The sequence below is a fragment of the Hemitrygon akajei genome, chromosome 3 (genome assembly GCF_048418815.1).
Source record: "Hemitrygon akajei chromosome 3, sHemAka1.3, whole genome shotgun sequence".
Taxonomy (NCBI): domain Eukaryota; kingdom Metazoa; phylum Chordata; class Chondrichthyes; order Myliobatiformes; family Dasyatidae; genus Hemitrygon; species Hemitrygon akajei.
In genome coordinates, this window is record NC_133126.1 from 194,808,810 (window position 1) to 195,073,683 (window position 264,874).

The window sequence follows — 264,874 nt, forward strand, 5'->3', positions numbered from 1 at the left end:
AAGAGATCTATAACAATCCTCTCCATAGATACTGCCTGACTTGCTAAGTTTCACCAGCATTTTGTGTGCATTGGTTTGGATTTTCTCTTGTTTGTGATCTGCAGATTATCTGTGTTTACCGAGTAAAAATTCCTTCCTTGACAAGTATAGGGGAGGGGCCTACACACCTCAGCCAATCAGAACACAGAACCTCAGTCAAATGAACGGACGCACCCTTCCTGACTCCCGATTGGATGGGCGGATGCGGATTAATCGCTGGCGAATCGTGGGAGCGGTACTCGTGCACCGCGGCCAATCGGCATCGTCGTTGTTGTTACGGGTGGGCAGGTAGGCTGGGTCTGGAGAAGTCGGGCCGCTTTCGGGGGCCTCGGCCTCGTGTGAAGTGCTGCAGCGGGGTTGGAGGTGAGGGCGAGGGCGAGGGCGAGGGCGAGGACGAGGGCGCCGAGCCCCACGAGGGCCTTCACTTGGCTCCAGTCCCAGGGTATGACGCCTGGTTAATGTTCTGTTGTAAGTTAAAGCGTCTCAGTGGGTGTAACTCAATCTCCAGAACAGGTCTTGCATTAAGCCCTTTGCTCACCTCTTGCAGGACCTCCCCTTCGTCTTTTGCTCCACCCTGCCCCGCTTCTTCTGCACTCTTTTATACCTTAACTCCTTTAGACTCTGCCTTGAGTTATGTTTCTCCCTTGCATCCTGGCCAAGCCAGGCAGGTCAGGTTGGGTTGTAAAGTGAGGGAGATGAGATGCAGGTTGCTTTAGGGCCCCTCCTTCCTACGCAGTCCAGAATGCTCCATAATTGAACATCGATTTCTCTAGCTCCTGGTAATTTCTATCCTCTCCCCTTTCTCTTTTTACATTCCCCATTCTAGTTCCTCTCTTACTCCTGATCTCCTCCTGGTGACCCTCCTCCTTTCTTCCATAGCCCACTGTCCACTTCAGCCCTTTACGTCGCTCACATATTCCCCCTCCCCTCACCTGGTTTCACCTGTCAGCTACCATTTGTACTCTTTTCCTTTCCCCTACGCTGTGGCTTCTTCCCTCTGCCTTTCCAGCCTTAATGAAGGGACTTGGCCTGAAACGTTGACTGTTTATTTCCCACCATAGATGCTGCTTGGCCTGCTGAGTTCCTTCAGTAGTTCATGTTGCCTTCTATTTTCTTTTCATCATATAGCACATCTAAGAGTCTTTTAAGTGTCCTAAATTTACCTGCTTCTACCACGACCCACCACGGCAGTGTGTTCCTAGCACTAAGCACTCTGTGTCAAAAAAAACTACCTCTGACATTTCTCTTGAACTTTCCTCCTCTCATCTTAAAAGAATGTCCTTTGCCATTGGGCATCGCTGCCCTAGGTAAACCAGAAATGGGACTCTGGAAATACTCAGCAGGTTTTTTTCTGGAGGCTGAGGGGTTAAGCTGACAAAATCGGGTTGACAGAATCTTTTTCCCAGAGTTGAAATGTAAAGTACAAGAGGACATGCATAAGGTGAGAGAGGGAAAGTTTAAAGGGGATGCATGAGTTTTTTTTAACAGAGTTGTGTGTCATAGAATACTACAGCACAGAAACAGGCCCAGTTAGTCCATGCTGAGCTATTATACTGTGTAATCCCATTGGCCTGCAATTGGATTATAGCCCTTCATACCTTAGTGCTTGGTATGGGCTGCCTGGGAATGGTGGTGGAAGAAGGTTTGACAGTGGTGTTGAAGCAGTTGTGGCATGGGTACCTGAACATGCAGGGAAGGGAGGAATGTTGATCATGTGCTGACAGAAGGGATTTGGTTTAATTTGGCATGGATAACTGGAGCGCCTGTTTCTGCACTGTGCTGTTCTACGTCAGGCAGCATCTGTGTTGGTGGAGGGAGGGTGGGATGTGTCTGATAAGGTGGCAATAGCAGTAAGCTGTGTAAAGGTTATCTGCTTCAGCTCAAAACAAGCTGCTGGAATCAGCATCCCTGCTGTCAGGGTCTCAACCCAAAATACTGACAGTTTCTTCACCCCACCCCACACAGCTGCTGCTCAGCCTGTTGAATTCTGCCCGTCTGCCTTTTGCTCCAGATTACAATATCTGCGGATCTTCCATCTCTGTCTGTTTCATCTTTTTGTTGTGAGGTGGAGTGGGGTGATATGAAGCACAGTTGGATCATGCACTTGCCTGCCAGATCTGTGTGATATCAGGGATTGTGAAAGATTAGCTGTTTTCTCTATTCTAAAGTATCGAGCTATAGAGAAGAACAGCACAGAAATGGGTCCTTCAGCCCATCTAGTCCATGGCAAAGCCATTTAAATAGTCTTCTCCCAGTGACCTGCACCTGGACCGTAGCCTCCATACCCTGACTATCCGTGTACCTATCCAAACTTCTCTTAAACATTGAAATCGAACTTGTTTGGATGACTTCCACTGGCAGCTCATTCCACACTGTCACATGAGTGAAGAAGTTTCCCCTCATGTTCCCCTTAAACTTTTCACCCTTCACCCATGACGTTATGTAGCAGTCCCACCCTACCTGGTGGAAAAAGCCTGCTTGCATTTACCCTATCTATACCCCACATAGTTTTGTCTAGCTCTATCAAATCTCCTCTCAATTTTCTACATTCTAAAGAATACAGTCCTAAGCTATTCAATCTTTCCTTATAACTCAGGTACTCCAGACCCAGCAACATCCTTGTAAATTTTCTCTGCACTCTTTCAACCTTGTTTACATCTTTTATGTGGGTTGGTGACGAAAACTGCCCGTAATATTCCAATTTATTCCAGTTCCAATTTAGGCCACCAATGTCAAAATAATATCTTATCTCTGTGCTCAGTACATTGATTTATCAGAATCAGACTTTAATCGCCAAGTACCTATGCACATACAAGGAATTTACTTCCAGCAGATGTTGTCTCTCTGCTCATAACAATAATAATGATAAATATAAATGAAAATCTAGATTATACATACAGGTAGTGCAATCCAAGTAATAGTTAGCTGACAGTTAACCAGCAGTTAACTGTTCAGCAAAGTGACCGCAGTAGGGAAAAAACTTCTCCAGTGCCTATTAGTCTTAGTCTGGAGGGATCTGAAGAGCCTACCAGATGGAAGCAGATCAGTCCGTGCGCAGGATGGGAGGAGTCCGTTATGATGTTCCCCGCCCTCTTCTTCAACCTGGAAGAGTACAGGTCCACAATAGAGGGCAGGGAGGCTCCAATGATGCGCTCGGCAGTCCTCACTGTGCGCTGTAGTCTGGTTCTATCTTGCTTGGTGGCAGCTCCAAACCACAATGATGGAGATGCACAGGACAGACTCAATGACTGCAGTGTAGAACCAGTTATGAAGTTATGAAGACCAATGTGCCAAAAACTTTCTTAATGACCCTATCCACCTGTAAAGCCACTTTCAATGAATTATATACCTGTTTTCCCAGATCCCTTTGTTCTACCGTACTCCTCACTGCCCTACTGTTCATTGTAAAACCTACTGTAGATGATCATACCAAAGTCCAAAACTTTGCACTTGTCTGCATTAATTCCATCTGCCATTTTTCCAGCTGATGCAGATCCCTCTGCAAGCCATGACAGCCCTCACTGTCCACTACACACCTAATTTTGGTGTCACCACAAATTTGCTGATCCAGTTAACCATATTATCATCCAGATCATTGATATAAATGACAAACAACAACGGGCCCAGCAGTGATCCATGCGGCACACCGCTAGTCATAAGCCTCCAGTCTAAAAGGAAACCCTGTACCACTCTCCCACAAAGCCACTATCTAATTCAATTTATGACCTCATCTTGAATGTCAAGTGACTGAACCTTCTTGACCAGCCTCCCATGTGGGACCTTGTCAAATGGCTTGCTAAAGTCCATGCAGACAACATCTACTGCCTTGCCTTCATCCACTTTCCTGCTAACTTCCTCTGTAAGATTGGTTAGATATGACTTGCCATGCACAAAGGCATTCTGACTATCCTTAATCAGTCCATGTATATCTGAATACTTATATGTCCTGTCCCTTAGAATACCTTCCAACAGCCTTTCCACAACTGATGTCAGACCCTCTGGCCTATAATTTCCTGGTTTCTGTTTACAATCTTTTCTAAACTGAGAAACAACTTTGGCTATCCTCTAATCCTTTGGTGTCTTGCCTATCGCTAAGGACGTTTTAAATATCTCTGTAGAGCTCCAGCAATTTCTGAACTTGCCTCCCATAGGGTCTGAGGGAACACCTTGTCAGGCCCTTGGGATTTATCCACCCTGATTTGCTGCTGCTTCGGTTGTCCATCGAAATCCGATGATGACGTCCACTCCTTTAACGGTGAAATCTTTGACTATACAGTTCTATCTTGGACCCACAAGCTCTATTGCAGGTGGGACATGTATATGTGGTGGTAGTAATGGCAACCATGGCTGCATTTCTCCTGGCTCTCTTCTGCTGTCTTCTGGTTGTTCTTTCCATCTCCAGAATATCAACCCCGTCCCTACACAGCTGTCACCAAGTGTTACGGTCAGCAGCAACATCCTCCAGGTCCTCAGGTCTGATCTTGCACTTCCTTAAAAGCATTCTTCATCTGATCCTTGTAGCGCTTCTTCGGCCCTCCAGCTGAGGGTCGACCATAATGTAGCTGGCCGTATAACACTCTGCGGGGTAGCTGACATGCGGGCATCCTTATCCCGTGCCAACACCTCCTCCTTTGTAACCTGTACAGGGTCCAGGAAGTTGATGCAGCTTTGCTTCACTTCTATCTTAAACCTCTTTCTCTTTTCTCATCCAGTCTTACCTCTCTCAACATGTACCATGATTTCTTGAAAACAAGTTAATCTGTATATGCTGGAAGTCTGAAATTGAAAGAAAAATCAGATTCTGAATTCAAAGTAAATGGAATTTGAAGGAACAGAAGGATCTTGGGCTTCATGTTCACAGATCCCTCAGTTGTGGCAAAGGTTGATAGGGTGGTTAAGACAGCATATCACCTTCATTAGTTAGAGGATCGATTTCAGGAGCGGAGAGGTAATTTTGCAGCTTGGTAAATCTCTGGTTAGACCACGCTAGGAGTATTGTGTTCAGTTCTATTTGCCTCATTATAGGAAGGATGTGGAAGCTTTAGAGAGGGTACAGGGGAGATTTACCAGGATGCTGCCTGGATTAGAGATCATATTTTATGAGGATGGGTTGGAGTGGAGGAAGATGAGAGGTGACTTGATGGAGGTGTACAAGATAATAAGAGACGCAGAGTGGACAGCCAGACTTTGTCCCAAGTTAGGAAGGACTAATAGATGGCCACACTTTAAGGAAAGTATGGGGAGGGATGTTAGAGGCAGGGTTTTGGAGAGAGTGGTGGGTGTATGCAACATGCTGCCAGGGGAGGTGGTAGATGCATTAGGAGTGCTTAGATAGGCACATGGGCAATAGGAAAAATGAAGGTCGATGTAGGAGGGAAGGATTAGATTGGAGACTGGAGGTTAACAGGTTGGCACATCATCGTGGGCTGTAGGGACTATGCTCTGAGTTAAAACAAAATGCTGGAAACATTTCCAAATTAATCGGGTAGCATCTGTGGGAGACAGAAGTGGGAAAATGTTTCTGGTAGATGTAATTTCTTATGAAGGGCCTATGGTTTTATGTTAACTCTTTCAATTTTCCACAAGTGTGTACCCTGATGTGGAATTGGGCTGAAAGGTTGCCAAGGATGTGATGGCTTGAAGGGCCTGTTTATTTGCAGTACACTTCCAGTTGTTGCTTGACCTGCCGAGTGTTTCCAGCAATTTCTGCTCTTGTATATTATTTTTGCTTTAGGCCAGGCTTTCCCAACCTTTTTTTATGCCATGGATTAATACCGTTAAGTGAGGTATCCACAGATGCCTGGTTTGGAATCTCTGTTTTAGACAATCGTTCAGGTTTTATCTGCATTCATTCTATTTGTCCGCAATCTTCAAAGCCATTGAGATGAAGGGTCTCAACCCAAAACGGTAATGGCCGTTTCCTTCCCCAGATCCTTAAGAAACAGTATGTAAGAGAAGTTTTTCCACTATATCTTAATGCATGTGACAATAATAAACCAATAATAATTAATAAGGTGCTGCCTAACTAGCTGTCCATTCAACAATGTGCTTTTGCCCCATATTCCAGTATCTGAAGATTCTGCTTTCTCCTTCTCTGCCTTGCTAGTTAAATGCTTATCTCTATGTCTTAAAAATGTAGCTATGTATTTGACTCCAACACCTCTGACAGCATATTCCAGATATCAACCTCTGAATATGTTTAAAACAAACAGTTCCCTTGGCTCCCCTGTTGAACTTCTTTTCATCTTAATCTTGTGCCCTTTCGCAAAGATATACTTGTGCATTGGACAATAAACTTGGGTTTGATAGGAAGACCGTAAAATATAGGAGCAGAATCAGCCATTTGGCCCATCAAGTGTGCTCCACCATTCCATCATGTCTGATTTTATTATTGCTTTCAACCCCACTCTCCTGCCTTCTTCCCATAACCTTTGATGCCCTGATTAATCAGGAACCTATCAACCGCTATTTTAAATATACCCGACGACTTGGCCTCCACAGCCAAGATTCACCTCCCTCTGGCTAAAGAAATTGCTCCTAAAGTGATGTTCTTCTGTTCTGAGGCTGTGCCTTCTGGATTTAGACCCCCCCCCCCACCCCATAGGAAATTAGGAAATACTTTGATTTTGATACCCCTACCACCTACCATGGGAAAATATACCACTATATGTCAATTTTGGTTTTGTGTTTGTCTATGAAATTTCATGCCACATATATCCATGCCATTGCATATTATCTTTCCCATAACATGTCTGATAGCATGTACACAAAAAATTTGCAGATGCTAGAAATCTTTAGCAACACAAAATGGTGGAAGTTTCAGGTAAGTGGTGGAAAATTTAGGGCAGATGGCCAAGGAAGATTGTTTATACAAAGTGGGAAACACCTTGAACGCACTGCCAGGGGTGGTGGTAGAGGCTGATTCAATAGGGGCATTTAAGAGACTCTGAGATAGGCACATGGATGAAAAATAATTGGAAGTTTGTGGGCTATGGAGGAGGGAAAGGTTAGACTGATCATGGAGGAGATTAAATAGTTGTGTACTGTTCTGTACTATTCTGTGTTGTATGAACTCAGCAAGTCTGAGTCTGGCTCTGTGGCTGAGAAGGGTAAGAAACTGAAGAGGATGGCAGCAGCAATGGGTGACAGATAGGTGATTTTGTGGACGTGAAAAAGAAACATGGAAGGTAGTTTGTCTCCCAGATGCCAGGGTCTGTGATGTTTCTGAATGTGTTCACAATATCCTAAAAAGGGAGTGTGAGTACCCAGAAGACGTGGTACCTATTGGTACTGACGATTTACAGAAAAAGAGAGGAGGTCCTGAACAAAGAATAGAAGCAGTTAGGAAGGAAGCTGAGAAGCAGGACCTGAAGGGTAGTAATCTCAGGATTGCCGCACAACAGTGAGGATAGGAATAGAATGAGATGGCAGATAAATGTGTGGCTGAAGAATTGGCACAAGGGGGAGGGATTCAGATTTCTGGATAATTGGGACCTCTTCTGGGGCAGGTATGACCTGTACATAAGGGGACCGGTTGCACTTGAATCTGAGGAGGACCAATATTCTTGTGGGTAGGTTTATGAGAGTTCTTGGGAGTGGTTTAAATAAGATGGCAGGGGAGCGGGAGCCAGTAAGCTAGAACTAAGGATGAGCCAACAGGTTTACAAGTAGATGATGAATAACATGGGTGTAAGGAAGGACAAGCCAATGATCGGGTAGAAATGCAGACAGCAAAGAGTTAAATTGTACCACAGATGCAAAATTCAACAGGGTGAAGAATGCAGGACTGAAGGTGCTGTATTTAAATGTGCATAGCATTTGGAATAAAGTGGATGAACTCATGGCACAATTAGAGATTGGTCAGTATGATATTGTGGGCATCACTGAGTCGTGACTGGTAAAAAGGGCACAATTGGGAGCTCGACATCAAAGGATATACTTTTTATTGAAAGGACAAGCAGGAAGGCTATGACTAAGTTGGTACGAGATGGAGAGACGGAATTACATCTTTAGACAGAGGTGACATGGGATTAGAGAATGTTGAACCTTTGTGGGTGGCGTTAAGAAACTGCAAGGGTTTTTTAAAAAAAAAACCATTATGGGAATCTCATAGGCCTCTACATAGTAACCAAGCTGTGGGGTTGAGATTGTAAAGGGAGCTGGAAAAGTCATGTAATAAGGATAATGGCACAATTGTAATGGGGGAACTTCAATATTCAAGGGATTGGGAAAATCAGGTTGGTGTCAGATTGCAAGAGAGGGGATTTGGTTGAATGCCTACGAGATGGCTCTTTAGCGCAGCTTGTGCTTGAGCCTACTTTGGGGAAGGCTATCTTCGGGTGTTGTACAATAACCCAGATCTTATTAGGGAGCTTAATGCAAAGGAACCCTTAGGAGCCTGATCATAACATGATTGAATTCATACTGCAGTTTGCGAGGGGGAAGCACGAGTCACATGTATCAGTATCACAATGGAATAAAAGGAATTACAGAGGCATAAGAGAGGAGCTTGCCCAGGTGGATTGGAGGAGGATACTGTCGGGGATGATAGCAGAGCAGAGAGTTTCTGGAAATAGTTCACAAGGTGCAGGATCGATAATGTTCCACAGAAGAGGTTGTTCTTAAATGGCAGGGGTAGGCAATCATGGCTGACATTGGAAGTTGAGGACTGCATAAAAGTCGAGGAAAGTACATAAAGGTAGCAAAAGTGACAGGGAAGTTGGATGATTGGGAACTTTTAAAATGCAACAAAAGGCAACTAAAAAGCCATAAGAAGGGAAAAGATGAAATATGAGGATACACTAACAATAATATAAAGCAGGATACTAATTTTTGTCATGTAAGAAGTAAAAGTGAAGTGAGAGTTGACATTGGACCGCTAGAAAATGATGCTGGTGAGGTAATAATGGGGACAAAGAAATGGTAGATAAACTTAATGAATGTTCTACATCAATCCAGTTTGGATGACACTAGCAGTGTGCCATAGGTCTGTGAGTGTCAGGGAGCAGGATTGAGTGCCATTGATATTACAGTGGAGAAAGTGTAAACTAGGCAAACTGAAAGGTCTTAAGACGGATAAGTCACCTGGACTAAATGGACTACATCCCAGTGTCTTGAGAGGGTTGCTGAAGAGATAATGGATGCATTGGTCATGATCTTTCACAGGAAAGATACTGGCATGGATAGAGGAATAGCTCTCGGGCAGGAGGTAATGAGTGGGATTAAAGGGGGCCTTTTGTGGTTGGCTGCCAGTGAATAGTGGTGTTCCTCAGGGGTCAGTATTGGGACAGCTACTTTTCACATTCTTTGTCAATGATTTGGATAATGGAATTGATGGCTTTGTGGCAGAGATTGCAGATGATACGAAGATAGTTGGAGGGGTAGGTAGTGCTGAGGAAGCAATGCATTTGTAGCAGGACTTGGACAAATTGGAAGAATGGGCAAAAAAGTGACAGATGGGATACAGTGGTAATGTATGATAATGCGTTTTGGTAAAAGCAACAATAGTGCAGACTGTTATCTAAATGGGGAGAAGGTTCAAACATCAGAGGTGCAGAGGGACTTCTGAGTCTCATGCAAGACTCCCAGAACGTTTCTTTACAGCTTGAGTCTGTGGTAAATGTTGGCATTTATTTCAAGGGGAATAGAATATAAAAGCAAGGAGATGAAGTTGAGCCTTTATAAGACAGTAGTTAGGCTGCAATTGGAGGATTGTTAACAGTTTTGGGCCCCGCATCTCAGAAAGGATACGTTGTCATTGTAGAGTCCAGAGGTGGTTCATGAGGATGATTCCAGGAAAGAATGGGTTAAAATATGAGACGCATTTGGCGGCTTTGGGCTTGCACTCACCGGAATTTTGAAGAATTCGATGGAGGTTGGGGGGAGGATATCATTGAAACCTACTGAATGTTGAAAGATCTAGATATGGTGGAGGTATCCTGAACTAGAGGGCACAGCCTCAAAATTAAGGTTCTATCTCTTAGAACAGAGGTAAGGAATTTTTTTAGCCAGATAGTAGTGAATCTGTGGAATGCCACAGACTGTGGTGGAGGCCAAGTACGTGAGTATATTTAAGGTGGAAGTTGATAGTTTCCTGATTGGTTAGGGCAGCAAAGGATATGGTGAGAAGGCAGGTTTATGGAGTTGAGTGGGATCTGGGATCAGCCGTGATGGAATGATGGAGCAGACTCGGGCTGAATGACCTAATTCTGCTTCTGTCTTATGGATATTTCAGCTTTGTGATGAAGTGTCTTTGCCTGCAACATTATCTGTTCATTTCATTCCAAAGATGCTGTCTCACTTGTTTTATGTATGAATTCTGACAGCAGTATTTGTGCCTTGACTGTTCCATGCACACTTGCCTTGCTCCTTATACCTGTTCAGTGAAAAACTATGCTGTTTATGTCTTAACTTGCATCAAGTCTATTTCTTCATATGATCATAAGACATAGGAGCAGATTTGGATCTTTTGACTCATCTGCCATTCGATCATGGCTAATTTACTATCTTTCTCAACCCATTCTTGTGCTTTCTCCTCATAACCTTTCAGCCTGATTAATCTAGAAACTAACCATCTGAACTCAAAATATTCCCAATGACTTGGCCTCTGTAGCCATCTGTGGGAATGCATTCTCTCTGGAAAAAGAAATTGTTGCTCATCTCTGTTCTAAAGGGACGTCCTTCTATTCTGAGGCAGTGCTCTCTGGCCCTGGATTCCCCCACTATTAGAAACATACTCTCTGTGTCCATTCTATTTAGACTTTTCAAAATTGAATAGGTTTCATTCTTTTAAACTCCAGTAAGTACAGGTCCAGAGTCATTAAACACTTCTCATATGTTAACCCTTTTATTCCTGGATTCATTCTTGTGAACCTCCTTTGACTCCCTCCAATGCCAGCACATCCTTTCTTAGACAAGGGCTCAAAACTGCTCAAGATTCTTCAAATGTGTTCAGACCTTTGCCTTACAAAGTCTCAGTATTACATCCTCTCTTTTATAGTCTAGTCCTCTTGTAATGAATGCTAACATTGCATTTGCCTTACCACTGACTGAAGCTGCAAGTTAACCTTTAAGGAATTCTGCATGTCGTTTCTCAAGTCCCTTTTGAAAAATTTTACCTGTTTACAAAATATTCTACATCTTTATTCCTTCTACCAAAGTGCATGACCATACACTTACTTGCAATGTATTCCATCTGCCACTTCTTTGCCCATTCTCCCAATCTAAGTCTTTCTGCAGACTCTCTGCTTGCTCAACACTACATTTTCATGCACTTTTGTATTTGTTGACCTATGTTAGAACATCTTGTTCTTAAAATTCTCACGTGTTTCTGGATTCTTCTCATTTTGCCCCTCTTATTGAATACTAGCATCTTATAGAATATCAGGAGTCCTGCATTCAAATCGAGGGCAACTTTAATGATTGGAGTGAAACTCATAATCCAGAACCTGTAAATATTTTGCAAGTAGAGGCTTTCTATAAATTCAGTAACATGTGCATAATCCCAGTGACAAATTAGTTGGGTACATCTGATCTTTAACGCAGACATCTAATCAGTCAATCATGTGGCAGCAACTCAATGCATAAAAGCTTGCGGACATGGTCAAGAGGTTCATTTGTTCAGAACCAAATATCAGAATGGGAACGATGTGATTTAAGTGACTTTGACTGTGGAATGATTGTTGGTGCCAGATGGGGTGGTTTGAGTATCTCAGAAACTGTCGATTTCCTGAGACTTTCACACACAGCAGTCTCCAGAGTTTATGGAGAACGGGGTGAAAAACAAAAAATATCCAGTGAGTGGTTGTTCTGTGAGTAAAAATGCCTCGTTAATGAGAGAAGTTAGAGAAGAATGGGCACACTGGTTAAACCTGACAGGAAGGTGACAGTAACTCAAATAAACATGCGTTACAATAGTGGTGTACAGAAGAGCATCTCTGAATGCACAACAGCTTTGGCCTTGAAGTGGATGGGCTGCAGTAGCAAAAGAACACACTGGATTCCACTCCTGTGGCCACTTTATTTGGTACACTCCTGAATGTGTTCAGTGTTTTCAGTCATGAAGATATTGATGGAAAATTTCAAACATTTTTGTTTCTCAGTTGTGGATGGATTCATTGTGCAAATCTGCTGCCCTGAATGGGGAAGAGACCACCTCAGCTCCCAGTGGGTCTGGAGCTGGGCCTGAAGGCAAGCCCTGTCCTGGTGAGGAGAAGTGGGATCGTACAAGGTGTTGCCGATCATCCAAGAAGCGTGAAGAGGTCTCACCGCCACTATCTGAGAAGCTAGACTCCAACTCCTCGGCAAGAAAACGAGATCAATTATCACCTAAGAGACAGGAGCAGGTAGAAAAGTCCCCACGGAAAAGTAAAACCCATCGGAAGGTTGGACACAGGTACAGTGTTCCTACCTATGGGGGGGGGGGGGGGGGTTGGTGAGGATTGTATTGCTTGTGTGATACTCTGGTTTATGGCCTTGTTCTAATTTATTAATACAGTTATGCTGTTGGGTATTTTTTTGTGGATTTTCTCACAATGCAGTAAGTGTCACTTTAATTGTATTCTACAATCAAGTATTTCATTTTTTACTGTTTAAAATACAAAAACAATAGTTGGTTAAGTTAATCTTGTTAAATTAGCCAATAGGATTTGTCTTGTTAATTTTTTTTGGAGAGTATGTGGGGGAAAACAATGGGGAAGCCATTTTCCAGACAGCTCGTGATCGAAGAAAGAAAAAGGAAGTGGACAATGAACATTTCAGAAGAACATGATTTTGGAACCCATTTGGAAAGATGGATACTGCTGTCAGAAAACCCTAATGCAGACTTTGGTTTCACAGAGAATGTGCAGATAACGTTTAGTTAGCTAGTTATCCACATGACCTTGGAAAGAGTTCAATTATAGTTTGAAATGTCAATACAGTTTTAATCTAAGTTTATACTGGTATGATCTAAATTATTGTTTCCTGTCAAACAGTGAATTTGCATATCATATTTACCTTAGATGTGTTTATTTATTGGAAATGGCCTTCTGATCATTATTTCCCATGCATTGTAGAGTTATGTTTCTGTTAGTTTGAATTCACAGTAAAAGCTAATTCGTTACGAGCCTATGGTGAGAGGGTTACACTTGTGCCTTGGAAAGACGTTTTATTTCTGTGGTGAAGATAGAGTAGCTATCAATGTTCTACTAATATAGCAATTGAGATGGACAAAGTAAATGTAGTCAAATTACAAGATTTAGTAAAGGGAGAACATCATCGTGGGGAGCTGAGGCCCTCTGTTACCATGGATGTTGCTTCTTGATTCTCTACGTTTGATATGCAAGCTAGGGCAGTATGGTCTGCAGAGCAAGCTGTTGCCCATGCAGCAAGCTCCCCCTTTTCCATGTAGCTGATGAAGTTCAAAGTAAATTTATTATCTCAGTACCTATATGACACCATGTATAACCCTGAGATTCATTTTCTTGTGGGAAATCACTGAAAATACAAATGCAATAGAATCAATGAAAGACTGCACCCAACAGAATGGACAACAGTGTGCAAATAAAAAAACGAACTGCAAATACAAAGAGGAAAATTAAAGAAATAATAAGTACCGTAGATTCCGGATTTTAAGCCGCTACTTTTTTCCCACATTTTGAACAGCTTTGAACTTTGCGGCCTTTAAAACGGAGCGGCTAATACATGATTTTTTTCATGCCGCCTCGTAAACATTTTGCCTCGTAACAGTAGACCAATAAAATTGATGAGTAGTTCACAGAGGTCCAATGAAATTGTACGATAAATCAAGCGCACTATCACAATTAAATTATTGTAAATCAGTCATTTGTACTCACCCTCATCAACATGGAAAACACTCGAAGAAAAGCATTGTGCTGCCTTTATTATGGCAGTTATTTAGTTTATAATATTTTTGCTTAGTAATTCATTTTCTAGTTAAAGTTAGAAGAGTTTTAACTATATTTGTTTTCTGTGCTACATCGCGGGATGCTATGACGTCACACCCGGTTTCGCCGCGTCTTGTGGGAAAAATGCCAGTTTGCGATAAAACGGGACGGAGGGAGGGAGCGCATTACGCGAGCGGCTTTGGATCTGAGCGAAACGCTGCTTTTAAGTTAAAGGCGATCAATAACTTTTCCTGGTAGGCTGCAGTATATATATTTTTTACCAGTCGTTAGGAGATATTGGAATGTTGTTCAGTAAAGAAGTATACGCAACGTATATTTAAAAGTAGCCGCGTTACGGGCACGGTTCGAAAAAAAGCATTTGCAATATGTATTTGTTTTTGTTACCATATGGATTTAATTAAAAGTTTAAAAAATCCTCACGTGTAATATCTTTCTGTGTAAATATCTCATATTACAACGTGGGACACCTGCGGCCGAAAATCCGGTGCGGCCTGTACAATTAAAAAATTGATTTTATTTCTAAAATTAGAGCCAGCGGCTTTTAATCAGGTGCGCTCTGTAGTCCGGAATCTACGGTAATCAATAAATATGGGGAACATGAGATAGAGTCCTTGAAAGTGAGTCCATAGTTTATGGGCACAGTTCAGTGATGGGATGAGTGAAGTTGAATGAAATTGTCCCCTGTGGTTCATGATGGTTGAGGGGTAATAACTGTTTCTGAACCTGGTGGTATGTGTCCTGAGGCTCCTGTATCACCTTCCTGGTGGTAGCAGTGAAAAGAAAGTATTACCTGAACGTTGGGGGTCCTTGATAATGGATGCTGCTTTCCCACGACAGCACTCTGTAGATGTGCTCAGTGGTGGGGAGGACTTTACCTGTGCTGGGCTGGGCTGTATCTACTACTTTGGGCATAGGTGTTTCCATACTAGGTCATGATGCAACCAGTCAATATACCTCTCCACCACACATCTATACAAGTTTGTCAAAGTTTTCAAAGGCATGCCAAATCTTTGCAAACTTCTAAGGAAGTACAGGCGCTGCTGTGCTTCTCTTCATTATTGTACTCTTGTGTGGCTGCTTCATCGCCACTTTTGATTTGGCAAACAACAGTGGTGTCATCAGCAAAATTAAATATGGCATTGGAACCTCGCTTGGCCTCACAGTTATAAGTATAGAGTAGAGCAGAAGCATACTGTCTTGTGGTGTTCCTGTTCTGAGGGAGGTTGTGGAGATGTTGTTGCCACTCCAAATTAATTGGGGTCTGGAAGTGTGGAAATCGAGGGTCCAATTGCACAAGGAGGTATTGAGCCCTAGGATTGAAGATTATTGATTAGTTTTGAAGGGATGATAATATTGATTGCAAGTTGCAGTCAATGATAAGCTTTCTGATGTTTGCATCTTCACTGTCCAGACATTCCATGATTGAGTAAAGAGCCAATGAAATGGCATCTGCTGTGGACCTGTTGTAGGCAAATTGGAATAGATCCAAGTTGCTTTTCAGGCAGGAGTTGATGTTACCTCACCAACCTCTCAAAGCACTTCATTACCGTGGATGTAAGTGCTACTGGACGATCGTCATTGATGCAGGTTACCACATTCTTGGGTACTGGTGTAATTGAGCCTACTTGAAGTTGGATACCTCAAACTGCTGAACTGACAGATTAAAGGTATCTGTGAATACTCCAACCAGTTGATCAGCGTAGGTCTTTAGTACTCAGCCGGGTACCCTGTCAAGGCTGGATGCTTTCTGTGTGTTCACCCTCCTGAAGGATACTCTCAGATCGGCCTCAGAGACTGAAATCACAGGGTCATTGGGGGCTGTGGGAGTTTGTGAAGGTCCTCCTTGTTTTGATGGTCAAAGCAAGTATAAAGGCATTGAGCTAACTGAGGGCAAAGTCTTGTCATCTGTGTCGCTTGGTTTCACTTTGTAGGAGATGATAGCATTCAAACTCATCACAGCTGTCGACCATCCTTTAGTGGTTCAAGTTTGGTTCAGAATTGCCAATTCTCATGCTTTCTGGAGATTGAACCTGGATTTATTGTATTAAACTTGGTTGTCAGACCTTAATGCCACTGATTGATCTGGTTCTCAGTAGATTGTGGTTCATCCAAGGTATCTGATTGGGGAAGACTTTTGTGAGGATCCACTTGTCTACGGCTGCTTTTATAAACTTCATGACAAACTGTCGTTCGGATCCTCAGTCTTTGAACATGCCCCAGACCACTGACTCGAAGCAATCCTGTAGCCACTCGGCCTCCCGCAACCACCTTTTTTTTTTTGTCATTATCTCTGGAGCTTTGCTCTTTAGCTTCTGCCTGTTGGCAGGAAAGAGGAGGACAGCTAAGAGATCAGATTTCCAGAAAGGCGGTCTAGGCATAGACCTGTTACAGATCTACGGCAGTGTAACAGTGGTCAGGTGTGTTAGGACCCCTGGTGCTGCAGGTGATATGTTGATGATGATAGGGCAGAGATTTCTTTAAACAATCATGACAGAAGTCCCTGACAAGGAGATGAAAGGCTTTGAAATAGGTTGTTTCTTGTTTGCTAATCACGGCACTCAGTACATCAAGTGCTTGCTTATCATCTTCCTTTGGCAGTATGTAAACTGTGGTCAGGATCACAGAGGAGAACTCTCTTGGTAAGTAGAATGGTCAGCTCTTAATCATCAGCTATTCAAGTTCTGGGGGGCAAGAATACAACAAGACTGCTGCATCTGAGCACCACAGTGTTTATCACCCTCACCTTTTGCCTTCTCTGAATCAGCAGTCCAATCTATCTGGTGTATCGGAAAGCCCACAGATCACACTGTCTTATTCAGCGTGTCTGGAGTGAGCTATGTCTTTATGAAACACAATGCATCAGTTCCTGATTTCCCTCTGATACAGCAATCTTGCCCTTGGGTCGCAAGTCTTGTTCTCAATCTTGAATCCAAAGGAATACAGTTTGCCATCAAGGGTATTGCAGTAATTACCAGTCACCATTGAGCTCCGTGTTAGACTGCCTTCGGGACTCTGCTCTGGATTTTTCCTTTTGGGGTTTATTCCCAAAGCTTTCCTTATAAGTGGGTGTAGCTGCAAGGCAGCAGAGGCCTGAGGTCAGAGTTCTTTTTCCTTGATGAGCTGCCATTCATGGCTGATGAGCCTCATCTGCCTGAAGCGACTAGTTCTAAGGTGCCAGTAACCCACCTTTGCCCCTTCAGTCAGTAGATGGTTCGACTGGGCTTAGTAGCTAAGCCACACATTAAGGCCAGGAGCTGGACTTGGTTATCAAAGGCTTTTTGAGATGCATGCCATTGGGTGTATTTGTAGACAGCAGGAGAAATTATTTAGTGATACAGCACAGTTGGCCTCCCTTCGGCCCCTCAAGGCACGCTGCCACAGCAACCCCACAACTCCGGTTAACCCTAACCTAATCATGGTACAATTTACAGCGACCGGTTAACCCACCCGCTTTGTCTTTGGACTGTGGGAGGAAACTGGGGCACCTGGAGTAAACCCAGGCATCCCATGGAGAGGGCAATGGCACCAGAATTGAACATAGATCTCTGAATGCCTTGAGCTGTAACAGTGTCGTGCTAATTTCTGTGCTACTTTGAAGCATGTGTAGAATGGGGTTGAGAGGGATGATAAGTCACCAATGCAAACGCCTATGTCAGGATGCTGTTTATCGACTATAGGTCAGCATTTAATACCATTATTCCTACAGTCCTCAATGAAAAGCAACAGAACCTGTGCCTCCCTCTGCAAATGATTCCTCAACTTCCTAACTGGAAGATCACAATCTGTGCTGTTAGGCAATTACATCTCCTCCTCTCTGATGATCAACACTGGCATTTCACAGGGATGTGTGCGTGGCCCACTGCTCGACTCTCTCTACGCCCATGACTGTGACTAGGCATAGCTCAAACAGCATCTATGAATTTGCTGATGGTACAACCATTGTTGGCAGAATTTCAGAAAGTGATGAAAGAGTATAGGAGCAAGATATCCCTGTTGAGTGATGTCACAGCAACAACCTTGCACTCAACATCAGTTGATTGTGGACTTCAGGAAGTGTAAGACAAGGGAACACAAACCCGTCTTCAGAGGAATCAGAAGTGGAGAGTGTGAGCTATTTCAAATTCCTGGGTGTTAATATCTTTGAGGACCTAACCTGAACACAACATATTGATGTAGTTATAAAGAAGGCAAGATAGCAGCTATACTTCATTTGGCATTTGAGGAATGGTTTGTCAACTAAAACACTCAAGAACTTCTGCAGTAGTACTGTGAAGAGCATTCTGGCTGTATCATCTGGTGTGGGGGGGGGGGGGGTGCTACTGCACAAGATTGAAGTAAGTTGCAGAAACTTGTAAAATTAGTCAGCTCCATCATTGGTACTAGTCTCCGTAGTATCCAAGACATCTTCAAGGATTGGTGCCTTAGGAAAGCTACATCTGTCATTGAGGATCCTCACCACCCAGGTCTTCACACTGTTACCGTTGGGAAGGAGGTACAGAAGCCTGAAGGCACACACTTAGCGATTCAGAAACAGCTTCTTCCCCTCTGCTATCCAATTTCTAAATGGGCATTGAACCCATGAACACTACCCCACTAATTTTTTTTTGTTATTTTTGCACTACTTAATTTAACTTAACTATTTAATAGATATATACTGTATATACTTAAGGTAACATTTTCCCCTATATTTATTATGTATTTCATTTCACAGCTGTCATAAAAGTTAACAAATTTCACAACATATGCTGGTGATATTAAATTTGATTCTGATGGAAAACTAGAGTAGGTTCGATGGGCCAAATGGTCTGATTCTGCTCCTATAGGTCTTGTGGTCTAACAGGGATGGAGTATTATGGGAGATGAAGATATACTGCTCTTTTAAGTGTACAATCTTAGATCAGATTTATTACTGATTTAGATGAAGAGAAATTGGTTTGTGACAGCAGCAAGTGCCAAGACAAAGTTAACTGTAAATTGTAAAAAATAAATGATGCAAGAACAGAAAGGAACAATGAGGTAGGATTTCTGGGGCGTTCAGAAATCTGATGATGGTGGGGAAGCAATTTTTCCTGAAAGGTTAAGTGCGGGTCTGCAAGCTCCTTTACCACCTCCACGATGGTAGCACGAGGGCATGTCCCGACTGTTGAGTGATGGGTTCTGCAGTGTTCAAGCACCTCCTCTTGAAGATGTCCTTGCTGGTGGCGAGGGTTGTGTTTGTGATGGAGCAAGCTGAGTCTACAATTCTGATTACAGGTGTGAGGAAACAGCAGGGCACAAATTGGATTGTTTTTGAAAAGCTTTGGAATGAGCCAAGCTGAACGGAACAACCTCTGTACTATGTGTCTTCTATTCACTTTGACACCCTTAGGATAGCTAGTACTGACCTTTTGAGGTTCACATTGCTTGCTTCTGGAATTTGAGTTCTGGTGAACTTGTGGGTAGAAATAATAACTTGTCCTTGAAGTTGCATGTTGACTCTGATCTCTTACTATATCCCTTTTAAACACCTCCCACTTATCGGATGCTATTTTCAACTCTAGCAGCTGTTCCGTCCCAATCTTCCTTTGCCAAATCCTGTTTAATACTGTTGAAAATTCGCCTTCCTTCAGTTTATGGCCTTGTCTTCGACCAACCTTACCTTTTTCCATGGCAACCTTAAAGCTTACTGAACTGTGGTCACTGTTCACAAAGGGTTTCCGCACAGATACTTCAGTCTTTGACCCATCCTTGGTCTGAGATAAGGTCTTGATCAGCTTCTTCACACCCACACCCTGTGGGACTCTACATACTACAACAAACCCTTTTGTATGGAATTTGAAAATCTTGCCCCATCCAAGCGCTTGAACTAAGACAATTCTTCTTGATAGTGGGAAAGTTAAAACCCCTCATTACAACTCCATGCCCCCACTTTGCTATCTGGCCTGGTATCCTGTTCTTCTAATTGCAACTAATTACTAGTTCTATAGTCTAAGGCCTATCAAAGTGATTGCAGTACTTTTGTTCCTAAATTCTACACACATAGTCTCATTGTCCAGTCCCTCCGAGGTATCCCAATCTATTGCTGTAATGTTCTCCCTGATCAGTCACACACTACCCCCTTCATTTTGTACTCTTAAAAACAATGAGCTGCTGGCTTTTTTCTGTGATTGCAACAATATAATGATCTCATGTTCTGATCTGGCCTCCACCACCATCGCTCGCAAGTCATTCCAGGCACTCACAACCCTCTGTTTTTTTTAAAAAAAAAACTTACCACTGATGTCTCCCCTAAACTTCCCTCCCTTAATTTTGTACATATGCCCTCTGGTGTTTGCTACTGGTGCCCTGGGAAACGGGTACTGACCATCCACCCTATCTATGCCTCTCAATCTTGTAGACCTCTACCAAGTCCCCTCTCATTCTTCTACGCTCCAAAGAGAAAAGTCCCAGCTCTGCTAACCTTGCTTCATTTGACTTGTTCTCCAAACCAGGCAACATCCTGGTAAATCTCCTCTGCACCCTCTCCATGGCTTCCACATCCTAGACATTGTCTCTCTTGCCTGTGAGATTCCTGGCGCTGAAGGCAATATGGTTCAGCTTACCAGCCAGCTTGTGTTTTCCCCTCCTTTCTCTTTCTGCTCTCAGCTGGATTTGCCTGTTCTGTTTTTTACATGCGAGCCAACCGCACCTCTGACCAAACTGTCATGGTGAGTCCCAGCCTTTGCCTTTCTAGCCTGAACCCTCCCAAGCAGGACTGGACCTGAAGACCATAGTACTTACAGTGGCATGCAAAAGTTTGGGCACCTCTGGTCAAAATTTCTGTTACTGTGAATAGTTAAGTGAGTAGAAGATGAACTGATCTCCAAAAGTCATTAAGTTAAAGATGAAACATTTTAAGCAAGATCAGTGTATTATTTTTGTTTTGTACAATTTTAAAGTGGAATAAAGGAAAGGAGCTCCATGCAAAAGTTTGGGCACCCCAAGAGATTTGAGCTCTCATAACTTTTACCAGGGTCTCAGACCTTTAATTAGCTTGTTGGGGCTATGGCTGGTTCAGTCATTGTTAGGAAAGGCTAGGTAATGCAAATTTCACAGCTTTATAAATACCCTGACTCCTCAAATCTTGTCCCAACAAACAGCAGCAATGGGCTCCTCTAAGCAGCTGCCTAGCATGCTGAAAATTAAAATAAATGATGCCCACAAAGCTGGAGAAGGCTACAAGGAGATAGCAAAGTGTTTTCAATTAGCCGTTTCTTCAGTCTGTAATGTAATTAAGAAATAGCAGTTAACAGGAACAGTGGAGGTCAAGTTGAGGTCTGGAAGACCAAGAAAACTTTCTGAGAGAACTGCTCGTAGGATTGCTAGAAAAGCAAATGAAAACCCCTGTTTGACTGCAAAAGAACTTCAGGAAGATTTAGCACACTCTGGGGTAGTGGTGCACAGTTCTACTGTGCAGTAACACCTGCACAAATATGACCTTCCTGGAAGAGTCATCAGAAAAAAACTTCCCCTGCATCCTCACTACAAAATTCAGCGTCAGAATTTTGCAAAGGAACATTTGAACAAGCCTGATGCATTTTGGAAACAAGTCCTGTGGACTGATCAAGTTAAAATGGAACTTTTTGCCCCAATGAGCAAAGGTATGTTTGGGGAAAAAAGGATGCAGAATTTCATGAAAAGAACACCTTTCCAACTGTTAAGTACGGGGGTGGATCAATCATGCTTTGGGCTTGTGTTGAAGCCAGTGGCACGGGGAACATTTCACTGGTAGAGGGAAGAATGAATTCAATTAAATACCAGCAAATTCTGGAAGCAAATATCACACTTTTTTTTAAAAAAAAACAAAAGCTGGAGATGAAAAGAGGATGGCTTCTACAACAAGATAATAATCCTAAACACACCTCACAATCCACAATGGACCACTTCAAGAGGTGCAAGCTGAAGGTTTTGCCATGGCCCCACATTTCCCTGATCTAAACATCATTGAAAATCTGTGGATAGACCTCAAAAGAGCAGTGCATGCAAAGCAGCCCAAGAATCTCAGAACTGGAAGCCTTTTGCAAGGAAGAATGGGTGAAAATCCCCCAAACAAGAATTGAAAACCACAAAAAGAAGCAGAGGCTACTTTGCAGTTATTTAAAACTTCGTTGGTTGTTTTCCTCTCTAAAATGAACTTAAACTTTTCAACTCAATCTTCAATTCAACTCAGCCACTCACCTATTGACCAAAATGTAGCTTTTTTTTCCCAATTCATTTCCAAAACTGGTAAATATCTTAATGTGAATGGTTTAATGGAGAGGGTCCAGAGGAGGCTCATGAGAATTACACCCGGAATGAAAGGATTAACAAATGAGGAACATGATGGCCATGGGCCTGAACTCGCTAGAAGTTAGAAGCCTGCTGGGGGGGTGAGGGTAATCTCATTGAAGCCTATCGAATATTGAAAGGCCTTTGATAGAGAGGATGTGGAAAGGCTACTTCCTATAGTGGGGAGTCCAGGACCAGAGGGCACAGCCTCAGAATATAAGGATGTCCTTTTAGAAAAGAGATAAGGAGGAATTTCTTTAGCCAGTAGTGGTGAATCTTTGGAATTCGTTATCACAGACAGCTGTGCAGGCCAAGTCACTGGGTACCTTTAAATCAGAGGTTGATAGGTTCTTGATTAGTATTTGTCAAAGATTATGGGACACAAGGCAGGAGAATGGGGTTGAGAGGGATAATAAATTAGCCTTATTGGAGTGGCAGAGTACTTGATGGGCCAAATAGCCTAATCCTGTTCCTATATTTTACAATCTAATTGTTACCTTTATATTGTTTCGATAAATTTTTAAAGATTTATTTTTTAAGATGCGATGATCAGTTGCATTGAAGGAGATGAGATGTGTTCAGTTTTAAGTGTCACGTAGGATATTATTGCATAAGACTTTGTGCCTTCGGGGTAATAGAATTGCATGACTAAAAGGTTGATTCTAAAGGTTTGCCTTCTTCGTGATGGTGCTTATATGCTGGTCCCAGGACAGATCCTCTGATATGATTGCACCAAGGAATTTAAAGTTTAGACGAAGGAGAGAGAAATGTAGGGACAAAAGATTGTGAAAAATTGTGAAATTCAGCATTAATGTTATTGGGTTGAAGGCTACCTGGACAATATAATATGGGGAGACTTTGCGTGGTGGTAATCACTACTGGATCAGTAATCCAGAGACCCAGTTATATACTGGGGACATGACTTTGAATCCCACCAGGGCAGATGGTGAATTTAAATTAAAAAAAAATCTGATTACCATGAAACCATGTTGATTGCCATAAAAACCCATCTGGTTCATTAATGACCTTCGGGAGGAATCCTGCCATCCTTACCTGGTCTGGCCTATATGTGGACTCCAGACCCACAGTAGTGTGGTTGACTCTTAAAAGCAGAGATGGGCAATAAATGCTGTCTTAGCTGCTGGCTCCCACATCCTGTAAGTGAATAAATAAAAATAAAACTAGACAATATAAAGTGTTCTTCCAGTTTGCAAATAACCTGCCAAGTTCCTTCAGTTTGTTTTTGCAAAGGTTTAAACCTGTGTTAATTGAGTAGTTAACCAGTCAGCCAGTGGAATGTGAGGCAATCCACAGTGGGAGAACAGAGAAGCAAAGTTAGGCTACATCCCCACACTATGCCGGATAAATCTGTAACCGAAGCTTTTTCTCTTCGTTTTTACCCTCCGTCCACACTAAAACAGCGTTTTCGTCCCCCGAAAACGGAGCTTTTCAGAGACACCTTCCAGGGTGGGTTATTTTTGAAAACGTTGCTCGGGCAGATCAGTGTGGACAATGTAACCGGAGACTTCTGGAAATGCTATCAGATGGCAGCGTGCTATTTCATTGTTTTCTTGAATGCAACCTAACAATTTCAGAACAGATGGCAAAGAGGCTGAAGCCAGAAGAGTTAGAAATGTACTCACCAAATACTTTGACCCATAACTTACTGAATAAATAAGTATACTGTACTCACTTTGCCCTGTTTTCTGTCCTTGCTTGTATGAAGGTGGTTTACCTATTTATGCAAGTACTTCTCTGACAATAGATGTGTAACAGCCTAATGTAACATTGTATGGAAATACAAGATAACACTGATGCAGACATGTTTTATACATTTAACAGGGTGCTTTATTAATGCAACAGAGTTGGTCAGTTTTTCAATGTTCATCGTCAGCCGAGTCAATCTGTCATTGAACTCTTGTCGGTAGCCGCCATATGCTCCAGTATTTGTTTTTTTTTTAGTTTAAGTTCTCCTGCATGAGAGCCAACAGCTGTCTGTCGTTTTAAGTCTTTCTAGTCTGTAACTACACAAACATGCACATGTACGGCGAGATTCAACACCAAACATGTCGCTTGTTTTCGGTAGATGTGTCCTGCGCAGGAGGAGGAGATTCGCCGAAATCTCCGTTGCGGTGTGGATAGAGAGATTTCCAAAAACACATAGTGTGGACGCCTATTGTTTTTACTCGAAACCGGCGTTTTCAAAATTATCCGGTCTAGTGTGGATGTAGCCTTAGTAGAAAAAGACGTGAAATAAATTTGCAGTACAAAGGGATCTAGATGTCCTTGTACTTGGAAGAACAAACTTACCCTGCAGGTACAGCAAGTAATTAAGAAGGCTGATGGGATCGTGGCCATTATTGTAAAGGACCAGAGTGCAAAGATTTTGCTACTTTAGGAACATGATGAATAGAAGCAGGAGTGGGCCACTTGCCACTTGTACATGCTTCAGCAGTAAATAAGATGAAGGTTATCTTTACTTCTGTGGAGCGGCATGGTAGTGTAGTAGCTAGTGTAATGCTCTACAATGCCAGTGATCTGGGTTCAATTCTCGCCATTGACTGTAAGGAGTTTGTACATTCTCCCTGTGACTGTGTGGGTTTCCACCCATGTTACAAAGATGTATGGGTTAGTATGTCAATTGGTCACTTGGCTGTATTTAGATGGTGTGGGTTTATTGGGCTGGATCTAAATAACAAAAAGTAAATAATTTTATTTCCAATGTTACTTTTCCATATTCATTTATTTTTAATGTCCAAACATCTATTAATCCCAGTCTCTATCCTAACTGGGCATGGTGGGCTCGTTGGGCCAAACCACATCTCTAAATAAAATGAAATAAATAATTAAATACACGGAAAAACAGTGCCTTCGTCAGAAGCAGAGTCTGTTACAAATGCTAGCGTGCAAAGTAATGATGTTATTGGAAGATACTTAGGAAATGTCAGTGCAATGACAGTCGAAAGTGGATTTAAAAAAAAGACAACTATCTGGAGGAATTTTTCAGGAAAGGGCAGGTAGAGTAGAGATAAATCAGTGGGTACAATGGCTCTGGTATTTAATAAAATGTGAGGAGATTGTGCAGAATTATAGCACGTGGGATAAGACCATAAGATATAGGAACAGAAATAGGTCATTCGGCCCATCAAGTCTGCTCCATCTTTCAATCGTGGGCTGATGATCCAATTCTTCATCATCTCCACTCCCCTACCTTCTCCCCATACCATTTGATGCTCTGGCTAATCAGGAAGCCACCTATCTCTGCTTTAAATGCATCCAATGACTTGGCCTCCACAGTCACTCGTGGCAACAAATTCCACAGGTTTACCACCCTCTGACTAAAATAATTTCTCCCCATCTCTGTTCTAAATGGATGTCCTTCAATCCTGAAGTCATGCCCTCTTGTTCAATTCTGGGTAATGTGTTGGCATGGATTGAAAATTGGCACATAGATGGGAAACAAAGTAGGAATAACAGGGCTGCTGAAGGGTCTCAGCCCGAAATATGGACTGTACTCTTCCGTAGATGCTGCCAGGCCTGCTGAGTTCCACCAGCATTTTGTGTGTGTTGCTTGGATTTCCAACATCTACAGATTTTCTCTTGTTTAATAATGGCTTTTTCAGGATGGTAGATGGGTGACTAATGAGATACTGCAGGGATCAGTGTTTGGGCCCATTTATTTGCAATACATACATACTCTACAAAAGTCTTGGGCATATGTATTTTGCTCGGGTGCTTAAGACATTCACAGTACTGTAGTAGTTTTCTGTATCGCATTTTGCTGCTGCCACAAAAAGAATCAAATTTTATGACATGTGAGCGATGATGCTGATAAGTGTGAGGTGCTACATTTTGGTAGGAATAATCCAAATAAGACATAGATGGTAAATGGTAGGGCATTGAAGAATGCAGTAGAACAGAGTGATCTAGGAATAATAGTGCATAGTTCCTTGAAGGTGGAATATCATGTGGATAGGGTGGTGAAGAAAGCTTTTGGTATGTTGACCTCTATAAATCAGAGTATTGGAGTTGGGATGTATTGTTAAAATTGTCAATGGCATTGGTAAGGCCGAATATGGAGTATTGTGCACAGTTCTGGTCACTGAATTATAGGAAAGATGTCAACAAAATGGAGAGAGTACAGAGAAGATTTACTAGAATGTAACCTGGGTTTCAGCACCTAAGTTACAGGGAAAGGTTGAACAAGTTAGGTGTTTATTCTTTGGAGTGTAGAAGGTTGAGGGGGGGACTTAATAGAGATATTTAAAATTATGAGGGGGATAGATCGAGTTGACATGGATAGGCTTTTTCCATTGAGAGTAGGGGAGATTCAAACAAGAGGACACGAGTTGAGAGTTAGGGGGCAAAAGTTTAAGGTAACATGAGGGGGAATTTCTTTACTCAGAGTGGTAGCTGTGTGGAATGAGCTTCCAGTGGAAGTGGTAGAGACAGTTTTGGTATTGTCATTTAAAGTAAAATTGGATAGGTATATGGACAGGAAAGGAATGGAGGGTTATGGGCTGAGTGCAAATAGGTGGGACTAGGTGAGAGTAAACGTTCGGCACGGACTAGAAGGGCCGAGACGGCCTGTTTCCGTGCTGTAATTGTTATATGGTTATATAAACCTGATTCTGAGATGGGTCTCTATTGTGTACTAGAGTGGAAAGGGAGCAAGGAGAGGGGAACCATGATTGGGAAAAGGGGAAGGGAAAAGGCATTTTCTGCCACCGTTCAATCATGTCTGAATTTTTTTGCTTCACCCCATTCCCCATTCTCCCACCTTTTTCCTGTAATCCTAAATTAGGTTGCCACTAAAGACATCTTAATGGCATAAATTAAGTGGATAGACTTAATTTATCTCTCACTGAGATACATCCAATGACATTTTGTTTATAACCCTCAGTGATAAGAAATTCCAAAGATTTCTCTTCTCTCCTCCCCCCCCCCTCCCCCAGTTGAAGAAATTTTTTTCTCCTCTCAGTTTTAAAAGTAACACCTCAGTAGGTCAGGCAGCATCTATGGAGAAGAATAACGAGCTGACATCACGCAGTTCCTCCAGCATTTTGTGTGTGGGTTTCTAGCATCTAGGGAATGCCTTGTGTTTAAAGGGACTTTCCCTTATTCTAAGGCCATCTCCTCAGATCTTTGACTCTCCTATTAATGGAAGCATTATCTCCATGTCCACTCTATCCAGGAGGTTACCAAGGAGATTGAAGGAAAGGCAGTGGATGTTGTTTACATGGATTTTAGCAGTGCATTTGATGAAGTCTTACATGGGAGACCAGAAGGTTTTAGCCTAAGGCAAATTGGCTTGGTAACTTGAGATCGACAATATTATACTGACCCATTAACCTATTGCAAGATCTACCTAACCATTCAATCTCACATAGCTCTCCATTTTTACTTCATGTATTAGAAAGGTTTACCGCCTTATGGGGACCGCTTCCCCATATTCCATCCACTTAATTTATGCCAGTAAATTGCTGAATGTGGATGCCATTGAGATGTGTCCAGCTCCATGCGAGCAACTCTTCCACTGAAATGAGTACACTTACTGAAAGTGTGCCATGTCCAATCTGGAGAATGCTCAGTCAGTTATTCCTCAGCGCAATGCTGGGAAATCCGAGCAACACACAAAATGCTAGAGGAACTCAGCAGCCAACTGCAGCCGTCGACTGTACTCTTTTCCATAGATGTGGCCTGGCATTCCAGTACCAGATTCCATGAGGACCCTGAGATGAGTGCAGTGTGAGGGCGTGGATCAGATCCACAGACCCAAAAGCTCGGAAATTTATCTGCAGCATCGCTTGTGTTTATGCCAGGAAATCGGCTCTGCTGGGTCTCTGTAGCTTTTCAGCTTCCTCACTGGGTTTCCTTGTGGCAAAGAAGTCGTGCAGATGTTAAACTTTTGTTGGGATGTAGAATATACAAGTGGGAAAGTTATGATACAGATCTATAAAATATTAGGCTACATCTGGAATATTGTGTACAGTTTTTGTCACTACAGTACAGAAAGGATATGATCACCCTGGCGAAAGTGGAAGGGAGATTCACCAGAATGTTGCCTAAAATGGACTATCTCATTTATAAGGAGAGTTAGGATTGTTTTCCTTGGAGCTAGGAAGACGGTAAGGTGAACTGATAGAAGTGCTCAGATGTAGTAGAGGCATTGTTAGAATTGATAATAGTAAAACTTTCCCGTAAGAGGTATCTAAAAGCAGCACTACAGATTTAAAGTAAGGAGTTTGCCAGCAGAAGTAATGGTTACAGGTTCAATTTCCACATTTAAGAGAAGATGGGTGTGTGGGTGGGAGGGATATGGAGATCTTATCCAGGTATGTGGATCGGAGGGATATGGAGGTCTGTGATGCAGATGTGTGGGTGAGAGGGGAGGGATATGGAGGTCTATGGTCCATATGTTCTATGACTCTAGTAGGTGATTCAGAGGTGAAGAAGTTTTCTCCCCCCCCCCCCCCCCCCCCCCCTGCGGAACTTGGTTGGAATTTGAAGTGCGCTGTATAAGAGGGCAAAGTCCATCAACACTAGCTTTAAAGGATATGGATCAGGCCAGTAACTGGGATTGGTAGAGATCAATACTTGATGGCAGCATTGATGTTAATGCCTGAAGGACCTATTTCCATGTTGTCTGGCTCCAGGACAATTGAGAGAACGCTGCACCCCCTCTCACCCCCCCCCCCATCTATGGAGTGAAGAAAATTACAATCTAAATTATCTAGACATTTCTATTGGTTTAATCTACTGAACCAAGGTAGACATGTTTTTTATTTACTGTTATCTTATTTCCATACAAGCTGCATGTTTGCTCTGCTAAAGTCTACTCTCCAGAGACAGCTGCATGCTATGCAAGAATACACTGTGCTTTGGCAAAACGCGTAGCTTTGTATTCAGAGCCAGCACAAGTACTAAGTGACCTGTTACTTCAGTGGACGACTTCTGTCTTGTTACCTTATTAACTTTGAGTGTAAGCACAGTTTCTGTGAGACGACTCTTTGATTACCGCAAACACCTCTCATCTATAAGCTAAAGCCTACGTCCCCCTGTTAAAGTTCAGTCATATTCTTAGTGAGTTTTAATGGAACTTAGCACAGCACACAAACAGGCCCATTGGCCTGTGATGTTTTAAGACCATAAGACGTTGGAGCAGAATCAGGCCATTTGGCCATGGAGTCTACTCCACCATTCTGTACTGGCTGATTTATTATCCGTCTCAACCCTATTTTCCCTGTTACCTTTGACACCTGTTATGCCAAACTAATTAAATTAGTGATTAAATGCCCAACTAATCTTATCTCTTCTACCTACACAGTATCCATATCCTTTCATTTCCTACACACATTCTTGTGTCAGTCTAAGAGCCTCTTGAATAGATTTATTCTACTTGCCTGTACTAGGCTCCCTGGCAGTGCATCAGGTACCCACCATTCTGTATGTGTTTAAAAGAAAACTTGCTATGCACATCTTTGAACTTACACCCTGTCACCTTAAAGCATACGCTCTGTGGTATTAGACATTTCAACCCTGAGAGAGATACCAGTTGTCTGCTCTATCTCTGCCTCTGACAATCTTACAAACCTCTATGAGGTTCGCCCTCAGTTTGGAACATAGAACAGAACAGTACGGTACAGGCCCTATCCCACAATGTGCTGACCTTTTAACCTACTCCAAGATCAATCTAACCATTCACTCCCACATAGCCTTCCATTTTTTTCTTTCATCCATGTGCCTATCTAAAATTCTTTTAATTGTCTTTAATGTATCTGCCTCTACCACCAGCCCTGGTACTGTGTTCCACACGCCCACCACACTGGGGTGGGGGGGGAGGGGGGTGAAAAAAACACCCCTGACGTTTCCCCTATACTTTTCTCCAGTCGCCTTAAAATGATCTTCTCTTGCATTAGCCATTTCTAACCAGTGAAAAAGGTACTTGTTGTCCACTGGATCTATGCATCTCATTTTGCATTTCTATCAAATCACTCCCATCTTACTTTGCTCCAAAGAGAAAAGCCCTAGTTCACTTAACCTATCCTCATAAGACATTCTCTTTAATCCAGGCAGCATCGTAGTAAATCTCCTCTGCACCTGCTCTAAAGCTTCCACATCCTTCCTATAGTGAGGCGACCAGAATATTCCAGGTACTGAAGAGTACAATTTTTCTTGTCCATCGACTTTGTAAATTTTCCCTTAAATATAATGCTGCTATATGTTTAAGATTCTTTGTGTTAAGGTGGTTCACCTGCATATCTTACTGCATTTATTAGTCACTGTGTACAATCTTCAATGGAAACATGATTCACTAATCCTCTGTAAGACCTTAAGACCAAAGGACATAGGAGCAGAATTATCATGACTGATTTATTATCCTGTTTTCTTCCTGTAACCTCTGACCCCCCTTACTAATCAATCTTCACATTAAGTATACCAAGTGACTTGGCTTCCACAGCCGTCTGTGACAGTGAATTGAACAGAATCATCACCCTCTGGCTAAGGATGTTCCTCTTCATCTCTGTTCTAAAGGGACATCCTTGTATTCTGAGGTTGTGCTTACTGGTCCTAATTCCCCCACAATAGGAAACGTCCATTCTATCTAGGCCTTTCAATATTTGGTAGGTTTCAATGAGATCTTCCTCATTCTTTTGAACTCCAGCAAGTACAGTCCCAGAGCAATCAAATGCTGCTCATAGGTTAACACTTCCATTTATGGAATAATTTGTATGAACCACCTTTGGGTGTATGAGTCCAATCACAAACAAGAGCAAATCTGCAAATGCTGGAAGTCCGAGCAACACACAAAATGCTGGAGGAACTCAGCAGCCAACTGCATCCGTTGATTGTACTCTTTCCATTGATGCTGCCTGGCCTGCTGAGATCCTCCAGCGTTTTGAGCATGTTGCTCTGGATGTATGAACTTTTTTCTATTGTTTAAAGAAAATGGTAGATAATTTTGAAGCCCATCATCTGGGCACCCTATCTTGAGGACAGAAAAGTTCCTGTTGGCTCACCGAGTTTTGATATGTGTAGTTTATCCAGTGTTTGAAATAATTCCAGACTTGTCCAGATCTCTCCATTTCTCAGCCTTTCATCTGGGCCTACATAACTGTAATGCGTACACGACCGGCTGGTGTATGTCTAGCGGAAAGTTCGTCCACCCGCCAAACTGCGTCTCCCATATACGTGGATGCTGTGAAATGCACACTGGTACAAACTTGCACACACAATATCAAGCTCACACCAGGTACGTTTACAGAATACACTTTATGAATCTTACTAGAACTAAGTGATTAATAAAGATACAATATATATGAAAGGAAAGAAAATAAAGAAAAGGCGCGAAAACTTCTCAGAGTTCAGTCAATTAGTGCACATCGTTGGAGTTCAACCTATCTACTTCATGCCAAACCATCAATCTGCACCTAGATCATAGTATTGGTAGCAAAGCGGTTAGCATAATGCTGGTACAGAGCCTGAGACCTGGGCTCAACTTCCACTGCAGTGAGTAAGAAGTTTGTACATCCTCACAGTGCCCGCATGGGTTTCCTCCAGGTGCTCCAGTTCCCTCGCACATGCTAAAGACGTATGGGTTAGTAGGCCAATTGATCATATGGGTGTAAACGGAAAGAGTGGGCTTGTTGGGCCTGAAGGGCTTGTTATTGTACTGTATCCCTAAATAAATAAAAGTAATACCCTTCCCAATCATTTACTTATGCAAACATCTCTTAGATGTTGTAATCAAACTCATTTCTGCTGATAGCTCGTTCCTCTGACTGAAGAAGTTTCCATGACCTCTCGTTTTAGTTTCACCCAAACTCAGTTGAAAAATCCTGCTTGCTGTACTTTACCCTATCTATACCCCTCATAATTTTCTATACCTATATCAAATCTCCTACGTCCAGGGAATGAAGTCTTAATGGGTAAATGAAGCTGAACTGAGATCAAACCCGTGGATTAAGCTGTTGCATTCACAAAACAATGCCGCTAATGTCATTGCAAAGGCCTAGATAGCATGGATGTGGAGAGGATTTTTCCTATAGTGGGGGAGTCTAGGACCAGAAGGCACAGTCACAGATGAGGGGGAAACTTTAGTCAGAGGGTGAATAGTTTGTGAAATTCATTCCCACAGCCATCTGTAGAGAACAATTCATTGGGTCTATTTAAATCGGAGGTTGAAAGGTTCTTGATTGGTGGTTTCAAAGGTTATTGGGAGAAGGCATTGGGAGAAGGCAGGAGAACAGAGTTGAAAAGGATAATAAATCAGCCATGATAGAATAGCAGAGTAGACTTGGTGGGCCAAATGGCCCTATTATGCTCCTATACCTTACGATCTGGTGGTCTAAAATATCCTTAAGCTTTTTTTCCCACAGATGGCTAGGTAGTCTCGACTGAGATATTACATGAATGCAAGGAAAGTGATAAGTAAGTTATAAAACCAATGTTGTCTCTTTCAGACATGCACATTTTCTTCATGGCCCATCACCTGATACACATTTCGGACCCAAAGCCTCCATTCTGCAGAACTCCACTAGCATCGTGTAAGTAGAGAGCAACTTTTCCTTCTCCCAGCTGACTCTGAAGTGATGGCAGTCACTGGTTTGTTAACGAAAATATAAGAAGCATCGCAGATGCTAGAATTTGAAATAAAAATAGAAATTAACATTTTTGGATAAAGTGTGAACAATGGTCAATGTTAAATTGCAGCATGGATGGACAGGAAAAAGGAAAATACCTCTGATATAGTGAGACCAGGGCTGCCAGTGTTTATAGATGTATCTGTTTCATAAATTAGGGCATTTATAGAAAGAGAACCAAATGCGGACTAGGTGATCATTTTACGGGGCTTGAAGTTCCAGTTGCTTCTGAATTTAATTATCCAATCCCATACCTAATCTGAATGATCTCTTGCAACCAGCACTGGACAGGCCACACTTGGACTATTGTGAGAAACAATGAGAGGACCATTTGATGGCTCTAGGCCTGTATTTTCTGGAGTTTAAAAGGTTGGTGGGGGGGGGGGGGGGCTCATTGAATCCAATAGAAAATTTAAAAGGCTGAGATAGAGTGGACTTGGAGAAGATGTTTCTTATAGTTTGGGGGATCTAGCACCAAGGGGAACAGCCTCAGAATAGAAGTATGCCCCTTTAGAACAAAGGTGAGGAGGAATTTCTTTAGCCAGAAGGTGGTGACTCTGTGGAATTCATTGCCACAGATGGCTGTGAAGGCCACATCATTGGGTATACTCAAAGCGGAGGTTGATATATTTTTGAATAGTAAGGGCGTCAAAGGTTATGGGGAGAAGGCAGGAGAATAGGGTTGAGAGGGATAATAAATCAGTCATGACTGAATGGTGGAGCAGACTTGATGGGCTGAATAGCCAAATTCTGCTCCTTTGTCTTAATAAAGTCCATGGACTTTTGTAATAAAGTCTTAATAAAGTCCATGGACTTTTGTAATAAAGTCCATGGACTTTTGTAATAAAGTCCATGGAGAATGCTGGCATCCCTGACAGTCACATTGTGTCTGCTGAGAGAGAAAACACAAGCTAACATTATAAATAGACAACTGGTGCAGCAGAGATGATAATATATCTGAAATTGCTGAATTGCTAGACTAAAGATGAGATGCTATAGTCCCAAAGTTTGTGCTGCACCTCACTTGAACAGTTCTGGGTGTCCCAGATCATTTAGATTGGGTGTGGGAATGGGCTGGACAACTACATGGATAGGTAGTTCAAAGTTTCAGAATGTATTATGAAAGTACGTACAGTGGCATGCAAAAGTTTGGGCACCCCGGTCAAAATTTCTGTTACTGTGATAGTTAAGTGAGTAGAAGATGAACTGATCTCCAAAAGTCATAAAGTTAAAGATGAAACATTCTTTTCAACATTTTAAGCAAGATTAGTGTATTATTTTTGTTTTGTACAATTTTAGAGTGAAAAAAGGAAAGAAGCACCATGCAAAAGTTTGGGCACCAAAGAGATTTGAGCTCAGATAACTTTTACTAAGGTCTCAGACCTCAATTAGCTTGTTAGGGCTATGGCTTGTTCACAGTCATCGTTAGTAAGGGCCAGGTGATGCAAATTTCAAAGCTTTCTCAATACCCTGACTCCTCAAACCATGTCCCAACATTCAGCAGCCATGGCTCCTCTAAGCAGCTGCCTAGCACTCTGAAAAGTAAAATAAATGATGCCCACAAAGCAGGAAAAGGCTATAAGAAGATAGTCCATTTCCCTCCAGCCTATGACTTCCCAGCTCTCTACTTTATCCCTCCCCCCACTTCTTATCCCCCCTCGACCATCCCATGTTACTTCACTCCTGATGAAGGGTTTCGGCCTGAAACGTCGTTATTACCTCCTCCCATAGATGCTGTCTGGCCTGCTGAGTTCTGCCAGCATTTTGCGTTTTTTAAGAAGATAGCAAAGTGTTTTCAGGTAGCTGTTTCATCAGTTTGAAATGTAATTATGAAATGGCAGGTAACAGGAACGGTGATGTCAAGTTGAGATCTGGAAGACCAAGAAAACTTCCTGAGAGAGCTGCTCATAGGGTTGCTAGAAAGGCAAATCAAAACCCCCGTTGGACTGCAAAAGACCTTCAGGAAGATTTAGTAGACTGGAGGGGTGGTGCACTGTTCTACTGTACAGCGACACCTGCATAAATAGGACCTTTATGCAAGAGTCATCAGAAGAAAACCTTTCCTGCGTCCTCACTACAAAATTCAGTGGCAGAAGTTTGCAACGGAACATCTAAACAAGCCTGATGCATTTTGGAAACAAGTCCTGTGGACTGATGAAGTTAAAATGGAACTTCTTGGCCACAATGAGCAAAGGTATGTTTGGAGAAAAAAGGATGTAGAATTTCATGAAAAGAACACCTCTCCAACTGTTAAGCATGGGCGTGGATTGATCATGCTTTGGGCTTGTGTTGCAGCCAGTAGCACAAGGAATATTTCACTGGTAGAGGGAAGAATGAATTCAATTAAATACCAGCAAATTCTGGAAGCAAACATCACACCATCTGTGAAAAAGCTGAAGGTGAAAAGAGGATGGCTTTTACAACAGGATAATGATCCTAAACACACCTCAAAATCCACAATGGACTACCTCAAGGGGCACAAGCTGTAGGTTTTGCCATGGCTCTCACAGTCCCCCAACCTAAACATCATTGAAAATCTGTGGATAGATCTCAAAAGAGCAGTGCATGCAAGACGCCCCAAGAATCTCACAGAACTAGAAGCCTTTTGCAAGGAAGAATGAGCAAAAATCCCCCAAACAAGAATTGAAAGACTCTTAGCTGGTACAGAAAGTTTATAAGCTGTGATACTTGCCAAAGGGGGTGTTAATAAGTACTGACCATGCCGGGTGCCCAAACTTTTGTTTTGGCCCCTTTTTTTGTTATTTTGAAACTCTAAAAGATGAAAATAAAAAAAGTAATCTTGCTTAAATATAAAATAAATGTGTCATCTTTAACTTTATCCCTTTTTGAAATCATGTCATCTATTACTCGGTTAGCTGTTCACAGTAACAGAAGTTTTGACTGGGGTGCCCAAACTTTTGCATGCCACTGTATATGTCATCATTTACTACCCTGCGATGCATCATTTTGTGGTAGGTATAAAGAAACACAAAGAGTCAGTGAAAAACTACTCACAAAGATGAAGAAACAACCAATATATAAAAGAGGGCAAACTGTACAAATGCAAAAAAAAAACCCCAAATAATAATAAACAAAAAAGTAATAAATAATATTGAGAGCACTAGTTGTAGAGTTTGTGAAACTGAGTCCAGAGGGTTTGGACCTCAAACCTTACAAAGTGATCACCTAATGTGCACTTGGTTCCTTCAATATAGAGAAAACCACATCATGACCTTCAGTAAAATAGAAGTGCACATGAATTTTTGCTTTGCCTGAGAGGACTATTTGGGTTCCTGGATGGTGGGAAGGGACAAAGTATAAGAGAAGGTGCTGCATGGGGGAGTAATGTGAGAAAGAGTGGTAGATGGAAAAGAGAGAGCAGGAGGGAAATGTTCCGATTGCAATGTTGATGCTTCCTTCTGACAGTGCAATTTAAAACTGACTCGTTTTCTCAAATTTTCAGTTTGGCTGAAGGGTCCTTGACCTGAGGTGTTAACTGTTTATCTGTCCACAGGTACAACCTGACCACTTAGGCAGTTTTGTTATGTTGTTGGATTGAGTTTAATTACTGCAGTTTTACTAACTTATCTGAGAGTCTCTGAATGATTCAAAAAGGATCTAGTGCTTTCCTGGCGTATATGACAAATAAACTCTTCTTGGGCTTCAAGTCGGGTACAGGTATCAATTATAACTGGTATTTTGAAAACAAACTCTACCATCTTCTTCAGGGGTGATGCCTGGGCATGTCTAGTCAATTGGTATTTATACCGCTGTATTCTGTCATCGAAATGTTGGTTATAATGGAAACCTGTACTCAACTTGAAACCGGAGAGGAGTTTATTGGTGGTATAGCAGTTTATCACCTTCTATATTTTTCATTACCCATGTGATGTCATTGTTTTAGTTATGTAGCCTATTAACTAATTTAATAGCAATTTCCCTTATCCATAAAAGTGGTAGGTTTTTCAGAAGCTCTATCTTTTATATCTTTATTTCTTTGTCTTTCATCCCTTGGGATTAATTCCTCTCAGCATTGTTTCTCAGCTCCTTATTTAGTTTGCTTAGTATTTGTGTTTGTACTCTGAAATAAACTGAAATATTGGAATTAAGACTGCACGCCATTCTTGTCTCCTGGAAGAACCCTGAAGATCAGAAATTAAACAGTACCTGTCTCGAATTTTAGTATCCCCACCATTGTTAGCCACCCTTATTCCTCACTTGTCCATCTGTTTCCTTTTCTCATTCACTTAAAGCAACTCTTAAGTGTTGGGTCATGTGTGATATGTTTCTTGATAATATTCCTGTGAAAACTGTTGTGTTTTGCAGTTCTAAAAAAAATATTGTTGTGAGAATTCTTTTAGAGGAGAGTAAATATTGATTGAAAATCACCATCGAAAATGTTATTTCTGGATTGGAGTATGCTGGAGTATGTTCTGTATTTGCATGTGTAATTCTTTATTCCTAATTCTCCAGGCATATTCAGGATCCAACAAGTCAAAGGTTGACTTGGGACAAACCACCGACAAACGTACTGGTCATCAAAAAAGTCAAGGATGAAGCTCTTCTGGAACCATTCAAGGAACTGTGCACTTTTCTCATTGAGGTGACATAACATATTAGTGTGCATTCTCTGTTATCATAGATTTTCCTGTGAACCTGTGTGTTAAGTTGCTGCAAGAAGGGGAAAAGGTAGTGGAGATTGAGAATGAAATGGTGAATGGTCCCATCAAAATGTTGGAATGGAGCAATGGACATTTGATCATAGCAGCAAAAGTAGAGGATAACCCATGAGAAAGCTGAGGAAGAAGGTGGAGATGAGAGTGGTGGGTGCCTGGAATTTGCTTCTTGGGATGCTGGGTGGCAGAAACTAATTAGAGGCTTTCATAAGATGTTTAGATGGGAACACGAATGGGGAAAACGGAAGGATATGGACATTGTGTAGGCAGAAATTTGTTCAATGCCTTAGACATAGTTCAAATTTGTTGTCATTCAACTGTGTACATGTATACCGTGATATTAAATATAGTTGTAGACCACAGTGTCAAGATGCACAATAGTTGATGTCAGGTGGGAACTAGAGAAAGGAATTCAATGCGGGACATTGACTTTCTCCAGAGAAATTGCCTTGCCGGCAGAGTACGTCCAACACTTTGTGTTTACAGCTTTGATTTTGCTTTTTCAGTACATTTTCATCTGGAGAGTGGGGTGTCAGGGATGTTTTTACATTTTGGAGATTGATTTTGTTGGATTTTCCAGTCACTTGAAATCTTGGAGAAGCTGTCAGCTTTAATCTCTAACCATTGCCAAGCTGAGGTGAGAACAAACAGCTAAATGTACAACAAATGGGCCATTCAGTCATTCAAGCCTGTTCTTCTGTCAAGTTTTTATTCAGTTTTTGGTCATTACACATGTAACCAAATTTTGATAATGATATTGATAATGTATATAAACTACCTTATGTATTTATAATTATTGTACTTTATCTTATTGTGTTCTTTAGCTTGTTTTTTTTGTGCTGCATTGGATCTGGAGTAACAATTATTTTCTCCTTTGCACTGGTGCACTGCAAATTAATTAAACAATCTTGAATCTTGTAAGGGGCTTTGGCATTTTGCCATGTTAAAGATGCAGTATAAATTAAGATTGCTTTTGCATAATCAGATTGTGCATATTGTAAGTTGATTCCATTTATATCTTCTCCACATTCTTTGAATCTGTTAGCACCTCACTCTATTCTGGAATCACAAATCATGTGACTCAATCTCTGATTTCTAATCTTGCTTTTACAGATGAGTCATGAATTTTGCCATAATTTTCTGTTGCTTCTGAGAAGCAGCAAAATATCGAAGGTGTATTAATGCAGTGTCAAATATCAACTGTCAATAACCTGGGGTGGAGGTCACTGTTAATCTAAGAACTAATTGGTCTCGCCACATAAGTACTGTGGCTACAGAGCAGCTGGGAGAACTTGTGACTTGCAGAGAGTCTCTCTTCTGACATTTTGTGGCCTTTCATCATTTACAAGGCAAAAGTCGAATGCATGATGCACAGGTCTTTACATGTCTGGATGACTTCAGGAGAAATGTGTCTCCTTTTCACCCACTCATCGTCAACAACTCGACAGTTAGCTTCGCTTTTACATTCAGGTTCCTGGGCATCATTATTTCGCAATACCTTATGGGAAAATTTTATCTCCCACATTAACAAAGGCTCAGCAGAACAAATTGGTGCAATTCTACACTGCCATCATAGAGAGCATCTGCGCATCAGCCATTACTGTCTGGTTTGGTACAGCATTCTCTCACAATATACAAAAACTACAGTGAATTGTCACATCAGTAGAAAAGGTTGTAGGCTGCAGTTTGCCATCACTGCAGGACTTGTATGTGTCCAGGACAAAGAATCAGCCAGGAAAGATCATTGTGGACACTACTTACCTGACAAACTGCCTTTTCCAATAGCTCCCTCCTGGTAAGTATTATAGGGTTACTAAAACAATAAAAACATGCCATCTTAAAAGTTCCTTACCAAGGTGATTAATCAGTTCAGCGTTCTAGATAGCCACCCTCACCCCCCTCTTTTACCTCAGTCACTACACTGCTCTGTAAACACTTTAAACCATTTTTTATAGCAAGTCTATAAAACACCGATGGAGAATTAGGCCATTTATCCCATTGAGTCTGCTCCTTCATTCTATCATCGCTGATTTATTATCCCTCTCAAATACATTCTCCTGCCTTCTTTCTGTAGCCTTTGATACCCTTACTAATCAAGAGCCTATCAAACTCCACTTTAAATATACCCAATGACTTTGCTCCAAGCTACCTATAGCAATGAATTCTACAAATTCATATATTGTCAATACATAGGGATATTTATGTATTTATGCATATTTTATCCATAGTCATAATTTAATCCATAAATTTATTTTTATATAATTTTTTATAATGCTGTTTTTGTTGCATGTCTCAACACCACACCTCAGCAAATTCCTGATACACGTAAACATATCCAAAAATTTGGACACCATAGACAAAGCTTCCTGCTTCGTTGGCAGCCCTTCATCTCCCGGAATATTCAGTCTTTCCATCAATGTAGCTCAAAGGCTGCAGTTTTCATTTTTCTTTCAGGTAGTGCATCCTATATTATAACTTGATATTCCAACAGTACCTCTTAAACCAGAGACCTGATTGCAAGGGTGGGGGTGGACTGGAATTCGTAGCCCAATGGTCTAGGACCCTGGGTTGGTGTGGGGGTGGGGGGGGAATAGAGTGTTCTGGAGGTTGTGGCCCAAGGCTCGAGGACCCTGGTCAGTGTAAATGAGGGGGGAGGGGGTGGTCTGGAAGTTGTGGCAGATGGTCCAGGGCTCTGGGTCATCAGGGTTGTGGGAGGTGGTCTGGAAGTTGTAGCCCGATGGTCCAGGACACTGGGTTGGGGTGAGGTGTGATTGGTCTGGAAGTTGGAGGCCCGATGGTCTGGTACCCTTGGTTGGGGAGGGGGGGGAGGTGGAGTGTTTTTGTCTGGAAGTTGGAGGCCTGCTGTATACAAGTCTGGGCCAGGGACTGGAAATTGGACACCTAGAGGTGGCCTGCCTTGGGATTGGAACCTGTCTATGTGTGTCGGCAGGTGGTTGGGAAAGAGAAAAGGGGCTTATTTTGTTATTGTTCTGTTTTGTTGCTGTGATTGTGTTGTTGGTGGTGGTGTTGTTTTGTTGAACATGTGGACATTCTATGTTGGCAATGGGAAGTGTGTTGAAACTTACGGGCTGGCCTCAGCACATTCTCGGGTTCTGTTAGTTGTTAATGCAAACAACACATTTCAATGTACATTTTAATGTACATGTGATAAATGAATCTGAAGAAAGACAAGGATGGCCGGTGCATGGGTCCCCCTTCAAGTTGCATGCATCTGTATTTGGATATATTGCTTCATTGTGACTGGATGTAAATCTGAGAAGTTCCTAGAAGGAGTTTCATTGGGAATATTACAGCATTTAAGGTGGCTTAACACAACCTTTTCAAGGGCAGCTCATGATGAACAAAAAACATTTTTTCCAGCTAAGCCCTGATTCTGAAAGGGAACACTGGAATTAAAAGGTGTCATGGTTCCATTTCTGCCTTTCAAATCATGTTCAAGTTCATTGTCATCCAATCTTATTGCCAAAAGAAATGACATTCTTCTGGGCCAAGTTGCACAACGCAGGACATGACTCGCACACAGCACAAAGTTAATATTACCACAAGTAAACTAACAAATAATAAAAGATATTCCCGAAAGTTGGTATTTGCATAAAGTGCATTTATGACTCAAGTTAAACAGTAAACAGTTATGCTACTGGTGCTTCATATGTGATGAGACCTGGTAATGATGCTAAAGATAAATGCAGCATGCTGCCTATTTGAAACTTTTGAAAAGCCTTACTCTTCTTAAGCCCATCATCTCTTCTGAAGCTCACCAGAGTCCTTTGTCCTGGGCTCCAATCTTCCCCGGTGTAGCTCATCTTCTAGATCCTTCCTCTCCCTGGAGTGAGATCTTTTGAACTTCTGTTGGCATTTCTATAGGTTTGTGGTTTTATGGGATGGGGTTGCTAGCCCTGTTTTGCAGCCTGGCTGGGGACTGTCCAAAGTGAGGTTAGACGCCTCATAAGCAGTACTTCATATCTCAGTTGACCTCTGACTGTGAATATGTATAATAATATAACTTATTTATAGAGCACTTTTTCATACAGATGAAGTAGTTCGAAGTGCTTTACAATGGGATATTACAATTTTACTTCTCCAAACACGTCAAGTTTCCTCTGCCTGTGCAAGCCTGGAGGAATACTTTATTTTTGTGTTAATTCGTAGGTCACACTTGTTCCCCTCTTCCATCCTACCTTCTCTCATCGTCAGCTTGAGAGAATCATGACGTAGTGTTCCTAGCCAGCCTCTGTTGGGGCAGAATTATTTCTCCTTTAGAAGAAGGAAAAGCCGACAAGTGGATTGGTAACCGGTGGAAAATGATGTAAGGTAATTGGCAGAATGGACAGGGGAAGACGAGATAAATTGTCCTTGTCTTGTGAGCTGGGGTGCATTGTCTGGAAGAAAAATGGAATTGGATCCAATAGTAATTTTTCGGAAACAACTTGTCTAAATGCTTGAGCGCCACTGTAGCATAGCAGTTTGCGTGACCTTAATAGAGCTCAGGGCATCGGAGTTCAGAATTCAATTCCGATGTCATCTGTAAGGAGTCTGCATGTCCTTTCTGTGGAATGTGTGGGTTTTCTCTGGGTCCTCTGGTTTCCACCCATAGTCCAGAAATATATCAGTTTGTAGGTTAATTGGTCAATATAAATTGCCCTGTGATTAGGCTAGGGTTAAATCAGGGGTTTCTGGGGGCTGTGGCTGGAAGGGCCTGTTCTACACTGCATTTGTAAATAAATAAAGTAAAATAAAATAAAAATGAAAATTTTAAAAGGGCTCTGGGGCAAGAACAGGGGAGTGAGGTACAATGTTGCACGTTTAAAAGGGCTATGCAACTGAGTAAGACTAATCAATTAGTTAAAACAAAATTCTTGAGGTAGACTCTGAAGCAATGTTCTCCTCTTTTTCCCCATGCCTTTGTATATCCAGGAGAAACACTTGGTTGTATTTGTTGAGAAGAAAGTGGTGGACGATGCAGCGCTTGCTAAAGATGCAGACTTTGAGCGCATCAGGCGGCAACTTAGCCCCTTCCGAGAAGGTGAGATGATAGGCACGGGTACCATCATTGTGTAGATTTATTTAAAGAGTAAATGTAGCAGTTATTAATGTAATATTTTGAGATATGGGTGTTGGTAGGAAAATCAGACTTTACTGTCTTTGCTTGAGTGCTGTTACATTAGGGTGTAGAATTGTTATTTTCCTTTTAGTTTAACTTTCTTATCCTTGTATTTTTATATAATCTATATACATGTAATTGCGCAGTGTAGTCTCCAGTAATTACAGTACAGTTACTCTGTATTTTTCTAGAAGCTTCAAAGTTTTTTTGCAGCAGAACTCACGCCCCACTTGAATCTTTATTTTATTGGTTAATTGTTATCTCTGGAATTAAAAACAATCTTTAGTTTGACATCACAACTTATTTCTAGTGTCTTTCTTTTTGTTTGTTCTTTGATCTTGTAACATGGCCAGAACCACCAAGTTTTATGCCTCATTCTTGTCTCCCAAAGAAACTCAGTACTAGTATCACCAGATCAAACTGTACTCTTAAGGTGGCCAACTTGAATTGCTGTGTTCATATGATCAAGGTTTGTTTCTCCATCCCTTAGCTGAACCATTGACTGTAGATGAGCCTGTGATATAAATTCTATTTTATTTTTTTCATTTAGCGATCCAACCTAATGAGCCACACTGCCCAGCAACCCACCTCTTTAACACTAGCCTAATAACAGGACAATTTATCATGACTAATTAACCTACTAACTGGTACATCATTGGACAGTGGAAGGAAACCAGAGTACCCGGAGAAATCACACACGGTTCATGGGGAGAATGACAAGCACCCTACAGACAGTGCCAGAATTGAATTTCGAAGTCCGGAATGCACCAAGCTGTAATAGCATCTCACTAACTGTTATGCTAAAGTGGCGCCCAATAATTCTCTATTGTCTTTCTTTGGGCATCAAGAAATCTGGGGAGATTTCATGACCCACTGAAGAAAAGAGTAGCATTCCCAAAGGCCTAGGCACTACGAGTGGAATGAGGAACATGAGGGGAATGATTAGATAAGAAGGAAAATGGGCATCAAATGAAAGAGCTCAATGTTGAAGGAAAATGAGTGAAGTATTGCTGGGGATGGAATTAGAGAAGGTTGATATTTTTCACATGCAGAAAATGTAAGCCTCATTCGAATCTGAAGTTGCACCTAGTGAATGGAAGTTTAACCTCGGCAGATCAGATAGCATCTTTGGAGAGGAATAAACAGTTGTCATTTTGGGCCAAGTCCTTCAGCCAGTCCTGATTAAAGGAATGCAGCCTGACATGTCAATGGTTTATTCCTCTCCATAGATGCTGCCTGACCTGCTGAGTTTCTCCACACCATTTTGTGTGTGTTGCTCTGGATTTCCAGCATCTCCAGGATCCCTTGTGCTTATGGAAATTTAAGATGTGAATGTGATTGAAGAGTACATTGAAATGTGTAGCAAGAAATTACTGGACAAACTTAGTGGCTTGAGCTGCATCTGTGAGGGGCTGGTGGAATTGTTGATGGTTGGGTTTGACATTTGCAGTCTTTGTGTTGAAATGTGTGAGGCAGATGGAGTTAAGAAAGAAGAGGACAATTAGAAGATGAGATTAAAAAATTGGGCAGCTTGAGCTTGTTGTGCCAAAAGGGCCGTGCTGTATCTGTAAGTAAATAAATAACCAGAAATAGAGGGACCAGAGGAGGTTAACAAGAATGTTTCTGGGAATGAACAGGTTAATATATGAAGAGTGTTGGTGGGAACTGGGACTGTAATTGCTGTAGTTCATAAGAACAAGGGGAGGATCTCATTGAAACCTATTGAATATTGCAAGCTCTTGACTGAGTGGATGCTTCCTACAGGGGTGAGTCTAGGACCAGAGGGCGTAGTCTCAGAACAGAGGGATGTCCACTTGGAACAGATATTAGAAGGAATTTATGTAGCCATAGGGTGGTGAGTCTGTGAAACGCATTGCCATGGACAGCTGTGGAGGCCAAGTCATGGATTGTATTTAAAGCAAAGGTTGATAGGTTCTTGGTTAGTCACGGTGTCAAAGGTTATGTGAAAAGGCAGGAGAACGGAGTTGAAAGGGATAATAAATCAGCCATGATGGATTGGTGGAGCAGGGTCGATGGGCCGAGTGGACTAATTTGCTCCAAGTCTTATCGTCTTGTATCCCAGGCAATTAAGAGGTGGTTGAGAAGACATCACAGATCTCTGAAAATTATTTTCTTCGTCTGTAGGCCTGGTGGCAGAGTGTGAATACTATTTAAAAGGGGAAAAAGATGAACATGGTATCTACAGGCTATCAGCCTGATGCCAAATAATTAGGTGTTAAAAGATCTGAAGGTCTGTATAAATAACAAAGGAATGGTTAGCCCATGGATTTGTCTGGCTTGATCGATGAGGAAACAAAGGCTGGTGAAGCTGAAGCATTTGATACAGACTGCACTGATTTTAGCAAGGCAATTTACTGAATCACAAATGGCAGCATGATCAGAAAGTTACAAGTATTTCAATCCAAAGGAGGTTAAATCCTGATAAATACAATGTAATGCAGCTTGGATGAGGACATGAATTTCCTCCATGTACTCAGACCATAAACGTAGGAACAGAATTGGGCTATTCAGCCAATTGAGTCTGCTCCACCATTCAGTCATAGCTGATTTATTTTCCCTCTCAACCCTATTCTTCTCCCCATAACCTTTGTCACTTATTGCTATTTATTTATATTCGTATTTGCACTGTTTGTTGTCTTCTGCACTGTACTTGATCTTTCATTCATCCTGTTATAGTTACTATTCTATAGATTTGTTGAGTATGCCCGTGGGAAAATGAACCTCAGTGTTGTATGTGGTGACGTATATATACTCTGACAATAAAATTTACTTTGAACTTTGAACCAATTGACTTATGCTGGGTATATAATTTGTAGAGTGGGAACAGCCTTTCTTATTGACTGTTGGAATATCTGCACATTTTTCCTGTCAGTTGGCCCAAGTAGGTGTGGTATTTCATTGATTCTATTGTATTATTCTATTCTAAATTTATTGAGAAAGCCTGCAAGAAAATGAATCTCAGGATTGTATATGATGACATAAATATACTTCGATAATAAATTTACTTTGAACTTTGAAAGTGATTGTATGATTAGAATGTAAGTTCATCACCCAGTTTTTTAAATCCCAGGTTATGATGAGCTGTCGGGCTACATAGACCTAATCATTTGTCTTGGTGGTGACGGCACGTTGCTCTATGCTTCCTCACTCTTCCAGGTATGTTTGTTTTTGGCCTCAGCATCTTCTCACCAAGAAATGGCATGCAAACATGTGGCCCCTTTCTGGATGTCCAAATGCACTGTACAACAAAGACGTACTTTTAAGGTTTAAACACTGTAGAATCAAAACCAGGTTTATTATCACTGACATATGTCATGAAATTTGTTGCTTTGCATCAGCAGTACAGTGCAATATATAAAATGTACTATAAATTACAATAAGAAATACAACTGGTATGCAAAAGTTTGGTCACCCCTGGTCAAAATTTCTGTTACTGTGAATAGTTATGTGAGTACAAGATGAACTGATCACCAAAAGTCATGAAGTTAAAGATGAAACATTTTAAGCAAGATTAGTGTATTATTTTTGCTTTGTACAATTTTAGACCGGAAAAAAAGGAAAGAAGCACCATGCAAAAGTTTGGGCACCCGAAGAGATTTGAGCACTCAGATAACTTTTACCAAGGTTGTGTATAAGATGATGAGAGGCATTGATTGTGTGGATAGTCAGAGGCTTTTTCCCAGGGCTGAAATGGTTGCCACAAGAAGACACAGGTTTAAGGTGCTGGGGAACAGGTACAGAGGAGATGTCGGGGTAGGTCTTTTACTCAGAGTGGTGAGTGCTTGGGAATGGGCTGCCGGCAACGGTGGTGGAGGCGGATACGATAGGGTCTTTTAAGAGACATTTACATAGGTACATGGTGTTACGTATTCAGGCAACAATAATTATAGATGAGTTAGACGAAGGGTTTTATAACGAATAACACGTTTATTAAACACTGATAACAAACCCCCTTCAAATGTAAACAAACCCAAACAATGATCCGAGCTCAGCTGCTGCCAGCTGGTCAGACAGTTCTTAATAGCTTTGCAGTCTCAAACAGTCTTTAAAGTAGTATTGAAAAAAAACAGTTCTCCAAAGCGAATTGCCGAATGAAAACAGTTCAAAGAACGATATGCCGACAGTTCAAAAGCTCACGGTACTTTTAAAAGGAGAGACTTTTTAAAGCGATATAAATTCTCTTCCACGTCGATGTCCTTCGATTCCCAGCGTCGAACTCCCACGTCGAATTTTATTAAATATAACAACTTAAAGTGACTGACCTTCCTTCCACAATATTCTCAATCTCCCGCTTTTTCCAGCGGAGACTATCGTGAGAATAGTAAACGAAATCCTTCCGAATGAGGATCACACAAGGTCGAAGTCAATCCATCGAAAATCGATTCTTCTCGATTTGTCTTCCAAACTTCACTCTCCATTAGCAAAGAAACCGTTGGCTCTGACCTTTTAAACTTTAGGCATTAACAAAACTTCATTTTTAACTAAACTGCGTCATCACATTAAATCACACAGTAACATGAAGTCATCTTGGCAAATCCAGCCACGAACTGCCCCACCTGACAGGGTGGGTCTTCCTTTTATACCCTGTAGAAAAAACCTGTCACATGACCTCTACTGGCGGGAAAATGACATCACTCCACCATTACCTCATGTCCAGTATAACTTCAACCCCAGTCACGTGACAAGGGTACCACTGTCACGTGTCACGGGTACGTAACACCTCCCTCCAAAAAAAACATTTTTGGTCTAACAAGAACAAAAATTTTAACAATTACTTACAAGAAAAACAAATGTATAAATTATATAACATACACAATATACAATACAGTAGGAGTGTTACAATAAAAAAAAACCACTCCAAAAAAAAACATTGTACATTCAATATCGAGATAGACAATCAGCAACCACATTATCTTTACCTTTAATATGAGTTATCACAATATTGTACTCTTGTAACATCAAACTCCAATTTAATAATCTTCTGTTTTTGTTTTTCATCTTACTCAGAAAAACTAACGGATTATGATCAGTGTAAACAATAAGTGGTTTTTGAGTTGTACCAACATATACCTCAAAATATTCCAAAGCCAAAACAAGTGATAACAATTCTTTTTCTATTGTTGAATAGTTTCTTTGATGCTTATTAAATTTCTTAGGAAAGTATGCTACCGGATGATCAACCTCATCACCCTCATTCCTTTGCATCAATACTGCTCCCGCAGCTTCATCACTAGCATCTACAGCTAATGAAAAAGGTTTTTCAAAGTCAGGTGCCTTAAGCACAGGTTGTTCACATATCATTGTTTTCAATTTTTCAAATGCTTCCTGACAAAACACTGTCCATACAAACTTCACATTCTTCTGCAGAAGGTTAGTTAATGGAAGGGCAACATTAGCAAAATTCTTACAAAATTTTCGATAATATCCTACCATTCCCAAAAACCTTCTGAGAGTTTTTTTCCCCGTCGGAGTGGGAATTTCCAAAATTGCCTGAACTTTTGCCTGAACAGGAGCTACCTTACCTTGACCTACAACATAACCAAGGTAAGTCACAGTAGCATGTCCAAATTCACTCTTGGCTAAATTAATAGTCAAGTTAGCTTTTGAAAGCTTTTCAAACAATTTCTCCACCGCAATTATGTGTGCTTCCCAAGTATCATTTCCTGTCACTAAATCATCAATATAAGCATCAGTATCTTTCAAACCCTGAATCACAGAATTAATCATCCTCTGAAAAGTACCTGGGGCATTCTTCATCCCAAATGGAAGAACATTATACTCATATAACCCAGATGGAGTTACAAATGCAGAAATCTCTCTACCTCTGTCCGTTAACGGAACACACCAATACCCTTTTAATAAATCAATCTTTGTAAGGAACTTTGCTTTCCCAACTTTATCTACACAATCATCTACTCTAGGAATTGGATAGGCATCTGTCTTCGTTACAGCATTCACCTTCCTATAGTCCGTACAAAACCTAATACTACCATCAGGTTTTGGCACCATTACACATGGCGAACTCCAATTCGAGTTAGAATGTCTAATAATATCATTCTCTAACATGTATTCAATTTCTTTCTCAGCAAGTTCACATTTTTCCATGTTCATCCTATATGGATGTTGTTTAATAGGTTTGGCATCTCCAACATCTACATCATGTGAAGCTATAGTAGTCCTTCTCGGAACATCTGGAAACAAATCCTTATACTTAAAAATCAATTCCTTCATCTGTTGTTTCTGCTCTAGCTGTAAATGTGCTAATTTCTCATCCATATTTTCCAAAATAGTCGAATTAGGTAACCTAACAGAAACAATGTTAGATTTAGAATGAAAGTCAGATGAATCATCTATCATGTTCCCAGTTAAATCCAACTCATTCTCCCTAACCACAACAGTCACAGTATCAGATTGTTTCTCAAAATATGGTTTAATCATATTTATGTGGCAAAGTTGTGTTGACCTTCTACGATCTGGAGTTTTTATTACATAATCCACATCATTAACTCTAGACACAATTTCATAAGGTCCATGAAATCTAGCTTGTAAAGGATTTGTCTGCACTGGGAAAAGAACCAACACCTTATCTCCAGGCTTAAACATCCTCATCCTAGCTTCCTTATCATACCAAGTCTTCATTTTCTCCTGAGCCAACTTTAAATTTTCCTTGGCTAAGCTACAAGCTTTATGTAACCTGTCCTTAAATTTCAAAACATAGTCCAACAAATTAGTATGCACTTCCTTACTAATCCATTGTTCCTTCAATAAAGCTAAAGGTCCTCTAACTCTATGTCCAAACACAAGTTCAAATGGACTAAAACCTAAAGATTCCTGTACCGATTCCCTTACTGCAAATAAAAGTAAGTTTATACTCTCATCCCAGTCACTTTCATTCTCCACACAATATGTCCTAATCATATTCTTGAGAGTAGAATGAAACCTCTCCAAGGCACCTTGCGATTCTGGATGGTATGCAGACGAAGTAATTTGCTTAGCTCCCAATTTATAAACTATCTGTTGAAACAATCCAGACATAAAATTACTACCTTGATCAGTTTGTATTTCCTTAGGCAATCCAAAATAAGTAAAGAATTTTATAAGAGCCTTCGTCACAGTTTTAGCTTTTATATTCCTAAGTGGTACTGCCTCTGGAAACCTAGACGAAGTACACATGATAGTCAACAAATACTGATAACCAGTTTTTGTCTTTGGTAATGGACCAACACAATCTACAATAACTTTAGAAAACGGTTCACCGAATGCTGGAATAGGTTGTAATGGAGCTACTGGTGTAACCTGATTTGGTTTACCCACAATTTGACAAGTATGGCACGTCTTACAAAACATCGCCACATCTTTTCTTAAACCAGGCCAGTAAAAATGTTTTAAAATCTTGTCCACAGTTTTCCTTACCCCTTGATGTCCACCTAAAGGCACACTATGAGCTAAAGTCAAAATCTCATTCCGATAAACTTTAGGAACAACTACCTGGTAAACAACATTCCATTCCTCACTTGCAGGAATTGTAGGCGACCTCCATTTCCTCATCAACACTCCTTTTTCCAAATAATATCCTACTGACACCTTCTCAATTTCACTACCTAGTAAAGCTTGTTCCCTTAATTTTATAATCTCAGGATCTCTATTCTGCTCTGCTATCATCTCCTTCCGAGACAGAGATAAATCTTCATAGTCAGACTTACTCCCAGAACCTTGTTCAAACAACGAAGGTAAGAAAGTTTCTGACACATCCTCAAAACTCAAATCCTGAGTTGAACAGTCATGAGTAACAACCTCATTCTGCACATCAATCTTTTTAGCCATAGCTCTAGTCACAACACAAGAAGAATCTGTGTTAGAATTCACCTCTGGTTCCTCTGATTCCATTGTCAAATGCACTTCAGGAAAAACTTGTCCACCTGCCAAGTCATTACCTAACAATAAAGAAATACCCCTCACAGGTAAGCTATGCTGTAATCCTACCTTAACAAATCCTGTAACTAACCCTGACTTTAAATTTACTTCATGTAAACGTACAGGGATAAAATCACTTCCAACACCTCTTATATAATTTACCTCACCAGTATCACTCTCTTCATTAAACTTCAACACACTATCTAACATCAGTGATTGAGAAGCTCCAGTATCCCTAAGAATTTTTATTGGCACCAGAGTAGATCCTTCTTTCAAGGATACAAACCCTTCAGTTATAAAATGATCATATCCCTTTCTAACTTTGTCAGACTCTAACAAATCCTCATTTGTGTTTACCAAACCCTGTAACTTTACAGGTGCTTCAGTATGTTGCACACAAGCATCCGGAACTGCTTCCTTCTCTTTCTTTTTCAATTTGAAACAGTTAGCTATTACATGGCCAGGCTTCTTACAATAGTTACAAATAAGACCAAACTGTCTTTCCTTCACAGGTTTTCCTTCCTCCTTACCTCTCTCATTAACCTCTAATTTAATTTCTGATTTACCTGGAGTCTCCATATTATTTTTCCTCTTAAAAATTCTACCCTGAGGAAATTTATTCTTATGGATTAAAACATACTCATCAGCTAATCTAGCACAGTCCTGCAATTTATCAGTATCCCTCTCATTTAAGTAGGTCCTTACTTCAACAGGAATGCTTCTTTTAAATTCCTCCATCAAAATCAGCTCTCTCAATGTATCATAGTCCTCATTTACATTTTTAGAAGAAACCCATCTCTCAAAACACATAGCTTTATCATAGGCAAATTCCACATAAGTCTTTTCCACAGACTTTTTCAAACTCCTGAATCTTTCCCTATACGCTTCTGGGACCAATTCATACGATTTGAGAATATTTTCTTTCACAATATCATAATCTAATGCTTGCGCAGCAGTTAAAGCTGTGTAAACGTGTCGTGCCTTGCCTTTGATTACACTCTGTAATAACACTGACCATTTATCTTTCGGCCACTCTGACATCCGAGCAATAGTTTCAAAATGTTGAAAATATCTCTCCACTTCAGTTTCACTAAATGGAGGGACCAATTTAATTTCTTGGCTAGCAACAAACGGTTTTCTAGAATCAGCAGACTGTTCTACAGACCTTAATTTCTCCATTGCATATTCAAAATCTCTCTGCTTTTGCTCAGCTTCCAATTTACACCTTTCTAACATCATTTGTTCAATTTGCAACTGCATCTCCAGATTACTTATTGGAAACGATTCTAAAATCGATTCTTCAAAATGACCCGAAGCCACAAAATGTGATGCGATCTTTCTCTGTATTACAGCTTTTGATGTAGTTTGCAAAATCCCTTTAAGATGTAACCGATTAGCAAGTTCAGAGACTTCAGTTTTTTTCGCCTTCGCTAACAAGTCCGCGTCTGGTGAATCCAGAAACTCATCAATATTCATAGTTGCCGAATACCACTCACAAGCCAATCAAACAAAAAGAATCGAGCAATCCCCGTTACCAAAACACCGATTCAAAATTCAAAAAGCTGATTAAACTCAAACAAATTCAATCCCGGACGTAGCCCCCATATTTATGTTACGTATTCAGGCAACAATAATTATAGATGAGTTAGACGAAGGGTTTTATAACGAATAACACGTTTATTAAACACTGATAACAAACCCCCTTCAAATGTAAACAAACCCAAACAATGATCCGAGCTCAGCTGCTGCCAGCTGGTCAGACAGTTCTTAATAGCTTTGCAGTCTCAAACAGTCTTTAAAGTAGTATTGAAAAAAAACAGTTCTCCAAAGCGAATTGCCGAATGAAAACAGTTCAAAGAACGATATGCCGACAGTTCAAAAGCTCACGGTACTTATAAAAGGAGAGACTTTTTAAAGCGATATAAATTCTCTTCCACGTCGATGTCCTTCGATTCCCAGCGTCGAACTCCCACGTCGAATTTTATTAAATATAACAACTTAAAGTGACTGACCTTCCTTCCACAATATTCTCAATCTCCCGCTTTTTCCAGCGGAGACTATCGTGAGAATAGTAAACGAAATCCTTCCGAATGAGGATCACACAAGGTCGAAGTCAATCCATCGAAAATCGATTCTTCTCGATTTGTCTTCCAAACTTCACTCTCCATTAGCAAAGAAACCGTTGGCTCTGACCTTTTAAACTTTAGGCATTAACAAAACTTCATTTTTAACTAAACTGCGTCATCACATTAAATCACACAGTAACATGAAGTCATCTTGGCAAATCCAGCCACGAACTGCCCCACCTGACAGGGTGGGTCTTCCTTTTATACCCTGTAGAAAAAACCTGTCACATGACCTCTACTGGCGGGAAAATGACATCACTCCACCATTACCTCATGTCCAGTATAACTTCAACCCCAGTCACGTGACAAGGGTACCACTGTCACGTGTCACGGGTACGTAACAATGGAAAATAGAGGGCTATAGGTATAGCATAGGCTATACCTATGCTATAGGTAAGCATAGTAATATCTAAGGTAGGGACATGTTTGGCACAACTTTGTGGGCCGAAGGGCCTGTATTGTGCTGTAGGTTTTCTATGTTTCTATGTCTCAGACCTTAATTAGCTTGTTAGGGCTATGGCTTGTTCACAGTCATTGTTAGGAAAGGCCAGGTAATGCAAATTTGAAAGCTTTATAAATACCCTGACTCCTCAAACCTTGTCCCAACAATCAGCAGCCATGGGCTCCTCTAAGCAGCTGCCTAGCACTCTGAAAATTAAAATAAATGATGCCCACAAAGCAGGAGAAGGCTATAAGAAGATAGCAAAGCGTTTTCAGGTAGCTGTTTCCTCTGTTCGTAATGTAATTAAGAAATGGCAGTTAACAGGATCGGTGGAGGTCAAGTTGAGATCTGGAACACCAAGAAAACTTTCTGAGAGAACTGCTCGTAGGATTGCTAGAAAGGCAAATCAAAACCCCCGTTTGACTGCAAAAGACTTTCAGGAAGATTTAGCAGACTCTGGAGTGGTGGTGCACTGTTCTACTCTGCAGCGACACCTGCACAAATACGACCTTCATGGAAGAGTCATCAGAAGAAAACCTTTCCTTCGTCCTCACCAGAAAATTCAGCGTCAGAACGTTGCAAAGGAACAAGCTTGATACATTTTGGAAACAAGTCCTGTGGACTGATGATGTTAAAATAGAACTTTTTAGCTGCAATGAGCAAAGATATGTTGGGAGAAAAAAAAAGGGGCAGAATTTCATGAAAAGAACACCTCTCCAACTGTTAAGCACGGGTGTGGATCGATCATGCTTTGGGCTTGTATTGTAGCCAGTGGCATGGGGAACATTTCACTGGTAGAGGGAAGAATGAATTCAACTAAATACCAGCAAATTCTGGAAGCAAACATCACACCATCTGTAAAAAAGCTGAAGGTGAAAAGAGGGTGGCTTGTACAACAGGATAATGATCATAAACACACCTCAAAATCCACAATGGACTACCTCAAGAGGCGCAAGCTGAAGGTTTTGTCATGGCCCTCATAGTCCCCCGACCTAAACATCATTGAAAATTTGTGGATAGACCTCAAAAGAGCAGTGCATGCAAGACGACCCAAGAATCTGACAGAACTAGAAACCTTTTGCAAGGAAGAATGGGTGAAAATCCCCCAAACAAGAACTGAAAGACTCTTAGCTGGTCCTCCAACCTGAGTTTGGCCACATCATGGCAATAGAGGAGGCTATGTATGGACATATCCGAATGGGAATGTGAAGCAGAATTGAAATGGGTGGCAACCTGGAGATCCTATCTATTGTGGTGGACGGAGTGGAGGTGCTCGACGAAGTGGTCCCCCAATCTGCGTCGGGCCGCACTGGATGCAATAGATGACCCCAGCAGACTCACAAGTGAAGTATTGCTTCACCTGGAAGGACTGTTTGGGGCCGTGAATGGTAGTAAGAGAGGAATGGCACTTATGCTTGCAGGGATAAGGCCAGGTGGGAGATCTGTGCAGAGTGACTTGTGGGCCAGGGAGTTGCGGAGGGAATGATCCCTGCAGAAAGCAGAGTGGGGTAGAGAAGGAGAGATGTGCTTAGTGGTGGGGTCCTGTTGAAGGTGGCGGAAGTTACTGAGGATAATGTGCTGGATCCGGAGGCTGGTAGGGTGGTAGGTGGTCTTCAGAGATGTTGGCAACCAGGAACTTAAAGCTGCTCACCTTTTTCAGTGCTGACCTGGTGATGAGTACTGATGTGTGTTCCCTCGACTTACCCTTCCTGAAGTCCACAGTCATGGTCTTCATGATATTAAGTGCAAGGTAGTTGTTATAACACCACTTGACCAGATCACCTTTCTCACTTCTGTATGTAATACAGATTTGAGAAAGAAGCTGATAATCTGTCTGCACTCCAATACTGACTGAACAGTCAGTGATCCAGGTACATTTGTTCCCATTCACGTTCCCCTCCCACACCCCACCCCATCCCAACTGTGGAACTAAAGATTCCTGAGGAAAAGGTGACTAGGATCTAAGTAACCACAGCAATTACATAATCATCCAGATAAATTAGCTTAATTTTAAACAGCTTGGGTACAGACTGCACATGGGGTGTGGGGGTGTGTGGGTGTGGTGTAAGAAGAAAATAGCATTGGCTTCCTCAGAGTTAAGGAAGAATTTATTTATTCAAACAGCAAGGAGTAGGTTTAATGGGCCTTCCAGCAACCCCTGACAAACCTGATTAACCCTAACCCAATCATGGGACAATTTACAATGACCATTTACAGTATCCATATATCTTTGTGTGGGAGGAGACCAGAGGATGTACAGAGACTCCTTGCAAAATGATGCTGGAACTGAACTTCGAACTGTGGAATGCATCGTACTGTAATAGTGTCATGCTAACCGCTACGCTGCCGTGGGTCCCTAATGTACAGCACTGGGTTAGCAGCTGATGAAATGCTCCTGAAATGAACTACAGTAGAGCCCACCACAAAGATTCTTTCTCGGGATCAAGATTCTTGTTCATTGGCTTTTAGCTTTTATACCTGAGCACATGTGTTTGATCATTTTTCTTTTTTTTCTGTACAGTTATAAGGAGGGAATGGTGGCATAGCTAATAAAGTTGTTTTATCCCTACATTGAGTGATGGAGGTCCAACCCTGAGTCCTGGCACTAACTTGAACACATGGGTTTATCAGAAGATCATGGGAGCCAGCCAGTGCAAAAAAAACTCTCTATGGACTCTGTGTATATTTCTTGCTGCCTTACTAAAGCAATCAGCATAATCAAAGAGGGTCTTTGAACCTGGTGCTGTGCGCTTTCAGGCTTTTGTATCTTCTGCTCAATGGGAGAAGGAAGAAGAGCGAATGTCCGGGGAAGAAGGTACAGAAGCTGAAAAGTACATGCCACCAGGCTCACAGACCGCTTCTACTCCATTGTTATCAGACTATTGAAAAGTTCACTGGTATGGTAAGATGAACTCTGGACCTCATAATCTACCTCATTATAACTTTGCACTTTATTTTCTGCCAGCGCTGTAACACTATTCTGCATTCTGTTATTATTTTACCTTGAACTACCTTAGTGCACTGTTGTAATGAAGTGGTCTGAATGAACAGTATGTAAGGTAAAGTATGCAAGCTGTTCACTGCATCTTTGTACATGTGACAGTAATATTCCAGTTGGACAGGGGCTCAGAGGTCCCATATGGAAGTAGGGACCATTGCCCTTCACTGTATGGCATTGACAATGTAATTCCGTGTGGCTAAAGTACTGCGATCTCTTTTCAGACCAGTGTCCCTCCTGTTATGGCATTCCATCTTGGCTCACTTGGATTTCTCACTCCATTTAAATTTGAGTCCTACAGAACAGAAGTAACCAATGTAATTAAAGGTAAGCGCAAAACTTTCTGGATTATTCTGTTGTCTGCGTGCATGGATATAGAATACTGGTGCACAGCAAAAGTCCCTTTTGCTAACCGGATATAAACTGCATATCTGCCTGCATGTAGTTTATATACCTCAATTCCCCACCTGTTCATTTGCATATCTCAATGCTTCTTAAATGTCACTTGTATCTTCTTCTGCCATCTTCCCAGGCAATGGGTTCAAGGCATCCACCATTCTGTGTTTAAATATAAAAGAAACCAGCCATATAAATCTCCTTTGAGCCTTACCTCTCTCATCTTAATCCTAGTTGTTGACATTTTCATCCTGGGAAAAGATTTTGACACTCTATCCTATCTATGCCTCTTTGTGATTTTATGAACCTCTACCAGGTTGCCTCATAGCCATTGCTTCAGAGAAAACATTGTGAATTTGTCCAGTCTTTCTGTAGGTCCTACTCTCCAATCCTGGTGAACGTCTACAGTCTATCCAAACCCTCCCCATTCCTCTTGTAAGCAGTACTGCATAGAAAGGTGACCTAAGCAGTTTTGAGATGTATGAGATCAAAGATACCTAATTTATTAGGTACCTCCTTTACCTAATAAAGTGGCCAGTAAGTGCACGTTTGAGGACTTCTGCAGCTGTAGCATATCCACTTCAAGGTTCAATGTGTTGTGCATTCATTTTGCACGGCACTTGTTGTTGTTGGCTTGAATGAGTCTGGCCATGTTGTTCTGACCTCTATCATTAAAAAGATGTTTTCACCCACAGAACTGCTACTCGCTGGATGTTTTATTGTTTTTGCACATTCTCTGTAAACTCTAGATATTGTTGTGCTTGAAAACCCAGGAGATCTGCACTTCCTGACATACTGAAACTACCCTGACTGGCACCAACAATCATTCCATGATTAAAGTCACTTAGATCTCTATTCTTTTCAATTCTGATTTCTTCTCCATTTTGATGTTTGGTCTGTGCAACAACTCAACTCTTGACCATGTCTGCATGCTATTATGCATTGAATTGCTGCCACATTATTAGATATTTGCATGAACAAGCATGAGTACCAAATAAAGTGGCCACTGAGTTTCTGACAGATTAATTTTCTTCTGTCCTTTTCTATGCCTGGGTTTAAATTTGATTGCCCTGCTAGTTTAAAGAAAAAAGTTTAAGTTAGGGATTTATTTTGCTACATTTTCTGGTATAATGATCCACCAGCTTTGTAACTCTGTTCTTGTTATTTTACTGGGAAAGTGATTTTTAAATGCTTGATGCATAATGAGGGTAAAATAATTTGTAGAAATTATAACAGTACAGTGCAACTGTTGGTTTGTAGACTACCATGTGTAGGCAATTGAAATGCAGAGTCTAAGTACTTCTTAAGTACTGTCGGTGACTGCTTTCACCACGTGCTCAGGCTTACCACTGTCTGGGTGAAAATGGTCCCCCCTCAGATTCCCTCTAAATCTCATTCCCATTATCCTAAATCAACGTACTTGTAGTTTTATTTCGAACACGTAACAGTACAGCACAGTGTAGCCCCTTTGGCCCACTATGTTGTGATGTGTCTACTTTTAAGAAAAAATCTACCTTCACCATCTTCTTGTGTACAAACAGGCTCTATTTTTCTATTATCCATGTGCCTATCTAAGAATCTCTCCTAGGAGTCCCGGGAGACCCAGCGTCTTCCAGGGAATTACATCTGCGTGAAGTGCATCCGGCTGCAGGTCCTTGAAGACCATGTTAAGGATCTGGAGCAGCAGCTGGATGACCTTCAGCTTGTATGGGAGAGTGAGGAGATAATCAGTTACAGGGAAGTAGTCATGCTGAAGTTGCAGGAGGCGAGTAGCTGGGTGACTGATAGGAGAAATAGAAATATGAATTGGCAGTGCAGAGTACCCCTGTGGCCATTCCCCTCAATAAGTAAACCCCTTTGGTTACTGTTGTGGAGGATGACCTCGCAGGGAAATGCCATGGAGTCTGGTTACGGCATTGTCTGTGGTGCAGAATGGAAAGAGGGAAAAGAGGGAGTTGGTGGTGATTGGGGACTTCAAAGGAACAGACAGGAAATTCTTTGGATATGAACAGGACACCTGAATGGTATGTTACCTCCCAGGTACCAGGGTCATGGACATCTCAGATAGCATCCACAACATTTTGGAGAATGAGGGAGAGCAGCCAGATGTCTTGGTACATATTGGTACCAATGACATAGGAAGGAAAAGCAAAAAGGTCCTGAAAAAAGGAATTTAGAAAGCTAGGTAGAAAGCTGAGAAGTAGGACCTCCCGGGTAGTGGTTTCTGGATTGCCTCCAGTGATGGTTGAAACCGGAACATTTTGCAGATTAATGTGTGGCTGAGAAGCTGGTGCAGGAGTCAGGGCTTTAGGTTCTTAGATCATTGGGATCTCTTCTGGGGGAGGTATGACTGTTCAAAAATGATGGGTTGCACCTAAACCTGAGTGGGACCAATATTCTCGCTGGCAGGTTTGTTAGAGTTGTTGGGGAGGGTTTAAGCGAATTTGGTGGGGGCGGGGTGGGTGTGGTGGGAACCAGAGTGAAGGGACTCAATTGCGTGCAGTCAGATTCAGGAAGGGCAGGCAGATGATAGGACTCAATGTATTCAACTAGAAGTATAGAAAGGAGCCATTTGGAATCAGAATAAATTAGAATCAGGTTTATTATCACTGACGTGTCCTGAAATTTGTTGTTTTGCAGCAGCAGTACTTTGCAATATAAAAAATAGAGCATAAAGAGAGCAAAATCATGGGTTTGTGGACTATTCAGAAATCAGATGGCAGGGGGAAGAGGCTGTTCCTGGAACAATGAGTGTGTGTCTTCAGGCTTCTGTACCTCCTCCCTGATGGTAGTAATGAGAAGTGGAAATATCCTGGATGGTGAGGGTCCATCATAATGGTTGCTGCATTCTTGAGGCATCGCCATTTGAAGTTGGCCTCAATAGAGTGAGCATTGTGCTGGCTGAGTCTTCAACCCTTGCAGCTATTTTCCATCTTGTGCTTTTTTTTCCCGTCCCATAAGAATTAACTTACTTCTCTGTGCTCTCTCATTTCTTGTCCATATATCTTGAGGAATAATCTGAATTCTGGAAAAATAATGAATTTCAAATCTGTTGAGAAAGCCATTAATTGACATGCATGGGTTAGCAATGTGATGAGTGAGTAGTAAGAGGTAGGTGATTGTACAGTCAGCCCTCCTTATCCGTGAATTCAACCAACCGCGAATCGCGAAAACCGGAAGTGCTCTTCCAGCACTTGTTGTTCGAGCATGTACCGACTTTTTTTTCTTGTCATTATTCCCTAAACAATGCATTGACATTGTATTAGGTATTATAAGTAATCTAGAGATTATTTAAAGTATATGGGAGGATGTGCGTGGGTTATCGTGGATTGGGATTGAAAAAAATTGGAAGTTCTCTTAGTAAGTCGGAACAGGTACATTCGGTATTATTTAGCGTCAGTCAAACGTTTGTCTTAGTGTATAGTATATATTTTACCTTTCTATGTATATAAAACACTTAAGAATGTATGTTTCAGCGCCGGGCTCGGGAACTTCTTCCCGAGTTTGATCCAATGACAGACCGCTATCGAGTGCACTCTCCACCGTGCTGGTTTGACGTGAGGATCAAAACCCCAAAACCCAATAATTAAACCACTGCGTTGCTTAGTAATAATTGTAGCTTTCATCGGGGCACAGCCTTTCTCGCTTTATCCATTAACATTATTCCGATCATTGACCGACTGTAGCCTAACGCTTTTCCAATGACCGATGGCGTTTCACCTCTTTCCGATCGCTTTATTATTTCCACTTTATTTTCAATTGCAATCGTGATTATTTTCGTGAACAGAAACACTGCGGATTCAGATCTCCGCTGCTGGGGTCCTAATGTCCACTGCACTAATAAGGTCTGGGGTTCCGCTGGGTCTTAAGATCCACCGCATTGAGACAGGTTGAATAAGGGACTTGAGCATCCACGAATTTTGGTATCCGCCAGGGGTCCTGGAACCAATCCCTCGCGGATAAGGAGGGCTGACTGTACACAATGCTGAAAAGAAAGGAAATGCTTGTGCAGATATATTCAAGCATTATTGTCTCTGAGGGAAGCAGGGGGGAAGAGTCATAGAGCACAGTAACAGACCCTTTGGTCCATCCAGTCCATGCTAGCCTGATTTTCTATCTAGTCCCATTAATCTGCACCCAGACCATGTCCCTCCATAGCTCTCCCATCCATGTGTCAATGTAAACTTTTCTTAAATGTTACAAATGAACTACCACTTCAGCTGGAAGCTTGTTCCACACTCACAGTATGCTGTGAGTGAAGTAGTTCACCAGTATATAATTCCTGAGGTGTACGGTTTTAAACTGAATGCAGTTTTTCTCAGGTCTCTGAACAAACAAAGCATGACCTATAGCGTTTGTATTCCTATCTTCATCACTGCCGTCTGAATAACACAACACACCTGAATAGCACTTCAACGTAGGCTCAAAATATTGACGGTAAATGAAAAATAAAAAGATGCAGATGACGGAAATTTGAAATAAAACAGAAATTTCTGAAAGTACAGCATCCGTGGAGAGAGAGTGAGCCAAATTATTGAACATTTCAGACATTTTCTGTTTATTGCGCTGCAGAGGTATTTGCTTGAGATGATGGCTCCACTATTTAGGCCCGAGCAATAGGCAAGGCTGCTAAATGAAATTTAAAAAAAATTAACAGAATCCAGATGCTGGAAATCTAAAATGAAACCGGAAATGCTGGAAAAACTCAGCAGGTCAGACAAAAGCACAATTTTTCTTTTTTTTTTTGAAAATCAGTTATTAATCTGTGAAGCCTTACTGAATTGCTACTTGAGCATATCCAGAGTTTGACCCTAACATGACTGTTCAAAAACTAGAGTGTGGATGCAGACTGTCTCTGGATAATAAACAGGTCCTGTTTGAACCGAACTTTCAAAGTTGGTTTATTTCTAATGACAGAGAATATACTGAAGTACCCATTCCTCTGAAGCATTTTAATTAAGTAAAAGCACATCACCAGAAACTTTGACAAACTTCTATGGATGCACATTGGATAGTATCCTAACTGGTTGCATCACGACCTGGTATGGAAACACGAGTGGACAGGAATAGAAATGTGATGGATACAGCCCAGTGAATCACAGGCAAAGCCTCTCCACTAATGAGTACCTTTACAAGGAACGCTGCCGTAAGGAAACAGCAACCATCATCAAAACTCCCACCAGCCACTATCCTTGGGCAGAAAGTATAGGAGCCTTGGGTCCTACACCATCAGGTTAAGGAACAGTTATTCTACAGCCGACAGGCTCCTAAACCAGCATGGATAACTTCACTCACCACAAATCTGAACTGATTCCACGACCTACAGACTCACTTTCAGCGACTCTACAGTTGCTGTTCTCAGTATTTTTATTTGAACAATTTTGCCTACTTTTGCACATTGGTTGTTTGCCAGTCTTGGTTTATGTATAGTTTTTCATTAATTCTATTGCATTTCATTATGTTCCTTTAAATGCCTGCAAGAAAATGAATGTTTCTGTATATGTACTTTGAAAATAAATTTACATTCTTCTTTTGATAAGAAACAATAGTAAAAAATATAAGGACAGGAAACTAGCTCAGTCCTTAGAACAAAGGAAAAAATTGACAAACCAATGCTGGAATTTTGTATTTAATATTTTGACAGCTTTTATGTTGGGGTATTCATAAGGAGGGCATTCATAACTTGGAGATGGCCTATGATATAAGGAGTGCAAAACTTAAGGTGTTGAGAGAAGATTGACAGCTGTAGACTTGAGCAAGCAAGAGAAAAACTTCAGAAGCTTAAAGGATTAATAGAAGCATTCAAAACACTTCCAAGTGCCTATGAATATCAGTCAGGAGTGCAGTTTTTGGATGCTAAGTTTTGGTCTTGTGATATTCTTATTCTCTGTGACCAAGTGCTTGGGCTGCCGGGACTCAAGGACCTGAGTTTATGGTGAGAGTATCTTTTCCCCAGGGAAAGAGAATGAAAAACTAGAAGGCATCGATTTAAGATGAAAAGGGAAAGGTCTACGAAGGACTTGAGCGGCTACTTCATATTGCAGAGAGTGGTGCAAATATAGAGGAAGTTGCCAGAAGAGGTGGTTGAACCAGGTACAAAAACAACACGTGGACAAGTATATAGATAGAAAGGCTCTATCGGAATATGGACCAAACACAGTCAAATGGGACTACTTTAGATGGGATTTGTGGTGTGTATGGTTGAGTTGGGCTGAAAGGCCTGTTTCTATGCTGTATTTCTTTATACCTCACATGTAAGTATTGGAGGGGGGGGGTGTCTGTGGGGTGGTGCCACGAATAGATGAGCTGTTCTGTAATTGGTGCCTTTATTGCTATTTTAGCCAGTGGTAGAATGATCAATCCCATAAGTGAACAGAACTTAATTTGGTACCTTGTCTTTGAACAGGAGATGCCAGGGTAATTCTGAGGAGTCGCCTGAAGGTGAAGGTGGTTAAGGATTTAAAAACAGCAAAGCCAGAGAGCAAGTACCAAGTGGAGGATAATGGACTGATCCCTCAGAGTCGCATTGACAATGAGACACAAAAAGCCTTCATGCAAATACATGTATGTAAACAATGACGAGTGGTCCCTTCGCAAACTCCTGTCAACACAACACAGGAAGGAACAACAAGGCCAGGGTCACTAATTAGAAATGCTATAAAAACCTGTTCAATTTGCACCAAATTGTGCGAGCATAAGTTTCTATTTTAGATAGCGTTGCTTTAAAGACCTGCTCAAGTTTGTAGATTAGCTTTATTTGTCATATGTACATCAAAGCATACAGTGAAATGTCATTTACATCATCGACCAGCACAGTCCAAGGTTGTGCTGGGGACAGCCCACAAGTGTGGCCATGCTTCTGATGGCAACATAGCATGCCCACAAGTTTTTAACCCAAAGCCGTCAATCTTTGGTTTGTGGTAGGAAACTGGAACACCACAAGGAAATTACATGATAATGGGAAAAACAGACAAACTCCTTACAGACAGTGGCAGGTATTGAACACTGATCGTTGGTACTATGAAATGTTATGTTAGCCACTGCGCTACCATGCCTCCCAGAGTAGCTCCTATCCTATAGTTCCAACAACCTATGTTCAGTCCTGACCTCTGGTGCTGTCTGTGTGGAGCTTGAATGTTTTTCATGGGTTTTCTTCTTGGGTTTTACCCAATTGCTGGTTTCTTTTCCAATTCCAGAAACATGGGATGTTTGGTTAACTAGTTACTGTAGTTTGCCCTTTGGTGGTAAAATCTGTGGGGAGTTGATGAGAAGGTAGATTTTTTTTTCCCACAGTGGTGGGTGTGTGGATCACATTGCCAGGGATAGTGGCAGAGACAAATACATTGGGAGCATTTGAGAACCTTGGGGTAGGCACATGGATGAAAGAAAATGGAGGGTTTGTGGGAGAGAAGTGTTATATTGATCTTAGAGTAGGTTAAAAGTTCGGCAAGCATTGTGGGCCGAAGAGCTGTATTATACTGTTATTTTCTATTTTGTAAAAGTGATGTTTGAAACAAAAAGTATGCAGCAGATTGTCTATGATGTGTTTGTAGTCCACATTTACATCCCAGATCCTGTCTTGTTTCCTAATGACAAAGATGGCTGTTTCAGCTCATTGAGCCATTCGCAGTTCACAGACTAATTGCATCCCTTGCTGATTTTCCCTGTAACTTGTTCTACACACTGGGAACAACTTGCAATTGACAATTTACCTTCTACCCCTTGGAATGTGGGAGGAAGCAAGAGTAACTTCGGTAAACCCACACAGTCACAGGGAGAACTCTGGTTGCTGGAGCTGTGAAGCAGCAGCTTCCCTAGCTGTGCCACACTGTCCTGTCTTGCATTTATCCCTTGCACTGTTAGCTTTACTGTTGCTTTTCTTAGATCTAGACCTTAAGAAATAGAAGCAGAATTGGACCATTTGGCCCATTGAGTCTGCTCCACCATTCTATCATGGGTGATTTTTTATCCCCCTCAACCCTATTCTCCCATCTCCGCCCCATAATTTTTGATACCCTGACTAACCAAAAACCTATCAACCTCCATTTTAAATATACTCAAATGACTTGGCCTCCCCTGCAATCTGTGGCAATGATTTCTACAGATTCATCAAACCCACATCAGCTAAGGAAATTCCTTCTCATCTCTGTTCTTAAGAGACAGTCTTTTATTCTGAGACTGTGCCCTCTGGTCCTAGACTCCCCCATTATATGAAACATTCCTCTCCACATCTAGGCCTTTCAATATTCGATAGGTTTCAACATTCAATAGATCCCCCTCATTCTTTTAAACTCTGCTGAGTACAGGCCCAGAGCTATCACGGGCACCTCCTACATTAACCCCTTTGTTCCTGGGATCATTCTTGTGAACCTCCTCTGGACTCTGCAATGCCAGCAGATTGGGAACATCATCTCGACATCCCCTCTGGTCTTGTATTTGTGCATGTAGATTTGGACAATGTTTCTTGTATTCTTACTGAAGAGACATTGCAATCAAGGCAAGTTCAAATTCACACTTGGATACCTGAAGCAAAATATGCATGATAGATAATATGAAGTGAAAACGACCACTAAATTACATGATCTGAAATTACATGAACTTCACATATTTTGCTTAATGACATTCATTTATCCTGGCTCTGAGAACAAAGTGCCATTACAGTGAACATTGACTCTTCTGAATGCATGTTGTTTCAGGTACTGAATGAACTGGTGGTGGATCGAGGACCTTCTTCATACCTCTCCAATGTGGACTTGTACTTGGATGGGAGACTCATCACTTCTGTCCAGGGTGACGGTAAGAATAATAATATTCATAATTCCCTAGAGTGTAGGAGAATGAGGGGAGATTTGATAGATGTGTACAAAATTATGCGAGTTACAGATAGGGTCAGTGTAAGCAGGCTCCTTCCACTGAGTATGGGTGGAACTAGAACTAGAGGTCATGGGTTAAGGGTGAAAAGTGAAATGTTCAAGGGGAACTTAAAAGGAGTATTTCTTTACCCAGAGGGTGGTGTGAGTGTGGAACAAGCTGATGTGGGTTTGATTTCAACATTTAAGAGTCATTTGGATAGTAATATGGAGGGGTATGGGGGGGTTATGGTCTAGGTGCAGGTTGATGAGATAAAGGCAGATTAAAAGTTTGGCATAAGCCCCACAAAAAAGGGCCTGTTTCTGTACTTTGGTGTTCTATGATTCTATGACTCTTTATTCTGCAGCTTATTCATACACTAGTTAGAATTTTTTAAGACTTAATTCTTTCGGCACCTTTTGCCCTGATCTAACCCAACTCTGGTTTTACATGTATTTTGTGATGTTGTGTTCTTGGACCAAATGGTTCAGTTTTTCTGACATGTAGCTCTAGAGTGTGTACTTGGGTTGAATCAAACTATTTGCAACCCAGCATCCTATTCAGACTTGATATCCTTTGCATCAACGAGTCCACCACTTCTTCACCTTGTCTCTGCTTTTGTAGCCCTCGTGTATTTCTGTCACCTCAGTCCTTTTATGTTCCTCCGGGCAGCATCCCATCTTTCATTTCATACAATTTTTGCTGCCTCTGTTCTGATGCCTATGTAGTTCTGCTGTGCATCAAAAGTATTGTGTACTGATCTATACTCAGTGGCCACTGGGTATATGTTCGTGGTCTTCTGCTGCTATAGACCAACCACTTCAAATTTCGATGTGTTGTGCGTTCAGAGATGCTCTTCTGCACACTACTGTTGTGTTGTTTGAGTTATTATCACCTTCCTGTCAGCTTGAACTAGTCTGGCCATTCTCCTCTGGCCTCTCATTAACAAGGCAAACTGCAAAGGTGAAAAGGTGGTGGACTTTGTGGTGCAAAGGATATCGAGTCTAAAATAGCGTAAGAAATGCATTATTTAAAGTGCAAAGCATTTCAAGCAGCACACTGAAACGAATGAGAGTTTCATTGGTCAGAAGGCATACTTGGGAAAAGGCCGAGGAAAGATTGTCTAGTTTATTAAGGCTGACTTAGCCTTAAACACCATTGTCCTCCTTTACTACAGATGACTGTGGAGACCAAGTCATTGGGTTTGTTTAAAATTGAGGTTGATAGGTTCTTGGTTAGTCAGGGTATCAAAGGTTACAGGGACAAGGGAGGAAAATGGGGTTGAGAAGGATAATAAATCAGACATGATTGAATGGTGTTGAATGGGCTGAATGGCCTCATTCTGCCTCTGTGTTATGGTCTTCTGGAGGGATATTAGTAAGCAATAAATACATTTAATTTCAGGGCACCTGTAACTTACCCCATTTAAATGGTGGCGGCATCCTGTCTCTCAAATTTAGCTGCCCTACTTTTAAAGTTGTGTAATTAACTCCTGCATGGTATATTCCATTCCAATGGCTCCCTGTGAAAAGAAGAAACTCTCTAATGCATTTTAACTATAATAGTTCACACAGTAAGATAATAGAAGAGAATTTCAACAGAAATGTACAGCATAAGTTGGTCTCGTCAGTAAATTGGTTTATTATTGTCGCAAGTACCAAGGAACACTGAGAAGTTTGGTGTAATGTGCCACCCACGTAGATCATTTCATCATCTCAGTTTATTGAGGTAGTACAAGGGAATGCAGAATAAAGTGTTACAATTGCAGACAAAGTGGAGTGCAGGTAGATAATAAGGTGCAAGGCCATGATGAGGTAGAATGTGAGGTCAGAAGTCCATCTTATTGCACTAGGGGATAGTATAGAAGCTGTCTTTGCGCCTAGAGGTATGTGCATTAGGCATTTGTACCTTATGCCCTTGAGAATGGGGAGAATGGTCAATGTCGGTGCACGATATCAGATCAATTGTGGTGCAGATGTTGCTGATTAGTCAGGTGATGAATCATTTGGGTCTCCTATGTGCAGGAGGCACTCTCTTTTTGGAACAGGCTTTCGAGTATGCATATTTTTTGTTTTGGTGGGATCAGTTCATAGCTCCCACACTAAGTTGTCCAGACTGTACCAATAGTAACATGACTCGGGGTGGGGGTGGGGGAAATGGTTAATCACTACTCTGTTGTCGTTCTTGCTCTGCGCTACGTAACATTCTGGAATGAATCAGGTATTTGATTAAGTTAACTGCTTTGCTGAGGCAGTGAAATATAGACAGAGTTCATGAGAGGGATCTGGTTTCTGTGGTGTGCTGAGCTGTGTCCACAACTATCTGCAGTTTCGTACAGTTGTGGTCGTGGCCAGCAGAGCTGTTGCCATACCAAGCTGTGATGCATTCTGTTTTCTTTGGTGCATGTATAAAAGTTGGTGACGGTCAAAGGCTGCATGCCAAATTTCTTAAGCCTGTTGAGAAAGTAGAGTTGCTAGTGCGCTTTCTTGGCCCAGTGATTATGCTGTTGTTATTCCTACATCCTTTCATCCTACAGTTTGTGTTCTGCCCTCGATTGTGGTTGAGGTGAATTGCTACATTAAAGCCTCCCCTTTAAACGATCTCTTCTGGTAATATGTTACACATTCTCACAGTCTCTGGGTAAAAGAAGCTCTTTCCTGGGAATCTCCGGGGTGTGGGGCTCCTGAATCACCTGTGGATGGGTATGAACTTGGTGCGTGCTTGGTTTTTTCAGGAGTCATCGTGTCTACTCCCACTGGTAGCACTGCATACGCTGCAGCGGCGGGTGCCTCTATGATGCACCCTAATGTCCCGGCCATCATGATCACGCCCATCTGCCCACACTCCCTTTCGTTCCGACCCATCGTAGTACCGGCTGGAATGGAGCTAAAGGTGAGCACATTAAGATTAGTTCATAGCATGATGCATCAGCCACCTTTGTGATTAATATGTGTGGCACAGTAGCGTAATGCTTTATAATGCTAGCTGTAAGATCGGGGTTCAGTTCACACTGCTGCCTGTAAGGAGTTTGTACATTCTCGCTGTGACCGCGTGGATTTCCTCCGTGCGCTCTAGCTTTCACCCACATTCCAAAATCATACGGGTTGGGATGAGTAAACTATGGACATGCTGTGTTGGTGTTGGTGCCGGAACTTGGGGATAGCTGCGGGTTATCCCTAGCTCATCAGAATCAGAATCACTCTATTGCCATTATGTGAAACATACTTGGAATCGATTGTGGTTCAATGCCAAGCATAAAACACAGGACAGAACCATAACAGACAACACAATAGCAACCAGTAGTTTACAAGACAATAGTGCAAACAGCCATGAGCAATCAACAATTAGCAGAACTGTTGCATGCGTAAATGTCAGTTATCAAACTTAAATAAATGCGAGCACGTGAATGGGCTCAATAATTATGATTTGAACATGGAAACCAGGAAAGTATTTAACGGATGTTGGCAGGGACAGTTAAGGTACAACACCTGAGTAAGTTTTGTTGAGAAGCTGGATAACCTCCAAGAACCAAGCTGTGGCAATTACATGTAGTCCTGGTGGTGATGGACTTGTAGTGTCTCCCTGATGGCAGTTTGATGAATGGGTGACTCCTAAGGTGGGTGGAGTCAGCAGTGTCTGTTGCAGCTCTTCGCTCTGGCGATGAACAGGTATTTTAATGTCAATAGCTGACAGCCTGTGATCTTTGCCACAGGGCCAACTATTCGCTGCGACCTGGAATTGTAGAGTGAGGAGGTGGCAAGAAACTAAATGGTCATCGAGCTGGTCACAACGCCCTCAATGATGGCTGTGTAAAGATTCATCAGGATATATCCGGAGATGTTAAGTTTCTTAATCTGGCATAGAAAGAACAATCTCTGCTCGGCTTTCCTAGTGATGAGCGAATTGTGCTGGTAATTCAGTGTTGGTAATGGTAGTCCCCAAGAATTTGAATGGCTTGACCACAAGCATAGCCTGACTATTAATTTCCAAAGGTGGGTGCAGGTTGGGGGTTGTTGGTGGAAGTCAGTCCTCATTTCCACTGTCTTGATAGTATTAAATTCCGTTGTTACAAGCACACCATGCTGCAAAATGGTCTACCTCTCTTTGATAGCAAATCACATCGTTATTGGTTTGAGATGAATTACTGTCGTATCTTCTGCGAACCTGAAGATTTTAATAGATTTGTCTGTGGAGCTACAGTCATTTGTATAAAGTGAGAACAGGAAGGGTGAAAGGAACACAGCCCTGGGGAGAGCCTGTGCTTATAGACATTGGATTGAAAAACTAGAAGCCCAGCCTTAGTAACTCTTTCCTGTCAGGGAGTTTGTAATTCACTGACAGACATGCAAGTAAGCAACAGGACTCAAACTTTTTCCTTAAAGAAAGTCCATAATTATTGTTACTAATTCATTAATCAATGAGAGAAACTGCTCAAAATTACCATAGCAGGCAAGAGAACTTTTTAGATTGGCAATTTAGGCATACAGTGGCTTGCAAAAGTTTGGGAAACCCTGGTCAAAATTTCTGTCACTGTGAATAGCTAAGCGAGTAAAAGATGACCTGATTTCCAAAAGAGATAAAGTTAAAGATGACTCATTTCTTTAATATTTTAAGTAAGATTACATTTTTATTTCTATCAGACAGACAGACATACTTTATTGATCCCGAGGGAAATTGGGTTTCGTTATAGCCGCATCAACCAAGAATAGTGAAGAAATATAGCAATATAAAACCATAAATAATTAAATAATAATAAGTTAATCATGCCAAGTGGAAATAAGTCCAGGACCAGCCTATTGGCTCAGGGTGTCTGACACTCCAAGGGAGGAGTTGTAAAGTTTGATGGCCACAGGTAGGAATGACTTCCTATGACGCTCAGTGTTACATCTCAGTGGAATGAGTCTCTGGCTGAATGTACTCCTGTGCCAACCAGTACATTATGGAGTGGATGGGAGTCATTGTCCAAGATGGCATGCAACTTGGACAGCATCCCCTTTTCAGACACCACCGTCAGAGAGTCCAGTTCCACCCCCACGACATCACTGGTCTTACGAATGAGTTTGTTGATTCTGTTGGTGTCTGCTACCCTCAGCCTGCTGCCCCAGCACACAACAGCAAACATGATAGCACTGGCCACCACAGCCTCGTAGAACATCCTCAGCATCATCCGGCAGGTGTTAAAGGACCTCAGTCTCCTCAGGAAATAGAGACGGCTCTGACCCTTCTTGTAGACAGCCTCAGTGTTCTTTGACCAGTCCAGTTTATTGTCCATTCGTATCCCCAGGTATCTTTCACAGTTTCAAAATAACAAAAAAGGAAAAGGGCCCGAAGCAAAAGTTTGGGCACCCTGCATGGTCAGTACTTAATAACACCCCTTTTGGCAAGTATCACAGCTTGTAAATGCTTTCTGTAGCCAGCTAAGACTCTTTCAATTCTTGTTTGGGGGATTTTCACCCATTCTTGCTTGCAGAAGGCTTCTAGTTCTGTGAGATTCTTAGGCCGTCTTGCTCTTTTGAGGTCTATCCACAGATTTTCAGTGATGTTTAGGTCGGGGGACTATGAGGGCCATGGCAAAACCTTCAGCTTGTGCCTCTTGAGGTAGTCCATTATGGATTTTGAGGTGTGTTTAGGATCATAATCCTGTTGTAGAAGCCATCCTCTTTTCATCTTCAGCTTTTTTACAGACGGTGTGATATTTGCTTCCAGAATTTCCTGGTATTTAATTGAATTCATTTTTCCCTCTACCAGTGAAATATTCCTTGTGCTACCGGCTGCAACACAAGCCCAAAGCGTGATCGATCCACGCCCGTGCTTAACAGTTGGAGAGGTGTTCTTTTCATGAAATTCTGCATCTTTTTTCTCCAAACATACCTTTGCTCATTGTGGCCAAAAAGTTCCATTTTAACTTCATCAGTTCACAGGACTTGTTTCCAAAATGCATCAGGCTTGTTTAGATGTTCCTTTGCAAACTTCTGACACTGAATTTTGTGGTGAGGATGCAGGAGAGGTTTTCTTCTGATGACTCTTCCATGAAGGTCGTATTTGTGCAGGTGTCACTGCACGGTAGAACAGTGCACCACCACTCCAGAGTCTGCTAAATCTTCCTGAAGTCTTTTGCAATCAAACGGGTGCTTTGATTTGCCTTTCCTGCAATTCTGTGAGCAGTTCTCTCGGAAAGTTTTCTTGGTCTTCCAGACCCCTCAACTTGACCTCCACCATTCCTGTTAACTGCCTTTCCTTAATTACATTACGAACTGAGGAAATGGCTACCTGAAAATGCTTTGCTATCTTCTTACAGCCTTCTCCTGCTTTGTGGGCATCATTTATTTCAATTTTCAGAGTGCTGTGCAGCTGCTTAGAGGAGCTCATGACTACTGATTGTTGGAAAAAGGTTTGAGAAGTCAAGCTATTTATAAAGCTTTGAAATCTGCATCACCTGGCCTTTCCTGACGATGACTGTGAACAAGCCAAAGTCCTGACAAGCTAATTAAGGTCTGAGGCCTTGGTAAAAGTTATCTGAGAGCTCAAATCTCTTGAGGTGCCCAAACCTTTGCATGGTTTTCACTCTAAAATTGTACAAAACAAAAATATTACACTGATCTTGCTTAAAATGTTGAAAATAATGTTTCATCTTTAAATTTATGACTCTTGGAGATCAGTTCATCTTCTACTCACTTAACTATTAACAGTAACAGAAATTTTGACCAGGGGTGCCCAAACTTTTGCATGCCACTGTATGCTCTCAAAATGGTTTGTCACCCCTTCCCCGTAATGATGTGCCAGTGGTGTCACTGAGTATATTCTGCTTGGTGGTTTTTGGTTTCTGTATTCATTCAAGGGGCGTGGGCTTCACAGGTTGAGCAAGCATTTGTCTCAATCCTGATATAGCATTTTGACCTGAAATGCTGACTATCCCATTGCCTGCACAGAAGCTTCTTGATGTGTTGAGTTCCTTCAGCAGCTTGTATTTATATTGCTCTAGATCCCAGTAACTTCAGGCCCCTTGCATTTCCATTTAAGTCCATTTCTAATTGACTTTAAGGTGGCAGTGAACTGCCTCTTGACCACAGCAGTCCCTATTTTGCAGCTTTGTAAAACTCAAGTTAGGCTGCATCTGGGGTATTGCATATAGTTCTTGTGTCCCCATTATAGGAAGGATGTTGAGGCTTTGGAGAATGAAAGGTTAGACAAACTTGGGTTGTTTTCTCTGGAGTGCTGAAGGCTGAGGGGAGATCTAATAAAGGTTTTTAAGAGGTACAGGTAGAGCAGGCAGACAGTAATTTTTCCAAGGGTTGAAACGTCTAATAATGACAGCAATCAAAAATGAGAAAATCTGCAGACTCTGGAACTCCAAGCAAAGCGCACAAAATGCTGAAGGAACAGCAGGCCAGGCAGCATCTATAGAAAAGAGTATAGCTGACGTTTTGGGCCGAGACTCTTCATCAGGACTGGAAGAAAAAAAATGATAAGGAGACAGGGTAAGAAGTTGAGGAGAGGGGAGGAAGAAACACAAGGTGATAGGTGAAACCAGGATGCGGTGTAGGGGTGAAGTGAAGAAGTTGGTGAAAGAGGTAGAGGGCTGGAAAAAGGGGAATTTTATAGGGGAGTACCGAAGGCCATGGAAGAAAGAAAAGGTGGAGGTGCACCAGAGGGAGGTGATGGGCAGGAAAGGAAATGAGGTGAGAGAGGAAAAATGGGAATGGTGAAGGCCCAGGAAGGGGCCTTTGGTCTTCTGTCAGATTCCCTCTTCTCCAGCCCTGTATCTGTTTCTCCAAACAACTTCCCAGCTCTTCACTTAACTCCTCCCCCTCCCAGTTTCACCTATCATCTTGTGTTTCTTTCTCCCCTCCCCTAGCTTCTTATCCTGTCTCATCTTCTTTTTCTCTAGTCCTGATGAAGGCTCTCAGCCCGAAACGTTGACTATACTCTAGATGCTGCCTGGCCTAATGAGTTCCTCCAGCATTGTGTTTGTGTGTTGCTTGAATTTCCAGCATGTGCAGGTTTTCCTCTTGTTTGTGGTTGGACTATAACACTGTGAAGTCAGTTCCAGGGATGCCTACCCTGAAGAAGTTTAATTCTTCCTTTTGACAGGAGTTCAGTGAAACCCTCTCTCACTGCTCCCCCTCTGTGATCTCTGCTGCCCTGATTATGACCACGTGTTTAGCCAGACCTGCTACCACAACCACGTACCCTTCCTGGGCCTTCACTATTCCCCATTCCCATTCTTCCCTTATCTCCTTACCTGCCCACCACCTCTCTCTGGTGCTCCTCCCCCATTTCTTCTATGGCCTTCGGTCCTAGCCTATCAGATTCCCCCTCTCTGGCCCTGTAACTCTTTCACCTATTAACTTCCCAGCTCTTTACTTCACCTGGCCCTCCTCACCCCGCTCCCCGTTTCACTTCTCACCTTGTGTTTCTTCCTCCCCTCCCCCCACCATCTTACTTTTTCTCTCCCGTCCTGATGAAGGCCCGAAACATCGATGTATTTTTCCATAGATGCTGCCTGGCCTGCTGAGTTCCTCCAGCATTTTGTGTGTTGCCAATATATGCGTTTAAGGTGAGAGGATTGATTTAAAAAGAAATGTGAGAGCCAGTTTTTTTTTACAGAGTGTGATGCGTGCTTGGAATGCATTGCCAGGGGTGGTGGCAGAGGCAGAAACTTCAGTGGGCGTGGCATCATGATAGTTCCATAGTCATCATGAAGATCTTGCACACTAGTTTACAGGCATGTTCCTGTGAGAATAGATTAAAGATCTCAATTAATATCCCTCGCAAAAGAGCACCTATAATAAATCAGCAATCCATCTGATGGCGTGGAATGTGTGGCTACACTTAGCTAATTATTCAGAGCACACCACACAGGAGCAGAACCAGGCCATTTGGCCCATTGAGTCTGCTCTGGCATACTATCAAGGCGGATTTATTATCTCTTTCAACCTCAGTATTCTGTCTTCTCCCTGTAACCTTTGGTACCGACTACTCAAGAACCTGTCAACCTCCGCTTTAAAAATACCCAATGACTTGGCCTTCACAATTGTCGGTGGCAATGAACTCCATAGATAGATAGATAGATAGATACTTTATTCATCCCCATGGGGAAATTCAACTTTTTTCCAATGTCCCATACACTTGTTGTAGCAAAACTAATTACATACAATACTTAACTCAGTAAAAAATATGATATGCATCTAAATCACTATCTCAAAAAGCATTACTAATAGCTTTTAAAAAGTTCTTAAGTCCTGGCGGTAGAATTGTAAAGCCTAATGGCATTGGGGAGTATTGACCTCTTCATCCTGTCTGAGGAGCATTGCATCGATAGTAACCTGTCGCTGAAACTGCTTCTCTGTCACCAGATCACCACCCTCTGGCAAAGAAATTCCTCCTTATCTCTGTACTAAGTGAATGCCCTTCTATTTCGAGGCTATGCCCTTTGCTCCTATGCCCACTATAGGAAACGTTCTCTCTGTATCCATTCTAACTAGTCCTCTCAAAATTTGATAGGTTTCAGTGAGATCCACTTCATTCTTTTAAACTCCAGCAAGTACAGATCCAGAGCCATCAAATGCTCTCATATGTTAACCCTTTCAGTCCTGGAATCATTCTCGTGAAGCTCCTCTGGACCCTCTGCAATGACAACGCATCTTTTCCAAGATAAGGGGTCCAAAATTGCTCACGATACTTGGCAACGTGGTCTGACCAATGGCCTTATACAGCCTCAGTATTAAATCCTTGCATTTGTATTCTCATCCTCTTGAAATGAATGCCGACATTGCATTTGCCTTCCCTGCCACCAGCTCAACCTATGAGTTAACTTTTTAGGGGATCCTGTATGAGGACTCCCAAATTCCCTTTGTACCTCTGATTTTAAATTTATTTTATTTAGAGAAACAGCGCAGAACAGGCCCTTCACCCAAAAACCCACATATTTAACACTAGCTTAATCACAGGACAATTTACAGTGACCAATTAACCATTACGTCTTTGGACTGTGGGAGGAAACCAGACCACCTTGAAGAGACCTGTGTGATCACAGGGAGAACATACAAACTTCTTACATAGTGCTATAATTGAACTTTGAAATTTGGAATGCCCAGAACTGTAATAGTGTTGTACTAACCACTACCCTACTTGAAAGTTGTCCCAGTACATCCTTAGCTGTTTTGGTTGTTAATCCAAACAACACATTTCACTATATGTTTCAATGTACATGTGCAAGTGAATCTAAGTCAGCAGTGCACAGAACTGTGAATCTGGATTATGTTCTCAAACCTAAACATTTGATTTGATGCCTCTGTGGAGATGATGGTCTTGGCAGGTGATGTGACAGTTGTGCTTGGTGTCTTTGGGTAACAAAGTATTCACCTTTTCACTCACAATCACCGTGCTATGAACTGCATTTGCTGGGATTCACAGGGCACGAGTAATTTGGTGTTGTCAACACCAGTAGTTACTGTATGGACATGAAGAGTGGCTGCTTGGCAAGGTATAATAGGGCTTTCTCTCTCCAATGTGTGTCATTGGCTGCAGAAGAGGAGAGACAACAATCAGAGTGAAACGTGTTAGATCGAGCTTTATTGTCTTTGCTGAGGACAATGAGTTTGCATTTAGTGCAAAACAGCATACTGGCAATTCAATTACTGAAAGCACAGTGACTACCTTTAAAAAAAACATCTGCGTTATAAAGAAAAAAAAGAATGACATCTAAGCTACAATTGAATTAAAAACAAACAACTCAAGTTAAAAGGAACAGTTGCTGCATCATTGAAGTACTGTACTTGTCCATGTTATAAAATACAATGATTAAATATAACAGCATTAGGAATTAAAACTGAAATATTAAAACAAATAGAGCTCTGAAATGAAAGTAGCTGTACCATTTAAACCCATTAAAAATATTGCAAATGCCTTGGAGATTGTCCATAGTGCCTTTGGATTATGAGAATTGATATTGGACCACCGGAAAATAACGCTGGTGAGGTAGTTATGGGGGAAAAAGAAATGGCAGATGAACTTCGTAAGTGCTTTGCATTAGTCTTCATTGTGGAAAATACTAGCAGTGTGCCAGAGGTCTGTGAGTGTCAGGGAGCAGGAGTGAGTGCCATTGCTATTACAAAGGAAAAATTGCCAGGCAAACTGGAAGGTCAAGGTGGATAAGTCACTTGGACCAGAGTCCTGAGAGAGGTTGCTGAAGAGATAGCAGGTGCATTGGTCATGATCTTTCAAGAATCACTTGATTCTGGCATGGTTCCAAAGGACTGGAAGATTGCAAACGTCACTCCACTCTTTAAGAAGAGAGGAAAGTGGAAGAAAGGAAATTATAGGCCAGTTAGCCTAAACTCAGTGGTTGGGAAAGTGTTGGAGTTTTTAATTGAGGGTGTGGTTTCGGGATACTTGGAGAAAAATGGTAAAATAAGTCAAAGTCAGAATGGTTTCTGTAAACAAAAACCTTCCCTGACAAATCTGTTAGAGCAGGGTGGACAAAGGAGAAGCAGTGGATGTCATTTACGTGGATTTTTGGAAGTCATTTGATAAGGTTCCACACGTGAGGCTGCTTAACAAGATAAAATCCTATGGCATTACAGGAAATATACTGGCATGGGTAGCGGAATGGCTGGCCTGCTGGAGGCAGCAAGTGGGAATAAAGGAGATATTTTCAGGTTGGCTGCCAGTGACTGGTAGTGTTCCTCAGGGGTCAGTATTGGGACCGCTACTTTTCACATTGTTTGTTAGTGATTTAGATAATAGAATTGGTGGCTTTGTGGCAAAGTTTGCAGATGATTTGAAGATAGGTGGAGGGATAAGTGCTGATGAAGCAATGAGGTTACAGTAGGACTTGGGCAAATTGTATTGCTGCTGTGAAGTTAACAAATTTCATGACATATGTGGGTGATAATAAACCTGATTCTGATTCTACTATCAAGGAGGTGTTGATGGTTCAAGAGCGCTCCTCTGCGATGTTCACTCCTAACAACATAAAGTTGGAGACCTTTTCCATTGTTTCACTGTCTTTGGGCACTTGAGCAGTTCTGAAATTATCATTAACTCAGTGCAATAATACCATTTCCAAAAATGATAATCATAAAGCTCTGTAAAATAATTGTGTGTAGACACTCTGAGCACTGTGAGCTTACAGTTGGTATTTGCTTTCTGTAGATAATGTTGTCACCTGACACCAGGAATGCGGCGTGGGTGTCATTTGATGGAAGGCGGAGACAGGAAATACAACACACTGATAGGCAAGTATCTCACTCCTCTACCTCTGACCCCTTTATGTTCGTTATGCTGCAGTAGACTGGAGATTATCACTGGTGAGGAGGGGTGGGGGAAAGAGTCTAAAGCCATAGAGTCAAAGAACGCTATAAAATCAAAACAATCCCTGCTGCTCATCTAGTCCGTGGCAAATGTTATTATGCATAGTCCCATTGACTTGCACCTGGACTGAGCCCTCTATAACCCTCCTATCCATGTACTTACACAAACTTCTCTTACAGTGCCTATAAAAAGTATTCACCATCCAACCCCCGGGAAATTTTCATTTTTTAATGTTTGGAACATTGAATCGCAGTGGATTTAATTTGGCTTTTATGACACTGATCAACAGAAAAACAAGTCTTTTGTGTCAAAAGTGAAAATAGATATCTACAAAGTGATCTCAATTACAAATATAAAGCACAAAATAATTGATTGCGTAAGTTTTCATTGGTGCAGCCAATTGGTTTTAGAAGTCACATAATTAGTTAAATGGAGATTCCAGTGTGCAGTCAAGGTGTTTCAGTTGATTGCAGTAAGAGTACACGTGTATCTGGAAGATCCATCTGTTGGTGACTCAGTATCCTGGCAAAAATTACACCACGAAGACAAAAGAACACTCCAAACAACTCTGCGAAAAGATTCTTGAAAAGCACAAGTTAGGAGATGGATACACAAAAATTTCACTGAATATCCCTTGGAGTACATTTAAGTCAACCATCAAGAAATGGAAAGAATATGGCACAGCTGTAAATCTGCTTGGAGCAGATTGTCCTCAAAAACTGAGTGACTGTGCAAAAAGGGGACCTATAACAACTCAAGGAGTTATAAGCTTCAGTGGTTGAGATGTGAGGGACTGCGCATACAACTGTTGCCCGGGTGCTTCACCCATTGCAGCTTTATGGGAGAGGGGCAAAGCAAAAGATACTGTTGGAACAAAAACTCACATGAAATCTTGGCTAAAGTTAGTCAGAAGGCATGTGGGAGACTGTGAAGTTAGCTGGAAGAAAGTTCTATTGTCTGATGAAACCAAAATTGAGCCTTTTGGCCAAATGCTGCTCATCATCAGAAACACACTATCCCTACCGTGAAACGTGGTGGTGGGTGCATCATGTTGTGGGGATGCTTCACTGCAGCAGGCTTGTGAAGGTAGAGGGTGAAATGAATCCAGAAAAATACAGAAATCCTGGAGGAAAATCTGATCTAGTCTGCAAGAGAACTGTGACTTGGGAGAAGATTTGTTCTGAAGCAAGGCAATGACCCCAAGCAAAAGTCAAAGCTACTCAGGAAAAGCTTAAAAACAACAAAGGTAACAACCTGAAGTCACCAAGTCAGAGTCCAGAGCTCAATCCCATTGAGAATTTGTGGCAGGACTTGAAAAGGGCTGTTCACTCACATTCCCCATGCAATCTGACAGCTTGAACATTTTTGTAAAGAAGAATGGGGAAAAATTGCAGGTTCCATATGTGCAAAGCTGATGGAGACCTATCCACACAGACTCAAGTTTGTAATTGCTGCTGCAGGTGCAACTACTAAATACTGACTTGAAGCAGTGAATACTTATGCAATCAATTATTTTTTGTTTTATATTTTTAATTAATTTAGATCACTTTGTAGAGATCTGCTCTCACTTTCACATGAAAGTGTCTTTTTCCATTGATCAGTGTCGAAAAAGCCAAATTCTCCATTAATGGAGAATGTGTGGAGCAGGTTAAGACCTACAAGTATCTGGGAGTACAGTTAGACGAGAAGCTAGACTGGACTGCCAACACAGATGCCTTGTGCAGGAAGGCACAGAGTCGACTGTACTTCCTAAGAAGGTTGGCGTCATTCAATGTCTGTAGTGAGATGCTGAAGATGTTCTATAGGTCAGTTGTGGAGAGCGCCCTCTTCTTTGTGGTGGCGTGTTGGGGAGGAAGCATTAAGAAGAGGGACGCCTCACGTCTTAATAAGCTGGTAAGGAAGGCGGGCTCTGTCGTGGGCAAAGTACTGGAGAGTTTAACATCGGTAGCTGAGTGAAGGGCGCTGAGTAGGCTATGGTCAATTATGGATAACTCTGAACATCCTCTACATAGCACCATCCAGAGACAGAGAAGCAGTTTCAGCGACAGGTTACTATCGATGCAATGCTCCTCAGACAGGATGAAGAGGTCAATACTCCCCAATGCCATTAGGCTTTACAATTCTACCGCCAGGACTTAAGAACTTTTTAAAAGCTATTATTAATGCTTTTTGAGATAGTGATTTAGATGCATATCATATTTTTTTACTGAGTTAAGTATTGTATGTAATTAGTTTTGCTACAACAAGTGTACGGGACATTGGAAAAAAGTTGAATTTCCCCATGGGGATGAATAAAGTATCTATCTATCTATTAAATCCACTGTGATTCAATGTTGTAAAACACTAAAACATGAAAATTTACAAGGGGGGTGAATAGATACTTTATTGACCCCAAAGGAAATTAGTGTCACAGTAGCATCACAAGTGCAGATATAAATATTAGAAGAGAAGTAGAAAGAACAAAAAAAGTTACCTCAACCAGTCTAACAGAGTTTCATCACTTCCCCGGCTAAAGGTTGACTCATTATAGAGCCTAATGGCCAACTGTAAGAATGATCTCATATAGTGCTCTTTGGAGCAGTGCAGTTGTCTATTACTAAAAGTGCTCCTTTGTTGAGCCAAGGTGGCATGCAGAGGGTAAGAAACATGGTCATGCAATTTGGTAGAAGAAATGAAATGGATTTTTCATAGGGTCCTTTCTTCCACCATAGCCTCCCATGTGTCCAGTTTGACTCTTATAACAGAGCCAGCCTTTCTATCAGTTTATTGAGCCTGTTAGCGTCACCTGTGTTGATGCCATTGTCCCAGCACACCACTTCATAGAAGATTGTACTGGCGACAACAGACTGTAGAACATATAAAGGAGAGGCCTGCATACTCCATAGGATCTCGGTCTCCTCCGGAAGTAGAGGCAACTCTGGCCCTTCATGTACACAGCCTCTGTTTTGGTGTTGCACTCTGTCATTCAAGTGCACCCCCAGGTACTTGTAGTTCCTCACCACAACCACATCCTGACCATCAATATCAGGGAGCAATGCAGGATTAGTCTTCCTAAAGTCCATCACAATCTCCTACTAATTGTCCTCCTAATGTTGAGCTGCAGATGATTCAGCTTGCACCATTTGACAACGTCCTCCACCAGGGCCCTGTTTTCATCTTCCCTTTATACATCCAATTATTGGTGACATCATGACATGACTCAGTGTTGTATCTAAAGTCTGAGGTATACAGGGTAAACAGGAAGGGAGCCAGTACAGTGTCCTGCCGTAGTGCTGCTTTTAGCCATGTCTGACACACAGCTCTGAAGCTGCATGTAATGTGATGTTCCAGTCAGGTAGTCCATATCCGGTGCTTTTCCCACAACAATAAGGTCTGTATGGTATTGAAAGCACTTGAGAAATCAAAAAACATGATCCACACAGTGCTGCCCTCTAGGCGGATTTTTAAAGGCACTGTAAGTGTTTCAATCAAATCCACCCCTTCTGCTGGCAGCTCGTTCCTCTCCCCATCCTCTGTTAGGAATATTTAAGGAAAACCTTACATTCTTCTTAAATATTTCACCTTTCAGTCTAAATCTGTGACCTTGAGTTCTAGTCTCACCCAACCTGAGAGGAAAAAGCTCACAGGTATTCACCCCATCCTATCAAATCTTCCCTCATTCTCCTCACTCCAGGGACTAAAGTCCTGAACTATTCAACCTTTTCCTTTCATTCATGTGTTCATGTCTCGGTGACATCTTTGTAAACCTTCCCTGCACTCTTTCAATCTTATTGATATCTTTCCTGTAGGTAGGTGACCATAGGTAACTCTTCTTCACAGAGCTGATTCGAATCTGGTTTAATGTCACTGACATATCTCGTGAAATCCAGTGTTGTTCTGTGGTATGCAATACAAAAAAAAACTACAAATTGCAATCATATATACTATATTATAAAATGTCTATTTTATATATAAATAAAAGTGCAAAAAGAGAGCAAAATTAGTGAGGTAGTGTTCAAAGAATGTTTCTTTGTCCGTTCAAATATTTGTTGGCAGAGGGAAAGAAGCTTTTTCTAAATCACTGAGTGTGTATCTTCAGGGTCCTCTACTTCTTCCCTGATGGTAGTATGTCCTTTGTGATGGTAGCTGCCTTTCTGGGCTATCACCATTTGAAGATGTCCTTAATGCTGGGGAGGTTAGTGCCTATGATGGAACTGATTGAGTTTGCAACCATCTGAACAACATCCACGATGAACAAAACAATTTGCTGTTGTGAGATGACGCTATACATTTTAAAGAGTCATACAGTATGGAAACAGGCCACTTGTCTCAGCATCTCTATGCTAAGTAGTGGGCACCCATCCATAGTAATCCTGTCTTCCACATGCAGTCAATTCAAGTGCAGATTCTAAATACTTTTTCAAAGTTTGCCACTCTCTGGGTGAAAAACAGACCCCCTCTAAATCTCTTTTCCATTATCCTAAATCTATGTCTTCTAGTTTTATTTACCTTGGATAGAACATAGAACAGTACAGCACACTGTTTTGTGCTGACCTTTTTAAACTCAGGGCAATCTAACCCTTCCCTCCTATATAGCCCTCCATTTTTCAAGGAGTCTCTTAAATGTTCCTAATGTATCTGCTTTTATCACCACACTGGCAGTGTGTTCCATAGCACTTTCTGTCTAGGAATAAAAGGTTCTACCTCTTAGATCCCCCCCTATAATTTCCTCCAATCACCATGAAATTATGCCACCTTGTATTAACCTTTACTCTCCTGGGGGGGAAATGGCTATCCACTCAATCTATAGTTCATATCTTTGATCAAGTCACCTCTCATCCTCCTTCACTAAAAGTGAAAAGGCCTGGCTTTCTCAACCTATCCTCATAAGGCATGCTCTCTAATACAGACAGTATGTGGGTAAATCTCCTCTGCACCCTCCAATGCTCTTTTATAATGAGGTGACCAGAACTGAACACAGTATTCCAAGTGTGATCTAATCTGAGTTTAAAAGAGCTGCAAAATTAACTCAATGATAGTGGAAACGTGTCTTGTTGTCTTCCTTAGCTGTGCCTTTTATAAGTTAGTCCAATTCTTTATAGTTCAAGGCAACTAAACCAGGCAGCATCTGGTAAACCTCTTTTGTAAATCTATTTATCCCTTCATTTTCTGTGTAATCTTAGAGTCTCAATGTATTTGCCTCTACTTCCACTCTGACACCACTACCTGTAAAAACAAAACTTGCCGCATACATTTCCTTTGAACTTTACCCTTCTCACCTTAAATGCATGCCCTCTAGTATTAGTTTTGACCCTGGTTAAGAGATACTACTTGTGTGCACAATCTATCCCCTTTGTAATCTTATAAATATCCAACAGCTCTCCTGCTGCTCCAGAGAAGACAACCTACTTTATTCAATTTCTCATAGTATATACCCTCTAATCCAAGCGACGTCCTCGTGATCCTCTCTTGCATAGCCTCCATGCCCTCCTTGATGTTGGGAAACTAGAATTAAACAGTTGTTCCCTTGCTGTATTAGAACTTGGGTGGTGGGTGGAGATGTCCTTCTGCTAGTCTGCATGTCACCCTGCTTAGCCCCCTGATCGGGGTCACATAAATCCATGGGAGCAGGTGGTGGATGGTCGTATGTGCAGCTAGTGTATATCAAGTCTTGGTATGCGACCATTGATGAGTCTCTGAAGAGTGTTGATAACGGCTGGGGTCAGCTGTCTTGTAAGTACACTGCCCAGAAGGCGGCTATGGTGAACCACTTCCATAGAAAAATTTGCCAAGAACAGTCATAGAAACACCATGACCGTCCATGTCATATGACACGGCACACAAATGAATGTATTAGATCCAGCAGTCTGGAAGATGAAATGTTGTATGGTGCTATTTTGAAGCAATGAGTGCAAGATCAGAGGGAATAGGCTAGAGTTAACATATTATGTTTTCCATTTTAGTATTACAGTAACAACATCCTGCTACCCAGTGCCATCCATCTGCTGTCATGACCTTGTGTACGACTGGTTTGATAGCCTTGCCGAGTGCCTACACTGGAATGTCCGCAAAAAGCAGTCGCGCTTTGAAGAAATCACGGATTCTTCAGACACTGAATGTTAGTCCAAGGTGCACATTCATTTTTCCATATATCCTCTCCTTGCTATTTCCCTTAAAAATAAACTCTAATCACTTTGAGTTAGGCTGAAAGGGTATGCATCCCATTCACATTGATTGGAAGACTGCCAGGCAGAGTAGTATTTGATCAGCTACAATTATTTTGTCTTCCTTTCTCTAGAAGCCCCCTTCCATGCCCAATTCCTTGTACCTTAGTCACCCTGAAGGAAAGAAAATGCCTGGAGCCAGAAAACCAGGAAGAATGGTGAAAATGCATCAGCTCCCTTCACGCGGGACTGGAATTTGGATGTTATTGCTTTATTGCCTTTTTTGAAGGTGCCTTTATAAGTAAGTTAGCAGATTTTATGGAATGCATCCTTGCTGCAGATGTAATGTTAAAAATGGAACATGACAGTTTCACCCAAGACAGAAGAATGGAGTGGAGTATCACTCCAGAGACCTGAAGGTAATCCAGTCCCATTGCTGAGGAAGTGCTGCAGAGTCAGACCATTGTTTTGGATGTGTTGGTAAGCAAAGGTCCCGTGTTCTGTCTTGTGGGCATAAAAATTTGTTGTTACTTTGAATTACAGATCTTTCTCCATTGTCCTACCAACATTTGCTTCCCTGTTGACCATGATTGAAGCAGATTCACCATTGTTGCTGTTCATGGGATCTTTCAGATTGATTTCTCTATTTACCACCGAGATGACAGCTGAAGAAGGAACCTGATTTGGATGTTAAAATTTGCCACTTTGGATGGAGAGGTGTAACTGAGCTCATGCCCCCTTTATCACTGTAACTTGCAGTTTATAAATGGAGTAAAGCACTGTCGCTTTGGTAAAAATAGAAAATAATGTCTAGGAAAGATATTTTTTCAAAATGGGGTTGAGGCCTATCATTAGTTTGCAACTTAGTCAAGTGAGACTTGTTGCGAAATCGGCAGCCTGTATTCCTTGGCTTGTTTTCTTAAATGTGGGGCAATTGAATGTATTAACTTTAAGTGCAGATGAGTTCAGGCTGCAATATCAGCGAACCAACCTTTCCTGTGGAATTCAAACTTCATTCCTGCCCAGTCTGATGGGATACAGATATCTTCACTAGCCTATGTGGCTTTTGCCCGAATGGAGATTTCACCTGGTTTAGTTTCCATTGTGCATGTCTGCAACGTAATTCATCAGTCTTGGATCCAATTTGTGGATGAACATTGTTCTGAGAGCATGGACAAGGGCAAGGAAGAGCTATGCATTGGGGCTACAGTGCTAAATGCCCTATAGCTGGCAAACACAGCATTCTGAGTGATGATCAAAATTCACTGTTTGTACCCTTTAACTTAAGGAGGTCTAACTAAAATGATTTCCAGCTGTAATTGACATTAGTGTTCCCAATTTAACTTTCAGATAATATGTCGAAGAGAACCAAATTCAAAAATATCTACATTTTCATAATGGATGAATGCACAGTATAGTGAGATAGATTTTGAACTTGGTGCAGATACACCCATAACATTAAAACAGTTCACATTTACAGTTTAAGTATATGGAATATTATACAAAATTACCAAAGATTTTCCAATAAACTATTTTAAATCTTAAATCACGCTACTCTTTTACTTGGTTAAATTAACAGGAGTGCAGTGTATTTGATAAACACAAGAGACTGCAGATGCTGGAAATCTGGAGAAACTCAACAGGTCAGGTAGCAGTGATGGAAATGAATAAACAATCTGCAGTTCAGCTGAGACCTTACTGCTGAATAACAATTGTTTAGTCATTTTCATAGATGTTGCCTGACCTGTCGAGTTCCTTCAGCATTTTGTGTGTTATAATGTAGTTGATGTAACTTTAAAATCATGCTGGCATTTGTTTGAGAGGCACCAGCACTAAATGGGATGTGGGAATTGAAGTTCCACAGCATTTCTGTCTGCTCACTTTCAACATTCATTCGACCCTCATACCCTGCATCTGGGGCCCTCATACTTGATGCTGGAGAACTCAGTGGGTCAGGCACATCTGTGGAGGAAACGGACAGCCGAGGTTTCAGAGTGAGATACTGAAAAACCTTCATCAGAAACAATGACTCCCTATCCTCTCACCCAACCCCAACAGATGTTCCTCCAACATCTTGTTTTGCTGCTCCAGATTCCAATATCTCTGGTCTCGGCTGCTTGGGATCAATAGCTCTGGCCAGTGGGAATATACTTTGCTCCTCAACCAAAATTCTTTCTAATCTATACTTGTTCACGAATGCCCTCAAACACTGAATCACTTCATGTTGTTGAAAGTTTAAAGATGTGTGAAAAAAGCTTTTTGCACAAAGGGTAAACCTAGCAATTATTGGCCTGTCAGTTTGACGTCAGTGGTGGGTAAATTAATGGAAAGTCTTCTTAGAGATGGTATATATAATTATCTGGATAGACAGGGTCTGATTAGGAACAGTCAACATGGATTTGTACGTGGAAGGTCATGTTTGACTAATCTTATTGAATTTTTTGAAGAGGTTACGAGGAAAGTTGACGAGGGTAAAGCAGTGGATGTTGTCTATATAGACTTCAGTAAGGCCTTTGACAAGGTTCCGCACGGAAGGTTAGTTAGGAAGGTTCAATTGTTAGATATTAATATTGAAGTAGTAAAATGGATTCAACAGTGGCTGGATGGGAGATGCCAGAGAGTAGTGGTGGATAACTGTTCGTCAGGTTGGAGGCCGGTGACTAGTGGTGTGCCTCAGGGATCTGTACTGGGTCCAGTGTTGTTTGTCATATAAATTAATGATCTGGATGATGGGGTAGTAAATTGGATTAGTAAGTATGCAGATGATACTAAGGTAGGTGGCGTTGTGGATAATGAAGTAGGTTTTCAAAGTTTGCAGAGAGATTTAGGCCAGTTAGAAGAGTGGGCTGATCGATGGGAGATGGATTTTAATGCTGTTAAGTGTGAGGTGCTACATTTTGGTAGGAATAATCCAAATAGGACATACATGGTAAATGGTAGGGCATTGAGGAATGCAGTAGAAAAGAGTGATCTAGGAGTAATGGTGCATAGTTCCCTGAAGGTGGAATCTCATGTGGATAGGGTGGTGAAGAAAGCTTTTGGTATGTTGGCCCTTATAAATCAGAGCATTGAGTATATGAGTTGGGATGTAATGTTAAAATTGTACAAGGCATTGGTAAGGCCGAATGTGGAGTATTGTGTACAGTTCTGGTCACCGAATTATAGGAAAGATGTCAACAAAGTAGAGAGAGTACAGAGAAGATTTACTAGATGGTTACCTGAGTTTCAGCACTGAAGTTACAGGGAAAGATTGAACAAGTTAGGTCTTTATTCTTTGGAGCGTAGAAGGTTGAGGGGGGGACTTGATAGAGGTATTTAAAATTATGAGGGGGATAGATAGAGTTGACGTGGATAGGCTTTTTCCATTGAGAGTAGGGGAGATTCAAAGAAGAGGACATGAGTTGAGAGTTAGGGGGCAAAAGTTTAAGGTAACATGAGGGGGAATTTCTTTACTCAGAGTGGTAGCTGTGTGGAATGAGCTTCCAGTAGAAATTGTAGAGGCAGGTTTGGTATTATCATTTAAAGCAAAATTGGATACGTATATGGACAGGAAAGGAATGGAGGGTTATGGGCTGAGTGCGGGTCAGTAGGATTAGGTGAGATTAAGCATTCGGCACGGACTAGAAGCCTGTTTCCATGCTGTAATTGTTATATGGGTGGTTGTGAGGCAAGTACAGTGGCAACGTTTAAGAGGCATTTAGATGAGCAAACAGGCAGGTAATGGAGTGATATAGACCAAGTACAGGCAAATGGGGTTGGTCTAGATTCACATGGTGGGCAGAAGGGCCTATTCCTGTATTGTACTGTTCTGTCCTATCTTGACTTACCTCCATCTTCCTTGAGTCCACTCTATTCTAGTTTCCCTTGCTTTAATCATACAATTCTGAATACCAGTGTTCAATTTTTTTTTTAACAATACTGTGCTTTCTCCATTAGCATAGGTTGCTTATCTCTCTGGCTTGCACTGTATCTCATTTCCTGCACTACTGCTCTCACCCGAACAAAAAGTTCCTCATTCTCATCTTGCACTTCCACCTAGACTCCAGATTCAAAAATCATACTTTAATTTCTGCCTCTTATAGGGTGACAGCTCCAACAGACATCTTCCTCGTGTAGTAGTATTATGAAGGGACAGGCCTCTGTGACACTCTGGTCCACTCTTCCATAACTAGCAATGGCCACTCCCACTCCAGGCACCTTCCCCTGGAACTGCAGATGAATTCTAACCCTTTTTACTTCTGGAAGCCCAAGCATTTTTTCCAGATGAGGCAGTCTTTCAGATTTAGTCAATTCAGCATTTCATCATGGCTGATCCAATTTTCCTCTCAGCCCCAATTTCCTGCCGCCTTCCCCTACCCCTGACCAATCAAGAACCTATCAATCTCTGCCTTAAATATACATGAGGACTTGGCTTCCACAAATGCCTGTGGGAAAGAATTCCACCTCATCTCTGTTCGGAGGCTGTCCCCGCTCGTCTTACTCTCACATCATAGGAAACACCCACTCTATCAAGGCCTTTTACCATTCAATAGGTTTCAATGAGGTCACCCCTCATTCTTCTGAATTCAAGTGAATACTCACCAAGAGCCATCAAACACTTTTCAGGAGACAAACCATTATTTTTGAGTACCTCTTTTGAACCCTGTCCAGTTTCAGCACAATTTTTCTGAGATAAGGAGCCCAAAACCTCAATACTACAAATGAGGGCTCACCAGTGCTTTGTAAAGTCTCAACATTACATCCTTGTTTTTATATTCTAGTCCTCTTGAAATAAACGCTAATATCACATCTTTTCGTGCTTTTTTTGTATCTTGTCTCCATTTAGAAAAGTCAACTCTTTCATGTGTCTCCAAGTACCTTGAGATCTCATCCTTAATAATCAACTCCAACATCTTCCCAACCACTGAGGTCAGACTAACTGCCCTATAGTTTCCTTCCTTCTGCCTCTGCCCTTTTTGAAGAGTGGTGTGACATTTACAATTTTCCAGACCATTCCACGATCTAGTGGTTTATTGAAGATCATTACTAATGCCTCCACAATCTCTCCAGCAACCTCTTTCAGAACCCTGGGGTGTACACCATCTGGTCCAAGTGACTTTATCTACCTTTCAGTTTCCCAAGAACCTTCCCTCTAGTAATGTTAATACACTTCATGACCCCTGACACCTGGAACTTCCACGATACTGCTAGTGTTTTCCACAGTGAAGACTGATGCAAAATATTTAGTTTATCTGTCATTTCCTTGTAATACATTACCACCTCTCCATCATCCTTTTCCAGCAGTCCGATATCCACTCTTGCTGCACTTTTAAACTTTACGTTTCTGAAGAAAGTTTTGGTATCCTCTTTAATATTAATGGCTAGTTTACTTTTGTATTCTATCGTTGCCTTCTATTTGTTTTTAAAAGCTTCCCAATCCACAACCACACACTGCTCTAAAAAGCCATCTCAATGGCATTCTAGAAATCCCCCACTTAGAATCTAGCACCAACTTCATTTTCCTAATCTACCATGACAAAAATAATACAATTGAACACTTACCTGATACCAGTTTAGGAAATAATCCGCAGAAAGAAGTTAGTCACAGAAGCTCTGCTTTAGTTATAGGATAGAAATCTCAGTCATCAAAAGGAAAACAGTTCCTTATTACTTAAGTATGGAAAATCCTGTGCTGTTTGTCCCCAATTTTGTGATGAAGGCTTTCAGCATCTTACAGCAGAAAGCAGGCATTAGACCCATTCCCAATCCTTACCCACATATTATTCAAGTTATTTTTGTAAGCTACCAATTTGCTTCTAACACTTCATTGCAATTAGTCAGAATAACTTTTTCTGCCTTGCTTTATTAAGAGTTAGACCAAACTTGGAGTATTGTGTTCAGTTTTGGTCGCCTCATGAAAGGAAGGATGTGGAAGCTTTAGAGAGAATGCAGAGGAGATTTATCAGGATGCTATCTGGACTTGAGAGCATGTCTTACAAGAATAAGCTGAGTGAGCTAGGACTTTTCTCTTTGTAGTGATAGAGAATGAGAGATGAGTTGATAGAAGTGTACAAGATGATAAGAGGTATTGATCAGACAGCCAGCACTCTTCCCTCCCCCCCCAGTGTGTAGATGGTTAATACAAGAGGGCATAATATTGTAGGTTGATGGAGGGAGGGAAGTATAGGGGGATGTCAGAAGTTGATTTTTCTTTTAAATACAGAGTGGAACATGCTGCCAGGGTGGTGGTAGAGAGATACATTAGGGACCTATAAGAGACACTGATACAGACACATGGAGGATTATGTGGGAGGGAAGAGTTAGATTGATCTTGGAATTGGTTGAAAGGTCTTCACAACATTGTGCAGTTCCATTTTAATTTCAGAATTGGTTATTCTATCAATTATTTAAAAATAACACCTCAAAGTTCATTTCTAGAGTTCTATGTGGACAGGATTTGGATCAGAGTTTAGAGATGGTCACAGGCTTTGCTTAAAAACCAGTATTTTTACTTGACCCTTCTTCTAGAATTAAAATGAAAAGGCAAATCAAGAGACACACAACTGTTTCACTTTTTTAATTGCATTAAAGGATACATTTAATTCCTCAAATAGCTAAACAGTTATTGTTTAAATAATGTTCCAGTAATCATAAAGACAAATCTTTAAATTATATAGCAATCCAAATATGGACATAACTGGGTTTGAACAAGAGCAAGGAGCAAGCACTTCCCTTTCTCTCACTCTTCTCTCTCTCTCTCTTTGCTGCTGCAATACACACAAAAGAGCACTGGCCAAGAGCTACACTATACGATGTACGAATACTCAAAAAACCATTTGAGAGCAGGTTCATACTCACTACCAGAAAAACAACTGGCACGCTGGCAAATCTTTCTCCAAGAAAGACACGTGATAACAGAGAAAAAAAATGCTTTATCATTTCATTAGGAAAAGCATATGAATATAGAAAATTCCTACACTACCAAGTATTTCTTTTCTGTGCTATAGTTTAATTAATTAAACAGTAACTTCAAAGTTATGTGGTCCATGTTCAGATTACTCTGTGAAATGTCAGAGCTCAGTTCAATACCGCACGACAAACAGATGCTGGAGACTAATTAAGTTCCACATTTAACTCAATACATCAGCCACCAGGAAAGTGTCAGAGGTCTAATGGATATAGGAAGGCTTGAAACTGACTAAAACATTTTTAACATTTCTAATTGGCTGGCTGTGTGTGTTGCAGTTGAAGGGATATTAAGGAACAATATGTTAATTATCAATAAAGACGTTTGAAATTCTATTGCAAAAGGATGTATTGAGTAATAGGGTCAATGAGATTCACAATGGCATCAGGATTTCCTGTGTAAGAGTTTCATTTTTTTCCTGTCCTCCCAAACTACATTAAAGCCTACAACTCCAGTTGTCTGATAAAAATTATATGCAATGTGAAAATTACAGCCAGTTGAGTATTACTTTAGCTGAAACTTAGACCCTATTCAAAATCATTTCTGCATCATTTTTAGGAGGAGTATTTTGTATAGCCAAGTTGAATTGGCACTTCCTAAACTTTCTTCTCCTCACTGCTAAAACTAATAGATGTTGGAGAATAATTACATCCACTCACTAATCTCATGCTTTGAAGGGACAGAAATTCTTTGGCTACACAACCTAAACTTCTGAAATTATCACATATTCTGCATAGCCCAAGCATCATTTTATTTATTCCTAATTATAAAGGCAATACTTAAATATTGTTTCTGCATACATTTAACCAACTCCATCCACAGCAGTTGAAAAATGAACATCTGCTTCTATTAATTGACAATAACAGTAAAGATGTTAAATTTTAACTGAAATGGAAGGACTGCTTGATGTAGCGAACACACATTTAATGGTTTGTTGCTAGATTCAGTAGCTTATTAAACAGAAACGGACTTTTCTATTTTGGTTCAGCTTTCTGTTTCTTAACAGAACTCCCACCACCAAAGACAGCACCAGATTTGCACTCTTACTGGTCAAACTTGTGGCAAAACTGGGAGACCTTTCAAAGAAGATCTGGCACCCACACATTCTCCAGACCTCAAAGAACTGCATCGATGTTGATTGCCTGAATGATAGCATCTTCCAGCTTTACGGCAACATGTTAATTTGCTGTTTGAGTGAAGATGGTAAGTCCACTGAGCCTAGAGAGCAGATTATAATGCTAGGGATGTGGGTATTTCAAACCATGGCTCTGAGATTTTACCTCTTAGTTCTTTCTGCTGAGCAAGGATGGACAAACAGCTTTGTGAATTTCTCTCAGACCACTGAATGGGTCATATTTGTGATGGGAAATTCATAGCCTTTGAAACAAAGCACCGAGGAAAATTCTATGACTCCCTCCAACTCCACCAAAATGTAGTGGCTTTTGAACATTGTGTTTTGAGTGGGACAATTTTAAAATGCTATGCTTATCATGCAGTTTTAAATTTCACAATTTCTCATCTGTGGCATCCAGAATTGACCAGATGTCCCCAACAATGTGGAACTGTCTCCACCATCAGCTCCTTGTGCTTGACTGCCGGAGATGGAACTGTCCCTGTTCTATGACTTAGTGTGTAGTGGCTGTGTCTCGTCATCCTCCTCCTCCTCTTCCTCATCCTCGTCGTCTGTGGGCTGATCTAGTTCATCTTTAGTGATCATTTCAAAGTCATTCCCATTACCGCTGCTATGCTGGGAACAGTCATCATCCCTCCGGTCACTGTCCGTGTCTGACACCCTTTCTGCAGCTGCGCTCCCTACTGCCACTGCCGCCTTTGCTCCCGAGTCGTCGTCTTCTTCCTCCTTTGCCTCCTCTTCGCTGAGTTGTGGCTGTTTTTCCTCGCCAGATTTCTTGGAGTCCTGTTTAGGCCCTTTATACTCGTGTGTGTATAGGGGCCTGAAGGAGTCTATGAAGCCAACGTCCGCTGTCAGGTTTGGTAAAAACCAGAAGTGGTGGCGGCCGCCAGTAAGGAGCCAGATTAAGAGGAAGAGAATGCACCGAGCTGCAAGGATTTGAAGAAATGAATATATAAGCATCAGTCATAAAAGTCACACTATTACCAAAAGATAAGCCACATCCCGGACACAAAATTTAATGGAGCCTGAAGACTCCCACTCAAAAGTTTAGGAACAGGTTCTTCCCCTCCACCACCAGATTTCTGAATGAACAATGTGCCAACCTGTGAGCTACCTCAGTTGTTCCTCCAGTTTTTTTAAGATATTGCACTGCCATAACGCAAAAAATAACGTGTCAGTGGTATTTAAGAGGCTCTTAGGCAGATGAATGGTGGGATATGGACATTGTGTAGGCAAAGGAGATAAGATTGGTGGGTGTGTTTAATTAGTTTGGCACAACATTGTGGATGGGGGGCCTGTTCCTAAGCTGTACTTTCTTTAAAAAGTCATTTGGCGGGGGGGGGGGGGGGGGGGTGTGTGTCAATGAGAAACCACTTGGCCAACTTAAAAAATTCAGCACTGATAGCCAAATCTCGAGAGTTAATAACCTTGGCAGAAGGAGCGCCAAGAGAGATGACGATGAGAAAATATGCTATGACCATAAGATGCAGGAGCAGTATCAGGCCATTTCACCCATCAAGTCTGTTCTGCCATTCAATCATGGCTGATTTATTATTCCCCCCTCAATCCCATTCTCCTGCCTTCTCCCCATAACCTTTGACACCTTACCAATCAAGAACCTATCAACCTCTGCTAGAAATGCACCCAATGACTTGGCCTCCACAGCTATCTAATGCAATGAATTACCCAGATTCAGCTTCCTCTGGCTGAAGAAATTCTTCCTCATCTCTGTTCCAAAGGAATGACCTTCTATCTGAGACTGTCTGCTCTGGTCTTAGACTCCCCCACTACTGGAAACAGCCTCTCTATCCAGTCCTTCAATAGGTTTCAGTGAGATTGCTCTGTCAATCTTCTAAACAGCGAGTACAGGCTCAGAGCCATCAAATGCTCCTGATGCATTAACCCATTAATTCCCAGAATAATTCTTGTGAACCCCTGGACTCTCTCCAATGCCAGTACATCCTTTCTTAGACAAGGGGCCCAAAACTGCATGCAATACGGTGCTCTTCAGAAATATGGAGTCCTCTCCCTGGCCAAAAATAACTTATTTCTCTACTAAAATCATGAGGTTATCCTTTCATGATCAGAGTGGCATCGTACAGCAGATCTGTGGTCAGTGGCTTTACCTTCCCTATATCACAATAAAAATGACAAATTTTAATACTATTTTGTAATACAGGACATCCTGAAAGGAGTGTGATATAAAATGCTGTAGCTTCTGCTTGATCTCTTAAGACTATCTTTACAGAGTCATGCAGCATCAAATCGGCCCTTCAGCCCACTCATCCATCATACTAGTCTTATTTGCACACATTTCAATCATATATTTATTCATTTCGAGATAGAGCGTGGAATAGGCCCTTCCAGCCTTTCTGCCCAGCAACCCTGACTTTTAACTCTAGCCTAATCACAGGAAAATTTACAATGACTAATTAACCTGTTAACTGGTACACCTTTGGAATGTGGGAGGAACGCATAGCACCTGGAGGAAGACCATGTGGTCCTGGGGAGAATGTACAAATTCCTTACAGAGGACACTGGGAATGAATTCCAAATTCTGATGCTCCAGGCGCTTGTAATCTTGTTAAATTTACTTCTTATAAATCAGCTGTGTAATGATTATAAACGAGAAAATTTGCAGATGTTGGAAATCCAAGCAATACACACAAAATGCTATACGAACTCAGCGGGCCAGGCAGCATCTATGGAAAAGAGTATAGTTGACATTTTGGGCTGAAGAAAAAAGGATGAGGAGTGAAATTAAAAGGTGGGGGGAGGGGAGGGAGAAACACAAGGTGATAGGTGAAACAGAAGGGGAAGGAGTGACGTAAAGATCTGGGAAGTTGATTGGTGAAAGAGATACAGAGCTGGAGAAGGGAGAATTTTAATAGGAGAGGACAGAAAGCCATGGAAGAGAAAAAAGGGGGGAGGAGCACCAGAGGGAGGCGATGTGCAGTCAAGGAAATAAGGTGCGAGAGGGGCAAGGTGGGGTGGGGGTGCCATCTAGAAATTGATGTTGGAAGCTACTCAGACAGAATACAAGGTGCTGTTCCTCCAACCTGAGTGTCACCTCATCACGGCAGTATTGGAATGGAAATAGAAAGTGCAATTAAAATGGGTAGCCACTGGTGGATCTCACTTTTTCTGGCAGATGGAGCGTAGGTGCTTGGCAAAGCTATCTCCCAATCTACAGTGGGTCACATTAATTTGTTTGATTTAAAGATACAACTTGATAACAGTCTCTTCCGGAACAATGAGCTTGAGGTGCCCAATTACACCCTGTGACTAGTTCAACCATACATCTTTGGATAGTGAGAGGAAACTGGAACACCTGCAGGAATCACACATGGTGATGGGGAGAACACATGAACTCTTTACAGACGGCAGGAATTGAATGCATGTCACTGGTGCTATAGCGAACGTTAACTACTGCTTTGCTGTTGTGCCATAGCAGTTAGCATGGGTGCGCAAGGTGGAAAATAATCAAATGCAGATCTTCACTCACCCACTGCAAGGAGGAGGATGCTGGCCACGAAACAGCCTGCTGCAACACTGAGGTAGTAAACACCGACTCGCATCTCCGCAGGCCACAATGGAAAAAGTGTGGCAGCTATCACTGCAATAACTGTTCAACAGCCAAACACACAGAACGTTAGTCCAGCCCTACTCTGAAGTCAAGAAAGACCACTAGAGCAAGTGAGCAAAATAGGGAGGGGTAAGGTGGCAGTGCACAGGGGAGAGAGGGTGGGTGAAGATATGAATGGGGTAATTAAGCATACGTAAATTATGGTGCCTGATGGCTCCTTGAACCATTTACCTAATACCAGTCCCATTGCAAACGTCTTGAAATGAACAGGATCATAAATCCACACATAAACCTGCAAAACAAAATCACAGAAATGGACAGACAGAGTATTCACTCCAAACACTGGAAGAACAGAAATAAAAGCACAAAGATGCTGTTAACTACTCAGATCAGGTGGTGTTGGAGCAGCGATAGGGGTTCAATTTTTGCTGCTTTCTGTAAGGAGTTGTATGTTCTCCTTGTGACTGCATAGGTTTCCTCTAGGACCAACCGTGTTGGTCTGAGGATGCAAATGACACAATCATCGTATGTTTCACTGTACAAGTGATAAGTCTAATCTCACTGAATCTTGGAAGCTGCCCAGCACAATTTTTGCTGCTTTGAATTGATACAAATGACACATTTTACCGCTTGCTAACTGCAGAACGCACATCCTGATGGTCTGTTTATTGTCGCCGGTGATTTTAACCACGCGAACCTTAAGTCAGTGCTCCCCAAATTCCATCAGTATGTGGACTTTGCAACGAGGGGGGAGAATGCATTGGACCTGGTTTACACAAACATTCCCGACGCGTACCGGGCAGAGCCCCGCCCCCACCTCGGATACTCAGACCACATCTCTGTTATGCTAATCCCAGCATACAGACCGCTCGTCAGGTGCTCCAGACCAGTTCAGAAGCAGGTGAAAACCTGGCCAGCAGGAGCCATCTCTGCTCCTCAAGACTGCTTTGAGCACACTGACTGGCACATGTTCCGGGAGGCTGCAACCGATGGCGACTCTACCAACTTAGAGGAGTACACAGCATCAGTGACCAGCTACATCAGCAAGTGCATTGATGATGTTACTCTGTCCAAGAGCATCACTATACGTGCCAACCAGAAGCCATGGATGACCGCAGAGGTGCGTGCGCTGCTGAGGTCCCACGACTCCACCTTTAGAGCAGGCGACAAGGCAGCTTTAACAACAGCAAGGGCCAAACTGTCCCGAGCCATCAGAGGGGCAAAGTGTGCACACGCCCAGCAAATCCACAGTTACTTCCAGGACAGCGGCGACATGCAGCGCATGTGGGAGGGCATCCAGGACATCACCAATTACAAGACAACATCACCTGACTGTGCAGGTGATGCCTCCCTCCCAAATGCACTGAATAACTTCTACGCCCGGTTTGAGGCGGAAAATGACGTGGCGGCAAGGAAGTCCACCCCTCCTGCGAATGACCAGGTGATGTGTCTCTCTGTGGCCGACATGAGAAGAACCCTGTGCAGGGTCAACCCACGGAAGGCTGCTAGACCAGACAACATCCCTGGTAGAGTGCTCAGAGGACGTGCAGACCAGCTAGCAGATGTTCTCATTGACATCTTCAACATCTCCCTGAGCAGTGCCACCATTCCAACGTGCTTCAAGGCCGCCACCATCGTCCCCGTGCCGAAGAAGTCTTCAGTGTCCTGCCTAAATGACTACTGTCCCGTTGCACTTACATCCATCATCATGAAGTGTTTCGAGAGGCTCGTCATGAGGCATATCAAGTCCCTGCTGCCCCCCCTCACTGGACCTCCTGCAGTTTGCGTACCGTCCCAACCGCTCAACAGATGATGCCATTACCACCACCCTCCACCTGGCCCTAACCCACCTGGACAAAAAAGACACATACGTTTGGATGCTGTTCATAGACTTTAGTTCAGCATTCAACACAATCATCCCTTAGAAACTGATTAGAAAGCTGAGCCTACTGGGCCTGAACACCTCCCTCTGCAACTGGATCCTAGACTTCCTGACTGGGAGATCTCAGTCAGTCCGGATCGGGAGCAGCATCTCCAACACCATCACACTGAGCACGGGGGCTCCCCAGGGTTGCGTGCTCAGTCCACTGCTGTTAACTCCGCTGACCCACGACCGTGCTGCAACACACAGCTCGAACCACATCATCAAGTTCGCCGATGTGGGTCTCATCAGCAAGAACGATGAGTCAGCTTACAGAGAGGAGGTGCAATGGCTAACAGACTGATGCAGAGCCAACAACCTGTCTCTTAATGTGAACAAAACAAAAGAGATGGTTGTTGACTTCAGGAGGGAACGGAGCGACCACACCCCGCTGAACATTGAAGGCTCCTCGGTAGAGATCATAAAGAGCATCAGATTTCTTGGTGTTCACCTGACGGGGAATCTCACCTGGTCCCTCAACACCAGCTCCATAGCAAAGAAAGCCCAGCAGCGTCTCTACTTTTTGCGAAGGCTGAGGAAAGTCCATCTCCCAACCCCCATCCTCATCACATTCTACAGGGGTTGTATTGACAAGCGTCCTGAGCAGCTGCATCACTGTCTGGTTCGGAAATTGTACCATCTTGGATCACAAGACCCTGCAGCTGATAGTGAGGTCAGCTGAGAAGATCATCGGGGTCTCTCTTCCCGCCATCACGGACATTTACACTACACTCCGCAAAGGAAACAGCATTATGAAGGACCCCATGCACCCGCCATACAATCTCTTCTCCCTCTTGCCGTCTGGGAAAAGGCTCCGAAGCATTCGGGCTCTTACGACCAGACTATATAACAGTTTCTTCCTCCAAGCTATCAGACTCCTCAATACCTGAAGCCCGGACTGACACCTTGCCCTACTGTCCTGTTTATTATTTATTGTAATGCCGGTACTGTTTTTGTGCACTTTATGCAGTCCTGTGTAGGTCTGTAGTCTAGTGCAGCTTTCTCTTTTTTTTTTTATTACATAGTTCAGTTTAGTTTTTGTACTGTGTCATGTAAACCATGGTCCTGAAAAACATTTGTCTCATTTTTACTATGCACTGTACCAGCAGTTATAGTCGAAATGACAATAAAAGTTGACTTGATGTTTCGATGTATACCTGACAAATAAAGTCTACCTTTAATTCCATTATTGTTTATTCTCTCCACATTATCATTATTTCCCTCCACGTCGCCAGATTATACCACTCGCCCACGCACTTGGGGCAAGTTAGTGCACTAAACTGCAGGTACTGAAGCACCTGGAGGAAACCCATGCTGTTGCAGGAAGGCCCAGAGACAGTACCCAATGTTAAGACTGAGGCTGGAACTCTGCCGTTGCAAAGCAGCAGCTATACCAGATATACCACTGAGCTTCCCATTTTTACAATTAAAAAGAATCTTGGGGACTAAAGGATCAGAGTTAGCACCAGGTTCCAGTGCTAGAGGATGTGTATGACCCTTGCTGGGGTCAGAATGGAACTAAGCTGTGACCCTGCTTAGTGGGGCAAGAGGTACTGATGACCTCTGACCATTGGTCACCAGCTTGGAAAGGGCTTTGGAAGAAGCTGTTTTTAATTTTAAAGATGGGGAGCTCAGTGCCGTATCCATTATAGCTGCTGCCTTGCAACACAAGAGTCCCCGTGATCATCACTAAATGTCAGAAACCATTACTCTGGGCCATTGCCCTGTATCAATGGGACCGTACTACATACCATCATCCGCACAGAGGGCAACAAGACAGGCCTCCTTGGAAAAGCTTCTACGACTGATGATTACCAGGGTGGCACAGTAGGAAACAGTGAGTGTTATGCTTTACAGTGCTAGCAATCAATGTTCAATTCCCACTGCCGCCTGTACATAATTCTCCCTATGTTTGCATAGGTTTCTTGCGGGTGCTCCGGTTTCCTCCTACGTTCCAAATATGCCCAGTCAGGGTAACAGGGTAAGGGTTAGTAAGTTGTGGGCATTCTATGCTGGCACTGAAAGCAACATTTGATTTGCCAATTGCAGTGGCCATTGATGCATAACTGAAGCAAACAACACATTTTACTGTATGGTTCAATGTACATATGATAATAAGGCTAATCATTTTTATCTCTTTTGTTTTACCTCATTTCCATCGAGGAAAAGTTGGTCATTATGTGGCTCCAGTTTAAATTTTCTTTTAGTTTCCTTCTTTTTCTTTGGTGTTCCTGGAGCTTCATCCTTTTAAAAAAAAGACACAGTTTCATGTACTATCCTGTAGCTGTGAGGGTCAGGTTTGGAAAAGTGCAAAGAATTACCAGAATGAAAACGGACCTAATAAGTAAATGCTTCACAGTAACTGTCCTCCAGTCAAATCACTTATACTCTACATAGCCACTCCTCCTCATGTGCTTTGAACTCATCAATGCTAATTATTCCAGCAATGCCTGTTCACAAATACCACAATCGCACCACTATTATTCAGCCAACTTTTCCTCTTAATTTCTTAAAGAATATTCTGAATTAGTGTTCCAAATGTTTGTCAGGTCTGGCACTTTAACTCTCTAACTTCATCTTCATAATTACTATAATTATATAGCGGCACAGTAGTGTAGTGAGTGTAACACTACTACGGTGGGATCAGTACCAGCAGCTGTCTATAAGGAGTTTGTATGTTCTCCCTGCGGCCAAGTGGGCTTCCTCTGGATGGTCTGGGTTCCTCCCACGTTCCGAAGGCATATGGGTTAGTAGGTTAATTAGACAACATGGGCTTGTATAATAATTTTAATCACCTCAATCAGATCTTTTTCTGATGGTAAAGAACTCCTGAGTGATCTTAAAAGTGTACAATCAAGCTTCATAAGAATAAAAAAACTGGATGGGACAATCACAAGTATTTAGGTGTGTCTATGTTATAGAATGGGTCAGTTTTAAGTCTTGAACTGTACCAAGTTCAAGTTAAATTGTTATTCAACCATACACATCCTCCAGGTCCAAGGTGCAAAGCAGAGTAAATAAAGTCACACACAGCACATATAGTTATAGCATACATACTCACAAAAATAGTATTAGCACAAGTCCCTGTGGCATGGTCTGAAGACTGGAAGTGTATGGGATGTTGTCCTGCAGCCACGTTTCTACAAGAACAAACATGCAGTAGTTTCTCATCTTGTGCTGGGTCAGCCGCAGGCAACTCCAGGAAGCAAATACAGGAGAGCAGCACCCACAGAAGCCAGCCATCAACCCAGCACGGATTCTAATGCGCTTGCCGCATGAGGGTCTGGTCTGCTCAACAACTGAGGCCACAGAGCTCCTCCTGCCATCGGTCTTGACAATGAACCAATCAACTGGACTTGCTGTATTTTATATTACCAATGTCCAACCATTTGTTGGATCCAGACAGGTGGCTGCCATTTTACCAGAAGCCTCTGAAGTCCTCCACAACATCTAACCTTTGCTCTCAATTTCCTCTCAGTACCAGTGACAGGTACTGTACAGAAACACTTCCCCAGGAGTGGTGGTGGTGGTGGGGTGTTCTGCCCAACTTCCAGTTCGGAATTTAACTAGACCAACCATCTTTCAATGGTTGGTACTGCTGATATTCCATTTCAGTGCTGAAGGATCATGGAACAGCAGTTGTTGTTCTGAGGCTCTTGGGTCAGCACTGAGTTGTTTCTGCTCATACCTTAATTCCGAAGAACACTCAATTATTTTGCATGGAATTTCCATCCTAAAACTTGCAGTCTTGAGAACTGCCAAACCTTTAAAACACTGAACGTTTCTTCATGCTGAACATCACAAAACTACTAAAGGTATTACTTTTTTGTTTTGCTTTGGATTTCCAGCCTGCCCAAATATTAATAGCTATTTATTTAAAATATGAACATTTTTGGAAAAGCAAATACAAAAAAAGTCATAGAGCAATTTAGCAGGGAAACAGGTCCTCAGGCCCAACTTACTCAGCCCAACCAAGATGCCCCTCTAAGCTGGTACCATTTGCCCAAGTTTGACCCATTTCCCTCTAAACATTTCCTATCCATGTACCCACCCCAGTTTAAATGTTAATATACTGTACCTGCCTTAACCACTTCCTCTAGCAGTTCATTCCAGTACCCTGATAATATAAATCTATCGATCATCCACTAGGTAAAAATACTGCCTCTCAGGTTCCAATTAAATCTCTCCCCTCTCACTTTAAACTGCTGCCTTCTAGTTCTTGATAACCCAACCATGAGAACAAGATGCACTTTGACCCTTTCTGCGTCCCTGATGATTTTCTCCAATTCTATAAGATCACCACTTTTTCTCTTACCCTCCAATGAATAAAGTCCCAACTACTCAGGTCTAGTTTTTGGTTCCAGTCACTGGCTAGTCTGTTGTTCAAGGCCTTAAGTTAAGGCCCTCATCCAGGGTCTAATCCAGTATCATCAGCAAATCATAGGTCAATACTGAAGATCAAAGTCCAAAGGTAAATTGGAGATCCAGATCGAAGCTGAAAGATCGGTAGTCCAGACCGAAGCCCACAGGCCGATTGCAAGACCGACCGGACCGAAGCCCACAGGCCGATCGGAGGTCCGGATCGAAGCCCACAGGTTGATCGGAGGTCCGGATTGAAGCCCACAGTTCGATCGGAGGTCCAAATCGAAGCCCACAGTTCGGTAGGAGGTCCGGATCGAAGCCCACAGGCCGATCGGAGGTCCGGATAGAAGCCCACAGTTTGATCAGAGGTCCGGATCAAAGCCCACAGGTTGATCGGAGCTCCGGATCGAAGCCCACAGGTTGATCGGAGGTCCAAATTGAAGTCCACAGTTCGACAGGAGGTCTGGATCGAAGTCCGCAGGATGATTGGAGGTCTGGATCGAAGCCCACAAGTTGATTGGAGGTCTGGATTGAAGTCCACAGTTCGATCAGAGGTCGGATTGAAGCCCACAGTTTGATCAGAGATCTGGATCGAAGCCTGAAAGCCGTTTGGAGATCCAGATCGAAGCCAAAAGCTGATCAGAGATCTGGATTGAAGCCCAAAGGCCAGAGATCCGGATCGAAGCCCAAAGGTAGATCGGAGGTTCAGATCAAAACCTGAAATTTGTAAATGCAAAATGTGTCACTCAATAGTGACCAAATGCACACTGGGAGACTCCATGAAAGGGTTCAGAGTTTATAAATCTATCTCAACAATACCTGAAATTAGACACTGCACCCGGTACATCACTTTTAAAATCTTTACTTGCTATTCCACTTACTCAATTGCATGATCTGTTTACTTACTTATTTTTAATTTTTTTTACAGCACATCACTGGCAAGGCCAGCATTTGTTATGCCATTACACTGAACTGTCCTTGATCTTCGAAAATTGCTCTGTCATGTCACAGGGCTATAGAGATTCACATGCACAAAAGGCATTAATGTATCAGCCTTGTTCTTAATGCCCCAATTCAACAGTTTTATGAGGACATTCCAGACATTTGGCCCAACTGATCCATACTGACCAGGATGTCCATATAATCTAGTTCCATTTGCCCATGTTTGACCCACATCCCACTAAACCATTGAAAATATTTACGAGGTGCTGCCTGAAGTAGGTAAAATCTGTCATCCCCATCCAGGCCATACCATTTCCTCACAGCTACCATTGGGGAGTAGGTAAAGAAGCCTGATGTTCTGCACCACCAGATTCAGGAACACAGCTACTTCTTTTTAACCATTTTGTTCTTAAATCACTACAATTCAGCAGCACTATAAGCACTTTTCACCACAATGGACCTCCCCCCCCCCATTCTAATTGTGTTCTTTCTTGTTTAACTTTGTTTAATTCATGCTTAATCCATGTTTTTCTTATGACTGTTTTGTACTTGATGCAATGTGCTTGTGACGCTGCTGTATATTTTTCATTGCACATTTGTAATCTGCATATGTACATTTGACAATAAACTTGACTTTGTATTCTTTCCTATTCACATACTTATCCAAATGCTTTTTAAATGTTGTTTATGTACCTGCCTCAACCACTTTCTCTGGCAGCTCATTCCATACAGACCACCCTCTGAGTGAAAATATTTGCCCTTCAGGATCCTACTAAGTCTTTTCACTGTGTGAAAAAGTCACTCTTTTATTCCAGTTGACACCATTAACAGGATTTACATTCGGACCTCATGCAATGGAATTTGATCTCAACTGCGTCAATACTGCACAGTTCTGGATTACGTAACCACTGTCCTGATGCAGGGCTTTGGCCTGGACCATTGACAATTCCTTTCCTCCCATTGATACTGCTTGGCCTGCTGAATTTCTCTCATGGATGGTTTGTGCAGGTTCAAGTTTATTGTAATTCAATCATACACAGGTATACATCTAAACGAAACATTGTTCCTCTGGGGTAAAGGTGTAAAACACTACATACAGTCACACACAGCACATAGAGTTATGATAGCACATACAGTCACAAAAAATATTAGCACAAGTTCCTGAGTGGCATGGCCACTGACAGTTTAACTTAAAGTGTGAGGTGCATGTTTATATTAAACAGTATAATTTTACTGACGCTAATATAATAAAACAAGCAGTCATATAAATAAATGAAACAGCAGCAATAAAAGATGAAAAGTGACAGGTGCAAGCTGAGTGTGTTGGCACAGGTGGGAAGAAGTCTAACACTACGGGAAGAAGCTGTACCTATCCTGACACTTACTGAGTCTGTTGCTACATAGCCACTGTAGCAGGGGAGATAATGCTAGTAATCTCAAACACAAGTTGCCAGCTAAATGTTCCCACAACCTCTAGGCCAACTTTCATGGACTCTTTATATCTTCTCGATGTTTATTTATTTAATATTATTCTATCTTTCTTTTTCTATTTGCACAGTTTATTGTCTTTTGCACACTGGTTGAATGTCCATATTGGTGCAATCTTTCACTGATCCTGTTATGGATTTCTTGGGTATGTCTGCAAGAAAAAAAACCTCACAATTGTTTATGATGACATATATGCACTTTGATAATAAAGTTACTTTGAACAATAGTCACTCCATCCCTGGATATTTAATAATAACCTCCAGAGTGGTCTGCTTATTGCTGTATATTTAAGGCAAAATCAGTGTTGCTCTTGGCTCATGTATTCTGTTGTGTACTGAAGCTCAACACAGTAAAGCAATTACCAATACATTCCCAGGACATGAGTAGTAGAGATAAGGAGAGCTTGGACAGGAACATGGATAGGCTATAAGACACAGGAGCAGAATTAGGCCATTGGCCCATTGAGTCTGCTGCACCATTAGATCATGGCTGATTCATTATCCCTCCCAACCCTATTCTCTTGCCTTCTCCCTGTATCCTTTAACACCTTACTAATCAAGAATCTATCGATCTCCACTTTAAATATCCCAATGACTTGACCTTCACAGCTGTCTATGGCAACAAATACCAGTTAATTGGTCATTGTAAATTGTCTTGCGACTTTGTTAGGGTTAAATAGGTGAGCTGTTGGGCGGTGCAACTCACTGGGCCTATTCCGTGCTTTCTCTCTAAATAAAAAACATATTAGATCTCTTACCTTCTTCTCTTTCTTAATCTCTTCTTTTTCACTATCCTTTTTCTTCTCTTTCTTACTCTTCTCATCCTTCACCGTTTCCTTTTTGCTTTTCTTTTCCTCCTCTTTGCTGCTGTCATTCTTCCCTTTCTCCTTTTTGATTTCCTTCTCAGACTTTTTCTTCATTACTTTCAATGCTCGGTGGAAGAACTGCTTCTTGAGAAGCCTGTTGACAATTCAGGGTGGGGGGGGGGGGGAAGCTTTAGCATTTCTGTTAATGTAAAAATATCATTAAAAAAAAATTCATCATTGCTAATGGGAAGTCTGCAAGACTGACAGCTGCCCTCTGGTAACTCAATTTGGATAACCAGCTCTCGACCAACTTCACTAAAATAGTTAATTTTGTCATTATATCATTGGGATCACATTATACATAAATGGGTAGCCTAAACTGACTATACTTTAAAAGTAATTAACTGGCTGAAAGACCCTTTGGGACTTACTGAGACTGTGAAAGACACTCAGAGAAATGCTCGCCTTTACTACATATCTACTTTCTGCATAAAGACTGAAATTATGTTTATTACTTTTTGTGGCAGAATAAACAACGTAGTGTATTATTAAGCCTTCTGACTGAGCCATGTTCGTAATGGTACATGCTGTGCAACTTACAGTGCTGCAGCTACGAATCCAACTCTCCGAGATGACAACATGAGCACTCGAAAGCCCGTGCCCAAAAGAGCGCGCCTCCCACACGTAGGAGGCCCTATGGATTCATCACGCGACTGATCAGCTGCATGCGCACTTGCCACATTCTCTCAATCGATCTGATATGGTACAATGTTATTAAATTTAAAATAAATTTAATAACATAATTTCAGTATTTATGCATACAGCTATAATCATGAAATTGCACAGTAAAGAAATGGGTCCTTTGCCATATTGACCAACATGACCAGTTATACTAAATTTGCCTGCATAAGATATACTTCTATGCCTGTGGCTATAGGCATTGTAAAGTTTTAAGACCGTAAGATATAGGACCAGATTTAGGCCAGTTGTCCCATTAAGTCTGGTCTACCATTCCATCATGGCTGATTTATTATTCCTCTCAACCCCATTTTCCCACCTTCTCCCCAAAATCTTCCTAAGAATCTATCAACCTCTGCTAAAAATATACCCAAATGACTTGGCCTCCACAGCTGCCTGTGGCAATGAATTCCACAGCAGAAATTCCTCATCTCTGTTCCATGGGGACATCCTTGTCGCCTGAGGCTGTGCCCTCTGGTCCTAGTTTCCCCCCGTTGGAAACATCTTCTGCATATCGACTCTATCTAGGCCTCTAAGTATTCAATATGTCTCAATGAGATACCCCTCATTCTGTGATCTCACATACTTTAAAGATGAGGGTTATGTATTAGTAATTAATGTAAAAACTCTGCATCTTTAGGTGAGGTACTAAAATAACTTTTATTAAATTTCCCCTGAATCATGGAAAAATTATTTTCACTATTCCAACTGCTGGTTTTCCTTACTGTAAAGCTCCATTCCACTGAATACCTGATTCCAGGTTAAATGTTCAAACTACCATTAGATTTCTGGTTTACTTTACATTAAACGATCACCTTTCCTCATTGCCTCAACTTATAAGGATATGTGTGGACAAAAACCAGGAGTGATTGCAGTTGCACTGGGATACTGCTGCTGTTGTTTTGATAGAACAGTACGAAGTGGAGTAAAAAATTATTTCCTATTGCACATGTAAAGCCCTCCCCACCACTGAGCACATCTGCAAGGAGTGCTGCTGCAGGAAAGCAGCATCCAGCATCAAAGAACCTCACCATCCAAGCCATGCTCTCTTCTCACTAGTGCATTCAGGAAGGAGGTACAGAAGTCTCAGGTCCCACACCAACAGGTTCAGGAACAGTTATCACCCTTCAACCATCAGGCTTCTGAACCAGTGTAGATAACTTCACTCACTTTAACAATGAACTGATTCCACAACCTAAAGACTCACTTTCAAGGACTCAACAACACACGTTCTCTATTTATTTCTTTGTTTTTTTTTAATATTTGCACAAATTTGTCTTCTTTTGCACATTGATTGTCCATCTTTGTGAGTAGTTTTTCACTGATTCTTTTATATTATTTACTCTACTGTGAAATTCTATAAGAAAATAAAGCTCAGCGTAGTATACGGACTTTGATAATAATTATAAATTCACTTTACGTTTACCTAACATATTGAGGGGAAGCTCAATATACTCAAAAAATGCAGACTTGTGCAGTTACCTCCCACTCTTACATTCAGATTTTAGCTGTGAGCTAGATCTGTTGGGAGTACTGCAGAACTGGTTAAGTACTGAGTCTATCACTTGGTTGATTTAAATTTGATTTTTAGCATAAGTTTGTTGTCACCAAGCTACCTCAACCCAAAGAAAAAAGCTGCAGTGGGTTGTAAACTCAGCCAATTCCACCATGAGCACAATCCTCCTCAACATTAAGGGCATCTTCAAAAGGCATTGCATCAAGAAGGTTGCATCATCATTAAGGACCCTTACCATTACACACCCTCTTCTCATTGCTACCGTCAGTGAGGAGGCACAAGAACTGGAAGATGCACTCTCAATTTCTTCTCCTTTCCTCTGCTATCAGACTTCTGAGTGGCCCATGAACACTACATCACTACTTGGCTTTTTTTTTTACACGACCTATTTATTTTTGAATATATTTCTTACTGTAATTTATTCTTTATGTATTGCACTGTACTGCTGAAACAAAACAAGAAATATCACGACATATGACGGTGATAATTCTAATTTTTTAAGATTATACAACTCATTATCAGTATCTATTTATTATCATTTGCTTTCTATTTGTAGTTTGTTTTCGTTTGTCAGTCTTTGTGTATAGTTCTTTATTGATTCTACTGTGTGTCTTTATTCTACTGTGAAAGCCTGCAAAAAAAAATCTTGGAGAAGTATATGGTAACATACGATACTGTGCAAAAGACAGGCACATGTAACGAAATTCTGTGAAGCAGAAATGTTTTCAAAAATAATAAAAATGAAATGTTTCTAAATTTCAAAGAAATATTAAGAGCAATAAACAGTAAAAAAAAACCCTAAATCAAATCAACATTTGGTGTGACCACCCTTTTCCCATAAAACTGCATCAATTCTCTTAGGCACATTATTGTGCAATTTTATAAGAAAAATGGCTGGTTGTTTCAAGCATCATGGACAACTTGCCATAGTTATCCAGCAAACTTTAGCTGTCTCACTTGCTTCTGCTTCCCCAGGTAATCTTGGACAGCTTTAGTGATGTTGAGATCAGGGCGCTGTAGGTGCAGTACCATCTGAAACCATATAAAAAATCTAGGACGCCTAAGATTTTTGCACAGTACTGGAGTCATAGAATACTATAGTATAGAAACAGGTCCTTTGGCCCACCTAATCCATGACAAACCATTAATCTGCCTAGCTCCATTGACCTGCATAACCATCCCATGCATGTACATATATGTAGTTCGATAACAAATTTACTTTGAACATGCATTCTGGGTTACTGCCTTTCCTCTTTCATGCACTCTGATTCATTGATGCTAATGTTATTAACAAAGGCAGAGTTAACAACATAGTAATAAAGGAACTGCACACACCTGTTGCAATATTCCACTGCCGATTCCCTGGTTGTAAAAACAGCCTCCTCTCCTTTCTTTGCTTTTGCCCATTTAGAATCCAGCAAGCAATCTATCGCTTTGGAAGCTGAAACGTGATGGTAGTACAAGTTTAAATTCATTGTCATATGCATGCACTCATAGGATATAAATATGAAATTAGCTTTTTGCTGCAAGGACACCATAGACAAGTAGAGGTTGACAGGTTCTTGATTAGTAAGGGGGTTAGAAACGTGATGGAGAGGGATAATAAATCAGCCATGAAAGAATGGTGGAACTGACTTGATTGGGAAAATAGCCTAAATTTGCCCTGCTTATGGTCTTATGATCTATAAAACAAATTTAAAAAATCATACAACTTTAATGAGTGCAAAATAAACATAACAGTATTAGCAAGCATTTCAAAGTACAAAAGTAGGACTTTACAGCACTAGTGATTACTGAATCGTGCTCAATTCCAGTAAACTTTTAGCAGTTTGTATGTTCTTGTGGTGACTGCATGGGGTTTCCTCCACATTTCAGACATGTATGGTTAGGGTTAGTGAGCTGTGGGGATGCTATGTTAGTGCATAAAGCGTGGTGGCAGTTGCGGATTGCTCGCAGCACAATCATCCAATGCCGTATTTAAGTTTGCTGAGGACACCACACACCACAGCTGTTGGCCAAGTCAAAGGTAGTGACAATTTGGTATGTAGGTGGCACACTGAAAGTCTGGTTGAGTGGTGCCACAACAATAGCCTCTCACCCAATGCCATCAAAACTAAACAGCTGATCGTTGACAGCAGGAAGAAGTGTGTGTGTGTGTGGGGGGGGGGGGGGGGAGGAGGTCCATGAACCAGTGCCAGTGGAATCAAAGATGGAAAGGGTCAATAACTTTAAGTTCCTGGATGTTATTATATCAGATAATCTGTCTTGGGACCAGTATGTCAGTGCCATTTCAAAGAAAGCATGCACTGCCTCTACAAGAGAGCAGCATCCATCATTGAGGACCCCCATCATCAAAGCCATGTTCTCTGCCACTGTTACCATCAGGAATGAGATACAGGAGCCTTAAGTCCCACACCATCAGGCTCAGAAACAGTCATTATCTTTCAACCATCAGGCTTCTGAACCAGCATAACTTCACTCGCCACAGCACTGAACTGATCACTGAACACTCCCTATGGACTAACTTTCAAGGACTCTACAACTCGTGTCCTCAGTAATTATTTTGTGTAGTTTGTTTTCTTTGTGTATTAGATGTTTGTCAGTACTTTTTTCACTGACTGTATTGTATTTCTTTGTTTTACTGTCAATGCCTGCAAGAAAATGGACTTCAAAGTAGTATTGGTGATGTGCTTGGATAATAAATTTACTTCGGACTGTGTTGGTCGCTGATGCTAAAACATTGCATTTCACTGTATGCTTTGATGTACATGTGACAAATACAGCTAATCTTGTTCTTTACCCATGTTATATCTGTGTTTAAATCTATGAACAATCCATCACTAAATCTAATCTAATCTCAGTAAACTACATCCAGCTTTTACTTTCATTTCCCTTGACTGTTAGTTGTGACAGTGAGTTCCACATTGTAATTCTTGGTAATGAAGGATGAAAAGAGGCTGCAGAGGGTTGTAGATTCTGCCAGCTCCATCACACGCACGCCCTTAACCATCATTAAAGACATCTTCTAGAGGCGGTGCACATGAAGACGACATACATCACTAGGTACCCTCTTCTCATTACTACCAACGGGGAGGAGGTATGGGAGCTTGAAGACCTACACTCAATCACTCAGAAAGAGCTTCTTCCCCTCTACCATTTGGATTTCTGAATGGTCCACGAACACTACTTTGTTATTCCTTTTTTAATTACAATTTTTTGTAATTTACAGTAATTTTGTTTGTTTGCACTGTACTATTGCCACAAACAAGATCATGGCCCAAAACAGTAACTGTTTATTCCTCTCCATAGGTACTGCCTGGCCTGCTGAGTTCCTCCAGCATTTTGTGTGTGGTACACTGGATTTAATGCATCTACAGTATCTCTTGTGTTGACAAATTTCATTTCAGATTGTTTAATGTCATTTCCTGTACACAAGTGTAAGGAAGACAATTGTTATTCCCAATCCGATACAGAACAAAAAAAGATCCACAAAAGATATAGAACACAGTAATAAAAATACACACCATAAATATAAATACATAAGACCATAAGACACAGGAGCAGAATTAGGTGATTCAGCCCATCGAGTCTGCTCTGCCATTACATTATGGCTGATTGTGGATCCCACTCAACCTGCTTTCTCGCCATATCCTTTAATGCTCTGACTGATCAAGAAACTACCAACTTCCCCCTTAAATATACTCACGGATTTGGCCTCCACCGCAATCTTGACAGAGCATTGCACAACTTTACTATACTCTGCCTGAAAATATTCTTCTTTACCTATGTTCTAAGGGTTGCCCCTCAATTTTGAGACTATGCCCTCTAGTTCTGAATACCCCCACCATAGGAAACATCCTGAAAAACATCCACCCTAATCCTTTCATCATTCGGTAGGTTTCAATGAGCTCCCCCCACATTCTTCTAAATTCCAGAGAGTACAGGCCCAAAGCTGCCACTCTTCATATGTTAACCCCTTCATTCCCAGAAGCAAACTTGTGAACCTCCTCTGGACTCTCTCCAATGACAACACATCCTTTCTGAGACATGGGGCCCAAAACTGTTGACAATATTCAAATGTGGCCTGACTAGTGTTTTATAAAGGCTCAGCATTATCTCCTTGCTCTTATATTCTATTTCCCTTGAAATAAATGCCAACATTGTCTTTGCTTTCTTTACCAATGACTCAAACTGTAAATTAACCTCTGGGAGTCTTGCACGAGACTCCTAAATCTCTCTGCACCTCTGATGTTTGAACTTTCTCCCCATTTAGATAATAGCCCGCACTACTGTATTGTTCCTTTTACCAAAGTGCATTACCATACATAAGATAGCTTATATACATAGATTGACTGTATGTCTATAAAGTGATGCCAGGCTGTATGTAATATGACTGACAGGAAATAATAAAGTAGTGGTGGAGTGGATAATCAGTCTTACTGCTTGGGGAAAGTAACTGTTTTTGAGTCTGGTTGCTACTAGCCTTCTCTCTGAGGAGAATAGGACAAATAGTCCATGATCAGCGTGTGTAGTTTCTTTAATGATGTTAAAGATCCATTTCAAGGACATATATGTCCTTAATGGCATATGTCAGTGATAATAAATCTATTCTGAATATTATGTATTTTCTCAGGTCCTCGGTAGCAGTCTTGTGGGGAAGTGGAAATACTTTTCCCTTGTCTACTCTATCAAAATATAATTTTAAAGATAAATAGTACAGATCTCCATTTTCTCCTCTTGAGAATAAATGGAACCCAGCTTTCCTGTGCATTGTAACCTCTCATTTCTGGTGTCATTCTAATAAAGTATTCTTCACAGTAGCTTTAAACTACTATAAAGTAATATTTCTGTCTGATTCTATAAAAACAAATTCTCAATATAGAGACGGGAGGGGTGGATTCTGCACAGCGACATGATCCACAACACCATCAGTGCAACCAGAAGTCTATGATGCACCAATTAAGAATAATAACAACTTATCTATACAGCACTTTTCATACAAATAATGTACATAAAGTGCAAACATTAAAAAATTGTATTCAATTCACTTTATTTCTTACACCCTTCACATACATAAGGAGTAAAAATCTTTACATTACGTCTCCATCTAAATGTGCAATGTGCAATCATAGTCATTTATAATAAATAGAACAGTCAATGTAAGATAGAGTACACTCAAGTCAGTGTGAGTTCATCAGTCCGATGGCCTGATGGGAGAAGCCGTCCCGAAGACTGTTGGTCCTGGCTTTTATACTGCGGTACCGCTTCCCGGATGACAGCAGCTGGAATAGATTGTGGTTTGGCTTGATTGGATCCCCAAAGTGAAATAAGTTTTAAGCTGACATATAAACGTGTCAATAGTGCCTGTATCCCTTCACAAACAAGAAAAAATCTGCAGATGCTGGAAATCCAAGCAACACACACACAATGCTGGAGTAACTCAGCAGCCCAGGCAGCATTTATGGAAAAAAGTAGTCGTTGTTTTTCATTAGCTGCTGCCTGGCCTGCTGAGTTCCTCCAGCATTTTGTGTGTATCTGTATCTTTTATAGTTTTAGGTATTGGATTCCATAGTTTAGGTGCTGATCTGCTAATTATCTTTTGAGGGAGATTGTTTAAACTTAAGAGAGTGGCGGAAGAAGACCTGAGAGCTTGAGCAAGATCATAAAAGCAAAGAGATTCTGCGATGCACTCTGGTCCCAGGCCACTGAAGGCTTTAAAAACAAGAAAAAATATGAGGGCTGAAGAGCAAGAATGCTCTTTAGCTCATTTTATCTAAAGGCTAATAATCTTGTGACAAAGGTCACTGGGAAACACTCATGAAACAAGGTGATCAACAATGGAAAAGCTTCCAGAGAGAAGTCAGAGTGGGGTGCTGTTGAAAGCTAAGGCTACATCCACACTAGACCGGATAACTTTGAAAACGCCGGTTTCACGTAAAAACGATAGGCATCCACACTATGCGTTTTTGAAAATATCTCTATTCACACTGAAATGGAGATTTCGGCATACCTCCTTCTCCTGCGCATGCGCAGGACACATCTACCGAAAATAAGCGACATGTTTGGTGTCAAATCTCGCCGTAAAAGTGCGCGTTTGTGTAGTTACAGACTAGAAAAACTTAAAATGACGGACAGCTGTTGGCTTTCGCACAGGAGAAGTTAAAAGTTAAAAAAACCAAATACTGGAACGTACGGCGGCAACCGACAGGAGTTCACGGACAGATTGACCTGGCTGACGACGAACATTGAAAAACTGACTAACCCTGTTGCATTAATAAAGCACCTTGTTAAATGTATAAAACATGTCTGCATTAGTGTTATCTTGTATTTCCATACAATGTTACATTAGGCTGTTACACATCTATTGTCAGAGAAGTACTTGCATAAATAGGTAAACCACCTTCATACGAGCAAGGACAGAAAACAGGGCAAAGTGAGTATACTTATTTATTCAGTAAGTTATGGGTCAAAGTATTCGGTGAGTACATTTCTAACTCTTCTGGCTTCAGTCTCTTTGCCGTCTGTTCTGAAATTGTTAGGTTGCATTCAAGAAAACAATGAAATAGCGCGCTGCCGTCTGATAGCGTTTTCAAAAGTCTCCGGTTATTCTGTCCACACTGATCTGCCCGAGCATCGTTTTCAAAAATACCCACCCTGGAAAGTGTTTCTGAAAAGCTCCGGTTTCGGGGGACGAAAACGCCGTTTTAGTGTGGACGGAGGGTAAAAATGAAGAGAAAAAGCTTCGGTTACGGATTTATCCGGCGTAGTGTAGATGTAGCCTAAGCTGTAAAGTCTGACAGATAGAGTTGTCATTTATTGATTATTCAGATCTTTCAGATCTGAACACATTTCCACTGGTCAGAATATTTTAACAGATGTTGCATTAGATTTTAAAACTAACAGTTATAGTTTTTTGCTGGATTATAGTACTTGGAACTAAAGGGGTTAAGTGGATTGACGAAGACCTGATTGAATGCCAGAAAAGAATCAAGAGACTGAATGCTACACTCTTGTTCCTATGCCCACACACTTTAGTTATCCTCAGCTAATAGGATGAGGATAATAAAGCAACATTATCATGCCGGGTTAGGAAAAGGGTAGTGGTTAGCGAAATGCTATTACAGTACCAGAGACCTGGGTTCAATTTCCCACTGCTGTCTGTAAGGAGTTTGCTCTCTTTCTGACTGCGTGGGTTTCCTTTGGATGGTCCAGTTTCCTCAAACATTCCAAAGACGTAAAGGTTAGTAGGTTAATAGGTTGCACAGGTATAATTGGGTGGTGCAGGCTCATTGAGCCAGAAGATCTTGTTAACCTGCTGAATCACTAAATTAAAGTTAAATAAATAAAATTGTTTGTAAGCTGAACAATTTGGAAGTTGAACCAAGTTCTTACTTGGCAGAAAATACCTGTAGCACCCCACCCCCACGCATACGGTATGGTAAAACCATCCCACGCCTATTCATAATTACAGGCTGTACTTAAGTTGGACACTCATAAGCTGGGGAAGGACCTGTACACACATAAATACACGAAGACTAACTTACACAGATGTACTATACTGTGCATATAAACAAGTGTCAATATATTTTGCGGAGGCAGAAATTGATTTTAATGGTATGTTGTGATCTTACCAACAAAATAATCGACTCTGTGCCCCATCATGGTAGTGGACTTGGTTGGACAATTGAAACGCAAGTACTTGGCCACTGCTTTCTCCTCTTTAGTTGGTTCTCCAACCTCCTTAAAAACAAGAGAGAATTTAAATTGGAAAATCATGATTTTGACTGACATACCAAATATCACTCTTAATTAAAGCCTATTTTTAATTAATCAATTTTAGGCGAGTCTTGATGAAGTGTCTCGGCCCATAACATCAATTGTTTATTTCCTTCCACAAATGCTGTGTGGCCTGCTGAGTTCCTCCATCATTTTGTGCGTGTTGCTCAATTTTTCCAGCATCTGCAGAGACTCTTGTGGTTAAGATTAATTGATACGCATTATGCACAGTAATACAGAACTTACTGAACTGTACTAGGTTGTGTACCAGGGTTATTTTGCACCTTCACTAAAATTGAAAATATTGCATTTATGTGGATACATCTGTTGTATAAGAACAAAGTATGTTAAGCTGCATAACAGATTCCCCCCAGGCTGAGAGACTTCTTAATATACTACCACCCAGTACACATTAATTATGACAGCACAAGAATTATGTATATTTAACTACATGTCATATATGTCAACTTGCAAATCCACAGAATATTTTAATCTGTTAATATTATTTTATCTGCTTTATGTGATATATGTGCTTTATTTTGCACCTTGGCCCCAGATAAACAAGGTTTCATTTAACTATATACACACATATAGTTGAAGGATAATAAACTTGAACTGAACTTGTGACTGTAGTCCGTGTGAATGGAGAGACACTGAAGCTGGTGATATGGAAGACTTTATTCATCGTAGCAAGCACGCATTTACCTGGAGATCCTCTTGGTAGAGGCTCCCAAACTTCATGTACATCACATTTTTATACCCGTAAGTTTAAAGGTGGTTCAATACAATTTCAATAGTTAAATTGTTTACTTCAATGTCAACAGAAACAGAATGCTGGAGGAACTCAGCAGGTCAGGGAGCATCTCTGGAAAGGAGTAAACAGTTGGCATTTCAGGCCGCAGCCCTTTATCAGGACTGATAAGTAAGGGGGAAGCGAGAATGAGATGGTGGGGCTCCCTGAGTTGAGCTAAAAGATAAAGACCCCAGCTGTTCCCTTTTTCATGCATTGTTTTGCCAGTTGATGCAAGCTCAATGTAGCTTGAATTTCAGTAAAATTTCAGCTACGTGCATTAGAGTGAAGGTGTATAAGGTCTAGGAGTATTTTGACCTGCTATTCACTGGAATACATTGTGGGAGTTAGTGTAGACATGCTGATATTTACAGTAATCTCAGTGAAAAAGACTACATGCTAAGACACCTTTCACCCGAGTGAAACAAAACAGTGGAAAGCAATATGAGGTACGATCTTGACTGATGGAAGACTAACACATACAATGAGGGCTTTGTCTGCTTTAATAACTGCCATTTTGAATACAAGAGATTCTGCAGATGCTGGAGATCCAGAGTAACCCACACAAAATTCAACTGGTTTTGAGGGCCTAGATGAGGTTCGTGAAAATAATTCCCAGGAATAAAAGCGTTAACATATGAGGAGTGTTTGGTGACTCTGGCCCTTTTCTCAATGGACTTTAGAAAAATAAGGGAGGATCTTAGAAGAGGCAAGATCGGATATCAGATCACTGAAAAATGATGCTGGAGAGGTAGTAATGGGGGACAAGGAAATGGCGGACAAACTGAATAAGTATTTTGCATCAATCTTCTCTGTGGAAGATACTTGCAGTGTGGTGGAAGTTCCAGGAGTTAGGGGTCATGAAGAGTGTGAAGTTACCATTACTAGAGAGAAGGTTCTTAAGAAACTGAAAGGTCTGAAGGTGGATAAGTCACCTGGACCAGATGAACTACACCTCTGAGTTCTGAAAGCAGTAGCTGAAGAGATTGTGGAAGCATTCGTCATGATCTTTCAAGAATCACTAGATTCTGGATTGGTAGCTGAAGACTGGAAAATTGTAAATGTCACTCCACTTTTCAAGAAAGGTGAACAGCAGGAAGAAAGGAAACTATAGGCCAGTTTGTCTGACCTCAGTGGGTGAGAAGATGTTGGAGTTGATTATTAAGGATGAGTTCTCAGGGTACTTGGAGACACTTGATAAAAAAGGCGGCTGTGGTCAGCATGGCTTCCTCAAGGAAAAATCTTGCCTGACAATCTGTTGGAATTCTTTGAAGAAATAACAAGCAGGACAGACAAATGAAAATCAGTTGATATTGTGTACTTGGATTTTCAGAAGGCCTTTGACAAGTTGCCACACACGAGGCTGCTTAACAAGCTATGAGCCCATGGTATAACAGGAAAGATCCTAGCATGCATAAGGCAGCGGCTATTTGGCAGGAGGCAAAGAGTGGGAATAAAGAGAGCCTTTTCTAGTTGGCTGCCAGTGTCTAGTGGTGTTCTATAGGAGTCTGTGTTGGGACCAATTCTTTTTACGTTATATGTCAACGATTTGGATGATGTAATTGAAAGCTTTGTTGCAAAGTTTGCAGACAATATGAACATAAGTGGAGTGGCACTTTGAGGATGTAGAGAGGCAACAGATGAACTTAGATTAGGGGAATGAGCAAAGAAATGACAAATGAAATACAATGTCAGGAAGCGTAGGGTCATGCACTTTGGTAGAAGAAATGAAAGGGTTGACTATTCTTAAAAAAAACTGATGCACATAGGGACTTGGCAGTCATTGTGCAGGATTCCCTGAAATTAATTTGCGTGTTGAGTCTGTGGTGAGGAAAGCAAAAGCAATGTTAGCATTCATTTCAAGAAGACTAGAATATATAAGCAAGGATGTAATGTTGAGACTTTATATAATGCACTGGTGAGGTCTTACTTGGAGTATTGTGAGCAGTTTTGAGCTCTTTATCTTAGAAAGGATGTGCTGAAACGGGAGAGGGTTCAAAGGAGGCTCATGAAAATGATTCCAGGATTGAATGGCTGTCATATGAAGAGCGTACGATGGCTCTGGGCCTGTATTCACTAGAATTCAAAAGAAAGAGGGGTGACCTAATTGAATCCTATCGAATGGTGAAAGGCCTTGACAGACTGGATGTGGAGAGGGTGTTTTCCATGGTGGGAGAGTCTAAGACCTAAGGACACAGCCTCAGAATAGAGAGACGTCCTTTTAGAATGGAGATACGGAGGTATTTGTTTAGCTAGAGAATGGTAAATCTGTGGAATTCTTTGCTACAGTTAACTATAGAGGCTATCTTTACATACATTTAAAGCAAAGGCCGATAGATTCTTGATTGATCAGGGCATGAAGGGATATGGGGAGAAGGCAGGAGATTGGGGCTTTGAGGAAAATTGGATCAGCTATGATGAAATGGCAGAGCAGACTCAATGGGCCAAATGGCCTAATTCTGTTCCTATATCTTAGGGTCTTATGGTCTATGTCATTGAAACCTGTCAAATATTGAAAGGCTTAGATACAGTGGATGTGGAGAGAATGTATTCTTATAGTGGGGGAGTCTAGGACCGGAGGCCGCAGCTTCAGAATAGCGGGATATCCAACTTATTGCCATGGATGTTTGTGGCCAAGTCATTGGCATATTTAAAGCAGAGGTTGATAGGTTCTTGATTAGTCAGTGTCAAAGGTTACGGGGAGAAGGCAGGAGAATGGGTCTGAGAGGTATAATAAACCAGCCATGATGAAATGGTGGAGTAGATCTAATGGGCTGAATGGCATAATTCTGCGCCTACGTTTTATGCTTTTATGATATAATTTCTAAAATTCTAGAGGAACTCAGCAGGTCAGACAACATCTATGGAGAGGAATAAAGAGCCAACATTTTGAGCTGAGACCCTTATCAGGACTGTTTTGACTGATGTGGACAGCTGGACTGATTTAAAGATTTACAGTAAACGGTTCAAAGCAGATGTAAATAAGCCAATGCTGGAAATACTCAGAAGACCTAACAGTATCATTGGACAGAGCAAAGGAATTCCGGCTGTTTCAGGTCAATGACCCTTTAATAAAGCTGAAAATGTCAGCTGTAGCTAGGCAACTGCATCCGATGGCTAGAAGCTTCAGCAGGTCTATTGAGATGAAGAGCTGAAAATTATTTTGCCCAACTGGTATACATAAGTGCATATTTCTCCTCCTGATACCTAGATCTTTTATTCCCTTTCTCCCTGAAGCACTTGTAAAAGCATCTCTGTTATTCACCTCATCCACTCATCACTGCAAAGTTCAGTGTCTTCACTCATCACATTGTCTTCACTCTGGGTAAAGCTTTGCTTAAATTTCTAAGTGGGTTAATGCTGGATCATAAAACAAGTCATAGGAGCTGAGTTTTGCCATTCAGTTCATTGAATCTGCTCCACCATTCCATCATGGCTGATTATACCTCTCAACTCCATTCTCCTGCCTTTTCCCCATAACCTTTGACACACTGACTAATCACGAACCTATCAACCTCCGCTTTAAATATACTCAATGACTTAGTTATAGAAGACCATGGCAATAAATTCCGGATACACCACCCTCTTGCTAAAGAGATTTCTCCTCACCTTTGCTCTAAATCGATGTCCCCTATTCTGAGCCTGTGCCCTCTGGTTCTAGACTCCCCAACTATTAGGAAACATTCTCTCCATATCTACTCTATGTAGGCCTTCTCATATTTGATAGGTTTCAATGAATTCCCTCCTTTCTTCTGAACTCCATCAAGTACACCATTTAACACCAAGTTCTGAACACCTAATGTGGAAATATGTTCCTTCTGCCACCATCAAATCCATCATTTTAACATCGAAGTTCAACATGCAACCCAGTGGTCACTTTATTAGGTACCTCCTGTACCTAATCAAGTGGTCACTGAGTGTCTGTTCCTGGTATCCTGCTTGTTGTACATTCAGAAATGCTTTTCTGCATATCACTGTTATAATGCATGGTTATTTAAGTTACAGTTGCCTTCTTGTCAGCTTGGCGATTTTCCTCTGACCTTTCTCATTAACAAGGCATTTTAGCCCACAGAATTGTTGCTGACTGATATTTTATGCTTTTTGCATCATTCATTGTAAACCTAAGAGACTGTTGTATGCGAAAATCCTAGGAGATCAGCAGTTTATGATACACTCAAACCACCCCATCTGGCACCAACCAGACTTTTCCATGGGCAAAGTCACAATTCTTCCCCATTCTGATGATCAGTCTGAATAATAATGGAATCTCTTGACCATGCCTGCATGCTTTTGCGCACTGAGTTGCTGCTGCCTGATCTGATTAAATATCCGCATTCACAAGCAGGTGTAAAAGTGTCTCCCTCTGCAACTGGATCCTTGACTTCCTCAATGGGAGTCTACAATCTGTGTGGAATGTAAATAACATCTCCCCCACAATGACAATCAACATTAGCACCCCTCAGAGATGCATGCTTAGACCATTGCTCTACTTTCTCTACACCCACAAATGTGTGGCTAGCACAGCTCCAGCATCATCTATAACTTTTTCGATGACCCAACTTTTGTTGGCAGAATTTCATATAGGGATGAGGAGGCATACAGGAGGTAGATCAACTGGTTGAGTAATGTTGCAACAGCAGCCTTGCACTGAATGTCAGTAAAACCAAGGAACTGATTGTGGACTTCAGGAAGGCAAGTTGAGGGAACCCACACCAGTCCTCATGAGGGGATCATGTGGAAAGAGTGAGTAGTTTCAAGTTCAACATCCCTGAGGATCTAATCCTGGGTCCAACATATTGATGCAATTACATAGAAGGCACAACAATGGCTATATTTCATTAAGAGTTTGAAGAGAATTGGTACAGTATGTCACCAAAGACACTTGCAAGTTTCTACAGATTTACTGTGGAGAGCATGTTAACTGGTTGCATCACCGTCTGATATGGAGGGTCCACTGCACAGGATCAGAAAACGCTGCATAAACTCTGCCAGCTCCATCATGGGCACTAGCTCCTCCAGCATCAAGGACATCTCCAAAAGATGGCATCCATCATTAAGGACCCCACCCCTCTTCTCATTACTACATTCAAGGAGCAGATACAGGAACCAGACGATGCACACTCAGCATTTCAGGAGCAACCTCTTCCCCTCTGCCATCAAATTTCTGAATGGACAATGAATCCATGAACATTACCTCAGTATTTTTTTCTGTCTTTTTGCACTACTTATTTTTTTTACAATATGAACTTATTGTGTTTGAAGACACAAAGGTTGGAGGTGTTGTGGATAGTGTGGAGGGCCATCAGGTGTGACAGCAGGACATTGATAGGATGCAAATCTGGGCTGAGAAGTGGCAAATGGAGTTCAACCCAGAGAAGTGTGAAGTGGCTCATTTTGGTAGGTCAAATATGATGGCAGAATATAGTATTAATGGTAAGACTGTTCGCAGTGTGGAGGATCAGAGGGATCTTGGGGTCCAAATCCATAGGACGCTCAAAACAGCTGTGCAGGTTGACTCTGTGGTTAAGTGTGTTGGCCTTCATCAATCGTGGAATTGAACTTAGGAGCCAAGAGGTAATGTTGCAGCTATGTAGGACTCTGGACAGACCCACTTGGAATACTGTGCTCAGTTCTGGTCGCCTTACTACAGGAAGGATGTGGAAACCATAGAAAGGGTGCAGAGGAGATTTACAAGGATGTTGCCTGGATTGGGGAGCATGCCTTATGAAAACAGGTTGAGTGAACTCGGCCTTCTCTCCTTGGAGTGACGGAGGACGAGAGGTGACCTGATAGAGGTGTATAAGATGATGAGAGGCATTGATTGGGTGGATAGTTAGAGGCTTTTTCCCAGAGCTGAAATGGCTGCCACAAAAGGGCACAAGTTTAAGGTGCTTGGGAATAGGTACAGAGGAGATGTCAGGGGCAATTTTTTACTCAGCGAGTGGTGAGTGCATGGAATGGGCTGCTGGCAATGGTGGTGGAGGCGGATACGATAGGGCCTTTTAAGAGATTTTTACATAGGTACATGGAGCTTAGAAAAATAGAGGGCTATGGGTAAGCCTAGTAATTTCTAAGGTAGGGACATGTTTGGCACAACTTTCTGGACTGAAGGGCCTGTATTGTGCTGTAGGTTTTCTATGTTTCTATTATAGCTTTTATTATGTATTACAATGCACTGCTGCAAAACAAATTTCACAACATATGCCAGTGATATTAAACCTGATTCAGATAATAGAGTGGCCACTGAGTGTAGATCAGCCATGATTTGACGGAATGGTGGAGAAGGCTTGCGGAGGGATAAAAGATGTGCTTCTGTTTCTTACATTTTGACCATGACAGACAAATGGCTAGGTTCGCAAAACTACATACAGTCCACTTCAACACATTATTTCAAATGGCACTGATGAGCTGCCACCTGGCTGCAGTTCAGTCTTAAATCAATAATGAAGGACTAACACAGAGGTTTGCCCACAAAAGTAATACTGGATTAATGGTCCAGACCTCTCTTCCTGCATCTCTGTTCAAACTGCTTCTGCCAAAAATCACAATATTTATTAGAATTGGGCAAGTCCCATGAGAACTTTCGAAAACTTCTTTCCCCCCCAAAGTTCAGAGTAAATTTATTATCAAAGTACCACGGGCATTCAACAGTAAATACAAAGAAACACTACAGAATCAATGAAGAACAGCACACAACAAACAGCCAATGTGCAAATACAAAAATAAATACAAAACACAAAATAATAAGGAATAAATATCAAAAACATGAGTTGTTTAGTCTTTGTAATTCAGTCCATAAGTTGTGGGAACAGTTCACTGTTGAGGCGAGTGGAGTTATCCCCTCTGGCTCAAGAGCCTGATGGCTGAAGGGTAATAACTGCTCCTGATCCTGATGGTGTGGGTCCCAAGGTTTCTGCACCTTTTCCTGATGGCAGCAGTAAGAGGTGAGCATGACCTGGGTGATGGGTATCTCTGATAATGAATGTTGCTTTCCTGCGACAGCACTCCTCCTTTGAAAAGCTGAATAGCATACGTAAATCGAGTAATCTGCTATTTGCCTTTCACCCGTTCTTTCCAAGGAAAGATACAATTAACCGAGCAACACACAAAATGCCGGAGGAACTCAAGCAGGTCAGATAGCTTTTGTGTAGAGGAATAAAGAGTTGACGCTTCAGGCTGAGACCCTTCATCAGAACTGGAGAGGAAAGGTGCAGAAGCCAGAATAAGGAAGTGGAAACCTCACTTGGTTTCACCTATCACTTACTAGCATGTACTCCTCTCCCTCCCTCAGCTTATTCTGGCTTCTCCTTCCTTTCCAGTCCTGCTGAAGCACCTCGACCCGAAACATTGACTGTCTATTCTCCTCCAAAGATGCTGCCTGACCTGCTGAGTTCCTCTAGTATTTTGTGTGTTGATCTGGCTGTCTAGCAGATGCAGAATCTCATGTTTACCATTCGCTTAGGAAGGCAACAAGACAGTTATTACCTTTATTATCCTTGATTTTAAATCCTTCATTGCTCTCTTCAAGCCCGAGTTTTGAGCAATAGGATTTTTCAATCAGCTGTCCTAAATGTCAAGAGGCTTGTGCCAAATTTTTTTTTGATTTTACATAAGTATCTTGTGATGCTTTGGGTGATAAGTAAATGCACAGTGATGTTGAATTATGAAAATCATGCTCCCTTCTGAGAGTTTGCTCATTACATATGCCAGGATGTTCTTAGCACTGCTTGGAGCTACTCAAGGAACAGAGAAATCATATCTGTTTGCTTTGAAGGAGCTCCATCTGTTTCAGCTTGTACCCAGGGTGAATGACGCATCCACTCTTACATTAACCAGCATAGTGGATTCCAATCAGCCGGCAATGAGTGTATTAAACATGGGAATTGTTATTACGCATTTGGAAATTACAATGCATACCTCAGGTCAAATGTGACCAAAGTAAAACTTAGCGTCAAAACCATATAATTACTGATTAGGTGCTAGAACTTAAACTAGCGTTAAAGGAGTGCTGTATTTTTGGTGTGGTGACCTTCTGGGTAAACTTTTAAATGTTCTGCTTGTCAGAGGGAAGAAGGAGCTATACATTGAATAATAGCAAAGGCTTTAGTTATGGGGATAGTCTGGGCTTGTTTCTTTAGAGCGAAGGAGACTGAAGGGTGTCTAATGTATAAATATTGTAAGAAGCATAAAGGATGTATGAAATAGTCAGAAGCACAAATAGAATAGACAACAAGAATCTTTTTCTATGGCAGGCAAAAACAAGTGAGCACAGGTTTAAGGTGAGGATAAGGTGTTTTGATGGAATTTTTTTAAAATCAGAGAGTGGTTAATATTTGGAACTCATTGCCAGAGGAGGTGATCACTGTGTTAAAGAAGCATTTAAGCTGTATTTAAATAGGCAAAGATTAGAAGGATATGGAGCTAAAGTGGACAGTTGGGATTAGTATAGATGGACAAAAAGATCAGCATGGACAAGGTAGGCAGAAAGCCTGTTACTGTGACTATAAAGCACATCTGCGATGAAAGAAATATGGCACGGTAGAGTAACGCTACTACAGCGCCAGAAACCTGGGTTCAATTCCCACTGTTATCTGCAAGGAGTTTGTATGTTCTCTAAGTGACCATGTGGGTTCCCTCCTTGTGCTCTGGTTTCCTTCCACATTCAAAGCATGTGTGGGTGAATGAATTAATTGATCATAGGGGTGGAAGTGGGCGGCGCAGGCTCGGTGGTCCTGTTATTGTGCTGTCTCTCTAAATGAAATAAATAACACCTGCAAACATTCTGTACTGACATACACTGGGACTAATCAGTAGTGATCTTCCTTGTTAATAAAATTTTAAATATTTTCCTTATCCTTCTGAGCTCAGCCACATTACAGCAAAAACCTATTCATTCTGTAGACCATAAGATACAGCAGCAGAATTAGGCCATTCATCACATGTCTGCTCCACTGTTCTATCATGGCTGATTTATTATCCCTGTCACCCCAGCCACTACAAAAAACAGCTCCTTTACCTTTTTTCAGTGCTACCACACTGTGCCAACACCAGGGCAAATTTGCTTAAACTTCCCACATATTAAATTGACCTTCCCGCTTGGACTTGTCAGGGCTCCGCTGAGAAGCAAAATGTGCAGGTCTCACCATCCTTGGAACTCATTCTAATGCTGTCTCATAGAACAGTACAGGCCCCTCGGCTCACGACCTTTTAACCTACTCCAAGATCTATCTAACCCTTCCCTCTCTAATTTACTTTCAGTCTCTTCAATCTCTCTAATGCATTTGCTTCTACCACCACCTCTGGTTCACTCCCCGGGGAAGGGGGAAGAATTTTTTTTAACTGGAAGGAGAAATTGATATTCATGCCTTCCAACAGATACTGTCTGACTTGCTGAGTTCCTCCAGCATTTTGCATGTGTCACTCTCCATTGCAGCATCTGCATAATCTTGTGTTTGTGATCATATTCACCAAGTTTCCTTTTTCAGTAATTTGGTAATCATACATTTGGTTTGTGTATCACTTGTACACGCTGTTTCAATTGCCTATATTCATGGGTTTTCCGTTGAATGACAATTAAACTTGAACTACACATTTGGTTCATATCTCCTGTACCACAAGCGTCAACTGTAAATTGGATCACATCTCTTGAACCACTTTTTTAGCCACTCATTTATCTGTGAACATTCTGTTTCTTCTCTTTAACTCCTTAAAATCTGCCTGCAGCTCATCCCTTTCTAACTATATCCATAAAACATGGTCTTCTTGGACTTCATAAATCAAGAATATTGAGTACAGAAGCTGGGATATTATGTTTAAGTTGTTTAAGACACAGGGAGGCCAAATTTGGAATATTTTGAGCAATTTTGCTCACCGACCTACAGGGAAGATAACAATATGACTGAAAGAGTACAGAGAAAATTTACAAGGATGTTGCCAGCTCGTGACAGCCCAAGTTATAGATAAAGCTTGAATAGGTTAGGACTTTATTCCCTAGAGTGTAGGAGAATGATGGGCAATTTGATAGAGGTATATAAAATTATGAGGGGTATAGACAAGGTAAATGCAAGCATGCTTTTTCACTGAGGTTGGGTGAGACCAGAACCAGAGGTTATGGGTTAAGGATGAAAAGTGAAATGTTTAAGGGGAACATAAAGGTGAACCTCTTCACTCAGAGGGTGGTGAGAATGTGGAACGAACTGTCAGCGGATGCAAGTTCGATTCCAACAAGCAAGAGAAGTCTGGAGAAGTACTTGGAGGCTATGGTCTCAGACTAGATAGAATAATAGCACAGCCTAGACGGGCTGAAGGGTCTATTTCAATGCTGAACTGTTCTATGACTTTAATTAAGCCACTTGGCCCATCAGGTTTGCTCTGCCATTCCATTGTGGCTTATTTGAGGTCAAGGGGAGCATCCAGTCAATTAGCGATCCAACCAAAACCTGAAGCTGGTGGAAGAATTTGATATACCACAACAGCCGTGAAGGCAGAGGAAGGCTGTAGCAGTGAAGTGTCCCTGGTCGTGTTGGACACCATGCCACTGGACCCTGACCTCAATCTCTCAAGGATCGTGTTGTGACTGACTGTGCATCAGCCTCCCCACGTTAAAAGTCACGCACAGGCATTCTTCGTTGAGGAAATAACCCCATGGGAGAACATCACACTCGACTCGTGTGATCACACTACTACATGGCTGATTTATTATCCCTCTCAACTCCATTCTCCTGCCTTCACCCCATAACCTTTGAGGTCCTTATTAATCAAGAATCTATCAAACTCCACTTTAAGCACACCCAATGACTTGGCCTCCACAGTCGTCTATAGCAATGAATCCCACAGATTCACCATCCTCTGGCTAAAGAAATATCATTAGTACCAATGTGGATCATAAGCTCTGGCTGCTCACACTTCCTTTTCTTACTTGTCCCTATACATGACTTTGGGGAGTGAACCTGCATTCTGAAATCAAGTATGTAACTAGACTGCCTGTCAATTCCCCTAATTATAGAATCCCAAATAACTAGCTCCAACCTTGCAAACAGATTAGTGACGTCAGTTGGTGCTCAAGGTGCAAAACCTTGGGCTCTAGCTGATGTCAATGATAAGGATGCATTCTGCATTTTTTATCAGCACTGCATGTGTATTTTACAGGGCAGAGGTGCCCTGTTAGTAATTAGCATTCTGTTACGACCACAAGGGATTCTGCAGGAGCTGGAAATTTTGAGCAACACACAAATGATGGAGGAACTTAGCAGTTCTGGCGGTATCTACAGAGGGGAATAAGCAGCCAACATTTCAGGCTAAGATCCTTCATCAGGACTGGAAAGGAAGGGGTCAGAAGAGGAGATAAGAAGGTGGTGGAGGGGTAAGGAAGAATTACAAGCTGGCAGGTGACATGTGGAAAAGACTGAAGAAGAAGCAATCTGATAGGAGAGGAGAATGGACCTTGGGAGAAAGGTGGGGGGGGGGGGGGGGAATCAGAGTGAGCTGATAGGCAAGTCAGGAGAAGGGAAAAAATAACAAGTGAGCCAGAATGGGAAATGGAGTAAGAGAGAAGAGCAACGGGGGAAAATTACATGAGATTCGAGGCCACTGAAATGGAATATGAGGCATTGCTCCTCCAACTCGAGCGTGGCCTCAACATGGCAGCAGAGGAGTCATGGACCAGCATGTCAGAATGGGAATGAGATTGGGAAATCAAATTGCAATGGGTGGCTATGGGGAAATTCTACCTTTTGTGGTGGACAGGGTGAAGATGTTTGATGAAGCAGCCCCCCCCCCCCAATGTAAATCAGGCTTCACTAATATAGGTGAGGCCACATCAGGAACACTAGATTTAGTAGATGACCCCGACAGACTCGCAGGTGAAGTGCCATCTCACTTGGAAGATCTGTTTGAGGCCCTGAACAACAATGAGGGAGGTGGTGTAGGGGCAGGAGTAGCACTTGTCTCGCTTGCATGGTTAAGTGCCAGGACGAAGATCAGTGGGGAGGCATGAGTAGATAAGGGACTCACAGAGAGAATATATACTAAATTACTTAATTTTTACTTATCTTGTTGAACTTTAATTCCCAAGGGCTACTTGAACCAAATGCCAGTTTAAATTCACTGACTTGCTATCAGAATGAGAATGAGGCTACAGATTCCAAATTCACTGCACACCATAAAAAAAAAATTAGGGAACTTTAGAAGATACAAAACTGCAGAACAGGCATCAGTTAATATTATGACATAAGTTTCAGAGCCAGTATTTCCTTAGTACAAGTCCACAGTTGTATTTAACACTCCTGGAACATAGAACATTACAGTACAGTCGCTATGGCCACAATTATGTGCTGACCTTTTAACCTACTTGAAGATCAATCTAACACTTCCCTCCTACACAGCCCTCCATTCTCCTATCAACCCTGTGCCTAACTAAATGTCCCTAATGAATCCACATCTACCATCACCCCGGCAGTGCATTCTACATCACTCTCTGTATAAAGAAACTACCTCTGCCATTCCCCCTACTTTCCTTAAATCACCTTAAAATTACGTCCTCTTGCATTAGCCATTCGTGCCGTGGGAAAAAGTCTCTGTCTGTCTGGTCTATCTATGCTTCTTATTTTGTACATCTCTAACACGCCACTCATCATCCTCATTTGCTCCAAAGAGGAAAGCCCAAGTTCACTCAAACTTTCCTCATAAGACATGCTCTCTAATCCTGGCAGCATCGTGGTAACTCTCCTCTGCACCCTCTCTACAGCTTCCACATCCTTCCTATAATGAGACGACTAGAACTGCTCATCATACTCCAAGCTTGGCCTGGCCAGGGCTTTATGGAGTTGCATTATCACCTCGTAGCTCTTCAACTCAATCAGACAGACAGACATACTTTATTGATCCCGAGGGAAATTTGGTTTCGTTACAGTCGCACCAACCAAGAGTAGTGTAGAAATATAGCAATATAAAACCATAAATAGTTAAATAATAAGTAAATAATGCCAAGTGGAAATAAGTCCAGGACCAGTCTATTGGCTCAGGGTTTCTGACACTCCGAGGGAGGAGTTGTAAAGTTTGATGGCCACAGGCAGGAATGACTTCCTATGATGCTCAGTGTTGCATCTCAGTGGAATGAGTCTCTGGCTGAACGTACTCCTGTGCCTAACCAGTACATTATGGAGTGGATGGGAGACATTGTCCAAGATGGCATGCAACTTGGACAGCATTCTCTTTTCAGACACCACTGTCAGAGAGTCCAGTTCCACCCCCACAACATCACTGGCCTTACGAATGAGTTTGTTGATTCTGTTGGTGTCTGCTACCCTCAGCCTGCTGCTCCAGCACACAACAGCAAACATGATAGCACTGGCCACCACAAACTCGTAGAACATCCTCAGCATCGTCCGGCAGATGTTAAAGGACCTCAGTCTCCTCAGGAAGTAGAGACAACTCTGACCCTTCTGGTAGACAGCCTCAGTGTTCTTTGACTAGTCCAGTTTATTGTCAATTTGTATCCTCAGGTATTTGTAATCCTCCACCATGTCCACCCTGACTATTGAAGGCCAACACACCATACACCTTCTTAACCACCCTAATACACTGCATGGTGAAACATTATGGAACCAGGCACAATATTAATGCTGTGACAACTGAGCAACTCTTGTCAATCATAGAGCTACGACTCTTAACAGACTCCACGACTTTAACCACAGCTTGATCCACCAAGAAAAAACAAAATGCTGGAACTGGTACATTAATCAGTACAAACTATGACATTCAAGCTGTCAAACCTCAGCAAAGGCACAAGCAGATACAAAATCTAGCCAAGGTATTCTAGTGCAGCTACAGCACTGACATTTATGATAAATGGAAAGTTAGCATGCTATTTCTTGTCAATAGAAAGGACAAATTGATCCAATTACTGTCCTAATGCCATTCATACTACCATGGAAAGGGGGTGGGGAAACAAAAACCCCTCTCTACTCTCCCTTTGGCAACTCAGAATTAAGAGGCTGCTGATTTGACAAGTTTCTTGTCACATGCCCAAGTGCTGTGAAGTATAGAACAGTACAGCACAGTACAGTACAAGCGCTTCAGCCCACGATGTTGCGCCAACCTTTTAATCTACTCCAAGTTCAATCTAACCATTAACTCCCGCATAGGTCTCTATTTTTCTTTCATCCATGTGCCTATCTAAATGTTTCTTAAATGTCCCTAATGTATCTGCCTCTACACCACCCCGGCAGAGTGCTCCAAGCACCCACCACTCTGTGTAAAAAAAAAACAACTCTGAATCCCCCTTCCCTATAATTTCCTTCAATCAACTTAAAATTATGCCTCTTGTATTAGCCATTTCCACCCTAGGAATAAGTCTCTGGCTCTCCACTCGATCTCTGCCTCTTATTGTCTTTTATTGGTGACTCATCCTTCTTCGCTTCAAAGATAAATCCAGGCAGCATCCTGATAGATTTCCTCTACACCCTCTTTAAAGGTTCCTCATTCTTCCAATAATGAGGTGACCAGAACCGAACACAGTGTTCCATGTGTAATCCAAACAGAATTTTATAGAGCTGCAGCATTATCTCACGAGTCTCAAACTCAATCCCCTGACTAATGGAGGACAACACTACGTGCCTCCTTAATCACCCTATCAACTTAGGTGGCAACTTTGAGGAACCTATGGACGTGGACCCCAAGATCCCCCTGTTCCTCCACACTGTTAAGAATCTTGTCATTAACCATGTACTTCAAAAAGTGTACCACTTCACATTTTTCTACAACCTTCTTTGAGATGAAGTGACCAGAACTGAACGCAATATTCACAGGCACAGCCACTTGGACTCAGACCACACACAGACCAGAACTTGTACAAAACCCTCTCAGCTGAGAGCCAAAGAAAGCACAAACTCCTTGCCCAGTACCATCAGAACAAACCATTTGCTGCCTGTCGCGTTTCATAAAGGAGTGTTGCCTGACAAATACAAGTTTGTAAACACTGCTTGCCTGCAAAAACAATGAAAGTAAACAATCCTCTGTCCAGAGGTATCTCTACAGCTAAGGGCAGAAATCTGTGTTATCTCTATCACTGTTGCTCCACAGACTCATTACTCGCTGGGTAAAAATCTTACTGCTGACATCTCCCCTATACCTTCTTCCAATCAACTTAAATTATGCCTCCCTTAATTCAGCCAATTCCATCTTGGGAAAAGGCCTCATTTTGGCCTTTTGATCTATGCACCTTATCCTATTCATCTCTGTACTTCTGTGCTCCAAAGAGAAAAACCCTAGTTTGCTCAACCTATTCTCAGAAGGCATGTCCTCTAGTCCAGGCAGCTTCCTGGTAAATCTCCTCTGCAACCTCTCTAAAGCTTCCATATCCTCCTTATACAAGGCAACCAGAAATGAACACAATACTCCAAGTAATCCGATCTGTTTACTCAAGCATGAATGTTCTTGTGAAAGTAGGTGTGCAACTGAGGTCCACCACATTTATTCTTGGGATGGGGAGTTCAGGAAGATGAAAAACAATGTACCTTTACCCTTGTGTTTGGAAGATTGAGGTGTGACCTCACTGAAACACTCATTTTAAAGGGCTTGGGTATGTACAACAACGATGTTTCCTGACTGGGAGATCTAAAATCCAGCCTCACTGTCTAAAAATAAAGGTTGGGTATTCAGGATGAAATTTTTAAAAGTTCTTCAGTCAGTGGACAGCGTGTCTCTGGAATTCCCTACTAAGACTACTGAGGAGACTCAGTCGCTGAGAACAGCATCTATCCATTATTTCGTTCTAAGGCAATCACAGGACACAGCGTCAGTGCAGGAAACTAATGCAAAAAGTAGTGGATACAGCCCAGACAAGAGGCAACTTGCAGGCGCTGGAAATCCGAGCAATACACACAAAATGCTGGAGAAACTCAGCAGGCCAGGCAGCATCAGTTCATACATGGATACAGCTCAGTTCATCATGGGCAAATCCACCCCCACCACTGATCACATCTACAAAGAGTGCTGCCACAAGAAGTAGCATTCATCAAATTCCCCCACAATCCATGTTCTCCCTGCTCTTCAGGAGAAAGGAAGGTCCTACACCAACAGGTCATTACCTTTCAACCATAAGGCTCCTGAACCAGCATGGCTAACTTCACTCACAATCATTGAACACAACCAATGGACTCGCTTTTAAGGACTCTATAACTCATGTTTTCAGTATTATTTATTATAATAATTTACTTTTGTATTTGTACAGTGGTTGCTTTTCGGTCTTTGGGTGTAGTTTTTCATTGATTTTATTGATTTCTGTGTTCCGTGAATGGAAGGTGAAGCTCAGGGTAGTATATGGTGCCATATACATACTTACATAATAAATTTAATTTGAACTTTGAGATGAAGGATCAACGTGATCTCAATGGCACAACATACACGAGAAGCTGAACAGGTAATTCTGGTTTCTGTAATACTTTGCTGTTAATAAGAATGTTGTGATGGCCAAGTGGTTGAGGCGTTGGTCTAGTGATCTGAAGGTCACTGGTTCGAGCCTCAGCTGAGGCAGCGTGTTGTGTCCTTGAGCAAGGCACTTAACCACACATTGCTCTGCGACGACACCGTTGCCAAGTGCTGTTCCCTTGGACAACATCGGTGGCGTGGAGAGGGGAGACTTGCAGCATGGGCAACTTCCATACAACCTTGCCCAGGCCTCAGTCAACATCGAAATCGATGGACAGCCGAAGAAGTTGTTCAAGAAGGAATACGGGCTTTTCCCATCTACAAACACTGGACTTTGGGGTTCCTTAAAACTGAACTGAGAAGGAACTTGTAACTCAGAAGATGTGGTGACAATTGTGGGCTGTCCCCCGCACATCCTTGGGTGCATTGGTTGTTAATGCAAATGACATACTTCACACTAAGTACACGTCAGAATCTGAAATCTGGAATTCATTGTCAGAGGGCTTTTCAGGCCACGTCACTAGGTATGCTTTATTTTTATTCAGAGATACAGGGTGGGGCAGGACTTTCCAGCCGAAGGAGCCACATGGCCCAGCAATCCACCTATTTAACCCTAGCCTAAGCACAGGACAACTTGCTATACAATGATCAATTATTTTTAGACTGTGGGAGGGAAGAAACCAGAGTATTCGGAGGAAACTCATGGGGTTCACAGGGAGAACATACAAACTCCTTATAGACACCACCAGAATTGAACTCCAAAATCCAGAACGTTCTGAGCTGTAACTGCTGTGCTACTGTGGCACCCATTTTTTAAGGCAGAGGTTGATGAGTTCTTGCTTGGTCAGGGTGTCAAGGTTTATGCAGAGAAGGCAGGAGATTAGGGCTGAGAAAAGAAATTAAAAAGTCAGACATAACTGAGTGATGGAACAGACTCACTCGGCCAAATGGCCTAATTCTGCTCCTATGTCCGATGGGCTTATGGAATCCAAGTGACTACAAAGCTCAGTGTTGGAGATGTCATCTTATGTCACTTGAATACAGTGCCTGAGAGATCTGTTGCAGCAGTAACACAACAAAGATCTGCTGTGGAGGCTCAGAACAGTGAGGAAGCTGAGGAAAAAATGCGGCTTGAAAGCACAATTGCTGGTCACACACCTCGGGGCTGTCAGGCTCAGAAACCAGAACCTGCTAACATGTTGGATGCATTGGACAAGGGCAGGTAGATGAGCATCTCTGAACATTCTCAGCAGCATTCTTTGCTCGTCATTATCTCCTCTTCTGAGCTGTGTAAGTGGCCAATTATGTCTCTCCTAATGACATGGTGGGAGCTGGTGATTACAGAACCTCCCATTGTTTATATGCTGCATAAAACACTTCCTGTTAGTTTTAGTACTAATACCAGCAGACACTTCTAACATTGCCCAGTCAGATCTCTCAATGTCTCCTTAAGATTCAAGATTGTTTGATATCATTTCCAGTGCACAAGTGTAAAGGAGAATGAAATAGTTGTTACTGCAGATCTGATGCAGCACAAAAATAAAGACAAGAACATAATAAAAACACAATAATTAAGTACATTAGACAGCTTATGTACATAGGTTGGTTGCATGTCCATAAAGTGATGCTAGGCACAGGAGTTTCAGTACACAGGAAGACTCTGACAGGAAGTTTTATACCCCCCCCCCCCAAATGCTAGCAAGAATGTCACCTTAAACTATGAGAAGAGCAATAAGTTAGCTTGATGTTTATCTAGTTGTACTTTGGCTGTTCAATGATGTTCTAAGCTGAATCCTTAAACTCCAATATGTGAAGGCAAGAATGGAAATGGGTGCTGTATTAAGTGGTGGCATTAAATGCACATCTAGTGTCAGCTGCTTAGATCACAGTCCAATTTCCCAATGAGCATCATTTCATCTGGAAAAGGTCACCAGGTCCACTCAGATTTTGTGTTTTAAGCTTCAAAGCAGGTGCTAATCAGACCAAAAATGGAGGACAAAAAACTAATTGCTGTCTGTAAGACTTTTTTTCCCACATTTTGCGCTCCCAAATTCAACAAGGAAAATTCTGTTCAATGCATTAAGTAAAAAGCTAATAATGGACAAGGCTGTAACCCACTTCTACAGGTCTTCACAAGCCATTTCCCTGCTGTTTTACCACATCTGTCCCACCATTTCGCCGTGCCTGGCCAGACCTCAAACCCTCCTCCCATCCCTCAACCTATCCGTTCTTCCATGCTCTAATCACTCCACATTCTGCCCCCTTGCCCATTTCCCCAACTACCCCATAGACTCCCTTTCCCGCTACTGCCTCGTCCACCTCCATCCGCGCTCCCGCTCCTCTGTCCCCCACCTCCCACCGCTCTCCCGCTCCTCTGGCCCCCTACTTCCCTCCACAATCCCGTTCCTCTATCTTAACTTCCTCCGCGCTCCCGTTCCTCAAACCCCTATCTCTTCGTCCATCATTTCACCCTCCACCTCACCTCAACACCGTTTCAACACCCTCCGCCTTCTACACGTCCTCTTACCCCACCCCCGTCCTACTACTTTTCACCCCTCTCCATCCCGTCCTCCAGTCTACACTTTCCCGACTCTTTATTCCTCATTGTTTTCTCTCCCACCTGGAAATTTTCCTTGCTCCGCCTGCCCAACCCCTCTCCTCCCCCAAATCCACCGGAGACCCTCACTCCGCTACCTGGCTCCGTTTCTTCTGCTTGCGTCGCTCCGCCATGTTTCCGACCCGAAGTGACGTGTAACGGGCGACCAAACATCGCGAGACTTCAGCGTTCCGCCGCCTGCGCCGCCACCTAAAGGCAGGGAAGGTGACATTACACGCAGCCTCATCGATTCTGGCACTAGATGGGGAACCGCATGCTGTTTCATCGCCCCCTTGTGTCTCTGATGGGGAATGGCATGCAGCCTCATTGCCCCCTAGCGTTTGGGAAAGGGAATAGCATGCAGTTGTTCCTCTCACGAGTTCGAGCCTTGAATTTGGAAGATTCAGCCACATCTGTCTCTCACGAACACGAAGGGAGAGGGATGGAAATGTGCTGTCATATCCCCACCAACAACAGCACAAACTGGCGAATGAAACAAACTCCCCTGTCCTCTGCCAGGGACCCGTGACCCAGGAGGGAAAGAAAGAGGGTGGACGTAACCTAACCTGCAGCGTGATGCCTCCCACATCCATCCCAACCAAGTGTGGGTTGGAGGGTTAATTGATGACTGTAAATTGCCCCCGTGTAATAGGTAATGGGTAAATCTGAGGGCACAGGGCAACGGTTCATGGGGACGTGAGGAGAATAAAGAAAAAAACCCTAATGTGGGATTGGTGTAAATGGGTGTTTATGGCTGGCTCAGATACAGTGGGCCATAGGACCTGTTTCTTGCTGTACCTATCCCTGTGAATAACTAATTTTAAACACTTTCAGAGGCAGGGGTGATTGATAAGATTGTGGCCTAAGGTAGAAGGAGATGAGTTATACAGCTCTCGTTACATGCATGTGCAATTCAACTCTGTGAGTGATTATGCAGAATGTTTGAAGTTAATAACTCATCTCCTTCTACCTTAGGCCATGGACTTATCAATCACCCCTGCTGTGGACCACTTCTGGTGGTCCAGAACGCCAACTTCTACAAAGAAGGGATCCGTATGCTCCATGACCCACTGGACGAAGTGTGTAAATGTAGGAGGGGACTGTGCTGAAAAATAAATGTACTAAGTTTTCTAATATTGAACTTAGCAATCACCCCTCGTACCTGCCTTTTCCCCTACTATACAAAAGTATATCCAACTTGTCTTAAGTATATTTACTGAGGTAGCCTCCACTGCTTCATTAAGCAGAGAATTCCACAGATACACCACTCTCTGGGAAAAGGAGTTGCTTCTCATCTCTGTCCTAAATCTACTCTCCCAAATCTTGAGCCCATGTTTCCTAGTTCTTATGTCACCTACCAGTGGGAACAACTTTCCTGCTTCTATCTTGTCTATCCCTTTCATAATTTTATATGTCTCTATAATATATCCTCTCATTCTTCTGAATTCCAGCGAGTACAGTCCCAAGTGACTTAATCTCTCCTCATGGTCAAACCCCCTCATCTCTGGAATCAACCTGGTGAATCTCCTCTGCACCATCTCCAAAGCCTTCCTCAAGTAAGGAGACCAGAACTGCATGCAGTACTCCAGGTGCAGCCTCACCAATACCCTGTATAGTTGCAGCATAACCTCTCTGCTCTTAAATTCAATCCCTCTAGCAATGAAGGCCAACATTCTATTTGCTTTCATGATAACCTGCTGCATCTGCAAACCAACCTTTTGTGACTCAAACACAAGCAAAATTAATGCTAACATTGCATTTCCCTTCCTCACCATAGATTCAACATGCAAATTAACAGCCACCGGCAACCAACCAGAAGTGTCTGCCTTTATTCCCAGTCTTTGCTTCCTGCCAATCAGCCACTGCTTCATCCATGATATAAGCTTTCCTGTAATACCATGGGCTCATAGTTTGTTAAACAGCCTCATGTGTGGTACTGTGTTGAAGGCCTTCCGAAAATCCAAGTACACAGCATCAATCCTGCTTATTATTTCTTCAAAGAATTCCAACAGATATGTCAGGTAAAGTTTTCCCTTGAGGGAAACATGCTGACTTTGATCTACTTTACCATGCACCTCCAACTACCCCAAAACCACATTTAACAATCAATCCCAATGTCTTCTCAACCACTGAGGTCAGACTAACTGGCCTGGACTTTCCTTTCTTCTGCTCTCTTCTTGAAGAGTGCAGAGACATTTGCAATTTTCTCGTCTTGTAGAACTATTCCAAGATCTCATGATTCTTGAAATATCATTACTAATGCCTTCACAAGCTCTTCAACCACCTCTTTCAGAAGTCTAGGGTATACATCATTTAGTCCAGGTGATTCATCTACCTTCAGACCTTTCAGTTTCCCAAGAACCTTCTCTCTAGTAATGGTGTCTTCACACTCTTCATGACCCCTGTCACCTGGAACCTCCACCATACTTTCACAGTGAAGACAAGTGCAAAATATTTACTCAACTCATCGCCATTTCATTGTCCCCCATTGCTACCTCCCCAGCATTATTTTCCAGCAGTTCGAAATTCACTCTTGCCTCTCTTTTACACTTCATGTATCCGAAGAAACTTTTGGTATCTCTTTAATATTGTTGGCTATCTTAGTTAGTTTTGTATTCCATCTTTACCTTCTTAAGGACTTTTATAGTTCCCTTCTCTTGGGTTTTAAAAGCTTTCCAATTCTCTGATTCGCACTAAATTTTACTCTACTATATGGCCTCGCTTTGGGTTTTATGTCAGCTTTGTCTTCTCTTATCATCCAACTTTGCTTCATCTTGCCTTTAGAATACATCTTTCTCTTTGGGATGCAAATATCCTTTGCCTTCTGAACTGCTTCCAGTAATTCCAACCATTGCTGCTCTGCCATCAGAGGAAGGTTTTCAAAGCTTGCAGAGGGATTTGGACCAGCTGAAAAAATGGGCTGAAAAATGGCAGATGGAGTTTAATACAGACAAGTGTGAGGTATTACACTTTGAAGGAAAAACCAAGGTAGAATATACAGGGTAAATGGTAGGGCACTGAGGAGTGCAGTAGAACAGGGGCATCTGGGAATACAGATACAAAATTCCCTAAAAGTAGCATCACAGGTAGATAGGGTTGTAAAGAGAGCTTTTGGTACATTGGCCTTTATAAATCAAAGTATTGAGTATAAGAGTTGGAATGTAATGGTGTGGTTGTATAAGACATTGGTGAGGCCGAATTTGGAGTATTGTGTGCAGTTTTGGTCACCTAATTACAGGAAGGATATTAGTAAGGTTGAAAGAGTGCAGAGAAGGTTTACAAGGATGTTGCCAGGAGTTGAGAAACTGAGTTATAGAGAAAGGTTGAATAGGTTAGGACTTTATTCTTTGGAGCGTAGAAGAATGAAGTGAATTTGACAGTGGTATATAAAATTATGATGGATATCGATAGAGTGAATGCAAGCAGACTTTTTCCAATGAGGCTAGTGGAGAAAAAAACCAGAGGTCATGGGTTAAGGGTGAAGGGGGAAAAGTTTAAAGGGAACATTGTGGGGGGGGCGCTTCTTCACACAGAGAATGGTGGGAGTGTGGAATAAGCTGCCAGGTGAAGTGGTGAATGCAGGCTCACTTTTAACATTTAAGAAAAACTTGGACAGGTACATGGATGAGAGATGTATGGAGGGATATGGGTCAGGTGCAGGTCAGTGGGACTAGGTAGAAAAATGGTTCTGCACAGCCAAGAAGGGCCAAAAGGCCTGTTTCCGTGCTGTAATGTTCTATGGTTCTATCATCCCTGCCAGTGTTCTTTTCCAATCAATTTTGGCCAACTCCTCTCTCATGCCTCTGTAATTCCCTTTATTCCACTGTAATACTGATACATCTGACTTCAGCTTCTCCTTCTGAAATTTCAGGGTGAATTTGATCATTATATGATCACTTGCCCATAAAGGTTCTTTTATCTGAAGCTGTCTAATCAATTCATTGCATAACACATATTCCAGACTAGCTGGGCCCCTAGTGGGCTCAACCACAAAATGCTTTAAAATGCCTTCTCGTAGGCACTCCGGATAACCTTCCCCGGGCACAGTAGCAGGGCACATACTCTCCCCTCTTCAGCAGCAGAGGGATCCCGCCAGTGATCAAAAGGCAGGCTTGGCGCTCACCTTCCTCGTTCGCCTTGGTGTTTCAATCTCCCTCATCACTTCAGCTGGCAAACAATGGAAGCTTTAATTGGTAAAATGGAGTCAAACATTAGGTTGCACTGACCACAGCCTCCTCACCGTGAGGCTCACGCTCGCTCTCTCTGCCTCCCGGAATCCTTTTGGAGACAGAAAGGCTCTGGATCTCCCAAACAGTCTCCAAACTGCAAAATACAGTTGCAGAAACAGATTCAAGAAGATAAACAAATGTAAAATAATAATAACAACAACAACAATAATAATAATCATAAAAATAATAATAATACTTAATATAATAAAAATACTTTATTGATCCAGAATGGAAAATTCCTTTATTGTAGCAACAACATTTAAAAACACACCTAGCAGTGTGCAGACTTAACTAATAATGAGGTACAGAATAATAATATACACAATAATGTACCAATATGCAATAATAATGTACGAAATAATAAGCAGAGACTATTGCACTGCGATATGTGTTCTCCTGTCGCACAGAGATGAACTGTTGTATTTGCTTATTGGATTTGGTAGGTAAGATTTTCTGTAACAATCCTTGTGCCAGCGGAGCTGATGAGTCTGTTTGAAAAGGTGCTCCGCTGCCTGTTCAGTAGGTAATGGAGAGGATGTGCCAGACCTACCATAATGGATAACAGTTTGTTTAGTTACTTCCTCTTCACCACTAACTGAAAAGACTCCGGGTTGTGGCCAAGGACCGATCCAGCCTTTCTGATGGGTCCTGCTCCCCCAACATAAAACCACAAAGAAGACTGCACTCTCTACAACAGACTGGTAAAAGAACTCCAAAATCCTGCTGCACACATTGAAGGATCTCAGCTTCCATAGAAAATAACCATACCTCCCTGTTTGCTGGAGAAATTGTGGAAATCAAAATGCAAACCATTATCATATTTTCTGGGAATGCCCCGTTATCAAAGACTATTGGAGGGGGATACACTGTGCTCTACAAGACATCTTTAAATGTGAAATACCCTTAGAGAGTAAGACCATATATTTTGGATATATACCTCAAGAATGGTTGAAAAGAGATAAATATTTAATGAATATACTGTTGGTGGCTGGTAAAAAGACTCTTACCAGGAAATGGTTATCACAGGAGAGCCCAACCTTAAATGCATGGATGGAAATTACAATGGACATTTACAAAATGGAGAAGATAACAACATCTGTTAATCATAAGTTGGAACAAATTGATTCATACCGGGAAAAATGGTTTAACGACATAACACCTCATAGGCTTGATTTTATCCTCACAAATCAATGGATATGTTGTAAAAAAAAAGATCACTCCTTACTTGTACATAGTTTTCTCCTTTCGCTTGTTCTTTCTTTCCTCTCTTTTCTATGAGTGTACACCTCAGGTAAATATTATGTGGAGATTTGTGGCATATATGACTATGTGATATATATGTACAATATCTGAAATACATCTTATGGAAATGTTTGTTTGACGATGAACTTCAATAAAAAATAACTTACTAAAAAAAAGGCAATAGAGTCTGCTCCTCTCCTTCTTGTAAACAGCCTCGGTGGTTTTCCAGTCGTCTGGTGTCAAGGTGAACACCCAAGTGTTTGTACTCCTCCACCACCAGGACTGTTACACGGGGGCGACAGAGGAGAACCCAAGTGCGGGACACTGGCACGTCAACTCAGTTGGGGAGGCTGGCATAGACCTGAACGTAGAACAGGAAACCAGAGGGATTGTGACAAGGAGACGGGATTCACAGGGACTCTCTAGAAACTAGAGCGGAACTTAGAATCGGAACAGGGAATGAAGTATCACACTAGAATTGACCAACGAACTGGCAACCTGTGATAGAGTCGCCGTCGTTATTTATTTCCCAGTCTCTGATGAGAGCCAGATGTACGGTAATTGGGTAACTAGCAGCAATTGACTGAAATTGGGGCATGATCAGGGAGAAAGAAGTGTTAAAGGGGAACGGCCAACCGGAACCATGACAGGAACAACTTCTCCCAGAATGTACCCAGGACCTGTCACAGTCCTCTTCCTCCTAAAACCAATCACCATCTCCCTGGTTTTTCTCCCACACCACTCCACAAACTTGTCCACCAGTTTTCTGTACTCTGATTCCTGCCCATCCCTGATACAACCAACCACCGCAGAGTCATCAGACAACCTCTGCAAGTGATAAGACTCAGATTTGTACTGGAACTTTGAGGTGTACAGTGTGAACGGAAACAGAGGCAGGACAGTCCCTTGTGGCTCTTGAGTGCCATTCACCACCATCGCAGACACAGTACTATCCATCTGCTCAGACTGGGGTCTATCTGTCAGGTAGTCAGTAATCCATGATACGGGGTTTGTTCACGTGAACTGTCTGCAACCTAGATATAAAAAAGGAGTGAAAGGAGACAAAGAAATAAAAGGAGTGAAGTAAATAGTTAATGCAGAAGATGTTGACTGTGGGAACATTGTATGCAGGCACCATCTTGACCAGAAGTCCTCGCCTGCCTCACTCTGTGGCCACTTTATTTGGCACAGCTGTACACCAGCTCGTTAATGCAAATATCTCATCAGCCAATCATGTGGCAGCAACTGAATGCATAAAAGCATAGAGGCATGGTCAAGAGGTTCAGTTACTGTTCAGACCAAACATCAGAATGGATTAGGAATGTGATCTAATTGACTTTAGCCGTGGAATGATTGTTGGTGCCAGACAAGGTGGGTTGATGATCTCCTGGGATTTCACTCACAACAAGTTTACAGACTATAGTGTGAAAAACAAAAAAAAAAAAAAATCCAAAGAGCGGCAATTCTGGGTGAAAATGCCTCGATAATGAGTGAGGTCAGAGGAGAATGGCCAGACTGGTTCAAGCTGACAGGAAGGAGGCAGTAATTCAAATAGCCACATGCTACAGTACAGATGCGCAGAACAAAGAACAATACAGCACAGTACAGGCCATTCGGCCCACAATGTTGTACCAACCCTTAAATCCTGCCTCCATATAACACTCCACCTTAAATTTCTCCATATACCTCTCTAGTAGTCTCTTAAATTTGACTAGTGTATCTGCCTCCACCACTGACTCAGGCAGTGCATTTCACACACCAACCACTCTCTGAGTAAAAAACCTTCCTCTAATATCCCCCTTGAACTTTTCATCCTTACCTTAAAGCCATGTCCTCTTGTACTGAGCAGTGGTGTCCTGGGGAAGAGGCGCTGGCTGTCCACTCTATCTATTCCTCTTAATATCTTGTATACCTCTATCATGTCTCCTCTCATCCTCCTTCTCTCCAAAGAGTAAAGCCCTAGCTCCCTTAATCTCTGATCATAATGCAAGAAGAGTAGCTCTGAATGCATAACACGTTGATCCTTGAAATAGATGGGCTACAGCAGCAGAATACCAGGAGAATACACTCCGTAGTTATGACAGGAGGTACCTAATAACGTGGCCACTGAGTGTATATTGGAATAGGGCCTGAGGACTGCAGTGGAACAGAGGGGCCAAGAAGTACAAGAGCACACTGCAGTGCGCTGAGCATGGCACCACCTGTAGAGAGGGTGGTGAAGAGGTTTGGCATCAGTCTGGGTTCTGAGTACAGGATTTGGGACATTATGTCACAGTTGTACATGGTGTTGGTGAGGCCGCACTTGGAGCATTGTGTACTCTTTTGGTTCCCTGCTTCAGCAAAGACATTGTTAAACAGTGCAGAGAATTTTACTGGGATATTGCCAGGACTTGAGTGCCTGAGGTACAGGGAGAGGTTTGAAAGTGGGGATCTTTATTCTTTGGAATATAGGAGATAGATGGTGATCTTTCAGAGGTGTATATAATCATGAGGGGCGTAGACAGGGAAGGGAGACTAGAGGCAGAGATTTAGGGTGAGAGGGAAGAGATTTAAAAGGGACTTTAGGACAATTTCTTCATGCAGAGGGTGGTGAGTTTATGGAACGAGCTGCCAGAGGAAGTGCTCGAGGCAGGTACAATAACAACATTTTGAGTCTATGGATACGAACAGTTTAGAAGGAAATGGGTAAAACACAGACAAATTAAACTAGTTTGGTGGGCACCATGAGCCAGTTGGACCATAGGGCCTGTTTCCATGCTGTATCATGTCCAAACATAAGTTCCAGTTCAAGTTCAGTTTATTGTCATTCAACTGTACGCATGCGAAATGACATTCCTCTGGACCAATGTGAACAACGAGTATATACAACTGCACCTCACACACATAAATTAATATTACCACAAATAAATTAACAAATAATGGAGTGTATTTATGACACAAGTTAAAAAGTAAACAGTACAACACCACTGGCATTTCACAAGTGATGAGACCTGGGTGGTACAGGGAGGTCAGTAGGTCTCACAGCCTGGGGGAAGAAGCTGTTCCCATCCTAACAGTCCCTGTCCTCATGATACAGTACCTCCTACCTAATGGTAGGGGGTCAAACAGATTGTTGGACAGATGGGACAAGGTTAAGTGCCCTGTGTAAGCAGCATTCCTGATAAATATCTCTGATGGATGGAAGAGAGACCCCAACGATCCTCTCAGCAGTCCTTGCAGTTCTTTGTAGGGACGCGGTCAGATGCCTTACAATTCCCGTACCAGAGGGTGATGCAGCTGGTCAGGACACTCTTGATGTGCTCCTGTAAAAATGGGTTAGAGTGTTGGGGGTGTAGATCCTCACTCAACTCAGTCTCCTCAGGAAGTGGAGACGTTGCTGTGCTTTCATGACCAAAGAGGTAGTGTTGAGGGACCAAATGAGATTGCCCGATAAGTTCACTCCTTTCGGTTTAGGTGGGTGACAACTTACTGGTAGTTCAAAAGGAAAGGAATTTGACTAATGTTGCACACTTGGACACAAAAGGGACTTACAGGCATGCAAAAGTTTAAAATAACATCTTTATTTACCTTTCTGGAAATACCGGAACGCACGCGCATCGGCTTACCATACATGCTGTGGGGCCGTTCCCGACTACTCTACACATGCGCACCACCGTCCCCCAGGACCCCTCAGCTGCCCCCAAGTGCCTGTATAGGCTTTTCTCCTCGTAACCATCAATTAACCTACTAAAATATTACCTTTGCTAATGCAACTGAACATTAATCAAATTGTGAATAAACAAAATAACAAGCCAAAACAACAAAAATAATATGACCATCATATAAGGAAATTAGGGGGGTATCCAGTGTCCATTAATATTCTCCACATTACTATAGGTCCCACACTAATAACATTATTGTTAACACCTTTTCTGAGGCAAATTGTGGTAAACTATCACCACAGACATTGAAGGTGCGAGCAAAGACGAAGCTGATTGGAAGGATGAGCCGTGCTGGTGCATTGCAAAATCAAAGTGTAACATGTTCAAGAAGGGGTTGCAGATAGAGCTGGAGCGAGTGATTTGGAGAGGAGGAGTTGAAGCAAAGAGGCTTCAATGCCTGTTCAATTAACTCGGCTGCAAGGTTGGATCTTACTAAGTGCTGAATCCATTTGGAGAGTTGAGAACGGCTTCGGGCTGGGGGGCGACGTCTAGGCCAAGAGTGTATCGCTGTGGTAGGGCCCGGGTCCTAATGTGAGACATGATCCGCTGTTTGGACAATTTAAACACAGGCCTGGACAGACAGGGAAGGCAAGGTGATGGGTCTGGAGGTAAGGGTTGGGCCAATATCGCGATATGATGAACTGAGACAAAGGCTTTGGGCCTATTCCAGGCTGTTTCAGGGATTCGGATCTAAGGACTCAGTTTGGTTCTGAATGTTGTTCCTCACTGCTATTGTTTGCATGATTTGTGCTCTTTCTCTTTTCTCTGCGCGTTGGTGGGGTGTTGGACTTCAGTTTTTTCTCATTGGTTCTTTCAGGTTTCTTGCTCTGTGCAAAAATACAACTGCAGATGCTGTGGATCAAAGAATACGTACACGACGCTGGAAGAACTCAGCAGGTCAGCCAGCATCTGTGAGAAAAGAGTCGCCGACGTTTTGGGCCGAGACCCTTCATCAGGAATGGTGATGATGACAAATCTTGCTTTGTGAGCAGACAAATCTCAAAGTTCTGCAATTTATACATACTTTGATAATAAATGTACTTTGAATTTTTGAACTTTGAATCCTGGAAAATTGGGGCTCCTAACTCTCTCCACTGAGAGTTGTAAGTTCAGTGATGAGTGGTCTACCTACACCTTCCTAAAGTCCACAACCATCATTTCTTCAGTACACATAGTTACGATACAGCACATATAGTAATGATTCAGCACAACACAGTCACAAAATAATATCAACATGCCACCAGCCTGAAAATTGATGGTGCAAGGGACATTGTCCTGGTGCCAAGTTTCTATAAGAACAAGCACACAGTTGTAGATGGAGGTACTCCAGTTTGTTTTCCAGGAAGCGAACACTGGAGAGTAGTACTGACAGGGGAGCTGGCCTGCTGGGTTCAGCCTTTTAACCTTACACATATTCTAGTGTGCGTTCTCTGCTTCCAGCACCTCCTCCCCTGGCTGGCTGTAACATTCTATTTGAACGTTCTCCATGTGACTGAGGGAAAGAGGTTCAGGAGCCTGAAGACACACATTTCAGGAACATCTTCTCCCACTCCACTGTCAGTTTTCTGAACGGTCCATGAACCCATGAACATTTCCTTGTCATTTTGCTCTCTTTTTGCACTATTTATTTGTTATTATATATCTTGTGATAATTTATAGTAATTTTTAATGTGTCACACAGTACTGCCTGAACCTAATGAAGTGACCACTGACTGTAAGCACCTTGATGTATAAAAAGAAAAAGAGAGTGCAGAATGTGGTTTTACAGTGACAGAGAAAGTGCAGTGCAGGTGGACTGTAAGGCACAAGGCCATGACAACAGGATGGGAGATCAGGAGTCAGCTGCCTGTAAGGAGTTTGTTCGTTCTCCCCATGACCACGTGGCTTTCCTCCAGATGCTTTGGTTTCCTCCCACGTTCCAAAGATGTACCAGTTAATTGGTCACTGTAAATTGTCCTGTGATTCGGCTAGGGTTAAATCGGGGCATTGCTGGGCAGCTTGGCTCGAAGGGTGGGAGGGCTATATGGCAATAAATAAACAAACAAACAAATAAATAAATAAATATGGGAGATCTAATAAACTCTTCTTGGGCTTCCGTCCAGGTACAGGTATCATTTTTAACTGACGTTTTGTTGACAAACTCTGCCATCATCATCAAAGATTATTCCTGGGCATGTTTTGTCCTGTGGTATTTATATCCCCATAGTCCGACCTTCCTGATTGGTTAGCCCTCATCCAATCAGGTTTCCTCTGTCCCACTTTGTTTACAATCAAATTCCAGTTCTTACTTAGAGCAAGACCATCTTTGTTAAAATTCTCTTCTTCCGGGGTCTATTTAAGAGACTGATAACAGGGGGATAGAAGCTGTGGCAGTAGGTTCTTGTATCATCTACAGTGGGTAGAATGTGGGAGGGGTCCTCAATTACACTGGCTGCTTTACTGAGACAGTGAGAAGTGTATACAGAGATCGAGGAGGGGAGGCTGGTTTCCATGATGACCACAACTCTGCAGTTTGCAGCAGTCTTGGGCAGAGCCGATGCCATATTTAATTTTTATAACTTTTAGCAGTTTTTATGCCTTCCTCTGTGCTGCTGCACCAACTTACAGGACATATGCCAGAGGCAATTAACCTGATTCTGACCCAACAATAACTTACTTTGTGTTCTGTGACTGGACTGTGGTGACACCTGCTGGCGGTTGCCTGTATGTGCAGTCTAGTGAAAGTGACTGCAGAGGGCTGTGGATGCTTTACTTTAATCTTATTTACAGATACAGCACAGTAATCGGCCCAACGAGTCCGTGCCGCCCAATCTCAGTCATGTGACTAATTAACCTACTAACCTGTACATCTTTGGAATGTGGGAGAAAACCGGAGCATCTGGAGGAAACCTATGCGGTCACAGGGAAAACATACAAACTCCTTACAGACAGCGGCAGGAATTGAACCCGGGTGGTTGGTGTTGCTTAGCATTATGGTAATTGCTACGTGACCTTGCTGCCCAGCACGTGAATTCTTCACAGTAGCATTATCACGCCACTTTTGACGTTAAGGAGACGTCGGAAATTTGACCAAATGTCTGATCGTAGGGAGGCTGAGAAGGTTAATTCTGGAGCTCAGTGCTCAAGTCGCTGAAGGTATCACCAGTGCTGGTGTGGTGGTATACCTGAGAGCCAAACTGTACGGTGTTATAGAACGCATTTCAATTCGACTTCGCACTCCCACTCTGGCATGTCCTCCTCTATTGCCGTGATGAGACAAAACTTGTGCTGCTGCTGGAGACCATGCACTGCAAGGTTCGATATGCCGTGCATTCAAAGGTGCTCTTCTGCACATCATGTGGTTGCTCGAGTAATCATTGCCTTCCTGTCAACTTAAAACAGTCTCTTTTGATCTCGCTCATTAACAGGGCATTTTCACCCACAGAACTCACTGGATTTTATTTTTGTTTTTCACACCATTCTCTGTAAACTTCGGAGACCGTTGTGCATGAAAATCCTAGGAAACCAGCAGTTTCTGAGATACATAAACCACTCTGTTTGGCGCCGATGATCATTCCATGGTCGAGGTCCCTTAGATCCCATTCTGATGTTCCGTCTGAACAACAAATGAACCTCTCGACCGTGTCTGCATGCTTTTATGCATAGATTTGCTGCCACATGATTGGCTGATTAGATATTTGCATTAATGAGCAGTTGCACAGATGTATCTAATAAAGTGGTCAGTGAATGTATAATAAACAAATAAATAAATATATCATGCTAACTGAGAAAATATTACATGAGTTCATGGGCCATTCAGGAATCTTATGGTGGAAGGGAAGAAGGCCTGTCCTGTTCCTAAAATGTTGAGGCTCCTGTACCTCCTGTTTGATCGTAACAGTGAGAAGAAGGCCTGTCCTGGATGGTGGGGGCCCTTCATGAAGGATGCCTTTTGAAGATGTCCTCAATGGTGGGGAGGGTTGTACCCATGATAAAATAGGCCATAGTCAGCATGGTTTTCTCATGGGAATATCTTTCCTCACAAATCTATTAGAATTATTTGAAGAAATAACAAGAAGTATAGGCAAAGGAGAGTCAGCTGATGTTGTGTACTTGGCTTTTCAAAAGAACTTTGACAAGGTGCCACACAAGTTCAGAGCTCATTGTATTACAGGAAAGATTCTAGCATGGATAAAGCAGTGACTGATTGGCAGGAGGCAAAGAGTGGGAATAAAGGGAGCCTTTACTGGTTAGCTGCTAGTGACTAGTGATGGTCCTTAGGGGTCTGTGTTAGAGTTGATTCTTTTTATGTTATAAGCCAACGATTTGGATGATGGAATTGATGGCTTTGTTGTAAAGTTTCCAGATGATATGAAGATAGGTGGAGGGGCAGGTAGTTTTGAGGAAGTAGAGAGGCTACAGAAGGACTTCGACAGATTAGGAATGGCAGATGGAATATAGTGTAGGGAAGCGTACGATCATGCACTTTGGTGGACGAATTAAAAAGCTAGACTATGTTCTAAATGGAGAGAAAATTCAAAAATCTGAGGTGCAAAGGGTCTTTGGAGTCCTGGTGCAGAATTCTCTAAAGGTTAATTTGCAGGTTGCATCTGTGGTGAGGAAGGAAAATGCGATGTTAGCATTCATTTCACAAGGACTGGAATATAAAAGCAAGGATGTAATGTTGAAACTTTATAAAGCACTGGCGAGGCCTCACTTGGAGTATTGTGAGCAGTTTTGGGCCCCTTATCTTAGAAAGGATGTGCTGAAACTGGAGAAGGTTGAAAGGAGGTTCATGAAAATGATTTGAGGATTGAATAGCTTGTCATATGAAGAGTGTTTGATGGCTCTGGGCCAGTATTCACTAGAATTCTGAAGAATGAGGTGTGACCTCATTGAAACCTATTGAATGGTGAAAGGCTGATGCACCATCAATAACTCTTGGAAACAGGAAGTGAACAATAGGCTTTTATTAGCAGAAAAAGGGAGCACGACATCTCAGAGACTGAGGGAGGAACAGTGCCCCAATCGCCTTTATACCGGGGTCTGTGGGAGGAGCCACAGGAGCAGTCAGCAGAGGGGCGTGTCCAGACAGGTATACATAGTTTACCACAAAGGCCTTGCTAGAGTGAATGTGGAGAGGATGTTTCCTATGACGGGAGAGTCTAAGACCAGAGGACATGCCTCAGAACAGAGGAGAGTCCTTTTAGAATGGAGGTGATAAGGAATTTGTTTAGCCACATGGTGGTGGATCTGTGGAATTCTTTGGCACAGGAGCCTTTATGTATATTTAAGGCAGAACTTGTCAAATTCTTGATCTGTCAGGATGAAAGGATACGGGGAGAATTTCTATTTTTGCACGATTTTTAATCTATTCAATAAACGTATACAGTAATTTATTTATTTATTAATTATTTTTCTTCTATATCATGTATTGCGTGGAACTGCTGCTGCTAAGTTAACAAATTTCATTTTGCATGCTGGTGATAAGAAACCTGATTCGAATTCTGAAGGTAGGAGACTGGGGCTAAGAGAAAAATTGGATCCGCCAGGATGAAATAGCAGACAGACTCGATGGGCCAAATTGCCTAATTCTGCTCCTATTTCTTATGGTCTTATGATAAAATAGCTCAAAGTCAGCTTTGTTTCCTTAAGGAGAAACCTTGTCTGACATATTTGTTAGAATTCTTTGAGGAAATAACAGGCAGGATAATCAATGGAGAGTCAGTGGATGCTGTTTACTCAGATTTTCAGAAGGACTTTGACTAGGTGCCACACATGAGGTTGCTTAACAAGTTAAGAGTACATAGTATTACAGGAAAGATATTAGCATGGATAGAAGATTGGCTGACTGGCAGAAAGCAAAATGTTGGAATAAAGGGGACCTTTTCTGTTTGGCTGCCAGTGACTAGAGGTGTTCCACAGGAGTTGCTGTTGGAACCACTTCTTTTCACGTTATTTGAATGACATTTGAATGTCAGAATTGATAGCTTTGTTGGCTAAGTTTGTGGATCACACAAAGATAGGTGGAGGGGTAGGTAGTGTTGAGGAAACGGAGTCTGCAGAAGGACTTAGACTGACTAAGAGAATGGACAAAGAAGTGGCAAATGGTATAAAGTCTAGGGAACTGTATGGGAATGCACTTTGGCAGAAGGAATAAATGTGTAGACTATTTTCTTAATGGGAAACAAATTCAGAAAACAGAGGTGCACAGGGACTTGGGAGTCTTTGAACAGGATTCCTTAAAGGTTAACTTACAGGTTGAGTTGATAAGGAAGACAACTGTGAGAGGAATGGGATATAAAAGCAAATATTTGATACTGAGGTATTATAAAACATTTGTCACATCATAGTTGGAGTATTGTGAGCAGTTTTGGACCCCTTATCTAAGAAAGGATGCCCTGGCATTGGAGATGGTCCAGAAAAGGTTTACAAGAATGACCCCAGGAATGAAAGGGTTAATATATGAGGAGAATTTGATGACTGTTGACTTGTACTCTCTGGAGTTTAGAAGAATGGCGGGGGTGGGGGGGAGGAATCTCATTGATCCATATCGAATGTTGAAAGTCCTCAATAGAGTGGACATGGAGAGGATGTTTCCAATAGTGGGCTAGTTTAGGACCAGAAGGCACAACCTCAGAATAGAATGACAATCCTTTAGTATGGAGATGAGGAGGAATTTCTTTGGAATGCTTTCTTTTATTATTCAAGGCACTGAGTTCAAAAGTCAGGATGTTATGATGCAACTTTATAAAACTCTGGTTAGGTCACATCGGAGTATTGTATACACTTCTGGTTGCCTCACTATTGGATTGACGTTGGGGCCTCGGACAGGGTGAAGAAGAGGTTTGCCAGGATGCTGCTTGGCTTTGAGGGCACGTGCTAACACGTGAGACTGGATAAACTTGTGTTGTTTTCTCTGCAATGTCGCAGGCTGAGTGGAGATCTGATAGAAGTTTACTGGATTACGAGAGGCATAGAGTGGACAGGGAGTATTTCTGTCCTCTAGAGGGTGGAATTCATTGCCACAGGTGGCTGTGGAGGCAAAATTATTGGGATATTTAAAGTGGAGGTTGATAGTTTTTTGCTTAGTGCGAGTATCAAAGGTTAGGGGAGAAGGCAGGTGAATGGGGTTGTGAGGGATAATAAATCACCATGATGGAATGGTGGAGCAGACTCAATAGGCCGAATGTCTTAATTCGGCTCCTTCAGAACAAAGAACAGTATAGTAACTGGCCATTCGGCCCACAATTTTATGCCAATCCAGCTAAAAAACAAATCAAAAACACACAAGCATTAATCCCTCCTACCTACACCATGCCCATATCCTTCCACATTCTTTATATCCATGTGCCCATCCAAACGTCTCTTAAAACCCTCTAATCTATTTGCCTCTACCACTATACCAGGATGCGCATTCCAGGCATCCAACACTCTGAGTAAAAATTTACCCCTCACGTCTCCCTTGAACTTAATTCCTTCAACTTCAATGCATGCCCTCCAGTATTATATACTCCCTGTCCACTCTATCTATGCCTCTCATAATCTAGTAAACATCTATCAGATCTCCCGTCAGCCTACAACACTCCAAAATTCTCTTATCTTTCCACCCCTGTCCTTCCTTCTAACAGGAAGATATCTTTCCTGTACATTGTGCAATTTATCTTTAAACATCCTCCAAACGTTTGATGTGAACTTGCCAGAGAAAAGGTGTTCCCAATTAACGCTTCTTAGTTTCTGCCTAATGCCCTCATACTTTAAAATTCTCCCACAAGTACCATACCGATCCTTATCAATAGCTATCCTGAGAGTTAAGGTGTTGTGGTCACTATTCCCACTGAAAGGCGAGTCACTTGGCCAGGCTCATTACCCAACACTAGGTCCAGTACAACTCTTCACTTTGGACGGTCGACATGTTGATTTAAGAAACGTTCCTGGATACAATTAACAAATTTAGACCCATAAATTTACACTAAGAAGGTGCCAGTTTATATTAGGGAAATTGAAATCCCCCATGACAACTCCATTATTTTTACACATTTCCTTAATCTGATTACGTATCTGTCCCTCAATGTCCCGGTGGCTATTAGGGGGTCTGTAGTACTATCCCAACAGTGTAATTGCACCCTTCCTATTCCTGAGTTCCATCTGAATAAAGTCTGACCCCTCCATTATGTCTCCCCTGAGTTCAGCTGTGATATTGTCCGATTAGTAATGCAACTTCACCCCCTCTTTTACCTGCTCCTTTATCTTTTCTAAAACTTTGAAAACCTAGAACCTTAATTTCCTTTTCCTGTCCCTCTCTCAACCAAGTTTCATATGGTCTTATTGTCTTCTTGTCTTATGATTGAACGACCTCTTTCAGTGTTACAGTAGGTATAGCATTGATATTAAAACCTATCTGAAGTCAAATGGCAAATGCAATTTGCCGTCTTTATTTTATTCTTATTTTCCGATACAGTGCAAAGTAGCCCTTTACAGCCCTTTGAACCAAGCCACCCCACCAACCCCTGACAAACTCAATGAGCTTTTAGCCTACTTGATACATCTTTGGTCTGTGGGAGGAAACCAGAACACCTGGTTAAAACCAACGCATTCCACACGTAGGATGTACAGACTCCTTACAGATGGCGCCGGAATTTAATTCCAAACTCTGGAATTCTCTGAGCTGTACTAACATCATGCTAATCACTACACCACCAGGATGCCCAGAGGATCTTTACTGGGCCCAGCATGTAAGTGCAATTACAAAGAAGGCACAGCAGCACCTCTACTTTATTGGAAGTTTGCAAACTTCTATAGGTGCACGGTGGAGAGTATACTGACTGGTTGCATCACAGCCTGGTATGTAAACAGCAATGTCCTTAAACAGAAAAGCCTACAATAAGTAGTGGATACAGCTCAGTCCATCCCTTCCCACCACTGAGCACATCTACAAGGAGCAGTGTTGCAGGAAACCAGCGTCCAGCATCCAGGACCCCCACCATCCAGGCCGCACTTTCTTCTCATGACTGCCACGAGGAACAAGATGCAAGAACCTTAGGTCCCACACCACCAGGTTCAGCAACATTTATTACCCCTCAACCACCAGGGAGTGGATAACTTCACTCACCCCAACACAGAGGTCCCAGCTTATTCCATAACCTACGGACTCACTTTCAAGGATTCAACTAATTTTCTCAATATTATTTACTACTGATTTAATCTATTATTATTTTTGTTTTTTTTTGTGCTAGGACAATTTGTTGAATTTTGCGCATTGGTTGGTTGTCCGTCTTTGTGTGTAGCTTTTCACTGATTCTGTTGTGTTTCTTTGTAATTACTGTGAAACCCCTCAAGAAAATGGATCTCAGGCTAGTATGTGGTGACATATACGTGTGAAATAAAGTTATTTTGAACTTTTAGCTGTAACACTTTATTCTGCATTGTTGTTTTTCCCATGTACTACCTCAATGTACTGTACTGATGTAGGGAGGTGGTCTGTGTGGACAGCACACAAAGTTTTTCACTTTCCCTGTGACAATGATAAAGCAATTTACCAGGTTAATGTGAACAGTTTTTAATTGGGTGCTCTAGGTGGTGAGGAATTGTATCATGCATTACCTTTGGGTCAGCATCTTACCTCTGGAGCCCCCAGACTGCTCAGGTGCTCTTTTGTCTAATTTTCCTGACCTTTGTGCATATTATAATCACAGGAGACTGCTCTCTCTAAATTAATATAAAGTTTTTATTAAAGTCTGAATGCTCTGTGGCTTTAGATCCGTCAGGTGTTACCAACATAATGAGGTTTTCAAATTAGATGAGCCTCCAAGGCAGATAAACAACTCGAAATAATATACTTTAAAATAAAACTATTCTGATACCAGGTCCCACATGGAGTTAGGTTGCCCAAACTTGCCAAAGTTTGCCATGTGTCCACCAGCACTAACCAGACTCAGAATGAAAACGGTGTTAAAAAATTGAAAAGGAGATTTCAAAAGGCAACAGTGAAAACTCAGATGCACGAGCGGTTCTGCAGATGTTGGAAATCTTGAGCAACATCTATGGAGAGGGATGAGCAGCCGATGTTTCAGGCCGAGACGCTTCAATAAAAACCCCTTTGAATCAGTTCAGAATCAGCATGGAATTTGTTGTTTTGAGGCAGCAGTACCGTGCAGTATCACAAAATTAATATATTACAAAAAGAACACCCAAAAGATAAGTTAAATAATGAAGAAAGAGAGGAAAGCAGTGAGGTAGTGTTCTTTGCTTTGTGGACAATTCAGAAATCTGATGCTGGAGGCAAAGAAGCTGTTTCTGAATCACTGAGTGTGGGTCTTCAGACTCCTGTACCTCTTCCTTGATGGTAGTAATGAGAAGAGGGTACACTCTGGATGCTAAGGATCCCTAATGATGCACACATTAATCCAAGTGCGACCTCAGTAGCATCTTATACAACTGCAATGTAATGATCCAACTCCTATACTCAATGCCCTGATTAAGAGCACAACTCTCCTCGCCATAAAGGACATAGAATCATACAGTTATAGAAAACTATAGATCAGAAACAGGCCCTTTGGCCCAACTAGTCTGTGCCAAACCATTTAAACTGCCTACTCCCATCGACCTGCACCCAGACCATAGCACTCCATACCCCTCCCATCCATGTACCTATCCAAACTTCTCTTAAGAGTTGAAATCAAAACCCCACCCACCACTTGAGCTGGCAACTCATTCCACACTCTCACCACCCTCTGAGTGAAGAAGTTTCCACTCACGTTCCCCTTAAACATTTCACCTTTCACCTTAAGCCATGACCTCTAGTTCTAGTCTCACCTTACATCAGTGGAAAAAGCCTGCTTGGATTTACCCTATCTATACCCCTCATAATTCTGTATACCTCTATCAAATCTCCCCTCAATCTTTTACGTTCTAGTGAATGAAGTTCTAACCTGTTCAATCATTCATCCAGCAATATCCGCATAAATTTTCTCTGTACTCTTTCAAACCTATGTATCTCTTGTGTAGGTAGAGGACCAAAAACTGCACACAATACTCCAAATTTGGCCTCACCAATGTCTTACACAATATCTTCGAGAATATTCCTCAAGAAGTCAGCACTCATCCTTAAAGACCCTCAGCTTACGGGACATTCTCTCTTCTCATTACTATGATTGGGGAGGAGGTACAGGAGCCTGAAGACCCACATTGAACATTTTAGGAATGGCTTTTTCTGAACAGTAAATGAACACAACCTCATTATTCATCTTTTGCACTATTTATTTATTTTTGTAACACAGTAATTTTTATGTCTTGCACTGTACTGCTGCTGAAAGGACTTCTGTCAGTGATATTAAACTCAGTTTTGATTCTGATTCTGAATATAATGAATGTCAGCATGTCAAACACCTTACTGACTGCCTGTGTTGCCACATTCAGCGAACTATGCACCTATACCAATAGGTCTCTCTGTTTCACCATGAATTGGGCTGACCGTGGGTATGCTATTTGTTGCTGGTGGAATTCTGGGGGCAGATGTGAAGTGCATCTACCTTCTCAGCTGACTGCATCATCAGGTGGTGATAGATGCACTTTCAAGATTTTTAAAGATTTGATTTATTTGTCAGATGTACATCAAAACACCTAAACACACAGTAGAAAGCATCGTTTTGCATAATTGACAAATACAATATGAATATGTGCTGGGGGCAGCTCACAAGTGACACCAGCAACATAGCATACCCACAACCTACTAACCAAAACCCGCACGTCTTTGGATTGTGGGCAGAAACAGGAGTACCCATGTGGTCCCAGGGAGAATGCACAAAATCTTTACATGTTGGGCTCAAAATTGAGTCCAAAAGTGGAGTGAGGGGAACAGGGTGGATGGTAATTAGATCCACTAAGGCTCATCTAGTGCACAGGGACAAATTGTAATGTATCATGGGCAGAAGATAACCTGACATTCTCAGCAGAAATGCTGACTAAAGTTTGTTCGGCATGATCATTTTTCCAAAAAGTCTTTATCTAGAAGAGTAGGTCTTTTAAAGATTAAAGATCAAAGATTAAAGATTAAAGAACATGTACAGTGAAACACTGAAATGCGTTGTTTATGTTAATGGCCAATGCAGCCTAAGGATGTGCTGGGGGCAGCCCCTGAGTGTCGCCAACACAGTATGCCCACAACTTATTTACCCTAATCCGTATGCCCTTGGAATGTGGGAGGAAACCTACATGGTCACAAGGAGTACGTACAAACTCCTTACAGACAGTGGCAGGAATTGAACCTGGATCGTTGACAAGTAAGAACACAATTGGGGAAAAAAACACCGTCCATTTTAACGTAAAGTGATCCAGGTGGTTATAGTGTTGCTAAACTGTAGTGACGGGGTTTTGCCAGCTGGTTCAAGATGGGGAGGTACAGCAGCGTAGTGGTTAGTGTAACACTATTACAGCACCAGACGTTCGGGTTCAAATCCTGGTGCTGCCGATATGGAGTTTGTATGTTCTCCCCATGACTGAGTGACTTTGTGCTGGGAGCTCTGGGTTCCTCCCACATTGCAAAGTAGTACAAGTTAGTAGGTTAATGGTCACATGTGAAACCCTTTTTACTAGCTATCTCTAGAGATGTGGCTCGTTGGCCCCTCACTAACAACTACAGAGTCAACAGTGATAAAACAACCTTTATCAGGCTCCGTATGTCTAGGGTCGATATGACTTGGGTCCCACCAAACCCGGGAAGTTGGGATGTCTCGCCCGCTCGAACCCTGATCTGAGTGAATCACTCATCAGCAAGAAATAACAGATCGTACATGGCATACAATTATAAAGAAAGTATATTTATAAATCTCCCCTTTATCGAACAGTTAATAGGAAAAAAACTGAAAAAATATAAAGGGCCCATTACAGTTAACCCAGTCCAAATGTGCACGTAAGTTGGAGCTCATCTTGAAGTTGCCTTTGATTCATGTGCAGGACCCATGGTCTGCATGAAAGCACACACCAGCTTCCGAATGTCGCTCGAAACAGAGATGGCATCCTCAGCTATCCTCCCTCCGTCTTCACCCAGCTCCCACCTAAAGAACCTCGATCCACACCAGTGTCCGTCACAAAAGCCTCCCTTGCCTAGCATTCTCTGGAATCTTCTCACAATCCCACCATCCTGATTGGATGACACTACATTCCTAAGCATGAACATCACAACTCCTTATCTTTAACTCAAACCCAACCATGCCGAAAGCAGAACCGACTGCAGTTACAGAACTGCTAAAATTAAGTATCTACAGCACAGCAGTAAAGATCATAATCAGGGCGTTGCTCATGTGTATAATTGGGTGGAGTGGGCTTGTTGGGCTGGAAGGGACTGTTACTGTGCAGTATGTATAAATAAAATAAAAATAAAGGGAACCCAATAGTTGAAAGGAAGTAGTTGTTCCTGAACCTGATGTTATGGGTTTCAGCCTTCTATACCTCCACCTCAATGGCAGCTGCAAGGAGAGGGCATGGCCTGGATGGTGGGGACCTTTGATGATGGATGTTGCCTTCCTGAGGCATCGCCTCCTGTAGGTACTACCAATGGTGGGGAGGAATGTGTCAGTGATGTACTCGGTATTTTCTGCTTTCTAAATGGGGAGAAAATTCAAAAATCAGAGGTGCAAAGGGACTTGGGAGTCCTAGTGCAGGATTCCCTCAAGTTTACTTTGCTGGTTGAGTCAATGGTAAGGAAGGCAAATGAAATGTTAACATTCATTTCAAGGGGACTAGAATTTAAAAGTAAGGGTGTAATGCTGATGCTTTATAACGCTTTGGCCAGACACACTTGGAATATGGTAAACAGCTTTGGGCCCGTTGTCTATGAAATGATGTGCTGGATTTGGAGAAGGGTTCAGAGGATGTTCAGGAAAATAATCCCAGGAATGAAAGGGTTAACATATACGGTGGATTTGATGACTCTACGTCTCTACTTGCTGGAGTTTAGTAGAATGGGGCTGGGGGCGGGGTGGGAATCTCATTGAAACCTGTTGAATATTCAAAGGACAAGACAGAGTGGATAAAGAGAGGATGATTCCTATAGTGGGGGAGTCCAGTACAAGAGGGCACAGCCTCAGAATAGAAGGATGTCTCCTTAGAACAGAGATAAGGAGGAATTTCTTTAGCCAGGGGATAGTGAATCTGTGGAATTCAAGCCATTGGGTATATTTAAAGTGAAAGCTTGGTAGATTCTAGAATAGTAAGTGTGTCAAAGGTTCTGGGGTGAAGGCAGGATAATGGGGTTGGGGGTTATAATAAATCAGCCATGATGAAATTGTGGAACAGACCAGATGGACTGAATGTCCTAATTCTGCCTCTATGTCTTAAGGCCTTATGGAGTCCCACAATTTTCTGCACCTTCTCTGCAATCAGATTGACCATGACCTTTTCCTTTACCAGATGCAGTACAGTGATTCCTATGTTACAATAATACATTCTCATTTCACAATTGCTCTGTTGTTTTTATCTCCAATAACCTGTCACCTTCATTCTGTATAGATAGATAGATACTTTATTCAAACTCCTGCCACCTTATTGATCGAGCTGTTCTACTCTTGATGGGATATTGTGGTCCCTATCTCTGTCACCATTTTGACTTCTGAGAATCATATTGTGTTCAGAAACAAGATCAGATTTATTACCACTGACTTACATGCCCCTTCCAGTCCTGATGAAGTGTCTCAGACCGAAATATTGACTGTTTCCTCCCCTCCATTGATGCTTCCTGACCTGCTGAGTTCCATCTGCATTTTGTGTGTGCTGTTGATGAATTCCAGCAACTGCAGAATCTGCAGTGTCCACTGAGTGCACGTTCACGGTCTTCTGCAGCTGTAGTCCATCCACTTCAAAGTTTGACATGTTGTGCATACAGAGATGGTCTTCTGCACGTCACTGTTTTAACGTGTGGTTATTTAGGTTAGAGTGAACTTCCTGACAGCTTGAACAAGTCTGGTCATTCCCCTTGGACTCCTCTCATTAACAAGGGGCTTTTGTCCACCGAACTGGATTTTTTTTTTGTTTTTCGCACCATTCTCTGCAAACTCTAGAGACTGTTGTGCATAAATATCCCAAGAGATCAGCAGTTTCTGAGACATTCAAACCACCCTGTCTGGCACCAACAATCATTCCACAGTCATAGTCACTCACAGTAGATCACATTTCTTCTCCATTCTGATGTTTGGTCTGATCAGCAAATGAACCTCTTGGCCATGTCTGCATGCTTTTATGCATTGACCTGCTGTTCATTAGATATATGCATTAATGAGCAGGTGTACAGTGTAGCTAATAAAGTGACCATGGAGTAGAAGAAATCTCACGTTCTTCTACTAGTTTACATTCACTGTCACTCCCCATCTCGCTTCTTCTTGGGTCTATCCTTCAAAAGTCTTTTGTTGACTTACAGCAGCATTTATAAATTTCCAGTCATCTTCTCCTCATTCCTCTATTCTGGAAGCAATATTACACCTGCCAGTTGGGTAAAAAGCTGCAGAGAGTAATGGATTCTGCCCTATACATCATGAGGACTACCCTCCTCACTATCAGCGGTATCTCAGGAGTCACTGCCTCAACAAAAGTAACATCCTAATCAAAGATTCCTAACATCTTCTTGCAGCTATCATCAAGCAGGAGGTACAGAAACCTGAAATCTGTCACCATCACAGCTACTGCTTTTCAATCATTCAGTTCTTGACTGACTCATTTACTTAAAGCCATCACCCCTTCTGGGGCATAGGCCACCAAGAGCAGCTCGCCAGAGTCCTCTGTCCTGGGACAGTTCTCCGCAGGTGTGGCCTATCTTCAAAGATCCTTTCTCTTGCAGGAATAAGATTTTCGCAGCTTCTACTGGCATTTTTATAGCACTAGGATTTTACAGGATTGGGTTGACATCCACTTGTCCAACCCTCCTCCTTTCACAGCCAGGCTTGGACCGTCCATGCAGAGTTATTCGGTTCGCAAACTAACCAGCAAAACTCTAATTACTACCTCAGTATAGAAAATTCCACCACTTCGAAAATTTTGTACTACAATGAACATTTTTTTGTTACAGTTGTTTTTATTCTTGAAAAAATATGTATAATTTATGTTCAATATGTGTTTTTCGTGTGAATGCTGCTTATCTGATGCTGTTGCGTATGTTTTTCATTGTATCTGTGCATTCATGCAGTTGTGCATATGACAATAAACTCAACATTGACTTTAGCCTATTACTGATTACTGCTTCATTTTGAACAGTTAAGCCAAAAATGAATAGAGTGGACATGGAGAGGATGTCTCCACCAGTAGGAGTGTGTAGGTTCTGAGGGTACAACCTCAGATTCAGGGGATGTTGGCCAGAAAGAACTGCAATCTATAAATCAGTGAACAAGAATGAGGTAAGGACGGTGGAAACAGACAAAATGAATGTGTTTGTTCCTGCCATGTAATTGCAGGAATGGAGGCAGCCATTTTGTATGGTTGTCCTTGAAGCCACCATTTTGCGAAGTGTTTGGTGAACTATTTCTTCAGGGATAGCATAATCAAAACAATGGAAATGGACACAATTGCAGCTTGTAAATGGAACAGTCTGTGACCTGGTCATCTTAGCCCAGTGTTTTGGTGACCATAGCACCACAGAACATAGAACATTACAGCACAGAAACAGGCCTTTTGGGCCTTCTTGGCTTTGCCAAATCATTTTTCTGCCTAGTCCAGCTGACCTGCACCTGGACCATATCCCTCCATACACCTCTCATCCATGTACCTGTCCAAGTTTTTCTTAAATGTTAAAAGTGAGCCCGTGTTTACCACTTTATCTGGCAGCTCATTCCACACTTCCACCACTCTCTGTGTGAAGAAGCCCCCCCCCCAATGTTGCCTTTAAACTTTTCCCCCTTCACCATTAACCCATGTCCTCTGGTTTTTTTTTCTCCTGGTTGGACTGCTTTGAACCAGTCTATATTGGACAGAAGAAAAGAAATAACCTAGGGCACATGTCTGTAAGAAAGAGTCAATTAAAGCAATACTGCTTGCAGCCTTGGGTCACATCCAATGAGAAGCTGATACAGGTCATTCAGATGAGTCTCAGCCAATGAAATGAAAACATCATTGGAAAAGGATAAGAATGGAGGACATTTGGAAACACAGACAGCAACAACTCCATGAAGATCAACCATTGGGAAGGAGATAACCTTACGCTGGATATGTGGAGATTACTTTGGACCAGAAAGAATGCCCAGCCAGTGTAGACTTCTTTTTCTGAGCATGATCTTTTCTCCAACATGAAAGAAAATTCAAAATTCTAAATGGAGAGAAAATTCAAAAATTTATGGTGCAATGGGACTTGGGCGTACTGATTCCCAAAAGGTTAATTTGCATGTTGAGTCAGTAGTGAGGAAGGCAAATACAATGTTAACATTCATTTTGTGAGAACTAGAATGTAAAAGCAAGAATGTAAGGTTGAGGCTTTATAAAGCACTCGTGAGACCTCTTATTTAAGAAAAGATGTGTGACATCAGAGAGGGTACAAAGAAGGTTCATGAAAATTATTCTGGGATTGTTAGGCGTGTCATATGAGGAGCGATTGATGGCTCTGGGCCTCTACTCACTGGAATTCAGATGAGGGGTGACTCATTGAAACCCATCAAATATTGAAAGGCCTTGCTAGAGTGGATGTGGAGAGGATATTTCCTATAGTGGGAATGTCTAAGAGTATAGGAAACAGCCTCAGAACAAAGGGGAATCCTTTTAGAAAGGAGTGGTGAATCTGTGGAATTCATTGCCATAGGTGTCTGTGCAGGCCAAGTTATTGGGTATATTTAAGGCAGAGATTGATAGACTCTTGATTGCTTAGGGCATGAAGAAATATGGGGAGAAGGCAGGAGATTGGGGCTGAGAGGGAAAATGGATCAGCCATGATGAAATAGTGGAGCAGACTCGATGGCCCAAGTGGCCCAATTCTGCTCTTATATCTTATGGTCTCCACTTTTGGCTGTCATGGAGGGTCATGGAAACCTAGTGGATGTGCAGATTGGTATTTAGTTTTGTATATACATTTGTTTGTTAACTGAACCAATAAAGGTACCTGTCAGTAAATAGAAATTCTCTCTGTGTCCATTGGATCATTAGCATCGGGGGCTAATACTTTTAACAGGGACTTCCTGGAATTTCTTCAGCCAAAGGTTTGGTAGACTCAGCCAGTACCATCACAGGCACATCCCTCCCTGCTATGCTATGCTCAAGAAGGCATCACCTATCATCAAGGACACTCATAATCCAGGACATGCCCTCTTCTGATAAGTACCATCAGTGAGGAGGTACAGAAACCTGAAGACACACACTCAACAATTCAAGCAACACACCCAAAATGCTGGAGGGATTCAGCAGGCCAGGCAGCATCTATGTAAAAAAACACAGTCGATGTTTTGGGCCAAAACCCTTCAGCAGGAGTCCTAAAATGATGACTGTGCTTTTTTCCACAGACGCCGCCTGCCCTGCTGAGTTCCTCCAGCATTTTGTGTGTGTTGCTTGGATTTCAAGCATTTGCAGATTTTTTCTTGTTTGTGACTTAACAACTCATGAATAGCTTCCTCCCCTCCGCCATCAGATTTCTCAAAGGTTCATGAACCTTTGAAAACAACCTTATTATTCCTTTTTTGCACTACTTATTTATGTTGTAATCGATAATAATTTTATTTCTTTGTGTTATACCGCTGCCACAAACTAGCAAATTTCATGTCACATACGTACGTAAGTCAATAACAACAAATTTGATTCTAATTCTGAATACATTGCCACAGTGAGCTGTGGAGGTCAAGTAACTGGGTGTGTTTGGTAGGTCCTTGACTGGTAAGGGGTTAAGGGTAGTGGGGTTGAAAAATCTGTCATGATTTTGGTGGGGCAGACTCAATGGGCTGAATGGTCTAATTCTATTTCTAATATCTCATGGTTTTATCTATTTCAGTCATGCTATGCTGTTCCAGGCTTTACTGATTACCTCCCAGACTCCTGAAATTCACTGACTTCTCCTCCTGTCAGTGTGAACATAGGACCTAGAACAGTACAGCACAGCAGAGGCCCTTCGTCTCACGGTGTCGTGTCGGTCTTATATGCTGCTACAAGATTATTCTAACCCTTCCCACCCACATAGCCCTCCATTTTTCTATCATCATGTGCCTGTCTAAGAATCTCTTAAATGTCCCTAAGGTATCTGCCTCTACCACTACCTGTGGCAGCACAGCTACTACTCTCTGTGCAAAAAAAAAACTATCTCTGGCGCCACTCTATACTTTCCTCCAAAAACTTTAAATATATCCCTCTTGTTTGAGCTATTTCCATCCTGGGAAATAGGTGCTGGCTGTCCATTTGATCTCTGTTTCTTATCATCTTGTAAACCTGTATCAAGTTGCCTCTTATCTTCCTTTGCTCCAAAGAGAAATACCCTCACTCACTCAGCCTATCCTTATAAGATGTGCTCTCTAACCAGGCAGCATCCTGTTAAGAGTCCTCTCTAAAGCTTCCACATCCTAATGAGGCCACCAGAACTGAATCTCTCTAATACAGAACATGCTGTCCATTCTAGAGAGCATGTTGTTCTTTGATTATGACTGTAAAGTTACACTGTTAAGAATATTTCTTTGGTGGTCGTAGAGTTTAGGTAAGGGGTTTTTAGTTAACAAAAATGGTGTGTAAATATCAATAGGTCTCAACCCAAAAGTTTACTGTCCATATCCCACTGCATATGCTGCCAGATCGATGGACTTCCTCTGACATCTTGTGTGTTGATCAGCCTGATCTAAATCAGATAAAAGAAAAAGTTTAAAACAAGAAAATCTGATAAAGGTTTTCCATGTCTTTACTGAAATGTTGACGAAAGAGTTAATAGAGGCACAGGTGCCTGAATTGAGTGGAGTTTATTACTTCTACTAATCAATGAGATGGAATTATGACAGAATAACAAAATAACTTCAAGGCAAATATTAAGTCATGTCCCATATCTGTATCATGCTCCTGCTTCATTTAACGAATTTAGAGGACACAGGGTTAGAAATTAATTACAGTAACTCACTTCATTTGTTGGCATCCTGAAATCTGATTAATTAATTCTACGGTACCCAGGGACAGTTCATGCTGCAGGTTAAATACAACACAGAGCAGAATAACAAACAGATTGTATTGGCAAGTGACAGGCTACAAACAAAATCTATTTATTCACAATATAATGAGAACCAATTGTTTTTTTTGTAGAAACAGAAAAACAAGATGTTGTTTTCACCTTTTATGTTAGTAATAATCTCGAAGTTTCATAAATGTGAATTAACCAGGACTTTGTAAAGCTATCAGAAAGATTCCTCTCCACCATACCTTATCTCTTTAATTTCAGAGCCTTTTGGATTACATTTTGTGCTTGACAACAGCTTTTCAGTGATCTGTTGACATCGACACCAACATTTCACAGTTTATAGTTTTCACATTAAAAAGGTCTATTTTTTATTCAAAAATGGATAACCCAAGAAATCAAAGTTCAAAGTTCAAAGTACATTTATTATCAAAGTATGTTTGCTTTATACAACCTTAACAGGCAGCCATGAAACAAAGAACCTGTTCCATGTGAACCAAACTAACCTGTTAAAAAAAGAGAACTCTAAACACCTGTTGTACTGAGAAAGAAGAAACAAATCATGCAAGCAATAAATGCAAGTAAATAGTGTTCTGAACTGGAGTCCGCAAAGACCTCAGACCCTTAGTGTAGTGCAGAGTGGAGCGATGAGCTGAACCGGCCCATTCCTCACTGCGGGCCCCAGCACCCTGACCTTTCCAATATGACCCGCTTCCCAAATCATTGTCCAACAGTCAGTTTCAGTCACTTTGGTATGCTCTGGGGCCTGGATCCCGCAGCCTGTATCTGACCTTTCGAATTTGGCCCTGCACCTAAGTCATCATCTAAACGTCAGGTTCAGTCAATTCGATATGGCTCTGGGGCCACTGTATTGATAGGAGAACTGTTCTGCTTGTGGATACGAGAATTTGCAGAGAGCAGAAATCAGAAAATGGAAACCTGCCTCCCCTCTGTGGACTCTGTGTACACTTTTCATGGCCCCAGTAAAGGAGCCAATCAAAGCATTTAAAGACCCCACCACTTTTGACATTCTCGCTTCTCCTCTCTCCCATCAAGCAGAAGATACAAAACCCACAAGGATGTATCACCGGGCTCAGAGGTAGTTTCTATCCCACTGTTTCCGATTTTTGAATGGCCCCCAGTAAAATAAGATGGACGATAGACCTCACAATCTTCTTTGCCATGGTCTTGCACCTTATTGTCTGCCTGAACTGCATTATCTCTGTGACTGTAACACTTTATTCCATACTCTGCTAATGGTTTCCCTTGAGCTACCTCAATGCATGGTGTAATGAATTGATCTGTATGGATGGCATGCAAAATAAAATTTTTCACTGCATCTCAGTACTTGTGACAATAGTAAACCAACTCCTGTGTCCAGTTGGGTAACGTGCTGTGTTTGTATTGGGCAGGGCAAGATGCAGCATTGAAAATGCATTAGACCATGACCTAGAGCTTCTCAAAGTTCAAAATAAATTTATTATCAAAGTATTTTCTGTATACGTCACCATATAAACCCTGAGATTTGTTTTCTTGTGGGCATTCATAGCAAATTAAAATAAACAATGAAAAACTGCACACAACAGAGGCAGACAAACAACCAATGTGCAGAAGACAACAAGCTGTACAAATACAAAAAGGAAACAAAAATCATTCAAGAAAATAAGTTGTAGAGTCCTTAAAGGTATGTCCATAGGTTGTGGAAACAATTCAGTGTTGGGCGTGAATGAAGTTATCCCCTCTGGTTCAGGGGTAACAATTGATTGTTGAGGGGTAACAATTGTTCCTGCACCTGATGGTCTGAGTCCTGAGGCTCCTGTATCTTCTTCCTGATGGCAGCAGTGAGAAGAGAGCATGACCTGGGTGGTGGGGGTCTTTTTTGATGAATGCTACTTTCCATAAGACCATACGATATAGAGAAGAATTAGGCCATTTGGCCCATTGAGTCTGTTCCGCCATTTCATCATGGCTGATCCAGTTTTCCTCTCAGCTCCAGTCTCCTGCCTTCTCTCTGTATCCCTTCATGTCCTGACCAATCAAGAATCTATCCAACTCTGACAAAAATATATCTAAAGACTTAGCCTCCTCAGCTGCCTGTGACAAAGAATTCCACAGATCTACCACTCCCTGGCTGAAGAAATTTCGTCTCATCTCAAATCTAAAATGTCGCCCCTCTATTCTGAGGCTGTCCTCTGAGCTTAGACTCTCCCACTACAGGAGACATCTTCTCCACATCCACTCTTATCAAAGCCTTTCACCATTGGATATGTTTCAATTAGGTCATCCTCATTCTTCCGAATTCTTGTGAATACAAGCTCAAAGCCATTAAATGCTCGTCATATGACAAGTTGGTCAATTCTGGAATCATCATCGTGAGCTTCCTTTGAACCCTCTCCAGTTTCAGCACAGCCTTTCTAAGATAAGGGCCCCAAAACTGCTCACAATATAGCGCTCTTTGTAAATGAGCTCAGTGGTGGTGAGGGCTTTACCTATGCTGGACTGGGCCATATCCATTATTTTCTTGTAGTTTTTTTTTGTTCAAGGGCATTGGTGTTTCCATACCAGGCTGTGATGCTACCAGTCAGTATACTCTCCACTGCATCTATAGAAAGTTTTCAAAGTTTTAGATGACATGCAGGAATCTGCTCAAACTTCTCTGAAAGTAGAGGCACTGCTGTGCCTTCTTTGCAATGACAGTTATGTGCTAGACCCCAGGAAAGATCCTCTGAAATGTTAACAAATTTAAAGTTGCTGACTCTCTCTATCTGTGATACCCTGATGAGGACTGGCTCCTGGATCCCCTGTTTCCTCCTCTGGTAGTCAATGATCAGCTCTTCTTTTTTGCAAGAGTGAGAGGTTGGTGTTGTGACAACATTCAGCCGGATTTTTAACTTCACCCATGTACGTATGATGATTTGTCACTACCTTTGATTCAGCCAACAACAGTTGTGTCGTCAGCAAACTTAAATACGGTATTGGAGCTATACTTAGCCTTAAATGCAAAGCGAGTAGTGCAGGGAGTTAAACACACAGCCTTGTGGTGCACCTGTGCAGATGGAGATTGTGGAGGCAATGTTGTTACCAATCTGACCTGTCTGGTGTCCGCAAAAGAGGAAATCGAGAGTTCAGTGTAGAAGGAGGTTTTGAGGCGTAGGTCTGATTAGTGTTGAGGTGATGATAGTATTGAATGTAGAGCTGTAGTCAATGAAGGGCATCCTGATGTATGCATCTTCACTGTCCAGATGTTCTGAAGCTGAATGGAGAGCCATTGAAATGGCACCTGATATGACCTGTAGGCAAATTGGAATGGATTCAAGTTGCTCTTCAGACAAGAGCTGATATGCTTTATCACCAACCTCTCAAAGCACTTCATTACAGTGGATGGAAGTGCTTCTGGACGATAATCATTGAGGCAAGTTAGTATGTTGTTCTTGGGCACCAGTGTAACTGAAGCCTATTTGAAGCAGGTGGGAAACTCTGACTGCTGAAGTAAGAGGTTAAAGATATCAGTGAAGACACCAGCCAGTTGAATAGGGCAGGTCTTCAGTATTTGGCCAGGTAGCTCATTTGGCCTGGTTGCTTTCCATGGTTTCACCCTCCTGAAGGATGCTGTCACATCAGCCTCTGAGACCGAAATTGGGGGCTTTGGGAGTTTTAAAGGTTCTTTCATGTTTGTCAGTCAAAGTGAGAATAAAAGCCATTGAGCTCATCTGGGAACAAAGCCCTGTTGTCACATAGAATATACTGTATATCGCTTGGTTTCACTTTGAAGAAGGTGAATGCATTCAAGCCAGGCTACCACTGTCAAGCAGCTGAACTAAGGGATTCACAAAGACTCTAAATGATTTTGTGGGAACAGAGTCATCTCTCACTGTCTTTATAAAGTCCATGACAACTGTGGTGTATTTGTTCAGATCCTCTGATGAGTTCTTGAATGTGAGCCAGTCCATCGACTCAAAGCAATACTGGCTTTGGCGGTATTAAATTGCTGCCAGGATCATGGAGGTGAACTTTCTTGGTAAGTAGAATGTTTGACACTTAATCACTAGATGTTCCAGATTGGCAAAACAAGAGTATGACAAGACTGCTATGTCCAAGTGCCACAGAGATTTTATCATGAAACACCAACCCTGCCCCCGCCTTTTGCATACCCCAAGTGTTCCTCATATCAACCCATCCAGTAGATAGAGAACCCCTTGGGAAGGACAACCTATCCATTAGGTAGTGACTGAGAGTTATTTCTGTGAAAAACAGAACACAGAAATCCCTAATTTCCCTCTGATGCAGAAATCTTGCCCTTAGGTCTTTAATCTTGTTCTCCAGCAACTGTACATTTGCTAACACAGGTAAACAGAGATGTAAAAAGAGATTTTGTCACATTGGCCTTCATAAATCAGGCCATTGGGTACAGGAGTTAGATAGACATATTCAAAAATGTACAAGACATTAATGAAACCAACTTTTGAGTATTGTGTGCAGTTCTGCTCACCCATGTACTGTAGGAAGGAAGTTCTGGTCAGCCCCCTGGAGTCAAAGAGTACTTCAGCCCAGCTAGTTGTGCTAACCTGGTCCTCTGACTAGTCGCATCTATTTGCACCCAGACCATAGACCTCCATATCACTCCCATCCATGTACTTATTCAAAATGTTCTTACATGTTGCAATTGAACTCACATCCATTACTTCCACTGGCAGCTCGTCCCACACTCACTCCACCCTCGGAGTGAAGAACATTCTCCTCAGGTTCCCCTTAAATCTTTCATCCTAAACCTATGACCTCTACTTCTAGTCACACCCAACCTGAGGAGAAAAATGCCTGCAAACATTCACTGCATCTCATAACTTTGTACACTTAAATAAGATCTCATCTCAATCTACATACCTACAAGACCAATATCAATAAGTTTGAAAGAGTGAAGAGAAAATTTACAAGGATGTTGCTGGGACTTGAGGACCTGATTTTGAAGAAAAGGTTGAATAGGTTAGGACTTTATTCTTTGGAGCATCAGAGAATAAAGGGAGATCTTAAAGGTAGAGCAAATTATGAGGGGTATAGATAGGGAAAATGCATGTAGACTTCTTTCTACTGAGACAATAGACAGTAGGTGCAGGAGTAGGCCATTCGGCCCTTTTAGCCAGCACCACCATTCACTGTGATCATGGCTGATCATACACAATCAGTACCCTGTTCCTGCCCTCTCCCCATATCCCTTGAGCCCGCTATCTATAAGAGCTCTATCTAACTCTCTAACTCTCTCTTGAATGCATCCAGAGACTTGGCCTCCACTGCCTTCTGGGGCAGAGCATTCCACATATCCACCACTCTCTGGGTGAAAAGTTTTTCTGCATCTCTGTTCTAAATGGCCTACCCCTTATTCTTAACTCCACTGAGGTTGGGTGAGCTAGAGATAGAGATCATGGGTTTAGGGTGAAAGGTGAAATGTTTGGAAAGAGCTGCCAGTGGAGGTGGTAGATGCTGGTTCAATTGCAACATTTAAAATAATTTGGATAGGTACATGGATGGGAGGGGTATGGAGGGCTATGGTCGATGTGAAGGTTAATTGGACTGGGGAGAAGGTTTGTACTCTAGATAGGCTGAAAGGCCTATTTCTGTCCTGTAGTGCTTGGTGATTCAGTAAACCAATGTCTTCACTGTAGATACTGTCCACCAACCCAAAGGGACCAGACCCTTCAGTGAATTGGAGCAAGGTTTCATGTCAAAGTAGTCCAGAATACCCAGGAAGAGAATATTCTCCCTGCATCTCCCTCAAACACCTCCAGATTCTACACAATTTAAAATAGCCAATTAAGCTGACAATCTGCTCATATTTGCAATGTGGGAGGAAACTGGAGTATCCGGAATGAATCCATGTGGTCTCAGGGAAAGCATGCAAACTCCACACCAACAGTAATAGATGTCAGGATTGAACCCCAGCTGCCAAAGCTGTGAGGCACCACCTCTACTGGCTGCCACTTTTGTGCTGCCTGGCATCATCCTAAACCTGAGAATAATGAATGTGAAAAAGTAAGGCAAAGTAGTACTACTTTGAAATGGCATTGACCAAACTAGATTTGACCACAGCAGAAGGATGTTGCCGAGATGTGAGGACCTGAGTTATAGGGAAAGGTTGAATAGGTTCGGACTTTATTCCTTGGAGTATAGGAGATTGAGAGGAGATTTGTAGAAGTGTACAAAATTATGAGGGGTATAAAAAGGGTAAATGCAAACAGGCTTTTTCCACTGAAGTTGGGTGAGATGAAAACTGGAGGTCATAGGTTAGGTGTGAAATATTTAAGGGAACATTGGGGGAACTTTTTCACTCAGAGGGCAGTGAGAGTGTGGAATGAGCTGCCAGTGGAAGCGGTGGATGCGCGTTCAATTGCAATGTTTAAGAGAAATTTGGATGAGTACATGGACGGGAGGGGTATGGAGGACTATGGTCTAGAAGCAGGTCAGTGAGACTAGGCAGAACGAGTTGGGCATGGGTTAGATAGGTCAAAGGCTCTGTATCTGTGCTGTAGTGCTAAATGACTCTTTGACGATAAGGAATGGAAGATATTTTGTTTACACAGAAAGTGCACCTCATTATAGACTGGATAAGTGATTTTCATTTACAATCTCTCTGCTGTAAACTCAAAGGATTTGTTCTAATGTATTGGTTTACTTTAACCTGGAGGGATAGGCTGCTACTCTCTACAGAACAACCCTCTGATCGGTTTCCAAACTGAGAAGTAGTAAAGTGGAGCAAATAGTAAATCTCACTGTACCCTGCTAAGTGCCTGCATTGGAGAGACAGTTATGACATTAGGGTTTATGTTGTAATTAAGGGCAAGAAGTTTGATCTAAGCCTTGAGGCTCTTCAGGAAACTTGCAACAACTTTGACTAACAATGAACTCTAGATTTCCCAGTTCCTCAAACATATGTTTTGCAATAAACATTAATAAACTGTTTAATACACAGAAGAGGTTCTGGGGCCAAGAGAGTGGGGAATAGGTTTTCATGTTTACGATCCCTCTTGATCTGAAATGGGTAATTGCAGTCTAAAAAAAGTTTAAATCATCATTGGAAAAGTTTACCTCGAAGGTTTCAATTTTACACCTTTAGTACGACCAGATTTCTTAAAGAAAACTTAAATTAGTACAACATGCACCTGCAGAACCAATCACCATAAACATGAAAGCCTGAATCAGATTGGTGTCAAAAGTAAAAACTGGAAATGGAAACTGAAATTGTGTTAAAAATCTATATTTTTCTTTATGATCCCAGTTTCCAGGCAAATATTTTGCATTTGTAATTTCCGGGGAGTTGGTATACTGAGATAAAGAAGATAATTTTCAAACACTGATTTTCAGATTCACGATGTTTTAATGTCATCTTCAGTGCACAAGTGTAAAGGAGAATGAAGTAATTGTTACTCCAAATCAGATGCAGCACAAAAAACACAGTAAGATAAAGAAAACAATAATATAAAGAGAACACAGTACATTTATATACATAAGATAGCTTATATACTGTGCATAAATTGACTGTATCTACATAAGGTGACATTGAATACAACAGCAAGTCATATTTAAAAATAAGACCTAAAATAATAAATGTACAACAAAATTAAGAAAAAATTATTCTTTCAAAATAAGACCATAAGATGTAGGGAGAGAGTTAAGCCGTTCGACCCATTGAGTTTGCTCCACCACTTGATCGTGATTGATCCTGCTGCTGTCTGTAAGGGGTTTGTACATTCTCCCTGTGACCACATGAATTTCCTCTGGCTGCTCTGGTTTCCTCCCACAGTCCAAAGACATACTGGTTGGTAGGTTAGTTGGTCATTGTAAATTGTCCTGTGATTAGACTAGCGTTAAAATCAGAGGTGCTGGGCAGCACAGCTTGAAGGGCTGGAAGAGCCTATGTCAAATATGCCTATGCTGTATGTCAAAAAAATAAATAAATAGATAGATAGTTAGATGAACCCCATTCTGTAGCTGTTGCTCGAACTATGTAACAACAGTTGGAGCTAAATTATGTGGATTTCACTTAAATGCATTTCAATATTTTTGTACTTTCGGCTGTTCAACTGAGTAGAAATGAAGCAGATAAATAAAATGGCCTCATTTCACCGAATATTTGTTCAGTCCAGCTATTAACAGTTAGGACACCAGATGGCGCTATTGTTCCTTGTTTGCACTCCATGTAAGTCATTCTAAATGAATCTGGTGTTTCTCTCTCCCCTCCCCCCACCTTTTAAATCGACTCTCAGCTTCCCCCCCCCACCCCCCCAGTCCTACTGAATGGTTTCAGCCCAAAACCTTGACTGTACTTTTATTTTCCATAGATTCTGCCTGGCCTGCTTAGTTCCCCCAGCATTTTGTGCGTGTTACTCCAAAACCAAAGTCAAGATTATTGTTGGATGCACACAGCAAGTATGCACAGATGTAATGAAACATTTACTTGCATCAGTATCATAGGCATGTAGCATCAGACAAGCGGTGTTCGCAAGAAAAAACATAACTGAAACACAAGTTAATACACAATTTTTACAAGAAAGAACACAGAGCAAAAATTTTCATTTTGGAGCAAAATGATCAAAGTAGTCATAGGGTTGTTAAACTGAGGTAGGAGTTAGAGCTTTGATGGTTTAAAATTATGGTCCAGGAATTGAATGGCTGAAGAGAAGTAGCTGTTCAAGAACGTGATGGTGTGGGACAGCAAACGACTGTACTTTTTTCCCAATGAGAAGACGGCATGGTGGGGATGTTTGATGATAGATGAAGTTTGGAGAGGAGGGGACTTCAGTCTGGTCCACTGCCAAAAAATAAAAGGCAGCAGCAGGTCAGTACAGTGAAAAAGAACTTTGACCAGTGGCCAATTTGGACATCGGAAGTGACCATTCAGTGTTTGGCATTGATTAGCAAAGAGCAAATTAAGGGATGGCAGGGGCAAGCGCAGTGGACATCGTCTGAGTGGACATAGTCAGAGTGGTGATCTTCAGCTCTTTGAGTCTTCCGTGAAGAGAGGCAGAGAAAGCTAAGGAAAGGAAAGCTCTTTTTTTTCATTCTTTTTTTTATATCCGCTCAGCTAAAACAGCACATTTGACAGGTAGGATAGTGGAATGCTCCTCTTGTGGGATGTCAGAAGGCAGGGGGACCTCCAGTGTCCCTGATGACTACAACTGCGAGAAGTGCATCCAGCTGCAGCTTCTAACAAGCCATGTTAAGGAGATGGAGCTGGAACTGGATGAACTCCCGATCATTCGGGAGACTGAGTGTGTGATAGATATGGTATATAGAGTGGTAGTTACAATCAAGGGCAGAACATAGGAAACTCGGTGACAGTCAGGAAGAGGAAAGGGGTTAAGGAGCCAGTGCAGAGTACCCCTGTGTCCATTCTCCTCAACAACAGGTATCTCACTTTGGATATTGTCAGAGGGATGACCTAATAGCAGAAGGTCATGGTGGGTGAGTCCTAGCACTGAGTCTACCTCTGTGACTCAGAAGGGAAGGGAAGAAGAGGCACACTGTGGTGATAAAAGATCAGTTAGTTAGGGGAACAGACAAGAAATTCTGTGGGCGACAATGAGATTCCTGGATGGTATGTTGCCTTCTGAGTGCCAGGGTCTGGGATATTTCAGACCAAGTCCTTAGCATTCTTAAATGGGAGGGTGAACAGCCAGAAGTGATGGTCTGTGGAGATACCATTGACATGGTAGGATGAGTGATGAGGTTCTGTACAGGGAGTTAGGTGCTAAGTTAAAGGGCAGGACCTTCAGGGTTGTAATATCAGGATTGCTACCCATGCCATGTGCTAGTGAGGCCAGAACCAGGAATATAGTACAGTTTAATATGTGGCTAAGGAGTTGGTGTAGGAGGGAAGGCATAAGATTTTGGATCATTAGACTCTCTTCTGGGGAAGGTGGGACCAGTACAGAAGCGACGGCTTTCACCTGAACTGCAGGGGTACTAATATCCTCGTGGGAAGGTTCGTTAATGCTGCATGGTGTGGTTTAAACTAGAGTTGCCAGAACAGTTAGTGGAGAGGTTGTGGAGGCAGATATTGGTAAGACCTCAGACAAAGTTAGGAATCAAAAGGTTGAGCATGGTGTGACTAGTGTCCTGAGCTGCATATATTTCAATGCAAGAAGTATCGTAGAAAAGGCAGATCATAGTGCTGAAGATGAGGTAGCTGGTTTATAAATAGAAGTAATGTGTAGTGAGGAGAGGCTGTTAATAGGGCAAAATTTTAGTCAACAGGATGAGATGCAATGTAAAAGGCCGACAAAATTGAAAAGGGTGAATACAGGACTGAAGGTGTTATTTTAGAATGCGCACAATATATGGACTAAGGTGGATGAACTTACAGCATAGTTGCAAATTATGGAGGCATATACACTAGTGAAGTTTTAGAGACTACTAGACAGGTATATGGAGGAATTTAAGGTGGGGGTTATATGGGAGGCAGGGTTTGAGGGTCGGCATAACATTGTGGTCCGAACGGCCTGTAATGTGCTGTACTGTTCTATGTAAATTGGCAGGTATGATGTTATAGGCATCACTGAATCATGGCTGAAAGAAGATCAGAGCAGGAAGCTTAATGTCCAAGGATATGCATTGCATTGAAAGGACATGCAGAAAGGCAGAGGGGGTGGTGTTGCACTATTGGTAAAAAACTGAAATCAAATCATTAGAAAGAAATGACAGAGGGCCAGAAAATGCTGAATGATTGTGGATAGAGCTAAGGAACTGCAAGGATAAAAAGACCATGATGGTAGCTGTATATAGACCCCCCAAACAGTAAGTAGTAATGATGTCTTCTGCAAGTTACAATGGGAGATATAAAATGCATGCCAAAAGGGCAATGTTACAATAGTCATGGGGGACTTCAATATGCAGGTAGATTGGAAAAATCAGGTTGGTGCTGGATTCCAGGAGGGAGAATTTCTAGATTGCCTACCAGACGGCTTTTTAGAGGAACTCATGTTTGAACCCACTAGAGGATCAGTTATTCTGGATAGGGTGTTGTGCAATGAACCAGAATTGATTAGAGACTTTAAGCTAAAAGAACCCTTAGGGGCACGAGATCATAATATGATCAGATTCACCCTGAAATTTGAGAAGGAGATGCAAAAGTCTGATGTATCAGTATTAGAGTGGAGTAAAGGGAATTACAGAGGCATGAGAGAGGAAATGGCCAGAATTAATTGGAAAAGAACTAGCATGGATGACGGCAGAGCAGCTGGAATTCCTGAAAGCAATTCACAAGGCACATGATAGGTACATCCTAAAGAGGAAGAAGTATTCTAAAGGAAAGATGACATAACTGTGGCTGACAAGAGAAGTCAAAGTCAAGATAAAAGCTAAAGAGAGGGTATAAAACAGAGCACAATTTAGTGCGTAGTTAGAGGATTGGGGAGCTTTTAAAAACCATCGAATGGTACCTAAAAAAGTAATTAAGAAGGTAAAGATAGAATATGAAACTAACTAAGCTAGCCAATAATATTAAAGAGGATACCCTAAGTTTATTCAGATACATTAAATGTAAAAGAGAGGTGAGAGTGGATATCAGACCGCTGGAAAACAATGCTGGAGAGGAAGTAATGGTGGACAAGAAATGGTGGATGAACTGAATAAGTATTTTGTATCAGTCTTCTTTGTGGAAGGTACTAACAGTATGGTGGAAGTTTCAGGTGTCAGGAATCATGAAGTGTGTGAAGGTACCATAACTAGAGAGCAAGTTCTTGGAAAATTGAAAAGTATGAAGGTAGATAAGTCACCTGGACCAGATGGTGTACACTCCAGAGTTGTGAAAGAGGTGACTGAAGAGATTGTGGAGAAATCATTTATGATCTTTCAAGAATCACTAGATTCTGGAATGATTCCAAAAGGCTGGAACATTGCAAATGTCACTCCACTCTACAAGTAAGGAAGGAGGTAGAAGACAGGAAACTATAGTCCATTTAGGCCACAGTGGTTGTGAAGTTGTTGGAGTTGATTATTAAGGAAGTGATCTCAGGGTACTTGGTGACATGATAAAATAAGCTGTAGTCAGCATAGTTTCCTCAAGGGAAAATCTTTCCTGACAGATCTATTGGAATTCTTTGATGAAATAACAAGCAGGATAGACAATGGAGAATCAGTCGATGTTGTATACTTGGATTTTCAGAAGGGCTTTGGCATGAGGCTGCTTAACAAGCTACAAGCCCATGATATGAGAAGAAAGATTCCAGCCTGAATAAAGCAGTGGTTGATTGTTAGGAGGCAAAGAGTGGAAATAAAGGGAGCCATTTCTGGTTGGCTGTCAGTGACTAGTGGTGTTTCACAGGGCTCTGTATTGGGACTGATTCTTTTTTAAGTTTTATGTCAATGATTGGGATAATGGAATTGATGGTGTTTTTGCAAAGTTTGCAGGCGATATGAAGATAAGTGAAGGGCAGGTAGTTTTGAGGAGGTAAAGAGGCTACAGAATGACTTAGACAATGGTCAAAGAAAAAGCAGATGGATAACAGAGTCAGGAAGTGTACGGTCATGCACCTTGGTAGAAGAAATGAAAGGGTTGACTATTTTCTAATTGGGAAGAAAATACAAAAACTGAGGTGCAAAGGATCCTCAAAGTCCTTGAGCAGGATTCCCTGAAGATTAATTCGCAGGTTGAGTTTGTGTTGAGGAAGGCAGATGCAATGTAGGTATTAATTCCAAGAAGACCAGACTATAATATCAAGGATGGAATGTTGAGACTTTATAAAGCACTGGTGAGGCCTCATTTGGAGTATTGTGAACAGTTTTGGGCCCCTTATCTTAGAAAGGATCTGATGAAATTGGAGAGGGTTCAAAGGAGATTTTCCAAAATGATTCCAGGGTTGAATGGCTTGCTATATCAAGAGCATTTGATGGTCTGGGTCTGTATTCACTGGAATTCAGAAGAATGTGGGGTGATCTCATTGAAACCTATTGATAAGTTGTGTATGTAACCATGTAATATATAACAATTACAGCACGGAAACAGGCCATCTCGGCCCTTCTAGTCCATGCTGAATGCTTACTCTCACATTATGGTGACATATATGTACACCAATAACAATTTTACTGTGAACATTGAATTTTAATATACCTGTCTCTACCACCAACCCTGGCAGTGTGCCCTGGGCACCCACCACTTTCAGTGTAAAAAACTTGCTCCTCAGATCCCCTTTGAAATTATCCCCTCTCATCTTAAATACATACCCTCTGGTATTAGATATTCTAGGGGAATCCAGCAAGTAATACAGCATCTGTGGATGGGGATATAGTCAATATTCTGGGCATCGTGATGAAGGATCTCAACCTGAAATATTGATTCTTTATGTCCCTCCATAGGTGCTGCCTGACCTGCTAAGTTCCTCAGCATTTTGTCTGTTTCTCTCATTGTCTGCCAGTTTCTTTCCCTCTCACTTAAACTGACTTCAACCCTTTACAACCTTAATATCCTCCTCCAAAGAATAGCTTCACATTGAGCTTTGTGTCAGCTTGACATGCAATTGTGTGGCAATTGGCCCTCTTGTTTGTTGTTCCCACAAGCAGGAAGCTACACTCAGTGTCACTTTATTATGTACCACTGCTTGTTAATGCAAGTATTTAATCAACAATCATGTGGCAACAACTAAAACATAAAAACATGAAGACATGGTCAAGAGGTTCAGTTGATGTTCAGAACCAAACATCAGAATGGGGAAGAAATGTGATCTAAGTGACTTTGACTGTGGAATGAGGTGGTTTGAGTATCTCAGAAACTATTGATCTTCTGAGGTTTTTATGCATAAGTCTATAGAGCTGGGGGTTCCTAAACCTTTTTATGTCATGGAGCCTTACCATCAACTGAAAGGTTTGTGGACTTCAGGTTGGGAAATCCCTGCCACAAAAACAAAATAAAAATATTCAGTGAGCGGCAGCTGTTTTTAAAAAAAATCTTGTTAATGAGAAAGATCAGAGGAGAATGGTCAGATAGGTTCATCTGACAGGATGGCGACACTAACGCAAATGTATCCACATATTACAACAGTGGAGTGCAGAGGAGCATCTATGAATGCATAACACATCAGACCTTGAAGTGGATGGGCCAATGGGCCACAGAAACAGAAGACCACGAATATCCACTCAGTGATCCACTAAGAGCAGGTAACTATTGCTGCATAGCAATTAGCTAAGCATTGCCTCTGAATTGGCAGCTGAAAGCTTTGTTAACAGGGTGCTCAGATGGGATAGAAGAGGTAGAAGGCTACTGAGCCAGAGAAAGTTTCCTTAACCAAGCAAGTACTTTCAGGAAAGAGATGCCATTCCAAGATGGATTTCGGTCATGCTGAGAGAATTCCTTGACCTTCACTTGTCAACAGTGGTAATTAAAATGCTCCCTATAACAGCTTCACACTTAATCTGGTATCATAGAGTCACAGAATCATAGTCATAGACTTATTTGTTCAGGCAGAAACTGGCCTTTAAGCCCAACTTGTCTGTTCCATCAGATTTCTGAATGGCTCATGAACCATGAACACTACCTCATGTTTTACTCTCTTTATGTGCTTCCTGTAGTGAGGTGACTAGAACTGAACACAGTACTCCAAGAGGGGTCTAAGGTTTTGTATAGCTTTAACATTACCTAACAGTTCTTGGACTCAATCCCACAGTTGATGAAGGTCATCACACCATACGCCTTCTTTCCGACACTGTCAACTTGTGCAGTAGCTTTGAATGTTCTATGAGCACAGAACCCAAGATCTTGCTGATCCTCCATACTGCCAAGAGTCTTATCATTAATATTACATTCTGTGCTCAAATTTGACCTACTGAAATGAACCACTTCACATTTATCTGGGTTAAACTCAATCTGCCACTTCTTAGCCCAGTTCTGCATCCTATCAATGTCCCACTGTAAATTCTGACAATCCTCCAGACTATCCACAACACCCCCAACTTTTGTATCATCAGCAAACTTACTAACCCACCCTTCTACTTCCTCATCCAAGTCATTTATAAAACTCATAATGAGGCGGGTTCCTAGAAGAGTTCCTTGTGGGACACCACTGGTCACTGTCCCTCGTGCAGAATACAAACCATCTATAACCACCTTTTGCCTTCTATGGGCAAGCCAATTCTGGATCCACAAAGCAAGGTTTCCTCAGATCTCATGTCTCCTTACTTTCTGAATGAGTCTTGCATGGGGAACCCTATCAAGTGCCTTACTGAAATCCATATACACTACATTCACTGCTCTACCTTCATCAACATGTTTTGTTACTTCCTCAAAGCCGCTACCTCCTCCGGCTTCATGCACATGTTTCCACTATTGCATTTGATTGATCCTATTCTCACATGGCTCATCCTTTTGCTCTTCACATACTAGTAGAATGCCTTAGCATTTTCCTTAATCCTGCTCACCAATGACTTCTCGTGGCCCCTCTTGCTCTCCTAATTTCATTCTTGAGCTCCTTCCTGGCATCCTTGTAATTTTCTAGAGCTCTAATAGCACATAATTTCTTGAAACTTTTGAAAGCTTTTCTTTTCTTCTTAACTAGATTTTCTACATCCTTTGAACATTGTGGTTCTTTTACCCCAACATCCTTTCTCTGCCTCAATGAAACATGCCTATGCGGAATGCCACACAAATGTTCCATGAACATTTTGCACATTTCTGCCATGCATTTCCCTGAGAACATTTGCTCCCAAGTTCCTGTCTAATAGCATCATATTTCTCCTTACCCCAATTAAATGTTTTCCCAAATTGTCTGCTCCTATGCCTCTCCAGCACTATGGTAATAGAGATAGAGCCATGATCACTACCTCCAAAATTTTCTCCCACTGGGAGATCTGACACCTGACCAAGTTCATTTCCCAATGCCAAATGAAATACAGCCTCTCCTGCAGTTGGCTTATCTACATATTGAATCAGGAAACCTTCCTGAACACACCTAACAAACTCCACCCCATGTAAACTGCTTGGTCTAGAAAGATGCCAGTCATTATTAGGAATGTTAAGAACAACCAATTCAGCAACTCTATTATTATTGCACCATTCCAGAATCTGCCTCCCTCTCTGCTTGGTCTACAAAAACACCCAGTAGCATTATTGCCCCCTTCCTGTTTCTGACTTCAACCCACAATGTCTCAGTAGACAATCCCCCCATGACATCCTCCTTTTCTGCTGCCGTGATACTATCTCTGATTAGCAATGCCACTCCCCCACCTCTTTTACCTCCTTCCCTGTCCCTTTTGAAGCATCTAAAGCCCAGCATGTTCAGCAGCCATTCTTGCTCCTGAGACATCCAAGTCTCAGTAATGGCTACAATGTAATTTCTCCATGTATTGAACAGCAGTAACATAACATCTCAAATGCTATACTCAATAATCTGACCTACGAAGGCAAGTCTACTTACCTCTGACCTACCTATACTTTCATCCAATCATCTTAAATCAATGCCCTCTCATATTAGCTATATGAGAAAAGCGCAGGCTGTCCACATGATACAATGCCTCTTAGCATCTTGTACATTTCTGTCAAATCACCTCTCACCCTCTTTCACTCCAAAGAGAAAAACCCTAGTTCACTCAAACTATCTTCAAAAGACATCCTCTCCAATCCAGGCAGTATCCTGGTAAATCTCCTTTGCATCTTCTCTAAAGCTTCCACAACCTTTCTATAATGAAGTGAACAGAACTGAACACAATACTCCAAACTTGGGTTTTATGCAACATTATCTCACAACTCTTGAACTCAGTACCATGACTAATAAACACAAACACCCCATACTCCTTCTTCAACATCTTGTTTACTTGTGTTGCAACTTTGAAGGGACTATGGTATGCAACACTTCCCAGAGCTCAATCTTTTACTGTGGTCAGTAGGCACTGGTTAAATAGAACAGAGAACATAGAATAGTTCAGCACAGTACATGCCCTTTGGCCCACAATGTTGTGCCGCCTACTCCAAGATCAATAAAACTCTTCCCTCCCAATAGCCCCCCCCATTTTCCTTTCATCCATGTGTCTATCTGAGTCTCTTAAATCTCTCTGTAGGGTTCTCAGATTATTAACTGCATGTTAACTGCTAACTGCATATATAAAATGGCTTCTCTGTAGAGTTATAATGAAGTGGCTTTTTTGTGGGTAACCGATAAGGTAATGCTCTATTTAGTTGGAATGTTTGGGCTATAATTGTTGATAACGGAGCAACAAACCGATGGTAGCAATGTTGTTCTATCTGTATGTGTGGGAACCTGGAGTGAGTGAGCGGGTTCTTTGGGAGGAGAACCGGAGAGGAAGGACATGCTGGACGTGCTCTAGTTGACCACCGAGGTTGGTCCCAGGCGGTGGGTCGAGGAAGATGGAGACGATCGAATAGTGGACCGAAGTCTTCAAAATTGAGCTCCAATGGTTGTGCATGAATGGATTGAACTCTGATAAGTTTTGGCGCCTTTTCTTTTCTTTCTATATTGTATCGCTATTAATTACCTAATTCTAGTGAGATTTATGAAGTGTATTCTGCAAACGTACATGGTGTGCGGTCTGATACTGTGTGTGCGAGTTTGTATCAGTGTGCATTTCACAGCATCCATGCAAACAGGAGACACGGTTTGGCGGGTGGGTGGATTTTCCCCTAGACATACCTAAGCTGATAGTGTGGGTGTTACATCTCGAATGTATTCACCCCTAACACCTGCCACTCTGTGTGTGTTAAAAAAAAGAAAAGAAAGCTGCCTCTGAAGTTTCCCTCCCCCATACTTTTATCCAATCACTTTAAAATTATGTACTTTCATAATCACCATTTCCATCTTGTGACAAGGTTTCTGAATATCCATTCAATCCTTGTACATCTCTATTAAGTCACCTCTCATCCCCCTTTCCACCAAAGAGAAAAGTCCTAGCTCACTCAACCTGACTTCATAAGACATGCTCTGTAATCCAGGCAGTATCCTGTTAAATCTCCCTTATGTGATCCATAAAGCTTTCAGTTCCATACCATAATAAAGTAATTAGAACTGAATAGAAATACTCCAAGGCAACACACACAAAATGCTAGGGGAACTCAGCAGACCAGGTGGCGTTTATGGAAAGGATTAAACAGTCAACTGTTTGGGTCAAGACCCTTCATTAGGACAATACTCCGAGCATGCTGAAAATCTGCAGAAGCTGGAAATCTGGAACCTTTTTATTTTATATTTTGTTTCTCTACTAACCCCATAGTCAAATATAAAATCTTAATCATTTAATTGCACATTGTGTACTGCTGGCTATTTCACAGGTGATATGTGCTTTCAGGCTTTTGTATCTTCTGCCTGATGCTTGGTGGGGAAAGAAGAAATAATGTCTGGCTCCTGTGCAAATCCCCCCCCCCCCCCAATCCTTGCATTTGTGTGGATTACAGCTATTTCTTTTTCAGTTCCTTAAGGTTGTTGTAGCCGGAGGGAGGTGGTGGGGATAATCTCCCTCTATCTATTAAATGCTCCCAAGGGTTTGCATCTCAAATAGCCTCTGATAACCAAGAGGGAGGCAGGGGGACCAAATGAGGGGGTACACCAGCTTGTACTCCAAGCCCTCCTCCTATATTCTTATTCTGGCTTCTGTCCTCTTCTTTTCCAGACCAGATGAAGGATCTCAGCTTGAATCATCGGCTGTTTATTCCTCTCCTTTGATGCCATCTGACCTGTTGATTTCCTCCAGCATTACGTGTGGCTGATCAAAATTTCTACAGATGTACCACGGAGAGCATTCTAACTGGTTGCATTACCATCTGGTATGGGGAGGCTACTACGCACGATCAGAAAAGGTTGCAGAAAGTTGCAAGCTCAGTCATGGGCACTAGCCTTCCCAGCATCGAGGACATGTCTGAAAGGTGATGCTTCAAAAAAGATGCATCCATCATTAAGGGCTCCCGTCACACAGGACATGCCCTCTTCTGACTGCCATAATCAAGGAACAGGTACAGGAGCTTGAAGACACGCACTCAATATTTTAAGAACAGCTCATTCTCTGTCATCAGATTTTGGAATGGACGATGATCCCATGTACACTTCCTCACTATTTTTTGGCATGTATGTGTGTTATTGTAATTCATTGTCTATTTTGTCAATGTGTATTGTTTATACTGATATGAGAAGCAACAAATTTCACGACTTAGGCCAGTGATATTAGACCTGATCCTGTTTCTGATTCAGGCATCGTCACGATGAGAAATCTTGGCCCAAGACAGCAAATACTGTACATATTCCACTCCATAGATGCTGCCTGACTTGCTGAGCTCCTCTTGTATTTTGTGTGTGTTGATCAAGCTTTGCAGCTTGTGTTTCTGAGTATGAAGACAAGCTTTTCACAGTATCTCAGTACATGACACAATGATAAAATAATTCCAATGATAACACCATTCTGGAATGAATCCCTGCTTGAAATTGATGGAAAGTAATATTGGATGATTGATCAATTTCATGTTTAATTATCTATTTATTTAATTTATTTAGCGATACAGCACACAGTAGGCCATTCTGGTCCTTCAAGCCATGTCATTCCAGCAACCCCCAGCAAACCTGATTAACCCTAACCTAATCACAAGACAGTGACCAATTAACCTCCCTGGTACGTCTTTGGACTGTGAGTGAAAACCCACAGATTCCACAGGGAGGACATACAGAGACTCTTCACAGAATAACAGCAGAATTGAATTCTGAACTTGAGAATGGCACCAACTATAATAGGGTCATTCCAATCCTTATGCTTCCATGGCATCCAACAGTTGGGCCAGCAGAGAGAGAAGAAATTAACACCTCTGCAGCTCTCTGCTGACATATGAGCTGATGTTCAGGTTGGAGTTTAACTTTTAATTTTTGAGATACAGCACAGTAACAGGCCCTTTGGCCCAACGAGCTTGTGCTGCCCACTTGCACATGTGACCAATTAACATATTAACCCGTACATGGGAGGAGTCTGGACCACCCAGAAGAAACTCGCACAGTCACAGGGAGAACAGTAAGAGCAAGGAATCGAATGTAGAGTTCAGGAAAGGGAAGTGAAGGGAACACATCAGTCCTTGTTGAGGGATCAGAAGTGGAAAGGGTGAGTGGTTTCAAGTTCCTAGGTGTCAATATCTCTGAAGATTTATTCTTTTATAACCATGTAACAATTAAAGCATGGAAACAGGCCATCTCAGCCCTTCTAGTCCTTGCCGAATGCTTACTCTCACATAGTCCCACTGGCCCGGACTCAGCCCATAACCCTCCATTCCTTTCCTGTCCATATACCTATCCAATTTTACTTTAAATGACAATACCGAACCTGCCTCTACCACTTCTACTGGAAGCTCGTTCCACACAGCAACCACTCTCTGAGTAAAGAAATTCCCCCTTGTGTTACCCTTAAACTTTTGCCCCCTAACTCTCAACTCATGTCATCTTGTTTGAATCTCCCCTACTCTCAATGGAAAAAGCCTATCCACGTCAACTCTATCTATCCCCCTCATTATTTTAAATACCTCTATTAAGTCTACCCTCAGCCTTCTGCACTCCAAAGAATAAAGACCTAACTTATTTAACCTTTCCCTGTAACTTAGGTGCTGAAACACAGGTAACATTCTAGTAAATCTTCTGTGTACTCTCTCTATTTTGTTGACATTTTTCCTATAATTCAGTGTCCAGAACTGTACACAATACTCCAAATTCAGCCTTACCAATGCCTTGTACAATTTTAACATTACATCCCAACTCATATACTCAATGCTCTGATTTATAAAGGCCAGCATACCAAAAACTTCCTTCTCCACCCTATCCACATGAGATTCCACCTTCAGGGAACTATGCACCATTATTCCTAGATCACTCTGTTGTACTGCATTCTTCAAAGCCTTACCATTTACCATATATGTCCTATTTGGATTATTCCTACCAAAATGTAGCACCTCACACTTATCAGCATTAAACTCCATCTGCCATCGTTCATCCCACTCTTCTAACTGGCCTAAATCTCTTTGCAAGCTTTGAAAACCTACTTCCTTATCCACAACGCCAGCTACCTTAGTATCATCTGCATACTTACTAATCCAATTTACCACCCCATCATCCAGATCATTATTGTATATGACAAACAACATTGGATTCAGTACAGATCCCTGAGGCACACCACTAGTCACCAGCCTCCAACCTGACAAACAGTTATCCACCACTCCTCTCTGGTATCTCCCATTCAGCCACTGTTGAATCCATTTTACTACTTCAATATTAATATCTAATGATTGAACCTTCCTAACTAACCTTCTGTGCGGAACCTTGTCAAAGGCTTTACTGAAGTCCATATAGGCAACATCCACTGCTTTACCCTCATCAACTTTCCTCATAACCTCTTCAAAAAATTCAGTAAGATTTGTCAAACATGACCTTCCACGCACAAATCCATGCTGACTGTTCCTAATCAGACCCTGTCTATCCAGATAATTATATATACCTTCTCTACAAATGCTTTCCATTAATTTACCCACCACTGACGTCAAACTGATAGGCCTATAATTACTATGTTTACTCTTAGAACCTTTTTTAAACAATGGAACCACATGAACAATACGCCAATCCTCTGGCACCATCCCCGTTTCTAATAACATGTGAAATATTTCTGTCAGAGCCCATGCTATTTCTACAGTAACTTCCCTCAAGGTCCTAGGAAATATCCTGTCAAGATCCAGAGATGTATCCACTTTTATATTCCTTAAAAGCATCATTACTTCCTCCTCTTTAATTGTCCCGGTTTCCATAACTTCCCTACTTGTTTCCCTTACCTTACACCATTCAATATCCTTCTCCTTAGTGAATACCCAAGAAAAGAAATTGTTCAAAATCTCCCCCATCTCTTTCAGCTCCACACATAGCTGTCCACTCTGATTCTCTAAGGGACCAATTTTATCCCTCACTATCCTTTTGCTATTAATATAACTATAGAAACCCTTCGGATTTATTTTCACCTTATTTGCCAAAGCAACCACATATCTTCTTTTAGCTTTTCTAATTTCCTTAAGATTCTGCTTACATTCTTTATATTCCTCAAGCATGTCATTTACTTCATGCTACCCATATTTATTGTAGATATCTCTCTTTTTCCTAACCAAGTTTCCAATATCCCTTGAAAACCATGGCTCTCTCAAGCTTTTAACATTTCCATTCAACCTAACAGGAACATAAAGATTCTGTATCCTCAAATTTTTACCTTTAAATGACCCCCATTTCTCTATTACATCCTTCCTATAAAACAAATTGTCCCAATCCACTCCTTCAAAATCCTTTCGCAACTCCTCAAAGTTATCTTTTCTCCAATCAAAAATCTCAACCCTCGGTCCAGTCCTATCCTTCTCTATAATTATATTGAAACTAATGGCATTGTGATCACTGGATCCAAAGTGCTACCCAACACATGCCTCCATCACCTGACCTATTTTATTCCCTAACAGAGGATCCAACACTGCCCCTTCTCTAGTTGGTACCTCTATGTATTGCTGCAAAAAACTACCCTGCACACATTTTACAAGCTCCAAACTATCCATCCCTTTTACAGTATGGGCTTCCCAGTCTATATGTGGAAAATTAAAATCTCCCACAATCTCAACCCTGTGTTTACTACAAATATCTGCTATCTCCTTGTAAATTGCTCCTCCAATTCTTGCTCCCCATTAGGTGGTCTATAATACACCCCTATAAGTGTTACTACACCTTTCCCATTCCTCAATTCCACCCAAATACCCCCCTGGACGAGCCCTCTAATCTATCCTGCCAAAGCACCACAGTAATATTTTCTCTGACAAGCAATGCAACACCTCCCCCTCTTGTCCCTCCGATTCTATCACACCTGAAGCAACGAAATCCAGGAATATTTAGTTGCCAATCACACCCCTCCGGCAACCATGTTTCACTAATAGCTACAACATCATATTTCCAGATATCAATCCATGATCTAAGCTCTTCCACCTTTCTTACAATGCTCTTAGCATTAAAATAAATGCATTTAAGAAATTTTCCACCTTTTCCTCTCTGTTTATCTCTAACAGTACAAAAACTTTACTGTCTTCTTTTTCTTCCTTCTCCCATACATCTGTTCCTACACTCTGGTTCCCCTCCCCCCTCGTATCTAGTTTAAATCCACTGGAGCCTCTCTAGCAAGCTTGACGTAGTTGACTGCTTCTTTCAACGGATGCTACCAGAACTGCTGAGTTCATCCAGCTTTTTTGTACGTCTTGATTTGACCACAGCATCTGCAGTGAACTTTGTGTTTAGTGTTCTCTAGCAAACTTACTTGCAAGAATATTTGTCTTCCTCCAGTTCAGATGTAGTAGGAACTCATTGCAGGAAAGCATGCAGATATGGTCAAGAGATTCGGTTGTTGTTCAGCAAACATTAGAACGACCAAAGAAATATGATCTAGGTGACTTTGACATTGGAATGATTGCTGGTACCAGACGGGGTGGGTTGACTATCTTAGTAAATGCTGAACACCTGGGATTTTCACGCACAACAATCTCTAGAGTTTACAGAGAATGGTGCCAGAAAACAAAGAAAAAAATCCAGTGAATAGCAGTGCTGCAGGCAAAAACACCTTGAGAGAGGTCAGAAGAGAATGGCCAGATTGGTTCGAGCTGAGAGGAAAGCGACAGTAACTTAAATAACAATGTGCTATAACAGTGGAGTGTTGAAGAGTGGAAGGTGAAGCTTAGGAGGGTTAATGGCACCTAACGGTGACTCCTTTGCTTGCATCTTCGGAAACAGCTCTATTTCCATCTTTAATATCTCCACCTTTCCCTTTCAGGGTTCTTTTGAAGACCCTGACCTGGAGTTACACGCTGACTACGGTTCTTTGTGGGAATGGGACCCGCTCTCGGGGTTTCATAACTGCCCGTTGTCCGGCCAGCCAAAATCTTCGTCTAAGAGTTGAATTCGGAAGCCTAGGATCTCGGGGCTCTGGAGACAGGCGGATCAAGGGTCAGCGTCATGACAGGAGATCCGTGTGTCGTAGGGGGAGTCAGGATATCTGTTGTTTGTCTGGAGACCTGGCATCTATGTGATCTTCAGGCACAGAGCTTGAAAGAAGTGACGTAATGGACTTTAACATCGTAAACCAGCGAGCTGTTTGTTATGTCTCCCCTCTCGCTGGGAAAATGGAGATACCCCTTTCTCCCTATTAAGGAGAGAGAGAACCTGCGGTATGTTGAATACTGCGTGAAATACGAAGTCTTTGGGGTCACTGCAAGTCTGTGTCTTTGCTATTGCTTTGCTCACGCTTGAGTGTTCAGTGGCGGTGCCGATGCTTGCTTTTTTTGGGGTGGTGGGGGGGATTGTTGCTCACTGCCACTTACATGCGGGAGGCGGAAGCTGTGGGGTGACTTTGGGGTTTTAACATTTAACAGTCATTCATTCTTTGCAGCAATCCTCTGTTTTCGTGGATGATTGTGAAGAAAAAACATTTCAGGATGTATATGGTATACATTTCTCTGACATTAAATTGGACCTTTGAACCTTTGAAAGCACAACACATCAGCCCATTTTGAAGTAGATGGGCTACAACAACAGAAGACCATGAACACAACATTCAGTGGCCACTTTGTCAGTAGAAGAGGTATTTAATAAATGCCCCATGAGTGCACACGGTAAATAAATAGGGTCTGGAGTTGATCATAGAGGCAATTCACCAATTACAACTGTCCAGCATGAAGAAAACCCATTCATTCTGACTCTTTGGAGTCATAGACTAATAGAGATCTGCAGCACAGAAACAGGACCTTTCCCCCATCCAGTCTATGCCAACCTAATCTTCTGACAAGTCCCATCTACCTACATAAAAACTTTAGCCCTCCATGCTCCTGTCATCCATGCCTCCCTTAAAATATACAGTGGAACCCACATCTACCACTTCTGCGAGAGGCTCATTTCACACTTGCACCACTCCCTGACAGAATCACTCTACTGCATGTTTCCGATGTGATAACCTGTCTTCAGTCCTTATTACGATACTTTCCACAATACAGTGAGCTCTTTTCTTACACAACAGTGTTATTTATGGATCCTTATCAAATTTCTTGCAGTTATCAGAATATATAGATAGATAGATAGATAGATAGATACTTTATTCATCCCCAAGGGGAAATTCAATGTTCCTCCAGTATGATATCACATAAACACAAGACAGACCAAGACTAACTGACCAAAAAAACCACATAATTATAACATACAGTTACAACAGTGCAAAGCAATACCATAATTTGATAAGAGCAGACCATGGGCACGGTAAAAAAAAAGTCTCAAAGTCCCAGATAGCCCATCATCTCACGCAGATGGCAGAAGGAAGAAACCTCCAACGTGGCAAAACTTCCCGATGCAGCCTCTGGAAGCACCCGAGCACAGCCAACTGTGAGTCCGTCCGAAAACTTCCGACAACTTCGTGCCTCCGACCAGCCCTCCGACACCGAGCACCGAGCACCATCTCTGCCGAGTGCTTCAACCCCGGCTCCGGCCACCAAGCAACAGACAAAGCCGAGGATTCGGGGCCTTCCTCTCTGGAGATCTCAGAAGTTTCGCCAGATGTTCCTCCGTGCTTCACACATCCGTCTCAATCAAATCAGGATTGTGCACGGCCCCTACTTACAGATAACGGATATTCCTTACTGGAGTGGCCGCTGCGCCCTGCGTCGTCGCGCCGCCATCTTGATGACACAAGATGTTACACCTACAGTTTCACCTCCATTGACCATGCTTGTTAAACTAGTCATGGTGTAGTATCAGACAGAAACAGGCACTTTGGCCTAACTCATCCATGCCAAACAAGGTGTCCATCTAAGCTAGTCCCATTAAAAATATTATCTAGAGATACAGCATCGTAACAGGTCCACCCGGTTCACTGGGTGCCCAATGGCACCCATGCAACCTACTAATCTCTATGTCTTTGGAATGTGGGAGGAAACCAGAGCACCTGGAGGAAACCCACATGTTCACGAGAAGAACGTCCAAACTCCCTACAGACAGCAGTGTAATTGAAACTGGGTCATTGGTGCTGAAATAGTGATATGCTACTGGCTATGCTACATGCTGATTCACATTTTGCCATATGCCTCAATCCTTTCCGATCTGTGTACCTGTCCAACTGTATTTTAATGACTGTCCTCAAAGGGTTCTAACAAATTTTTCAAACTCTTGCCTCAGCAAGGACCTGGATCCATTGAAATTTGCCTATCATTACAATAGGTCAACGGCAGATGCAGTCTCCATGGCTCTTCACATGGCTTTAGACCACCTAGACAACACAAACACCTATGTCAGGATGCTGTTCATCGACTATAGCTCAGCATATAATACCACCGTTCCCACAATTCTGATTGAGAAGTTGCAGAACCTGGGCCTCTGTACCTCCCTCTGTGATTGGATCCTCAACTTCCTAACTGGAAGACCACAGTCTGTGCGGATTGGTGATAACATATCCTCTTCGCTGATGATCAACACTGGCGCCCCTCAGGGGTGTATGCTTAGCCCACTGCTCTACTCTATGTATACCCATGACTGTGTGGCTAGGCATAGCTCAAATACCATCTACAAAGTTGCTGATGGTACAACCATTGTTGGTAGAATCTCAGGTGGTGACGAGAGGGCATACAGGAGTGAGATATGCCAACTAGTGGAATGGTGCCGCAGCAACAATCTGGCACTCAATGTCAGTAAGATGAAAGAGCTGATTGTGAACTTCAGGAAGGGTAAGACGAAGGAACACATACCAATCCTCATAGAGAGATCAGAAGTGGAGAAAGTGAGCAGATTCAAGTTTCTGGTTGTCAAGATCTCTGAGGATCTAACCTGGTCCCAACATATTGATGTAGTCATAAGGAAGGCAAGACAGCTGCTATACTTTATTAGGAGTTTGAAGCGATTTGGCATGTCAACAAATACACTCAAAAACTTCTGTAGTACCGTGGAGAGCATTCTGACAGGCTGCATCACTGTCTGGTATGGAGGGGCTACTGCACGCGACCGGAAGAAGCAGCAGAGGTTGTAAATCTAGTCAGCTCCATCTTAGGCAGTAGCCTACAAAGTACCGTACATCTTTAGGGAGCGGTGTCTCAGAAAGGCAGCGTCCATTATTAAGGACCTCCAGCACCCAGGGCATGCCCTTTTCTCACTGTTACTATTAGGTAGGAGACACCGAATCCTGAAGGCACGCACTCAGCGATTCGGAAACAGCTTCTTCTCCTCTGCCATCCGATTCCTAAAAGGTCTTTGAAGCTTTGGACACTACTTCACTTTTTTAATATACAGTATTTCTGTTTTTGCACAGTTTTTAATAATCTATTCAATATATGTAATTGATTTACTTGTTTATTTATTATTTTGTTTTATTTTAGTTCTTATTATTTTCCCCCCTCTCTCTGCTAGATTATATATTGCATTGAACTGCTGCTGCTAGGTTAATAAATTTCACATCGCATGCAGGTGATAATAAACCTGATTCTGATTCTGATTCCAGCATTATCTTTCTTCCATTGGCCTGAACAGTTCATCATAACAGTTCATTGGGGTAATCAAATGCAGAATAAATTGGTACAATTGCAAACGGTAGAGAGAGATTGGTAGTGTAGCAGTTAGCACAATGCTTTCCCACACTGGCTGGAAGACCGATGTTCAATTTCTGCCACTGTCTGTATAAAGTTTGTAAGTCTCCCCATGACTGCGTGTGGCTATTTCCATGAAATCAATAACCATTGTTGGCCTGACAAAGGAGTCCAGTACATGGATGCTGGCCAGGCAGAGAATACTCTGGATCCAGATACCATAAAGATATTTGCAGAGTCTATTTAATAGATCAGCATACAGAATAAAGCATTACCCTTTAAGCTTTTAGGAGATGCTTCTCTTCTGAGAATCAAGATTAGAATCAGAATCATATTTAGTATCATTGGCATATGTCATGGAATTTGTTGTTTTGTGCAGCAGTACAGTGTAATGGAGTGCATGTGTTGTCCAGGGAGGGTTACAGGGACATTTGCGCTGAGTATGGATTGGACACCCTGAAGTCCGAATGGGAAACACCGGAGAAGGTAGTGGAAAATAACAGAGCTAAGATCCTGTGCGACTTCCAAATACAGACTGATAAGCAGGTACTGGCCAAACAACCATACATAGTAATATTGGACAAAGAACAGAAGAAAGCAATAGTAATAGATGTGGCAATCCTGAAGGACAGTAACATCAGGAAGAAAGAATATGAGAAGCTGGAGAAATACCATGGCTTGAAAGAGCAGATAGAAAGAATGTGGAAGGTTGGAGCCAGAGTAATACCGGTGGTGATAGGAGCACTCGGAGCTGTGACACTTGGACTGGGAGAGTGGCTCCAGCTAATCCCAGGAAGAATATCTAAGATCTCAATCCAGCAGAATGCACTGCTAGCCACAGCAGGCATACTGTTCCAAACCCTCAAGCATTCAGGCCTCTAGTAGATGACCTGAGATTGAAGGAAAAATATGCATACACCCTACTCATAAGGGGTGAGAAAATTCTATAGTCTATATAATTAAGTAGTGCAAAAAGAGCAAAAAAGACCAAATAGGTAGTGTCCGTGGGTCCATTCATGCTAGAAGGAGGGGAAGAAGCTGTTCCTAAAATGTTGAGTGCATGCCTTCAGGTTCCAGTACCTCCTATTTGATTGTAGCAATGAGAAGAGGACATGTCCTAGATGATGAAGGTCCTTAATGATGAATGCTGACTTTTTGAGGCATCACCTTTTTAAAATTTGTGATAATCAATGTTGGGTTATTTTCAACCAACTTTGGCAAGGTTGGACTCTGGTTGTCTGCGTGTAAATACACGTTATTTCCTCTCCTGTGTTTTCTCTTCTGGCTTCCAGCTGAGTTGGAACATGACAACAGCATTGCTCATTTCCAATTAGACACATGGGATCAGGTTAAGGCATCTCCTGGTCCCAAAAGTACCTAAATTCATTTGGGATACTGATTAGTTTCCCGAGAGCACAAATATTAGCTTTACATTAAAGGTTTATATTGCAACACCCCATGGTAAGGAAGTACATAAGAAGAGTACCAGTTGTGATAAAATATCATACTTACTTCAACACTGCGATGATACAATATATCTTGGGAGTGCCATTGCTATTGGCTTTTACGTACGGTTCGGCCGAGCGAACATGCAAACTTCGTTCAAGAATCCACAGACCCAATATCTCAAAGGATGGGGACATCGTTCTCGGAGGGATATTTACCATACACTTAAACAGGTTGGAGGAGATCAATACATTTACCAAAACACCGGAAGAAATTAGATGCAGAAGGTGTGTTCGTATTTCTGATGAATTATTTACATTTTTTCGCGAATTTGTCTACTAATACAGCCAATTTGGCTGCATTGATTTTCTTGGCGAAGGCAATGCAATTTAAAAATATATACATTAATTACAGTCTCTTCCAGGTTGTCTGCATTATGTTAAAATGTGGAGGGGGTATACAAGAAACAAGGGACCATTAAAGTGAGACACAAGGGAATGCAGATGCTGGAATAGCGATAATCACTTGAGTCAAATATAACGTTCTCCTAAGGATTTGTCTGTTGTTGGGTCCTCAATTGCTGTCGAGGCCAATTATACCGCTGCTGTTTAAGGCAGCAAAGAAGGTCCCCTATTTCTGCCATATAGAAGGATTCTTCATTGCTGTTTCCATAACAATTGGTTCTTGACCAGTCAGCGTTGTCAGCTCTGAGCTGAACTCCCGAAGTTGGAGAACCAGTGGACCATCTTAGTTTGGCCTCAACCCTTTGACATCTTTCGCATGGGTGATCCTACCAAGAGTCAAAGCACAGGGCCCTGACGCCAGCCACCGTACCTCCCGGGGTCATTGAGGCATGCAAGCCTCCAAACCCTATGACAAGGTTGTAGTTCTCTTGGAGGCCTAGTGCAGTATGGGCATGGATAAATGGCGGCTCTGATTAGTGGTTGGGTCGTTTGGTTCTTCAGTCTCTCCTTTCGTAGCAGATGGTTGCTCTCTGCAGCACAGCAGTGTGTGTGAGTAGGCGGGGGCTCCACTGGTGCAGCTGGTTCATTTGCTGCCTCTACTCGCCTTGGACCTAGGGATAGTAAAATAGTACAGGTTGAGTCTGTGGTAACGAAGGCAAATGGGATGTTGTCATTTATTTCCAGGGGAATAGATATAAAAGCAAGGATATAATGCTGAGCCTTTATAAGATATTAGCCAGACCACACTTGGAGTATTGTCAACAGTTTTGGGCCCCATATCTCAGAAAGGATGTGTAGCAATTGGAGAGAGTCCAGAGGAGCGTCACGAAGATGAGTCCGGGAATGAAGGGGTTAACATATGCGGAGCGCATGGCAGCTTTGGGCCTGTGCTCACAGGAATTTAGAAGAATGTGTGGGGATCTCATTGAAACCTACCGAATGTTGAAAGGACTAGATAGGGTACATGTGGAGAGGATGTTTCCTGTGGTGGAGGTATCCAGAACTAGAGGGCACAGCCTCAGATTAGCCAGAGAGTGGTGTATCTGTGGAATGATGTACCACAGACTGTGGTGGAGGCCAAGTCCGTGCGAGTATTTAAGGTGGAAGTTGATTGTTACCTGATTGGTCAGGATTTCAAAGGATACTGCGAGAAGGCAGCTGTATCGGGTTGAGTGGGATCCGGGATCAGCCATGATGTAATGACGGAGTAGACTCGATGGGCTGAATGGCCTAATTGTGCTTCTGTGTCTTATGGTGTTATGGTCTTAAGGCCTAACTTAAGAAGACGAAGAAGGTCGTATATGGTATAAATACTTGGACCAAAAAAAATACTTTGAACTTTAAACTGTGTTTGGTGTTAGTTTTGATTTAAGACAGTATCGCCTGGCACAGACCATGATTTTTGCTGTAGAGGAAATAAACAAGAATGACCAACTCCTCCCGAACGTCACACTGGGCTACAGAATTCACGATGACTGCGGCTCCACTAAAATTGCAACGCAAATTTCTCTGGCTTTTGTGAATGGGCAGGAAGAAACCTACGTGGACGAAATATGTGCTGCGTCTCTCAGCGTCCCCGGTATTGTTGGCGGTGGTGGATCCTCAGTATCTATAGCAATGGCAAGAACAATCGGACCTTTTAAAATACCAATGGTGAGACTCTAATTATTCTGTTTACAATGATAAAAATAGCATAAAATGTTAATTACTGTTGACATTACGGACCGGCTTCACTCCCCTCAGCGCTGAACCGAATCGGCAGCATGTGGACTCACTTCCGGGAACTCTGCACCAATTGTTTTATGTATTATTTCTTACCTTCTTATCATTATTTTCAAAACTTCTCTGCTACTCATTGAATGTCTGTCGGTCTTTGTTATGTGTGTGATTCTTTTTCGTGGATTCTGTTGTATTTCTTCGTTGTATATTTTCTGTCTGATGAGAGGGGCTTGTGGTGTTAGAACAGCGAATGACGTAGGTGGGAGAGGCCCTTGATTATAATGGGTCCTTTCCAGAGGCAGCGGGAAGTGTGGGCAGAGGCAATGGAGAGGAGGTTGGTTGGCGGGATGGATGGGGCTTGGTTTACAAGTCTAGTGGTCTTGGGCAGAACAGCTGCCAAAAGTAAGCTGTGATGCATCCGTGTGCTTCCTAAGGTGCATATGTCAGCAACTCATATAATCTATCTTTACCTGGGGAAGGCAGTGACGGCGAGAAATGGTTGTGCACAAATTTACTGTTTAATTTTCTGTATCACAACAGAGAGGTTATTTATTTATTATTGTTATTAGTTGCTTTGCATTTGCACTGTTTATCTTCTTTTGCATAATGATTGTTTGGCAGTCTTTGTGTGTAGTTTTTAATTGATTCTATTATATTTCTTTGTTCTACCGTTAATGCCTGCAAGAAAACGAATCTCAGGTGACAAATACGTACTTCGGTAATAAGTTGACTTTGAACTTTGAACTTTTGTTCCTTTCATGAGAACGGGATAAGAATGAAACCATTTTTATTACTAATTCGATGTAATGTATTAGGGAATTTGGAAGTCTGATAGTTATTTCACCTCGTACTAATGCACTTACCCCCTTTTGACTGAATGCAGGTTAGCTATTTTTCTACATGTGTGTGTCTCAGTGATAGAAACGAATATCCAACCTTTTATAGAACAATTCCAAGCGATGACCATCAATCCAAGGCCTTGGTTCAACTCGTTCAGAAGTTCGGATGGACTTGGATTGGAACCATTAACAGCAACAATGACTATGGGACCTCTGCAATGAGAGCCTTTATAGAAGCTGCTGAGGATTTCGGGCTTTGTATTGCCTTCTCCGAATCATTTCACAGAACGGACCCCGCAGCGAAGATCGCCAGGATAGTGCAAGTGATGAAGGAGGCGACCACAAAGGTCGTGGTGGCCTTTGCCGGATCCGGGGAAATGCGCGTATTATTTGAGGAAGTTCTTCGGCAAAACCTCACTGGCATACAATGGGTCGGCAGCGAGGCATGGATAACATCGGACATCGCTGCCGAAGAAAGTTCGGCATTTCTTCTCGGAACAATCGGGACTGCAATGAGTGCGGTAGAGGTTCCAGGACTTAAGAACTTCCTCCTCAAAGTCCACCCCTCCAGCTCTCCAAATGATCCTTTCGTAAATGAGTTTTGGGAAACGATATTCGGATGTACTCTAACTTCAGGCGGCTCCCAAGTGCAAACAGACCCATCTTCTCAGGTCCCCCAGTGCAGCGGGAATGAAACCCTGAATGAAATATACAACGCCTACACAGACCTAACCATGGATGGAAGTTCCTACAATGTATATAAAGCAGTCTATGCTTTCGCTCACGCCCTTCATAATATGATGTCATGTGAAAATGGAAATGGCCCATTTATAAACTATACTTGTGCATATATTCCAAACTTTCAGTCGTGGCAGGTGAGACTTCTGTTTAGTTTTATTCATTTTAGTTGCAATGTTAATTGTGTTATTATACTAGAGTATAAGAGGAAGCCATTCGAGCCTGAGTATACATAACATTTCCTTAAACTCCATTCCCAACTTGCACTCAGCGCCCACTTTATTAGGTACCCCTTTACCTAATAAACCGCTCACTGAGTGCATGCTCGTGGTCTTCTGCTGCTGTCGCCCATCCATTTCAAAGTCTGACGTGTTGTGCGTTCAGATACGGTATGCTGTTCAGCACACCACAGTTGTAACGTGTGATTATCTGAGTTACTGTCGCCTTCCTGTCAGCTTGAACGGGTCTGGCCATTCTCCTCCGACCTCCCTTATTAACAAGGCGTTTTCGCTTTTAGAACTGCAGCTCACTGGATTTTATTTCTGTTTTTTTTTCCGCTACAAATTTTGTACATTTCAGATTGTGTTGTTTGTGAAAATCCCCGGAGATCAGCTGTATATGAGTTACTCAAACCACGTGGTCTGACACCACCAATCGTTCCACAGTTAAAGTTACTTAGATCACATTTCCTTCGCCCCATCTCACGTTTTGTGTGAACAACAACTGAACCTCTTAACCATGTCTGCATTTATGCATTGAATTGATGCCACATTATTGGCTGATTATATATTTGCATTAACAGGCAGGCAATCCGGTGCACCTAATACAGTGGTCACACAGTGTAGTTCCCCATAGGATGATGCTTGAAATGAAGGAGTTTAGTTATGGGAGACGCTGGATCGGGTGGGCTTAGTTTATTTGATGCAGTCTGAGGGGAGTGATCTGATAGAAGCATAAAAGTCATAGTTAAGGCAGATAGTGAGAAACCATTTTCTGCGAAAGCATAGTTATATGGTGAAAAGTAGAAGGTTTCAGTGGAGTTTGAAAGGTTTGTACACAAATTGCGGTTTATATCTGAAACTGTCTGTCACCTCCTCTATCAGCCGTAATCTTACATTTAAGAGACGCGTAGACACCTGAATAGGCAAGGTATTGATCGATATGGTCCTTCTGTACAACCACATGATTCCATGGCCACAACTATTATCTCTTACGTGTCAACTTCCCTCCAAGCACTTTTATATCTTCCCCAAAAGCCAAAGCCAATAACCCAGCAAAAAGGGCGTCTTTGGGATGTGGGAAGAAACAGGAGCTCCGGGAGGAAACCCATTTAGTGTGAACTTACAAACTTCCCAGAAACAGTGCCACAGAATGGACTTGATTAGGTTACTGGCGCTGCGAGGCAGCAGCTCTACATGCTGTACCACTCGGCACCACGGGACAGATCTCCAATTTTTAAAAGGTCTGTGAAGTCGTGTTTTGACATTTTCTCACCGTGCACCATCTTTCGACCATTGGACAAAGGACCATAATCCACTTGGCACATTGAGCTGCTCAATAATTCCAGGAAGAGCTGCATGGATAAACCATTCTCTGAGCGGGAAATTTTTACACCGTCTGGAAAATGCGCAATGTTGTTGAAATATGCATACTATGAATAGTTAGAATGAACAGCAGTGCTGTTATGTGTGCGGGAAAATGTCAGTTACTGCGTGACAGTGCATCCACGCAACTTAGAGGAAACAGTGATCGGGGGGATCTTATTGAAACCTATGGAATATTGAAATGCATCGCTGTTCAAGAAATGGTGGGACCATTGCCCATCATTTCTCTAAACTCCAGCGAGTACAGGCCCAGTGACATCAAACTCTCTTCATACATTAAACTTTCATTCCGGGGATTATTCTCGTGAACTCCCTCTGGGCACCCTTCAATGCCAACACATTCTTTCTTAGGTATCATCTTTTTAAAGTAGAAGTGAACTGATAATTTTTAAAGGAGACAAGCGAGCCAACATATTTTATACTATGACCTGGTAAGTGTCTGGAAAAGACTTCCAAAGTAATTGCGTTGAAGAGACTTCTGAATATGCAAATGGATATGCAGAGAATGGAGGGATATGAATCATATGCAGGCTGAAGAGACTCAGTTTAATTTGGCATTGGGTTTGGTGCAGATATCGTGTTCAGTCTGTATCTGTCCTGCACTGTGTTCTGTGTTCTATGATGAAAAGTCAATAATTAAATTCTATAAGCACAGGAGATTCTGCAGATGCTTGAATCCAGAGCAACACACACAAAATGCTGGAGGAGCTCAACAAGTTAGGCAGCATCTGTAGAAATAAATAAATAGTCGAACTTTCAGACTGAGACTCTTTAATTAAGACTGAAAATGAAGGGGGAATAAGTCAGAATAAGACGGTGGGAGTGGGAAAGGTAAAGGATTACAAACTAGTAGATGATAGGTGAAGTCTGGTGGATGGGAGAGAGTGTTGAAGCGAGAAGCTGGGAACTGAAGCAGTAAAGTGCTGAAGAAGAAGGAATCTAATAGGAGAGAAGAATGTAACATGGGAGAAAGAGGCAGGTGAGAAGAGAAGCAGCAAGAGGGGATCCAGACTAGGTAATGGGGGAAAAGAGGGAAGGGAGAAATTGTTGGAAGCTGCTTTCTCCTTCCAGCTTGAGCTAGATGCTGCCTGACCAAATAAATGCTGTATTTCACCTTTAATAAATAAATGCATTTCACCTTTAATCCTGTAGCTGCTTCACTACTTGAAGTATGTATACTTCATAACGAAAACCGGGGAGGTGTTCTACTTTGACGACACTGGTGGTCCAGTGGCCAGATATGACTTTGTAAACTGGCAACTGAATTCAAATGGTCGCATTGAATTTAAGACAGTTGGATATTACAGTGGAGCAGCACATTCCGGTAAAGAGGTGATGCTCAATTCGAAGAACATTGTTTGGAGAGGCGGTCAGCAGGAGGTATGGCCATTAGTGGAAACTTTCTAATTTTATTTCATGCTTTCGTCTCTGCAGTCTAATCATATCCGTCAGTACCATGTGAACTGCAAAAGTATCTCAGAAAGAAGGGCAGGAAAATCCTACTGTTTTAAATAACTGGTTCACCCATACACAGCTATTTTAAAATTTATTTTCTAGTTTGGATGTGAAAGGATAGTATTTTATATAGTAAGATGGAGCAGGGAAATAGATCCTTCGGCCTGTTCAGTTCATGTCAGCCATCAACCACACCATACTGAATTATTGGAAATGAGGAGAGAATAGTTTCTAATAATAATTACTGGGGTTGTGTGATTATTCTATGAGCCAGTAAAGACTCAATAGGCCATATATACATTGTTTAAATGTCACATAGTGTTAAAATACATTTTTGTAGTGAATCATATATGTTTAACTGGTGTCTGGGAACCAGCACATTGCCGAGTTAGTTTAACAACCAGCAGGTTCCCGTGAGTGGAAAGATGTTTGGAATCGGTGCCTCAGTGAGGGAGAAGAAAGTACATGAATGAGGGCCCCAGTAAGTGGAAGGTTGTACCAAATACATCAGTAAGTGAGTGAGAAGTCAAGCTATTGGGAAAGTTGAATAGATGAATTACTGGATGTTTACTCAGGGAGTGCATGCCATTTTAAGTGAAGCGATCACATGGATCTGGTACCTTCTGGCTGCATAATAAAATTGACACGGGGGAAAGCCAGTGTTAATAAAAGCATATGAAAGCTGCTTATAAAAATGATGATTTAGTACAAATATTCAAAGCAGCATCATACCTTTTTTTGTGAAAATATGCATTTTTAAAAAATCCAGGGCATGCCAGTGCTATGGAACAAATGTGTCTGTGATTGTAACCTGACAGCATACACACATGGACGTAAATTTATTATTAATGTACGTACATGTCATTACATCCTTCCTCGAGGTTTCTTTTCCTGTGGGCACTTACAGTAGACAAACATAATAGAATCAGTGAAAAACTAAATACAAAGACTGACAAACAACCAATGTACAAAAGAAGACAGAATGTGCAAATCCTACGACTACAATCACTACTACTAATAATAAGCAATAATTAATATTAACACCATGAGTTGTAGGGTCCTTGAAAGTGAGTCCATTGGTTGTAGAAACAATTCAGTGTTGAGTTGAGTGAAGTCAGTATTGAACAGATATATAGTATTTTGACGATTGGTCAGCCGAAGTAGGGGATGCATTATCTCCCTGCTTGCCGTCCGGCACTCTAATGCATGCAGAGTTTCAAACTCTGAAGTTATTGTTGCTTACCTTTTCCTCTATTTTAAATTCTTGTTTTATTTGCTTATTTAAGCCGACTCGAATAAAAGAAAATGATAATTTTACACTTCCCAGTGTCATTGAATTATTTTCCAATAATTTCACAGCATATCTTCTCTGATAGTATTACTAACTTGGCAATGCACTCAGTGGCCACTTTCTTAGGAATACCTATGCATTTTCTCGTTAATGAAAATATCTAATCAGTCATCTATGTGACAGAAACTCAATGCACAAAATTATACAGACATGGTCAAGAAATTAATATGATGATGATGATGATGATTATTATTATTATTATTTATCTTTTGTGTTTGCACTGACAGTTGTCTTTTGCACGTTGGTTGTTTTTCCAACCTGTTGGATGCGGTCTTTCATCGATTCGGTTATGATTCTTAGATTTACTGTGTATGCCCGCAAGAAAACGAATCTCAGGGTGACATATAAGCACTTTGATAATAAATTTATTTTGAACTTTGAACGTTGATCGCCGAACACTTCGAAACCTGAAGTGGATGGGCTACAGCAGCAGAAGACCATAAAACATGCACCCAGTGGACACTTTATTAGGCCCAGGAGGTACCTAATAAAGTGGCCTCCGTGTATATATTTTAATCAGCCGGACTTAGCAATTAAATAAGCAAATGCTTGACTAGGACATGGAGTCTATTAATTTCAAAGTTAGAATATTACCACGTAGAACTGAAAGCAAAAATTCAAAGTACTGTATCTATCAACATAACATGCCCGTTGTTTATTCTTGGAAGATTCCCCGGGCAGTCTGCTCTGAAAGTTGCCCTCGTGGAATGAGGAAAGTTGTCAGGAAAGGACAACCGATTTGTTGTTTCGACTGTACTTCCTGTCCAAATGGAGAGATTAGTAACACTACAGGTGAGTAAAAATACATATTTTGATTTAATATGCACTGGTTGAAACTATTAACTTATTTGTCCAGTGGGTTTTGTCCTTAGACTCCATTAACTGCTTCAAGTGTCCTCCCCTGTACTGGTCCAACGATCGGAGAGATCAATGCATCCCGAAGAAAATAGAGTATCTGGCTTTTACCGAAATCCTGGGCATGGTATTGGTGTTACTCGCTCTGGTTGGTGTGTGCATGTCTGGACTGACAGCGGGTCTCTTCTTTAAACATCGAGACACACCTCTGGTTAAAGCTAACAACTCTGAGCTGAGCTTCCTCCTTCTATTTGCGCTAAGTTGCTGTTTTTTATGCTCGGTCACATTCATTGGCGAACCGTCACACTGGTCCTGTATTTTACGCCGCACGGCGTTCGGTGTCTCGTTTGTCATGTGTATCGCTTGTGTTCTGGTCAAAACCATTCTGGTGCTGACGGCATTTAAGGCAACGCATCCCAGCAGTAACAGGATGAAATGGTTTGGTCAAAGACAGCAGAGGATAAGTGTCTTCCTCCTGGCGTCCGTGCAGGGTTTAATATGTGTGCTTTGGCTGCTCATTGAGCCTCCTTTCCCCGTGATCAACACTAAATATTACCGCGAGATGATTATCTTAGAATGTGATATAGGATCTTCTGTAGCCTTCTACTCTGCGTCGGGTTATATTGCCGTGTTATCGTGCATTTGTTTTATCTTGGCCTTTCTCGCACGGAAGCTGCCAGATAATTTTAACGAGGCAAAATGTATAACGTTCAGCATGCTCATCTTTTGTGCGGTTTGGGTCACTTTTATCCCGGCCTCAGTGAGTTCTCCTGGGAAATACACGGTGGCGGTTGAAGTGTTTGCCATCCTGGCGTCCAGTTTTGGATTGCTGCTCTGCATTTTTGCACCGAAGTGTTTTATTATCGTAATCACTCCGGAGAGAAACACCAAGAAGCACATTATGGGTAAAGAGGGATGAGAGGAAACTTTTAAAGGTGAGGATAAATATGTCCTGCGGCTTAACACCTAAGGTAGAAGGAGATGAGTTATTAATTTCAAACTTTCTGCATAATCACTCAAAGAGTTGAACTGCACGTGCATGTAACGAGAGCTGTATAACTCATCTCCTTCTACCTTAGGTCACGAACTTATCAATCGCCTCTACTGTGGACCACTTCTGGAGGTCCAAGACACCGACTTCTACAAAGAAGGGATCCGTAAACTCCACGACTGCTGGACTAAGTGTGTAAATGTAGGGGGGGACTATGTTGAAAAATCAACGTGCTAGGTTTTCTAAAAGTGACTCCTTCTACCTTAGGCCACGAACTTATTAATCACCCCTTGTATATTGTGCGTTTCTTTGCGGTAACTGACCCTGGACATACAAATCCCTGCCCTATTCGAGCTGTATTGAACAATTGAATATTTATCTTCGATTTAGTTCGAGAAACATTCGTTTTATTCTTAACAGATTAGTATGTAATAAACAGTTTGGTATACCAGTGTTTTGATTTGTGTGTTTGATGCCAAAACATAAACAACAGTGTCTGTGTATTGACTACACCAATTCCTTGTCTATTTAACATTTTAAAACAATGTGTCCACTCGAACCATTTGCTAATGAGAATATCCTCCCTCTGATTCCCTGTCTGATGATCTCATACACCATCATGCCTTCCCTGGCTTTTCTTTTGATTATTTATTTTATTTAGTTTAGAGATACAGCGCGGAACCGGCCCTTTTGGCCCAACGAGCCGCATCGCCCAGCATCCCACCTACTTAACCCTAGCTTAATCACAGGACGATTTACGATGAACAATTAAGCTATAAGTAGTAACTTACTAATTCTTTAGACTGTGGGAAGAAACGCACTTCACACGCGAAGAAGGTACAAACTTTCTCACAGAGGACTCGGAAATTCAACTTCGAGCTCTGATGCCCCAACCCATAAAGGTGACGCTCTAACCTATCGGTCCACTGTTTTGTTTCCCATTGTTCTTTGTTCCAGCGCTAACAGTCCAACCCACTTCAACCTAACCTTGTCTCTGAACTCCCTCATCCGTGGAACCACTCCAGTATATATCAATGAAAATGACCAGTAAATGTTGGTTAACACACAAGAATGCTGCAGGATCTCAAGGAGCCAGGCAGCATCTATGAGGGAAATCTATGAGCTGGAGTTCCTTCACCTGGACAGAAAGAGCGAAGGAAGATAGCCAGTATTAATAGGTGGAGAGAAAGAGTGGAGCAAAAGGAGCCAAGTGACTATGGATCCGTGTGAGGAAGGAAGTTAGTCAGATGCAGATGGAGAGAATGGACGGCGAAGTTTCACCGGGTTGAGGATGATGGAATGTTACAGGAGATGATGGTGGAGCATGCGATAGTTAGGAGGAAGTGGGGACGTTTTGGAAGTGCAGTTGGTGGAGTGATAATTGAGGACCTGGCGAACTCCCATCACATTACTGTCTGGTGGAAACGAGTAAAGGCAGAGGTGTTGCAAATAGAAGGAGACGTGCGTGAGGGGCAACTTCAATCTGTTAATATATTTCCTGTAGATAGTTGATCAGAACTGCACGAAGTACATGAAATTCAGCCCCACCAACAACCTATACAGCTTCAATATCATTTCTCAAATCTTATACTCAATACTTTTTGCTTCTGAAGGACAATATAGCAAAAGCTCTCTTCGCTACCCATCTACTTGTGTCACTTCCAAGGAATTATGGATCTGCATTCTCAGATCATTTTGTTTTACCGCACCCCTCATTGCCACACCGCTCATCGTGTAAGTCCTACCCTGGTCTGCTCTAATAAAGTGAAATTCATCACAACAGTCCGTATTAAATTCTAGCTGTCATTTTCCAGCCCATTTTCCCCCCAGCTGGTCCTGATCCTGCTGCAAGTTTTGTTAGCATTCGTCGTTCTTCACGGCACCCCAAACTTAGTTTCATAGACAATACTGCTTATCTAGTTTACCATATTAGCACCCAGTTCATTGATATAGGTAACAAACAACAACGCACCCAGAACTGATCCCCGCGGCACACCTCTAATCATAGCCTTGCAGTCAGAGAGGCAACTATCTACTTCCATTCTCTGTCATTTCCCGCGAATCCAACTCATACCGAATGCCAAATGACTGAACATTTTTGACCAAACTCCTATGTAGAGCTTTGTGAAAGACCTTGCTAAAGTCCATGTAAACAATATCTACTGCCTTCTCGACATCAACTTTCCTGGTAACTTCGTTGAACACCTCTACTAGCGTACACTACTGTGCAAAATTCTTAGGCACATACGTTTAGCTCGGGTGCCAAGCATATTCACAGTACAACAGTAATTTTATGTATTGCACTGTACTGTTTCTGCAAACAAAGCAAAATTCAAATTTCATGACATGTATGAGGGGTGATAAACCACGTATGATGTTTAAGGGGAACCAGAAAGGGGAAACCTCTTCACGCATAGACATAGAAACATAGAAAACCTACAGCACAATACAAGCCCTTCGGCCCACAAAGTTGTGCCGAACATGTCCCTACCTCAGAAATTACTAGGCATACCTATAGCCCTCTATTTTACTAAGCTCCACGTACCTATCTAAAAGCTTCTTAAAAGACCCTATCGTATCCACCTCCACCACCGTTGCCGGCAGCCCATTCCACGTACTCACCACTCTTTGACTAAAAGACTTAACCCTGTCATCTCCTCTGTACCTACTCCCTATCACCTTAAACCTGTGTGCTCTTGTGGCAACCATTTCAGCCCTGGGAAAAAGCCTCTGACTATCCACACGATCAATGCTTCTCATCATCTTGTACACCTATATCAGGTCACCTCTCATCCTCCTTCTCTCCAAGTAGCAAAGGCCGAGTTCACTCAAACTGTTTCCATAAGGCATGCTCCCCAATCCAGGCAACATCCTTGTAAATCTCCTCTGCACCCGTTCTATGGCTTCCACATCCTTCCTGTAGTGAGGCGACCAGAACTGAGCACAATACTCCAAGTGGGGTCTGACCAGGGTCCTATATAGCTGCAACATTACCTCTGGGCTCCTAAATTCAATTCCACGATTGATGAAGGCCAATACACCATACGCCTTCTTAACCACAGAGTCAACCTGAGTAGCTGCTTTGAGTGTCCTTTGGACTTGGACCCAAGATCCCGCTGATTGCCATCATATTTGACCTACCAAAATGAACCACTTCATACTTTTCTGGGTTGAACTCTATCTGCCACTTCTCCTCCCAGTTGTGCATCCTATCAATGTCCCGCTGTAACCTATGACAGCCTTCCACACTATCCACAACACCTTCAACCTTTGCGTCATCAGTAAACTTACTAAACCATCCCTCCACTTCCTCATCAAGGTCATTTATAAAAAATCACGGAGAGTAAGGGTCGCAGAACAGATCCCTGTTGCACTCCACTGGTGACCGACCTCCATGCAGAATATGACCCGCCTAAAACGACTCTTTGCCTTCTGTGGGCAAGCCAGTTCTGTATCCACAAAGCAATGTCCCTTGGATCCCATGCATCCTTACTTTCTCAATAAGCTTTGCATGGGGTACTTTATCAAATGCCTTGCTGAAACCCATATACACTACTTCTACTGCTCTTTCTTCATTAATATGTTTAGTCACATCCTCAAGAAATTCAATCAGGTTCGTAAGGCACGACCTGCCTTTGACAAAGCCACGCTGACTATTCCTAATCATATGATACCTCTCCAAATGTTCATAAATCCTGCCCCTCAGGATCTTCTCCATCAACTTACCAACCACTGAGGTAAGACTCACTGGTCTATAATTTCCTGGGCTACCTCTACTCCCTTTCTTGAATAAAGGAACAACATCCGCAACCCTCCTATCCTCGGAAACCTCTCCCGTCCCCATTGATGATGCAACGATCATCAGCAATCTCCTCCCTCGCCTCCCACAGTGGCCTGGGGTACATTTCGTTCGGTCCCGGCGACTTATCCAACTTGATGCTTTCCAAAAGCTCCAGCACATCCTCTTTTATAATATCTACATATTCAAGCTTTTCAGTCTGCTGCAAGTCAGCACTACATTCACTAACATCCTTTTCCATAGTGAATGCAGAAGTAAAGTATTTATTAAGATCTCAGCTATTTACTCCAGATCCATACACACTTTCTCACTGTCACACTTGATAGGTCCTATTCTTTCACGTCTTATCCTCTTGCTTTTCACATACTTGTAGAATGCCCTGGGGTTTTTCTTAATTCTGCCCGCCACGGCCTTCTCATAGCCCCTTCTGGCTCTCCTGATTTCCTTCTTAAGCTCCACCCTATTAGCCCTATAATCTTCTAGATCTCTAGCATTACCTAGCTCTCTGAACCTGTTGTAAACTTTCCTTTTCTTCTTGACTAGTTTTATTACAGCCTTTGTACACCACGGTTCCTGTAGCCTACCATAACTTCCCTGTCTCATTGGAACGTACCTAGACAGAACTCTACACAAATATCCCCTGAATTGTTGCCACATTTCTTCCGTACTTTTTCCTGAGAATATCTATTTTCAATTTAAGCCTCCAATTTCCTGCCTGATAGCCTCATAATTCCTCTTACTCCAATTAAACGCATTTCTAACTTGTCTGTTCCTATCTCTCTCCAATGCTATGGTAAAGGAGAATTATGATCATTATCTCCAAAATGCTCTCCCACTGAGAGATCTGAAACCTGACCAGGTTCATTTCCCAATACCAAATCAAGTACAGCCTCTCCTCTTGTAGGCGTATTTATATACTGTGTCAGGGAACCTTCCTGAGCACACCTAACAAACTCCACCCCATCTAAACACCTTGCTCTAGGGAGATGCCAATCTATATTTGGGAAATTAAAATCTCCCATCACGCCAACTCTGTTATTATTACACCTTTCCAGGATCTGTTTCCCTGTCTGCTCCTCGATATCCCTGTTACTATTGGGCGGCTTATAAAATACACCCAATAAAAATATAGACACCTTCCTGTTCCTAACTTCCACCCACAGAGACCCCGTAGACAATCCCTCCATGGTGTCCACCTTCTCTGCAGCCGTCACACTATCTCTGATCAACAGTGCCACGCGTCCACCTCTTTTGCCTCCCTCCCTGTCCTTTCTGAAACATCTAAAACCCGGCACTTGAAGTAACCAATCCTGTCCCTGAGCCATGCAAATCTCTGTCATGGCCACCACATCATATCTCCAAATACTGATCCATGCTCTAAGATCATCCGCTTTGTTAGAACCGTAGAACCATAGAACATTACAGCCAGAAACAGGCCTTTTGGCCCTTTTTGGCTGTGCCAATACATTTCCTGACTAGTCCTACTGACCTGCACCCGGGCCATATCCCTCCAAACCCCTCTCATCCATATACCAGTCCAAGTTTTTCTTAAATGTCAAAAGTGAGCCCGCATTCACCACTTCATTTGGCAGCTTATTCCACACTCCAACCACTCTCTGCGTGAAGAAGAACACCCCCCCCCCCATGTTCCCTTTAAACTTTTACCCCTTCACCGTTAACCCATGGCCTCTGGCTTTTTTCTCCCCTCGCCTCAGTGGAAAAAGCCTGCTTGCATTCACTCTATCTATACCCATCATAATTTTATATACCTCTATCAAATCTCCCCTCATTCTTCTACGCTCCAGGGAATAAAGTCCTAACCTATTCAACCTTTCTCTGTAACTCAGTTTCTCAAGTCCCGGCAACATCCTTGTAAAGCTTCTCTGCACTCTTTCAACCTTATTAATATCTTTCCTGTAATTAGGTGACCAAAACTGCACACAATGCTCCAAATTCGGTCTCACCAATGTCTTATACAACCTCACCATTACATTTCAACTCTTATACTCAATACTTTGATTTATAAAGGCAAATGCACCAAAACCTCTCTTTACGACACTATCCACCTGTGACGCAACTTTTAGGGAATTATGTATCTGTACTCCCAGATCCCTCTGTTCTACTGCACTCCTCAGTGTCCTACCATTTACCTTGTATTTCTACCTTGGTTTGACCTTCCGAAGTGCAATACCTCACACTTGTCCGCATTAAACTCCATCTGCATTTTTCAGCCCATTTCTCCAACTGGTCCAAATCCCTCTGCAAGCTTTGAAAACCTTCCTCACTGTCCACTACACCTCCAATCTTTGCATCATCAGCAAATATGCTGATCCAATTTGCCACATTATCATCCAGATCATTGATATAGATGACAAATAGCAATGGACCCAGCATTGATCCCTGTGACACACCACTAGTCACAGGCCTCCACTCAGAGCAGCAATCCTCCACTACCACTCTCTGGCTTCTTCCATTGAGCCAGTGTCTAAACCAATTTACTACCTCTCCATGTATTCCTGGCGACTGAATCTTCCTAACTAACCTTCCATGCGGGACCTTGTCAAAGGCCTTACTGAAGTCCATGTATACAACATCCACTGCCTTCCCTTCATCCACTTTCCTGGTAACTTCCTCGAAAAACTCTAATAGATTGGTTAAACATTGTTCACAACACTCCTTGCATTATAATAGATTGGTTAAACATTGTTCACACCACTCCTTGCATTAAAATAGACACATCTCAAGCCTTTGGTATGAGCGCGTCCCTACTCTATCACTTGCCTATCCTCCCTCTCGCATTGTCTACAAACTTTCTCTATTTGTGAGGTAAGTTCCTCTTCCCCAGTCTCTTCAGTTCGGTTCCCACCCCCAACAATTATAGTTTAAACTCTCCCCAGTAGCCTTAGCAAACGTCCCCGCCAGGGTATTTTTCCCCCTGGGATTCAAGTGCAACCCGTCTTCATTTGTACAGGTCACACCTGCCCCAAAATAGGTCCCAACGATCCAGAAATCTGAATCCCTGCCCGCTGCTCCAATCCCTCAGCGTGGACGGACTATCACGCAGGCATGTTTGTTAGAGCTATTGGGGAGGGTGTAACCTAATTTGGCAGGGGCTAGGAACGAGAGTAAAGGGACGCACGATAGGATAAATGTTCAAATAGCCAAAAAATAGTGTCCAGTCATGCTGTCAGGAACGGTAGGCGAATACAGTGTTATATCTCAATGCACGGAGTATAAGAAATAAAGTGGATGATCTTGTTGCACTATTGCAGATTGTCAGGTATGATGTTGTGACCACCATGAATCGTGGCCTGCAGTTGTTGTGGTTGGGTGCTGAATGTCCAAGTTTACAGAGGGATGTATCAGAGGGATGGGAAGGCAGGCAGAGGAGGTAGCATGGCTCTGCAGTTAAAGAATGTGATCAAATCGGCAGAAAGTTTGAATCCTTTTGGGTTGAGTTAAGAAAATGCCAGGATAAAGGACCCTGATGGCAGTTATATATAGGCTTCCCAATAGTAGCTGGGATGTGGAACCACAGATTACAACGGGAAATAGAAAAGGCTTGTCAAAAGGGCAATGTTATAATAGTGATAGGAGACTTGAACTTGCAGGTCAATTGGGAAAATCAGGTTGGTAATGGATTTCAAGAGTGTGGGTTTGTTGAATGCGTATGAGATGGCTTTTTAGAGCAGTTAGTTGTTGAGCCTACTAGGGGATAAGCTATACTGGACAAGGTGTAATGTAAGGAACTGGAGGTGATTAAGGAGCTTAAGGTAAAAGAACCCTTTGGAAGCACTGATCACAATATGATCGAGTTTAATTTGAATTCTGATAGGAAGAAAGTAGCATTATTTCAGTGGAGTAAAGGAAATTATAGCAGTATGAGAGAGCAGTTGGCCACAGAAAATTGGAAGGTATGCTTGTAGGGATGACAGCAGAACAGCAATGGTGTGCGTTTTTGGGAAAAATGAGGATAGATGTATTCCAAAAACAAAGAAATGCTCAAATGGCAAAATAGTACAACTGTGGCTGACAAGGAAAGTCAAGGCTAATGTAAAAGAAAAAGAAAGAGCATAGAAGAGCCCAAAAATTAGTGGTAAGACAGAGGATTGGGAAGCTTTTAAAACCTGCAGAGAGAAACTAAATTAATCATTAGGAGGGCTAAGATCAAATATAAAAGCAAACTAGCAAACAACATCAAAGCGGACAGTAAAAGCTTTTTCAAGTATGTAAAAAAATTAAAAGAGAGTTGAGAGTGGATACAGGACGTATAGAAAACGAAGCTGGAGAAATAATAACGGGGGACATGGACATGGCAGATGAACCCAATGAGTATTTTGTATCAGTCTTTACTGTAGAAGACGCTAGCAGTGAGCACGATGTTGAAGGGTGCGAAGGAAGAGAGGTGAATGCAGTTACTATTACAAGGGAGAAGGTGCTCAAAAAGCTGCAAGACCTGTGGAAGACCGTGGGTTCTGAAAGAGGTAGCGGTAGAGATTGTGGAGGCATTAGTATTGATCTTTCAAAAATCATTGGACTCTGGCATAGTGCCAAGGTCTGGAAAATTGGAAATCTTTTTAAGAAAGGAGGAAGGTAGCAGAAAGGAAATTATAGACAAGTTAACCTGAGTTCAGTGGTTGGGAAGATGTTGGAGTCCATTGTTAAATATGAAGTCATGGAGTACTTGGTGACACAGTACAAGATGGGACAAATCAGCATGGTTTCCATCAGGGAGAATCTTACCTGAAGAGCATGTTGGAATTCTTTGAGGAGATTACAAATAGAATAGATAAAGGGGATGCAGTAGATATTGAATAGTGGTCTAGAAGACCTTTGCTAAGATACTACATATGAGGCTGTTTATCAAGCTAAAAGACTATGATATTACAGGAAAGTCACTGGCACAGTTAGAGCATTGGCTGATTGGTAGTATGCAGTGAGTGGGAATAAAAGGATCCTTTTCTGGTTGGCTGCTAGTGACTAGTGGTGTACCGCAGGGGTTGGCGTTGGGACTTGTTCTTTTTGTGCGGTTTATCAATGATTTAGATAATGGAATAGATGGCTTTGTTGCCATCCTTGCAGCTGATACGAAGATTGTTAGAGGGACAGATAGTGTTGAGGAAACAGGAAGGCTGCAGCAAGATTTAGACAGATTAGGAGGATGGGCAGGAAAGTGGCAAATGAAATACAATGTTGGATAATGGATGGCCATGCAGTTTGGTAGAAGAAAAAATGTGCAGACTATTTTCTAAACGGGGAGGAAATCCAAACAACTGAGGTGCAAAGTCACTTAGGTGTCCTTGTGCAGAATACGCATTCATTTCAAGTGGTCTAGAAGAGCAGGAATGTGATGCAGAGGTTTTATAGGACACTGGTGACGCCTTGTGTTGTGTATTGTGAACATTTCTGGGCTTCTCATTTAAGAAAAGATGTGTTGGCATTGGAGAAGGTTCAGAGGGGGTTCACAAGGAAGATTCCGGGAATGAAAGAGTTATCAGCTGAGGAACGTTTGATAGCTTGGGGTTAGTACTCGCTGGAATTTAGAAGGATGGGGTGGTGGTGGTGGTGGTGGTGGGGGGTGAATTTCATTGAAACCTTTCGAATGTTGAAAGGCCTGGACAGAATAGATGTCGAAAGGATTTATCCCATGGTAGGGGAGTCCAGTTCAAGGGGCGTCCATTTAAATTAGAGATGTTGAGCAATTTCTTTAGTGGAGATACTGAAAAACGTTGTGGAATTTATTACCACAGGAGCTATGGGGGCCAGGTCGTTGGGTGTAAGTAAGATAGAGCTTGATATGTTCTTGATTGGACAGGGAGAAGGCCGGAGAGTGGGGCTGAGGGGGGTAATAAAGGATCAGCCATTATTAAATGTCACAGTAGGCTCGATGGGCCAAATTACTTAATTCCACTCTATATATCTTCTGGTTTTATGGTCTTATGATTCTGATATGGGTCTCTCTTGTGGTCTGAGGGTAGGAAGGGCTTGATTCATGAGGAAGTGTGGCCCGGGAGAGGCAGACGCGTCTGTTCGTTCGGGAGCCGGGATTAGATCAAACATCGCCTGGCTTCTCGTCCATAGCCGTTCCAACATGAGTTGGCATCACCTGGAGTCCTTGAAGCACGGAAACGTCCACACGATGGCAACGTCTTGATTCTGGTCGTGGAGTCCTGAGAACTTTTCTACAACTTGAAAAACCCCGATTCCTATGACGAACACACTGAATTGAACTAATGCACCCCCGCTCCTCCCGGGCTTTACTACAGCTACCTGAAAAAAAAACTGAACAGCCGGTAATAGACTCAGATGTCGACATACAAAACAGCGCAAAGACTACATTGATGGGGCGCCAGACGAAACCCAGATTGCCCCTGTGGTCCCCCAACCGAGGGGTCCTCCACCATACCCTCTCACCAAGATCTGAGATGGCTTTGCCGTGGTCCATCGATGTGGCCACGAGCTGGAGGAGTGGCTTGACTAAAAGCAATTAGTAGTTTGAAGAGGAAAACAGCTGCCATACGAAACAACAGCAGGAAGGAGGCAGGGAGAGGGGAATCATGGTAGGGAAAACGGGAAGGGAGAAGGTAGGAAATGGATTGTTTGGATCAAGTGACTTTGCCTGGGTGTGTCCGCACCTGCGCCCCATCCTCTTCCCACTCCTGGCATCACACACACACACACACACACACACACACTCACACACACTCACACACGCACACTCACACACACACACACACACACACACACACACACACACACACACACACACACACACACACACACACACACACGCAGGTCACGCAGTATCTATGGAAATAGATAAAGTCTACTTTTTGGGCGGATGCCCTTCAGCAGGACTAGGAAGGAAAGAGGAAGATGCCAGAATAAGTCGGTGGTGGTGGTAGTGGCGGAGGAAGACAACTTAGAATACGACAGCTGAAGCCATGTGGGTGGGGGAGAGGGATGAAGTAAGACGCTGGGAGGTAATGAGTGGAAAGCTAAGGGGCTGGAGTGCAAGGAATCTGACAGAATAAGAAAGTGGGCCATGGGAGAAAGGGACGGAGGAAGGACACCAGAGGGTGGTGATCGGCAGGTGAGGAGAAGAGATACGAGGTTAGAATGGGGAATTGAAGAAGAGGGACGGGGAGTTAGAAATATTACCTGAAATTGGGGAAATCGCTGTTCATGTCATCATTTAGAATGCTACCTGTACGGAATGAGGTGTTGCTCCCTCAACCTGATATTAGCAGAACAGAAAGCCATGGACAGACGTGTCAGAACAGGAATGGAAATTGGGACTAAAATGACTGGCCAATCGGCAATCTCAGTATACATATATCCGGTCCCTACGAAAACCCAGTACCGATGTAAAGCTCTTCAGCGTCGAGCCTTTCTAAACCAACAAACCAACATTAGCTATCCTCTAATCCCGGCACCTTAACGGTGTCTAAGAATGTTTAAAACATTTCTGCTAAGACCTAACGCCTGCAGCTTTTGCACTAGCCTCCAAGTACATCTGAGGCCGTGGGGATTTATCCATCCGAATTCACCTCAAAACAACAAGCACCATTTCTTCCACTGCAATGTGCCTACCTTCCATGACCGTTCTGTCGTTATTCGTCAGTTATATACTCTGTGCCCATCTCCCATTTCCTTCAGCTCAATGTCCTCTGATTTTTAAGAGGACACATTTTGTAATTAGCTGTCCTTTTGCTCTTAATGTAGCTGCAGACACCCTTGGGAGTTTCCTTCATTTTGTTTGCTAGAGGAACCTCATGTGTTCTTTAGCCCTCTTGATTTGTTTCTTATGTTCTTGAAGTACCAGTTTTTCTCTTGTTGTCTGTATCTGCTATGCACCTTCTTCTTCGTAACCAAGGCCTCCAAGTCTCTAAAATCAAAGTTCCCTAATCACGCCGTCGCTTTTCATTCTGACAAGAAAACAGAAACTCTGTACTCTCAGAATTTCTCTTTTGACAGCTTCCCACTTACGAACACACCTTTGCTAGAAAGCGACCTGTCCCATTTCACACTTGCCAGATCCTTTCTGATGCCAACGGAGCTAACCTTTCTTCAATATCGAATCTCAACCCGAAAACCAGATCTATACTTCTACAAATTATCTTGAACTACTGGAATTATTATCACTTTGTCCTAAGAGGTTCCTTACACACGGTTCTGTCACCTAACTTGCCTTGTTCCCAAAAGGGAGATCCATTATCGTGCTGTCTCCAGTTGAGTCCTCTATATATTTATAAAGGAAGTAAGGCCATTCTTATTCCTTAGCTGTATCCATATATCCTAGGTAGAGAAGCTCTCAAATCTGTCGTTTCTGAGGACTGCAGTGTCACTTCCCTAACTAAAACTACCACCCACCCTCTTTAATCACTCCCGCTCTATCATGTCTAAAACAGTGGAACATCGTAACATTGTACCGCGAGTCCTGCCCTTCCTGCAATCAAGTTTCACTATTGGTTACAATGACAGAGTTCTACGCGCTGATCCATACTCTATGCTCATCCGCTTTGCTTACACTGCTCCTAGAATCGAAATAGACGTAGCTCAAGATATTATTATCATCATGCTGAACCCTCCGATTCCTGTCTTTGTATGTCGGCTTAAAAACGTCTTTTCCCACTATCTAACCGGGCACTTAGGTTCCCATCCCCTGCAATTGTAGTTTAACGCTACTAGTTTTGCTAGCAAATCTTTCTGCAAGAAAATTAGACCCCACCAGTTCCGATGCAAAGCGCCTGTAAATGTTTCAATGTCCATGGAAGGAAGCCCAACAATCCACCAATCTGAATCTGTACACAACGCTGGAAGAACTCAGCAGGTCAGGCAGCATCCGTGAGAAAAGAGTAGCCAACATTTCGGGCCGCGTCTCTTCATCCACCAATCTGAAGTCCTCCATCCTGTTGTAATCCCTTCGCTACTATTTTGTCTCCTTTTTTCTGGTCTTTCTAGCACATGCTATTTACAAAACCGCATGCAGGACTCAGAACAAACTTAGTTTCTCTTTAAATAGACAATTTTTCTGATAGTGAGAGTGGAAATATCTCATGCTAACATTTTCGACAATAGATTCTAATATATCTCTCAAGTGGACTTCTCTGTAGTTTTCCCGTGACATCGTTTATTAAACAATTGGGCTACTTAGACGACTTTGCTTTCATCAAGAAATATCATGGACAAGGAATTAGACGAAAATCAGAAGAAATCAATTTTTTTCATCTCCTCCAAACCTCAAAGACTCTACGGGCACAGAAGGTTAAGCAGGCAAGTCTTTGGACCGGACTCGGTGTGTACAGATTAACCTCCCTACCGACCCTATTTATCAGCTCTACAGCATCACCGCCATTGACGGATGTCCATTGTGGGTTTGGGATGGTCAGAGCGCGCACACACTCTGCACACATGAGCATTGGAGAGCACTGCGAATTCATCCAAATCCTCGTGATCCACTCGCCTAACATTCCTCTCATTTTGGGTTACTCCTGGCTCTCGATTCACGCCTAGTCATCCTGTTTACTGCTGAGTTGGGGACAGTTAGAATCGCGGGTTATGACCAAAGGAAAATTGGCTGTAATCCTTAGCACTTCAAGGTAAAGGGGTCGAAAATGTCAGCTGCGTCGAAAATCAGACATAAAAATTAGTGAAAATAGTGAAAACGAAAATGGCAATATTTACGAAATGGTATCTGTAGGAAAACAAAATAATAGCTCCACACTTGTCTAATGTGAATTCCAGCCAGCTTCTATCTCTCTCTCTCATACAGAGAGCGAAGAGCACCTTTTTAGGCACTAGGGCATACCATCGAAGTTTCCAACCAAGTTTACTTAAGACTACATATGAGTTAGTATATGATGTACCCACAATGTAGTTATGATCAGTTTACAAAATAAATAGATGTATCTACATTACATACAACATACAAACAACACATGCACATTTGCATATCTCCATTACGAAAGAAATGGATTTTTTTCTGTGTTTGGCGGGAAAGGCACCATAAAGCCAACATGAGCGCATTAGCTCGGTTTAGGACCCAGCAGAAGCCACGAAACTTCCGGGAGATGACAGCGTAGAACAGCAGAATGCTCAACACAATCGCACACTTATAGTTAGGTACAAATAAAGTATGAAATCAAATCAGACTTTGGTGTCTGATTCTGACCGCATGCAGTAATGCTGAGGGAAACCAATGGGTCAACTATGAGAATATACCAGGGAAGGCAATGAAGTGCGTACACTCAACGCAACGACAGCAGAATGACAAGTCAGTGTTTCTGTGTGGGTGAATGCGTTTACGGAGTGGTGTCCGTCACGTTACCTCCTTTTCTCCTGCGGTGACCATGCAGGTAGTCTGCAGTAACATTTCCTTTTCCTGCTTTATGGTGGGCACAGAATCTGAAGACTTGGAGCTCTAGGTACCACCGCGTCACTCTGGGATTACGGTCCTTCCTTGTCTGTCTCCATGTCAAACCTCTGTGGTCTGTGTAAAGGACAAACTCCCTGCCAAATGAGGCTGTCAACGGCCGACAGTGGCCAGACACACGTCTGTAATGGTAGAGCAGCTGGTCTCCCTTGGGAAGAGATTTCGGCTCAGGTAAAGGACAGGTCGCTTTCCTCCAGGTTCTCCTTGAGCTGGCACTGCTTCAGTGCCTACGCCTGTGGCACCCATCTAGACAGAAGGACAGCTGAAGAACACAGCTGAAGGGCTTGAAAATTGTTTACCCACCTAATTGTTCACGTCACAGGGTTGCTTACAAGCTTCCCAGTATGATTAGTCAGAGGTGCGGCCAGAGTGGTGAATTGGACAGTGCGCCGGCGATAGGGTACTACCGGACACAGGAAGGACTTCACTTCCTTCTTGTTGTGACATCCATGACTGTTACGGTTCGCTTCCACTTTGCCCGTGTATACTCGAATCTCTCTTAATGTCCCGGCTGGTAGCCAACATACCTAGTTGCCCTTTTTGCCCTCTCACAATTTTGCAGATTGAGAGTGAGACAGTATGAATATTCCCCAGGACATTAGGTGGATGGTCCAGGTACTCTGACCACATCTGACTGTGGAACACCACGGCACCTAGGTAGGCCACCCTGTCGTCCTCACAGCCTTGGAGCACGTGGTACATGAGCCGCTGGAAGGTGGCTGATGCACCATCAAGACCAAAGAGCATCATGGTGAACTGATCGGGCCCAGAGGTATGCAGAAGAACTGAGGGGTTTTAATTAGTCATCCAGGGGAATCGGCCGGGTAGCCTTGGCAAAAGTCCAGTGTAGTAGCGTAGTCCACTGGTCTAATCCTTTCCAGTAGGTCATCAATGCGTCTCCTAAGATAAGCATAAAGAAATGAAATGACATTCAACTTCTGGAAATCAGCGCATACGCTCAAGGTGCCTTCTTGGGGATGATAACGACAGCACTGCTTTACTCACTCTTTGAAAGCTGGATGACATCCAGCTGCAGCGTGGTCCGAATTTCTACGCTCATAATCTTAGTCTCACTCATGTTCGTATTTGCACAATTTGTCTTCTTTTGCAGATTGACAGTTTGTCGGTGTACAAGGGTGTCAAAGGTTTCAAAGGTGCATTTAATATCAGAGAAATGCAAACAATATACATCCTGAAATGCTTTTTCTTCGTATTTATTTATGTACAGTTTTTCATAAGTGCTATTGCACTGATTTATTTTCCTGTAAATGCGTGCAAAACATTAATCTCGAAGTGGTATAAGCAGCTTGATAATAAATTTTATTTTGACTTTGAATCTACACTGGATCTTTGAGTTCGAATCAAAAATTTTAAGAAAGCGCCATCCTCGCTGGGGAAAGGCATCGTGATGTGTTTTTATTTGCTTTATTTAATTAGGAACACGGCATTTGCCTTCTTGCCGAAATGGTGGCTTAGCAACTCGCGCATGCGATATACCTCAGTGTCACAAAATAGTTGTATTCACTCGGGACGTTGATTAATTACTAGCCGATACAGATTCCCATTGAGAATATCTTCCTCCGTATTTAAAGTCGGACTTGTGTTTGGAATCGGCATTAGAAGTCGTATTGAGTCAATGGTCGCCATCTTCTTTGCTACAATGTTTCAGTTTGTTTTCGGCGTCCTAGCTGGGTCGGCCTTTCCACTGAGTTTAGATGCGCTGAACTGTAGGCTTCGGGAAAGAATCCAGCTGCCCAACATTTCTAAGGATGGTGACGTTGTACTTGGGGGGATGTTTACTGTGCACTTAAACAGTTTCCAGCGGATAAATTTATTCACCAAACGACCAGAAGAAACGAAATGTAAAAGGTTAGTTAATTACACGACCGTTTGTAGCTTTGGTTAATCTCCCTGTTTTATTATTTCAAGAAGAAACTTACGATGAAATTTTACAGAGTAGTTTTCTTCCTTGTTGACTGATTAAAGAGATAAATACGCATGGGAAAATCTGTACCAAGCATCTTACATTGCGGGATATCGGCGAGGATAAGAAAGTTTCTGCCTATTAATGTTAATGCTGTCACTAATACATTCAGTGGCCACATTATTAGGCACAACCGTACCGAATGAAGTGGGCACTGAGTAACTATTCGAGGTCTTCTGATGCGGTAGCCCTTCCACTTCCAGGTTGTGCGTTCATAGATATTCGTCTGCGCAGTACTGTCGTAACGATTGGTTATCTGAATTACTCTCGTCTTCCTGTCAGCCTGAACCAGACTGGCCATTCCCCTCTAACTTCGCTCATCAACAAGGTGCTTTCGCCCACAGAACTGCCGCGCACTAGATTTTTTTTTTGTTCATCGCACCATCTTCTGTAAACTATAGACTGTTGTGTGTGAAACAGGAGATCAGCAGATTTTGGTATACTCAGACCACCCCATCTGACACCAACAGTCATTCCACTGGCAAAGTCACTTATGTCATATTTTTCCCCATTCTGATGTTTGGTTTGAACAAAAACTAAACCGCTGAACAATGTCTGCATGCGTTTATGCATTGAATTGGTGCCAAGTCATTGGCTGATTAGATATTTACACTAATGAGCAGCTGTGAGGGTGAGTTAGACAATGACTACGGATTCAGATGGTTTGTCGAATGTGTATTATGTGTTCACATTCGGAAACCTGAATGTTGTTAACTTAGAAATAAAAGGCACCATTATATCTAGTTCTAACAGTGAATCAACAATAATTTAGCAAAACATAGTATCTGACTGACCATTGTCTTCAAAGGAAAAAAGCGCACTATTCTGACAGTTGCTTGACCTCAAACCAACGGCGTCATGGCTCACTGATAATATGTTAACTCCTGTTGGATCAAACATAGGAGACTCAGACATTGTTTGAGGACATTGCGCTGTCTCAGAGTCATATGAAACAAAAATGAGATGAAAACTCGGGCCATCTGGACTTAATGTTAACATCTGTTGTAGAGACATAAATAAGAGAACTCTTGTCGGCAGCTCTAGGGGTGTCAGCAGAAACATGTGTGAGCGAGACGGCTGGATAAAGGGAGAAATACCCATTGAAATACTGAGCATTGACTCCGGTTGGTGTTAGGTCTAACAGTCCGAATTAAACGAGGAAAAATAAAACCTCGTGTTTGCCATCCCGATCCATTATGACTGGCGTGTATACATTTAAATTCAATCGTTGATTAAGGGTCTATTTCAGAATCAGAATCAGGTTTATTATCACCGGCGTGTGACATGAAATTTATTAACATAGCAGCAGCATTTCAATGCAATACATGGTATAGAAGAAAAAGTATATAATAAATAAGTAATTTTTATTCGGTATACTTTATAGAGTATATGTATATTGAATCGATTAAAAATAGTGCAAAACAGATATACTATATATTTAAAAAGTGAGGTAGTGTCCAAATGTTCAATGTCCGTTTTGGAATCGAATGGCAGAGGGGAAAAAGCTGTTTCTGAATCGCAGAGTTTGTGCCTTCAGATTTCTGTACCTTCTACCTTATGGTAACAGTGAGAAAATAGCATGCCTTGGATGCTGGAGGTCCTTAATAATGGACGCTGCCTTTCTGAGATACCGCTTCCTGAAGATGTCCTGGGTAATTTGTAGACTAGTACCTAAGATGGAGCTGACTAAATTTACAATCCTGTGCAGCTTCTTTCGACCCTCTGCAGTACCCCCTCATCCCAGACAGTGCTGCAGCTTGACAGAGCGCTCTCCATGGTATATCTATAGTAGTTTTTGAGTGTATTTGTTGACATGCAAAATCTCTTCAAGCTCCGAATAAAGTATAGCCGCTGTCTTGTCTCCTCTATAACTGCATCGATATGTTGGGACCCGGTTAGATCCTCAGAGATCTTGACACTCAGGAACTTCAAACTGCTCACTCTCTCTATTTCTGATCCCTCTATGAAGATTGGTATGTGTTCCTTCGTCTTACCCTTCCGGAAGTGCACAGTCAGCTCTTTCGTCTTACTGATGTTGAGTTCCAGGTTGTTGCTGTAGCACCACACCACTAGTTGGCAAAGTTCACTCCTGTACGCCCCCTCGTCAACACCTGAGATTCTACCAACAATGGTTGTATCGTCAGCAAATTTGTAGGTGGTATTTGAGCTATGCCTAGCCACACAGTCATGGGTATATAGAGAGTTGAATAGTGGGCTAAGCAAACACCCCTGAGGTGCACCAGTGTTGATTGTCAGCGAGGAGGAAATGTTATCACCAATCCACACAGATTGTGGTCTTCTGGTTAGGAAGTCGAGGATCTAATTGCAGAAGGAGTTAAAGAGGCCCAAGTTCTGCCACTTCTCAATCAGGATTGTGGGGATGATAGTATTACATGCTGAGCTACAGTCAACGAACAGCATCCTGACACAGGTGTTTGTGTTGTCCAGGTGGTCTAAAGCCCTGTGGAGAACCATTGAGGTTGCATCCGCCGTTAACCTATTGTGGCGATAGGCAAATTGCAACGGGTGCAAGTTCTTGCTGAGGTAGGAATTCAGTCTAGACATAACCAACCTCTCAAAATATTTCATCACTGTCGACGTAAGTGCAAGCGGGTGATAGTCATTTAGGCAGCTCACATTATTCTTCTTAGGCTTTCTTAGTATATCTTCTTAGTATACTTGGCTTTTTGAAGCAAGCGGGGACTTCCATCCGTAGCAGTGAGAGGTTGAAAATGTCCTTGAATACTCCCGCAGGTTGGTTGGCACAGGGAGTCCATTGGGATTTTCTGCTTCGCGAGGGTTCACTCTCTTTAAAGCAGCTTAACATCGGCCTCTGACACAGAGATCACAGGGTCATCAGGTGCAGCAGGAATATTCACTGCTGTAGTTGTATTCTCCCTTTCAAAGCGCGCATAGAAGGCATTGAGTTCATCTGGTAGTGAAGCATTGCTGCCATTTATGCTATTGGGTTTCGCTTTGTAGGAAGTAATGTCTTACAGATTTTGCCAGTGTTGTCATGCATTTGGTATTATTAAAATATGGCATAGAAATCGTACCAGAAATGATCTACAACACACGCATTGGATTTTAATTAATCGTCTTTATTTATTGATAAGGTTCAGGGGATTTTGAAGCGTTTTTTTGAAAGGTATATATCTAGGAAAACAAAAGAATCCTCTCTGACTCCATGAACGCATATGTACCTCTACTGAAACAATTTCATTCAAATTCCAATCTGTGGTTGATTTTCAGTTTTGATTTAAGGGGATTCCGCCTGTTACAGACCATGATTTTTACAATTGAGGAAATAAACAGGGATGAGAGACTTCTTCCGAACATCACACTGGGTTACAGGATTCACGATGATTGCAACTCCCCCGAGATTGCGACAAAGGTTGCTCTGGCTCTGGTGAATGGGCAGGAGGAAACGTACGTGGATGAAGTGTGTGACGGGCCTCTCAATATCTCTGGGATCGTTGGTGCTGCTGAGTCCTCAGTGTCCATCGCCATTGCAAGGACAACCGGACCATTTAGAATACCACTGGTAAGATTTAGCAAAAGAATTATAGTGGTCACAATGACGTAAACGGAACTAACAATTTTTTAAATCACCACGACCAGTGAATTAGGTTAATCACTGATATCTTCTAGTGTTTGAACATTTTTCTTCTATTGAATGTATAATATTTCGCCCTGTCACACACGCACATTAACTTCCACACCAACTGTCTCTTCGATCGCAGGTCAGCTACTTTTCCACGTGTGCATGTCTCAGCGATAAGAACGAATATCCAAATTTTCATCGAACTATCCCAAGTGACGAGCATCAGTCCAAGGCACTGGTGCATCTTGTTCAGAAGTTTGGATGGACCTGGATTGGGACCGTTAACAGCAACAATGACTACGGCAATTCGGGGATGAGAGCTTTTGTCGAAGCTGCTGAGGATTTCGGTCTTTGCATTGCCTTCTCCGAATCATTTCACAGAACAGACTCTCCAGAGAAGATCACCAGGATTGTACAAGTGATAAATGAAGCGACCACAAAGGTCGTGGTAGCCTTTGCTGGACCTGGCGAAATGCGCATTTTATTTGCGGAGGTTCTACGGCAAAACCTCAGCGATGTGCAGTGGGTGGGCAGTGAGGGGTGGATTACAGCAGACTTCGTCGTTGTAGATAGTGGCCGGCGCTTCCTTACCGGGGCAATCGGAACTGCTGTGCGTGCGCAGGAAGTTCCAGGGGTGCAGGATTTCCTGCTCACAATCCATCCTTCCAGATTTCCCGGTAATCCGTTATTGATGGAGTTCTGGGAAACCACCTTCGGGTGTACTCCTAGTTTCGAAAAGGCGACCAACGAAGTTGGTTCACTTGGCCGGCTCCCACAGTGTAGCGGAAATGAGAGTCTCCTTCAAATCAGCAACGCCTATACCGACTTGACCATGGACGGGAACTCTTACATTGTATATAAAGCGGTGTACGCTTTTGCTCATGCGCTTCACGATATGCTTTCATGTGAAAGTGGCAAAGGGCCATTCCCGAACAAAACATGTGCACGTCTTTCAAATTTTAAACCGTGGCAGGTAAGGACTTGCACTTCATCCATTTTATGTAGACATCTTTCGATATAGCTATTGCAGTTTCGATATTCAGACCAGGGTATTACTTATACAGTAAATGCAGGACAAGACGACTGTCGTGGAACAGTGAGAAAGACCTTGATGTACAAATACTAACTTCGCTGATAGTGACGGTGCAAGTAGACAGTAAGCCTGTGTTATAGAAAAAATTTGGATCTGCATACGTTGAAGTGTTGGAGAGTGAGGAGTGAATACGTAGCGTTCTACTAAATAGAAACATAGAAAATAGGTGCAGGAGTAGGCCCTTCGGCCCTTCGAACCTCCACCACCATTCGGTATGATCATGGCTGATCATCCAACTCAGAACCCTGTACCTGCTTTCTCTCCATACCCCCGATCCCTTTAGCCGCAAGGGCCATATCTAACTCCCTCTTAAATATAAATCATGAGGGATTTTTGAAAAGTAATCCGGGAAATTAGAGGTCGGTAAGTTTGACGTCAGTAGTTGGTAAATTATTGGAAGGAGTACTAAGAGATAGGATCTTCAAATATTTGGATGGACAGGGATTTGTTAGGGAGAGTCAACATGCTTGTGCGTGGTAGGTCATGTTTAAGCAGTCTATTAGAGTTTTTCGAGGAGGTTACCAGGAAGGCAGTGGACGTTGTCTACATGGACTTCAGTAAGGCCTTCGACAAGGTCCCGCATGGGAAGTTAGTTAGGAAGATTCAGTCGCTAGGTATATAAGGTGAGGTAGTGAATTGGATTAGACATTGGCTCAATGGGAGACGCCAGAGAGTGGTAGTGAAGGATTGCTTCTCTGATTTGGAGGCCTGTGACTAGCGGTGTGCCACAGGGATCAGTGCTGGGCCCATTGTTAATTGTCATCTATATCAATGATCTGGATGATAATCTGGTAAATTGGATCATCAGATTGCTGATAATTCAAAGATTGAAGGTGTAGTGGACAGTGAGGAAGGTTTTCAAAGCTTCCAGAGGGCTTTGGGCCAGATGGAAAAATGGGCTGAAAAATGGCAGACGGAGTTTAATGCAGACAAGTGTGAGGTATTGCACTTTGGAAGGACAAACCAAGGTAGAACATACAAGGTAAATGGTAGGACACTGAAGAGTGCAGTAGAACAGAAGGATCTGGGAACACAGATACGAAATTTCCTAAAAGTGGCGTCACAGGTAGATAGGGTCGTAAAGAGAGGTTTTGGTACCTTTGCTTTTATAAATCAAAGTATTGAGTATAAGAGTTGGAACGTTATGTTAAGGTTGTATAAGACACTGGTGAGGCCGTATTTGGAGTATTGTGAGCAGCTTTGGTCAACCAATTACAGGAAGGATATTAACATGGTTGAAAGAGTGCAGAGAAGCTTTACAAGGATGTTGCCAGGACTTGAGAAACTGAGTTACAGAGAAATGTTGAATAGGTTAGGATTTTATTCCCTGGAACGTAGAAGAATGAGGGGAGATTTGATAGAGGTATATAAAATTATGATGGGTATAGATAGAGTGAATGCAAGCAGGCTTTTTCCACTGAGGCTAGGGGGGAAAAACAGAGGACTTGGGTTAAGGGTGAAAAGGGAAAAGTTTAAAGGGAACATGGAAGGGGGCTTCTTCACACAAAGATTGGTGGGAATGTGGAATGAGCTGCCAGATGAAGTGGTAAATGCGGGCTCATTTTTAACATTTAAGAAACAGGTACATGGATGAGACGTGTATGAAGGGATATGATCCAGGTGCAGGTCAGTGGGACTAGGCAGAAAAATGTTTCGGCACAGCCAAGAAGGGCCGAAGGGTCTGTTTCTGTGCTGTAATGTTCTATGGTTCTATGTACATGAGGTGTAGTGGGCCGAATTGCCTGCTTTGTGCTGTATGTGGTTTTCTATGTTTCTATGTTTCACTAAAGTGGTGGACTGTATTCGTCTTTTAGTCTGAGAGGCCCAAAATTAGACGGCGTACGCTAAGAGGGGAGAGATTTGAAAAGAGCCGGGGAAGGTAAGTACTTTACAGAGAGAGTGGCAATATCTGGAATGTGCTGCCAGTGAAAGTGCTCCAGGCGGCTGTAATTGCATATTTAAGAGACATTTGGAGAGTTACATGGAGTGAAATATCTTAGAGAAGTCCAACAATAAAATCTTGAAGACAAATAATCTTCTGATGTGCAGGGACCATAACGCAATCTGTTTAATTCTACTTGTAGCTCCTCCATTACATGAAATCAATTTACTTCACAACAAAAGTTGGGGAGAAGGTGCATATTGATGAGAAAGGCAATCCAACAGCCGCTTATGACATTGTAAACTGGAAAATTAATGCAAACGGTAGCCTTGAAGCTCGGACAGTTGGATATTACAACGGATCAGGTCCTCCGGGTAAAGAACTTGTGTTGAACCTACATCAGATAGTCTGGAGCGGTGGTAAGCGTCAGGTATGGTTGTCCATTGAAAGTGACCTATTTTGTTAATAGTTAAATCGTAATTATCCATGAAATAATACTAAGAAATTGTAACCAACAGCGCAAGTAAAGTATACTTGCATATGTAGAATTATAGTATTTAACATAGTGAAGGGACAGGGAGTCCATTTAAACCCAGTCATCACGTTGTATCTGTGGATTAATACTAGAGACTAAATTCTGGAGTAGAGCAAACATAATGACATTAACTGGATTTGGTAATATTTTAAAGCCAACCTAAGCTAAATAAGAAGCTTGCAGAAAATATGAAGTCACAAGACACACGTCATTATGTCAAAACGAAGCATTGCTGAAGAATTTAAGACTTTCCTGGCCAGCTTTTATTCCCACTATCACTTCCGTTTTCCCCTGAAGTTGGTGATCCGAGAACCTCTGCTTGTGGGCCGGTAATTCCACGCTTTAGGATGACTTCGAATGAATAAAGATTTCAAACTCAGGGAGATAACGGCAATCCTGAAAGGGCAGATTGGGGTCCCCGGCACACACACAAACTGCTGTCAAAATCTGCTAAATCTGGTTCCTCTTACGTTCTCAGTCCTCAGTTGAAATTTGCACAGGTTTATACCTGACCAGATCTTTTATTAATACAGAAGTAACCCCGAATAGTTAAAATGTTCACATAAAAATAGTTAACATAGAAAAAGTTGGGAAGTTTCCATGGATTTTCATCTGATGAGGAAAATGAAAGGTAATTTCCATCAACAGACTGCCTTTAGCATCGGCTTTCCTGCATTGGATTAAAGCGGATGAACCACCACCCCAACACCCACAACACCAGTCAACATTCTGTGAACACTTCTCATACATATTGAGGAGATTTAATATGTTGATTTGAGGTAATGGAATTCTTAGCAATGGGGAGATGGCATTTCTTCTATTTAGAACACGGATAAATCTACCTTTTGACTTCAACATAGCCCATAACCTTCCATTCTTATTTCACCAGTCTGCCTACCTAACAGTCTTTAAAATTTCCCCAAGTTATCAGTAATTGTCACCAATCACTGCAGTGCTTTCCATTCTCTACCCATTCTCGGTGTGACAATACTACGTCTGACTCCAGTAAACTGTCCTTCATTTATCTCAAACGTTTAATCTCCGGTGAAGGGTATTGCTGCCCTGAAAAATAGGTGCTGGCTGTTCACTCTATTTATGTATCTTGTAATCTTATATAGCTCCATTAAGTCGCTTCTCATCGTTCTCTCCAAACAGAAAAGCTCTAGCGTGGTCAACCGTTCTTCATAAGCATGTTTGCTAACCTAGGTAGCGTCAAGTAAAGCTCGTTTTACACCTGCTTTAAAACTTCCAGTTGAAACTTATATTGAAGAGAAAGGACATGATCGCAATGCTCCATACATGATCTCATCCGGATTTTATAGAAATGCAACATTACCTCGCTGCTCTAGAAATCAAAAGAGAAATCAACTTAGTAAAAGAGAAAGTAAACGAAGGCATATTTTGATCTGGATATGTCTGAAATTTCCAGTAATTATAGCTCATCCCTAAATACCCAAGAACGGGATTGTGTGTTTAGCTATTCCAAAGTAAGGCACATCTGTAGCTATGGACTTAGAAAGATAGAAAACACATAGCACAATACAGGCCATTCGGCCCACAAAACTGTGCTGAACATGTTATGGTCCAGTCCGGAGCCCGCATTCCGGGTCTTGATCCGGTCCGCGAACTCCGGACTCCGGGTCTTGAAGCCGTCCCTCCTTTTGCCCTTGAGCCCAATTAGTCACACCTGTGGATCATCGTGGCTTGTTGGGGCTCAAGGAGGCGAAATTGGCGGATCGTCCTGCCTATCCTGTTCCTCTGGTTGCCCTGGCGTGGAGTTCCCCTCGTTAAAGACGAGTTCTTCGAGTAAGTCTGGTAGTCACCCTGGACCTAGTTCCCTTCCTATCCCTTGCCTCTGTCGGGCAAGCCTGGCTGGACTGCCGTTGCCCGACGGGGAATCCGCCCCTTTCCATCCATCTGCCGACGGGTTGTGCCCCGCAACTTACCCAGGTGCCCGTTGTTCCTGCCTGGGAGGTTCGGGCCCTGCCTAGGAATTATGCGGCCTGCTCAGAGGTCTCTGCCCCTACCTATCCCAACCTGCCGACGGGTTGTGCCCCGCAACCTACCTAGGTGCTCCGTGACCTGCTCAGGCCCCCGTGTTCCTGCTTGGGAGATCCGGGCCTTGCCCAGGAGTTATGCGGCCCGCCTGCCTGAACTCTAAGACTTTCTCGAGACCCCAGCATCACCTTGAACGTCACGTCCCTCAAGCACACCACGGTCACCACATCTTGTCTCGTTTAGTTGTTCCCGTCCTGCCCCTAATACTTCAGTGCCTGATTCCTACACTTAGGTCCAGCCTCCTGTCCCCTTATGATAGAACGACCCCCAGCATAGACCCAGCAACGCAGGCACTGGAGTCAAATCCCGTCAACCTGGCGTCCCCTATTGTCTGAATATTCCCTCCTCACCCACCCGTATCTTCTCTAGCTCTAGAGACCCTCCTCGGTTGCCTGGAGGTTCCCTTTGACGCGGGGTGGTGGTGGTGGTGGGGGGGTATTGTTATGGTGCGTCCCGGAGCCCGCATTCCGGGTCTTGAACCGGTCCGGGGACTCTGGACTCTGGGTCTTGTAGCCGTCCATCTTTTCGCCCGAGCCCAATTAGTCACACCTATGGATCAATGTGGCTTGTTTGGGCTCAAGGAGGTGCACCTGATGCCCATCGGCTGGCGGTGTATATAGGGGGCTCTGGGACTGAGTGGAGTTGGGGAGTCGTCCTGCTTATCCTGTTCCTCTGGTTGCCATGGCTTGGAGTTCTTCGAGTAAGTCTGGTAGTCACCCTGGACCTAGTTCCCTTCATATCCCTTGCCTCCGTCGGGCAAGCCTGGCCGGACTGTCGTTGCCTGGCGGGAGACTCTGCCCCTTTCCATCCCTATCTGCCGACGGATTGTGCCCCGCGACCTTCTCAGGCCCCATGTTCCTGCCTAGGAGTTATTCGGCTCGCCCAGAGGTCTCTGCCCCTACCTATCCCTCGCTGCCGACGGGTTGTGCCCTGCGACCTGCTCAGGCCCCCGTGTTCCTTCCTGGGTGGTCTGGGCCCTGCCCAGGAGTTATACGGCCCGCCCAGTGAACTCCAGGATCCTGCTTCCTTGCCTGAACCCCGGGATTCTCCTGCCTGCCTGAACTCTAAGGTTCTCTCGGGACCCCAGCATCACCTTGAACATCACGTCCCTCACGCACACCACCGTCACCACATGTTGTCCATCGTTTGGTTGTTCCCGTCCTGCCCCTAATACTTCAGTGCCTGCGTCCTGCACTTGGGTCCAGTCTCCTGTCCCCCATGACAGAACATTTCTTTACCTTAGAAATTTCCTATGGTTACCCATAGTCCTCTATTTTTCTGAGATTCATGTACGTCCTGGAGTCTCTTAAAAGACACTATCCTATCCGCCTCCACCACCGTCGCCAGCAGCACATTCCACGTACTCGCCACTCTCTGCGTTTTTTAAAAAAAAACACTTGCCCCGGCATCTCTGTACCTACTTCCAAGCAACTTAAAGCGGTGCCCTCTCATGCTAGCCATTTCAGCTCTCGGGAAAAAGCCTCTGATTATCCACACGATCTATGCCTCTCATCATCTTGTACACAAGATGTTTATGAATCTTTCGAAATGAGTGAAAAGAGCTAATGGGCAGGTTTAATTTTTAGTCACGCTTGTACAAGATGGTTTTATTTTGTTACCTTAAATTTAACATGTATTATGATGGGAATGTTTAATCCATATCGCTGGTAGTCCAACAGTTTAACCACAGCAGCATTGTCCCACACTATATCACAGTTCATTTGTCACAGCTGGGTAGAATTTGGAAATAGGAGTATACTCTAATGTTTCCAACGGCTGAATGATCAACCACGGACCGGCACAGATAAGGTGATGAAGAAATTAACAAATTATGCTCTTCAGCTGTATTGAACGTGGAAGTGTGCAATGCAATCAGTTGATCATCTTTGGAATCACCTTCGATTCGTATCCAATAGCAACTCAGAAAGTTAAAAAGAGTAGAAAAGCGAAAACATTCAAGAAACATTAGATGAGGTGTTTGTTGGAACTGATAATCAGGTATCTGTAAAAGTAACAGTGACACAGACTAATTCCACACGTTTGAATGGCAGTCGGTATATTCTGCATGCAAATAACCAGATATTGTCTGTGATTCTGTTTTCAAGATTCCACGGGCAGTCTGTTCTGAAAGTTGTTCCCCTGGTACAAGGAAAATAGCCAGGAAAGGACAACCAATTTGCTGTTTTGACTGCACGTCCTGTGCGGATGGAGAAATAACTAACACTACAGGTGAGCGGATATACATGTTGGAATCTAACAATTACCCTGAGAGATTCCTGAAGCGTTCCTCTCAACAACGGAATGTTCGCATTTGTTTTTTTTTTTCAGACTCCGTAGACTGTATCAAGTGCCCTCCCCTGTACTGGTCTAACAATCGGAAAGATCAATGCATCCCGAAGAAAATAGAGTATCTGGGTTTTACCGAAATCCTGGGCATGGTGTTGGTGTTACTCGCTCTGGTTGGAGTGTGCATGTCAGGACTGATAGCGGGTCTGTTCTTTAGACATCGAGACACACCTCTGGTTAAAGCTAACAACTCTGAGCTGAGCTTCCTCCTTCTATTTGCGTTAAGCTGCTGTTTTTTATGCTCGGTCACATTCATTGGCGAACCGTCACATTGGTCTTGTATGTTACGCCGCACGGCGTTTGGTGTCTCGTTTGTCATGTGTATCTCTTGTGTTCTGGTCAAAACCATTCTGGTGCTGACGGCATTTAAGGCAACGCATCCCAGCAATAACAGGATGAAATGGTTTGGTCAAAGACAGCAGAGGATAAGTGTCTTCCTCCTGGCGTCCGTGCAGGGTTTAATATGTGTGCTTTGGCTGCTCATTGCGCCGCCTTTCCCCGTGATCAACACTAAATATTACCGGGAGAGGATAATTTTAGAATGTGATACAGGGTCCTCTGCAGCCTTCTACTTGGCGTCGGGTTATATCGCCCTGTTATCGTGCATTTGCTTTGTCTTGGCCTTTCAGGCGCGGAAGCTGCCAGATAACTTTAACGAGGCAAAATGTATAACGTTCAGTATGCTCATCTTTTGTGCGGTTTGGGTCACTTTTATTCCGGCCTCTGTGAGTTCTCCTGGGAAATACACGGTGGCGGTTGAAGTGTTTGCAATCCTGGCCTCCAGTTTTGGATTGCTGCTCTGCATTTTTGCACCGAAGTGTTTTATTATTGTAATCACTCCGGAGAAAAACACGAAAAAGCATATTATGGGTAAAGTGGATCAGAGGAATCTTTAAAGGATGCGCATCCATATGTCCTGGCCTGTAACGGCATAGAGATGCAGATTCATAGACCAATACGGCACTGATACAAAAGCTTTGGCCATGGCAGTCGATACACGTCACGCTATCCACTCAGCTAATCTCAAATACCCTGAGTTCAGGCCATATCCTCATACGTTGCGTCACTCTATGTACCTGTTCAAGTGTTTTTTTAAAATTATACTATTATATCTGCTCAATCACGTCTCTCGGCATTTCGTTTGTTATACTCACCACACTCTCTGTGGAAAAAGTCGCCCCCCCCCAGGTTCCCTTTCAATCCTTCCCCTCTCACCCTAAACTAGTTTTGGACTCTTCTAAAATTGGGAAAGGATTGTTTCATAAATTTGAACAATTCTATAAGGTCGAGCCCCGTTCGCTTACGTGGAAAGGAGTAAAAGCCGAACCTGGCCAAAAAATCCGTAAACCCGGGCCATCTCCGTCCTGGCAACATGCTCATGTACTTTCTTTACTTGTTAACCATGGCTTTGCTATAATAGAGTGAGTAAAACTGGAGACATTACTCCACGTTATTCAAATAACCTTAATGTTCCTACTCCGATACGCGGCGCCCTATCTGATGAAGGACAGCGTAACAAAAGCCGTTTATCACCATCTGACTGCTTATCCTTCCGCTGTCAACCAACTACACTCTTGTACCTTTAGGTTCCTCCGTTCCATGTCGCGCTCTATTGCTCTGCTATTCGTAGTTGAAGTCCTAAACTGGTGTTACTTTCTCACATTTATTTGTATTGAAATAATGCATCAGCGTTCCGGGGCAGCAGAGGTTACAAAACTTAGAAATCCACCCACTTATTGGGCTGAATTAAATGGTTCAATGTAAATCTTCCATCATTTTAGATCTAGATGCCTTGAATTTACAGTATGGATTTCAATCAACCCAATCAATAAACATACGCGATATTGCGATTCAATATCGCAAAGCTTTGATTTGTGCACCTCACGCATTTCATAGAGAAAACGTAACCAATAGTGGTCAGTATTACGTGCACCTGGTGTAGTCAGAGTCCGTCACTGAATCAAGGAAATCTACAGCACAGAAACAGACTATAGGTCCATAATTCGTTGGGCCAGAATTAAGCCATTCGATGCATTGGACCTGTTCCGTTATTCCGTCCAGGCTGATTTATTATCCGTCTAAACCCATTACCACGCCTTCTCCTCCTTAGACCATAAGATACAGCAACAGAATGCGGCCATGTGCCCAAACATGTCTCCTCCGCTATTTCATCATGAGTGGTCTATTTTATTCTCGGCCCCAGTCTCCTGCCGTCTTCCCATATCGCTTCACCCCTGACCAATAAAGAATCCATCTATCCGCCTTAAATATACATTAAAAACTTGGCTCCCACAGCCGCCGGTGACATCGTATACCACAGATACATTACTGTTTGGCCAAAGACATTCCTCTTCATCTTCGTTCTGAAAGGAAGTCCCTTTGTTCTGAGGCTGTGTCCTCTGGTCCTAGAATATCCCGCCATAGGAAACATCTCAGCATCTGCTCTCCTGGAGCCTTTCAAGATTCAATACGTTTCAATTAGGTCATCCCTCATACTCTTGAATTCCAGAGAATACAGGCCGAAGCCCCTCGTGGGGCAACCAGTTGAATCCTGGAATCATTTTCATGAACCTCTTTTGAACGCAATATTGTCAGCACATCCTTTCTGCCCAAAACTGCTCATTCCACGCCAAGTGAATTTTCAGCAGAGCTTTTTAAAGCCTCGATATTACATCCTTGTTTTGTTATTCTAGTCCTCTTGAAATTAGTGGCAACATCACATTTGCCTTCCTAACCACTGACTCCACCTGCAGATTAACTTTTAGGGAATCCCGCACAAGGACTCCCAAGTTCCTTTGTGCCTGGAAGTATCTGTATATTATTATAAGTGGTGAAGAAAACTTTTGACACACTGACCTTCATGAACAGGGCAATGTGTACATGAGACGTGGTATTATGTTATATTGCCCAAAACGTGCGTGATGTTCTATTTGGATTATCGTGTACAGTTTTGTTTACCCTGTTACAGGAAGGATTCCATTAAACCGGGAAGACTGTAAGGAAGTTTTGGCCATACTTGAGGATACGAATTATATGGGGAAGCTGGGCAAGCTAAGACTGTATTCCATGGCGTGCAGGAGATAGGAAGTAGATAAATAGATGTCTATAAAACCAAAGGGGGGGGGGCAAGGGTGAATGCACTTGTTCCTTTTCCCAGGGGAAGGGAATCAATAACGATAATGCATAGGTACCAGGCGAGAGAAGATTTGAAAGTGACCTGCGGGTCAAATTCTTCACACACAGCGTGGCCCTTACATGGGACGAAGTATCAAAGTTGTTGAGGCAGGTGCAATGACAACATTCAAAAGACATTTGGATACAAATATGGATCGTAACTATGGTTCTATGTGGGCAAATGAGACTAGATTAAGCGGGCACCACGGATGGCATGCATGCGTTGGCCCGAAGGAAACATTTTTGTGCTGACTTTCTCCGTTACTTGGAGGACCACCACAGGAAACATCTATCTGCACATTCTACAGGTTACAATGAGGTGACGCCTCATTCTGCTGAATACGAGTGAATACAGACCACCAACCGCACTTCATACGGAAATTCGCTCAATCCTGGAATCATTTTCGTGAACACCTTTGAACCCTCTCCAGTGTAAGCACTTCTTTTCTAAGATAACGGCCCCAAACCTGCTCACAATACTGCACTGAGACCTCACCAGTGCTTTATAAAGGCTGAACCTTACGTCCTTGCTTTTATAGTCTTGACTGCTGTCGTCGTCTCATGGCGACCCTATGGATAGTGTTGTTGTCCATAGGGTATTCATGACTAGATACAGAGTCAGATTACCTGGTCTTTCTTCCGTGCGGATACTGTGCTTCCCAGGTTGCTACCCAGTCGGATTCTTACGTATAACCATCCACGAAGCACAGCGCCGATGTCACTGCACCACTGGCCGGCTCATATATTCCTGTCCTCTTGCAATAAATGATAACGTCGCATCTGCTTTCCTTACCACTGAGTGGACTTGCAAATTAACTTTCAGGGGCTCCTGCACAAAGATTCCCAAGACCCTTACGCCTCAGATTTTTGAATTTTCTCTCTATTTCGAAAAATAGTCTACTCTTTTATTTTTTCTACTAAAGTGCATGATGATGCACCTCCTGAAACTGTTTTCCATATGCCACTTCTTTGCCAATTCTCCTAACAAGTCATACTGTAGCCTCTCTACTTACTCAGTTCTACCTGTCTCCTCCACCCCCCAATTATCTTCTTATTGTCCGCAAACATTTCAACAGAGCCATCAATTTTGACATTGGAGTCTTTGATGTGTAATGTAAAAATACGCTGTTTCAACACGGACCCCTGTAGAACACCAGTAGTCACCGGCAAGCAAACAGAAATGTATCCCTTTATTCCATTTCTTCGGAATCAGCCTCTGTTTCATCCATGCTGGTATATTTCCTCTAATGCCATGGGCCTTTAACCTTGTTAACGCAGCTTCAAATGGCACCTTGTTAAACCCTCTCTGAAAATCCAAGTACACAACATCCAGTGATTCTGTTTTGTCTATACTAATTATTATTTCTTCAAATAATTCGAACAGATTTGTCAGGGACGATTTCCCTTGAGGAAACCTTGCTGACTACGGCCTATATTTATAATGCGCCTCCAAGAACCCTGAGAGCTCATCCTTAATAATCGTGTCCAGCATATTCCCAATCACTGAGGTCGGAGTAACTGGCCTTAAACTTCTTTCCTTCTGCCTCTCTCCCTACTTGAAAAGTGGGGTGACATTTGCAATTTTCCAATCTTCCGGAACCATTCGAGAATCTATTGGTATTTGAACACTCATTAATGTCCGAGGATTACTAATCCTCCTAAATATTAATAGCTAAGTTATTTTCCTATCCCACCCCTTTCTTCTTAATGACTTCTTAGTTGCTTTTCGTTGGTTTTTAAAAGCTTCCCAGTCCTCTAAATTCCCTTTAGCTTTTCCCAATTATTTGCCCTCTCTTTGGCTTTTAGATCAAAAGATCATAAGGCCAAAAAAAAAAAAAAAGAGGGGCGGAATTAGGCCATTCAACCCATCGAGCCTGCTCCTTTGATTCCATTCAACCCCATACATAGAAACATAGAAAACCTCCGGCACAATACAGGCACGTCGGCCTACAATGCTGTGCCGAACATGTACTTACTTAAAAATTACCAAAGGTTACCCATGGCCCTCTATTTTTCTAAGCTCCACGTACCTGTGCAGGAGTCTTTTAAAAGTCCCTAGCATATCCGCCTCCACTATTGGTGCAGGTAGCCCATTCCACGCACTCACCACTCTCTGTGTAAAACAACTTACACCTGACATCTCCTCTGTACCTGTTTCCAGGCACCTTAAAAGTGCGACCTCTCGTGTTAGCTATTTCAGCCCTGGGAAAAAGCCTCTGACAAGATCAATGCCTCTCATCATCTTAGGCACCTCTATCAGTCACCTCTCATCCTCTGCCGCTTCAAGGAGAAAAGGCAGAATTCACTCAACCTATTCTCATAAGACATGTTATTCAATCCAGGCAACATCCTTGTAAATCTCCTCTGTACCCTTTCATAGTTTCCACATCCTTCTTGTACTGAGGCAACCGGAACTGAAGACAGTACTCCAAGTGGGGCCTGACTAGGATCCAATATAGCTATAACAGTACCTTTCCGCTCTTAAATTCAATCCCACGGTTGATGAACGCCAATGCAGCGTATCCCTTCTTAACCACAGAGTCAACCTGCGCAGCAGCTTTGAGTGTCCTGTGGACTCGGACCCCAAGATCCCTCTGATCCTCCGCATTGCCAAGGGTCTTACCATTAATACTATATTCTGTCATTATATTTGACCTACCAAAATGAACCACCTCGCATCTATCTGGATTGAACTTCATCTGCCATTTCTCTGTCCAGTTTTGCATCCTAGCAATGTCCCACTGGGACTCTGACAGCGCTCCACGCTATCAATAACACCCCCAACATTTGTGTCATCAGCAAATTTACTAAACTATCCCTCCACTTCCGCATCCATGTTATTTATAAAAATTACGAAAAGAGGTCCCAGAACAAATCCCTGAGGTACATCACTGGTCACCAACCTCCATGCAGAATATGACCCGCCTACAACCACACTTTGCCTTCTGTAAGCAAACCAATTCGTGACCTTTTCTTTTCTTCTTGACTAGATTTTCAAAAGCGTTTGCACACCACGGTTCCTGTACCCTACCATTCTTTCCCTGACTCATTGGAAAGTACCTATGCAAAACGCCACGCAAATATCCCTGAACATTTGGCACATTTCTGCCGTACATTTCTCTAAGATCATCTGTTCCCAATTTATGCTTTCAGGTTCCTGCCTGACAGGTTCATATTTCCCTTACTCCAATTAAACGCTTTATTAACTTGTCTGTTCCTATCCCTCTCCAATGTTATGGTAAAGGAGATAGACTTGTGATCACTATCTCCAAAATACTCTCCCACTGAGAGACCTGACACCTGTCCAGGTTCATTTCCCGATACCAGATCAAGTGCAGCCTCTCCTCTTGTAGGCTTATGAAGAAACCTTCTTAAACACACCTAACGAACTCCACCCCAACTAAACCCCTTGCCCTACGGAGATGCTAATCAATATTTGGGAAGTTAAAGTCCAGACCACGACAACCCTGTTATTATTACGCCTTTACCAGAATCTGGCTCCTTACTTCCATCCACAGTGACTCAGTAGGCAATCCCTCCATGAGTTCCTCCTTTTCTGCAACGGTGACACAATCTCTGATCAGCAGTGCCACGCAGCCACCTCTTTTGCCTCCCTCCATGTCCTTTCTGAAACATCTATAGCCTGACTCTCTGAGTAATCATTCCTGCCCCTGAACTATCCAAGTCTTTGTAATTGCCACAACGCCATAGCACCAACTATTGATCCACGTTCTAAGCTCATCCGCTTTGTTCATGATTGCATTGAAATAGACACATCTCAGACCATCGGTCTGAGCGCACCCCTTCTCTATCACTGCCTTCAGCCACCTCGCATTGTCTCCAAGCTTTACACCTACCCTCTCGCCATATCCCTTTATGGCATCCTGTCTGAGATAAGAGGCCGAAATCTGTTAAAAATACCCAAAGTCCGCTTGTCTATAAGGCATATACACTTTCAACATTATATCCTTGTTCTTATATACTATTCCCCTAGAAATAAATAGCAGCATTGCATTTTCCCTATTTACTGCAGGCTCATTCTGTGAACTAACCTTCTGGGAATTTTGCACGAGGACTCCTAAGTCCCTTTGCAACTCTGATGTTTGTATTTCTCCCCTTTAGCTAATAGTATGCACTATTGATCCATTTCACAAAAGGCACGATCATATATTGCCCAACACTATATCCCATCTGCCATTTTTGTTCATTCTTCCAATTTGTCTAATTGCTGCTGCTATTGCATTCCTTCCTCAGCACTACGTACTTCTCCACCTATCTTCGTATCATGCGCAAACATTGCTGCAATGTCATAAAGCCATTAATTTCACTCTCTAAATCATTAACAAACAATGTGAAAAGTAACGGTCCCTATACTGACAACTGAGAAACAGCTCTAGTTACCGGCAGCCATCCAGAAAAAGCTCCGTTTTCCCACTTGCTAACTCCTGCCTGTCAGCCATTCCTCTATCCATGCCAGTAATTTTCCTGTAAAAGCATAGTTTATTTTGTTAAGCAGTTATCTGTGAGGAGCCATATCAAATAGCTTCATTCAATAAATTCCTTTTTTTGCAAACCGACTTCAAACTGATTTTTCCTAATTCCCTTCCATATAAGTCCCCCATTACAATTGTGTCATTATCCTTATTACATGGCCTTTCAAGCTCCCTTTGCAATCTCAACTCCACATCGTGGCTACATATGATTCCCATAATAACTTTTTTACCCTTTCATTTTCTTAACTCCACCCACAAAGATTTGGCATTCTCTGACCATATGTCACCTCTTTCTCAAGATGTAATTCCAACTCTTTCCAATAGAGCCACTAAACCGCTTATGCCTTCCTGCCTGTCCTTTTGATGCAACGTATATCCTCTGCTGTTAAGCTCCCAACTATAGCCTTCACTCAGTGATACCCACAACGACATACCGACCGATCTAATTGCGTCACGGTTTCGTCCACTTCATTTTGAAAGCTACGCGTATTTAAATACAGCATGTCCCGTACTCAATTCTACACCCTTATGAATTTTGCCTCTGTGGTAGTTCTAAGGTCGGGACATGCTCATGTTCGGCACAGCTTTGTGAGCCGAAGGGCCTGTATTGTGCTGTAGGTTTTCTTTATTTCTATTTTCTATATCATGCAAAGACTCCATGCTATAATTAATCACAGATTAGATTGTTGCAAGACTGCACTATTAGTCTCCACTATTTCATTCTGGACGCCCTTCCTTCTGGTTTTAGTTATCGCTTCAAAGCAACAAGTCCAAGGCCTGAAATCCTGCTGGCATTTAACCCAGAACCAAAGTATATCAGACAAGCTTTGAGGCTACAGACGTATATATTGTTATGTACCCCTAGGGTTCATTTTTTCTGTGGACTGAAACTCCGAGGGAATGAGACTCACTTTTGGACACTGTTTGACGGGAGGGAGGGAGGGAGAGAGGGAGAGGGAGAGGGAGAGGGAGAGAGAGTTTTGATGGACAATCGATGTTATAGTTTCTCTGCAGCTTCTGTTGAATATAGAAGTATACACAGACACACAAAGTCAGAGTCAAGATAGATTCAATCAATGGAATACACCTGTGAGTCGGTCGCTGTTTTAAACTTTCAGTAGCCCAACAGGGGTGAGTTGAGATCGATCCTGAGTATTGATAAATGACTCTCACTAGAAGAAGTATGCAGAGAAGAGAAGAGAGAGGAGAGGAGAGGAGAGGAAGGTTTGAAACAGAAGAAACCTAGTGACAATGAGATCACTGTTTGGACTCTTTCTGTAAGTAGCCCGTGAAGGTGAATTTGTTTCCATTCGAATACGAAAGTGTAATTGTCACGGAGTTAATCCACAAGAGTGAGTTCTCTGGTGAAGGGAAAACCTTTGTGAATACCACGTGGTTGTTTACCCTTTGTCTGGGTGTGGTAGTTCAGTGTAGAAAGGCACCCCTGTAGCAAATCACTGTTGGAGTTATTTCGTATGTCGTGGAACTACATAAGTGCCTATCACGTTGTGTGTGACTGGGGTAACCTTGTGGAGTCTACCGTGTGTCGACCCTTGTCTGGGTGGTTGTTCCCTTGAAGATAGTCCCCTTTGTGATACGCTGCTATTGGCGATAATCCCTACGTGGATTCTGATCGATTTTCCTGTGGCCACCACTTTGGGATGTCCTGCAGCTGAATTCGGGTGTGGTACCACTTGTGTTGAAAGGATATTCGTTGAAGATCACTGTCGGCGATATTTCGTGTGTGGAGTGGAACAACTTCGGAGATAAAACCTACTGCTATTGTTATTTTGTATTGCTGCCGTGAAATCTGTGGAATATCGACGTAATTGCCTTCTCACAACATTCGCCTTTGGATTACAAACATCTCGCATTAATTAACTTATGCATTTGAACTGAAATTTTTTACATACCATCGTAAGACTGTATCACGTGCCACTTGAGCTTGAATAAGTTTGGGCACTTTATTTTTGTTTTACACCTACAGTGTATATGCATAACATCGTTAACCCTTGATTTACCTCGTTTAAATTATTGTATTACGTAGTTACTAATAAAATAGTGTTTTGTTAACAGCAAAACCAGACTCTAGGTGTGTTCTGTTGCTGCTGATACTTTTGCAGTGTTGCGTGTACGTGACAATATATTCAATAGAAAATTGTGCAAAGCATTTGAAAATGGAAATGAATGCTGACTGACCTGAGACAAAGCATTAAAGTACGACGTGTTCAGTAAATGATAGAGCGCGAAGTAATACTTATGAACAGAGAGATATTTGTGCTAAATTCCGCAGCTCCCTGGAAGTTGTCATGTAATGACAGAGGAAATCTATGGATGGTTTGCCTTCATCAGCAGGGCATAGAATCTAAACTATGGAAAGTTACGGTGCAATTTTGCTAAACACTTATTAGGTTACACTTGGAGGAATGTGTGCATTTCTGGTAGCTACAAATGGGAAGGATGATTTTGTGCTGAAGAGACTGCAAAGCATTTTCACCAGTATGTTGCCTCGACTGTGGTGCTTGAGTTAAGGGGGCAGATTAGATTGGATCGTCTTGTTTTTCCCGGAGCGAGGAAAATCGAGGGAGACCTGCAAAGAAATCAAATCTTTAGCGATGTGACATACGATTAGAAAATGTAGAATCCTTCTGGGTAGAATTAAGAGAGTGCAGAGGTAAGCTTGTGGTTGTGGTCATCACGAGGGGATGAGCAATTCTGCATTGGGTGTTGTATAATGAACAGGATATTCCGAGGGCACTTACGGTAATGGAACCCTTCGGAAACCGTGTGCATAATATGATATATTTCACCCTGTAGTTTGAGAAGGTGGATCTAAAGTCAGATGTATCAGTACTACAGTGGAGTAAACCGAATTACAGAAGCATGGGCTGAATGGAAGATAAACCAGTGGAAGACACTAGTAGTATGCTGAAAGTTCGACAGTGTTAAGGCGCAGAAGTGAGAGCACTTGTTATTACTAAGGAGATAGTGCTTGGGAAACTGAAAAGTCTGAAGATAAGTAAGTCACCAGACCTGATGGACTACTTTGTAGGGTTCTATGCGAGGTAGCGGATGAAATTGTGGAATATTAGTACTGATTTTAAAAGAATCAATAGATACCGGCATAGTTCAAGAAGACTGGAAGATTGCAAATATCATTCCACTCTTCAATCAGGTAGAAGAAGGGAAATTAATAAGCCTGGCAGCCTGGCCTCCATGGTAGGGAAGATGCTGGAGTTAATTGTGATGGATTTGTCGTCAGGGTATATGGAAGCTCATGAGAAAAATAAGCCAAAGTCAGCATAGTTTCCTGAAGGGAAAAATTTTACCTGACTAATCAGTTGGAATTCATTGGATAAATGACAAGCAGGGTAGACAAAGGAGGTGGATGTTGTGTACTTGGATTTTCAGAAGGTCTTGGGAAAGGTGTCGCATATGAGGCTGCTAAACAAAATAAGAGCCTAGGATATTACATGAAAGATACTAGCATGGAAAAGCATTGGCTGATCAGCAAGAAGCAAAGAGTGGGAACAAAGGGATCGTTTTCGAATTGGCTGCTAGTGACCAGTGGTATTCCGCAATAATCTGTGTAGGGACTGCTTCTTTTTCGTTCTATGTCAACAATTTGGATGATGAAATTGAAGGCTATGTGGCCAAGTTTGGGGGTGATACGGAGAAGCATGTAGATTTAAGGAAACGGAGTGGCTGCAGAAGGACCTATATGTATTAGGTAAATAGGAGAAGAGGTGGCAAATGGGAAACTGTGTGGGAAATGTATGGTCATGCACTTTGATAGAAGGAACAAAAGCATAAAATATTTTCGAAGAGCAAACACGAGGAAATCTGCAGATGCTGGAAATTCAAACAGCACACACAAACTGCTGGTGGAACACAGCAGGCCAGGCAGCATCTATAGGGAGAAGCACTGTCGACGTTTCGGGCCGAGACCCTTCGTCAGGACTCATTTTGGAAACAAGTTGAAAATTTAAAACGCCGGTATACGAAGGGATTTGGGAATCCTACTGCAGGATTCTTTAACAGTTAGTTTGCAGGTTGAATCGGTGTCAGAAAGACGAATACAATATTAGCTTTCATTTCAAAAGGAGAAGAATATGAAAACAAGGGATGTAATACTGAGGCTGCTTAAGGCACAGGTGTGGCCCCACAAGGAGTATTGTGAGGCGTTTTGAATCCCTTATTTTAGAACCCATGAGCTGATATTGGACATATTTCGAAAGATGACGAGAAAGATTCCGGGAATGAAACGATTGTGCAGCGATTGATGGCTGGACCTGCAGATGGACCTGCAATCACTGGAATTTAGAAGAATGGTGGGGGATCTCATTAAAATCTGTGGAATTTTGAAAAGTCTACATAATGTGGATGTGAAGAGGATGCTATCTTTTTGGTGGGAGAATCTACGATCAGAGGGCATAATCTCGAAATAGTTGGATTTTCATTTATAACAGAAATAAAGAGGAACTGCATTAGCCAGAGGATGGTGAATCAGTGGAATACTTTGCCACAGACGGCTATGGAGGGCATGTCACTGGATGCACTTAATTTAGAGGTTGATAGGTTCTTGATTAGTCATGGTATGATAGCTTATGGGATGAAGGCAAGAGAATTGGGTTGAGTGGGAAATGGATCAGCCATGATGAAATGCTGGAGCAGGCTCTGTTGGCCATAGGTCTAATTGGGCTCCTATATGTTATGGTTTTATAATATAATTGAATTTGACAGAGTGCAAAATCAGAAACATTTTCCTTCTGGGAAACAACTCACTGAGTTTTAGCTGAGAGGGAACAAATTTAAAGGGGATCTGAGGGGTGAGTTTGTACACAGAGGGTAGTTGATATCTGGAATATGCGATCAGGGATGATGGTGGAGTCAGGTGTAATCATTAAATTCTGGTGTTATTTAGACAGCTATTTAAATTGGTAAAGCATGGTAATATACCAATGTATTGTGGCAAATAGGACCAGTGTTAACAGGCAAAAAGTTAAAATGGTCGCTGGTTGCCGAGGTGCCAGTTTCTGTGTTATAAAACTCCTTGACTCAATCACTCTGACTACATTTGACGCAGTCAATACTCAACCATCGATGTTAGTGTTTTGAACGGAAATCAATAAAATGCAAAACTCAAAGTGTTGACATAGTAATTTGGAAGCTAGTACGTTTATCCAGTTGCAGAATGTGGAAATAAACGGGACCAATTCGAGTTGGCTGGTGTTGTTCTGCAAGAGTTGGTGTGGCGACCGTTCATTTTTTCTCGTTATATGCCTCTTCTCAGATTAAAAGTCTGTTGCTCTACCGAATGAGCTATCCAGGCTCTACATTATATGCCTCTTCTGTGGATGATATAAAGATAGTTGGAGGAAATGGTAGTGTTGAGGAAGGACTCGGCATGAGTCCTCAGAATGGGCTCCTTAGAACTAGTAAAATGGGCAGCGAAGTGGTAGATGAAATATAGTGTACAGAAGTATGCTGTCGTGAAATTTTGTAGAAGGAATAAAGGTGTAGATAACAGACTTAGAGGTGTAACTTAGAGGTGTTATGAGAATCGTACTTTTGCACGATTCCATAAAGGTCAACTTCCAGGTTGAGCTGGTGGTAAAGAAGGCAAATGCAATGTTCGTAGTTATTTGTCTAGAATATACGTACATGCAAGAATGAGATACTGAGGTTAACAAGCTATTAGCCAGACAGTACTTGGTCTGCAGTTTAGTCCCCAGCAGTAAGGATGTGGTTTACAAGGTACTATGGGAGATAAAAAATGCATGTTAAAAGAGCAATGTTACAACAGCTATGGGGGTTTCAATGCCCGGGTAGATTGGGAAAATTAAGTTGGTGCTGGATCTTAAGAGAGAGAGAATTTCTAGAATGCATACGAGATGGCTTTTTGGAGAATCTCGTGGTTGAGCCCATTAGGGATCAGTTATTCAGGGTTGGGTGTTGTGCAAATACCGGAATTGATTAAAGAGCTTAAGGTAAAAGAACACTTTTCGGCAAGTGATCATAGTAAGATTGAATTCACCCTAAAATTTGACATGCAAAAGCTAAAGTCCGATGTAACAGTACTATAGTGGAGAAAAGGGAATTACAGAGTTATGAGAGAAGGGGTGGCCAAAATTGATACGAAAAGAGCACGAGGAAATCTGCAGATGCTGGAAATTCAAGCAACACACACAAAATGCTGGTGGGATGCAGCAGGCCAGCCAGCATTTTCTGTGTGTTTACGAAAAGAACACGGGCAGGGATGACGGCATGGAATTTCTGGAAGCCATTCGGGAGGCAGAGGTTATATACATCCTGAAGGTAAAGAAGTATTCTGAAGACAGGATGATACCACCGTGGTTAACAAGAGAAATCAAACCAACATGAAAGCCAAAGGGAGGGCATATAACAGAGCAACTTTCAGTGTCATGTTAGAGGGCAGGGATAAGTCACCTGGGCCAGATGATCTACATTCCAGAGTCCTGAGAGAGGTTGCTGAAGAGCTAACGAATGCATTGGTCATGATCAGGCAAGAATCACTTGATTCTGGCATGGTCCTGGAGGACTGCAAAATTGCAAATATCACTCCACTCTTTAAGAAGGGAAGAAGAGAAAAGAGACGAAATTATAGACCAGTTGGCCTCACCTCAGTGGTTGGAATTGTGTAACAATCCATTATTAAGGACGAGGCTGAAGGGTACTTGGGGACGGATGATAAAATAAATCAAAGTCAGCATGATTTCTGTGAAGGGAAATCTTGCCCGACAAAGCTAGGGTCTTCGAGGAAGTAACAAGCAGAGCGGACAAAGGAGAGGCAGTGAATGTCATTTACTTGGATTTTCAGAAGCCATTTGATAAGGTGCCAAACACGAGGCTGCTTAACAAGATCAAGTCCTATAGCGTTACTGGAAAGATACTGGCAAGGATAGAAGAAAGGCTGACAGGTAGGAGGCAGCGAGTGGGAATAAAGAGGGCCTTTTCTGGTTCGCTATCAGTAGTAGAGCTGTTCCTCACGTGGTAGTATTGGGACCGCTACTTTTCACATTTTTTTGCCAGTGATCTAGGTAGTGGAATTAATAGGATTGTTGCAATGTTTGAGTATGATACGAAGACAGGTGGAGGAGCAGGTAGTGGTGAGGAAGCAATATAATTGCTGCAGGACTTAGACAAATTGGAAGAATGGGGGAAAAAAGTGACAGGAATACAGTGTTGGGAAATGTTTGATCATGCATTTTGGTAAAAAGAACATTAGTGCATATTATTATCTGAGGGGGAAAATGCAAACAGCATAGGTGCAGAGGGACTTAGGAGTCCTCATACACACTCCCAGAAGGTTAATTCACAGCTTGAGTCTGTGGTAAAGAAGGCAAATGTAATGTTGGCATTTATTTCAAGAAAAATAGAATATAAAATATTCTGTTGGGAGATTGGAGATAAACTGGGAGATAATGTTGAAGCTGTATAAGATACTCATCAGCGATAGTTATCGGATTTAGCTGGGAAACATAGGAACGTATGGATGACAGGAGGCGCAATCTATATGTGGCTTTGCTTATACCCTTCTCCACTACAAATAGTCACACATATAATGGAGCCAACCTGTGACTCACGACGTTGAAAAGAAGATCTCCAGACAGTAGCAACTATTGCTTCCCTGGCTTGAGAGACTTCAATTGTCGATGGAGCATATCAGCCTTCCGGGCATATAATTCTGAGTGTGCAGCGTACTGGCTCATCTCCACGTACGCATGTAGCGTTGCACCAATTGTTCAACAGCGGAAAATCGCTCATTAATCTCTTTGTCAGGGAAGAGTGGTGTTCAGAATTCTTTTTGGTATTCAAAAGACTACATACCAGTGGAGGATGAATGGAGGTTATTGTGTGCATCCTCTGCCCAAAATAGTTGGAAGCTCCGTGTGGTTGGATAAGGCAAGGCGGGTTTGACTCCATTTCTTGATTCACCCTCCTAGGTCTGACCAATTGGTGATGGAAACCTGATGAGATGCTGGCTGTGACTCTCTTTAAGAACGGAAAGCCTTCCGGAATGGGACGTGAACTGTGGTCTTCGATCAGATACTGGAGGAAAGCCGTGCAGCCTAAACACGTGCTGAACCATTAACATGCAGCTTCACAAGCCGAGCGGAGGTTTGGGAGAGCAAGGATAGATAAGTGATAAAATCCACCGATATGAAGGAACGGGGTGGAGACGCACAAGCGATGGGTAGAACAGATGCGCAGGGCGTGACGTTTTTTTTTCTGGGCAGCAATTGGAGAGGAAGGGAAGACGTCGTGGCTATCCTGAGACACAGACGTTCACCAAAATCGTCTCTTTATAAATTCCACGGTCAATTGAATTTTCAGATGGGCAACCTAAAGAGACGAATGAGACGAATAACATCCTCGAGCACACAGCTGCAGCGACGAACCTTAAAACCTTAAGACATAGGAGCACAATTAGGCCATACATCTCCACGAGTCTGCTCTGCCATTCCATCATGGCTGATCCCGGATCCCACTCAACCCCATACACCTGCCTTCTCGCCATATTCCTTGATGACCAGACCGGTGTTAAATACTCTCACGGACTTGGTCTCAATTGCAGTCTGTGAAAGAGCATACCATAGATTCACAACTCTCTGGCTAAAAAAAAAAAATCCTCCTTAACTCTGTTCTAAAAGACCGCTCCTCAATTTTGAGGCTACTCCCTTTAGTTCTGGATACCCCCACCATAACCAACATCGTCTACACATCGACTCTATTTAGTCCTTTCAACATTCGGTAAATTTCAATGACATTCCCATGCATTGTTCTAAATTCCTGTGAGTACAGGCCCAAAGCTGCCAAACGCTCCTCATATGTTAAACGCTTCATTTTCACAATATCCTCGTTAACTTCTTCTGGACTGTCTCCAATTTCAATAGATCCTTTCAGAGATAAGGGGCCTGAAACTGTTGACAATCACCTTGTGAGGCCTGACGATTGTCTTATAAAGCACCAGCATTTTGTTTTGTTTTGTTTTTATATTTTGTTTTTATATTCTATCCCCATCTCAAATTGCTGTATGAATTCAATCATATCATGTTCACTGCCTCCTAAGGGTTCTTTTACAGCAAACTATGCAAAACGATCTGGGTTTTTACACAATATCCAATCTAAGATAGCTTTTCGCCGAGAAGGCTCAAGCACATGCTTTTCTAAAATTCTATCTAGCAGACATTCGACAAATGCTCTTTCTTGCTATCCGACACCAATCTGATTTTTCCAGTCCGCTTGCCAATTGAAATCCCCCATTAGAATTGTGTGATTACCATTATTACATGCATTTTCTAACTCCGTCTACAAGCTCAACTCCACATTTTGTCTATTATTTGGACAATATATGATTCCCATAATGTTTTCTTTTTGGCCCTGTAGTTTCCTAACTTCACCCACTAAGGTTCAGCATCTTCTGACCCTGTGTCACGTCTTTCTGAAGATGTAATTTCACCCCTTACCAACAGAGCTTGTGCCCTCGTGCCTGCCCTTTAGATACAAAGTACATCCTTGGAAGTTAAGCTCCCTGCGATGGCCTTTCAGCCACGACTCAGTGATGTGCACAGCGTCATCAGAATCAGAATCAGAATCAGACTTTAATCGCCAAGTACCTATGCACATACAAGGAATTTACTTCCGGCAGATGTTGTCTCTCTGCTCATAACAATAATAATGATAAATATAAATGAAAATATAGATTATACATACAGGTAGTGCAATCCAAGTAATAGTTAGCCGACAGTTAACCGGCAGTTAACTGTTCAGCAAAGTGACCGCAGTAGGGAAAAAACTTCTCCAGTGCCTATTAGTCTTAGTCTGGAGGGATCTGAAGCGCCTACCAGACGGAAGCAGATCAAACAGTCCGTGCGCAGGATGGGAGAAGTCCTTTATGATATTCCCCGCCCTCTTCTTCAACCTGGAAGAGTACAGATCCACAATAGAGGGCAGGGAGGCTCCAATGATGCGCTCGGCAGTCCTCACTGTGCGTTGTAGTCTGGTTCTATCCTGCTTCGTGGCGGCTCCAAACCACACAATGATGGAAGTGCACAGGACAGACTCAATGACTGCAGTGTAGAACTGCAGCAGCAATTCCTGAGACAGACCGTATTTCCTCAAGAGCCACAGGAAATACATCCGCTGCTGGGCCTTCTTCAGGATGGAGCTGATGTTCTGCTCCCACTTCAGATCCTGAGAAATGGTGGTTCCCAGGAACCTGAAGTTCTCCACGGTGGACACAGGGCTGCTGAGGACTGTGAGGGGAGACATAGCGGGGGGATGTCTCCTGAAATTCACTATCATCTCCTTTGTCTTGAGCGTGTTCAGCTCCAGATTGTTCCGACTGCACCAGAGCGCCAGTTGGTCCACTTGCTGTCGATATGCAGACTCATACTGACTAATTTACTGACTGAGAATTAGTCATATTGACTAATTTCTAATTGCGCCACGAGTTCATCCATCTTATTCCAATGCTATGCGCATTTAAATACAACACCTTCACTCCTGCATTCTTCGACCTTTTGAATTTTGCCTCTGTCGTACAATTGAACTCTTTTCTCTGTCTGCATTTGTACCCAGTCCTTCCCCACATTCATTTTACATCCATGATACGCTTATAAAACTACTGGCCGATCCTGAGCTCTATCATACTAGTTCCCGTCCACATATAAATGTTTGATCCACTCCAAGTAGCTCTCATAAACCTGCTCGCAAGAATATTGGCCTCCCTCGGATTCAGGTGCAAATCATCCCTGTGTACAGGTCCCACCTGCCCCAGAAGCCGTCCCAATTATCCAGAAATCATAATCTCTGCCACTCTGCTCCAATTCTTCAGCTAAGCACTTATCCGCCACCTGATTGTATTCCTATCCTCACTGTAGCGTGGCACAGGCTGCAATAAAACATAAGAAATAAGAGCAGGAGTAGGCCAACTGGCCCGTCAAGCCTGCTCCGCTATTCAATAAGGTCATGGCTGATCTGCCCATGGACTCATCTCCCCATAACCCTTTTGTCCATAATACTTAATTCCCCTACTATGCAAAAATCTATTCAACCTTGTCTTAAATATATTTACTGAGGTAGCTTCCATTACTTCATTGGGCGGAGAATTCCACATATTCACCACATCCTGGGCAAAGCAGTTCTTCCTCATTTCCTTTCTAAATCTACTCCCCCGAATCTTGAGGCTATGTTCACTAGTTCTAGTCTCATCTACCAGTGGAAACAACTTCCTGTCTCTATCTTATGTATCACTTTCATAACTTTATATATTTTTATGAGATCCCCTCTCATTCTTCAGAATTCCAGCAAGTACAGTTCCAGGTGACTCAATCTCTCATCATAGCCTCAACCCCTCATCTCTGGAATCAAACCAGTGAACCTCCTCTGCACCGCCTCCAAAGCCTTCAAATGCGGAGACCAGAACTGCACGCAGTACTCCAGATGCGGGCGTAGCAGTACCCTGTACAGTTGTAGCATAACCTCCCTGCTCTTAAATTAAAATCCCTCTAGCAATGAAGGTCAACATTGCATTTGCCTTCTTGATAACCTGCTGCACCTACAAACCAACCTTTTGTGACGAATGCACAAGCAAAATAAATGCTAACTTTGCATTTACTTTTCTCAACCTACAAATTAACTTAGTCACTGGCAACCAACCAGAAAAGTTTCTCCATGCACAGCAATATGCTGCATTATTTTACTATTTAAATAATAAACTGCTCTTTCATTTTTCCTTCCAAAGTCGATGATCTCGCTTTTGTCAGCATTGTACTCTATCTGCCAGACCCTTGCACACTGACTTATCCTATCTATATCTCTCTGTATCTTCTGCCCAATTTGATTTTCCACTCAATTTAGTATAATCGGCAAACTTAACACACTAAACTCGCATTCCTCTTCCAGATCATAAATGTGCATCGTGAACAGTTGAGAACCCAGCACTGATCCCTGAGGCACACCACGCACGACTAACTGCCAACCAGAGTAATACCCATGAATCACAACTCTCTGGTTTCTATTAGTTACCTAATCCTCTATCTGTGCTCATATGTCACCCACAACTCCAAGCATCCTTATCTTATGGCCAAGTCTTGTATGTGGCACCTTATTGAACGCCTTCTGGAAATACAAGTAAATAACGTCCATCTATTTACCTCTATCCACTGCTCTCATTATATCCTCAAAGAACTTCAGTAAGTTTGTCAAACAGGACTTGCCTTTGCTGAATCCATGCTGCGCCTGACTAATGGATCTACTTCTTTCCAGATGCCTCGCTATTTTTTGTTTAATGTTGGTTTGAAGCATTTCCTCAACTACAGATGTTAAAGAAACTGGCCTATAGTTAGTTGCCTTTTGCCTACATTCTTTTTAGAACGGTAGCGTGACATTCGCTGTATTCAAATCCACCGGGACCTGCCTGGAGCCCAGGGAATTTTGGCAAGACATCACCATAGCCTCTACTATAACATCTGCCATTTCTTTCACTACGCTGGGTTGCAGTCCATCAGAACTAGGGGACTTATCTATCTTCAGGCCCACAAGTTTGCTCAGCACTATCTCTTCAGTTATAGCTATTGTATCGAAGTCCTTACCTCCCATTGCATCCATGCCGTCTCTTTCTGGCATGTTAGATGTGTCTGACACAAAATAGTCATTCAAAGCCTCGGCTATTTCCTCATTACCCAATATCAAATCCCCCTTCTTGTACTCCAAGGGATCTACATTGTCTATAGCCACTCTTTATATTTTTATATTCCAATTATTCTCTCTAAGAGGATCTCTAACTACAAAATCACTAAATTTACCTGTTTCATTGCACAGGACCAGATCTAAGATAGCACATTCCTATGTAAGTTCAGTGCTACGTACCAGTTGCAATAGATTATACACTGTGTCAGGTTTTAATGTTAAAACCACTTCTTTATTAGTATCTACTCAGAATATAGTAACTTAAACAAAATAAACAGAAGTTAACAGTGTTATGCTGATATATTCGTGTGTGGCTCCTAAACAATTATAGCGTCTTCAGGTGGTTACCACAACACCCCGATTACAGGAAAAGGGCGAACAAAAGTGGTACCACAGGATACTCCAGCAAATCCACACATATGGATTATGTGTACATATGAAGTGACAGTCAAACTTCCGTTGTGCACTGCATGCCGATAATCAACTCAACCTTTTGGGCAAAGGAGGGTATGGAACCCCCAGTTTTACGATGACATCAACAAACAGAAGTTCCAAAAAATAATAATAAATAAATAAGTAAATCTTATTCAGTATACTTTTACAGTATACGTATATTGGATACATTAAAACTGCAAAAACAAAAATACTATACAGTATATTAAAAAAGTGAGGTAGTGTCCAAGGGTTCACTGTCCATTTAGGAATCCGATTTCAGAGGAGAAAAAGCTGTTCTGAATCGCTGAGTGCGTGCCTTCAGGCTTCTGTATTCCCGGTATATTCACATAGTTGACCTGTTACTTTCCCTCCACATTGCTGCGTTTGTTTGACTTCTCTTGTCAGCCATGGCTGTATCATATTGCCTTTAGAATACTTATTATATCCTTCCTCTTTGAGATGTATATATCCTGTGCCGTCCGAATTGCTTCCAGAAACTCCAGCCATTGCTGCACTGCCGTTATCCCTGCTCGTGTTCTTTTTCAGTCAATTCTGGACAACACCTTTCATGCCTCTGTAATTTCCTTTACTCCACGATAGAGCTGATACATCTGACTTCAGCTTCTCCTTCTTAAATTTCAGGATGATTTCGATCACATTATGATCACCTGCCTTGAATGGTTCTTTTACCTTTAACTCTCGAATCAGCTGTGGTTCATTGCATCCAGAATAGCTGATGTTAAGTGGACTCAGCCACGAACTGCTCTAAAAATCCATATCGTAGGCTTTTTAGGATTTTCCCCTCTTGAAATCCGCATCATTTGATTTTCCCAATCTATTTCCATATTGAAATCCTTCAGGACTATTGTAACATTGCCATTCTGACATACATTTTTCAACAGTAGTCGGAACTTGTGGACTACATACTTACTACTGTTTGGGAGTTCCTCAGCTCTATCCATAACGATTCAACACCTTCAGACCATATGTCACCTCCTTCTAATTATCTGATTATTGTTTTACCAAGAGGCACGTTGCCCCCTCTGCTTTTCTGCTTTTCCTTTCGATACAATGTGTATCCTTGAATATTAATCCCCCAACTATAACCTTCTTTCAGCAATGATATGGTGATACCTACAACATCATACTTGTGAATCTGTAACTGTGCTACAAGATTATCGACCTCATTCCATATACTGCGCACATTCAAATATAGCATCTTTTGTCCGGTATTCACCTTTTTCGGTTTTCTCCGCCTTTTACAATGCGTCATGTTGGCTGTAAATTTTCCCTCTCATCAGCCTCTCCTTGCTAGCCGTCTCACTGTAGATTAGCTGTCTTTCTAAATCAACTATCTCATTTTCAGCACTATCACTCTGCTTCCTATTCCCCTGCGAAATTAGTTTAAATTCACCCGATCAACTGTACTGAACTCGCCCGCAAGGACACTGGACCCCATCAGGTTTAGGTGTATCCCTTTTCTGTAGGTCATACCTTTCCCGGAAGAGATCCCGATGATCCATCCATCTGAACCCCTGCCCAATGCACCCGTTCCTCAGCCACGCATTCAGCTGCCAAATCATGCAATTGTTACGCTCACTGCCAATCCAGAGATTACTACACTGTAGGTCCTGTTTCTGAGCTCTCTACCTTGCTCCCTAAAGGCTCTCCTCTGAACTCACCTTGTCTACCTATGTCACTGGTGTCAATATGTACCCTAACATTTGCCCTTGATAATGCCGCGGACGTGATCTGAGACATCCCCGATTCTGGTTCCGGGAAAGCAATGTGGCATACGTGTGTTTCTATCGCTCCCACAGAACCACGTTTCTGCTCCTCTGACTAAAAAATCTCCAAGCAACACTGCAGTGTCCTAAGTTTCCTTTACGTTTCTCTTGTGAATGTTGTTTATGTAATGCTGCTGCAAGTAAGTGTTTTACTTCACTTGTGCATACATGTACCTGCACATTTGAAAATGAACTAGCCGCCTGGCATTGACACTGACAAAGCCGCAAAACAACGTATTGCTCCGCTACGACAGTTTGTAATGCCTCTCCGTTATCGTTTGGCCCGTTCGATCATTATATAATTATCGAGAAATATTGCGGAATCGTTTTCTCCCGATATCTGCCCACTTGCTCAGTTGTTCAGACTCACCATTGGGATCCGAGTACGTATTTTTGACATTACGTCCTGTTCTGCGTTTGAACTTACCTTCAGAGTCTGTTATGCGTTAACATCTACTGACATTTTATTACTGTTAGGCAGCATTTCGAAAAATTGTTCCTTTATTTGATTTAATCATGGGGAACTTTGTCTCGGATATACTGCTCATTTTCTACATTACTTGTTATTCTTCTGTGTCTCTGCGTTTGCCTTCCAGCATAATTAAACAATAAACCATTTACTGGTCACCTGATAATTGACACAAAAACAGATGTATTCATTTGGGAGTTTACTTAATTTCTACAAAGCGCAGTTTGCCACTGAGAGTATCATTGTCAGTACTTAAATTCATTGTGTGACAATTATATGGCGATTTTAAACAGGAGTCTGCAGTTAGTAGTCATTGTCTTCGTTAATGCTATGTTTCAGCTCGTGGTCAGAGTCTCAGTAGTGTGGTCTTATGCAGTGGGTGCGGGTGAACTAACCTGCAGGCTTCGGGAAAGTATCCAGCTTCCCAATATCTCTAAAGATGGGGACGTTGTACTAGGGGGAATATTCCCTGTACACTTTAATAGTAATCGTCAGATAAACTTATTCACCAAACAAAAAGAAGAAAAAGGCTGCAAAAGGTGAGTTTATTTCAGGTATGACCGTATGCAGTTTTGATGAATGTCTCTTAGAATTTTGTCAAGAACAGTATTACGAGGACAGTCTGGTAAGTGCAGTTCGTTTAGTGGAATCAGATTAAAGATGTGGAATATGGATAAAAGGAGCCAAACTGTTGTAGGAGTTCAGCGGGCGAAGCAGCCTTTGCGGAGGAAAATGGACAGCCGACGTTTCGAGAGTTCACTCTGATTTCCAAAGAGCCACGGCCCGAAACGCCTGACTTCCCGAAAGTGCAAATACTGGGCATTGTTTAATTTTTAATATTTATTGGTACGGTGCTGAGCAGATTCAAAGATTTCTGGAAGGGAATGTTTCGAGGGCTTTAGAAAAATGGAAAATTCTTCCCTCACCTTAATCCTTGCTTTTTTTTCAGTTTTGATTTAATGGCCTTCCGCATGTTACAGACCATGATTTTTACAATTGAGGAAATAAACAGGAATGGGAGACTGCTGCCAAACATAACACTGGGCTATAGGATTCACGATGACTGTAACTCCCCCGAAATTGCAACAAAGGCTACTCTGGCTCTGCTGAACGGTCAGGAGAAAACATACACGGGTCAAGCGTGTGACGGGCCCCTCGCTATCTCCGGGATCGTTGGTGGCGCTGGGTCCTCGGTGTCCATCGCTGTTGCAAGAACAACCAGTCCTTTTGGAATACCACTGGTGAGATTTGTTTAAAACTATTGTGGTCACGAAGACGTAAACAGAAGCGGAAGTATACCGGGTCCGATGCGCTGGTTTTAACACCGCAGAAAGAGCATTTCTGGATGTACATTGTAAACATTTATCTGACATTAAATGTACTTTTGAAACCTTACAATGTTTAAATTTCCGTCACTCCTGTTACTGAAGAATATTTGACAGTGTCACACCCGCACATTAATCCACACACCTAATGTCTGATTGAATGCAGGTCAGCTACTTTTCAACGTGCATGTGTCTCAGTGACAAGAACGAATATCCAACTTTTTATCGAACTATCCCAAGTGACGAACATCAGTCCAAAGCGCTGGGGCATCTCGTTCAGAAGTTTGGATGGACATGGATTGGAACCATTAACAGCGACGATGACTATGGCAGCTCCGGAGTAAGGGCCTTTATAGAAACTGCTGTGGATTTCGGTGTTTGCATTGCCTTCTCCGAATCATTTCACAGAACGGACCCCGCAGAGAAGATCACTAGGATAGTGCAAGTGATGAAAGAGGCGACCACAAAGGTCGTGGTAGCCTTTGCTGGACCTGGCGAAATGCGCATTTTATTTCAGGAGGTTATACGGCAAAACGTCAGCGGTGTGCAGTGGGTGGGCAGTGAGGCGTGGATTACAGCGGACATCGCTGGTGAAGATCGAGACCGGCTCTTCCTTACCGGGACAATCGGAACTACGGTGCGCGCAGTGGAAGTTCCAGAGTTGCGGGACTTCCTACTCAAAGTCCACCCTTCCAGTTTTCCCGGTAATCCATTAGTGAGGGAGTTTTGGGAAACCACCTTCAGGTGTACTCTGAATTCAGAAAACAAGGCATATACAGTAGGTTCACCTGGTCGGCTCCCGCAGTGTAGCGGAGATGAGAGTTTGCATCGAATCAGCAACACCTACACTGACTTGACCATGGACGGGAACTCTTACAATGTATATAAAGCGGTCTACGCTTTTGCTCATGCGCTTCACGATATGTTTTCATGTGAAAGTGGCAAAGGACCATTCGCGAACAACACATGTGCACGTCTTTCAACCTTTCAACCATGGCAGGTAGGGAGCTGATTGCGTTTTAAGATGCCTTTCAATGTAGCTGCTGCAATTTGGATATTCAGTCCAGCGCTGTACTTATACAATGAATGACAGGGCACCGACCAGTGTTTTGGAACAGAGGGAGACCATCCCATAGAAATGCACAGTTTTATGATAGTGGTTGGGGAATTGTACAAGGTGAGGATGGAGCTGTTTAGTACGCTAGCCTTTACTAATCGGAGAAGGAGTTTAGGAGCAGGGACACTATTTTGCGCTTATAAGGCCTCACTCGGTGTATTCTGTACAGATTCGGTTTGACCGTTAAAAGCAGACTGTAAAGCTAGAGTGGGTAGATCAGCGGATGAAGGGTATGGATAGGGTGGAATGCTATTGTCCTTTCTCAAGGTCGCGGCAGTCTATTACTAGAAGGCACAGATACAAAGTAAAAGGCAAGAAATTAAAAGCGACTTTAGAGACAACCGCTTTGCACAGAGGGCAGTGATTACTTGGAATGAGTTGCTTGAGGAGGTAGCTGAGTCGGGTATCATTGCAAGATTTAGAGGCTTTTGGATAATTACACTGATGAGGCGGCCTGGAGGAATATGGGTCGAACGCAGGGAATTGGGACGAACAGAGTAAGTACACTGGTTAGCATGTACCTATTGAGCCGAAAGCTGCATTACTCTATCACTTCAAGCAGTGACAAACTGGTCATTTCCCGTCAGAGATATGTTTAATTAGACAATAAATTCTTGAAGGAAAATAATACTGCACCTTGTATTTTAGCTCCTCCATTACATGACATCAATTTACTTCAGAACAAAAGTCGGGGAAAAGGTGTATTTTGACCATAAAGGCAATCCAGCAGCCGCGTATGACTTTGTCAACTGGCAAATGAATGTGAAGGGTACAATTACATTTCGGAGAGTTGGATATTACAACGGATCAGCGCCTCCGGGTAAAGAACTTGTGCTGAACACTCATCAGATTTTCTGGAATGGTGGTAAGCGTGAGGTATGGTCGCCAAATGAAAGTGGGTAACTTTGTTTAATGATAATTATCCACTTTAAAGAAGTGCGAAAATATAACTAAGAGTACAAGCAAAATTTTAAAAACAATCGATTTTAGGGATCAGGGAAACTTTGTGAACAATGGCTGGGAGACGATATAAACCCAGTTAGTGATTGTCTATCGTGTCAGTTGATGATAGGAAATCTGTGCGGGAGTTTTTAAAGTGGAAAATCCTTCGGACTGGGGCAGTTCCAATCTCTCGATCTCAAATTTTGGAGTCCAGTGATACGAACTCGCGTCATTTACAAGCGTTTTCCTTCGCTTTAGTGGATGATGAAGACATCTTCTGTATCTTGTCATCCATGCCCTTCGCTCTCCACGGAGGGTTGCAGTACTGCCTTCTTGGCCGTTGGATCTCACTGTAGATCTTATAGGCCCAGTCCACCGCCCCTGAATTCACAGGATAGGACAACCATGAACCTATTTCACCGAGGTATGAGGCTGTAGGCTACCCTCAAGTGGTTTAGCCCATCTGTCGAAATGGTGTACGAGGGTGTGGTCGCTAACTCATGTACACAGATACTTTGAGCTACAGGTGGAGCTGAGTGTCCGATGGGGCCTGAAGGTTAGCGAGCTGCCTTGGAATGGATACAACAAGTCCCTTTAACAGAGCTATCTTCCTACCCGGATACCTCATACACCTCAAAAACCCAGATAGCACATAGGTTATGTAAATTATTATCAGAGAGTACCTTTAGTCTTAGCGGAACTATAAGGCATTAACTGGATTTGGAAACCTTTTAAAGAAATTTTAAGCTCCATAAGAAGCTTGCAAGAAGTAGTAACTCACATTACAGACGGAATTTAAAAATGAAAAAAGAAACAGTGGTGAAGAGTACAAGATTTTTTTTCTAGGTTTTTCTGTTTTCCTTTATAGCCAGTGGTCTGTGAACAACTGGCTGTGGGCAGAAAGTTGAGCTGCAATTACAACACTTTGTTGCAGGAACCCCGAGAGGAACAGATTGGGGACAGCGGCACTGACATGTTTCCTCTCACTCTTTATGTCTTCAATACTTCTGACATGTTTTCAGAAAAAAATTAAATTGCCAAAAGTTATGAAGTTTACAGGGAGTTTTCAGTGCTGAAGAAAATGGAAGGAAAGTTGCAGCAGCATGTCGCCCAATAGCATCAGGTCCTTGCATAGAGGTTGGAATAAGAACAGCAACATCATCACCCCACAAGTAGTCAACACACCATGAATGGTTTTCATCCTTTATCGAAGAGGTTTAACCTGCTAGAGGCAATTCAAATCTGAATAATGGGGATATTAACATTTCCTCTATTTAGAGCATAGAAGATACAGCACAGCAGGGGTCCATGATGTTGTTCCGATTTTCTAACGTATTCCAATATCAATCTAACTCTGCCACATCGCCTATAACCCTCAATTTAAATTTAATCAACGTACCTATCTAAGAGTCTTTTCATTATCTGCAATGTATCAGCCCCTGCCCACACTCCCAGCAGTGCTTTCCAGGAACTTACAATTCTCCATGCAAAAAAAAAATCCTTCTCTGATATCTCTCTAGTGTTTCCTCCATTCAGCTTAACGTTGTTCTCTGGTATTAGTTTTTGCTGCGCTGGAAAATGGGGGTGGCTGCACGCTCCATACAGTATATACCTCATTCCTTGCTCCAAAGAGAAAAAAAAACGCAGATGGTTCAACTTTCCTCATAAATCATGAGGAATGATAATCCAGACAGTATCCTGGTAAATCTCCTTTGTGTCCTCTCTAAAGCTTCTATAGACTTCTTATAATGAGGAGAATCGAACTAAACACACTGTTCCATGTATGATCTATCCAGAATTTTAGAAAACTGCAACATTAACTCGCGGCTCTTGCAAAAAAGAAGAAAGTTTAGGTAAAGTGGAAGTAAAACGAAGCTTCTTTTGCTCAGTTTGTCTCCGCAAATTTCAGCATTTTTTTTGTTTACTTCTGAGCGCCCAAGGACGTGATGTTTTATTTAACCATTTTAGTGTAAGCCTCGCTGGTAGCTATGGAGGTCGCATTCAGAACTTTCCAAACGAGCGAGAGGGTGAGTGGGCATTTTTAAAACAATTTTGTCGTGAAAGTTCGAGAACAGAAAATTAAAACCGTTCAATGAATACTAGATTATAGGCACTGATATGCAGGTTAAGTTCCAAATAATTTGTATTTGTCAAAGTAATTAGGTCTCACAATATTTACACACAGCTAGATGGCAATGGACTCATGCAAAAATCAGATAATCAAATAATGTCTGCATTTATTCCTTTAAGATTCCCCGAGCAGTCTGTTCTGAAAGGTGTCCGCCTGGAACAAGAAAAACCGCCAGGCAAGGACAACCAATCTGTTGTTTTGATTGCACGCCCTGTGCGGAAGGAGAAGTTAATAACAGCACAGGTGAGCGGAAGTACAGTACTGTATCCTGGTTTCTGACAATTGCCTTGGGAGACTCTTGAAGCGTCTTCCTCAACAATGATCACATTTTTTTCTTGTTTGCGCAGACTCTACAGACTGCATCAAGTGTCCACGCCTGTTCTGGTCCAACGATCAGAAAAATAAATGCATCCCAAAGAAAACTGAGTATCTGGCTTTTACCGATATCCTGGGTACGGTGCTGGCGGTTCTCGCTCTGCTTGGAGTGTGCATGTCTGTACTGGCAGCAGTTCTCTTCTTTAAACATCGAGAGACCCCCTTGGTTAAAGCGAACAATTCCGAGCTGAGCTTCCTCCTTTTATTTGCGTTAAGCTGCTGTTTCTTGTGCTCGGTCTCATTCATTGGCAAACCGGCAGACTGGTCCTGTATGTTACGCCGCACGGCGTTTGGCGTCTCGTTTGTCCTATGTATCTCGTGTGTTCTGGTCAAAACCATTCTGGTGCTGACGGCATTTAAGGCAACGCATCCCAGCAGTAACAGGATGAAATGGTTTGGTCAAAGACAGCAGAGGACAAGTGTCTTCCTCTTGGCGTCCGTGCAGGGTTTAATATGTGTGCTTTGGCTGCTCACTGAGCCCCCTTACCCTGTGATTAACACCAAATATTACCGGGAAACGATAATTTTAGAATGTGATACAGGATCTTCTGCAGCTTTCTACTCGGCGTCAGGTTATATCGCCGTGTTATCGTGCATTTGCTTTGTCTTGGCCTTTCTCGCAAGAAAATTGCCAGATAACTTTAACGAGGCAAAATGTATAACGTTCAGCATGCTCATCTTCTGTGCGGTTTGGGTCACTTTTATTCCGGCCTCAGTGAGCTCTCCTGGGAAATACACGGTGGCGGTTGAAGTGTTTGCCATCCTGGCGTCCAGTTTTGGATTGCTGCTCTGCATTTTTGCACCGAAGTGTTTTATTATTGTAATCACTCCGGAGAGAAACACCAAGAAGCACATTATGGGTAAAGTGGGATGAGCTGATACTTTAAAATATGAGCATTATCTTGTTCAATTTTCCGGGAGCTGACATGGAACATCGAAAAACCGGTCACTTGTCAGGCTGAATTAAATGGTTTAATATTAGTTCCTCATTTAGTTTGGAAACATTTATTTTAATCCCGAGAGTCACTCAGCTGTATGTAATCAATAAACGATTGATGTGTGAATGTTTAAATTTGTATGTTTATGTTTTTGATGTCAGGATCGACAGTAACATTAATTACTCAGTATTGACTGTAATTAGTCTTTGTTCACTTGAATTTTTAACCTTTTTTAAACTTACCTTGTCAGTTAGGATTGCTTCTCCTTCCTTTAAAATATTTCATTAACTTTCGAATGTATCTATCCCGAGCCTTCCGAATTGCTCTCAGAAACTCCAGCCGTTGCTGTTCTGACGTCATTCCAGATAGGTTCCCTTCCAATTGACCTTGGCCTGCTCCTCTCTCACGCTTCTGTAATTCACTTTAATGCACTGCAATACTTTAAATCGGGAAGGCCAATGAGGTAAAAGCTCTCTTTACGACCCTGTCCAACTGTAACGCCACTTTCAATGAGTTGTCGATCTGCATTACCAGCTCCCCCTGTTCTACTGTACTCATCAGTACCCTACTACTCAATATGTAAGTTGTACCATGGTTTGTCCTCCCAAATTACAGCACTTCAAACTTGCTTGCATTAAATTCCATGTGGCACATCGCAACTCACTTTTCTACCTGCTGCAGACTCTGTTTCAAACTTTGATAACTTTCCTCATCGTTCGCTATCTCCCCAGACGTGGTGTCATCCGCAAACTGGATGATACAATTTACTACATTATCATCCAAATTCTTGGTATAGGTGGCAAACAAGAGTGAACCCAGCACCGATCCCGGCGGCACACCACTACAGTCAGAGAAGCAACCATTCACTGCTACTCTCTGGCTTCTACCTCGAGGCCAATGTCTAATCCAATTTATCACTGTACCCTGAATGTCTAACGACTGAACTTACTTGACAAAACTTACATGCAAGACCTTCTTAAAGCTTTACTGAAGTCAATGTAGCCAACATCTACTGTTTGTCTTTCATAACTTTCTTGGTAACTTCCTCGAAAAACTCTATACTATAGGTTAGACACGAACTACTGTGCAGTCTTGACTATCCCGAATCAGTTTCTGTTCATCCAAATACGATACATTGGAATACTTTCCAATAGCTTAGGCATTACTGATGCCGGACTCACTGATCTAGAATTTCTGTAGTTATTCTTAGAACCTTTCTTAAACAATAGAGCAACATTACTTAACCTCCAAACCAACAGCACCTCTCCTGCTTTCACCACGTAACATGTGGCACCTTGACTACACAGGAACCTATCAAACTCTGCTTTAAATGCATTCAATTACTTGGACGACATAGCCGTCTGTTTCAATGACTTCCAAGATACTCTACTCTGTGGCTAAATGAAGTCCTCTTCGTCTCGATGGAAATAGAACATAGAACATAGAATAATACAGAACAGTACAGGCCCTTCGGCCCACAATATTGTGCCGACCCTTAAATCCTGCCTCCCATATAACCCCCCACCTTAAATTCCTCCATATACCTGTCTACTAGACTCCTAAATTTCACTAGTGTATCTGCCTCCACCTCTGACTCAGACAGTGCATTTCACGCAGCAACCACTCTCTGAGTAAAAAACCGTCCTCTAATATCCCCCTTGTACTTTCCCCCCCCTTACGTTAAACCATGTCCTCTTGTATTGAGCAGTGGTGCCCTGGGGAAGAGGCGCTGGCTGTCCAATCTATCGATTCCTCTTAATATCTTGTAAACCTGTATCATGTCTCCTCTCATCCTCCTTCGCTCCACAGAGTAAAGACCTAGCTCCCTTAATCTCTGATCATAATGCATATTCTCTCAACCAGGCAGCATACTGGTAAATCTCCTCTGTACTCTTTCCAATGCTTCCACATCCTTCCTATAGTGAGGCGACCAGAACTGGACACAATACTCCAAGTGTGACCTAACCAGAGTTTTATAGAGCTGCATCTTTACCCCGCCACTCTTAAACACTATCCTTCGACTTATGAAAGCTAACAGTCCAAAAGCTTTCTTAACTACGCTATCTAACTATGAGGCAACTTTCAGGGATCTGTGGACATGTACCCCCAGATCCCTCTGCTCCTCCACACTCCCATGTATCCTGCCATTTACTTTGTACTCTACCTTGAAGTTTGTCCTTCCAAAGTGTACCACCTCACACTTCTCTGGGTTGAACTTCATCTGCCACTTCTCGGCACACTTCTGCATCCTATCAATGTCTCTCTGCAATCTTCGACAATCCTTAACACTATCCACAACACCACCAAATTTTGTGTCGTCTGCAAACTTGCCAACCCACCCTTCTACCCCCACATCCAGGTCATTAATAAAAATCACGAAAAGTAGAGGACCCAGAACCGATCCTTGTGGGACACCACTAGTCACAACCCTCCAATCCGAATGTACTCCCTCCACCACGACCCTCTGCTTTCTGCAGCAAGCCAATTCTGAATCCGCCTGGCCAAACTTCCCTGTATCCCATGCTTTCGGACTTTCTGAATAAGCCTACCCTGTGGTACCTTGTCAAATGCCTTACTAAAATCCATGTAGATCACATCCACTGCACTACCCTCATCTATATGCCTGGTCACCTCCTCAAAGAACTCTATCAGGCTGGTTAGACACGATCTGCCCTTCACAAAGCCATGCTGACTGTCCCTGATCAGACCAGGATTCTCTGAAAGCCCATAGATTCTATCTCTAAGTATCTTTTCTAACAGCTTTCCCATCACAGATGTTAGGCACACTGGTCTATAATCACCCGGACTCTCCCTACTATCTTTTTTGAACAAGGGGACAACATTCGCCTCCCTCCAATCCTCCGGTACCATTTCCGTGGACAACAAGGACATTAAGATCCTAGCCAGAGGCTCAGCAATCTCTTCCCTCGCCTCGTGGAGAAGCCTTGGGAATATTCCGTCAGCCCCCGGGGACTTATCCGTCCTAATGTATTTTAATAACTCCAACACCTCTTCTCCCTTAATATTAACATGCCCCAGAACATCAACCTCACTCATATTGTCCTCACCATCATCAAGTTGCCTCTCACTGGTGAATATTGAAGAGAAGTATTCATTGAGGACCTCGCTCACTTCCACAGCCGCCAGGCACATCTTCCCACCTTTATCTCTAATCGGTCGTATCTTCACTTCTGCCAACCTTTTGTTCTTCACATAATTGAAGAATGCCTTGGGGTTTTCCTTCACCCTTCTCGCCAAGGCCTTCTCATGCCCCCTTCTTGCACTCCTCAGCCCCTTCTTAAGCTCCTTTCTTGCTACCCTATATTCCTCAATAGACTCATCTGATCCTTGCTTCCTAAACCTCACGTATGCTGCCTTCTTGCATCTGACTAGATTTTCACCTCACTTGTCACCCATGGTTCCTTCACCCTACTGTTCTTTATCTTACTCATCGGGATAAATTTATCCCTAACATCCTGCAAGAGATCCCTAAACATTGACAACTCTCCACCCTGAGGCGGTGCCTGACATGGCCAAGTCCTGAATATCTATCCACCTTAAGTTGTCGCTAGAGTGCGAATACCTCCTCCTCAGTTGTCCGTTTATTGTCCATGATCTCACTACTATTTAACTTGACTTCATTAGATTGTGGGACGCCTCTCAACAAATACCAATGCAAAACAGAAAAAAAAGTGTTTGAAACCTCCCTCATCTCTTACGGTTCCATCCATTGATAAGGATTCTGATCTTCAAGGGGACCAATGCGGTCCTTTTGTTGTTAATATATCTGCAGAAGCCCTTTGGAGTATCCTTCACCTTGTCTAGTATAGCAACCTGCAGCCTTCTTTTAGCACTCATGATTTCCATCTTAAATGTTCTGTTTATTTCTTATTCCTCAGGTTGCTCGTCTGCAATGCGCCTCATTCTCCTTTTTAAGCAGAGCCTCATTATCCCTCGAAAACAGGACTCCATAAACGTATTCTTGCTTTCGATACAAAGATACACTATGATATCTATAATATATAAGAAAAACTTTCTGAAGG

At 42.3% G+C, this 264,874-nt stretch overlaps 5 protein-coding genes across 12 annotated transcripts; 4 read left to right on the forward strand and 1 right to left on the reverse strand.

Annotated features, from left to right (window-relative positions):
* Positions 1-241: 241 nt before the first annotated feature.
* On the forward strand, positions 242-111,770 carry LOC140725773 (NAD kinase-like). 8 transcript variants are annotated; one of them, XM_073041662.1, is made up of 13 exons: positions 242-327; positions 12,141-12,433; positions 32,696-32,779; positions 37,349-37,478; positions 42,487-42,595; positions 45,765-45,850; positions 56,399-56,501; positions 62,977-63,134; positions 65,267-65,366; positions 68,155-68,312; positions 77,577-77,659; positions 83,678-83,832; positions 110,624-111,770. In XM_073041662.1, the coding sequence occupies exons 2-13, from the start codon at positions 12,147-12,149 to the stop codon at positions 110,704-110,706; spliced, it is 1,536 nt and encodes a 511-aa protein (XP_072897763.1). In that variant the 5' UTR covers positions 242-327; positions 12,141-12,146; the 3' UTR covers positions 110,707-111,770. The 8 variants fall into 8 exon arrangements, with proteins under 8 accessions (XP_072897763.1, XP_072897762.1, XP_072897767.1 ...); XM_073041661.1 differs by having other exon boundaries at positions 317-402; XM_073041666.1 differs by lacking the exon at positions 242-327 and adding an exon at positions 418-481 and having other exon boundaries at positions 83,678-83,843.
* On the reverse strand, positions 90,420-135,087 carry sec62 (SEC62 homolog, preprotein translocation factor). The gene is made up of 8 exons (XM_073041669.1): positions 135,003-135,087; positions 114,946-115,054; positions 108,650-108,755; positions 105,013-105,214; positions 99,612-99,707; positions 95,774-95,834; positions 95,462-95,581; positions 90,420-92,882 (listed from the first exon to the last, which is right to left on the reverse strand). Exons 1-8 carry the CDS (start codon positions 135,036-135,038, stop codon positions 92,443-92,445), a joined length of 1,170 nt encoding a protein of 389 aa, XP_072897770.1. The 5' UTR covers positions 135,039-135,087; the 3' UTR covers positions 90,420-92,442.
* A 58,167-nt stretch (positions 135,088-193,254) lies between these two features.
* Positions 193,255-203,120, forward strand: LOC140724620 (extracellular calcium-sensing receptor-like). The gene is made up of 6 exons (XM_073039043.1): positions 193,255-193,463; positions 195,002-195,293; positions 196,243-197,073; positions 199,693-199,920; positions 202,015-202,138; positions 202,219-203,120. Exons 1-6 carry the CDS (start codon positions 193,255-193,257, stop codon positions 203,118-203,120), a joined length of 2,586 nt encoding a protein of 861 aa, XP_072895144.1.
* A 15,942-nt stretch (positions 203,121-219,062) lies between these two features.
* Positions 219,063-231,824, forward strand: LOC140724621 (extracellular calcium-sensing receptor-like). The gene is made up of 6 exons (XM_073039044.1): positions 219,063-219,295; positions 222,663-222,954; positions 223,154-223,987; positions 226,192-226,419; positions 230,688-230,811; positions 230,911-231,824. Exons 1-6 carry the CDS (start codon positions 219,063-219,065, stop codon positions 231,822-231,824), a joined length of 2,625 nt encoding a protein of 874 aa, XP_072895145.1.
* Positions 231,825-254,971: 23,147 nt separating this feature from the next.
* Positions 254,972-260,767, forward strand: LOC140724622 (extracellular calcium-sensing receptor-like). Its single transcript, XM_073039045.1, has 5 exons — positions 254,972-255,244; positions 255,495-256,328; positions 257,094-257,321; positions 259,638-259,761; positions 259,866-260,767. Exons 1-5 carry the CDS (start codon positions 254,975-254,977, stop codon positions 260,765-260,767), a joined length of 2,358 nt encoding a protein of 785 aa, XP_072895146.1. The 5' UTR covers positions 254,972-254,974.
* The last annotated feature ends 4,107 nt before the right edge of the window (positions 260,768-264,874 follow it).

What these genes read in the sequence shown, in the direction of transcription:
- LOC140724622 (XM_073039045.1), top strand. Translation starts at nt 254,975, where the DNA reads ATGTTACAGACCATGATTTTTACAATTGAGGAAATAAACAGGAATGGG. An exon ending in GTCCTTTTGGAATACCACTG is followed by an intron (nt 255,245 to 255,494) that starts GTGAGATTTGTT and finishes GATTGAATGCAG; the next exon opens with GTCAGCTACTTTTCAACGTG. An exon ending in AGAAGTTAATAACAGCACAG is followed by an intron (nt 259,762 to 259,865) that starts GTGAGCGGAAGT and finishes TTGTTTGCGCAG; the next exon opens with ACTCTACAGACTGCATCAAG.
- sec62 (XM_073041669.1), bottom strand. Translation starts at nt 135,038, where the DNA reads ATGGCGGAGCGACGCAAGCAGAAGAAACGGAGCCAG. An exon ending in TTTTCCTCGATGGAAATGAG is followed by an intron (nt 95,835 to 99,611) that starts GTAAAACAAAAG and finishes TTTGTTTTGCAG; the next exon opens with GTTTATGTGTGGATTTATGA. An exon ending in TGCAATGGGACTGGTATTAG is followed by an intron (nt 95,582 to 95,773) that starts GTAAATGGTTCA and finishes GCTGTTGAACAG; the next exon opens with TTATTGCAGTGATAGCTGCC.
- LOC140724621 (XM_073039044.1), top strand. Translation starts at nt 219,063, where the DNA reads ATGGTCGCCATCTTCTTTGCTACAATGTTTCAGTTTGTTTTCGGCGTC. An exon ending in GAAGAAACGAAATGTAAAAG is followed by an intron (nt 219,296 to 222,662) that starts GTTAGTTAATTA and finishes GTTGATTTTCAG; the next exon opens with TTTTGATTTAAGGGGATTCC. An exon ending in CAAATTTTAAACCGTGGCAG is followed by an intron (nt 223,988 to 226,191) that starts GTAAGGACTTGC and finishes TTCTACTTGTAG; the next exon opens with CTCCTCCATTACATGAAATC.
- LOC140725773 (XM_073041662.1), top strand. Translation starts at nt 12,147, where the DNA reads ATGGATTCATTGTGCAAATCTGCTGCCCTGAATGGGGAAGAGACCACC. An exon ending in AGTAACCAATGTAATTAAAG is followed by an intron (nt 56,502 to 62,976) that starts GTAAGCGCAAAA and finishes GTCTTTGAACAG; the next exon opens with GAGATGCCAGGGTAATTCTG. An exon ending in AAGCCTTCATGCAAATACAT is followed by an intron (nt 63,135 to 65,266) that starts GTATGTAAACAA and finishes ATGTTGTTTCAG; the next exon opens with GTACTGAATGAACTGGTGGT.
- LOC140724620 (XM_073039043.1), top strand. Translation starts at nt 193,255, where the DNA reads ATGATACAATATATCTTGGGAGTGCCATTGCTATTGGCTTTTACGTAC. An exon ending in GAAGAAATTAGATGCAGAAG is followed by an intron (nt 193,464 to 195,001) that starts GTGTGTTCGTAT and finishes GTTTGGTGTTAG; the next exon opens with TTTTGATTTAAGACAGTATC. An exon ending in GGAGAGGCGGTCAGCAGGAG is followed by an intron (nt 199,921 to 202,014) that starts GTATGGCCATTA and finishes TATTCTTGGAAG; the next exon opens with ATTCCCCGGGCAGTCTGCTC.